The sequence below is a fragment of the Suncus etruscus genome, chromosome X (assembly GCF_024139225.1).
Source record: "Suncus etruscus isolate mSunEtr1 chromosome X, mSunEtr1.pri.cur, whole genome shotgun sequence".
NCBI lineage: Eukaryota > Metazoa > Chordata > Mammalia > Eulipotyphla > Soricidae > Suncus > Suncus etruscus.
The window spans coordinates 48,928,888-49,217,245 of record NC_064868.1 but is presented as its reverse complement, the minus strand read 5'-3'; the positions used below and the strand labels follow the sequence as shown (position 1 = coordinate 49,217,245).

Below are 288,358 nucleotides of genomic sequence, written 5' to 3'. Positions count from 1 at the left end.
GTTTTAAATCTTGGCTATTGTGCTGACTGCAGCTATAAATAGTGTAGTGCATACATACTTTGGGATGAATATTCTTCAAATTTGGGGATAGGTACCCACGAGTGCGATTGCTGGGTCATATGGCAGCTAAATTCTGAGTTTACTAAGCACCCTCCATAATGTTTTCTATAGGGGTTGGACCAGGCAGCATTACCACTAGCAGTGGATGAGAGTTCCTTTCTTACCACATCCCCACCAACAAAGATTGGACCCATTATTTTTGATGTGTGCCATCCTCACTGGTATAAGGTGGTACCTCATTGTTTTCTTGATTTGGATTTCCCTAATGATGAGTGATGGTGAACGTGTTTTTATGTGCCTCTTGGACATCTGTCGGCATTCCTTGAAAAAGTGTCTATTAATTTATTCTCCCTATTTTTCTATGGCTTTATTAATTTTAGTGGAGCTCATCTTTCTGAGTGCTTTGTATATGCTATATAGCAACCCTTTATCTGATGTGTTGAGTGTAAAATTTTTTCCCATTCTTTAAGCTGTCTTCTAGTTTTAGCCAGTGTTTCCTTTGCCCTGCAGAAATTTTTAGTTTGATGTAGTCCCATTTATTTAGGTTTGATGCTATTACTCTTGCTATTGGCAATCCATCATCAAAGACTCTTTTTTTTTGGTTTTTGGGTCACACCCATCAGCGCTCAGGGTTCTATGGTCAGAAATGGCCCCTGGCAGGCACAGGGGACCATATGGGATGCCAGGATTCAAACCACCATCCTTCCGCACGAAAGGCAAACGCCTTACTTACCTCCATGCTATCTCTCCGGTCCTTATCAAAGACTTTTTTGAAGTGCAAGACTTAAAGTGTTCTTCCTATTTTTTTGTTCTTTAAAAGATTGGATTTTATTTGATTGGGCACAACAGGAACTAAATTATGAATAAAATAAAAGCTTGTTTATTATTGACGGTCTGCTGTGAATTTGTACAAAAGAGTTTCCATGTCTCTGCGCTCGAATGGGACTGCTGGTGAAGGGGCTCAGGGTGGAGGTCAGATGTGGGTTCTGGGGAAGGTCCTCAAGAACAGTCCTCTTCCCTGTGCTGCTGGAAGGGCCCAGGCTGCAAAGACTCGAGAGCATGAGGTGCCTGGACGGTTCCTATCACACAATTTCCTACACAACCACATGCGGTGCTTTACAGACAGAGGTACAATTTGGAAGGTAAAGTTCTGTCTTTGTCTCCATGAGGCAGCCTCCTCCCCCTGCAGCTCCTGCCTGCCACAGCATTTCCTTCCAGGCCTGTGCCATGGGCTGTCCACAGAGCCAGTATCTTGGTCTCAAGCTCTCGGGGTTGGTGCTTGTTATTTACTCATCTTCATCGTTGTCATCTTCCTCTCCAACTGACAGTGAGGTGCAAGGCCAGATCTGGCAGTAGCGATCAAGCCATTTCTCCACCATCTGAGTGACCAAGGGGTGGTTGTAGCAGCGTGAGCTCTTCTGCATGGCCACAAGCACACCACCCTCTGTCACGCAGCAATCCAGCCACTCCCACGGTAGCTTTTCCTGCTGTTCTTCATTGCCCAAGTCCTGGGCTGACAGGAAGTGCGCCGGGCAGTAGTTTCTTCACTGTCCACCAGAGGCAGGAAGGTGATGGTGATGTCTTCATCAATGTTGAGATTTGCGCTGCACCCCGAGTCCCATAACAGTCGTTTTCCATGGCCACCAAGGCTGAGAAGTGCCCCTTGTATAGCCCAGAGCAATAGGACTTTTCCAGCAAAAACTCTGCCCCCACAACAAAGGCAGATACACACCTTGAAACCACGTATATCCTAAAGTTTCTCCCTGAAAACTCATAATATTTTACTCCATAAACTATAATTGGTCGTCTAAGAATATGTGCAAGTACAAATATGTGTGTCTGTTCCAAACTTGCTCCAGGCTGGCTGGCGAGAGACAGGATGAAGGTCCAGTCTTCCTGCCACTGCTCCTCAGGCAAGGAAAAATGTAAACTGAAGCTCTGAGAATACCACAATTCCCAATTTTTCCATCGTGTGTAAAACTAGTGCGAGCATCATATAGGCTGTCGTGAAGGGCCTTGCGGAGCACTGAGTCTTTGTCATAGAGGCCCCAGGTGGCCTGCAGCACCCGAGTCAAGTCGGCAGTCACCCGTTATGCGGTTCCACAGGGCATAGAGGCAGCTGTCCAGACGGGTGGCCAGCTCCAAAGACCAGTTTATTATGGGGGATTCTTCTTCTAGCTCTTTCTGAACATCTCTATCAAGCACCTCATCAAATAATTTTTATTGGGCTGTTGGAGGTAAATCTTCAATATCTGCTGTCAGCGTGAATGTTACCAGATCCATCAGGAAGTAGCAGGCAAAGTCACCCTTTCTCTGGTGCAAAGAAGCGGCAAACTCACACCGAATCTGCTCCGTGAGTTCAAGACAAACCATTGCCGGGATACACTTGGCTGCTTGCTGAGAGACCTCTATGGCGAGCATGTCCTGCCTCTGAAAGTGGATGGCCAGATGCACCAGCGTGAAGCCCACGTTGAAAGCTGAAGGCCAGCTCAGCAGGCGCACTTCGTCTGCAGTGAGCTGGCAGGCGATGTCCCCACCTGAGGATTTGTATGGTTCAATAGCAGCCACGTCACCTTCGACAACCCCCCCACATGCATTGAAGAAGAGCCAGTCAGTCTTTTTCATCCTGTTTTTGATTTGCTTTAGCTTTATGAAATCCACTTCCAGCTCCTTCTTGCTGTCCACTGCCCCAGCCAGCTCGATCTTTTGGAAGTCCGTGTTTATTTCTGAGACCCGTCTAGTGGTGGGCGTGGACTATCTCTGGCTAATCCCACTACTGCAGTTTCCCATCCAGCGTGCAAGGTCCTGGTCATTGATGATGGAGGACGCCTCTTCCGTCAGGCCAGTTCTATTGTTTCAAGATTATTCGGTATGGGATGATCACACACATTTCTTTGCCTTGGCCAAGTTTTCGTAAGTGCAAATAGAACAAGTCCAGGGCTGGGTCCTTGTGTTGAGTTTATTTCTGTCATTGTATTGCTCACAAGGATCAACAGAAAAAGCAACTGGTCTTGAGCCAGATTCTGAGGACTACAGGGACTCAGTAGGGCTCCGGGTTCTGCGCTGAAATAAACACTGGGTACATGGAATAGCTCTCGGCCAGTTCAAGTACGTACACATATAGCATGACCATTTGTTTACATTTCCCATGCTGTATGTAAACTTCACCCTCGGTCTTGCACTAGAGTCTGGGCAGATCAATGGGCTGCTCGAAGGGTCCCAGTCTCGACCAACATCACTTGAGCTGCTCTTAAAGGGATCTTCTGTGATAATTGTCCCACTTGTTCTCTGGGCACGACACATGGTACACTTGATCGCAGACGGCCAGTTTTCATACGTACAATATTCACAGACCCACTTGATTCCACGTTCTGACATTGTGTACTTCTTGAAGTGAGTTATATCAGGCAGGAAAGGCTTTAGTCTCCAGGCTATAACCTCCAACCTTGCACATAGTTAGCAAATCACGCTTTAAATCAGGCCAGAGACAAGGTACAGGCTTCATGCTGGCTGAGTCTGACTTCCTCAGGAGAGATGCAAAACGTGCCAAGTCCTTCTGTCTGTCAGTAGCTAGGCCTGGCCCCTCTGCGCCTCGCTGCACGCTGCCTCCGCCGTTGGCCTCGTCAGGACATGGTCTCCAGGTAGGCCGCAGCTGCAGGAGGCGGGCAGGGGTGGCCGGGGGCTTGCGGGCTCTGAATGGCGGCAGCCGGGGTCCCCGGAGCCGAGTTCAGCGGCACAACGTCAAGGCCAACCGTTCTTCCTATTTTGTCCTCAATGAGCTTTATAGATTCGGGTCTGGTTTCAAGGTCTTTGATTAATTTTGATTTGATATTTGTGTAGGGTGTGTGGTATGGATCAATCTTTAGTTTTTTACAGGTGGTTATCCACCTCATCTGTTAATTCTCTGGCAGCTTATATTCTCTTTTGTACTTCAAAGAGACCTGCAGCAACGAACAACACAGCTACTTAAATTAAAGTAGGTATTAGCTAGCTGCCCTTTGTAGATGACTCCTGTAATGTTGCTGAATGTGTTTAGAAGCCATGGACTCTCTCTACAGTGCCCACTGTAAGAATGTTTTAATGTCTTAATTTTAATACTAATATGTTTATAATAACTTTTTAATGTTTTTATTCACAGTGGTCCTTGGAGATATAGGGTAGATGCCCTAGTTTCACACTACAATGTTCTATTAAGTATACTCCTAATACAGTGCTGATTATAATAATGCCTTTTCAATTATTCTAAATTATTCATTTTCTTTTTATTTATTTATTTGGTCACACCCAGTATTACTCAAGGGTTACTCCTGGCTCTGTGCTCAGAAATCGCTCCTAACAGTCTCAGGAGAACATATGGGATGGCGGGTTTGAACCACCATTTGTTCTGAATCAACTGTTTGCAAGACAAACACCTTACCACTGTGCTATCTCTCTTGCCCCTCTAAATTATTCATTTTCTATTTGATCATACTTGCTAATAAGAACTAATGTTTCTGTTCACAGTTATCTTTGAAAAAGGCAACTTCATGACATAGACTCTTACTACAGTGCTCATTCATTATGTTTTTGCAACTTATTTTTAATTAAGCTAGTTTACTATATCATAATGCATTTGCTCTCAGTTTGCATTCAGAAAGGAACTTGGATACTCAAGACTCATAATACAATACTCTATGGTGTAGACTCCTTTTACAGTGTTCATTATCACATTATTTAGTATTCTAGACTTAAAAATATAATTGTCCTTGGCTACAGAAACCTGATACCAACAACAGTGACTGTGTGAAAAATAAAAGTGTATTGGCACTACAAACAATGACTTGGGTTGGACAATCTAATATGCCTGAAGCCTAGAGTTGGTCTTGTGCCAGAAAACTTTAGGGGTAAGGTCTTCTTGTATTTAGGCCAAGGCTTTTTCTTTCCATGTTCCCTATATTTTGCTGGGCCTACTAAAAAGAAAGAAAAAGGCATGAGAACTGTTTTCTGGTTACCCGAGAATCATCTGAAATGAGAGTGATCTGGAAATGAGTTCTGGCCCATAAGATCACTCATTAAGTGATTGTGACAAGTCTTCAACCTCTCTTGACCTCAGAGTGATGTCTTTATTTAGGAAATTAATTTTATGGCTCTAAGCATTTGGTTTGGCAAGGATTAAAAATGTAGCTATGATTTGTAAATAAAAAGACCTATGTGGGGTCAGTACTGGGATCAACTCTGGGAACATTGGTAGAGGAAGATTGACACAGGTAGTGGGTTTGAGGCTGAAAATTGTATGTCAAAAATTCAACTATGAATAACTTTGTAAATAAAAATGACTTAAATAAAAATATTGTAAAAAATGTAATTGTTTTGAGAATGTTCTATGAACAGTCTACCTATAAAGCTTTTTCAGCAATGTTTACCCTCCCCAATTGTAAATTTTCTAGGAAATACAAAACTTTTCCATTTGACATACAAGCTTTATAATTTTGAAGCGCTTTTACCCTTTCCACCTTGGTCAGTTTGACAACTGCAACCTAATGATTGATTTTCTTATTTTAATTTTGACCAAAGTATATTACAAATTATTCACAGTAAAATTTTAGGTATATAGTGACATTGAATCAAAAGCATTTCCACCACCAGTGTTGTCCTCCCTCTCCCCCCATTCCCAGCATGCATTCTATATCCTCCTCCTTTGCTCCCCAGGCTGCTAGTATAAGTGGTCCCCTCTGTGTCTACCTTGTTGTAGATTGGTTATCGATCCTGTTGTCATTGGCTTTGGATTTGGTACCTAAGACTGATCTTTTTTTTTTCTTGGTTTTTGGGCCACACCCGGCGGTGCTCAGGGGTTACTCCTGGCTGTCTGCTCAGAAATAGCTCCTGGCAGGCACGGGGGACCATATGGGACACCGGGATTCAAACCAACCACCTTTGGTCCTGGATCAGCTGCTTGCAAGGCAAACGCCGCTGTGCTATCTCTCCGGGCCCAGACTGATCATTTTTTAATTTCCACTCAATATTCATATGGCTGTTTGGTCTTGGTAAACTCAGTTTGTAAGGCAGAGCAAGATGGTTCAAGCTATGTGGTTCTGTTTGAAGGAAAGAAGAAAAAAACGGGGGGATCTCACACAAGCAAAAAACAGGAGGAGTCCTTCTTTTTTAATTTTTTATTTTTAATTATGAGAACAAGGATGCAAAGAAAGAAGACAAGGTAAAGTTACAGTGGAAGGACAATCACCCATAACATAATTCTCAGAAGTCCCCTTGCTGATATCTTAACTTTGAAATTTTAGCCAAAGAACATTAAGATAAATAAGACAGAATCCATGTACAATTACTTGGTCCCTCAAGTCCCCAGATTGTAACACATTATAATATTTCTTAACAGCACACAAGGCAATCTAAAGCCATAAAACTTACGTAAGTCCTTAAACATTACAGGCATAGTATTTTTTTACATTTCCATATACATGCATATTAGCTTAAGTTAACCTCAAATTTAAGTAGGTTCTTTTTAAGGATTAGAGTCAAAGGAGCACAGTAAAAATGGTGTTAGAGTGGAAATTGTTGTTTGCATAGGCCCACCAAAATATGAGGGACATGGAAAGAAATAACCTTGGCCTAAATACAAAGAGATCCGACCCTGAAGTTTCCTGGCACAAGACCAACTCTAGACTCCAGGCAAGCTAGATCGTCCAATCCAAGACATTGTAGTGCCAACACACTTTTATTTTTCACACAGTCTCTGTTGTTGGTATCATGTTTCTGTATTAAAGATCCTGGAATCTGCATATCCTACATTGAAGTCAGGATGTGTAGCGTCCTCTCCTTTCACCTCACAATCAAAGGGCAATGCAGGGAGCCCTGTCCTGTAAGCAGGTCGTTGTTGTTGTTAAGTCTTCTCAGTGTTAAGGGAAGTCTCTTGAGCAGGTCAATGTCTGAGCAGTGTAGGTCTTCCGTGGTAGAGGATTGCTTCCAGGTGATGTTATAGACGAGCCTGGATGTTTTGTGGATGGCTTCCCTGGTTCAGGGGTGAATGGAAAATGCCCTTTCTTCTGAGGTCTGTGCCAGGTCGTTATGTCAATGTTCAGGGTGTAAGGTCCCTTTGCACTACAAGATTTGTGTGTTCCAATCTCTATTAGATAGGATCTTATTTGTATGTATAGTATTTTCCCATTTTAATGTGCCTATGCAAAAAAGAGCAATGCCACGTGGTGTTACTGGCGCATATGGGGGCCATAAAAACAATTCCAATGATTCCCATGATATGGTTCAATCATAAGCATTAAACTGGGGAATTCTTTCACCAAAATTCCTTGTTAAACAGCTCAAAAAGGGAAGATAAAAAGTGGTTAGAATCATCACTGTATAAGACAACATTTAGTAAGAATTATAACAGTCAGAAAAAACACAAAATATTCTAAAGAAATCCGTGTCCATTTTATGTATCTTGAAACAGTTTGGGGTTGTTACACACAATGCACGGCTTTGGTCTGTGATTAGGATTGTACACTACTGAAGTTAAAAAGAGTAATATAGGTTAGTGACGTTTGGGGGTTTAGAGAGTTAAGGAGTAAAAAAGAGCTTTGTAGGGGTCTGGGAAAGGGCAGAATACAAAATGAACATTCTGGATACGCAAAACATAACATAACAATAAAGAATACTCTTAATACATGAAGTACACGCCTGGTGTGGGGGGGATCTTGGTCCCCTGGACTAAGTGGTCAGCCCAGGGGGCCTATGGCTAGCTGTCCTGCCCAGAGCCCCCAACATACCAGTCAAACACACCCAGAAATCCTGGCATGCGGAGTGTTCTGAGCCCAGCCGTGCCTCTGTAGTTTTTGGATGCATAGGGAGGAATTTCTCACCCCCTCCCCCCAGGGCCTGATTAACCAGGCGTGGCCCTGAAGACCCGCCTGGTGTGGGGGGATCTTGGTCCCCTGGACTAAGTGGTCAGCCCAGGGGGCCTATGGCTAGCTGTCCTGCCCAGAGCCCCCAACATACCAGTCAAACCCACCCAGAAATCCTGGCATGCGGAGTGTTCTGAGCCCAGCCATGCCTCTGTAGTTTTTGGATGCATAGGGAGGTATTTCTCACCCCCTCCCCCCAGGGCCCGATTAACCAGGCGTGGCCCTGAAGACCCACCTTGTGTGTGGGGGATCTTGCTCCCCTGGACTAAGTGGTCAGCCCAGGGGGCCTATAGCTATCTATCCTGCCCAGAGTCCCCAAATATACAAGTCAAAGATGCCCAGAAATCCTGGCATGTGGAGTGTTCTGAGCCCAGCCGTGCCTCTGTAGTTTGTGAATGCATAGGGAGGAATTTCTCCCCCCCCCAGGGCCTGATTAACCAGGGGTGGCCCTGAAGACCCGCCTGGTGTGGGAGGGATCTTGCTCCCCTGGACTGGGTGGTCAGCCCAGGGGTCCTATGGCTAGCTGTCCTGTCCAGAGTCCCCAAACATACCAGTCAAACCCACCCAGAAATCCTGGTATGTGGAGTGTTCTGAGCCCAGCCGTGCCTCTGTAGTTTTTGGATGCATAGGGAGGAATTTCTCACCCCCTCCCCCCAGGGTCCGATTAACCAGGCGTGGTGACCCGCCTGGTGTGTGGGGGGGATCTTGCTCCCCTGGACTAAGTGGTCAGCCCAGGGGTCTATGGCTAGCTGTCCTGCCCAGAGCCCCCAACATACCAGTCAAACACACCCAGACATCCTGGCATGCGGAGTGTTCTGAGCCCAGCCGTGCCTCTGAAGTTTTTGGATGCATAGGGAGGAATTTCTCACCCCCTCTCCCCAGGGCCCGATTAACCAGGCCAGGCCCTGAAGACCCGCCTGGTGTGGGGGGATCTTGGTACCCTGGACTAAGTGGTCAGCCCAGGGGGCCTATGGCTAGCTGTCCTGCCCAGAGCCCCCAACATACCAGTCAAGCACACCCAGACATCCTGGCATGCGGAGTGTTCTGAGCCCAGCCATGCCTCTGTAGTTTTTAGATGCATAGGGAGGAATTTCTCACCCCTTCCCCCAGGGCCCAATTAACCAGGCGTGGCCCTGAAGACCCGCCTGGTGTGCGGGGTATCTTGGTCCCCTGGACTAAGTGGTCAGCCCAGGGGGCCTATGGCTAGCTGTCCTGCCAGAGCCCCCAACATTCCAGTCAAAGTAGTCCTTCTTGACGCTATAAATATTTGTTTAAGAGAAGAAAGGGAAAAAGGAAGAAAAACATAGCAACAATACTAAAAAATCAAACTAAATCCCTGAAAAGCACCAGAGCAATAAATACAACAACCAAACAATAATCCTGGTTCTGAAATAAAAACAAAGCAGAGCTCAAAAAACCTAAATCAAAACAAAGCAAAACAAAAACAAAAACAAAACAAAAAACAAAAATAACAATAATAATAATAAAAATTAATTTGTGCTTATTTTGCATAGGCACAGTAAAAATTGGGGAGATTAGAAAGAAAATTTCCTTGGCCTAAGAGATACAGGGTTTCTCTGCCCTTAAAGTATACTGTCATGTGCATAACTCCAGGTTCCGTACCTGTTCATTTACTCTCCCCTGGTCCTTTTGTGGTGTCTGGAAACTATCTGCTCAGTCATGGATGATGAGATCATGCCTCTGTAACTAAAGGTACTGGTATTCATACATGTCAAAGGATGAAGTCTTTCCTTACAGTTCCAGAAGTTCTGTCCCGTCACTGTTATTTTAATCAATCTTCTGTGGTCTTGGTTTTTGCACAGATTCTAGGTTGAAGCCTAGGATGTAGCATTTCATTATTTTTCCAGAAGTTCCGCTCAATTGTAGTTGTTACAGTCAGACCTCTGGAATTAGAGATCTTGGTTTTTGTACAGATCATAGGCCAAAGCCTTGACTAGGGACTTTTTTAGTGGTCACAGAATAAGTTCTGCCCAGTCATGTTTGTCACAGTCAGTCTTCTGTAGTTAGTGATCTTGGCTTTTCACAGATCAAAGGATGACATGTCTTCTGATTTTATCTTATGTTGGTGAGGTAAGACAATCTTTTCTTAGATCAAGTTGTTGCCATTTCCTCATTGTCAGGATGTCATATCAAATCTGGTGTCAGAGCAGTATTAAGAATTTCCCAGAGGGAGTTTGGTTCTTGGAGCTGTTGTGGAGAACTATGTTGGTTCTATGCCTGAGATCTAGGGTTCAGGGTTGAATGGTGGCTGTCTAATCACGTGAAGTTTAAGTTGGGACCATATCTCATATGTTCAAGGTGTAATGATTGATTTTCTATGTCTTTATATGTGTGTGTATTTTCCACCTATATGTCATTTTAATATCTGTCTGCATTTTACATAATGTCTGTCTATGTTGTATATAGTCCTTCCCTTTACAAAACTCACTGTACATAACTCTTCCTCTCCCCCTCCACTTACCACTTTACAAATCCTTTTCTATTGTTTCCTTTCATTTTATCACCCCTGATTTATTATTACTTTCTATTTAACCCCCTTTTCCCTTAATTCTTCATTCCTTAGGAACTGCAATATTCTCCACACCCCCATACCTTCCATTTCCCTTTTCTATGGACTGCTGCTTATGACTAGATTCAGCTTATGAGAGAGCCTTGGCTCTAGGACTTGTTCTGATCTGCATCTTCTGTGAACAGTTTTTCAGACTGCCACAAGATCACTTTTTTGGCTGAAGCTGTGCACTGAATTTTATCCATTTAGTGTATTTAAAAAGACTTAAAGGGAATGTTTATATATCCTTTGAATATTTAGGTCTATTCCCTTAATAAGTCTAATTCTTTATTGTGTATTTCTTTATGTAGATGTAGACGCCCTTTTATCTTTATTTAAACACCTTGATTACAGACATGATTGTAGTTGGGTTTCAGTCATATAAAAAACACCCACCTTGGGGCCGGAGAGATAGCATGGAGGTAAGGCGTTTGCCTTTCATGCAGAAGGTCATCAGTTTGAATCTGGCTTCCCATATGGTCCCCCGTGCTTGCCAGGAGCAATTTCTGAGCATGTAGCCAGGAATTTCCCCTGAGCACTGCCGGGTGTGACCCAAAAATCACCAAAAAAAAAAAAAAGCAAAACAAAAACACCCGCCTTTACCAGTGCAACATTCCCATTCCCAGTGCCCCCTTTCTCCCTCTTCCTGACCTGTATTCATATCAGGTATTCTACTTCTCTCACTCATTTAACATTGTTGTGGTAGTTCTTAGTGTAGAATTTCTCCAACTGCATTCACGACTCTTTGTGGTGAGCTTTGTATCATGAGCTGGTCCTTCTGGCCCTCATCTCTATTGTCTCTGAGCATTATTATAATAATGTCTTTTTCTTTTCTTATTTTCCCCCCATTTCTTCCAGGATCTCGTGTTTCATGGAATAGGGTTTCTCAAAATAGTCTCTAATTACCCTTTGGATCTCTGTATTATTTGTAATGATCTCCCCTATATCATTTCTAATCCAGTTTATTAAGTTTCTCTCTGTCCCTTTCTTTTTGAGTTTTTCTAGTGGTTTATAAATCTTGTTTATTTTTTCAAAGAACCAACTTTTCCTGTTGTTGATCTCTCTGATTGTTTTTTTTTTGAGGGGGGGTTTCCATTTTATTGTTTTCTGCTCTAAGCTTTGCTATTTTCTTCTGCTTACTTATTTTGGGTTCATTTTGTTGATCATTTTCTAATTTTATAAGCTGTGTCATTAAGCTATTTGTGTAGGCTCCTTCTTCCTTACTGATGTGTGCTTGCAACTTTGGTTTTGAGTCTGCGTTTTTTCTGACTATTTAGATGTGTTTCTTGTAGGCAATAGAATGTTGTATTCAGCTCTATGATCCATTTGCCACTCTGTCTCTTAACTGGTGCATTTGGCCCATTTGTCATTGAGAGAGATAATTGTCATGGGATTTAAAGCCATCTTTGTGTAGAAGTTTGGTATGTGTTTAGGCCTGTCTTGTCTTAAAGTGGACTTTTCAGTTTATCTTTTTAAGTTTGGTATTGAATCTGTAAAGTTTCTGAGCTGTGTTTATCTGTGAAGTTATATATACTTCCTTCAAAACTAAAAGTGAGTATGGCTGCGTGCAGTATTCTAGGCGAAGCATTCATTTCATGGAGTTTTATCACTATCTTCCACCACTGCCTTCTTACCTTGAGGGTTTCTTGTGACAGGCCTTCTGTAAATCTTAAGGATGCTCTTTTGAATGTAATTTTCCTTTTTAATCTTGCTGCTTTTAGTAGTCTATCCCTATCTTTGGAATTCCTCATTATGTCTAGTTTATATCTTGGGGTGCTTTTTTTGGGTCTCTTTTAGCTGATAATACTCAAGTATGCAGATTTATTGCATGCAGTCTTTATCTCTGGGAGTTTCTCTGTAATGATGTCCTTGACTGTTGATTTTTCTGGGGATTTTCTTCTGGGTCTCTGAGACTCCAATGAATCTTAAGTTGTTTCTGTTGAGTTTATCAAAGACTTCTATTTTCATTTGGTCACATACTTTGAGGATTTATTCCACTGTCTGATCATTTTCTTTAAGGTTCTTTTCCAGTCTCTTCTGCTGTATAAAATTTTTCTGAACCTCATCTTCTATCACATTGATTCTCTCTTCAGCTGCTCCCATTCTGTTGGAGAGGTTTTCCATTGAGGCCTTTACCTCATCTACCAAGTTTTTAGTCCTGTTACTTTAGCTTGGAGTTTTCTGATTTCCATCTTTGTGATCTGTTCAGCTCAATCTATGCTTTCTTTGAGTTCTCTGAACATCCTCCATATTTCTACTCTAAACTCCCTATCTGAGGGGCTAACCAGGTGGTTGATACTTTTTGGGTCATCAAAACTGCCATATTCTTTCTCTCTATATAGTGTTGTCCTGCGTTGTTTACCCATTACCATGCTGGTAGTGTGGTTTTTACTATGTGTTGTGGTGAGATTCATGTGCTAGAAGATGTGCACAGCCAAAGAGCAATGCAGAGCTCATGTTTCTATGGCTCTTTCCTTATTGGGTAGAGATAGCTTAATCTGTGCTGGACCCTGAAGATATTATGTTCACTGCTGTCTTCTTGGCTGCCTCACGCAGGAAAACAGAAAATTAGGCAGGGAATGAGGCAGCAACCATTTATAATGGCTCTCTTGTGCCCAAACACATGGCAGGAATCAACCTCCACTCTTATTGGGTGGGGACAGCTTACCCTGTGCTGGACCTTGAAGTGATTATGTTTGCTGTCGTCTTCTTGGCTGCCTCCTGCAGGAAAGCAGAAAAACCCGATTATAAGATACTATTTAAAATTTTTATGGCAGGGAACTATAAAACAAAGCATAATATGTCAAATATGTCCCTTTCCCTTTAGCCATAAACTTTGTTTCTCAGTAGCCTGGACTAGTATGAACCAATTCTTGACTGCTGTAATTAATTATAGTTATTTTGAGCTGGGAGTCAATGGAACCACTTCATTTTTTCAGCTGGTACTTTTGAGATTCAGCAGTTGTGCCAAACTGAGTTTTCAAAACCACTGACATCCTCTCCCCTCCCCCCTTTTGGATTTGCTTAGTAGAAAATTATGGTATATGTGTATCTATTGTTTCTGTTTTATGCTAGAACCAGGTTATAGGAATTATTTAGCTTGCTAATATTACCCTTATATGCACCAATAGTATACTGTGGAATTGTTTCTTTTTGCATAGGTACAATAAAATGGGGGAAATCTTAGGTACAGAAAAAAGTTCCTGTTTAATAGGGATAGCAACTCCAAAATTTTTATGTTGCTGGGGGTCTTCCACCCTGGATATTTGTCGTAGTGACTTGGCTTAGGCTTTAGTTGCTCAGACATTGGCCATTCACCCCAAAACTTGGGTCCCATCTTGGGAACTCATACACTTTCTATACCATCACCTGGAAGAGACCTTTTACTGGGGCAGGCCCTACAACTGCTTTGGCACTAACTTGCTGCAGGGTGATCTCCTACGCCACCTTGATGATGATTTGTAAGTCAGCAACTACTTGTCTTCAGGGTGGGTTTTCTTGCCACACCACCTAACAGTAAGCTGAAACCAGCAGATTTTGTAATGCTCTGACTTTTGACATAGTATTAGTGCAAAATCAATACCTTTAATTATTGAAACCTGATTGTGATAACTGTAATTGAGAACTTTTTTGGAGACCATGAAAAGATTGGGGTTACACAAGTTGGTATACCTGGAGCCTATAGTTGGTCTTATGACAGGTTGCTTCATGCATAAGGATATCCATTTTTAAGTCAAAGGTTATTTCTTCTATTTCTCCAACTTTTGTGCACATATGCAAAAAAACTGCCTTTTTATTTTTCATATAGGGGCTCCTGCTTTTTGCTTAAAATCTTGAGACATGGATTACTGTTTTACTCTCTATTTCTGCATTTTCTATAAAATTAAGTATGGGGAGTTGTTGGATAATCAGTTTTTACTCTATTCAGGATGCTTCTTCTTTGCTTGTGCTTGTGACTCATGAATTGGAAGTACCTCGGGATTGATTCACTATCCCTATCTGTTCTCCACCCTTGGGAGTAGTCTTTTTCTTCCTAATAAAGACCCTGAGTCACTGGGAAAAGCTGATTGTAGTTTTGGTTCCACAGCTGGCCTGGCCTATTTTTCTGCTGGTATCTTTTGCCAGCTGACAAAAAGCTTGTGGTGGAAGTTTCCTTCACCTGTTTTTGTTTTGTTTTGTTTTTTCACTCTTGTGTGGATTAATTGCTGTCTCACCATTGCTTCCAGACCCATGTTCTGCAATTCCTCAGGATTGGTGCATGAGGCTTCTGCTTCACTCACTACCTCAGTGAGGAGCACCTTCCCTAGTTCTGGCCAGAATCCTTCAAAGTATGCCTTAATCCTGTCTGCAAAAAGCAACCATTCACCATAATAGTATAGTCACAATTATCTCAGAAATTGAATCAAGGCATGAAGATTTTACAGGAAAAAACTTTTCTCCTATTAAAACATTTACAGCTGTGACAAAAATAATATATTGGGTAATTATTTTCTACTGACAGTGCTGTGTAACAAGCAATCCCAAAGTTCAGTGTTTTAAACAATAGTTAATTATTTTGGGGGGATTGGTTTTAAGGCCACACTCAGTGACACTCAGGGGTTACTCCTGGCTATTCACTAAGGAATTGCTCCTAGCTCGGAGGACCATATGGCATGCCAGGGATTAAACCCAGGTCTGCCTTGGGTCAGCTACATAAAAGGCAAATGCCCTACCATAGTGCTATCCCACCAACCCCAACAATATTTAATTCTAACAGTTGGTTTGAACTTTCTGTATACTCCGAAGGTCAAATTCAATTCTTCTCTTTAATTCTGATAACAGAAACTATGAAGGTTATTTTCATACTAATAATGGAGTCACAAAAAATTAAGCTAATCCAAGCAAACATGCTATGTGTACTTTTTTATTTGTTTTTAGGTCACACCTGGTGCTCCTGGCTCTGAGCTCAGAAATCACTCCTGGCAGGCTCGTGGAACAATATGGGATGCTGGGAATCAAACCTGGGTCCATTCTGTGTTGACTAAGTGCAAGGAAAACACCTTACCACTGTGCTATCTCTCTGGCCCCAAACCTTTTTGTTTTGTCTTTGTTTTGGTGTCAATCTGGTGGTAATAAGGGGTTACTCCTGGCTCTGACCTCAGAAATCATTTCTGGCAGACTCGGCAAACCATATGGGATGCTGGGAATCAAACCTGGGGTCCGTCTGTGTTGACCACGTGCAAGGCAAATGCCTTACTGCTGTGCTATCTCTATGGCCTAAAACCTTTTTTGTTTGTTTTGGGGTCACACCTGGTGGTGCTCAACTTCTTGGCTCTGTTGTTCTCCCAGCAAGTGTGATGACAACTTAGACAACAAGTCTAGGTTCGGTTTTCTTGCTGGAGGTTTTGGTGGCTTACAAGAGGCATCAGAGAGAAGCTGAGGAGCTTGAGGGGCCCACTGTCCTGTCACTCATTCAGGATCGGGAGCAAGCTAGGGGTTAGGAGATTAGCTGGTAAGAACACGCATTCACGCAGCTGAGGATAATGCTGTCGGAAAAGCAAAGTCCATTTAATGAAGGTTTTACATGACCATTTATAGAGTTCCAGGGAGAGGCAGTATGCAATGTCATTTCTCTGAACACCAGATGTTTACATTAGATATTGATGTGCTCGTTCCACTTGCATATGTGTCAAAGACATGGAAGAGGAGATTAAACTAAAAGCAGGTAGGCAGTCCCATGCTGACTGCCTCAGATCATGGTGGCAAGTGATAACAGGGAGAAGGGTGGGGTGAGCTACATGAGGCCCATCTTTGGAAATGTCAGGCTGTTGTTAGAGCAAGAAATATGGCTTTTAGCCATAAAGGTTGCCACACACAAAGTTATTCATGATTAAATTTCAAGTGTACAATGCTTCAATACCAACCCATTTATCAGAGTCCATTATCCTCTACTGATGTATCCACTTTTTCTCTTGCCAACAAACCTATATTAATAACCTTTATTAATTTATAATAACAAATAATTGGCACAAATTTTTTCCTCCCTCTCAGGCACAGTGGTTTACATTACTATTACTAATAGGGTATTATGTATGCCACTTTATCTCCTTTTAGCACATAGTCCTGGTTTGGAGTCACCACTTCCCTCTTTGTAGTGTCATAATTGTGATCCATTCCCTGACCTAGCCCACTTTTCTGACTCCCTAGCCACAATCCTGTCAAGAACCAGTTCTCCTGCTCTTCACTTCAGTTGCATTCTGGTGTTAATTACTTTCCTGCATGTTTTCTTTATATACCACAAAAGAGTGAGATTATTGAGTGTCTGTCCCTTTTCCTCATATTCATTTCACTGAGCATATATTCCATATTCATCTACGTATTAGCAAATTGCATATCCATTTTTCTTGCAGCCAAGTAGCATTCCACTGCGTATATGTACCATAACTTCTTTATACAGTCATTTGTTCCTATCACCAATGTTTTGTTTCATTCTATTTTTGTTTTGGGGGGGTCACACTTCCATGATAAGAGGTTATTCGGATCAGGATCAGGGATCATATGGGATGCTGGATATTGAAACAAAGTCAGCCACGTGAAAGGCAAATGCCTTACTTGCTGTGCTATCACTCTGGCTCTCATGTCCGCACTGTTTTTTTTTGTCTTGTCTGGCTTTCTTTTTTAATTTATTTTTATTTTTTTATTTTATTTAAACACCTTGATTACATACATGATTGTGTTTGGGTTTCAGTCATGTAAAGAACACCACCCATCACCAGTGCAACATTCCCATCACCAATGTCCCAAATATCCCTCCTCCCCACCCGACCCACACCTGTACTCTAAACAGGCTCTCCATTTCCCTCATACATTCTCATTATTAGGACAGTTCAAAATGTAGTTATTTCTTTAACTAAACTCATCACTCTTTGTGGTGAGCTTCCTGAGGTGAGCTGGAACTTCCAGCTCTTTTCTCTTTTGTGTCTGAAAATTATTATTGCAAGAATGTCTTTCATTTTTCTTAAAACCCATAGATGACTGAGACCATTCTGCATTTTTCTCTCTTTTTCTGACTTATTTCACTCAGCATAATAGATTCCGTGTACATCCATGTATAGGAAAATTTCATGACTTCATCTCTCCTGACAGCTGCATAATATTCCATTGTGTATATGTACCACAGTTTCTTTAGCCATTCATCTGTTGAAGGGCATTTTGGTTGTTTCCAGAGTCTTGCTATGGTAAATAGTGCTGCAATGAATATAGGTGTGAGGAAGGGGTTTTTGTATTGTATTTTTGTGTTCCTAGGGTATATTCTTAGGTGTGGTATAGCTGGATCATATGGGAGCTCAATTTCCAGTTTTTGGAGGAATCTCCATATTGCTTTCCATAAAGGTTGAACTAGACGGCATTCCCACCAGCAGTGGATAAGAGTTCCTTTCTCTCCACATCCCTGCCAACACTGTTTATTCTCATTCGTTGTGATGTGTGCCATTCTCTGTGGTGTGAGGTGGTATCTCATCGTTGTTTTGATTTGCATCTCCCTGATAATTAGTGATGTGGTGCACTTTTTCATGTGTCTTTTGGCCATTTGTATTTCTTCTTTGTCAAAGTGTCTGTTCATTTCTTCTCCCCATTTTTTGTTGGGATTAGATGTTTTTTTTTCTTGTAAAGTTCTGTCAGTGCCTTGTATATTTTGGAGATTAACACCTTATCTAATGGATATTGGGTGAATAGTTTCTCCCACTCAGTGGGTGGCGCTTGTATCCTGGGCACTATTTCCTTTGAGGTGCAGAAGCTTCTCAGCTTAATATATTCCCATCTGTTAATCTCTGCTTTCACATGCTTGGAGAGTGCAGTTTTCTCCTTGAAGATGCCTGTAGTCTCAATGTCCTGGAGTGTTTTGCCTATGTGTTGTTCTATATATCTTATGGTTTTGGGTCTGATATCGATGTCTTTAATCCGTTTGGGTTTTACCTTTGTACATGATGTTAGCTGGGGGTCTAAGTTCAATTTTTTGCAAGTGGCTATCCAGTTGTGCCAACACCACTTATTGAAGAGGCTTTCCCTGCTCCATTTAGGATTTCCTGCTCCTTTAACAAAAATTAGGTGATTGTAAAACTGGGGAACATTTTTGAGTATTCAAGCCTATTCCACTGATCTGAGGGCCTGTCCTTATTCCAATACCATTCTGTTTTGATAAACATTACTTTGTAGTAAAGTTTAAAGTTGGGGAAAGTAATTCCTCCCATATTCTTTTTCCCAATGATTGCTTTAGCTATTCTAGGGTGTTTATTGTTCCAAACAAATTTCAAAAGTGCCTGATCCACTTCTTTGAAGAATGTCATGGGTATTTTTAGAGGGATAGCATTAAATATGTATAATGCCTTGGGGAGTAATGCCATTTCGATGATGTTAATCCTGCCAACTCATGAGCAGGGTATGCATTTCCATTTCTGCATGTCCTCTCTTATTTCTTGGAGCAGAGTTTTATAGTTTTCTTTGTATAGGTTCACATTTTTAGTCAAGTTGATTCCAAGATATTTGAGTTTGTGTGGCAATATTGTGAATGGGGTTGTTTTCTTAATGTCCATTTTTTCCTTATTACTATTGGTGTATAGAAAGGCCATTGATTTTTGTGTGTTAATTTTGTAGACTGCCACCTTGCTATTTGAGTATATTCTTTCTAGAAGCTTTTTGGTAGAGTCTTTAGGGTTTTCTAAGTAGAGTATCATGTCATCTGCAAACAGTGAGAGCTTGACTTCTTCCTTTCCTATCTGGATTCCCTTGATATCTTTTTCTTGCCTAATCGCTATAGCAAGTACTTCCAGTGCTATGTTGAATAGAAGTGGTGAGAGAGGACAGCCTTGTCTTGTGCCAGAATTTAGAGGGAAGGCTTTTAGTTTTTCTCCATTGAGGATAATATTTGCCACTGGCTTGTGGTAGATGGCCTTAACTATATTGAAAAAGGTTCCTTCCATTCCCATCTTGCTGAGAGTTTTGATCAAGAATGGGTGTTGGACCTTATCAAATGCTTTCTCTGCATCTATTGATATGATCATGTGATTTTTATTTTTCTTGTTGTTGATGTTGTGTATTATGTTGATAGATTTACGGATGTTAAACTATCCTTGCATTCTTGGGATGAAACCTACTTGTTCATAGTGGATGATCTTCTTAATGAGGCATTGAATCCTATTTGCCAGGATTTTGTTGAGGATCTTTGCATCTGCATTCATCAGCGACATTGGTCTGTAATTTTCTTGTTTTGTTGCATCTCTGTCTGGTTTAGGTATCAAGGTGATGTTGGCTTCATAAAAGCTATTTGGAAGTGTTTCCGTTTGTTCAATTTCATGAAAGAGTCTTGCCAGGATTGGTAGTAGTTCCTCTTGGAATGTTTGAAAGAATTCATTAGTGAATCCATCTGGGCCTGGGTTTTTGTTTTTGGGCAGACATTTGATTATCGTTTTAATTTCATCAATGGTGATGTGGGTGTTTAGATATGCTACATCCTCTTCCTTAAACCGTGGAAGATTATAAGAGTCCAAGAATTTATCCATTTCATCCAGGTTCTCATTTTTAGTGGCGTAGAATTTCTCAAAATAGTTTCTGATTACCCTTTGAATCTCTGTCATATCAGTAGTGATCTCTCCTTTTTCATTCCTAATACGAGTTATCAAGTCTCTCTCTCTCTCTCTCTCTCTCTCTCTCTCTTTGTTAGGATTGTCAGTGGTCTATCAATCTTATTTATTTTTTCAAGGAACCAACTTCTGCTTTCGTTGATCTTTTGGATTGTTTTTTGGGTTTCCACTTCATTGATTTCTGCTCTCAACTTTGTTATTTCCTTCTGTCTTTCTATTTTTGGGTCCTTTTGTTGAGCACTTTCTAGTTCTATTAGCTGTGTCATTAAGATACTCATGTAAGCTCCTTCTTCCTTCCTGATGTGTGCTTGCAAAGCTATAAATTTTCCTCTCAGTACTGCTTTTGCTGTGTCCCATAAGTTCTGATAGTTTGTGTCTTTATTGTCATTTGTTTCCAGGAACCTTTTGATTTCCTCCTTGATTTCATTCCGGACCAACTAGTTATTGAGGATGAGGCTGTTTAACTTCCAGGTGTTAAAGTTTTACTTCTGAGTCCCTTTGGAATTCACAAATAATTTCAGAGCCTTGTGGTCAGCGAAGGTAGTCTGCAAAATTTCTATTCTCTTGATCTTATGGAGGTATGTTTTATGTGCCAGCATGTAGTCTATCCTGGAGAATGTCCCATGTACATTGGAGAAGAATGTGTATCCATGTTTCTGGGGATGGGGTGTCCTATATATATCCACTAGGCCTCTTTCTTCCATTTCTCTTCTCAGGTTTAGTATATTCTTGTTGGGTTTCAGTCTGGTTGACCTATCCAGTGTTGACAAAGCCGTGTTGAGGTCCCCCACAATTATTGTGTTGTTATTGATATTATTTTTCAGATTTGTCAACAGTTGTATGAAATATTTTGCTGGCCCCTCATTCGATGCATATATGTTTAGGAGAGTTATTTCTTCCTGCTCTACATACCCCTTGATTAATATAAAATGTCCATCCTTGTCCCTTACAACCTTCCTGAGTATAAAGTTTGCATTATCTGATATTAGTATGGCCACTCCAGCTTTTTTATGCATGTTGTTTGCTTGGATAATTTTTCTCCAGCATTTTATTTTGAGTCTATGGTGCATTTTTTGTAGGCAGCAGAAGGTTGGATTGAGTTTTTTGATCCATTTAGCCACTCTGTGTCTCTTGACTGGTGCATTTAGTCCATTTACGTTGAGAGAAAGAATTGTCCTGGGATTTAACGCCATCTTTATATTGAAATTTGGTGTGTCTTTTGGTTAGTCTTGTCCTAAATTAGGTCATTCAGTTTTTCTCTTAAGACTTGTTTTGAGTCTGTAAAGTTTCTGAGCTGTTTTTTGTCTGTGAAACCATGTATTCTTCCGTCAAACCGGAAAGTGAGTTTTGCTGGGTATAGTATTCTGGGTGAAGCATTCATTTCATTCAGTCTTGTCACAATATCCCACCACTGCTTTCTGGCCTTGAGTGTTTCTGGTGACAGGTCTGCTGTAAATCTCAAGGATGCTTGCTTGAACGTAATTTCCCCTTTTGATCTTGCTGTTTTCAGAATTCTGTCTCTATCTGTGGGATTCGTCATTGTGACTAGGATGTGTCTTGGGGTGGTTTTTCTGGGGTCTCTTTTGGTTGGTACTCTTCAAGCATGCAGGGTTTGATGACATATATTCTTTAGCTCTGGAGGTTTCTCTTTAATGATGTTATTGACAATTGATTCTTCCTGGAAATTTTCTTCCTGGGTTCCTGGGACTCCAATGATTCCTAAGTTGTTTTTGTTGATCTTATCATAGACTTCTATTTTTATCTGTTCCCATTCTTTGACTAATTTTTCCATTGTCTGTTCATTTGCTTTAAGTTTTTTTCCAATTGCTCCTGTTGTATGGAATTGTTATGTATCTCATCTTCCACAGCACCAAGTCTATTCTCAGCTTTTGATACTCTGTCCCAGAGCTTATCCATTTTACTTCATTTACTGACTTTTTCAGGCCTGTTAGTTGACATGTTATTTCAGTTTGGAGTTTTGTCATTTCCGTCTTCATGTTTTCTTGGTTCTTATTAGTGTTCTGTTCAACTCGATCCATGGTTTCTTTGAGTTCATTGAGGATCTTCCATATTGCTAGTCTAAAGTCCTTATCTGAGAGGTTGATTAGTTGGTTGGTCATTATCTGGTTATCAGAATTGTCATCTTCATTCTCTATGTCTGATGCTGGCCTGCGTTGTTTCCTTATTTTCTCACTTGTATTGTGGGTTTTTCTACGTGTTGTGGTGGTATTCATTGGCTATATGATGCAGGCAGCACACTACTCTGGCTCCGCCCTTTCTGGATGCCTCTAAGGGAGGGGAGTCTTCCGTGGATGAAGCCTCACACAGGATCAAATCTTAGGCCCGAGCTCGCAGCAGAGTAGCCAGTCCAGGGAGTAATGCTTGCTTCTGTGATCCAGCACAGTTCTTAGTGTGATTTTTTCTTCTTGTTGCAATGGTGTTCTTTTCTTAGAAAAAGTGCATGGCTGCGTAGTGAAGTGGATCCAAAGTGCTCTGCTGGAGCCTCTTTTCGACCCACTTCCAAGAGGTTCATGCAACAGGATCGTAGACAGACAAACACAGACAGCACTCACATTGTTTCACAGTCATGTCCCCACTGTTTTATATTGAAAAATTCAAGCAGAAAGTTTTGGAAGAATTTTTCATTGCATTCACATGCTCTTTACTCATGTAATTGATATATACTATACTTTCCTTTGTACACTAGCCATATCTTTATCCAGTTATCATTTATTTGTGATGCATTACAATATAACTTTAATACTTCAATATTTTTCACAAATGCTCAGAGCTCAATGTTACTTTGGTGCTAGAATTAAATCCAGCAGTGCTCAGGGCTTGCTCCTGGCTCTACCTCTATGCTCAAGGATCACTCTTGGTGGGGAATGGAGGTCAGGATTTCTGGGTTTGAACCTACATTGGCAAAGTTATCAAAGAAAGATCTACACTCTATAAAATGTCCCAATGTGAAGTAGAGATAATAGGAATGGACACTAACATGATGCTGAGAAAGGAGATGATTCAGTACTTCTTCTGTTTGGAAGAAGAAAAGGGAAAGAAAAAAGTAACAAAACAACAAAAAATAGACAAGACAAAAACAAAACAAAACACTGATAAGGGTGTAGCAAAAAAGTTTGAAAAGTATTAAGAAAAAAGAGTAAACCAAAAACTAAAACCATCAGCTACAAAGAAACAAACTAAAAAAAGAAAAAGAAAGAAAGAACGAAAGAAATAAAGAAAGAAAGAAAGAAAAGAGAAAGATAAAAAATAAAACAGACCAGCAACTTCTTAAAAAAAGGGTTGTGTTTCTTTTTATTGCATAGGCACAGTAAACATTGGGGAAATTAGAATGGGAATTCCCTTGACCTAAGAGATACATGGTCTCTCTGCCCTTGTAGCATACTGCCATGGGAACATTTACAGGCTCTATACTCACTCTTTTACACACGCCACAGTCTTTTTATGGTGCCAGAAGACTTTCCGCTCAGATGTAAGTAATGACTTCCACCTCTGTAGCTGAATATCTTGCTTTTAGTGTAGGTCATAGGACAAAAGCAAGGAGAGTTTTCGTTTTTTTTTTTTTTTATGGTTCTAGAAATTCTGTTCCATCACTGTTGTTGTAATCAGTCTTCTGTGTTTAGTGGACTTGGTTTTTACTCAGATCCTAGTTCAGAGCCCAACAACTTTTTGTTTGTTTGTCTTTGGACCACACCTTGTGATGCTCAGCGATTACTCCTGACTATGTGCTCAGAAATTGCTCCAGCCTATTTGTGTGTGTGTGAAGAACTTCTGATTGGAATCTGAGGTGGCATTTTTCTGATATGGCTATGAAAATAGAAAAGTGCAGTTGAATTCTGGGTATTATACAGTTATGTGAGCTTGTATGCCTGGGTTATTCTCTGCCTGCCACAATTGTGTTAATGAGAGAATAATTGATTTATTTTTATGGTAGTAAACACATCCAACAAGATTCCCCAAGGTTTGTTTGACCTTGTCTATCATCAGCTCATGGAGTGGTAACTGCAGTGTGAGCCCTGACTGGAAGCCCAAATCTGGAGTTTATTAAAAGAAATTTTTAAAAAATTCAATATCTACATTTTGCTTAATGTAACAAGATAGGAATAAGCAGACAGAAGGAGCAAAACTGGACTGTTAATAAAAGCCATAGGGAATGTCTTGAATTCAGAATAGGTTTTTTTAACATAATTTTTATTTTGATCATAGTGGCTTACATATTGTTGACAATAATATTTTAGGTACTTATTTACATAAAATCAGGGGGGATTCCCATCACTGGTTTGTCTTCCCTACTCCTCCGTTTTTGTCCTACCTCCCATATCCTCTTCCCTCACCCCCAGGGCTGCTAGAATATGTGGTCTCCTCTGTACCTATCCTATTACTTCGTAGTCTTACACCTGTTTGGTCCTGATGCCTCCTTTATTTCCTCCTCTAATTGGGGGGCAGGACTAGCTAGTTCAAGTTATGTGGTTTTGTTTGAAGAGGAGAAAAATAATAAACTGGGGTAAAAGTCTAATACGCCAGAAATAAGCAGAGTTCCTCTAGAGGCTCTCGTCATCGGTTTGAGAGACGAAGGAGAAAAAGAAGGTGAAACACTCCACCCCTACGAAATGAAGTGTCAAATATCTATTAAGAGTTCCAACAATAACGCTAAGCACCATGAAAACAGAACAAAACAAACAAACAAACAAACAACCAAAAAAAAAAGAAAAACAAAAACAAAAAAAAAACGCCGTGGTCTTGAGGTAGGCACCATGGCAGAGCCCATGAAGAGGGAAAAGAAGGGGCCAGAGAGATTACATGGAGGCAAGGCGTCTGCCTTTCATGCAGGAGGTCATCAGCTCGAATCTCGGCGCCCCACATGGTTCCTCGTGCCCGCCAGGAGCAATATCTGAGCCTGGAGCCAGGCATAATCCCTGAGCACTGCTGGGTGCCACCCAGAAATCTGAAAAGAAAAAAAGAAAAAAAAAGAGGAGAAAAAAGATAACTTCAATAACCACATTAAAACAAAGAAATCGACCAAAAATAGATAGGTAAATAAAAATAATAATAGTAGTACATGAAAATAAAAAGTAATATATGAAAAATAATCAATGTTTTTTTCCCTCCTGCCCAGGTACAGTAAATATTGGGGTCATTCGAAAAGGGATTCACATGGCCTAAGAGATATGGGGTTTCTCCGCCCTTGGAGTATGTTGTCATGGGATCAACTATAGACTCTGTTCATGATCCTTTATTCTCCCGGTGGTGCATTTGTGGTGTTGGGGAGGCTTCTGCTCCGTCCTGGGTGATATAGTGAGACCTCTGTATCTAGAGATCTCAGTATCTGCACAGTTACAGGGGTGGGACATATGATGAAGTCAGTCTTTGTGGTTGTAGAAGTTCTGTTCCCTCAGTGTCACTCCAGTCCATCTTCTGTGGTTGGTGATCTTGGTCTTGGCACTAACCCTGGGATGGCACCTAGAAAAACGCCTTTCCTTGCGTTTCCAGAAGCCCCATTCCATTACAGTTGTCTCTGCCAGACCTTTAAAACTGGGGATCATGGTTGTTGTGCAGGTCGTAGCTCAAACCCTATGCTAGGGCTTTTTTATTGGTCCCAAGATATATACAGTCTAGTCATGGTTCTAGCATCCAGTCCTCTGTAAATCGCGTTCTTGTCTTCTGGACCTACCAGCAGGTGACAAGTCTTCTGATTTTGTCTTATCGGTGGCTGGTAGGGCAGGATAACCTGTTCTTATATCAAGTTGTTCCCCTTTTCCTCGGTGTCAGGATATCATATTAGAACTGGCACTCGTTGGTGTTCCAGCAGTAATAAGGTTGTTCCAGATGGGGTTTGTTACCTGCAGCTGTTGTGAAGGACTGTGCCATTTCTGTGACTGGATCCAGGGTTCAAGGTTGGATGGATGGTATCTAATCTCCTGAGGTCTAATTTGATTCCACATGACGTATTTTCAAGGTAGGAGTTATCCCTGTATTGTAAACAACTATGAGTTTCTATCTCTAGTAGATAAAAGCTCTTTTTTATGTGAAAGCTTTCCCCTTTTTTTAGTGTGCCTTTGCAGAGAGAAATGGTGCTGCGTTATATTTTTGGTGCATTTGGGGGTGGACAGAGAGGAAAACAAAAACAGGTCACATACCCAAAAAAGATAAAAAAAAATAGGATTAAAAATGTATGTGCTCACATATGTATATGTGGACCAGAAAATTAAAAAATGAATTAACGGAGTATTTAAAAGACAAAAGAGGTGCAAAAGACTACCTTACATTTGGGGAAAGGCAGGTAAAGAGGAGGTGTAATACAGGTCTTATGTTTATGTTGGGAGTATAGGTTTTCCCATTGTCTTTTGGGTTTTTCTTGTAGTGTGTGGGTTCCCAGGCACGTTTCCATCACACCCCCTGACCTTCTTCAGATTGGTGAAATATTTGCGGCAGGGAGGTCTTGGGAAGAGTTCTTGTATTGGGGCTACTTTTGGAACTAAGTCCGGTTTCAAGTAACAGTCCTCCTTAGGGGGATATTGTAGGGAGGGCCGCGCAGCATGGGTCCGCAGGGGAGTTAGTTGCCTTTTCTTGCAGGAGACGAAGTGTGGGTTTGACTGGGTGTCTCTTCGTTTGGGTACTGGTACTGGTTCATTGGGGTAGGAGGTCAATCTTGATGCCTAATAGATTAAGGACTGAGGGTGAAGAGTGTTAATACAGTGGGAAGTATGGATGGGAATGAGGGATGAGGGGGTAGTTGGATTTCCATAGGGGGGCAAGGAGAAGGTATATGGTAGGGGTAGGAAGGGAGAAAAGAGAAGATACATTAGAAAGGAAGGGAAAAGAGGAAAGAAAAAAAGTAGAGAGAAGAGTAGAGAAGAAATGATAAAAAAAGAAAGTAGTGAGAAGAGAGGAGAGAATAGCAAGGGAATGTTAGTTTGCTTGAGTGTGTTCGATGAGTATAGTTTGTAGTTTAAGTCTGTATGTCACGGGTACTGCTTCGGTGGTCTGACTGGCCATGTGCTTCGATTCCTAAAAGAAGGTATAACCTTGAAATAAAGTGTATGTTAAAGAGTTTTCTCGGGACCATCTCGTAGTGCCAGCTAGGTATGGTATCTCGTGTGGTATCCCGAGCTGCCATCTTGGTTTGTCCTCCCTTTGTATCCAAGGATGCCTGTGGACAGAAAAGCTGAGAGGTTATTTTAAATATAGTAAGATAAGGCATTAAAACATGATATTATGGGATGATTCCATTGGAGTCAGTGATTTCCAGTGGTATTCTTTACCTGTGATCCTGATTACAATCTCCAAGGGATTATTGTGGGCCTTTGTCCTAGAAGGCTGATTACATACCTGTTCGCCCTATGCTGTTGTTTCTGGTGTTGCTGTTTTCTTTGTGGTATAATGCGGTCAAGAGTTTGCGTTGTTCCTTTTTTCATGTATTTTGGGCGCTGCACTCGAGTATATGTTGGCTATTACTGTGTTTAGAGTTTCTACCCTGTTAAACCCTATTATTTGATTGTTGAGTGTTAGTTGTGTATAAGATGTATGATCTAGGTGCTTCAGAATAGTGCTATCATTCTGTGCTTATCTTTGGTCTTCTGACTTACTTCGTTTAACATAACATGTTCTAGATCCATCCATGTTGCTGCAAAGTCTGTGATTGTATCATTTCTGACTGCCATGTAATATTCCATTGTGTATAGATACCACATCTTAATGATCCATTCATCTGTTGTTGGACATCAAGGTTGGTTCCAAGACTTGGCTATTATACTGAGTGCTGCTATAAATAGTAGGTTGCACACGTATTTTGGAGTGAATGTCCTTCCAAGTTGGGGGTATATACCTAGGAGAGCAATTGCTGGGTCAAATGGCAACTCAATTCTGAGTTCTTTGAGCACTCTCCAGACTGTTCTCCATAGGTGTTGGACTAGGGGGTATTCCCACCAGCAGTGGATGAGAGTTCCTTTCATACCGCATCCCCGCCAACAGAGATTGTCCCCATTATTTTTGATGTGAGCCATCCTTACTGGTGTTAGGTGGTATCTCATTGTTGTCTTGATTTGGATCTCTCTGATGATGAGTGAAGGTGAGCATGTTTTCATGTGTTTGTTGGCCATCCTTCTGTCTTCCTCAGAGAAGTATCTATTCATTTCCTCTCCCCATTTTTTATGGCTTTATTTGGTTTTGGGGGGCTCAGCTTTCTGAGTGCTTTGTATGTTCTAGATATCAGCCCTTTATCTGATATGTCGAGTGAAAAATTTTTTTCCCATTCTGTTAACTGTCTTCTTGCATTAAGTAAGGTTTCTTTCGCTATGCAGAAGCTTTTTAGTTTGATGTAGTCCCATTTGTTTATGTTTGATGCTAAAGTTCTTGCCACTGGTGCTCCATTCTCGAAGACCTTTTTGATATATAGGTCTTCGAGTGTTCTACCTATGTTGTTCTTGATAAACTTTATAGATTCGGGTCTGATTTCCAGGTCTTTGATCCATTTTGAGTTGACTTTTGTATAAGGAGTGAGGTATGGGTCAATTTTAACTTTCGTACATGTGGTTTTCCAGTTGTACCAACACCATTTGTTGAAGAGGCTTTCTTTGTTCCATTTCAAGTTCCTGCTTCTTTTATCAAATATTAGTTAGCTGTATATCTGGGGGTTTATGTCTGGGAATTCTGTCCTGACCCATTGGTCTGAGGTCCTGTCTCTGTTACAGTACCATGCTGTTTTGATTACGATGGCTTTATAGTATAGTTTCAAGTTAGGTAAGGAGATGCCACCCAGCTTCTTGTTTTTCAGTATTTGATTGGCTATCCTGGGTCTTTTGTGGTTCCAAATGAATTTTGTGATTGATTTTACTATTTCTTTAAAGAATGGTGATTGAATTTGGATAGGGATTGCATTAAATCTATATAGTAGTTTGGGTAGGATAGTCATTTTGACTATGTTAATTCTACCTATCCATGAGCATGGGATATTCTTCCATTTCTTTAGATCCTCTTCAATTTCTTTCTGAAGTGTTTTGAAGTTTCCCTGGTATATGTCTTTCACTTCCCTTGTGAGGTTGATTCCTAGGTATCTGATATTTTTTGATACTATTTTAAATGGAATTGTATTTATAATCTCTCTCTCCTCGGCTTCGTTGTTTGTATATAGAAACGCTACTGTCTTTTGTGTATTGACTTTGTATCCAGCCACTTTTCTGTATTGGTTGATTATTTCTAGGAGTTTTATTGTGGACTCTTTAGGGTTTTCGATGTATATCATCGTATCATCTGCAAATAGAGATAGTTTGTGTTCCTCTTTCCCAATTTGGATTCCTTTGATTCCCTTCTCTTGTCGGATTGCTATTGCTAGGACTTCTAAGGTTATATTGAATAAGAGCGGAGAGAGTGGACAGCCTTGCCTGGTTCCGATCTTAGTGGGAATGCTTCTAGTTTCTCGCCATTAAGAATAATGTTGGCTGTCTGTTTTTCATAGATAGCTGTAACTATCTTGAGGAAGCATCCTTCTAACCCTATTTTGCTGAGTGTCTTTAACATGAAAGGGTGTTGGATTTTGTCAAACGCCTTCTCTGCATCGATTGATATGATCATTTGGTTTTTGTCTTTCTTGTTGTTGATGTGATGTATAATGTTGATTGATTTGCGTATGTTGAACCAACCTTGCATTCCTGGTATAAATCCCACTTGGTCATGATGTATGATCTTTTTGATGAAGTGCTGGATTCGGTTTGCTAAGATTTTGTTGAGTATCTTTGCATCTATGTTCATTAGTGAGATTGGTCTGTAGTTTTCTTTTTTGGTGGTGTCTTTGCCATCTTTGGGAATGAGTGTGATATTGGCCTCATAAAAGGAATTGGGGAGGATTCCAGTTTTCTCTATGGTTTGGAAGAGCCTATGGAAAAGTGGTAGTAGGTCTTCTCGAAATGTTTGGTAGAATTCACCTCTAAATCCATCTGGGCCTGGGCTTTTGTTCTTAGGGAGTTTCTTAATTACATCTTCAATTTCCTCTGAGGTGATTGGTCTATTTAGGCTTTCTATTTCTTCCTTATCCAGTCTTGGAAGATGGTATTTTTCTAGGAATCCGTCAATTTCTGTTGGGTTCTCTAGCCTAGTTAAGTATAGTTGTTCATAGTATGATCTCATGATATATTGTATTTCTTGGGGTTCTGTTGTAATCTCTCCCCTTTCATTTATGATCCTACTGATTTGGGTGTTTTCCCTCTTTTTTTGGTGAGTTTTGCCAGTGGTTTGTCTATCTTGTTTATTTTTTCGAAAAACCAACTCCTGGTCTCATTGATTTTTTGTATTGTTTTCTTAGTTTCTATGTTGTTTATTTCTGCTCTGGTTTTTATTATTTCTTACCTTCTGATCGTGTTTGGGTTTCTCTGCGGCTGCTGTTCCAATTCCTTGAGTGATCGTTTAAACTGTTGATTTTATTGTTTTCCTGTTTCTTGATATAGGCCTGTATTGCTATGAGTTTTCCCCTAATTACTGCTTTTTCTGTGTCCCACAAATTTTGAGAAGTTGTCTCCTCATTATCATTTGTCTCAAGGAATCTTTTTATTTCTTCCTTGAGTTGTTCTTTGATCCAGCTGTTGTTGAGCAGCATGTTGTTTAATCTCCAGGTATTAGTTTTTCTCCATTGTTTCTTCTTGACATCAATTTTGACCTCTGTTGCATAGTGATATGAAAGGGTACTTCTAATGATCCTTACCTTTGTGGTCTTATATAGGTTGGCTTTGTATCCTAAGACATGGTCTATGCTGGAGAAGGTTCCATGTGGGTTTGAGAAGAATGTGTATTCTGCTTTCTGGGGAAAAGTGCTCTATATAAGTCTATTAGCCCTAAATCTTCTAATTTTTCATTTAGAGCTCTTATTTCTTTGCTATTTTTCTGTTTGGTGGATCTGTCCAGTGGTGATAGTGGAGTATTGAGGTCCCCTACTATTATCACATTTCCCTTCATGTGTTTCTCCAGGTTTGCCAGTAGTTGCCTCACATATTTTGCTGGTTCTATATTAGGTGCATAGATATTGACCAGGGTTAGTACTTCTTGATCTGACCCTCTTTGTCTTTGATTACTTTCTTGAGATTGAATGCAATTTGGTCTGATACAAGAATGGCTGTTCCTGCTCTTTTTTGTTTTCCATTGGCCTGTATAATTACTTTCCATCCCTTTATTCTAAGCCGGTGCTTATCCTGTAGTTTTAGGTGTGTTTCTTGGAGACAGCAGAAGTCTGGTTTATTTTTCCTAACCCAGTTCTCTACTATGTGTCTTTTAATTGGAGAGTTTAGTCCGTTAACATTTAGGGAAATTATTGAGAGAGAGGACTGTTGTGCAGTTGTATTGTGTGGAGTGGTTGCTGTTAGAATCTGGTGTTTGGATTGTGTAATTCATCTCTGAGGAGGTCGTTTAAGATCGGCTTAGTTTGCACAAATAGTTCACGTTCGTTCATGTTTGAGAATGTTTTTAGTCTATCCTCCCAAATGAATGATAGTTTTGCTGGGTATTGGACCCTGGGTTGGAAATTTCTTTCATTCAGTCATTTAAATATGTCATTCCGCTGTCTTCTTGCTTGAATTATTTCAAATGGGAGATCTGGTTTGAATCTTATGTCCTTTCCTTTGTACTTTAGGGTTTTTTCTTTCTTATTGCTTTAAGGAGTTCCTCTTTCGCTTTGTTTTTCTGCCATTTGGATTATTATATGTCTTGGTTTATTTGGATCTATTTTATTAGGGATTCTCTTGGCTTCCTGGATTTGCCCTGAATTTTCTTTCCAGAGGGTGGGGAAGTTCTCTGTTATTATCTCCCTGACTACCTGTTCTTCCCCTTTTCCTATTTTCTCCCCTTCTGGTATACCCACAATTCTTAGATTGTTTCTTTTGTCCTTATGCATTAGATATTGGATTTTTCCTTCCAGGGCTTTGCCTTTTATTTCTTTGTTTGTTTCTTGATCATTTTTTGTTTGCAGTTTTTCTTCGAGTTCTTCAATGTGCTTCTCCAACTCTGTGTTTCTGCTCATAAGGCTTGTTACTTTGTCTTTTAATTCCTTCATTTCTTTTTGTATGGACTTTCTCATGTTCTTTGACATTTCTTCTTTAATTTGGCTGATTCATTCATGCATGGATTTCTTATATTTGTTCGCTAGGGTTTCTTTGATTTTTTTTTTATTAATTCTTGCATTTCCTTCATCATGGCCGCTTTTAGGTCATCTTCCCATGGATCTGTGCATTTTGGAGGACTTGGAAACTTGCTAGGGTTTGTCATGGTGTCTCCAGATATTAGGGATCTTTTTGATTTACGCATATTTCTTTGTATTTAATGGTGTGCTTTGGAGTGCTGTGGCTTCTAATTTCGGCCTACTTTGGTCCCCTGTGGCATGAAGATGGGTCACTTTCCTGAGGGTGGTTCTAGAGGGAGCTGTTGGTTGATCTTGTTGGACCTAGCTCTTTCTTCTCCCCTTTGCTACTTAGAGGTCAGCCTTGTCTGACCTTTAGCAGTCCTTTCTGCTCCTTATTTCAGCCAGTGGTGCAGTTCTGCTCCTGGCCACAATGGTTGCTGGCACGGTTGAGCCTCATTCTCTGTCCTCCCTCCTCTCTCTGGGAGTTTATGGAGCTCTACCCCTCCAAGCTTCAGCTAAAAGAAATGTCCTCACCAACCCCCGCAGGCTCTGCCCTCAGCCTTGGGGAGTCCCAGGTCTGTTCCAGGGCTCAGTGGGGGGTGGACTGCTCTAGGTCACCCAAGGGTCCAGGTGGCCGACCCAATCTCACTCGGTCTATTGGTGCTAGCCTGTCCCAGTGTCGCAGGTGAAGGGTTCTCCTTCCTCCTCCTGCCTTCCACTCCGGCTTGGGGTCCCTGGGGCAGCTTGCTTGGATTGCCATGCTGCTGCAGGGCTGGTCGTCCACGTGGGTGGGAGAAACTTACCCAGTCGGCTCTCCACTCCGGCTTGGGGTCCCTGTCTCTGGGACGGACGGCCGCGTGGGAGCCAGACACTCACCCGGCCTTCCTCCGCTGGGTTTGGGGTCCCTGTCTCTGGGACGGATGGCCGCGTGGAGCAAGACACTCACCAGGCCTTCCTCCGCTGGGTTTGGGGTCCCTGTCTCTGGGACAGACGGCCGCATGGGAGCGAGACACTCACCCGGCCTTTCTCCGCTGGGTTTGGGGTCCCTGTCTCTGGGACAGACGGCTGCGTGGGAGCGAGACACTCACCCGGCCTTTCTCCGCTGGGTTTGGGGTCCCTGTCTCTGGGCCAGAATAGGCTTTTTTAATTAAAAAAATCTTGCTATTAAGAACATTTTCTCCAGAATTTGCTTAAATATTGTCTTATTACTTTAAGATAATTAAAAAAGAACATGGAGGTTTCCCAAGGCTTTGCTTAAGTGACACAGACTTAGAGGTATCTCAGTATGTATACAGAAGGACATAAAAATATTAGTGCCTAGAAATGACTTTGCTTTTGTTCTAGAGAATCTGAACTGAGAATATATTTTGAAATAAAACTGGGAGGGATTTTTGACTTCGGAAAACAAAATAAAGAGTAAAGTGATCATATTTGGTGATAATAAAGAGTTGAGCCCCCTACTCAAACCCTTTATTTTATATTAAAAATTACCATTCATTTTATTTGGAGCATATTACATCATTAAATATCGTAAATATATTGGTATAGTAAAATATTTAAATCATTTTATTTCCTCAATACTTTCCTAAATTTTAACTATACACATTTTTGGTGGCTTTTGGGTCACACCCAGCAGTGCTCAGGGTGTGGCTTCATGCTCAGAAATTGCTCCTGGCAGGCATGGGGGACTATATGGGATGTCAGGATTCGAACTGATGACCTTCTGCATGAAAGGCAAATGCCTTACCTCCATGCTATCTCTCTGGCCCCTAACTATACACATTTCTAACACACTTCAAGCAAGTGGATCTTGACATTGATATTCCATTGATACACAACAACAAAAGTAAGAAGGGTCATAAAAATACATTAAGCTGGGGCTGAGAAGGTGGCTCTAGAGGTAAGGTGTCTGCCTTGCAAGCGCTAGCATAGGATGGATAGTAGTTTGATCCCCCGGCATCCCATATGGTCCCCCAAGCCGGGGGCGATTTCTGAGCGCATAGCCAGGAGTAACCCCTGGGCGTCAAACGTGTGTGGCCCAAAAACCAATGTTAACTAAGAATTCATCCAAATAAAATAGCAAGATCTAACTAAAGATGAATTCATATAATGCATCATGTAAAATATATTATCACAAAATAACTTTGACTATATTCTATACAAACATTTTCAAAATACTTTTCTTTATTTATATATGTTTAACAATTAAATGATTTTTAAACATAACTGTGTACAAAGCACAAGGCTAAATAGCTTGTTTAGCTAGAACAAACAAAGAACTAAAAGGAACAAAAAAAAACTCAGCCTTTACTCCCCCAAAAGCTTAAAGTGGGGATAGAGAAGAATAAACAGAACATGCTGTAGAAGGTGGAAAGAATCATATTATAAGTAAATACAGGGTATTGAAGAGATATATACCAAAATAAAGGAGGTTTCTTGAAGTAGGCAGAATCTCAAGTGGGTCTTTAATACCCAGCAGCCAGATGCAAACTCAAAATGTTTGGTAAAGGAACAAGAGCATTATATGCAACCAGCAAAAGTGAAGCTTTTTATTTTTCTTTTTAATAATTTTAAACAAAATTTTATTGTAAATTAAGAACTACCAAGTTTTAACCTAGAAATTGAAAAGTTCACTACTGAACAAACAGTGGGTCAGAGATGAAATTAAAGAGAAAAAAAAAGATTCGTGGAAACAAATGAAAACGAAGACACAAATTATCAAAATTTGTGGAACATGGCAAAAGCTGTACTAAGGAAATTGTATATATTCATAAGCACACACCAGGAAGGAAGAAGGTGCCTACATAAATTTAATGACCCAACTTATAAAAGGAAGAAATGATCAACAAAATGAACCAAAAATAGGTAGACAGAAGAAAATAACAAAGATTAGAGCAGAAATTAATGAAGTGGAAGTCCAAAGAACAATTCAAAAAACTCAGTGAAAGCAAAAGTTGGTTCTTTGAAAATATCAATAAGATTGATCAACTACTAGCAAAACTCATAAAGAAATGGAGAAAGAAACTTAATAAGCTAAATTAAAAATGAAAAGGGGGAGATCACTACAGATAATACAGAGATTCAAAGGCTAATCATAGACTACTTTGAGAAAATCTATGCCACAAAGCAAGAGAACCTAGAAGAAAGGGATAAATTCTTGGACTCTTATAATCTTACATGGTTGAACAAAGATGATTTAGCATATCTAAACAGGCCCATAACTATAGAAGAAGTTAAAATGGTAACCAAAATTTTCCCCAAAACAAAAGCCTAGTCCCAAACTGATTCACTGACAAATTCTTTCAAACCTTTCAAGAGGATCTACTACCAATACTCTTCAGGCTCTTCCAGGAAATTAAAGATATTGAAACACTACCAAATAGTTTTTATGAAGGTATCACCCTTATACCAAAAGAGGATGCTGAAGAAAATGAAACTACAGACCAATATCCCTGATGAACACAGATGTAAAGATCCTCAACAAAGTCCTAGCAAATAGGATCCAATGAATCATCTATGCTCCACTTCACAGATCATCAGTGAGATGCAAATCAAAATAACAATGAGGTACCCTCTCATACCACAGAGACTGACATACATCACACACACATACACACACACACACACGAACAATCAGTGCTGATGGGGATTTGGGGAGAGAGAAATTCTCATTCACTACTGGTATAAATGCCGTCTAGTCTAGTCTTTATGGAAAACAATATGGAGATTCCTCAAAAAAACTGGAAATTAAGCTCCCATATTACCCACATATACCATTCTTAAGGATATACCCTAGGAACACAAAAATACAATGCAAAACTGCCTTCTGCACGCCTATTCATTGCAGTACTATTTACAATAGTCATAATATGGAAAAAAACCAAATACCTGACAACATATAAGTGATTAATGAAAGTGTGATACATATATACAATGGAATACTATGCAGCCATTAGGAAAAATGAAACCATAAAATTTTCCTATACATGGATGGGCATGGAAACTATTATGCTGAGTGAAATAAGTCAGAGAGAGATTGACAGACACAAAATGGTCTCATTTGTGGTATTTAAGAAAAATAAAAGACAGTATTGTTATAATACCCAGAGACAATAGAGATGAGGGCTGGAAGGTCTGGCCCATGATATGAAGCTTACCACAAAGAGTGGTGAGTCCAGTTAGAGAAATAACTACACAATCAACTATAATGACAATGGTAGTGAGTGAGAGAAATATAATGCCTGTCTCAAATACAGGCAGGGGAATGAGGGAAGAGGGAGGTGGGGGGCATTGGTAGTGGGAAGGTTACACTGGTGAAGGGGGGGTGTTCTTTTTTTTTATAACTGAAACCCAATTACAAAAATGTTTGTAATCATGGTGCTTAAATAAAGATATTATAAAAAGCTATTCATAATACAGTTCTTTCAGGTATTAAATGTTCCTGCACCAACACCTCCAACAGTTTGACCATCAATCAATGTCATCTTTTTAAAAAATTTTTATTGTGGTAAAAGTGAATTACTAATCTTTCACAGTAATACTTAAGGCATATAGTGACAATGAATGAGGGGCATTCCCATGACCAGTGTTGTCCTCCCTCCATCCTTGTTCCCAGCCTCCATAGCACATCTCCCTCCTTTACACCCCTGTAATGCTAGTGGAACTGTTCCCCAGTACTACAACTTGTTGTAGACTGGGTATAGATTCTGTTGTCATTGACTTTGGATTTGGTATTTAAGTCTGATCATTTTTTATTTCCACCAAATGAACATATGACTGTCTGGTTTTGGTACCATGGGGGACAGGAGGCAAACAAAAAAGAGAAAAACTAGAAGGAGTATGTCTAGGTGTTATAAATATCCATTTAGAATAAAGAAGGGAATAAAGAAGAAAAAGGTGACAAAACAAAACCAAAAAACAATAAAGGAATAACAACAAAAGTATAAAAAAATGAAAAAAAAAAATAAACCAAAAACCAAAGCCATCAGCTACAGGGAAAAAAACAGATCAGCAACTTCTTAAAAAAAGAGTTGTGTTTTTTCTTTTTTGCAGACACAGTAAACATTGGAGAAATTAGAACGGTAATTCCCTTGGCCTAAGAGATACAGGGTTCTCTGTCCTTGAGGCATACTGCACTGGGAACAACTACAGGCTCCATACTCACTCATTTACACACCCCAAGGTCTTTTTATCATGCTTGGAAACTTTTCACTCAGATTGGGTGATGACATCCTGCCTCTGTTGCTGGAGCTCTTGTTATTTGCGTAGGTCATAAGGTGAAGGCTAGGAGAGAGTTTTTCTTTATGGTTCTAGGAGTTCTGTTCCATTACTGTTGTTGTAATCAGTATTCTGTAATTAGTGGTCTTGGTTTTTGTTCAGATCCTAGGACAGAGGCTAGGGAATAGTCTTTCAGCGTGGTTCCAGAATTCCTGCTCAGTTGCAGTTGTCAAAGTCAGACCTCTGGAATTAGAAGTCTTGGTTTTTGTAGAAATTCTAGACCAATGCCTAGGCTAGGAACTTCCTCATTGGTCCCTTGATAGATTCTGTTCAGACCATGTTTGTCAAAGTCAGTCTTCTGTAGATAGAAACTTTGGTTTCTACTTATGGCAAAGGATGGATGTCATCTGTTTTCTATACACCAAACCAGCCTTCCCTCTTGCCAGAACAAACAAATTTACTCCATATTGTTTGTTACAACACAAAGGTAAATGGAATTATCAAAACTTAGCTAGAGTCAATATGAGTCTATTTGTAATAATTGTTATATCTTAAAATGGGTGTTAATAAACTCATTGTCTAATTATTCGCTGGGCTGTGGTTGGTGGTAGTTGGGCCTTCTATATTATTGTTTAGGCTTATTGATCTAGGTGGTCCTCTATACATCTTTCCATCAATTTTTCTTTGGTCCTATTGAGCTAACAGTATTATAAAATTTGGAGGGTGTCATAACTCTGTATGTGGCCTCATAATCTATGAGCTGGAACAATTTGGTGGCTTGGCAGTTTTATAAGATTCAGCTGTGGACCTGAAAAATTTTTATATTAGAGGATGTCTAGAGTGGTGGGGGTGCTGTGCCTTCAGGCTGAAAGATCAATTTGCCTTCCCATATTCTGAGAAGGCATCAGAGTTGTTAGCCTGAACCAGTCTATTGGGAATATTTCTTAAGGCTTTTGGGAAAGAGACAGATGCTGTGGCTAGAGATGAACCCAGCGAAACTGGCAGGGGGCATCCTTAAACTACAAATAAATCTGTCTGTATGGGCTAGGTTTTACTTTGTCAACAACATCAAAAAGCAAAATTACTCAGGACTAAATGTCATATGCATACAGTATTTTTACTGCCTTAGGATGCTTTTATTCGTAGTCTGAAGATTCAGGATTCACTACTCAGGGCAGAAGAGAAAAATGAATAACACATCTATTCTTAAATACTTGCCTAGAGGGGAAAACTCACAACAATGTTCTCGTTTCAGTGGACAAAGTGAGTTATTTAGCTATAGAAAACTTCAGGGAGAACCAGACAGTACAGGGGGATGGGAGTTAAGGTGCTTGCCCTAAATCCTGAGTAACCTAACTAAAATCCTCAGACTAAATATAAGGTCTTGAGCACCACCAGGATTTGCTCCTGAGTACCATCAGGATTTGTTCCTGAGCACAGAACCAGTAAATAATTCAGAACACTGCTACTTATGGTCCAAAACCAACCCCCACCATCACCAAATAATTAAAATAAAGCAAAAGCAAAAACAATCTAAGCAACCTACTTCAGGAAGGTGAAAACTGTGACTCTCCTTGTGTTCAGAAGGAATCAGACATATTGGTCCCACATAGCATGCTTCAGAATTTTTATTTTATATTTAAATGTATTCACAACTTTATTTATTTTTATTTTTAATATCTTTATTTAAACACCTTGATTATAAATATTATTGTAATTGGGCTTCAGTCCTATAAAGAATACACACCTTCACCAGTGCAACATTTCCATCACCAATGTCCCAAATCTTTCTCCTCCCCATCCCTCACGACCTGTATTTGAGAATATGAGACAGGCTTTCTACTTCCCTCATTCATTCACATTGTTATGACAGTTGTCAGTGTAGTTATTTCTGTAGTGAGCTTCATATCATGAGTTGTACCTTCCAGCCCTAATCTTTTTTTAAAATAATTTTTACTTTTACCACAGTGGATTACAAATCTTTCATAGTAATATTTTAGGTACATAGTGACATTGAATCAGGGGCATTCCCACCACCAATGTTGTCCTCCCTCGACCCCTCTTCTCAGCATGCATCCCATCTACTCCTCTTTTGCTCTCAGGGCTGCTAGACCAAGTGATCCCCTCTGTGTCTAGCTTGTTGTAGATTGGGTATCGATTCTTGTAGGGTGCCTTTAAGAACAGGCAGAAAATGCAGGGCTGAAATGCAGGGCCTTGTGAGAGGCACAGAACTTTGCTAAAAGCAAGCAGACTTGAGAATTGAATTTTAACCATTTAAGATTTAAGGGCATCAAACACAGAACTATAAAAGCAGGCAGCCTTGAGAATTAAAAGAAAACATTTAAGATTCAAGGCTTGAGGGGCACCAAACAGAGAACCATGATCAAAGCAGGTAGACTTGAGAATTAAATGTAAACATTTAGAAACAAAGAAGGCACAGGACTTTGGTCCTGGAAAACTAAGTCTATTCCATAAGGTCCCTGTATATCCTACCTGCCGGAAATAGGTTCCATTATCAGTACATCCCCGACCTGATGGAGACAGATCTCATTATCTGCATATTCCATCTCACCTGCCAATGGGTCCTGTCATTTGTCCTGTTCAATATATTTACCTCTTATTGACATATTTACGAGTGAAACTGTGCCCACGAAAAAGTATTTAAGCCAGGCTTTGAGTTTCAATAAACGGAATTGGATTTGGATTTGGCTGGAATCCTTTTCCTGCTTTTGTCTGTCTCTGTTTTTGTGTCTCTGTTTTGCGCAATCTCCCTCCAAGAAAGAATAACCACATCTTAGTTGGTGTCCCTGCAGGCAGGGGCATCTACAGATTCTGCTGTCGTTGGCTTTGGATTTGGTGTTTAAGTCTGCTCATTTTTGATTTCTACTCAATATTCATACGAATATTTGATCTTGGTACCCTCCATTATTTCTCCTCCAATTTGTGACGTACAACAAGATGGTTCAAGTTAGAAGGAAAGGTAAAAAGGTAAAAAGTTAAACAAGCAAAAAATGGGAGGAGTCCTTCTAGAGGATATAAATATCAATTTAAGAGAAGAAAGGGGAAAAGGAAGAAAAACATAACAAGAATAAAAAATATCAAACAAAAAAACCCAAAAAGCACCACAACAATAAAGACAACAACCAAGCAATAACCATAGTCCCAAAATAAAAACAAAACAAATCACAAACAAAAAACAAAACAAACAACAACAACAAATTAATATGTGCCCTTTTTTGCATAGGCACAGTAAATATTGGGGGGATTAGAAAGCGAGTTTCCTTGGCCTAAGAGATACAGGGTTTCTCCGCCCTTGAAGTATACTGTCATGGGAATAACTACAGGCTCCGTACATCTTCTTATTCTCTCCCCTATGTCCTTTTGTGATGTTTGAAAACTTTCCTCTCAGTCGTGGATGATAAAATCAGGACTCTGTAACTAGAGCTCTTGGTATTTGCACAGGTCATAGGATGGAGACTAGAGTGAAGTCTTTATGGTTCTAGAAGTTGTTTTATCACTGTTGTTTTAATCAGTCTTCTGTAGCTGGGGGTCTTGGTTTTTGCTCCAATCCTATGGCAAAGCCTAGGGTAGTTTTTCATTATGTTTCCAGAAGTTTTGCTAAGTTGCAGTTGTTTCAGTCAGGCCTCTGGAATTAAAAATCATGGTAGCTCTACAGATCGTAGGCGAAAGCCTAGACTAGGGTCTTTTTTTTTAATTGATCCCAGGATAGGTTTTGCCCAGTCATTGTTGTCACAGTCAGTCTTCTGTAGTTAGCGAATTTGGCTTTTGCACATTTCAAAGGATGACATGTCTTCTGATTTCATCTTATCGTTAGGTGGTGTGGTAGGACACTTTGCTCTTAGACCAAGTTGTTGCCATTTCCTCACTGTCAGGATGTCATATCAAAACTGGCGTTTGTTAGTGTCAGAGCAGTACTAAAAATGTCCCAAGAATAGAGGTAGATCGTTTGCCTTGCATGCAGAAGGATGGTGGTTCAAATCCCGGCATTCCATGTGGTCCCCTGAGCTTTCCAGGAGCTATTTCTGAGCAGAGAGCCAGGAGTGACTCCTGAGTGCTGCCAGGTGTGACCCAAAAAACAAGCAAACAAAAAAAATAAATGCTTTAAAGAATGTTCCAGAGGGAGTTTGGTTCCTGGAGCTGTTGCGGAAAACTGTGTTGGTTCTGAAATCTAGGATTCAGGGTTGGACAGTTGCTGTCTAATCACATGGAGTCTAAGTTGGGACCACATGACATATATTCAAGGTGGGAGGTAGCTCTGAGTTGTAAAATGTATGAGATCTTATCCCTAGTAGATAAGAGCTTGTGCCTGTGTGAAAAGAAATGGTGTTATATTATATTGCTGGTGGATTTGGGGGTGAGAGTGTCAGGCTCCATCATCTCTGTGCCCTGGTTTTGACTTGAGCTTTAATCTAGGGCAAGACTTTTTCTTGTAGTCTTTTGTACCAAGTAGAATAAAAACAGATGAAGTTAAGGAGCAGGAGAAAGCACAAAAACAAGTCAGTATATATTGTATATATATAAAGGAAAAAATAAAAATGAGTATAAAAAGTAATTAAGGGAACAAAGTGGTGCAGGAGACCACATTTGGGGATAAACAGGTAAATAGGTAATGTTATAGAGGTCTTAAACATAAAGGAAATATAGGCTTCCACATTGTCTTCTGAGACACTCCTGTTGGGAATGGAATCCATAGCACATTTTCATCACAAACCTTGGTCTTGTTGTGTTACAAAAATGATTTGCAGCAGAAAGGGCTCAGGTAGAGTTCTTGCACTGGGTATCCTTCTGGAGCTGAATCTGGTATCAAGCAACAATCCACATTGAAGGGGGGTGAGAAAGAGGGCCACAGATTATGAGTCAGCAGGAGTTTGGTTTTAGTTTCTTGCTGGGGGATGAGATGTGGGGCTGAGTGGGTGTCCCTTCGATTGGGAGCTGGGTGATGGCTTATTGGGGCAGAAGGTCGGTTTTGATACCTAATGGGTTAAGAACTGAGGGTAAAGATTGTTAATAAGGTGAGATAGCAGATTGGGATTGGAGGTGAAGGGATAGTAGGATTTCTGAAGAAGGGGATGAGGGATAGTATATAGGAGGGGCTATATACACTACAGGCATGGATTGTTTACAATTCAGGTTTGGCTCTCATAGAGGAATCCTCTCTCTATGTACTCATTCCCACATAAAGACACACATTAGTGATCTATTCGTAAAGTGTTGTTAGAGGTCTGACCCTAATAGGATTGGTCTGAGCTCTTAAGGACTGGTTGAATTAAGATAAATAATTCTTAGGTATATCTTACAAAAGAGAGTAAGAGAGAGCAGAGGATGAGAGAGGAGAACAGAAAAGTATGTAAATAAAGAAAAAATAAATAAAAAACTGAATAAATCAAATAAAAGAGGTTGGGTCAGTGCGTTGGAGTTGGGAGGTTTCCCCAGATTCTAGGCATTTCATCAGTGATGGGGTTGAGCCTTGCTAAATGAAGATTTTTAGGGTTAGATAAGGGTAGGAGCAGTTTTGGATATACATAGGTTTTGCGTCTTGAGTACTAAACAATGCGTTAATGAGGCCACCTCTGTGGGAGGCTACCCTATGTAGTATTGTCCCTTGCATCTTATGTATCAAAGTATTTTTCCTAAAGAGAAAGTATCAGTGTGGATTTTATTTGACATAGATTGAATTGATGAGAAGGAGGAGGAAAAAGAGGAAGAAGAAAGGGGAGAAGGAAAGAAGTAGGGAGAAGAGAGAAAGAAAAAAGGATATGTTAATTTGACCAAACGTGTTTGATGAGTAGGTCCTGTAATATAAGACTGTAGTTCGCAGTTGACTTTTCAGTGGTCTAAATGGTCATATGCTTCAGGTCCTAATAGAGTACATAAACCAGAGAAAAAGTGTATATTGGGGTGTTTTATCAAGACATCTTTATATTGCAAGTTGAATATGGTATCTAGTATAATTGAGCACTGAGGTGTCAATTTAGGGTGTCCACCCTTTGTATCTAAGAATTCCTGTGGACAGAGAAGTTAAGAGGTTAATTTATACCTAGTAAGATTAAGGCATTAAAACATATTGTTAAGAAATGCTGCCACTGGAGTCTGGCTTCCAATCATAATCTTCACCAGTATCTGCATGTGAGCTCCCTAAGACATTATTATAGGCTTTTGTAGTAAAAGGCTGATTAAATACTTGTTCACTAAACCATTATTTCCATTGTTGCTGGTTTCTTTATGGTATAAATAGATAGTCGAAGCTTTGTGTTATTCCTCTTCCATTTGTTTTTGAACACTTCTCAATAGTAAATGCTGATAGCTACAGTGCTTGGAGTTTCTACTCTATTAGACCATTGTATTTTTCCTTGTTTTATTATATTTATATATAAGGTATATTCTAAGTACCTCAGGAAATTGCTATCGTTCTGTATTTATCCTTTATCTTCTGGCCTACTTCATTTAACATAATATTTTCTATACATCCATGTTGCTGCAAAATTCATGATTGTATCATTTCTAGCTACTATGTAATATTCCATTTTGTATAAATAACACATCATCATGATCTACTAATCTGTTGTTGGGCATCGAGGTTGGTTCTAAATCTTAGCTATTGTACTGAGTGCTGCAATAAATAGTGGAATGCACACATACTTTGGGATGAATGTCCTTCCCACTTGGGGATAGATACCCAGGAGGGCAATTGCTGGATCATATGGCAGCTAAATTCTGAGTTTACTGAGCATTCACCACACTGTTTTCCATAGGATAGGACCAGGCAACATTCCCACTAGCAGTGGATGAGAGTTCTTTTCTTACCACATTCCCGCCAACAGAGATTGGTCCCGTTATTTTTGATGCGAGCCATTCTCACTGGTGTAAGGTGGTATCTCATTGTTGTCTTGATTTGGGTTTCTTTAATGATGAGTGAAGGTGAGCATGTTTCCATGTATCTGTTGGCCATCTTTTGGTCTTCCTCACAGGAGTGGCTCTTCATTTCTTCTCTCCATTTTTTATGGCTTTATTAGATTTTTTTTTGGAGCGCAGCTTTTTGAGTGCTTTGTATATCCTAGATATCAGCACTTTATCTGATGTGGTGAGTGCAAATTTTTTTTCCATTTCGTTAAATCTCTTGTAGTATTAAGTAGGGTTGCTTTCACCATGCAGAAACCTTTTAGTTTGACGTAGTCTCATTTATTTTTGTTGCTAATGATCTTGCAATTGGCTTTCTATCCTCAAAGCATTTTTATATATAGGTCTTGGAGTATTCTACCTATTTTTTCCTCAATAAACTTTATAGATTCGGGTTTGATTTCAAGGACTTTAATCCATTTTGAGTTGACTTGTGTAAGGTGCGATGTATGGATCACTCTTTAATTTCTTACAGGTTGTTATTCAGTTGTTCCAACATCATTTGTTGAAGGGATTGTCTTTGTTCCATTTAAAGTTCTTCGATCCTTTGTCAAATATTAGTTGACTGTATATTTGGGCATTTAGCTCTGGATATTCTGTTTTAATCCACTGATCTGAGACTCTGTCTTTGTTCCAGTACCATGCTGTTTTGATCACTATGGCTTTATAGTAAAGCTTCAGAATAAGCAAAGAGATGCCACCAGCTTCTTGTTTTTCATTATGCATTTGGCTAACTTGGGTCTTTTGTGGTTTTAGGTGAATTTTATAATTGACTGTCCTAAATCCTTAAATATGATGTCTGAATTTGGATAGTGATTGAATTGAATCTCTATAGAAGTTTAGGTAAGATTGTCATTTTGATGATGTTGATTCTACCTACCTATGAGCATGGGATGTTCTTCCATTTCCCTAGGTCCTCTTCAATTTCTTTCTGAAGTGTTTTTGAAGTTTTCATGGTATAGGTCCTTCACTTCTCTTGTTAGGTTGATTCCTAGATACTTGCTATGTTTGGAAACTATTTTATTTATTTATTTTTTAATTTCTAATCTAGTGATTAAATAAAGATTTTATTTAAAAGAATATAAATGAAGCCTTTAGGTAGGTCTTTTCTACATGCATATTATTCTTTATTAAAAGAAAAAATATGTAAAAAGGCCACTGATAATTGCTTTGTTAACATTTGTAAAAATGCCAATTCTCTGGTCACAAACTTCACTAAGTTTAGCACTTAAGGTCCCCGCAGTGTTATAAATGTAATTTAAGATACTGTTAATTCTATAATTCCATTGGTAAAATAATATGACTTGGAATATGGCAGTCTTCATGTTGAGGGGCAATGATCCACAGTTCATTTTAATTTCTCTGGTGTGAACTGTTATACAGAAGAGCAGCACCCTCCGCCAGCACTCTGGGCTTGTGGCTCATCATCGATGATCTGCACCCCTCGTCTTGCAGCTCCTGGGAGACTAGAACCATTGCCTTTTGCTCTCTCATCCACTTGTGCTGTTTCTATCATCCTTTTACAAAGATCAAGAAAGAGTTCCTCAATTCCTTTGTTCTGTTTAGCTCAAGTATGATGTTTTGCTCCCACAGATTCTGCATACGATTCTGCTTTTTGAGTGGAAACATGTCTCTTCTTTTCCAAATCTATTTTATTACCAACTATACATAAACAGATTTCATTTCCCAACATTTTCTGTAATTCTTTCACCCAGTTTTTAACCTTCTGAAAGGAGTCTTCATCTGTTATATCATAAACTAAAACAGCTCCATTTGAGTCTCTGTAGTATATTGGACCCAATGTGGAAACTATTTTAAATGGGATTGTTTCCTTATTCTCTTTCTCCTCTACTTCATTGTGTTTTGTGTATTTTTTAATAATTATTTTTATTTTGACCAAAGTGGATTACATATCTTTCACAGTAATATTTTAGGGACATATTAACATTGAATCAGGGGAATTCTTACCACCAAAGTTGTCCTCCCTCCATCCTCATTCCCAGCATGCATCCCATATTCCCCTCCCTTACCCCCAGGCTGCTAGTATAAGTAGTTCTCTCTGTGTCTAGCTTGTTGTAGTTTGGGTATCAATTCTGTTGTCATTAAATTGGGTTTGGTATTTAAGTCCGATCATTTTTATTACTACTTAGTGATCATATAACTGTTTGTTCTTGGTGCCCTCCATTGTTTCCTCCTCAATTTGAGAGGTGGAGCAAGATGGTTCAAGTTATGTGGTTCTGTTTGAGGAAAAGAAAAAAATAAACTGGGAGTAAAAATCAAACAAGCAAAAAATGGGTGGAGTCCTTCTAGAGACTATAAATATTAATTTGAGAGAAGAAAGGTATAATTCTTTTGTGTATTGACTTTGTAGCTGGCCACTTTGCTGTATTGGTTAATTGTTTCTAGGATTTCTACTGTGGACACTTTAGGATTTTTGATGTATATCATCATATTATCTGCAAAAAGAGAATTTTATTTCCTCTTTCCCTATTTGCATTCCTTATATTCCCTTCTCTTGTCTGATTGCTAGGACTTCTAAAACTATATTGAATAAGAGTGGAGAGAGTGAACAGCTTTGCCTAGTTCCTATTTCCTTCGTGGAAATACTTTCAGTTTTTCACCATTAAGGTTAATGTTATTTGTGGGATTTTCATAGATAGATGTAATTATCTTGAGGAAGGTTCCTTCCAGTCCGATTTTACTGAGTATTTTCACCATGAATGTGATTTTGTTAAATGCCTTCTCTGCATTGATTGATATACTCATGTGATTTCTGTCTTTTTTGTTGTTGATGTGGTCTATGATTTTGATTGATTTGCATATATTGAACTATCCTTGCATCCCTGGGATGAAACCCATTTGGTGTAGTGCTAGATTCTGTTTGCTAAGATTTTTTAAATTTACTTAAAGAAAATATATCACATAGTTGACATAATTGATCATAATACATTTTTTTCAGGAAGAACAAAGGCAAAGTTATTTAAAAAAATTTAAAACTAACGAGATGGAAGAGAAAGAAAAAGTTCAGTAGCAAGTATATTTTTGAAAATTATTGATGCACCAATTACTCTTTAAAGGCCTGGCAGAAGGTTTAATAAGCTTTTTTTAAGGATAAGAGTTAAAGAAGTACAGCAAAAACAGTGTTATAGTGGCAATTGTTTGCATTGGCACAGAAAGTATGGGGGGCATGGAAAGGAAAAGCCTTGACCTAAATACAAGGCGACCTTAGCCCTGAAATTTTCTGGCATAAGACCATTCTAGGCTCAAGGGATACTAGGTTGTACAACCCAAGTCATTGTCTGTAGTGCCAATAAACCTTCCCTCCCCCCCCCCAGTTGCTGTTGTTGGGGTCAGGATTCTGTAGTTAAAGATCCTGGAATCTGTGCATATTCTACATCAAAGTCAGGATGATATGGAGTGTCCTCTAGTTTCACCTCACAATTAGAGGGCAATGTGAATAGCCCTGCCCTGAAAGCAGGTTGTTGTTGTTATGCCTTCTTGGTGTTAAGAAGCCTGTCTTTGGAGAAGGTCGATGCTGGGGCAGTGGTAGGGTCTTTCCTGGTAGAGGATTGCTCCCAGGTGATGTTATAGACAACCATGGTTGTTTCATAGATGCATCCTGGTTCAGGGATGAATGGACAATGCCCGTTCTTCTGAGGCCTGAGCCAGGTCATTATGACAATGTTCAGGATGTAAGGTCCCACTGCATTACAAGATGTGTGTGTTCCTATCTCTATTAGATAAGAACTCGCCTGTATATATAGTATTTTCCCATTTTAATGTGCCTATGCAAAAGCGGAACAATGCCTCATGGCGTTATTAGAGCATATGGGGACCGCTGTAACAAGTCCAAGAATCCTCGTAACTTGGTTCTAACATAAGCTCTAAATCTAGGGACTCATCTACCAGAATTCCTTATTAAAGAGATCACAAAGAGAAGAACAGATGAAACAGTGGAGGAAAATCGTCACTGTATAAGAGAATATTTAGTAAGGATTATAGCTGTTAAAGGAATACATACAAGCTATTCAAAAGATATGTGTGTGTCCCTTTTATGTCTCTGAAATAGTTGGAGGTATGTTAAATCCAGCACATCACTTTGGTCTTTAATTTGGCTTGTGCATTCTGATAACCGGCTGGCGATGGACCCATATCATGAAAAATCCTTGAGCCGTGACTTCTCAGAAACCGAGCTGTTTGCAAGATTTTGTTGAGGATATTTGATTCTATGTTCATTAGTGAAATTGGTCTGTAGTTTTGTTTCATGGCAGTGTCTTTGTGATCTTTGAGAATGAGTGTGATATTACTCTCATAAAATAAATTAGGAAGGGTTCCTGTCTTTTGAATTTTTAGAAGAGCCTGTGAATCAGTAGTAGTGATTTTTCTTAAAATGTTTGATAGAATTCGCCTGTAAAACATCTGGATCTGGATTTTTGTTCTTGGGGAGTTTCTTTTTTATTTATTTATCAAAAATTTTTTTATTTTATTTAAACACCTTGATTACATACATGATTGTGTTTGGGTTTCAGTCATGTAAAGAACACCACCCATCACCAGTGCAACATTCCCATCACCAATGTCCCAAATATCCCTCCTCCCCACCCGACCCACACCTGTACTCTAAACAGGCTCTCCATTTCCCTCATACATTCTCATTATTAGGACAGTTCAAAATGTAGTTATTTCTCTAACTAAACTCATCACTCTTTGTGGTGAGCTTCCTGAGGTGAGCTGGAACTTCCAGCTCTTTTCTCTTTTGTGTCTGAAAATTATTATTGCAAGAATGTCTTTCATTTTTCTTAAAACCCATAGATGACTGAGACCATTCTGCATTTTTCTCTCTTTTTCTGACTTATTTCACTCAGCATAATAGATTCCGTGTACATCCATGTATAGGAAAATTTCATGACTTCATCTCTCCTGACAACTGCATAATATTCCATTGTGTATATGTACCACAGTTTCTTTAGCCATTCGTCTGTTGAAGGGCATCTTGGTTGTTTCCAGTGTCTTGCTATGGTAAATAGTGCTGCAATGAATATAGGTGTAAGGAAGGGATTTTTGTATTGTATTTTTGTGTTCCTAGGGTATATTCCTAGGAGTGGTATAGCTGGATCGTATGGGAGCTCGATTTCCAGTTTTTGGAGGAATCTTCATATCGCTTTCCATAAAGGTTGAACTTGATGGCATTCCCACCAGCAGTGGATAAGAGTTCCTTTCTCTCCACATCTCCACCAACACTGTTTATTCTCATTCTTTGTGATGTGTGCCATTATCTGTGGTGTGAGGTGGTATCTCATCATTGTTTTGATTTGCATCTCCCTGATGATTAGTGATGTGGAGCATTTTTTCATGTGTCTTTTGGGCATTTGTATTTCTTCTTGGTCAAAGTGTCTGTTCATTTCTTCTACTTGGGGAGTTTTTTAATTACTGATTAAATTTCCTCAAATGTGATTGTCCTGTTTAGACTTTCTACATCCTCCTTATCCAGTTTTGGAAGATATTTTTCCAAATATCAGTTGGTTTCTTCTGGGTTATCTAACCTGACTGATTATCGTTTTTCACAATAAATTCTCATGATGTGTTGGGTTTCTTGGGGTTCTGTTGTAATCTCTCCTCTTTCATATGTGATCCTATATACTTGCGTGTTTCCCCTCTTTTTTTTTTTTGGTTAGTCTTGCCAGTGGTTTGTCTATCTTGTTTATTCTTTCGAAAAACCAACTCTTGGTCTCATTGATTTTTTGTATTTTTTTTTAGTTTCTATGTTGTTTATTTCTGCTCTGATTTTTATTATTTCTTGTGTTCTGGTTGTGTTTGGGTTTCTTTGCTGCTGTTATTCCAGCTCCTTAAGGTGTCCCTTTAAACTGCTGATTTTCTCATTTTCCTCTTTCCTGACATAGGCCTGTATTGCTATGAGTTTCCCCCTAATTACTGTTTTTTTGTGTCCCACAGATTTTGACAATTTGTCTCTTCATTATCATTTGTCTCATGCAGTCTTTTTATTTCTTACTTTTGTTCCTCTTTGATCCAGCTATTGTTGAGCAGTATGCTGTTTAACTTCTAGGTGTTGGATTTTCTACAAAGATTCTTTTAGTCAATCTTAATCTCTGTCGCATAGTGATCTGATAGGGCGCTTCTAATAATTCTTATATTTGTGACTTTATGCAACTTAGATTTATATCCTAAGGCATGTCCTTTTCTGGAGAAGAATCCATGTGCACTTGAGAATAATGTTTTTTTCTGTTTTCTGGGGAAGGAGGGCCCTATATATGTCCATTAGCCCTAGTTCTTCTAATTTCTCATTTAGGGCTCTTATTTCTTTGCTAGTTTTCTGTCTGATGGATCTGTCCAGTGGTGATAGTGGAGTAATGAGATCTCCTACTACTATCACATTTCCTTCCATATGTTTCTCTGGGTTTGCGAGCAAATGCTTACATATTTTGCTGGCTCTGTATTTGGTGCATACATATTGACCAAAGTTAGTACTTCTTGGTCTAGTGTTCCCCTGATCACTAACTAGTGACCCTCTTTTTCTCTGATCACTTTCTTGAGGTTGAATGCAATTAATTCTGATATAAGAATGGCGGTCCCACCTTTTCTTAGTTTTTCATTGGCTTGAATAATTGATTTCTATCCTTTTATTATAAGCATGTGTCTATCCTGTAGGTGTGTTTTTTGCAAGCAGCAGAAATCTGTTTCTGTTGTTGCTGTTTTGGGTCAAACCCAGCAGGACTCAGGGGTTACTTCTGACTCTATGTCAGAAATCACTCTCTGTCTGCATGCAAGGCAAATGCCCTACCTCCATGCTATCTCTCTGGCCCCTGGTTTCTGCTTTTTAACCCAACTCTCTAATATGTGTTTTTTAATGGGAGAGTTTAGTCCATTGACATGTAGGGAAATTCTTGACAGAGAGGGCTATTGTGTAGTTGTATTGTGTAGGCTGGTTTTTGTTACAATCGGGGGGTTGTATTGTTTAATTCATCTCTGAATAGATCATTTAGAATCTATTTTGTTTGTGCAAATAATGCAAGTTATTTATTGTCACATAATGTTTTTAGTCCTCCCTCCCATATAAATGAGAGTTTTGCCAGGTAATGGACTCTAGGTTGGAAGTTTCTTTTATTCAGTCATTTAAATATGACATTCCACTGTCCTCCTGCTTGAATTGTTTCAAGTGGGAGATCTGATGTGATTCTTCCTTTGTACTTGAGGGTTTTTTTCTCCTGTATTGCTTTGAGTTCATCTTTCTCTTTGTTTTATTGCTATTTGGATTACTATATGCCTTGGTGTTGGTTTAATGGGGTCTATTTTTATTAGAGACTCTTTTCACCTCCTGGATTTGTACGAGAGTCTCTTTCCAGAGGGTGAAAATTTTTCTGCTATTATTTCCCTGACCACTTGTTCTTCCCATTTCCTATTTCCTCCCCTTCTGGTATTCCTATAATCTGTAGATTATTTCTTTTGTCTTTATTCATTAAATACCAAACGTTTTCTAATGCTTTACCTTTTATTTCCTTATTGGCATCTTTGTCATTTTTGGTTTGTAGTTTTTCTTCAAATTCTTCTATGTGATTCTCTAACTGTGTAATTCTGCTACTCTTACTTGTTAAGATGTTTTTTTATTTCCTTTAATTCCATGTGTAAGGATTCTTGAATCTTTTCTAATAGTTCTTTGAGTTGGTTGATTTGTTCATCTATGGATTTCTTCAACTTGCTGGCTAGTGATTCCTTGATTATTTTGCAATGGCTTTCATTGCTGCTGTTAGGTTCTCGTCTATTGGGCCCATGTGTTTTGGTGGACTTAGAAACTTGCTAGGATTTCTCTCCATATCCCCAGTTGTTAGTATCTTCCTTAGTTTACCCATATTTCTTTGCATTTAGTGGTTTGGTTTGGAGTGTACTGCCTTCAGATTTTAGCCCTCCTTTGACACCTATGGCGTGGGGCTAGGTCCCTTCTCCAGGGTGCAACTCTAGGTGGGTATGGTGGCTGCTGTTGCTGAGATTTAGCCCTGCCCTAAAGACTCTTCCCTCACTTTACCTGCTTGAAGGCTTAGGTCCCTCCCCCTTGACCAACTACAGCAAGGTTTCCCCTCTCCCTTCTCCTGTCAGAACATGTGGCGGAGGTCTGGCCTGTGCCAATTTCCCCCTCTCTCTCTACCTGTCAAACCGCATGGTTCCTGGCCAATCTCTCCTGTCCCTGACCTGTAATGGCAGAGCAGCTGCCTGAGCGTTGCCATTTGGGCCTGGTCAATTTCTCCCTCCCTGGTCAATTTCACCCTCCCACTCTACCTGACAGAAGTCATGGTTCCTGGCGGATCACTCCTGTCCACGCCCAGTAATGTCCCAGCCCTCATCTCTTTTGTCTCTGAGAATTATTGCAAAAATGTCATTTATTTTTCTTTCTTTCTTTCTTTCTTTCTTTCTTTCTTTCTTTCTTTCTTTCTTTCTTTCTTTCTTTCTTTCTTTCTTTCTTTCTTTCTTTCTTTCTTTCTTTCTTTCTTTCTTTCTTTCTTTCTTTCTTTCTTTCTTTCTCTCCCTCCCTCCCTCCCTCTCTCCCTCTCTTTCTTTCTTTCTTTCTTTCTTTCTTTCTTTCTTTCTTTCTTTCTTTCTTTCTTTCTTTCTTTCTTTCTTTCTTTCTTTCTTTCTTTCTTTCTTTCTTTCTTTCTTTCTTTCTTTCTTTCTTTCTTTCTTTCTTTCTCTCCCTCCCTCCCTCCCTCTCTCCCTCTCTCTCTTTCTTTCTTTCTTTCTTTCTTTCTTTCTTTCTTTCTTTCTTTCTTTCTTTCTTTCTTTCTTTCTTTCTTTCTTTCTTTCTTTCTTTCTTTCTCTCTCTCTCTCCTCTCTTTCTTCTCTCTCTCTTTCTTCTCTTTCTTTCTTTCTTTCTTTCTTTCTTTCTTTCTTTCTTTCTTTCTTTCTTTCTTTCTTTCTTTCTTTCTTTCTTTCTTTCTTTCTTTCTTTCTTTCTTTCTTTCTTTCTTTCTTTCTTTCTTTCTTTCTTTCTTTCTTTCGTTTTTGAATCACATCCGGCATCACTCAGGTGTTACTCCTAGCTCTATGCTCAGAAAGCATTCCTGGCATGCTCGTGGGACCATATGGGATGCCAGGATTCGAACCACTGACCTTCTGCATGAAAGGCAGATGCCTTATTTGATTTTTCTTAAAACCCATAGATGAATGAGAATATTCTTTGTCTATCTCTCTCACTTATTTCCACTCAGCATAATAGATTCCATGTTCATTCATCTTTGCTTTCCTTGGATAAGATCTACTTGGTCATGGTGGATGACCTTCTTGATGATGCATTGAATTATATTTGCTAGAATTTTATTGAGGCTCTTTGCATCTGTGTTCATCATAATATTGGTCTGTAATTTTCTTTTTTGGCAGCATCTCTGTCTGGTTTTGTTATCAATGTGATGTTGGCTTCATAAAAACTATTTGGAAGTGTTCCCATTTTTTCAATTTCATGAAAGATCCTGGCTAGGATTGGTAGTATTTCCTCTTGAAAGGTTTGAAAAAATTTATTAATAAATCCTTACAGCCTGGACTTTTGTTTCGGGGCAGACATTTGATTACCATTTTAATTTCCTTATTTATTATGGGGGGTGTTTAGATATGTTACATCCTACTTATTCAACTGAGGAAGATTATAAGAGTTCAAGAATTTATCCACTTTTTCCTGGTTCTCATGTTTTGTGCATAGAGTTTCTCAAAGTAGTCTCTGATTACCCTTTGAATTTCTGCAATATCTGTAGTGATGTCCTCTTTTTCATTTCTAATGTGACTTTCAAGTTTCTCTCTCTTTGTGAATTTTGCCAATGTTCTATCGTTCTTGTATATTTTTCCAAAGAACCAATTTCTGATTTCTTGATATTTCAGATTGTTTTGGGTTTCCATTTCATTGATTTCTGCTATAAGCTTTGTTATTTATTTCTGTCTACCTATTTTTGTTTCATTTTCTTGATCATTTTCTAATTTTATAAGCTGCATCATTAAGCTATTCAGGTTACCCCCTCTTCCTTCTTGATGTGTGCTTGCAAAGCTATAAATTTTCCTCTCGGTACTGCTTTTGCTGTGTCCCATAGGTTCTGATAGTTTGTGTCTTCATTGTCATTTGTTTCCAGGAAAGTTTTGATTTCCTCTTTGATTTCATCTTGGACCCACTGGTTGTTCAGCAGTAGGCTGTTTATTTTTCCCCCACCCTCCCAGTAGTAGGCTGTTTAATTTTCAGCTGTTAAAGTTTTCTTGTGTGTCCCTTTGCAGTTCACATCTAAATTCAGAGCCTTGTGGTCAGCAAAGATAGCCTTCAGAGATTTTATCCTCTTGATTTTATGGAGGTATGTTTTATGTGCTAGCATGTGGTCTATCCTGGAGAATGACCCCTGTACATTGGAGAAGAATGTGGATATAGGTTTCTAAGAATGGAATGTCCTATATATATCTACTAGGCCTCTTTCTTCCATTTATCTTTTCAGGGCTAGTATATTTTTGTTGAGTTTCAGTCTGGTTGACCTATGAAATATTGACAGAGCCGTGTTGAGGTCTCCCACAATTATTGTGCTATTATTGATATCCTCTTTCAAATTTGTCAATAATTGTATTAGATATTTTGCTGGTCTCACTGGGTGCATATGTTTAGTAGTGCGATTTCTTCCTGTTGCACATATCCTTTGATTAGTATGAAGTGCCCATTTTAGTCCCTTACCACTTTTCTGAGTATAATATTTGTGTTGTCTGATATTACTATGGCCACTCCAGCTTTTTAAGGGTGTTGGTTGCTTGGATTATTTTCCTCCAACCTTTGACTTTGAGACTATGTTTGTTCTGATTATTCAGTTATGTTTCTTGTAGCAGCAGAAGGCTGAATTTATCTTTTTGATCCATTTTGCCACTCTGTGTCTCTTAACTGTACATTTAGTCAATTGACATTGAGGGAAATGTTTGTCATGAGATTTAATGTCATCTTTGTGTAGAAGTTTGGTGTGTCTGTTTGTCTGTCTTGTCTTAAATTATACTTTTCAGGATTTCTTTTAAGGCTTGTTTTGCATCTCTAAAGTTTCTGAGCTATTGCTTATCCATGAAGCTATGTATCTTTTTTCGGGCTGGGTGCAGTATTCTAGGTGTCTTCTGGCCTTGAGGGTTTCTTGTGACCTGTCTGCTGTAAATCGTAAGGATGCTCCTTTGAATGTAGTTTCCTTTTTTTATCTTGCTGCTTTCACTATTCTATCTCTATCTGTGGGATTTGTCATTGTGACTAGGATGTGTCTTGGGGTGCTTTTCTTTGGGTCTCATTTAGCTGGTATTTTTTTGGATCTGAAGGATTTGGTTGCATGCAGTCTTTAGCTCTGAGAGTTTCTCTGTGATGATATCTTTGACTGTTGATTCTTCTTGGGGATCTCCTTCTTGGACCTTTGGGATTCCAATAATTCTTAAGTTTTTTTCTCTTGAGTTTATCAAAGACTTTTATTTTCATCTGTTCACACTCTTTGCATACTTTTTCCATTGTCTGATTATTTGATTTAAGGTTCTTTTCCAATCTCTTCTGCTGTATGGACTTTTTCTGCATTTCATCTCCAGTTCACTGATTGTGTCCTCGGCTGCTTTTACTCTGTTGGAGCGGCTTTCCATTGAGGTTTTCAGTTCAGCTACCATGTTTTTCAGACCTGTTATTTCAGTTTGGAATTTTCTGATTTCTATCTTTGTGTTCTGTCCACCTTAATCTATGCTTTCTTCGATTTCTATGAGGCTACTCCATTTTTCTACTCTAAACTTCTTATTTGAGAGATCAATGAGATGGCTGGTATTTTTTGGGTCATCAGAGCTATCATCTTTATTCTCTGTTCATGGTGTTTGCCTACAAGTTACCCCATTGTCACACTTGTAGTGTGATTTTTTTCTCCGTGTAATAGTGGGGTTCATTAGTTAGAAAGAGCATGCGGCCACAAAGCAAAGCAGAACCTCTAGGAGACAGTTTTCATTGCATTTTTCTTGGCCTTCTTAGGAAAGTTTCAGGAGACAGAAGAAAAGAGGGATACGGGAAGATGACAGGTCCTTACAGTCTCTCTCCCTGTTGCTTGCATACAGCAGGGGCCAGACACCTTCCCCACCTTTACAGACAGAGAAGGGTACCTTTCTGCTGGAGTGCCTCTGGGAGAAAATTTTCGCTGTTTTTTTTTCTTGGCCTTCTTAGGAGTGTTTTCATATTCACATCTTTAAACAGAAATAAAATAAGCATAAGGTATTAAGAGTCAGTCTTCTTACCGATTTTTCCTCCAAATTGATACTGTGCTTTTCCAGACATTGGAGCCAGGAAATCAGAAGCAATAGCAATTTCAACAGAGGAGGTGTAATATAGGGAACTAGCTACATAGAAGTTTGAACAAGGAGTCAAGAAGCAACTATAGCCACCAGCAGTACCAGTGATTATCCTGAAGGTTGAGAGCACCAGAGAATAGAGTCCTATATGGAAAAGACCTCACCCAGTTTGGAATAACTCCCTGGCCAAAACAATTTCTGTCTTTTTATAATATAAATGTGCAGTAATTATGCACTTAGAAAGGACAAAATAAAACAGTTTAGGGTCGTTTTAGATAAATAAGACAAGATAGAAAAGAAACTGTTTTATTGTTAAAAATGATCTAAAACTGACCTTAGACTCTTGTATTTCCAATTCTAGAAAAATAAACCCTTAATCATAAATGCCAATATTTATGTATATAGACTTCATAGAACCTTATGAATGTACCTGTGTGAAAATGTTTATGATTTCCTTTTCTACCATACTCTGCAACACTTAAGAGTACCAAACTCAGGATAAATTTTTAGGAACTTCATGAAGTCTTAATCACTTTCTTAAACTAATATGAAATAGAGAATGTTCAATGGTAACTAAGAGTTTGTTAATACATAACAAGGAAGAATTATTTAGCTGTTTCAAAGTGGTGCATGATATATTCAGTTATTATTATTTTAATATTTACTTATAGTATAGGTCATACGTTTATGTTAACATTTGTGGTTAGTTGTACATTACTTCTCACCTTACCACCACTAAAATTCCAAAGACCCTATACCAATGTCTGTATGTTATATTCAGTCCACCTTAATTATCCCATACACTTCCCTGATACTTAATAATTTCGGGGCTTAAGGTTTGTAATTATTTGATATTATGCATTCTCTTGTTTTGTTTTTATCTCTGTATACTACAGAACACAGGGCAAAATCAGCTGGAATTTGTCCTTCTTGACTTATTTCACATAACATGATGACATCCAGTTCTATTAATATTGCAGAAAACTGTATGATTTCTTTTTTCTTATAACTATATATTATTTATTCTGTTGTTCATATATACTATAACTTTATCAATTCTTGTGACCTTTGGGTGGTTTGGGGGTGGGTTCCATGTTCTGTGTATTGTACTTAGGACTTCAATATACAAGTTTTGCATATTTTGGAGAAATCCGTAGTTATTTGAATTATTATTACCCTAAAAAGTAAGGTGTTACTTTATTCTAAATATATTTTTGTCTCTAATAGCTTGAATATAATATATATATATATGGGCATTGATTCTTTAGAGTTTATGCTGTTTAAGTTTTCTAAAGTTATTGAATCTGACGGTTTATATTATTTACCAAATTTGGATGTTTTCAATTATTATATTTTTACATTATTTTACTCTGTATCTCACTTTATCCTGTCCTGGAGCTACAAAAGATGTGAACATTAAATATTTTGTTATTATAGACCCTCATAGCTTTGTAAATAATTGATTAGTTTTTTTCTTCCTATTGTACAGATTGGACATTTTCTATTTATAGAGCTTGAAATTTACTGACTTCACTTTTATTACGCTATCATCTAGTCACTTTTAATACCACAGTTATATTTTTAATTTACAAAATTGAAACTTGTTTCTTTTGTATTTCACAACTTTGCTGAGATAATCCACCTTAACTATATACCAAGATTGTTTGCTCCTATTTGCTATAATAAAGTTATAACGTTCCTTGTTAATAATAGCTACTCTAAAATATTTTAAAGTTAATTCCAATTCTATGTCATGAATGCACCCAGTATTACAACTATTGATTGCTTCTTCTCACTTGAATTAAGATTTTTATAATTTTTATGGCTAAAAATTTTGGTGTTTGTACCTGGACATTTTAAAATTATATTATGGATCTTATATCTTGTTTCAGACCTTTGAAAGAATATTAAAATTTTTGTTATAATTTAAAGTCAGATATGTTGGCTTCAGATCATAAATTATGATCTTCCTTTTCTTTCTTTCTTTCTTTCTTTCTTTCTTTCTTTCTTTCTTTCTTTCTTTCTTTCTTTCTTTCTTTCTTTCTTTCTTTCTTTCTTTCTTTCTTTCTTTCTTTCTTTCTTTCTTTCTTTCTTTCTTTCTTTCTTTCTTTCTTTCTTTCTTTCTTTCTTTCTTTCTTTCTTTCTTTCTTTCTGGTTTTTGGGCCACAACTAGCAGTGCTCAGGGGTTACTTTTTGCTCTACACTCCGAAATTACTCCTGGTAGGCTTAGGAGACCATATGGATGCCAACTGGGTCAGATACATGTAAGGCAAATGCCCAACCCACTTGCTATTACTCCAACCCCAAATTTTTATTGAATTATCATGAGATAAAGAATTAAAAGTTTTGTAATAATTGATACAGTGCTCCCTTCACCAGTGTTCATTTTCTGCCACCAATGTCCCTAATTTCCCTCTTGTCCTCCCCATCCAGCCTGCCTTTATGGCAAACACTTTTCTTTTCTTTCTTTCTTTCCTTCTTTCTTTCTTTCTTTCTTTCTTTCTTTCTTTCTTTCTTTCTTTCTTTCTTTCTTTCTTTCTTTCTTTCTTTCTTTCTTTCTTTCTTTCTTTCTTTCTTTCTTTCTTTCTTTCTTTCTTTCTTTCTTTCTTTCTTTCTTTCTTTCTTTCTTTCTTTCTTTCTTTCTTTCTTTCCTTACATTTTTCATTTCAGGCAGTTTGGTTTGCAATATAGTTACTGAGATAAACAAAATACAAAATCCATAATATAATTTTTAAAGTGTCCAGGTGATAAAATTCCAAAAATTTCAGCCATGAAAATTATGAAAATCTCAACTCAAGTGGGAAAAAGCAATCAATAGTTGCAATGCTGAGTATATGCATGACACAGTATCATGCATATCATTTTACTTCCTTTCAGTACCCACTTTTTATTCAACATGATAATTTCCAACTGTGTTTGTCACAGTGGTCCTTTTTATATATATAAAAATGTGGTATATATTTACCACTATGACAATCACAGTTGGAAATGTCATGCTGAACAAGAACTGGGTACTGAAAGGAAGTAAAATTATATATACATATATATGTATGTGTACATATATATGGGATGTTGGCCCCACTGTCTTTGGACTACAGCTACTCCACACAGAGAAGGCTCTCTTTTTGCTTAGTTTTTAAGACTTTTCAGCACTGTCCACCCATTGTCACTATTGCTTTAGTTTTTTCATATGGAGATTGCCATATGGGGAAGGGAACAATGCCATGTTTCTACTATTTTCTCTGAACATGAGGAGAAAACATTCCTGCATTTTTTGATACTCATTCTGTTCATTTGGTTTATCCATTTGATTTTTGTTTGCCTTGGTTTTACTACCAATGAGTACTGGAGAAGAAATGGTAAAATTCATGGTCAGTTTAGGTTTTACTTAAAATTTTGATGTTTTCCCTCAATTTACCTGACACAATGTTTTTAGTCATTGAATAGATACTTATGCATTCTCTTCATGCCTTTTAGTTGCATTCAGTGTTAAGTGTGATTATTCTAGCATTAGTACCCCAGTGATATATAGGTTAATTTTCATATATTAATATTAATATGCACTGATACTACAAATGGAACATTTTCTTTGGTGTAAACTTATGCATAGTCTTTGAAGAAGAAAATAGACCTCTATTACCCCTAATGATGATGGAAATATGCCCTGTTTCCTCTTCCCCCATCACAAACAATCAAGCAGTTAAGAAAATAAGAGATGAGTCTAGCAGGAGGGGGTTTGGCAGGCCACTGCCATGCCGGAGGCCTTCTTAACCAGGTCTAGTCGGGGTGCGGGACTTGGGTAACCCCAGCACCCCTCTACCACCTTGCTCCAGATCTCCAGGGCTTCCCCGGGCCACATGCCTGGGCAAGCCGGTGAGTTGGGCCCCTTGGTGGAGCTTGAAGGTACCCTAGGCTTTCTCCCATTATCTATTCAGCTCCTTAGGGAGGGTCTGGGTGAGGCCCTGAACTTCTGGCCTCCCAGCTTCTTGAACTATCTCTCCTTCCTGGGCGCCGGGAGTCTAGCAGGAGGGGGATTGGCAGGCCACCGCCATGCTGGAGGCCTTCTTAACCAGGCCTAGTGGGGGTGCGGGACTTGGGTAACCCCAGTACCCCTCTACCGCCTTGCTCCAGATCTCCAGGGCTTCCCCAGATCTCCAGGGCTTCCCCGGGCCACATGCCTGGGCAAGCCGGTGAGTTGGGCCCCTTGGTGGAGCTTGAAGGTACCCTAGGCTTTCCCTCATTATCTATTCAGCTCCTTAGGGAGGGTCTGGGTGGGGCCCTGAACTTCTGGCCTACCAGCTTCTTGAAGTCACTGGTAATCTCTGTCCAGTCTAATAGTACTCACTATCATTGAATTATGTTTTTATGTATGCAGAATGTCCATTTTGTACTCTGCCCTTTTGCATACCCCTTCATAAGTTCATATTTCTCTTTAACTTCTTTAATTCCTATCATCATTACTCCTCATTTACCCTTTCTAACTTAAGTACTGTAGAGTCCTAAGTCACAGATCAAAGTGGTGCCCGGGAGTTAACACCAACCCAACTATTTTAAAAGGCATAAAAAGGACACTTATGTCTCTTCAACATTTTATGGGTGTTTTCTTTGATGGCTATAACTTTTGCTGAATATCTTCTTATACAGTCACGATCCCCCCCCCATGTTTTTTATCTTCTCTTTGTGAACTGCTCAATATGAAATTTGGTGTGAAAGAATCCCTCAGTTTAATGCTTATGTTTGAACCAAGTCATGGGTATTGTTGGAAATGTTCTTACGCCCCCATATATCTGATAGCACCACGTGGCTTTATTTCTTGTTTGCTTAGGCACACTAAAATGGGAAAATACTATACATACCAATAAGTTCTTATTTAATAGAGATGGGAACACACAAATCTTGTAGTGCAATGAGACCTTACACCCTGAACATTGACATAAAGACCTGGTACAGGCCTCAGAAGAATGGGCATTCTCCATTCACCCCTGATCTAGAGAAGACATCTAGAAAACATCTAAGGTTGTATATAACATCACCTGGAGGCATTCCTCTACCAGGGAAGACCCTACAGCTGCTCTGACATCGATCTACTCAAAAAAGACTTCCCTTAACACTAAGAAGACTTAACAAAAACAATGACCTGCTTACTGGACAGGGCTTGCTGTATTGCCCCTTAATTGTGAGGTTTGTCTATAACATCACCTGGAAGCAATCCTCTACCACGGAAGACCCTACCACTGCTCAGACATCGTCCTGCTGAAAAGAAACTTCCCTTAACAATGAGAAGACTTAACAACAACAACCTGCTTACAGGACAGGGCTTCCTGCATTGCCCTTTCACGGTGAGGTGAAACGAGAAGACACTCCACATCATGACTTCAATTTAGGATATGCAGATTCCAGAATCTTTAATAAAGAAACATGATACCAACAACAGAGACTGTGTGAAAAGTGTGTTGGCACTACGGACAATGTCTTGGATCGGACGATAATTTGCCTGAAGCCTAGAGTTGGTCGTATGCCAGGAAACTTCAGGGGTAGGATCTCTTTGTATTTAGGCCATATTTAGGCCTCTCATATTTTGGTGGGCCTATGCAAACAACAATTGCCACTCTAACACCATTTTTACTGTGCTCCTTTGACTCTAATCCTTAAAATACACCCACTTAGAATTTGAGGTTAAATGCACCCACTTAAAATTTGAGGTTAACTTAAGCTAATATGCATGTACATGGAAATGTAAAAAATACTATGCCTCTAATGTTTAAGGAGTTACGTAATTTTTATGGCTTTAGATTGCCTTGTGTGCTGTTAAGAAATATTATAATGTGCTACAATCTGGGGACTTGAGGACAAAGTAATTGTACATGGATTCTGTTTTATTTATCTTAACGTTCTTTGGCTGAAAGTTCAAAGTTAAGATATCAGCAAGGGGACTTCTTCTGACAATTATGTTACGGCTGATTGTCCTTCCACTGTAACTTTACCTTGTCCTCTTTCTTTCAATCTTTTGTTCTCATAATTCAAAATAAAAATTTATAAAAAAAGAATATAAGTTGTAGAATTTAAGACTATCTGGCTTTGGGAATGTTGATACTTTGGTATTAAAACTCTACCTCATAACATATCAGCCTGTACTCTTAGTTACTCAATGGAAGAAGATGTGCTTGTTAATAGAAACTAAAGATTTCACTTAAGGACGTGTATTCTAGCCTTAAATCTAAATCACGTTGCATTTTTCTTAAGAATTGTTGAGATTGTTGACATTGAAAGAAAAACATCATTTAAAAATGAACATGTGTCCGAAAATGTAGAACTTGTCTAGTATTTAGTACAATAATATTATGCGGATGATCTTGTGGGGGAAACATGGCAGACAGAAACAAATAAAACACCAAAAAGAAAAAAAAAAGAAAATAAGAGATGCTAAATATTGACTATTATACCTGGACCATAAGGTATACTTGGAACATCATTAAAATAATTCTACTTGCTCGGTGTCCACAGAATATCCTCAGAATATACTACTTGGGGTTATCCAGACTTTGCTTTGCAAAATAACATGCTTAGAAAGTTTTGATTTTGTATTCTCCGACCAGCTGCCTGTAAATGTCCATCCTCTATCAGCTATTGTATAAAATGGAAGCCTGGCCTTTATTTGGGGACAAATCTTTCAAGCAGATTTGTTTCCAGTGAAAATAAATATGAGTTCACCCACTTCTCAGAGTGTGATTCTTGTTTTTTTCACAGGCTCTTGGTGAGAATCTCCCATAACCTTTAGAATCAGTCTTTCCCTGCTGTACTAAAGGAAATGACTTTATACTAAAGACTATTTTTCTGGTTTTGTATTGGTGTGGAAGAATTAGCTTCAGGAGGCAGAGAGAGTACAGCAGGTAGGGTGCCTGCTTTGCACACAAATGAGCCAAGTTCCATCCCTGGAACACCATAAAGTCCCCTGGAACACCATAAACCATCTTGCCAGGAGTGATCTCTGAGTACAGATACAGGAATAAGCCCTGAGCACTGCTGGGTATGGCCTCCAAAATCATCCTCAAATTTAGTAGCTTCAAAATAACACCCATTAGATTATAAAAATGTCTTAAACTGCTAAAGCACATGCTTTGCATGTAGGAGGCACAGTTCAATTTCAAGTACCACATAGATCCCTAAGCACTGTTCAGTAAGACCACAAAAACCCAAGTTAGTAGCTTGGCTAACATATGCAAGAACTGGTGAGTTCTCTTATATGTGATAGTAATATACTGTTCAGAATGTGTCAATCTTATTCATACCTGTGACATTTGGGGTTGTAATACTAAAAGTACTAGAACTAGGGGCTGGAGAGATAGCATGGAGGTAGCATATTTGCCTTTCATGCAGAAGGACGGTGTTTCGAATCCCAGAATCCCACATGGTCCCCTGAGCCTGCCAGGAGTGATTTCTGAGCACAAAGCCAGGAGTAACCCCTGAGCGCTGCTGGGTGTGACCCCCCTCAAAAAAAAAAAACCCAAAATAGTACTAGAACTGCGGTGGTGCCTTTCTCTATTGCTATGAGGTCTATATGTCTTTTCTTAAGCACAGCAACTTTCAGGAAACTATATTCTTTTTTTTTTCTTTTAGAGATTTCAATGTTTACCCTAATTTTATTTAAATACTATGGTTTAGAAAAGTATGCCTGGAACCCAGAGTCTGTCTTATGCCAATAAACTTCTGGGGTGAGGCCTTTTTGTAATCAGGTCAAGGATTTTTTTCCCTTTTCCCCATTTTTCTGGATCTATGCAAACAATGGCGATTGCTACTATCACACCTTTACTATATTTTTTTTACTCTTATCCTTTAAGGAAAAAAAATACAGCTTACTGAAGTTAAAAACAAATTACTGTAGTAGAATGCCTGTCTCGAATACAGGCAGGGGATGAGAAGGGGGAGGGGAAATGTTGCACTGGTGAAGGGGGGTGTTCTGGTTATGACTGTAACCCAAATATGATCATGTTACTTAAATAAAAAATATATTAAAAAAAGAAAGTTGTTTATGATACAGTTTTTTTGGCATTCAATATTCCCAAATGAGTCTCACCACCAGTTGTAGGATTCCTTTCATCATTATCCCTAGTTTCTTACTTACGTCCCAAGCCTGCCCCCTTAGCATGGAAAAATAATTTAATGTATATTTTTTTGCTATGACAAAAGCACAAATGGAATTATCAAAAATAGTTTAGTAAAAAAAATTTGTAAAATTTTTATATCTCACAATAGGGTTATTATAGTCATTGAGAATTTACTGAGCTAGTTGAATAATTTATTGAGATATTATTGGCATGTGTTGTTATATAAATTTAATAATTATGTTTAATATTATTAAATTTAATAATAATACTTTAGTTTTAGCTGAAAGCTTCATTACGTAATATAACTACCATTTCTTTTTTGTGTGGTGAAAAATTGAAGCTCTCCTCTTAGCAACTTTCAAGTATATAGTATATATAAGCACAGTACTAAGCATTATATCTCCAGACCCTATTCATCTGATAATTGGAAGTTTGTATTCTTTGACCAGAATCTCCTTATTTCTTCTAGCCCTAATACCTAGGAAGGACCAATTAATCTGTTTCTGTGAGTTTGACTTTTTTTAGGATCCCAAATATAAGGGAATATGTCTTTCTCTGTCTGACTTATTTTTATTAACATAAAAGCCTCATGAACCATTATAGTATTGTGAAATTACCTTCTTTCTCATGATGAACTAATATTCTCTATGCATGTGAATATACATATCACATCTTTTTTTTTGGTTTGTAGTCATAGCTGGCAGTGTTCAGGGGGTACACCTGATGTTTGTATTTGGGCTGTTTCTCCTGCCAAGGGATTATGTAATGCTGGGGATCAACCTTGGTTTTTCTGTAGGTCAAATATGAGCTCAGCCTCTTGAGATATCTCTAAATTCCAGTGTCACCTTATGTGCCATGTGTGGCAAGTATGTTTCTGAAAGCATGGCTATCTCTGGTCCCCATAATGGCAATTTACAGTGGCTATACAACCAGACTTGTGTAAGCACCACAAATAAAGAGTAAGATGCCCCTATGAGTACCATAAATAAAATGATGTGTGAACACTGTGACCAGATTTACCTTTAGCAATGATAATATGAGCAGTCACAGTGACTGCCCATGAGTTCCACAAACAGAATATGTTTAAGCAGTTGAACTATTCATGCTTTTAACTCTCTAACCTTCTAATAGCAATATTAGGGGTGGGGGTTTTAAAAATTAATATAAAATGAGTGATAATGAATTAAGGAGGAACTAGGACCTTTTATGATCTGTTATAAGTCATGTGATGGCTTTATTATATCCTACTTTTTAAGTAGTCTCAAGTGTTCACTGAAATTGAAATGGGAGGGAACAGACATGTCACCTTAAGAGCATTTCTACATTGCAAAGAGCATGTAGAATTGAAAACATGATCACCATCATTTTTGCAAAAATTGATCTACCACAATACTTTTTCTTTTAAGGTAGCTTCTGAGTCATTCTTTGTGCCAACTGTAGTTTTTGTCCTTGTAATTTGGGGACTTAAGATTGTATAATATGAAATAAGATAATCAATATGGTCAGATTTTTAACACAAGAATGGATTTTAATGTATCCAGAAATAAGATCAAGTTTTCCATTGTGGTATATCTTCCTTTGTGGTCATCCCAGTTTTTAATGTTTTCAGATTTAATAGAATTGTGTAGAACTTCAAGATATATGGTTTTTAAGAGTTAGGTGATAGTCTAGAGAAATAGGAAAATAAACTAGTTAAAATCTACATGAAAAAATTCCTTGCTGTAAGATAAGTTATTGATCAGCTTGATAGAATGTTCATTTAGAGGAATGGTAGGCAGATTTCTATGCTCAAACCATCTTTCTTCCTAAATGACCTCTCTACTGTACTTTAGTTTTGGTTTTGGAGCCACACTGGGCTGTGCTCAGGCCTTACTCCTCACTCTGTGCTCAGGAATTACACATGATAGACTCTTGAGACCATGGGGTACGGGGATCAAACGTGGGTCAGATTTGGGCAGAGCAAATGCCTTACCCCCTCTATTATTGCTCTGGACCTCTGATCTATTTAATTTTATTCTTCTATTTTATTTAAAAGTGCCCCTCCCAACTAATCCTTCTAAAAGTATAAATACTTATGGGAGAAAAAAACAGACAGTATAGTTTTTTTTTTTTTTTTTTTGGTTTTTGGGCCACACCCGTTTGACGCTCAGGGGTTACTCCTGGCTATGTGCTCAGAAATTGCTCCTGGCTTGGGGGGACCATATGGGATGCCGGGGGATCGAACCGCGGTCCTTCCTTGGCTAGCGCTTGCAAGGCAGACACCTTACCTCCAGCGCCACCTACCCGGCCCCTACAGTATAGTTTTTAGGATGGCTTAAGAATAATACATTTCTGAGCACAGTTCTAGGCACTGGGAATTAAGTGATTAATAACTTGATCTTGTTTTATACTTTCTTGAACAACACAGAACATTCTAATTCCTGAGGCTTTGTTCCAAAAGGTTTTACCCTGAAGCCCACTTAATAGTTTATTTTTTAGAGATAAGTTTGGTCCTATGAATCAAACAAAGAGCCCAGCTCTTTGAACGCAAGAATAGGGTTACCAGACTCCCCAACCCCACTTCCTTGACCTGAAAAGCCAAGTGCTTCCTGATTCAACTCTTTCCTAAGTGGATTAGCCACACAGTCAAGAATTAAAAAGTCCCTCTAGCCTCAAGTGATGATGGAGATACTTTAGCTCATTCCCTCTTTCTATGCCCTTATCAGTTTAAAGCCTGGTCAATTCTGGGATGTCCTGCAAGGCGGCAGGCACTCCGAGATATGGACAGAGAGATGTAAGGAGCATGGCTTTGGAGCTCCTCATTTCTCCTATAGCCTCTTCTTTCCTGAGATTGTACTTTTGTCTGTGATCAAATACTTCGCGATGACCTCCAAGCTAAAACTAATTGCCCGGCTTCGGGGGAGGTGGGGGGGGGGGCGAGGTGCATCCAGACGGCTACTACCAGACATGGCGCCCTCTGGTGTTATCTCGGAAGTGCAGCGGTGAATGTCTAGAAACAGGCTCTGAACACCCCGAACTGCCAGGTATGCCAGAAACAGTGGAGCCATCCAGAGACACTAGGGACCTGCGGTTGTGCAGGCCGCACGGATTGCACAGGCCGCACCACAGGGAGTCCCAAGGGGTGCAAAGGGCTGCGCGACTTGGGGGCAGAACAGGTGCGCGGGGGGGGGGGAGGGAGGACGACAGTGCTTGGGGATCCTGCGCACTGTGCGCGCCCCACCCCCACGTGCGGCTCTAGGACGCGAGCAGAAGGAGGAGGAGCTGGGGCGATCGCGGCCACTCTGGCAGGTCCACGGCGCGAGCTGAGGTTCCGTACGCCCGAGGTGCGGGCCGCCGGGGGTCCATGGAGCAGGGCGACGCGGCGCGCCCCGGCATGGGTCTGGCGGCTCGGGTACTGCCCCCGCGTTTAGTGCTGCCTCTGCGTTTGGTTTTGCTGCCGCTGCTCCTGAGTCGGGGGCTCCGTGCCGTGGCTTGGGCCTCCTCCTCTGGGGCGGCGGCCGAGGACAGTAGCGCCATGGAGGAGCTGGCCACGGAGAAGGAGGCTGAGGAGAGCCACCGGCAAGACAGCGTGAGCCTGCTTACCTTCATCCTGCTGCTCACTCTTACCATCCTCACCATCTGGCTCTTCAAGCACCGCCGAGTGCGCTTCCTGCACGAGACTGGGCTGGCTATGATCTATGGTGAGCACCCCCAATCCGCGCCCACCACTCCAACACCCTTATCCCAGACCCACCGCTCTGCTCTGTGCTCCCCCTTGACTTGCCAGCGTGTTTCGTTTCTTTTCCATTTCCCCGCGGCGCCGGGATTGGTTCCCAAGGTCAACTGTCTGCATTTGCGGTCTTGCTTTGACAGATGAAAACAATTCCACCGGTTTCGACGTTTCTTCATCTGTAAAGCAGGAAAATAAAAGGCATAGAGGTGCAGAGTTCTGGCCACCCGGTCTGGCTCAGTTTCGGTTACAACAGTGCACCCCCTCACTCCGCATTGCGCCCCTATTTCCCTGGTTCAGTTGTTGAACGGTGTGTGTGTGTGTGTGTGTGTGTGTGTGTGTGTGTGTGTGTGTGTGTGTGTGTGTGGTGAGCGACTTTCCAGGGGGTCACGTCATGTCAGCAAGCACACCACTATGCCTGTGAAGGTTGAGGGTTTCTAGAATTGAATATTGACTGGCAGAGCCTGGTGAATGCCAGAGGTATCGATGATCAGCCAGGTGTACGCCCACTTTGGAGATGGGTCTCTTGTTAATAAAGTCATGACGCACGCTATGTGAAAGGTGAACTGGGCTCAGGACCCTAAACGGGGCCACAACAGATCTGACCTTGTGGCACAGAGAAGCAAGCTTCCAGCCCCTCTCTGGGATGTTTTACTCTGCGTTCTTTTTTCAAGGAAAGGGGAGCTTTTGTTTTCCTAGCATTGAAACCTCTATGAGACTTTGAAGCTACGTTTGCAAGTGAATAACGAGGAAAAGTAGTGGTTTTAATTCTGGAGCCTGCTTTTTGTTATGGAGGTGAACTGATGCCTTCCTTTAGCTTCTTGGATTTAATGGCATCCATTCTGTTAGTGCACTGAGTTCCCCACAAATATTTGCTTGCTTGTCAGCCAGAAGGAATCTTTTCTCTTCCTTTCCCTATGTTTCATCGTCTTTTCCCTGCCTTGACACCCAACCGAAACCAAGCATTCCCTTTGGGTTTAACTCAGTTGAGTTCAAGGTTCAGGTGGGCATCCTATATGAAATGGATGAGTCCACTTTACGGTTTTCTCCAGTTACAAATATATTAATCACTTTATTGGAGGAGATCTCCACTTCACTTCCATTTAGGATTCCCTGATAGAGACTGGAAAGCACTCACCTTAATCTTTAATGTGAAAATTACACTTGGCCCTGGGCCTTGCTTTTCTTGGTCCTTTACAGAACAGGCTCATGGTCACCAAGGTTATATATACAGTGTAGTCAGACAGCCTCCAGATTTGTTTGTTTGTTTTCTGGGGGTGGGGCACACCAGGAGTCCTCAGGAGTTACACCTAGCTCTGTACTCTGGAATCACTCCTGGGGAGCTCGGGGAACAATATGAAATTCTGGGGAAAGAACCCTTGTCAGCCACTTGCAGGGCAAGCACCCTACCCTCTATGCTATCTGTCTGCCCCCTCAGCCATGTAGTTTAAAAGAGGTAACAAATTAAGCAGATATTTTCCCCCAATTAATTACTTTATTTAAGCATCGTGGATACAAAGTCATTCTCATAGTTTTGTTTTTTTCATAAAGTTATTTGTGATTGAGTTTCAGTCATACAATGTACAATGCCCTTCATTAAGCAGATCTTTAATTGAAAGTGTCAGGTCTAAAACTGAGTTTAATTATTGCATTTTATAGGTATGGATTTTGACTTCTAATCCTGCCCCGTCTTGATTTCTTTGGTTGATGACAGTAGGTGACAAATGACAGGTACCAGGGCTGCAGGTCAGCTAGCAAGCTTCCTGAGCTGAGAGTGGGAGTTTAAGTCCTTTGTCATTCCAGGACATTGATTGACAAGTCAGATGAAGCTGGTCTTTATAGTATATAGATAGCTATTAACATTTTTTGAATTTTATAGATTCTGAATTTAATTCAATAATAAAGTACATTGTGACTTCTCATAGAATGTCTACTTGATGGGATAATGCTTAAGTATATTTTTTCTGAGGAGTAATCTATGTTCTTAGGAACTCACTTTTATCTCTAAGGCTCAAAGACAACAGTGGAATTTTTCGTTGCTGCTTATATTTTTTAAACACACCTTAGTATTTAAACCAGTGGAGCTTGTTGTATTTTGTGTTAATGAAATGTATTTTAACTCATGATTTATTAAGAAAAGGAAACATCATCTTTTGTAATTTTGTTTTTTATCTTGCTTTCACTGTTATTTTGAAATGTTTTAATAATTTTGTCAATATGACAAACCAAGTTATGTCAAATCTCTCTTTGGCATATAGTCTTTTGTTTCAAGCCTTCTAATTTAAATTTTAATGCCATTTGGTTATCTAGTTATTTATTTTAATACTGAAAACTAGTAACATTGAGATTCTGATTTAAAATGTCATTATGAAAACAGAAGTGAATGAAGTACAGATTTTATAACTTCTCTTTTTTATAATGGTAAGACATCAGATTTCATTTCTTGAGCAATAGAGGGAGTGAATAATTGTCCCGTTGCCTCTGAGTTACAAAGGATAAAAAACACTAAGAAGCACTTGATAAAGGTGTTGGGTATCCAACTAAAATCTGGAGGTAAGCAATTATACTTCGAAATGTTGGGACTTAATTTTTCTTTTGCAAAGATCAAAGATTACTGATGCCTGTGTTCAAGGAAGACCATGCATTGTTGGGACAAAAACGTAGGGCCTCACACAAGCAAGGCAACTGCTTTTCCACTTCCTTCACATCCTCTATCTAAAGGGTATAATGCATGACGAAAATGATGAATGGAAGGTTTAACCTGTGATTTTTTTAAAATTTATTTACTATGAAAACATTTCAAATGTCAAATTTTTACAATTTTATTTACTTATTTTTGGTTTGGGGCGACCCTTGGCAATGCTCAGAGTTTACTCCCGACTCTGCATTCAGGAATTACCTCTGGAAGTGCTTGTGTACCATGTAGGATGCTGGGGACTGAACTTAGTCTGGCTGTATGCAAGTCTAGTGTCCTACTTTCTGTACTAAGCCCAGAGTTTTATCATTTTAAAAATATCAAAATGATTCTTTACATAATAAATTACAAAAGTAAAGATACATAAAATTAAAATTGTGACTCTTTAATTTGAGAAGAAAGCTTTACTACTTAAAAGAAATAATTAAATGTGGGGTAATAGTCTTGTTAAAACAAGTTGTATATGCATTTTATGGTATACTAATCAAATATCTATGGACAACCATGCCACACCATTGGGTAGTCTGTACGAGTGATTTCTCTGTAGGGGAGGAACTCTGTGGCTATGACTGTGAGGTGGGATAGAGACACTGTATATACCCTTTTGCGCTTTTTCAATTTTTGAACTATAGATGGAGTCATCCAAAAGAATGTTCATGCATCTGTATTTGATCCCATTTTCATGTGCTCTTATAACCAATCATTATTTGCCTACTTGACCCTATCCTAGTTAAATTATGCTATGTTGCCAGTTTTCTGTGAACAATATTGCTAGTGAGCAAATATTTCACAGTATTTCACAGAAATTTGATACAGTTGTCAGCTCTATCTATGGTACTCAAGGACCTGTCCTGAAAAGAACACAAAATTGGGAAAGGAGCAGAGATTTTTCTTTCTCTCCCTTAAACCTTTATTTAATCTCAGAGCTCCTTTAAAATTAGTTGCATCAGGATTAGGGTAGACAAATGAATTGTATCTCATAAGTTCAAAGGATGGTGAGAGACATACTAAGTGCTTAACATTAAGATTGAGAGAAATTCACCCACCAACCCAGCAACGGTTGCAAGCTGTCATGAAAACAGGCCATAGGGAAGTGAGGACTACTTTCTCTAAAGAAATTGAAAACATGTGGATGGGAAATACATGGCACCTGTGGCAAGGTGCTTTTCTAATACCAGTCTAACTTGTTTTGTCAGGTCAGGGAGTTCCCAGCTGTCTAACTCTATACATGTTAAATGCCATCCTAAAGCTATTGGGTCCAGCATGTTTATGCAGCAAAATAGCAAAAGAAGCAGAGAACAGTGGTCTAAACAGACTGTCAGTTAATTGTGATTGTCTCTGCCATGTTTCATTTCCCCAAAAATGTTTTGTGACAACTAATATGGTTCCAAAATAACTTAACTTTGCATATTAGCCCAGCCTTTGCCACTACTTCTCCCTGGCTATAAATTTTCCAAGTACATTTTGGTCAGATGTCCAGCTTCTGTGAATAATGGACTCCTTTTTACTTTGTTGGAGTGGGTTTGCTAAGCACCACTAGACAGTGGATTCATAGGAAGAGTCTGCAAGAAGAAAATGTGACTCTTGGCAGTAGCACGAACTTATAATTTGTGCTAGTGAGCAAATATTTCAGAACCATTCTGCCTGGTAAATTGAGAGCCCTCCCTTTTTGGTAAAAAAAACTATCTCTAGATATTATTTTCTTGTTTTCTCTCTATCTCTGTCATTTTGATATTGAATTGGACCAGGTTCATTTGGTCTTATTTTGACACCAGAAGCCCTAGGTTCAAATGTTGGCTTTGTTCTAAAGCTGTAGTAACATTCTGTGATCTCTCTAAGTCTGAATTTACTAAAAATAAGAGACAGTGACTCTCATGCCACAAGATTATTGTATTATTGAGATAATGAAAAGTTCAAGTGCAGTATCTGGCGTTTAAACACTTGGTAAATAGTAGTTCTCATTATCCGTTTAGTTTTGTAAGCTTCGCTAATTGAAGTCCAGAGAAGGCCTGCTGTCATTTAAAAATGCATTAGGGTACAATAGTATGGGTAAGAAACAGTTGCCTTTTTTTGAAGACTATTTGCTAATAAACAGAAAAAATGGATGGCAAGCTTATCTATTTTTAATCCAGGGGTCTTATGTCTTAGAATTTATCCTTTAGAAATACTTGTGTAAGCATGTTTCATTATGAAGACAAATAGTTGTTGAGGAAACAAGTTGCAATGCTAATTTAGCTGAGGCTGATTAAATTGTAGCATATTCCTTTTAAGAAATACTGTACAGAGGCCAGGAAGGTGGCATTAGAGGTAAGGTGTCTGCCTTGCAAGCGTAGGGAAAATAATAGGAAAACTAGGAATACAATATTTCATTTAGTCTTTAAAATTATATAATGTATGTACATAAATATGGCATATATACATTTATATGTTAAGTGTGTTTTTCTAAAAGGATTCAAAACTTTGGGGGAGAATGATACCAGTTGTTGCAGAGGGGGAGAGTTTTTCTTTTATTCATTTCTGAATTGTCTGAATTTCTATAATATTCAAACATTACTTTCTCTTTTTAAAATAATTAATTACTAATTTAAACATCATTTTCTTGGCTGTTTATAATAGTTGGTTTTGTTTTACACAAATACAAATTTATTCATGATTGAGATTCAGTCATGCAATGTACAACACCCTTTACAGTTACACATTTCCCACATTTCCCAATGTTCTGAGTTTCCCTCCTGCCCTGCCCCCTGCCTGCCTATGGAGCAGATATTTTCTCTTTCTCTCTGTCTCTCATTCTCTCTCACTTTCTCCCCCCCACTTTTAGAAACTGTGGTTTGCAATATTGTTATTGAAGGTATCATGTCTATCACTTTGCTTCTTTTCAGAACCCAGTTTTGTCCAGACTGATCATTTCCAACTATCATTGTAATAAAGGTCCCTTTTCTGCCTAACTGCTCTCTCTCACTGTTTGTGACAAGCTTACTACCATGTACTGGTACTACTTCATATTTATTGTCTCTGTATACTATCTCTTTATATCACAAAGTGAGATCATTCTGTGTCTATCCCTTTCCCTCTGACTCATTTCACTCAACATAGTACTCTGCATATATATATACATGTATAAGCAAATTTCATGATTTCATTTTTCCTATATGCTGTATTTTATTCCATTTATAGATGTACCACAGTTTCTTTATCCACTCATCTGTTCTCAGGTACTTGAGTTGTTTCTAGGTTCTGACTAGATCGTAGGGATGTTGAGGGCTTTTTCATATTGTGTTTTGGGATAAGAGGGTATATTCCTAGGAGTGGTATTTCTGGGTCATATGGAAGCACAGTTTCTATTTTTTTGAGGAATATTTATATTGTTAATCAAAAAGGTGGACACTCACTGAATGAGAGTCCCTTTCTTCCCACATCCACGACAGGACTGTTTGTTTTTGTTCTTTGTGATGAGTGCCAGTCTCTGTAGTGTGAGATGGCACCTCATTGTTATATTGATTTGCATCTCCCTGATGGTCAGTAATCTGAGACATTTTTTCATATGCCTTTGGTCATCTATATTTCTTCTTTGAGAAAATATTTATTCATCTCTTCTCCCCATTTTTGCATGGGTGTATAAATGTCTATTTTCTTCTTGCTAAGTTCTATCAATGCCTTGATCATTATTATCTTAGATAATAAACTCCTATCTGGTGGGTATTAGGTGAATAGTTTGCCCCATATCTGTGGGTAGTCTTTGTATCCTAGTCACTGTTTCCTTTAAAATGTAGTGACTGAAGAATTAAACTGAAGTACTTCAGTTTAATATATTCCCATTTATTTATCTTTGCTTCCACTTGCTTGGGCAGTGGTGTTTCATCTTTGAAGATGCCTTTAGTTTCAATATCATAGTGTTCTGCCTATTTTTTTCTCTCCATACTTTATGGTTTCATATCTGATATCAAGAGCTTTAATCCATTTTGATTTGACCTTTATGTTTAGTGTTAAAAAGAGGTCTGAGTTCACTGTTTTGAATCTAGTTGACCAGTTTTTCCACACTACTTTTAAAGACACTTTCCTTTCTCCATTTTTGTATTTCTTGCCCCTTTATCCAAGATTAATTGATCAGATACCCAGGGCTCAGTATCAGAACATCCTAGTTTATACCATTAATATGAGGATCTGTCTTTACTCCAATACTGTGCTGTTTTAATGAGTACCACAATAGTGCAATTTAAGCTATTTGTGGATGTTTATTGTTCCAAATGAATTTCAAGAGTATTTGATCAACTTCTTTGAAACAAATCCCTCCTTAGAGGGATTGCATTAAATATGTACAATGCTTTGGGAAGTATTGCCAATTAATGGTGTTAATCCTACCAATCCAAGAGTAGGGTAATGATACCATTTTCTTGTGTATTCTTTTATTTCTTGAAGCAGTATTTGTAGTTTTCTTTGAATAGGCCTTTCACCTCTTTAGTTAAGTTGACTCTAAATTACTGATTTTCTGAGGCACAATTGTGAATGGGATTGCTTTCATCAATGTCTCATTCTTTTTAAAATACATATTTTTATTTAACAACCATGATTACAAACATGTTTGTAACTGGGTTTCAATTATATATATATATATATAAAAGGAACCCCCCTCACAAGTGCAAAATTCCCACCACCAATGCCCTCCATCTCCCTTCTCCCCAACCTCTTGCCTGCGTTCAAGAAGGCATTCTATTTATCTCACTCACTACCATTTACATGGTAGTTTTCAGTGCAGTCATTTCTCCAACTGAACTCATCATGTTTGGTGGTATGCTTCATATTACGGACCAGATCTTCCAGCCCTCATCTCCATAATCTCTGGGTATTACAATAATGTGTTTTACTTTTCATAAAACCCAAAGATGAGAGACACTATTCTATGTCTATCTCTCTCTTTCTGACTTATTTCACTCAGCATAATAGATTCCAAGTCCATCCATGTATAGGAAAATTTCATGACCTCATCTCTTCTGATCGCTGCATAGTATTCCATTGTGCATATGAACCACAGTTTCTTTAGCCATTCATCTGTTGTTGGGCATCTGTTTTTCCCCCAGATTCTGGCTATTGTAAATAGCACTGCAATAAATATAGGTGTGAATGAAATTTCCTTTCTCCCCACATCCCTGTCAGCATTGTTCTTATTCTTTGTGATGTGTGCCAGTCTCTGTAGCATGAGATGGTACCACATTGTTGTTTTAATTTGCATATCCCTGATAATTAATGATGTGGAACATTTTTTCATGTGTCATTTGGCTTTTGTATTTCTTCTTTGAAGAATTGTTCATTTCTTCTTCCCATTTTTATGGGGTTAGACTTTTTTGTCATGTTCTGTTAGTAACTTGTATATATTAGATATTAGCCCCTTATCTGATGGTTATTGGATGAGTTTTTCCTATTCTGTGAGTGGCCTTTGTATCATCATCATTATTTCCTTTGAGGTGCAGAAGCTTCTCAGCTTAATATAGTCCCACTTGTTTGTCTCCACTTCCACTTGTTTGGATAGTGTTGTTTCCTCCTTGAAGATGCCTTTAGTCTCAATGTCATGGAGTGTTTTACTTATGTGTTCTTCTATATACCTTATGGTTCTGGGTCTGATATCAAGGCCTATAATCCATTTGAATTTGACCTTTGTAGATGGTGTTATATGGAGACTGAGTTTGCGTTTTTACATGTGGCTGACCAGTTATCTCAGTACCACTTGTTGAAGAGGCTTTACTTGCTCCATTTGCCTTTCTTGCCTTTTTATCAAAGATTAATTGGTTTGGGGCCAGAGTGGTGGCACAAGCAGTAGGGCATCTGCCTTACCTGTGCTAGCCTAGGACGGACCACAGTCCGATATAGTCCCCAAGCCAGGAGCGATTTCTGAGTGCATAGCCAGGAGTAATCCCTGAGCATCACTGGGTGTGGCCCAAAAACCAAAAAAAAAAAAGATTAATTAGTTTATGTCTGGGGATCATTCTCTGAATAGTTTTTAAATGGGGTTGGACCAGGCAGCATTCTCACCAGCAGTAGATAAGAGTTACTTTTTTGCGACATCCCTGCCAACAGAAATTCATTCCATTATTTCTGATGTGTGCCGTCCTCACTGGTTTAAGGTGGTACCTCATTGTCTTGATTTGGATTTCCCTAATGATGAGTGATGGTGAATATATTTTCAAGTGTCTATTGATCATCTGTTGGTCTTCCTCAGAGAATTGTCTATTTATTTCTTCTCTCCATTTTTCTATGGCTTTATTTGGTTTTGTGGAGATAACCTTTCTGAGTGCTTTGAATATCCTAGACATCAGCCCTTTATCTGATGTGTTGAGTGCAAAATTTTTCCCATTCCATTAGCTGTCTTATAGTTTTAACCAGAGTCCCTTTAATCATGCAGGAACTTTTTAGTTTGATGTAGTCCCATTTATTTAGATTTGATGCTATCGCTCTTGCCATTGGCATTCCATTGATCTGAGGGTATGTTTTAATTCCAATACTATGCTATTTTATTGACTATTGCTTTGTAGTACAGTTTAAAGTTGGGGAAGGTGATGCCTTCCATCGTCTTTTCTCTAAGGGTTGTTTTAGCTATTTGTGGGTGTTTGTTGTTCAAAATGAATTTCAGGAGTGTTTGATACACTTCTTTGAAGAATGTCATGGATATTCTTAGAGGAATTACATTAAATCTGTACAAAGCTTTGATGAATATTGACATTTTAATGATGTTAATCCTCCCTATCCATGAATAGGGTATGTGTCTCCATTTCCTTGTGCCCTCTTTTATTTCCTAAAGTAGTGTTTTGTAATTATATTTGTATAGGTCTTTCACCTCCTTGGTTAAGTTGACTCCAAGGTATTTGAATTTATGTGGCACTATTGTGAATGGGATTTTTATAATGTCCATTTCTCATCTATTATTATTTGTGTGTAAGAATTCCATTGATTGTTGCATGTTAATTTTGTAGCCTGCTACTTTGCTATATGAATCTATTTTTTCTAGAAGTATTTTTAGCAGAGTCATTAGGGTTTTCTATATATGATATGTCATCTGCAAACAATGAGAACTTGACTTCTTCCTTTCTTATCTGGATGCCCTTGAAATATTTTTATTTTTTCTTTTATTTTTTAATCATTTTTTTCTTTATTTAAACACCATGATTACATACATGATTGTAGTTGGATTTCAGTCATAAAAAATACCCCCATTTGCCAGTGCAACCTTCCCACCACCAAAGCCCCCCATCCCAGCCTGTATTCAAGACAGGCATTCTACTTCTATCACTCATTAGCATTGTCATGACAGTTAGTGTAGTCACCTCTCTAACTAAACTCACCACTCTATGTGGTGAGCCTCACATCAAGAGCCAGTCCTTCTTGCCCTCATTTCTGTTGTCTCTGGGCATTCTATCAGCAAAGACTTTTTGAGTTGATCCCCAGTGACAATCAACGAACACAGCAAAACCACCTCTCCAGCGCCTAACCTCAGGTAGGAGTACCTCTGCCCACAATGATGGGAGCTAATTCCTGCCTGGCTTTGGGCTACAGTGGATTCTTTTAAAAGTGACATCTGGGGCTACTTCCTGATCCCGGTGACAATCAAAGAAGAGCACAGCAATGTCAGCTCTCCAGCGCCTAACCTCAGGTACGAGTGCCTCTGTCCACAATGACGTGGGCTAATTCCTGCCTGGCTTTGGGCTACAGTGGACTCTTTTAAAGCAACCATGGAGCTACTTCCTGATCTCCAGTGACAATAAAGAAGAACACAGTGCACTTCTTATAGACCAGGAACTCCATCGCAACATGGAGTAAGAATCACACTTCAATGTGGCAATGGGGAAACAATGCAGGACAACAGAATGCATAGAGAATGAAGATGACAGCTCTTATGACCCCCCAAATGCCAACCACCTAATTAACCTCTCAGATAAGGAGTTTGGAATAGAAATATGGAGGATGTTCATAGAACTCAAAGAAAGCATAGATCGATCTGAACAGACCACAGATATAGAAATCAGAAATTCCAAACTGAAATAACTTGACTAAAAAATGCAGTAAAGGAAATGACAAATTCTATGAAAGCCTCTCCAATAGAGTAACAGCAGCTGAAGATAGAATTAGTGAGGTGGAAGATGAGACGCATAATAATTCCAAACAGCAGAAGAGATTGGTAAAGAACCTCAAAGCAAACGTTCAGATAATGGAAAAACATACTCAAAAATTTTAAACAGATGAAAATAGAAATGTTTGATAAATTCAACAGAAGCAACATAAGAATCATTGGAGTCCCAGAAACTCAGGAAGAAAATCACCAGAAAGAATCAGTAATCAAGAATATCATTACAGAGACACTCCCAGAGATAAAGACTGCATGCAATCAAATCCTGCATGCCAGAAGAGTACCAGCTAAAAGGGACCCAAAGAAAAACACCCAAGACATCCTAGTCACAATGATGAATCCCACAGATAGGGATAGAATACTGAAAGCAGCAAGATCAAAAAGGAAAATTATATTCAAAGGAACCCCTTAAGATTTACAGCAGACATGTCACAAGGATATGTCCCTCAAGGACAGAAGGCAGTGGTGGGATATAGTGACAAAACTCAATGAAATGAATGAAATGAAATTAATAGAATACTATACCCAGCCAGACTCACTTTCAGGTTTGAAGGAAGTATACATGGCTTCACAGATAAACAACAGCTCAGAATCTTTACAGACTCAAAACCAGCCCTAAAAGAAAAGCTGAAAGGTCTACTTTAAGGACAGAAAGACCAATAGATACAGCAAACTTCTTTTTTTTTTTTTTTTAGAGATTATTTTAGTGGGTTTTATTTTTATTTTTTTTTGCATATTTTTTTTATTTAAACACCTTGATTACATACATGATTGTGTTTGGGTTTCAGTCATAAAAGGAACACCACCCATCACCAGTGCAACATTCCCATCACCCAAGTCCCAAATCTCCCTCCTCCCCACCCAACCCCTGCCTGTACCCTAAACAGGCTCTACATTTCCCTCGTACATTCTCAATATTAGGACAGTTCAAAATGTAGTTATTTCTCTAACTAAACTCATCACTCTTTGTGGAGAGCTTCCTGAGGTGAGCTGGAACTTCCAACTCTTTTCTCTTTTGTGTCTGAAAATTATTATTACAAGGGTGTCTTTCATTTTTCTTAAAACCCATAGATGAGTGAGACCATTTTGCGTTTTTCTCTCTCTCTGACTTATTTCACTCAGCATAATAGATTCCATGTACATCCATGTATAGGAAAATTTCATGACTTCATCTCTCCTGACAGCTGCATAATATTCCATTGTGTATATGTACCACAGTTTCTTTAGCCATTCGTCTGTTGAAGGGCATCTTGGTTGTTTCCAGAGTCTTGCTATGGTAAATAGAGCTGCAATGAATATAGGTGTAAGGAAGGGGTTTTTGTATTGTATTTTTGTGTTCCTAGGGTATATTCCTAGGAGTGGTATAGCTGGATCGTATGGGAGCTCGATTTCCAGTTTTTGGAGGAATCTCCATATCGCTTTCCATAAAGGTTGAACTAGACAGCATTCCCACCAGCAGTGGATAAGAGTTCCTTTCTCTCCACATCCCCGCCAACACTGTTTATTCTCATTCTTTGTGATGTGTGCCATTCTCTGGGGTGTGAGGTGGTATCTCATCGTTGTTTTGATTTGCATCTCCCTGATGATTAGTGATGTGGAACATTTTTTCATGTGTCTTTTGGCCATGTGTATTTCTTCTTTGTCAAAGTGTCTGTTCATTTCTTCTCCCCATTTTTTGATGGGGTTAGATGTTTTTTTCTTGTAGAGTTCTGTCAGTGCCTTGTATATTTTGGAGATTAGCCCCTTATCTGATGGGTATTGGGTGAATAGTTTCTCCCATTCAGTGGGTGGCTCTTGTATCCTGGGCACTATTTCCTTTGAGGTGCAGAAGCTTCTCAGCTTAATATATTCCCATCTGTTAATCTCTGCTTTCACTTGCTTGGAGAGTGCAGTTTCCTCCTTGAAGATGCCTGTAATGTCCTGGAGTGTTTTGCCTATGTGCTGTTCTATATATCTTATGGTTTTGGGGCTGATATCGAGGTCTTTAATCCATTTGGATTTTACCTTTGTACATGATGTTAGCTGGGGGTCTAAGTTTAATTTTTTGCAAGTGGCTATCCAATTGTGCCAACACCACTTGTTGAAGAGGCTTTCCCTGCTCCATTTAGGATTTCCTGCTCCTTTATCAAAAATTAGATGGTTGTATCTCTGGGGAACATTTTCTGAGTATTCAAGCCTATTCCACTGATCTGAGGACCTATCCTTATTCCAATACCATGCTGTTTTGATAACTGTTGCTTTGTAGTACAGTTTAAAGTTGGGAAAAGTAATTCCTCCCATATTCTTTTTCCCAATGATTGCTTTAGCTATTCGAGGGTGTTTATTGTTCCAAATGAATTTCAAAAGTGTCTGATCCACTTCTTTGAAGAATGTCATGGGTATCTTTAGAGGGATGGCATTAAATCTGTATAATGCCTTGGGGAGTATTGACATTTTGATGATGTTAATCCTGCCAATCCATGAGCAGGGTATGCGTTTCCATTTCCGTGTGTCCTCTCTTATTTCTTGGAGCAGAGTTTTATAGTTTTCATTGTATAGGTCCTTCACATATTTAGTCAAGTTGATTCCAAGATATTTGAGTTTGTGTGGCACTATTGTGAATGGGGTTGTTTTCTTAATGTCCATTTCATCCTTATTACTATTGTTGTAGAGAAAGGCCATTGATTTTTGTGTGTTAATTTTGTAGCCTGCCACCTTGCTATATGAGTCTATTGTTTCTAGAAGCTTTTTGATAGAGTCTTTAGGGTTTTCTAAGTAGAGTATCATGTCATCTGCAAACAGTGAGAGCTTGACTTCTTCCTTTCCTATCTGGATTCCCTTGATATCCTTTTCTTGCCTAATCGCTATAGCAAGTACTTCCAGTCCTATGTTGAATAGGAGTGGTGAGAGAGGACAGCCTTGTCTTGTGCCAGAATTTAGAGGGAAGGCTTTCAGTTTTTCTCCATTGAGGATAATATTTGCCACTGGCTTGTGGTAGATGGCCTTCACTATATTGAGAAAGGTTCCCTCCATTCCCATCTTGCTGAGAGTTTTGATCAAGAATGGGTGTTGGACCTTATCAAATGCTTTCTCTGCATCTATTGATATGATCATGTGGTTTTTATTTTTCTTGTTATTGATGTTGTGTATTATGTTGATAGATTTACGGATGTTAAACCAGCCTTGCATTCCTGGGATGAAACCTACTTGATCGTAGTGGATGATCTTCTTAACGAGGCATTGAATCCTATTTGCCAGGATTTTGTTGAGGATCTTTGCATCTGCATTCATCAGTGATATTGGTCTGTAATTTTCTTTTTTGGTAGCGTCTCTGTCTGGTTTAGGTATCAAGGTGATGTTGGCTTCATAAAAGCTATTTGGGAGTGTTTCTGTTTGTTCAATTTCATGAAAGAGTCTTGCCAAGATTGGCAGTAGTTCCTCTTGGAAAGTTTGATAGAATTCATTAGTGAATCCATCTGGACCTGGGCTTTTGTTTTTCGGCAGACATTTGATTACTGTTTTAATTTCATCAATGGTGATGGGGGTGTTTAGATATGCTACATCCTCTTCCTTCAACCGTGGAAGATTATAAGAGTCCAAGAATTTATCCATTTCTTCCAGGTTCTCATTTTTAGTGGCGTAGAGTTTTTCAAAGTAGTTTCTGATTACCCTTTGAATCTCTGTCATATCAGTAGTGATCTCTCCTTTTTCATTCCTGATACGAGTTATCAAGTTTCTCTCTCTCTCTTTCTTTGTTAGGTTTGCCAGTGGTCTATCAATCTTGTTTATTTTTTCAAAGAACCAACTTTTGCTTTCGTTGATCTTTCGGATTGTTTTTTGAGTTTCCACTTCGTTGATTTCTGCTCTCAGCTTTGTTATTTCCTTCTGTCTTCCTATTCTTGGGTCCTTTTGTTGAGCATTTTCTAGTTCTATTAGCTGTGTCATTAAGCTACTCAGGTAAGCTCCTTCTTCCTTCCTGATGTGTGCTTGCAAAGCTATAAATTTTCCTCTCAGTACTGCTTTTGCTGTGTCCCATAAGTTCTGAGAGTTTGTGTCTTTATTGTCATTTGTTTCCAGGAACCTTTTGATTTCCTCCTTGATTTCATCTCGGACCCACAGGTTATTGAGCATGAGGCTGTTTAACTTCCAGGTGTTAAAGTGTTTCTTCTGAGTCCCTTTGGAATTCACAAATAATTTCAGAGCCTTGTGGTCAGCGAAGGTAGTCTGCAAAATTTCTATCCTCTTGATCTTATGGAGGTATGTTTTATGTGCCAGCATGTAGTCTATCCTGGAGAATGTCCCATGTACATTGGAGAAGAATGTGTATCCAGGTTTCTGGGGATGGAGTGTCCTATATATATCCACTAGGCCTCTTTCTTCCATTTCTCTCCTCAGGTCTAGTATATTCTTGTTGGGTTTCAGTCTGGTTGACCTGTCCAGTGTTGACAAAGCCGTGTTAAGGTCCCCCACAATTATTGTGTTGTTGTTGATATTATTTTTCAGATTTGTCAACAGTTGTATTAAATATTTTGCTGGCCCCTCATTCGGTGCATATATGTTTAGGAGAGTGAATTCTTCCTGCTCTACGTACCCCTTGATTAATATAAAATGTCCATCTTTGTCCCTTACAACCTTCCTGAGTATAAAGTTTGCATTATCTGATATTAGTATGGCCACTCCAGCTTTTTTATGGGTGTTGTTTGCTTGGATAATTTTTCTCCAGCCTTTTATTTTGAGTCTATGTTTGTTCTGACTATTCAGGTGCGTTTCTTGTAGGCAGCAGAAGGTTGGATTGAGTTTTTTGATCCATTTAGCCACTCTGTGTCTCTTAACTGGTGCATTTAGTCCATTGACGTTGAGAGAAAGAATTGTCCTGGGATTTAACGCCATCTTTATTTCAAAATTTGGTGTGTCTTTTGGGTAGTCTTGTCTTAGATTAGGTCTTTCAGTTTTTCTCTTAAGACTGGTTTTGTGTCTGTGAAGTTTCTGAGCTGTTTTTTGTCTGTGAAACCATGTATTCTTCCATCAAACCGGAAAGTGAATTTTGCTGGGTATAGTATTCTGGGTGAAGCATTCATTTCATTCAGTCTTGTCACAATATCCCACCACTGCTTTCTGGCATTGAGTGTTTCTGGTGACAGGTCTGCTGTAAATCTCAGGGAAGCTTGCTTGAACATGATTTCCCCTTTTGATCTTGCTGTTTTCAGAATTCTGTCTCTATCTGTGGGATTTGTCATTGTGACTAGGATGTGTCTTGGGGTGGTTTTTCTGGGGTCTCTTTTGGTTGGTACTCTTCGGGCATGCAGGATTTGATCACATATATTCTTTAGCTCTGGAAGTTTCTCTTTAATGATGTTCTTGACCATTGATTCTTCCTGGAAATTTTCTTCCTGGGTCTCTGGGACTCCAATGATTCTTAAGTTGTTTCTGTTGATCTTATCATAGACTTCTATTTTCGTCTGTTCCCATTCTTTGACTAATTTTTCCATTGTCTGCTCATTTGCTTTAAGTTTTTTGTCCAATCTCTCCTGCTGTATGGAATTGTTATGTATCTCATCTTCCACAGCACCAAGTCTATTCTCAGCTTCTGATACCCTGTCCCAGAGCTTATCCATTTTGTCATTCACTTCGTTTACTGACTTTTTCAGTCCTGTTAGTTGACATGTTATTTCAGTTTGGAGTTTTGTCATTTCTGCCTTCATATTTTCTTGGTTCTTATTAGTGTTCTGTTCAACTCGATCCATGGTTTCTTGGAGTCTGTTGAGCACCTTCCATATTGCTATTCTAAAGTCTTTATCTGAGAGGTTGATTAGTTGTTCAGTCATTATCTGGTCCTCAGAATTGTCATCTTCATTCTCTATGTCTGATGCTGGCCTGCGTTGTTTCCCCATTGTCACACTTGTATTGTGGGTTTTTCTACGTGTTGTGGTGGTATTCATTGTCTATATGATGTAGGCAGCACACTCCTCTGGCTCCTCCCTTTCTGGATGGGCTGACTTGCCTCTAAGGGAGGGGAGTCCTCCGTGGATGAAGCCTCACACTGGGTCAAATCTTAGGCCCGAGCATGCAACAGAGAAGACAGTCCAGAGAGAAATGTTTGCTTCTGTGATATAGTGCCGTTCTTAGTGTGATTTTTCCTTCTTGTTGCAATGGAGTTCTTTCCTTAGAAAGAGTGCACGGCCGCGTAGCGAAGCGGAGCGGCCGTGCTCCTCTGAGCCTCTTTTTGCCCCACTCGCAAGAGTTTCACGCAAGAGGACAGTAGACAGACATAGACAGGTCACACTCACAGTCTTTCACAGTTGAGCCCCACTGGGCCGGTGTACTTTCGCGGATTTTCCCCGCCTGGTGTCACACACAGGGAGCCGGCTTTTGCCCAGATAGCATTGTTATCTCTTCCCAAATGTAGTTTCTTTGGAGTTAGCTTCCCAGGGCTCTGAGGAGAGCTTCCAGAGTTCAGGAAAGACAGAGAAGGGTAGGACAGGGCTCCCCTCCGGTGCTCAGTTCCTCAGAAGAAGCACAGCCCGGTGGAGATTCTGCAGGTAGAGCAGTCAGCACTCTGCCTGGAAACTCCCACCTGCAGCCATTTCTCACTCACTCACTGGCTCGCTGGGTAGCTTCTGAATGTAGTTTCTTTGGGGTTCGCTTCCCAGGGCTCTGAGGAGAGCTTCCAGAGTTCAGGAAAGACAGAGAAGGGTAGGACAGGGCTCCCTTCAGGTGCTCAGTTCCTCAGAAGAAGCACAGCCCAGTGGAGATTCTGCAGGTAGAGCAGTCAGCACTCTGCCTGGAAACCCCCACCTGCAGCCATTTCTCACTCACTCACTGGCTCGCTGGGTAGCTTCCGAATGTAGTTTCTTTGGGGTTCGCTTCCCAGGGCTCTGAGGAGAGCTTCCAGAGTTCAGGAAAGACAGAGAAGGGTAGGACAGGGCTCCCTTCAGGTGCTCAGTTCCTCAGAAGAAGCACAGCCCGGTGGAGATTCTGCAGGTAGAGCAGTCAGCACTCTGCCTGGAAACCCCCACCTGCAGCCATTTCTCACTCACTCACTGGCTCGCTGGGTAGCTTCTGAATGTAGTTTCTTTGGGGTTCGCTTCCCAGGGCTCTGAGGAGAGCTTCCAGAGTTCAGGAAAGACAGAGAAGGGTAGGACAGGGCTCCCTTCCGGTGCTCAGTTCCTCAGAAGAAGCACAGCCCGGTGGAGATTCTGCAGGTAGAGCAGTCAGCACTCTGCCTGGAAACCCCCACCTGCAGCCATTTCTCACTCACTCCGATACAGCAAACTTCTACACACAAATGACACTACGGGCCAGAGAGATAACATGGAGGTAAAGCATTTGCCTTTATGCAGAAGGACGGTGGTTCGAATCCCGGCATCCTATATTGTCCCCAAGCCTGTCAGGAGCGATTTCTGAGCATAGAGCCAGAAGTAACCCCTGAACGCTGCCAGGTGTGACCCAAAAACAAAAATGAAATAACACTAAATCTTATGACAATTATCTCTCTCAATGTCAATGAACTAAATGCACCTGTTAAGAGATTCAGAGTGGCAAAATGAATTAGAAAGCTGAATCCAACATTTTGCTGCCTACAAGAACACATCTGAATAATCAAAACAAGCATAGACTCAAAATGAAAAGCTGGAGGAAAATCATTCAAGCAAACAACACCCTTAAAAAAGCCAGAGTGGTCATATTCGTATTAGATAAACAAACTTTAGACAAACAAAATTATAAGGGACAAAGATGATCACTTTTTACTAATCAAAGGATATATACAACAAGAAGAAATCAAACTCCTAACATATGCACCCAATGATGGACTTGCAAAATATTTAATAAAACTTTGACAAAACTGAAAAAAGATATCAATACCAGCACAATAATAGTGGGAGATCTCAAAAATGCTCTGACACCCCTTGATAGGTCAACAAGGTTGAGACACAACAAGATTATATTAGTTCTGAAAAGAGATGTGGAAGAAAGTGGACTTGTGTGTGTGTGTGTGTGTGTGTTCACTCCACCCCCAGAAACCTGGATACATATTCTTCTTCTCCAATGCACATGGGTCATTCTCCAGGATAGAATACCTGATGGCCAATAAAACATATCTCCATAAAGTCAAGAGGATAGATATTGTACAAACTACCTTCACTGACCACAAAACACTGAAATTAGATGTGAACTACAAAGAAACACAGAAGAAAAACTTTAACACCTGGAAACTAAACAGTTCACTACTGAACAACCAGTGAGTCAGAGATGAAATCAAAAAAGAAATCAAAACACTCCTGGAAACAAATGACAATAAAGATACAAATTGTCAGAATTTTTTGGACACAACAAAAGCAGTACCAAGAGGAAAATTTATAGCCTCGCGAGCACACATCTAAAAGAAAGAAGAGGCCTATATAAAAAGCTTAATGACACAGCTTTTATAACTAGAAAATATCCAATAAAAGAAACAAAAAATAGATAGGCGAAGGAAATAACAAAGCTTAAAGCAGAAATCAAAGACATGGAAATCCAAAAAAAATTTGAAAGTTCTTTGAAAGCAAATGTTTATTCTTTGAAAAAAATAAACAAGATAGATAAAGCACAAACTCACAAAGAAACACACACACAGAGAGAAATCTAATAACTGGATTAGAAATGAAAAGGGAGAGATCGCAACAGATAATGCAGAGATTCAAAAGGTAATCAGAGTGTACTTTGAGAAACTATATGCCACAAAACATGAGAACCTGGAGGAAATGGATAAATTCTCATACTATTATAACCTTCCACAGTTAAACAAGGATGACTGTGCATATCTAAACAGACACATCACTATTGAGGAAATTAAAGTGGTCATCAAGAATCTTCCTCCCCAAAAAATCCCAGGCACAGATGGATTTACTAATGAATTCTTTCAAGTCTTTCAAAAGAAATTTAAACCAATCCTCTTTAGGCTCTTTCATGAAATTGAAGAACTAGGAATACTCCCAAATAGTTTTTTTGAAGCTAACATCACCTTGATTCCAAAACCAGACAAAGATGCTGCAAAAAAGAAAAGTATAGACCAATATAACTGATGAACGCAGATGCAAAGATCCTCAACAAAATTCTGGCAAACAGGATCCAATGCCTCATCAAGGTCATTCACCATGACCAAGTAGGTTTCATTACAGAAATTCAAGGTGGTTTAACATCCATACGCCAATCAACATAATACACCATATCAACAAAAAGAAAAATAAAAACCATATGATTATATCAATAGATGCAGAGAAAGCATTTGAAAAGGTCCAACACCCATTCTTGATAAAAACTCTCATCAAGATGGGAATAGAAGGAACTTTTCTCAATATAGTAGAGGAAATCTACCAAAAGCCAATGGCAGATTTTATTATCAATGGAGATAAACTAAAGGATGCCCTCTCTCACCACTCCTATACAACATAGTGCTGGAAGTTCTTGCCATAGCAATTAGGCAAGAAAAGTATATCAAGGGCATCCAGATAGGAAAGGAAGAAGTCAAGCTCTTACTGTTTGCAAATTACATGATTCTATATTTAGAAAACCCTAAAGATTCTACCACAAAACTTCTAGAAACAACAGACTTATATAGCAAAGTGGCAGGCTACAAAATTAACATGCAAAAATCAATTGCCTACTTATACACCAATAATGGTAGAAAAGAAAGGGATATAAAAAAAACCCTCAAATTTCTTGGAGTCAACTTAACTAAAGATGTGAAGGACTTATACAAAGAAAATTACAAAGCCCTGCTTCAAGAAATAAAAGAGGATACACAGAAAAGGAGGCATATACACTGCTCATGGATTGGGAGGATTAATATCATTAAAATGGCAGTGCTTGGACCGGAGAGATAGCATGGAGGTAAAGCATTTGTCTTGCATGCAGTAGGTCAGTGGTTTGAATCCTGCCATCCCATATGGTTCTCCAAGCCCGCCAGGAGCAACTTCTGAGCATAGAGCCAGGAGTAACCCATGAGCGCTGCAGGGCGTGATCCAAAAACAAAAAACAAACAAAACAAAACAAAAAATGGCAGTGCTCCCCAAGGAATTGTATAGATTTAATGAAATCTCTCTAAGGATACCAATGACATTCCTGAAATTTATCTGGAACAATAAACCCCCAAGAATAGCTAGAGCAACCCTTGGGAAAAGGAATATGGGAAGCATCAGTTTTCCCAACTTTAAATTGTATTACAAAGCAATAGTCATTATAACAGCTTGGTATTGTAATAAAGACAGACCTTCAGATCAGTGGAATAGACTGGAGTATTCAGAGAATGTCCCCATATATACAATCAATCAATCTCTGATAAAGGGGCAAGAAATGTAAAATGGATTCTCTTCAACAAATGGTGTTGGCACAATTGGTCAGCCACTTGCAAAAAACTGAATTTAGACCTCCAGCTAACACTATGCACCAAGGTCAAATGCAAATGGATTAAAGACCTTGATATAAGACCTGAAAACATAAGGTATATAGATCAACACATAAGTAAAACACACCAAGACATTGAAACTAAAGGCATCTTCAAGGAAGAAACAGCACTCTCCAAACAAGTCGAAGCACAGATACACCTCAAGGAAATAATGCCTCAAAGGAAATAATACCTCGGACAAAAGCCACCTACAGAATGGGAGAAGCTATTCAACCAATAGCCATCAGAAAAGGGGCTAATATCTATGATATGAAAAGTACTGATAGAACTTAACAAGAAAAATCATATAACCCCATCATAATAAAAATTTATGAGCATTATGATATCTTGTTAAAGTACATACAATTTTAGCGTGGACGCAGGAGAATAAAGACTGATTTGAAGGAAGGAAGGCTGTTGGGGAATTCCCAAAGACAGCTCTGCTTGTGTTGGATGGGAGGGGTTAAGGACTGAGTTCCCCTTTAAAGTCCGTCCCCAGTACCAACCTCATTGGCCCCGAAGGATAGATGCCCAGTGGTGGCCCTGGAACAAAGGAGGAAAAAGAGTGAAGGCTGTAGAGGAGCTGTAGCCCCGTTCAAACTTGGTAGAAGCTATTATGACTGAGGACTCCCTAATATATGTGTGCATGTACCTTTTCAAGTTAATGTTTTTGTGGTCTGAGAGTTGATCTCAAGGAGTGGAATAGCTGGGTCATGTGTGGTTCTATTTTAACGTTTTCTGAGAAATCTTCATGTTGTTTTTTATATTGACTGAACACATAACAGTCTGTACCAACAATAAGTAAGGGTCTCATTCTTACCATATACCTGCCAATACTTGCTGGTTCCAGTTTATTTATATTTATATGAATTTATATATAATTATATAAATATATATATTAGTTGATATATATTTATATATAGTAATATATGAATTCATATATATGAGATATATATCTCATGTGTGAGGTGATACCTCATTGTCATTTTGATTTACATGTTCCTAATAAGTTATGATAAAAAGAAAAATTTTTTTGTATTTGGGCCACACCTGGTGATGCTCAGGGGTTACTCCTGTCTGTGCTCTCAGAAATTGCTCCTTGCTTGGGGGGGCATATTGAATGTCACAAATTGAACTGAAGTCAGTCCTGGATCAGCTCTGTGCAAGGCAAATGCCCTTCTGCTGGGCCAATAAAAATAATTTTAAAGGAACTTTTATCCACTGCTAGTGGGAATGCTGTCTGGTTCAGCCCCAGTGAAAAACAGTATGGAGATTCTCAGTAAACTCATAATCAAACTTTCATATCAAACAGAATCACTAGCTTTGTGTTTCTCTTCCCAGGACAGAAAAATATTAACCCAAAAAGACATATGCACACCACTATTCATTACAACACTTAGTACAATAGCTAAGAGTTGGAATCAACCTAGATGTCCAACAATGGACTAGTATGGAACATGAAGATGCGGTATACAATAGAATACTACATAGATGTAAGGAATGATTTAATAATGCAATTTGCTGCATCATGAATGGAAGTGGACAATATGTTAGTGTGATAAGCCAGAAGAAGGATAAATACAGGATATCACTTATATGTGGTATTTAGAAGAAATACATAAATAAATGCAATGATTTAAATAGACTGGGTTTTTGAGAACACTCTAGGTTCCACAGTATAGTGAGGAGAAGGAAAAAATAGAATGGAGAAGAAAAGACAGATATGCAGAAAGGGACAACAGGGGGCAATGGATCTCTGGTGTATTGGTGGTGTTAAGAAAGGAAAGATCTGGAACTGGAGAAATGGCATGGAGCTAAGGTGTTTGTCTTTCATGCAGAAGGACAGTGGTTCGAATCCCGGCATCCCATATGGTCCCCTGTGCCTGCCAGGGGCGATTTCTGATCATAGAGCCAGGAGTAACCCCTGAGCACTGCCGGATGTGACCCAAAAACCAAAAAGAAATAAAGAAAGAAAGGAAGGAAGGAAGGAAGGAAGGAAGGAAGGAAGGAAGGAAGGAAGGAAGGAAGGAAGGAAGGAAATATCCAAGCCAAGGAGTCAACAACAATGAAATAATGATTTCCAAACTTTAACAACCAGAATTAAAAATCAGGCCTGTATGGTGGCAGACTGGGGTGGGTGGTGGTAGTATGGGATGAAATTGGGATCTGCTGGTAAAGGGAGGTTTACATTGGTGGTGGAATTGGTGCTGAAACATTGTATGTCTAAAACCCAGCTATGAATACTGATTATGTTACAATGGTTTGAACAAAAAGTTAAGAAAAATAGAAAGAACTTTTCATATGTTTATTATCCTCACCTAGTACTTCTGTGGAAGCACCCAAATGTTCAACAACATATAAGTGGATAAAATAGTTGTTTTATATATATATATATATGTATATATGTATATATGTGTGTATATATGTATACATATACAATGAATGGATCAAGTAGTGAGATAATGAATCAAGTATTGAGATAATAAATCAATTACAAACCCTGGGCACTAGATTACAGAATCTAAAATACCATGTTAATATGTAGTGTGCAGGGGAATGATGAAGTGGACTGGAAGTAATTACAAAGGCACTGGTGAAAGGTCTTGGGTACTTTGCGAGTGGTAAGGTGAGGTAACTGTGTATATAAAATAAAAATTGCCAATACTAATGTAGATACATAACCTACACTATAATAAAGTTTAAGAAAAGAGTTGTTGAAGAGTTAGATCACTTTGGTGGTGATGCAGTAACTATATATGTGAGAGCCAAAAACATGAATATTATTGTAGCCATCACTAAAACATAGTAGTAGTAGTAGTAGTAGTAATAGTAGTAGCAGCAGCAGCAGCAGCAGCAGTAGTAGTAGTAGTAGTAGTAGTAATAGTAGTAGTAGTAATGCAACAGAAATAAAAAAGCAGATGGAAATCCAACTTAAAGCATTAAAGTCATAATTATGGGGCCAAACAAATAATGCAGTGGATAGAGCACTTGCATACAGCAAGTTTGATGGGACCTCCCAGCATCCCATAGAGTTTCCCCAGCCTTCCAGAAGTAACCTTTAGCACAGAACAAAGAGCAAGTCCTGAGTTCTGCTGTGTGTGGCCCAACACATAAAAGTCATTTATAGGCCACTTATGTATGTAACACTTTTCACTTTAAGACAAATGGTTGTCCTTTTTTGGGGCCTTATCTAGTGGTATTCAGCTTTTTTCTGACTCTGCACTGAGGGATCTGTACTTGTAGAATACTCTGGAGATTATATGGGGACCAAACCTGGGCTGGCTATGTGTAAGGCAAACATCTACTGTAGTACTATCACTCCAGACCCAAGATAAAGAGCTCTTAAGGCTTTAGATACCTTAAGGCTTAATATATCTCTTTCTCTGATATCTGGTACACACCCTTCTGCCTGCTCCTGCAAACAGGCAAATATTTCTGAAACCCCAGGATCACAGTAATAGATCTTGAATTTATCAACCCTTAGCCTAGAATTTGAAGCCCATGTTTGCATGTTTATGGTAATGTTTGTGCAGTTAATAGTTCAAAACAATGAATCTGTTAATTCACAGTGTATAAAGGAAATGGAAAAAACATGCCTAATTGCCTTCAATTCATTGTACTCTACAATGCATCTCTTTGTTTATTCATTTACTGCTCCCCCCTTAGCTTAATGGCATTAGACCATTAGTCCAAAAAAAAGGCGAGGTACTTGATCATCTTATTTGTAACTTCAATATTGTTTGCATAGGTCTTTGTAGTCTGGTGGGTTGTTGGTGATACTTAAACACTTTTTATCAATTGGACTTTTACTGTGGAAATTACATTCTATTTTGAAAGGAAAAAATAAGACTTTTTGGATATGAACATTACTTTTTGGGAAATTGATTTTTGAAGCAAACTGTTTTCCTTTTTTGGAACTGAATGGGTGAAATTTATAATTCTTACAATTTGCTTCCAAATTTGCAATTAGAAAACCAGATGCTGAATGGTGTACCCCATTCCCTTAGTCTCTGATTTCATTTAAGGTAGCATGACTGGGGAACTATGTGCATCTTTGAAATTGCTACTCTTTTATATTTCCACTGACTGATTAGAATAGTATAGTGGAAACACATTCTGTGTGTTCTTTACCATTTTGGAGGATTTTAGATGATTTCCTTGTCTCATTAATTAATTTATTAAATAGTTTATTTATTGTGTGAGAGCTACACTCAGGAGTGCTCAGGGGCTACTCCTGGCTCAGTGTTTTGAGGTCTCTCCTGGATGTTCTCAATGTACTCAAGGTACTAGGTAGCAGGCCTTCTGCATGCAAAACATGCACTCTAACTTGTTGAGCCATGTCTCCAGCCTAAATCATTTAAGAAAGAACCTTATATTTTTGGAGCATTTGACTCTAACCAGACTATTAAACTCTACTGAGAATAAATTATTTTCTGGAATTTGTATGATTAACTCAGAAGTTAAAATGTTTCTACAAATAGGGCCCGGAGAGATAGCACAGCGGTGTTTGCCTTGCAAGCAGCCGATCCAGGACCAAAGGTGGTTGGTTCGAATCCCGGTGTCCCATATGCCCCCCCCCCCGTGCCTGCCAGGAGCTATTTCTGAGCAGACAGCCAGGAGTAACCCCTGAGCATGGCCAGGTGTGGCCCAGAAAAACAAAAAAAATATGTTTCTTCAAATAGGATCACAAAGGTAATTAGTGGTAAATTATTTTGCGATCATTATATATTCATATGTATTTGGAAAAAAGGTGATAATTTTGGGGCCACACCTGGTGACATTCAGGGGTTACCCCTGGCTACATGCTCAGAAATCACTCCTGGCTTGGGGGACGATATAGGACATTGGGATCAAACCCAGGTCCATCCTGGGTCACCTGCATGCAAGGCAAACACCCTACTGCTGCGCTATCGTTCCGGCCCACTACAATTTTTAAATTTATTTAAATATTATTTGATTTTGGAAAGGTCTTTCCACTATACCTGGTGGTGCACTGGGGCTATTTCTAGCTCTGTACTCAGAAGTGATCCTTAGTCAGTCTAATCCACATAACTGAATTTAGGAGAGGATGCAGAAAGGAAGGGGCATTAATGTTTTGGGGCAAGGGAAGTACGTATACTGGTAATGGATGCGTCATTGGAATTATGTACATGGGAAACCTTCATTAATTGTATTGTATATCACAGAACTTAAATAAAAAAATGAACTGATCATCGGCAATTTTCAGGAGATGTGGTGCTGGGAATTGGAACCAGAGTTTCAGCTGTTATAGCTGCATGCAAACAAGTGCCTTGTACTCTTTCCTCCACAGTGTCACAAAAGCCCCTCTCATTCGCTACTGCTACATAAGCTCAATTTTGTAAATCAACTCTCCAGTTCTGTTGCTTTTGCCCTTATTCCCTTCCTCTGTACCTTTAAATTCTTCCTGAGATATCATTCTGTCCTTTCCTTCTGATTCCCTCCACTCATCATGATACCCTCTGGTTGTATTCATGTAGTGTCAAATTGCATATATATATATATACCACAATTCCTTGATCCATAGTTGGGAAATTGGGTTATTTCCTTACCTTGACTATTGTAATAATGAAATTTTTTTAAGGAAAAGCTGGTTTGTGATTTTTTAAATTTTTCTTTAGCAAAGGGTTCTTTGGCTCTCACAGTGCTTAATTGCATTTCTGAGTTGAAATAGGCTCTGAGTTTGATCTCTGGTACCTCCAAACTCCATTGGGTATGGCCCTTGTAGCCCCAGTGAGCATCAAATTAGGCCTGAGAACTAATGTGGTTTGCTGAAGATTGTGAAGTGTCTCTACCACTGCTTGGGAGTTTTCAGCACCCAAAACATAATACTCAATATTTTTAAAATAACAACTATTCTATAACTAACACACACAGGAACTGTGTGTCAATAATTGTAGTATATTGAGCTACATAGAACTTTTAGAATTTATAAAGGTTTAAAATGACCAGCTATGAGGGCAGAAGATATTGCAGGAATATTCTTGCTTTGTACTCAGCTGACTGGGGTTCAATCCCTGGCACTCCATTTGGTCCCTTGAGCCCTGCCAAAAGTTATCCCTGAGCACAGAGCTAGGAATAAGCTTGTGTACTGCTTGAGGTATCTCCCAAAACATAAAAACAAAAAAGCCTTAGTCTAGGCTTTGGCTTATGATCTGTACAACATCAAAGATCTCTAATTCCAGACGTCTGGCTGAGACATCTGCATCTGAACAGGTCTTCTGGAAACATAATGTAAGACTCACTCCTAGGCTCCATCCTAGGATCAGTCTAAAAATCAAGACCACCAACTACAGAAGACTGATTAAAACAACAGTGATGGAACAGAACTTCTAGAACCATAAAGAAAGACTTCATCATAGGCTCCATTCTTTGACCTGTGCAGAGACCAAGATCTTTAGATACAGAGGTCTGATTTTACCATCCATGATGAAGCAGAAGTTTTCCATACACCACAAAAGAACCTAGGGGAGAGTAAATGAACATGTATGGAGTCAGTAGTTATTTCCACGACAGTATACTTCAAGGGCAGAGAAACACTGTATCTCTTAGACCAAGGGAATTCACTTTATAATTTCCCCAATATTTAATATCCTATGCAGAAATAAAAAGAAGCAGCACAAAATAATATTTTGTTGGTTTTGTTATTGTTGTTTTCACTTTTTTGTGCGTTGTTTTGTTTTTATTTCAGGACCATGGTTATTGTGTGGTGGCTGTCTTTATTGCTGTGGTGCTTTTTGGATTTTTGTTCAATTTTTCTTTTTGCATTGTTGTTGTGCTTCTTTTCCTTTTTCCCTTTCTTCTCTCAAATTGATATTTATATTATATATAATATCTCAAATTGATATTTATAGCCTCTAGAAGGACTCCACACATTTTTTTTGCTTATTTGAGTTTTACCCCATTTTATTTTATTTTTCTTCAAACAGAGTCACACAACTTGAACCATCTAGTTCCGCCTCTCAAATTGAGGGTTCCAAGACCAAACAGTTGTATGATCACTAAGTAGTAATAAAAATAATCGGACTTAAACAATAAATCCAAAGCCAATGACAACAGAATCAATACCCATTCTACAACAAGCTAGACACAGAGGGGACCACTTATACTAGCAGCCCGGTGGGTAAGGAAGGGGGATATGGGATGCATGCTGGAACAGGGTGGAGGGAGGACAACTTTAATGGTGGGAATTCCCCTGATTCAATGTCAATATGCACCTAAAATATTACTGTGAAAGATTTGTAATCCACTTTGGTCAAAACAAAAATTATTATTATTATAATAAAAGAAAAAAGAAATAAGATAAAATGACCAGTAGTAAGTTTCTCCAACTTCAGTTGTGTTATAATTTATAATACATATGTCAAAAGCCTGGATGAACATTTTGTATTTTAAAAAATTAATAAAATTTTTATTGAATCACCATGAGATACATAGTTACAAAGTTGTTCATGATTGAGTTGCAGTCATACAATGTTCCAATGCCCTTTACTAATTCACTTTTCTACACAATGGTATACTACTATAGGAATAATACAGCTATTAGGAAGAAATTTTAGAATTTGAAATATCCTCATTTCCTTTTTTAAGTTTTGTCTTATTAAATTTTAAAATTATATTTTAGATAACATGGTTATAATAGTATTAATATTTATGATGTTACACATTATAAATTATAACATTTATGTACACACTGTTTCTTCCCCACCATCAAATTGCCCATGACACTCTACCACTGTCTCAGTGTCACCTCTGACACTTTATTCCCTTCACTCATCCTTTCTGCTTCTTGATAATATGAAATGTCTTTTAATCTAAGCCAAGAGTTTCCCATTGTTTTGTTGTTGTTTATTTGTTTTGATTATGGGCAACACTGGGCCAAACTCAGGGCTTATTTTTGGTTCTGTGCTCAGGGATTAATCCTCATGAGTCCATATGGGATGCTGGGGATAGAACCCAGGTTGGCCACATGGAAGGCAATAATCCCTGGCATTGTTTGATACTATTATTATTATTATCTATTTCTTTGTTTTAATTTTCTCTATGCCACAGATGAGTGAGAACATTGGGTATTTGTTTTTCCTTCCTTTGACTCATTTGGCTAATGTAATTCCTTATTAATTATTAAAATTATTTAATTTTAATTAATGTAAAATAGCATTTAATTTTTATTCTATTTTGATATTTTATTTTGTACTCCAATAGTCTATTTTTATAATTATACTGATGCATTTAGTTTTCACTGATGGCTACTTATGTGTATTTAGTTTGCCTTTTGAGTAAAAATGTTGTCATGGGTATATAGTAAGAACTTACTGGCCCTTCAACCCCTAATTTCCATAAAAACCCCAAGGCAGATTCATCTTAGGCCAACAAATGATTCTTTTACTTGATGAAACCTTAAGTGAGAACAGGGAAATTATGCTTGATTTTGTGTTCTACATTTTGCTCTTGTCAGGTAAAAGCACTGTCTTTGCTGCTTTTAGTCAGGTAACTATTTTTAAATTATGACCTTTCTTCTTTATTTTTGTTTTTGGGCCACACTCAGCGATGCTCAGGGTTTTCGCCTAGTTCTGTACTCAGGGATCTCTCACGTCAGTGCTTGAGGCCCATGTGTGATGCTGGGTCAGCTTTGAGCAAGGCAAGCTTTCTACTCACTATTCCAGCACTATACAGCTTTTCTTTTTATTTGTATATTTATTCAATTAGGGCTAATTGGCTCAGGGTCTCATTCATGTCAAGGATATTCTCAACAATGATGCTATCTCCCTAGTCCTGGCTTTAGGTTTTGGCTTTAACTCTTTTAAGTCAGTTGAGTCATATCTTAAATATTGTATCTATGGGGAATGAAATTTTCACTGGCTCCAAATTTGTATCTCTCAGGATGATCTGGGAAAGAACTGCTTAGACTTCCTTAAATATTTTTTTCTTACTGAGTTTAAAGCACTTTATTTCTGAAACATAATATATTTAGATAAATATTTGGTGATTTATGGTACTATGTGGGATTTCTAGTCACCTACCACTTGACAATTCATGTCTGTAATATGTTTATCCATTTTAGAGGAAGTGGAGCACAATGGGTATGTTTTCAAAGGATATAGTCTTCTGTTACTGTTAGGTCTGGATCAGTGAAAAGGTTCAGAAAAGGCAGCAGGTCTTTTGTTTCTCCAGCAATTTAGCAGTGACCACCCAGCAGGAGCAATCAGGCAGGGATGGCAGCAGCAGAGTCTCCTAGTCTCCCATCTAGCACTTCAGTCCAGGGCTTTATAATTGCAATCCTGCAGCAGTTACAAGATGCAGGCTCTGGTAACTGACATCCTAACCCTTAAAGGGACTGTGCTCACTTATGGCTGTCCCGGGGCATAAGAGTCTTAGTTTCCTTATAGTCTTCAACTAAAAATTTACCTTTTATTGCATAGCTTCTTATGCAATACTCAGGAATGTAATATACTTTTCAAATAATTTCATTCTTTTCTTTAGGAAACACAAGTTATTCTAGGGAATACATTTTGGCTTAACTCATAGCATTGAATATTGAGGATGCACTCTATTTTTTTGTGTTACAGTTCTGGGTAACCCTTATCTTTTAGTCTGACTTCTGATTTTATCTGGAAAGCCATATTCTGGCCATATTTCTCTTTCCACAAACAGTAAGGAACTGCAATCAGAAACAGAAAGAATGAAGAACTAAATTCTAATCAGAATAACCTTAAGTAGGATTTTAAAGAATTTGGACTTTTATTTGCCAATTGATGTGAAACTCATCCCTTTCTTTTTAGGTACAAATCAAATTAGACCTCCAGTTTACTGCTTTTCATATTTTGAACCATAAGAGTCAGAGTCCTTGTGTTGGATTTCTATTTTCCTATACTGCAGGTGTTTTATTGTGTATAAATAATTAGTGGGAAGTTTGAGAGCAGAGTTGGGTAAAGAAATTGCTTCTTTTCTGTTGTGATTCTGTGGCCTCTTAGACCAGGCGTCTATGCTAGGTTTCTTGTTGTATGCTAGAGTTTCTTGTCCCATTGAGTAGAATCTTGACTTAGTCATTTCATGAAGCTCAGCATTGAGTGGCTGAGTAATGATCAGGGAGCCAGTTCTTGCATTAGCCAGATATTCTAAAACTAAGACATATACTTACCAGATGTTCCCATAAGCTGAGCCCTCTAAGGTCCTGGAAATACTAACTTTACTAGGTAGCTGCTTTGCTGGTGTATTGCACATTGAGTTTTCTCCCCTTGAGCACTGGCATAGGAATCAGATATTTACAATCTGGATCATGCTCCACTCTTTAAGCATCCCCTGTATTTGAGCAGACTACTAAAACAAGATTTCAACGCCTTGATTCATAAAATAAGACCAAAATGTTCATGACCTATTTTAGAGGAGTAAAACTCAATGTGTTTTAAAGATTTCTTAAGACTGAAATATACTGTGTGACAGTTAATTTTCAATCTTACAATGTACACTACTCTTCACCCATGAACATTTCCCACCACCAATGTCCTTAGTTTCCCTCCCTCTCCCTCCCGTTTGCCTCTGGGACAGGCATTTTATTCCTTTGTCTCTTTTTTTTCTCTCTCCATTTTCCCCTTTAGACACAGTGTTTTGCATTATTGTTAATGAAGTGGTATCATGCTTATCACCATATCTCTGTTCAACAACCAGTTCTTGTCCTCCTGATCATTCCCATTATGATTGTATTTTTTTTTACAGTTCTGGTGGCTGGAAGTCTGAAATCAGGGTGCTAACATGGCTGTGTGATAGGGGAGTCTTTCCTGGGTTTCAGACTTGTTGAATCTTTACATGACAGAAGGGATCATGAGACTCTTTGGAACTTATTTTTATAGAATGCTAATTCAATTAATCATGATACCCTACACTTAAGACGTAAGCACCTTCCTAAAACACCTATTTTGTAACATCCTTTTTGGAGGTTAAACTATCAATAAATGAATTGGGGCTACACATACAATCATAGTGTAAAATCAATATTTTAAACAACTGCAACTGAATAGAACTTTTCCTAGGACCATAAAGAAAGACCTTGGGGTTGGACAATTAGTGTGCTGAGAGTTTATAGTTGGTCTTATGACTGTATGCTTCGTGGCTAGAGCCACCTATCTTTCTTTAGGCGAAGGGTATTTCCTTTCTAATTTCCCCCAATATTTACTGTACCTATGCAGAAAAACTGCCACATCTGCCCTTCCTTTTTAAAATTTTTTATTTATATTTTCTAGATATGGACTCTTACCTTTTTCATAGAATCTTGGAACATTCTGTTTTACTTCATATTTCTACATCTTTTTGCAAATTGAATAAAGAAAAGAAAAAAAGTTGATGGGGCCCAGGAGCCAATGGTCTCAGGTGCACTGGGTGGAAATAAATGTTCAGAACTAAATATCCAAGCCAAAGTTAATGGCAATAGAATTGAGAGACCCAAACTATAATAAGTTAAACACAGAATGGACCTGTTATACTGGTAGAATAGGGGACTAAGAGTGGAAGTATAGGATGCATACTGGGAACTCTAGCAGAGGGAATTCAACACTGGTGGTGAGAATGGCTCTAATTCGCTGTCATTACATGCCCGAATAAAACTCTGAAAGACTTGTAATTCACAATCATATCAATAAAAATTAAAAATACTCATTTATTCTAATCCCATCAAAAATGGAGAACAAGCAGTGCTGACGGTGATGTGGAGAGAAAGGAACTCTTATTCACTGCTGGTGGAAATGCCAGCTAGTCCAACCTTTATGGAAAACTATATGGAGATTGCACCAAAAACTGGAAATTGAGCTCCAATACGATCAGCTATATCACTCTAGGGATATACCCTAGGAACACAAAAATAAAATACAAAAATCCCTTCCTCACACCTATATTTATTGCCGCACTATTTACAATAGCCAGACTCTGAAAACAACCAAGATGCCCTTCAACAGATGAATGGCTAAAGAAACTGGGTACATATACACAATGGAATATTATGCAGCCATCAGGAGAGATGAAGTCATGAAATTTTCCTATACATGGATGTACATGGAATCTATTATGCTGAGTGAAATAAGTTAGAGGGAGAGAGATAGATGCAGAATAGTCTCACTTATCTATGGGTTTTAAGAAAAATAAAAGATATTTTTTGCAATAATTCTCAGAGACAAAGAGGAGGGCTGGAAGGTCCAGCTTACAACATGAAGCTCACCACAAAGAGTGATGAGTGCAGTTAGAGAAATAACTACACTGAGAACTATCATAACAATGTGAATGAATGGGGGAGGTGGAAAGCCTATCTAGAGTATAGGTGGGGGTGGGGTGGGATGGAGGGAGACTTGGGACATTGGTGTTGGAATGTTGCACCGGTGAAGGGGGGTGTTCTTTACATGACTGAAACCCAACTGCAATCATATTTGTAATCAAGGTGTTTAAATAAAATATTAATATAATAATAAAAACGAAGCCCAAAATACTCATTTATTTACCTTTTTAAAGCACTCTTCCAGTGACTCTATATATTATTGTCTCTTCTATCTTTCTTGGAATTAGTTTTATCCTTTTGTTTGTTCCCTTATTCAGTGCAGTATCATTCACATTTACTCACTCTATATTATAGTTGGCTTTTTTGCTTTCTGGTATTTGTATGTTGACAAAAATTTAAAATCTGGAAATAACGTATTCCATAGTTCAACACTAGACATCCCCCAGATATATTTATGCCATGATATATACCTGATATATAATTAAATCTGAGTTTAGGTGGTTATAAATAAAGTGATTTAAAAACATGCTAAGGGATTTTATCTTAAGTGACTTTAATGACAGATTGATTTGATTGAAGATTAGAAGAAAGTTCATAGTGGGAGGCATTTATAATGATATGTCTGACTGGAAGTTTAACATGCACAATACTTTTAGACATGTTATTTTAGACTGGTTATTATCCTCACATATATCAAAGTATATGGTCTATGCTTTCTTTTTTTGTTTGTTTTGGTCACACTCGGCAGTGCTCAGGGGTTACTCCTGGCTCTGCCCTCAGAAATTGCTCCTGACAGGCACAGGTGACCATATGGAATGATGGAATTCGAATCACCTGTCCATCCTGGATTGACTGTTTGCAAGGCAAATGCCCTACCGCTGTGCTATTTCTCTAGCCCAATGCTTTCTTTATGTGAGTACATTTCAAGCACTGTTCTTACATTCTTAGGTCATAAGTCATGACCTTGGCTACAGATTTTAACTCAATATTAAGAAGTATTTGCTCTTATCAACACACCTGCTTTCCAAATTAGGAAACGGAGTCATCCTGAGTTTGGTAATCACTCACAGTCATTAAATTAGCAATTAGAAGCAAATATTTGAATCTAGTCATGCTGAGGTCAGAATTCACCTTCTTAACCTCACTCAAGGCGATCTGATGATTAATTCTGACTTTTCAAATAGATCTCAATTAATTTTGGCTGTCAGGAGGGAAAGTTGAAGTCCAGAGGGGATGAAATAGAATAATATGACCGAATTAGTGAGTTAATTAGTATTGATTAGACAGCTAAGTGTGTGTTGATGTATGTTTGGTACTGTGTTGCTCCACATGAAGAATATGGAAGAAATCTTACCCTTTGACATACGTATCATTCATTTGCTAATTAAGAATATGGAACCATTTAAAATTGGGATAATTTGAGATACAAATGCTTCCTGGTTTAAAATTATATGTAGAGCAGTCAATTAGAAAAATTAGGTACTAACATGAACTGGGAGCTTGTCTAGGTTTTGTAGAGTTGAGACAAAGCCCCAGGGAAATAAATTAAGTGAAAAGAAATCTTGTGAAGGTACAAAGATGGAATATATGTGTCTGACAGTGTTTGATAAACAGTGGATGATCAGTAAGTACAAATTCTCTTGATGAATGAATCTATTTAATATTTATCTTCCAGTGTGCCATCATTTCTTCTATTCTGCCTAGTCTGCTGTTAAGCCTGAACATGATATATAATTTACAGGTTGTGTTTTTATAATCTAAATTTTAACTCAATTTCCATATTTAAAATTAATATATTTATTTAAACACCATGAATACAAACATGACTGTAGTTGGTTTTCAGTCATAAAAAGAATACCCTCCCTTCACCAGTGCAACATTCCCATCACCAATGTCCCCATCTCCTTCCTCCCCTCACCTATATGCGAGTCAGGCTTTCTACTTCCCTCACTCATTGACATTGTTATGATAGTTCCCTGTGTAGTTATTTCTTTAATTGCACTCACCAGTCTTTGTGGTGAGCTTCATATCATGAACTGGTCCTTCCGGCCCTCATCTCTGGAAATTATTTTAATAATGTCTTTTATTTTTATTAAAACTCATAAATGAGTGAGATTCTTCTGTGTCTATCTCTCTATCTGACTTATGCCATTCAGCATGTTAGATTCTATGTACATCCATGTATAGGCAAATTTCATGACTTTGTCTCACCTGACGACTGCATAGCATTCCATTGTCTATATGTACCACAGTTTCTTTAGCCATTCATTATTGAAGGGCATCTTGGTTGTTTCCAGTCTGGCTACTGTAAATAATGCTGCAATGAATATAGGTGTGAGGACGAGATTTTTGTATTGTGTTTTTGTGTTTCTAGGGTATTGTGTTTCATAGGTTGGAGCCTAGGATGGAGTTTTATGGTTCTAGAAGTTCTGTTTCATCACTGTTGTTTTAATCATTTTTCTATTGTGTTCTTGTGTTCCTAAGGTATATCCCTAAAGTGATATAGCTGGATCACATGGAAGTTCAATTTCCAGTTTTTTTAGGAATCTCTATATTGTTTACCATAAGGGCTGGACTATACAGCATTCCCACCAGCAGTGAAGGAGAGTTTCTTTCTCCTTACATATAATCTAAATTTTTATTAGTTCTTTCTTAAATGGCAAACTTCTTCCTAATGCTAATCTCCTTAAATCCTTTCTCTAATTAATAAATAAATTCTATCATATCATTTAATTTTAATTTATTTTTGTACCTTTAAAGAATGTAAAGAGGTTCTGTGAAAACAGGGGTTTATTTGGTTGTATATATTATATATAATGTATATTACATGTAATGTGTATCTATGAATATTTACACATAAAGACTGGCGTAGTGCCTGACATAAGAGTTCTAAAAATATTTTATAATTGTGTGTGCCAGGGGCAGGAGTGATAGCATGGCCCTGATTCACCTTATATCTGAAATTCAGCTGTGAAGGATTTTGTAGATCGCAATAGTTTCAATAAAATAAAATACAATTTCTTTACCTGCTAAAGTTATGAGAATTACTAAATGATGTCAATAAAAATTTTAGTACAGAGAGGTAGTCAATATGTTTCTTATCCTGAACTGATTAATTTAAACTATCATATCTTAACATATTAAAATGTCCTTTTTCTATTCTAAATGTGGATTAGAAAAATATCATATTTTAACTCTGAATTACTACAAATATAACTACTGAAATATGAGCGAAAAAAGGAAGATACTGTACTTTGTGTGTTTCATGGTCTTGAAGAAAAAGTCAACAGAAGTAACTGATGTTTTTTCACTTCTCCAAAATTGTTTGAAACGTTGAGTTAATTATAGCCTGGAGGAAAATCCCCTAATATCACCAGCATTATTAATATCACAGTCTCCAAAAGTACTGAACCATAGGAGTGTACAAAGCACAGGAGAAAATGGGCCTTTCCTAGACCAGCACCTTACTCACCTTATTCACTCAAGTCCAAGAGAATTGATCTTTCCACAGATAGTTAATGTTGAATCTTTGCAAATAATGTTTTGCAGTTAATGTGGAGCATACATAAGATGAATTATGTGGGCTATGGTACCTGGAGCCTTCCAAGGTATTTTAATACTGGCCAAAAAGGGCCCACAAGGTCACATTCAAACTGCAAATGCTGGGTAGGCAGAGGACTCAACCATAAGGGCATATTTTAAGTATATGGAGGCTTTCATAATATTTCTTTCAATATTGTTTCCCTGCCTAGTTTCCCACCTATGACCTCCCAGGTGAAGGCGTTGTTCATATCCGAATAAATAGATAAAGAGCTGGGAAGTTAGAGTCCTTTTCGGCAGTTGGCAGGTAGGCTCTTGATTTGTGGAGCTGCTAGCAGCCTGACAAAGGATTCCTCATCCGACCCTGCCCTTTTACCTTCTTGTCTGTGGATTATTTGCTGTGGATAGATATTATCAGGATTGCTTCCCCTCTCTGAGGGGGAGGATAATGGGAATCACTTTCCCATTCTGGGAACTCTTAGGGGATCAAGCCTCAACCAATCTAGGAGAAAACTGGTGCCCAGACAAGCTGCACCCCAGCCCTCAATAACTATAAGTGAAATGCTTTCTTGAAAATCTCCCTTGGCAATCTTCAGATGGCTTATGTGGTTAGTCACATGGATAATACCGCCATGTAACAGACAGAATGGTTCAGCATTGTGGAAAGTTTTTACTGTAGATTGGTTGTGGTCTGCATTGCAAACAAAAGTACATAATTACATAGCTGACTCTTCTATCCTACATAAATATGTGTATCTATCTATCTATCTATCTATCTATTTATCATCTATCTATCTATCTATCTATCTATCTATATCTACCTATCTATCTCCTTAATTGTCTTTGGAATTTCAATCTTGGCTAATATTGTTCTGGCGAGCTTATTGATTGATTGGTGTTTAAGAGATAGAAATATTAGGAATCTACTACCACTACAGAAAATAAGGGTATTTACACGATGAAGACGTGGGCCCCAGTGCAGTTTGGTAAATAAACCCCACTACAAAAAATAAAGTCCTTTACCCTGATAACACTAAGGCTCAAGACAAAAATTTAGAAACACACAGCCCTACTCCTACACTGACCATGAGTGAACAACCACCACTACTAAGTACAGAGGTGAATACTGATTCTATTGATATAATTAAAACACATACCGGTGCTGAATCAGAGGCTGAATCACCAAACCCACGCTTTCATGTGCCTAACCCACAATCCATGTCTCAGAGCCCTATTAAGAGTAATTTTGTTAACCTGGCTCAGCCCCTTTACCTGGAGTAAATGTTTCATTCTAAGAACCCCTTGAGATGCAAGACATAAATCTTTTTAAAAAGTCATGTGCAGACTGTGGCCCAACATCACCATACTGTGTGGAGTTACTAAAATTTTGGTGTGAAAAATCAGTTTGGATTCTGCATGATTTAAAAAAATAGCAAACATGTGCTTAACTTCACCTCAGTGGGTTCAATGGGAGATGTTTTATGTAGAAGGAGTAAAGGCCAAGTTTTATAGCCCAAATGGAACTAAAAATGAGTGCCAGGGGTGACGCTCTCATACAAACTATTGATGGCAGAAAATCAAGATTCAAATGTTCAAGTACAAGCTGCTTTACCAAGGGAAATTTCAAACATAATTAAGCAAATTGCATTGTCCTCATGGGGAAAATAATTCTATGGGAATATATTCAGGGAATTTTCTTAAAATTACCCAGGGCATTCTTGAACCATATGTAGAGTTCCTGGGAGGGCTCCAGGATGCATTTAAATTACAAGTGAAAGACAAGGATATGAGAAAATTTCTAGGATTTTTACTATGGACTCTTTAGATTTTTCGGTGTATATCATCATATCATCTGCAAAAAGAGATAGTTTTAGTTCCTCTTTACCTATCTGGATTCCTTTGATTCCCTTCTCTTGTCTGATTGCTATTGATAGGATTTCTAAGCTTATATTTAATAAGAGTGGAGAGAGTGGACAACCGTGCCTAGTTCCTGACCTTAGTGGAAATGCTTTCAGTTTTTCACCATTAAGGATAATGTTGTCTGTGGGCTTTTCAAAGTTAGCTGTAACTATCTTGAGGATAGTCCTATTGTGCTGAGTGTTTTCAACAGAATGGATCTTGTAATTTGTCAAACGCCTTCTCTGTGTCAATTGATATAATCATGTGGTATATGCCTTTTTATGTTGATGTGGGATATGATGTAGATTAATTTGTGTATGTTGAACCATCCTTGCATCCCTGGTATGAAACCCACTTGGCCATGGTGTATAATCTTTTTGATGTAGTGCTGTATTTGGTTTGCTAAGATTTTGTTGAGTATTTTTGCATCTATGTTCATTAGTGAGATTGGTCTGTAGTTTTCTTTCTTGGTGGAGTCTTTGCCATCTTTGGGAATGAGTGTGATATTAGCCTCATAAAAGGTATGGGGAAGGATTCCTGCCTTTTCTATGGTTTGGAAGAGCCTGTGGATCAGTGTTAGTAATTGTTCTCGGAATGTTTGATAGAATTCACCTGTAAAACCATCTGGACCTGAACTTTTGTTTTTGGGAGTTTCTTAATTACTGCTTCAATTTCCTCCAAGGTGATTGGCCTGCTTAGTCTTCCTAAATTCTCCTTTTACCAATCTTGGAAGATTTATTTTTCCAAGAATCTGTTGATTTCTTCTGGATTCTCTAGCCCAGTGGTAGGCAAGCCAACAGCCGCATGTGGCTCTTTACACTTTTTATGCCCTCTTTTGTGTGCTGGGCAGCTGCTCCAGAGACTCCAGGACTCTGCTCCTAGCCTCTGTTAGTGCTAAGAAGCAGAGACCTGACTCCTAGAGCACACAGAAGAGCCACATTAAAAAGTGTAAAGAGCCACATTCGGCTCACGAGCCGTGGATTGCTGACCACTGCTTTAGCCTAACTGAGTATAGGTGCTCATAATAAGTCCTCATGATGTGTTGGATTTCTTTAGGTTCTTTTGTAATCTCACCCATTTCATTTGTGATCCTACTTATTTGGGTGTTTTCCCTCTTTTCTTTTTTGGTGAGTCTTGCCAGTGTTTTGTCTATCTTGTTTATTCTTTTGAAAAACCAACTCATGGGCCTGGAGAGATAGCACAGCGGCGTTTGCCTTGCAAGCAGCCAATCCAGGACCAAAGATGGTTCGTTCGAATCTCAGTGTTTTCCAGGAGCTATTTCTGAGCAGACAGCCAGGAGTAACCCCTGAGCATCACCGGGTGTGGCCCAAAAACCAAAAAAAAAAAAAAATAAATAAAAAAAAGAAAAAAAAAGAAAAAAAAAGAAAAACCAACTCATGTTTTTATTGATTTTCCTATTGTTTTCTTAGTTTCTATGTTGTTTATTTGTGCTCGGTGTTTATTATTTCTTGTCTTCTGCTTGTGTTTGGGTTTCTTTGCTGCTGTTGTTCTAGCTCATTAAGGTGTGCCTTTAAACTACTGATTTTGGTATTTTCCTCTTTCTTGACATAGGTCTGTATTGCTATGCGTTTCCCCTAAGTACTGCTTTTGCTGTGTCCCACAGATTTGACAAGTTGTTTCTTCATCATTGTCTCAAGGAATCTTTTTATCTTTTCTTTGAGTTCCACTTTGGTTCAGCGGCTGTTGAGTAGGATGATGTTTAATCTCCGGGTGTTGAATTTTCTCCTTTGTTTCTTTTTATAGTCAATTTTGACCTCTGTTTCATAGTGATTTGATAGGTTGCTTCTAATAATTTGATTCTAATATTTGAGATTTTATATAAGTTAGGTTTATATACTAAGGCATGATATATTCTGGAGAAGGTTCCATGTGGACTTGAGAAGAATGTGTCAGGGGCCGGCGAGGTGGTGTTAGAGGCAAGGTGTCTGCCTTGTAAGTGCTAGCCAAGGAAAGGACCACGGTTCGATCCCCCAGCGTCCCATATGGTCCCCCCAAGCCAGGGGCAATTTCTGAGTGCATAGCCAGGAATAACCCCTGAGCATCAAATGGGTGTGGCCCAAAAAACCAAAAAAAAAAAAAAGAGAGAAGAATGTGTCATCTGCTTTTTTGGGGGTAGAGGGCCCTATATAAGTCTACTAGCCCTAGTTATTCTAATTTTTCATTTAGGACTTTTATTTCTTTGCTAGTTCTATGCCCAGTGCAGTGGTCAGCTACCGTTTTTTTCAACTGAGCCAAATCTCGCCAAAACCATGGTTGAAATTTATTTTGAGAGCCACATTTTTTTGGTTTTGGGGTGTGGTTTTTCTTTCTTTCTTTTTTTTTTTTTTTTTTGGCAGCGCTCAGGGGTTACTCCTGGCTTTATGCTCAGAAATTTCTCCTGGTAGGCTTAGAGGACCATATGGGATGCCAGGATTCGAACCACCGACCTTCTTCATGAGAAGCAAACGCCTTACCTCCATGCTATCTCTCTGGCCCCTAGAGACACATTTTTAAAACCGAAAATACATAGGATGGTACACTGTTTTTAGTTTCAATAAGTTTTTATTGAGAATATTCTGCATGCAAGTATCCACAGTGGTCGGGAGGATACAAATAACACAACTAATAAAACAAAAACTTTAGAACAGGGGTCTCAGACACGTGGCCCGCGGGCCATTTGTGGCTCTCCATATAACATTTTGTGGCCCATGACTGGTCTTCAAATTCGCATGACTTCATCAAAGCCTGCAGTGAAGAGAGATTGATGACGAGCACAGACAATTTCAGGAAAAGTGGGAGATGCAGTATTTCTTTGCTGAGCACAGGGGCATCCCCACATGTCTTATTTGCTCAGAGAAAGTTGCACTGCACAAGGAATACAACTTGAAATGCCATATTCAACTAAACATGCTGAGGAATGTGCAAAATATCAAGGAAATGAGAGAGCCAAGCGGGTTGCCAGTCTTAAAGCATGTCTTGTTGCATGAGGCAACAAGATTTCTTCAAGAAAGCAACCAAAGAGAATGTTGCATCAGCCAAAGCTAGTTACATGGTTAGTGAGATGATTGCTAAGGCAGAGAAACCATTCACAGAAGGAGAGTTTGCTAAAAATGCATGTTACAGGCTGCAAGTATTATCTGTCCAGAAAAGAAAGGTCAGTTTAGCAAAATCAGCCTTTCTGCCAACACTGTGGCAGAGTGCATTTCTGACATGTCAAGTGACATTTATCATCAACTGTGTGAGAAAGCCAAATGTTTTGATGCATACCAGTTTTTCTTGATGAGAGCACAGATATAACAGACACTGCACAATGCACAATTTATGTCCATGGTGTTCATTGCAATTTTGAATTGACAGAGGAGCTGCTCACAATAATTCCAATGCATGTCCAGACCACTGCTAATGAGATATTTGGGCATCTGTGTTATACCATTGAGAATGCAGTTTTGCCATGGAAGAGGTTTGCTGGAATAATAACCAATGGAGTGCCATCGATGACAGGGAGAAAAATAGACTGGTGGCACTTGTTCAAAAAAACTTGAAGAGGAGGGTGTAGAAAAGGCCATTGCTCTTCACTGCATTATCCATCAGCAGGCCCTTTGCAGTAAATGCCTGCCGTGTGACAATGTGATGTCTGTTGTTGTGAAATGCATCAACCAAATCAGATCCAGGGGCTTAAAGCACAGGCGGTTCTGTGCTTTTTTAGAGGAATATGGAGATGTACTCTATTTCACCGAGGTACATTGGCTCAGCAGGGGAAATGTCCTGAAAAGATTTTTTTGAGTTGAGAGAAGAAGTGAAAGCCTTCATGGAGAAGGATGGGAATGCTATTTCTGAGTTGAGTGATTACAAATGGCTCATGGACTTAGCTTTTCTTGTTGACATCACACATAAGCTGAATGTACTAAACAAGATGTTACAAGGCCCGGGGCAGCTTATCAGTGCTGCCTATGACAACATGAGTGCATTCTCCACAAAACTTGTGTTATGGAAATCCCAGCTCTCTCAGACAAACCTTTGCCATTTCCCAGCATGCAAGGAACTTGTGGACGCAGGCATACCATTCAGTGGTGAGAAATATGTTGATGCTATTTTTAAGCTACAGAAGGAATTTGATCACAGATTTGCAGACTTCAAAAAGCACAGAGCCACTTTCCAATTTTTTTTTTTTTTTTTTTTGGTTTTTGGGCCACACCCGTTTGACGCTCAGGGGTTACTCCTGGCTATGTGCTCAGAAATCGCCCCTGGCTTGGGGGGACCATATGGGACGCCGGGGGATCGAACCGCGGTCCGTTCCTTGGCTAGCGCTTGTAAGGCAGACACCTTACCTCTAGCGCCACCTTCCCAGCCCCCACTTTCCAAATTTTTGTAGACCCCTTTTCCTTTGATTGCAAGAATCCCCTCCTGTGATTCAAATGGAGTTCATTGACCTGCAATGCAACTCTGATCTCAAAGCCAAGTTCAGGGAGATTAGTGGAAAAGCAGACATGCATGGGCAATTTTTGAGAGAATCGCTCCCCAGCTTCCCTGAGTTTTCCCAAATGTTCAAGTGCACCATATGCCTTTTTGGGAGCACATATTTGTGTGAAAGGTTATTCTCCACATTGAACTTCAATAAGTCAAAGTACAGGTCTAGACTTGATGATCATCTTCAAGCCATAGTGAGGGTCTCAACTGCTTCCTCTCTAAAGCTAACTCTGGTTCAGATTTGTGAGAAGAAGCGCTGTCAAGTCTCTGGCAGCAAGGAATAGGCAAAAGATACCATGTTGAGAACTGTTCATGATCTTCACTCAATGTTCTATTCATGTTCAGAAGAAATAATTAAAACTGTTAATGATGCTTGAGGACATTTTTTGTTAAATCCCTTATGTGACCCTGCCTCACCCCAACTTTATCTCCTTCGGCCCCAGGTAAATTGAGTTTGAGACCCCTGCTTTAGAATGATATTATTTATCGATAGCATTAAATTCCATAAAATTTGCCTTACAATGTATAGAAAATTACATCCTGATAATAACTAACAAAGTCACAAACACTATTGTGAATATTGGCCTTGCATTTCCTTGGATAGTTTGAGTAAGTCAGTTTGGATGTTGTTTTTAATTTTAGGCATGATTCCAGGTTCTCATCGATGGGACGTTTTCTCAATTTACTCTTGATAAGATTCATGCTTAAACATGATTGTTCACATAAATATGTAGACCCAAACAACGAAAGAACAGCAAACTCTAGCTTTTTTAGTTCATTATCTGAGTCAGGAATACTATTCCAGGTGTTAAAAATCAAGATATTTTCCTTCTCCAGGTCTTTCGAATCAGACCACTTGTGCTGATGATGTTCAAATTTCGAGCTCCACAATTCTTAGTTTTTTTAAATGCAGAAATTGCACTTCAAAGTTGCCAATGTCGATATTAAAGGGAGAAAATTTTAATTCCGTTATAGTGGCATCCAGAGGTTTTTTAACAAAGGCCAATGTCACTTTGCTGTTTCTGAAATCCTGAAACCTCTTGAGAAAAGCTTCCCTCATATTTAAAAGTGCTGTTTTAAAATAGGTAATATCAATATCAGAATTATTTTCTTGGCGATGTTTCAACAGGCGTGGAAGGTGAATCAAAGATTCTCTGTCAAAATCTTGAGCAAAAACAGATAATTTGTTTTCAAACAAAATAACTTCTTCTAACATCAAAAAAATTGTTTCCTTTCCCCTATAGTTTATGATTAAGCTGATTTAGATGTGAAGTAACATCCACCATGAAATACAGTTTTTGAATCCACTGATCATTTGTTAATTCTGGATAGTGAACACCCTTCTCGAGGAAAAATGCTTTGATTTCTGATAATAAGGAAACAAAACGTTTCAAAACGTTTACCTTTATATCCAAAATGTGCTGAAAATTTGAAACCCTACAATATGGAGATGAAACAAGTAAAAGAGAAAAACCTTTTAACAATCTTTAAAACAAGGACAGTGTTCCAGAGAAAAGTAGTGATTTCACTGAAAGGAAAAAATCTATTGACACTTTAGTGTGTGCTGCAAGAAATCAAATTAAAATACACACAAAAACAAAAACAGCACTTTGTTAAAGGCATATATATATATATATGATAGAGTGCCTGAAACATTTTTAAAATAATTTTTTATTTAAGCATATTTGTTACGAAATTATTCATATTTGAGTTTCAATCATAGAATGTACACTACCCTTCACCAGTGTACTTTCCCCATAACCAATGTCCCTTGTTTCCTTCCCCTTCACCCTTCTCTGCCTATGTCAGGGGCAGGCATTTTGCTCTTTTTTCTCTATCTCTATTTTCCTTTATGACACTGAGGGTTGCAAAATTTTGTTTATGACACTATGGTTTGCAATATTGTTAACTAAAGGGTACCATGCATGTCACTTATCCATTTTCAGCATCCAGTTCTTGTCCAGAATGATATGTTTCAACTATCAATGTCATAATGTACCTTTCTCTATTCTAACTGAATTCACCACTTTTTATGGCAAGGTTCCTATCACGGACTAGTCCTCCTGTCCCTCATCCCTATTTTCTCTAGACATTATTACCATATTGCCATTTATTATTCTTATATGTCACAAATGATTATTCTGTGTCTACACCTCTCCTTCTGACTCATTTCACTCATAATAATAATCTGATGTGTTGATGTATGTACAGATGATGAACTGTGCATGGCTCAGTGGTTTTGTGTAGTCAGAAGAAACAGAAGTTGCATACCCGTACATTGCATTCACTCATTGTATGATAGACTGGATTCAAAAAAACTCCCTGCTTAACTAAACTCTGTGACAGATGACACAGTAAAGATAATTTGTGAAATTCGCAGTTGTGAATAAATCCAGGCTATTCACCACCCTGGGTAAGATTATGGATGCCCACTACTAGCATCTTCTCCATGAAGAAGTGAAGTGGCTGTTCAGGGGAAGGGTGCTCTTTCGCCTTGTTGGCAAGAGGGAAGAAGTAGTGCAGTTCCTGTGAGAGCAGAATTCTGACTTTGTACAGCCCCAGTTGGACAAGGAGTGGGTAGCTAAGCTTGTGTTTTTGGCAGACATTGTTCATTTTCTCTATGAATTTAATATTTCTCTGCAGGGGAGTTTCACAAGTAGTTTTTACAGTGAGACATAAGATGGACGTGTTCAAAAAAGAATCTGATTCTGGAATAGTTGTGTCTGAGAAGGAGATATTGAAATGTTTCCACTCTTGCAAAAATTTTTTGATTAACACTTATATTATGCAGAATATCATAATCAATATGAAAAATAGCATTTAAGGGCATTTGCTCACAACTTTAATCATGAGTACTCTGAACATGAGAATCTACCGAAAAGAAAACTCTGGTTTGAGAATCCCTTCATGGAAGATGCCCACCCACTCTTTTGCAAAATAAAATATGTGTTTTAAGATCACTCCAGGCACTGTATTTCTAAACCCCACCCAACCTGGTCTGAAGAAGCAGGGTAGCAGGAATGAAATAATAAACCAAGCTAGCCAGGAAAGGATGATCATGGAGTCCATGGCCTTTTACCTTGTACTCTCTGCCTCGAGCCCAAAAAGCTAGAACACCTTTCTTTATTAAAACCAATTCCCAATATCAGGAGGCTTCAGGTCGAGAGAGAGAGAGAGAGAGAGAGAGAGAGAGAGAGAGAGAGAGAGAGAGAAAGTACATGTAATTCAGTGGGCTTTTACATATCAAATGAAGAGGTTTAAGAAAGGATGACGTTGGGGGCACACCTTTGTTTAGGATTGATACTGGGTATCATCTTACACTCTTGGAGCCAGCTGCAGGGGCTGCACACAGGGCGCGCACTGACATAGGCTAGGAGCAGAGTCTTGACTCTTGGAGCAGCCGCCCAGACACAGAAGAGCCAAACTAAAAGTGTAAAGAGCCACATGTGGTCTAGTGGATTTGTCCAGTGGTGATAGTGGTTTATTGAGATCTCTTACTACTATCACATTTCCCTTTATGTGTTTCTCCAGGTTTTTTAGCAATTTTCTTGCATATTTTGCTGGCTATGCATTTGGTGCATAAATATTACCAGGGTTAATACTTCTTGATCTAGTGTTCCCCTGATCAGTAAGTAGTGACCCCCTTAGTCTCTGATCACTTTCTTGAGGTTGAATGCAATTTGTTCTGATATAAGAATGGCTGTCCCAGTTTTTTTTTAGTTTCCATTGGCTTGAATAATTGATTTCCATCCTTTTATTCTAAGCCTGTGTCTAACCTGCACTTGTAGGTGAGTTTCTTGCAGGCAGCAGAAATACGGTTTATGTTTTCTAATATAGCTCTCTATTATGTGTCTTTTAATGTGAGAGTTTTGTGCATTGACATTTAAGGAGATTATTGACCGAGGGCTGTTGTGCAGTTTTATTGTGTATGGATGTTGTTGTTACAACTGGGGGTTTGGATTGTGTAATATGTCTCTGAGTAGGTTATGTCATTCCACTGTCTTCTTGCTTGAATTGTTTCAAATGAGAGATCTGGTTTGATTCTTATGTTCCTTCCATTAAATTTGAGGGTTTTTTCTCCCTTATTGCTTTAAGGAGTTCATCTTTCTCTTTACTTTTTGCCATTTGGATTACAATATGTCTTGGTGTAAGGGTCTATTAGGGTATATTTTATTAGGGTCTCTTTTCACCTTCTGAATTTGCAGCAAAGCCTCTTTCCAGAGGGAGGGAAAGTTTTCTGCTATTATTTCCCTGACTTCTTGTTCTTCCCCTTTTTCTATTTCCTCCCATTCTGATATACCTACGATTCTTTGATTATTTCTTTATACTTTGTTCATTTGTTCATTTTCTTCTTTCTTTATTTTCTTGTTGGCTTCTTTGTCATTTTTGTTTGCAGTTTTTCTTTGAGTTCTTTGTGATTCTCCAACTGTGTTATTCTGATATAATGGCTTTCAATAACGTTTTTATTTCCTTTATTTCCATTTGTATGGAAACTCATGTTTTGTAACAGTTCTACTTTAAGTTGGTTGATTTGTTCACCTATGGATTTCGTGTACTCGCTGCTAGTGATTCTTTCATTTCCTTTACCATGGCTTGCATTTCTTTTGTCATGGCTGCTTTTAGGTCTTCATCTATTAGGTCTGTGCGTTTTGGTGGATTTGGAAACTTGTTAGCATTTCTCTCCATATCCCTAGTTGTTAGTGTCTTCCTTAGTTTACCCATATTTCTTTGCATTTAATGGTTTGGCTTGGAGTGCAGTTCCTTCAGATTTCAGCCCTCTTGCCACCTGTGGTGTGGGGCTAAGTCCCTTCTCTGGACTGGGGCTCTAGGTTGGTATGTTGTCTGAGGTCCCTGAGTTTTGGTCCCTCCCATGTCCTCCAGTTGAGCCTTTGTTAATCGCCCCACCCCTCTTTCTGCCATTCAGTGCAGTTCCACTACTAGCCACAATGGTGAAGGGCCCAGTTGTGCCTAGATCACTCACCCTCCTCCCCCACCTGGGAGCCAGCCTGTGCTTCCTTCTTGTCCCTCTAGTAACTGGTCCCCCTGACTCTCAGTCTCCCTGGGCTGCTTAGGTTATGGCAGCGAGCTGGTGACCCCACGCACTCCCTCTGGCTTTGCTCCCCAGACTCCCTGTCTCCCCGGGCTGTCTAGATTGTGTTGGCGAGTTGGCGGCCCCCATGCACTCCCTTGGCCTGGATCCCTGGACCGCGATTGTTTTTTTTTTTTAAAGAAAACCCTGTTTGTTATTTCTTCAGTTGTTCCATCCTCTCCTATACCTAATACCCAGGTTTTTTTTTATATCAATGGATCTCAAAATGGGACCGGTGGGATTACTATAAAAATTAATATCATTGTAAAAAAATACAAATTGCCATTACAAGTTGCATTAGCAACCTTAATTTATTTGCTATTTCACATAACATGACCATGTAACAGTGTTTGTGACTCTGCTTACGTGGTAGGTTTGTGCCCTGCCATAATCACCACCTTCCTCAATACCAATGATCTGATAATACAGAATTAACTTAACCAATTACAATAGACTCTCCATAAATGGATGAGCCCATCTTCATCACTCATATTATAGCTCATTCAGGCTTACTAAGACAAGTGTCTCAAGGGAAAAAACTGCTGATCTATTAGCAATGACTATTTTTAAAACTCCCTTGGAAGAACATTCAGTTCTTTATAAAAATGCATGACATCTACATGTGAATTATCAAATTCTATGGAGGCAGATTAGAAAAATTATAGAATCCTGCAACATTTGTGCACCATTAACAAAGAAAACTCATATTGCAGGAGCAAGAACAAGAGCTTTACTAACAAACTTTGGCAAATGGATATTACTTATACACACTTCCCCCCCAAAAAACCTTATTTTTCTGTTGTGGTGGACACATTCTCAGTTTGTATGGGCAATATCAATGTCATCTCAAAGGACTAAAGCTGTTTGTATTTTCTTTTTGTAGTGTTTATCTGTGATGGGAATTCCATTTTCTATAAAAACTGATAATGGGCCTGCCTACATTAGCAAAAACTTGTAAATTCTTTTGTAAGGACTGGCAGATAAAACAAACAAAGGGAATGCCTCATAATTGTAGTGGACAAGCCAATGTGAAAAGGACTTACAAAACCTTAAAAATAAATTAATAAAAAAAAAAACAGAAAATGGTTTGCCACCAACAGACCTGTTATCATCATTGACTTTAATTACTTTAAACTACGTAAGTTTATCCCAAGGGGAAATTTACACTGCAGCTGAAAGACATTTTAAAGAAGACATTAAGAAACAGGAAACAATCAATATTCCTGTTTGGATTAAGGATGATGATAAATGGATAGCTGGATATCTCTACCTAAGAGGGAGAGGATATTCTTTATGCTTATATTTCTACAGATGACCACCCTCCCAAGACATTCTGGGTCTCATTATATCTCATCAGAAATTGGGCAAGCACAAATGATCAGGTTCAGATTGCTTTGGCTATAAACTCTCCTTCAGATCAAATAAAAAATAATGGAGAGACTGACAACAGTAACATTGCTGAAACCTCTGCAACAGGTAACAAAGATTTAACACTCATTCCCCACAACTTGAGTGAGAATTATAATGGTGATAAGCCTCTACACCCCAGGATACAACAGGAGAGACACAAACCTGCCCTAACTGGGCTCAAAATATAGGAAACTCTTCTTACATGAACTCAATATTACAATGCTAGTATAATATTTTAGAGTTGACAGTATTTTTTATCAAGATTATTATAAAATAATGTTAACAGAAAAAATCCTCTGTGACATGAAGGCAAATTAGCAGAAGAATTTTGCTAGATCATCAAAACCATGGGGAATGATATTATAGATATATTAACCCCGAAAGTTTCAAAATAACAATTGGCCTACTTAATGGCCAGTTTGTTTGATGACAAGAAAATCAAAAAAGTCTCTAACATGTTGCATACATTCTTCTTTACACTTCTCAGAGATCTACAATGAATGATGTTGTTTTTTCCAGCTGATCATTTCCTTTTCTTTTCAGTCTATTAAAGCTCTATGGTTCTCTCCACAGTATGATTGCTGAAAGGGTTTGAATACACTGTATACCCGCTTTTGCTGTGCTTATAATGAATCTATGTCTTGCTTTTATTATTTCTCGTTTAGTTACTTATGAAAATTATATAGTCTTATTCTTTTACGCAAGGATTTTCTGAAAAAAGACTCATTCTATTAATGTTCCCCCATATCATTTTAATAAGGTATATTTATCTAACGAGTTTTATTTTTATATTCCAATATTACTGCTTCATTTTCCTTTGTTTAGTTCTCAGGTAAATGCATAATTTAGGCAAGACTATACTTTTTATGTGGACTCCCTTTTCAGTGCTACTCAGCTATGCCTGATTATTATAGATTTTCTGTTCAGTACTTGTGATAGGATTCTCCATGTTTGTATTGTACATGGCATTCTCTTTCAGACCTGCTGTACTCTACATTTGAAATTTTTTTGTGTGTGTTTGAAATCATTCTTCTACCCAGGCTGCTGGCTATTATGTTTTGAAGTACTTTTTTTTTACTGATTCAGTTGATTTTTCTTTTTTCTTTTCTTTTGCTTCATTTTGGATCCATTCCATCGGAATTTTGGTTAACCTGTTGTGTGAGTGTGAGTGAGTGTGGCCACCATTAAGTTAATTCTGTGTTTGTCTGTTTTGTTACATATTTGTCCATTTAGTATATTTTGTATATAGTTCCTTTTTCTTAACTTTTGCTTCCTTGATTTTTTCTTCCTACCAGATCCATTCCTCGTTCTCCCTAGTCTTTAATCTTTCTTTTTCAGAAATTCTTTTCTCTCTTCTTTTTTTCATTTCTTTTTAGGGTGGGAGGAGTAGAAGGAGGAGAGGAGGAGGAGTAAATAAGGAGGAGGAGGAGGAAAGAAAAAGGAGGAGGAGGAAGAAAGGAGGAGAAAGAGAGGATAAGGAAGAGAGGAGGAATAAAGGAGGAAGAGGAGAGAAGGAGGAGGAAAGAAGGAGGAGAAGGAAAGGAGGAAGAAAGGAGGAGGAAGAGAGGAGGATGAGGAAAGAAGGAGGAGGAGGAAGAGAGGAGGATGAGGAAAGAAGGAGAAGGAGAAAGAGAGGAGGAAGAGAAGGAAGAAAGAAAGAAAGAAAGAAAGAAAGAGGAGGAAAGAAGAAGGAGGAAGAGGAAGAAAGGAGGAGGAGGAAATAAGCAGGAGGAAGAGGAAGAAAGGAGGAGGAGGAAAGGAGGAGGAAGAAGAAAGGAGGAGAGGAGGAAGAGGAGGAGGAAATAAGCATGAGGAAGAGGAAGAAAGGAGGAGGAGGAAAGAAGGAGGAGGAGGAAGAAAAGAGGAAGAGAGGAAGAGGAGGAGGAAAGAAGTAGCTCTTTTCTGTCTTCTAATCATCTCCATGCTCATCTACAAGCTTCCTGATTTTGGTCTTCAGAAGATATCCATGGCTTTTGGAGTTTCGCATCCTGTGACAAGTTGTGACCCGCTTTTCCAGACTCCGCAAGTTTCCTCAAGATTTCTCTGAGTTCCAGATTTGCATTGGACTCTGAAGGATAGTTACCTTTTGTATTTTTCTTCAGAGTGTAATCTTTGGATTTATATTTAATACTAGTCTTTTTTGTCTATTGTAATTATAGTTTTCTTCCATTTTAGTTGTAAAAAATTTTCTTTATGTTACATTATGGTTTTTGCTTATAACAACTTTAGGTTAGTGGTTTTGTTGTACTGTTGTTTTTATCCCAAATGATGTTGCTTTCTGGTGGGGTTTTTGCTTGGCTGCATCATAAGTAAAAAATTGTAGGCTCAAAAGGAATATTTAATCCAATTTGGATGGAACCTCCAGTTATTTATTTACAGGGAGAGTTTTTCAGCCTGAACCATTTTGTTTTGTTTTGTTCTGTTTTGTTTTTATTTAAGCTCCTATCACTAAGTAATCAGCCATACTCTTCTGTACTTTCTGCATCACTTTTGGATCTTTCATGGACTTTTGCATGGACTCTACATTTGAAAGAAGGACTGGATTAAGATCAGACAATTACTGGTCTTACATTACAGTTGTCTCCCTAGTGATCTTGGGGGTGTGCCTACCATCTCCCAGGTAGGTACTCAAATATGTACCCCCCCAAAATTGGTTTCCTTGCCATACTGGACATTAATGTAAAATAAACCTTATTTCATCTGCTGGACAGCTTTTCTCGTACCTCAATGGAGGGTCTCTGTCTTCGGATTACAGTTGGACTTTTCGATGACTCCATGAGATCTCTACAACTTACTAGATATTTTTTTTACTTTCTTTTTATTTATTTATTTATTTATTTATTTATTTATTTATTTATTTAAACACCTTGATTACATACATGATTGTGTTTGGATTTCAGTCATGTAAAGAACACCACCCATCACCAGTGCAACATTCCCATCACAAATGTCCCAAGTCTCCCTCCTCCCCACCCGACCCCCGCCTGCACTCTAAATAGGCTCTCAATTTCTCTCATACATTCTCATTATTAGGACAGTTCAAAATGTAGTTATTTCTCTAACTAAACTCATCACTCTTTGTGGTGAGCTTCCTGAGGTGAGCTGGAACTTCCAGCTCTTTTCTCTTTTGTGTCTGAAAATTGTTATTGCAAGAATGTCTTTCATTTTTCTTAAAACCCATAGATGAGTGAGACCATTCTGCGTTTCTCTCTCTCTCTCTCTCTCTCTCTCTCTCTCTGACTTATTTCACTCAGCATAATAGATTCCGTGTATATCCATGTATAGGAAAATTTCATGACTTCATCTCTCCTGACAGCTGCATAATATTCCATTGTGTATATGTACCACAGTTTTTTAGCCATTCATCTGTTGAATGGCATCTTGGTTGTTTCCAGAGTCTTGCTATGGTAAATAGTGCTGCAATGAATATAGGTGTAAGGAAGGGGTTTTTGTATTGTATTTTTGTGTTGCTAGGGTATATTCCTAGGAGTGGTATAGCTGGATCGTATGGAAGCTCAGGTACTTTTGAAATTTATTTGGAACAATAAACACCCTCGAATAGCTAAAGCAATCATTGGGAAAAAGAATATGGGAGGAATTACTTTCCCCAACTTTAAACTTTACTACAAAGCAATAGTTATCAAAACAGCATGGTATTGGAATAAGGACAGGCCCTCAGATCAGTGGAATAAGCTTGAATACTCAGAGAATGTTCCCCAGACATACAATCACCTAATTTTTGATAAAGGAGCAAAAGATCCTAAATGGAACAAAGAAAGCCTCTTCAACAAGTGGTGTTGGCACAACTGGGTAGCCACTTGCAAAAAATTGAACTTAGACCCCCAGCTAACATCATGTACGAAGGTAAAATCCAAATGGATTAAAGACCTCGATATCAGACCCAAAACCATAAGATATATAGAACAACACGTAGGTAAAACACTCCAGGACATTGAGACTAAAGGCATCTTCAAGGAAGAAACTGCACTCTCCAAGCAAGTGAAAGCAGAGATTAACAGATGGGAATATATTAAGCTGAGAAGCTTCTGCACCTCAAAGGAAATAGTGCCCAAGATACAAGAGCCACCCTCTGAGTGGGAGAAATTATTCACCCAATACCCATCAGATAAGGGGCTAATCTCCAAAATATACAAAGCACTGACAGAACTCTACAAGAAAAAAACATCTAATCCCATCAAAAAATGGGGAGAAGAAATGAACAGACACTTTGACAAAGAAGAAATACAAATGGCTAAAAGACACATGAAAAAATGCTCCACATCACTAATCATCAGGGAGATGCAAATCAAAATAACGATGAGATACCACCTCACACCACAGAGAATGGCACACATCACAAAGAATGAGAATAAACAGTGTTGGCGGGGATGTGGAGAGAAAGGAACTCTTATCCACTGCTGGTGGGAATGCCGTCTAGTTCAACCTTTATGGAAAGCGATATGGAGATTCCTCCAAAAACTGGAAATCGAGCTCCCATAAGATCTTTGATCATTGAATTGTGGCTACATCTCTCGATCTTCTAAGGAAGAACCCATTTTGCATTCTTTAGCTTGTATGTTGTGGATCATAGATCTATCTTTTCTGAAACTTATAGCTGACTCCTTGACTCATGTTTCTGGTTATGGACACCCTGTGTTTAGGCTTAGACGTTTTTCTTTACTGCTCCCTTGTGATGCACTTATGCAAACATCCGCCCACCCCCCATTTTTTTTTTTGGTTTTTGGAACACACCCGGCAGCACTCAGGGGTTACTCCTGGATCTTCGTTCAGAAATCGCTCCTGGCAGGCTCGGGAACCATATGGGATGCCGGGATTCGAACCACCATCCTTCTGCATGAAAGGCAAATGCCTTACCTCCATGCTATCTTTCCAGCCCCAAATGAAAACTTAGCTTTGTTAGTCTTTTTTGTGTTGTTGTTTCTGGGTCACACCCAACAGCGCTCAGTGGTTACTCCTGGTTCCATGTTCAGAAATTGCTCCCGACAGGCTGGTCGTGCTATATGGGATGCCGGGATTCGAACCATTGACCTTCTGCATGAAAGGCAAATGCTTTACCTCCATGCTATCTCTCTGGCCCCTCACCCCCCATTTTTTTGCTTAGTTTTTTCTCTTTAGATTTATAGGGCCTATTTCTTATTTTTATTATATTACTGATACCAAATAAGGGGGAATTGTTAAGTATATGGAGGCTTTCATAATATTTCTCTTCAATATTTTTTTCCTGCCTGCTTTCCCATCTACGACTTCCCAGGTGGGGGGTGCTGTTCAGATCTGAATAAATAGTTGATGAGCTGGGAAGTCAGGGTCCTTTTCAGCAGTCGGCTGGCGGGCTCTTGGTGTGTGGAGCTGCTGGCAGGCTGACAAAGGATTCTGCATCCGACACTGCCCTTTTACCGTCTTGTCTGTGGATTATTTGCTGTGGATAGAAATTACCAGGATCGCTTTCCCACCCTGAGAGACAGGGGAATGGGAATCACTTTCCTGTTCTGGGAGCTCTTTGGGGGATCAAACCTCAACCAATCTCGGAGAAAACGCAACACATCAGACATCAACACTGGCTGCAGCTCGAATAACTTGCCATTGCTGCTTAACTGGTCCGTGCAGTGTGGGGGGTGATGCCAGGTGGCAGCTGGGTAAAAAGTAATCCGGCAAATATTCATCCTGCAAAACAAAAGAAAAACTAACCTCAGGTTGGATCAGCTTGTAGCAAGTTATCATTATCAGTATTTTTACTAGGTACATATTTAATATATCTGGCTGGGACCCAAATCAGTTTAGGTTCTTTGTGTGGGAAGGAACATACAACCAAAGCTTTGGCTTGATGACAACAGAGGATCTGGACCCTTCCATTCCCTGAGTTTTGATCCTTCCAATGGAACATCATTTGGTACTTCGCTGATTCGTTTTACCGGTGTCGGGCAAAGGCCGACAGCCCATTTTCCTTAGATATGTTGAGACTATTGAGTGTGAGGAGGGACCGATTTAGATGTAACAATGTTGTCAAGCCTTCCTCCTTGAGTTTTTCCAATTGTTGTTTAAATGTTTGATTATAACTCTCTATAATGGCTTGGCTTTGGGGGGGGTATATACTATGTCCGTGAAGTGGACGGTGCTCTATTTTATAAACAAATTCCTCAAGGGCTTTGCTCACAATATAGGGCCTATTTTTTGTTTTAACCTCATGGGGGAGCCCAAGCACAGGAAACACTGCAAAAAATGACAGTGCATGCTTGTCCCTCTCCCTGGTGTGTGTTGTAGTTCATGCCGCTGTGGAAAAAGTATCCACAGTGACAAAGATATAATTAAACCTGCCAAAAGGAGCATAATGTGTCACATCAGTCTGCCACACAACTAGAGCCTTAGGACTTCTAAGCTTAACCCCTGGAATTTGCAGAGATGGAGTCTGCAAAAATGACATACAAGAATTACAGTTTCAAACAATGTTTTTTAATTCTTTGGTTGGAACATTAGGAAAACGTGCCTGTAATCCTTTCCAATTGCTGTGAGTGAGGTGATGGAGTATGAGTCGCTAGAGCATGATGCTCTTAATCTAAGGGTTGTGGGTTCAGGCCCCATGTTGGTTGTCTGATGTTGGGCTCTGGATGGGAACCCCCGATGAGGTCCATGCAAGGGTGTGGGAAGGGTCTCTTCCAGCTTGTAGCCTGTGAGACCAGACTCAGGAAGAGGAGGGAAGACTGCAAGCCACAGACCACTCACAGGGAAGAATTGTCTGGCAGTAATTTTCATTTATTGAAGGTAGGGATGGGGATTTTAAAGGAAATCTTTAGGCAGAAAACAAAATGTGGGTAATACAGCTTTACATTGCTTAGGCATTACAGCAACTAGAGAGTATGTGAAGACAGTGGTCACCTGTACATGGCACTATTAATTGAGATGGTATGTAAGGATTATGGTTACAGTGCTCATGGCATCATTAAATTAGATAGTATGTGAAGATTGCAGTTGCAATGCTTATGGCACTATTAACCTAGATAGTTTGTAAGGACAGGTTGTTTTGACCTGGATGACTTTCTCCTCAGCTCATCTAATACCCATAACAGCAGGGGACACAAGTCTCTTAACAGAGACATTCTTTTATATTCAAGGCCAGATTATAGAAATCCCCTTATTTCTCAGCTTCTCTCTACTACATTCAGCTCCACACATGAGAATGTACAGTATCTGGGTTGGAGAATAGGTGGAGACACTGGTAGCATACTGCTTAGAAGAGCCATGAACCCCACTCTCAGAGCACAGCTCTTAGGTGGACCATGGACCCCACACCCTGCCTTAAGTATCTATGCTGTCTTTTTAAGTCATATTCTAGCAATTTAATTTCTTACTAAGGTATTTCTGAGATCTATGAGTTACTATAGCAGCATAGTTGAACTGAGGGAAAGTATGCCCACATATCTCACTTAGAAGCACTTGTGTTTTAGATTGGTGTCTGCCTGATAACTATCACTTGAACAAAAGAAAGAGGCAGAGGAGTAAAGGACTGATTCTTTGATTTTTTTATTATGGAAATTTTGAAGCTCATAAAAGTTGAAAAAAATCTTTTCAGAAATTTTTTATTTATAATAAGAAATATATTATTTCCCCTCATAAGCATTTTTTAGGAAATATTTGTAAAATCATTAAACTTGCAAATGAATTGCACTGTTGTTAAGTCACTGTATTACAGATATAAAATATTGTAAAAGTCAGGCCTCATTATGCTTTTTGTTACCCCATAAGTATCTGTGACCTATGTAAGCTTGCCTTCAAAATATATATTTTTGGGACCAGAGAAAAAGTGCAATTCATAAGGTTCTTGCTCTGCACCTAGTTGACATATATTTGATCTTGGTATAGTCTTCCAAGCCTGCCAGGAGTGATCCATAAGTACAGTGAAGAGTAAGTTCTGAGCACAGCTGAGAGTGGTTGCAAGATCAAATCAAAAAAGTGTCAGATCTTCAGTTTTCTTGTGCCATCTTCACGTTTTGATTATTGAACTCTGTCCTTCCTCTTTCTCCCAGCACTGGGGATGCCCCAGCCGTACTGCTTCTCTCTCATGTTCATTTTCCACTTCATGCTCTGGGGCCTTTCTCAGAAATTGATCTCCAACCCCCTTTTAAAAATTGTTTTAAATTTTTATTGTGAACAAAGTGAATTACGAATATTTCACAATAATATTTCAAGTACATAGTGACAATGAATCATGGGCATTCTCACCACCAGTGTTGTCCTCCCTACACTCCTGTTCCCAGAATGCATCATGTATCTCCCCTTTGCCCCTGGAATGCTAGTGTAGCTGGATTCCTCTGTGTATAGCTTGCTGTAGATTGGGTATTGATTCTGTTGTCAGTGACTTTGAGTTTGGTGTTTAAATCTGCTCATTTTTTTATTTCTACTCAATGATCATATGATTGTTTGGACCTGGTACAATCCATTTATTTCAATCTCAATTTATGAGACAGAACAAGATGATTCAAGTTATGAGGTTGTTTGAAAAAAAAGAAAAGAAAAGGGGAAAATACTGGGAGGAGTTTGTATAGAGGTTATGAATACCAATTCAAAGAAGAAAGGGAAAAAAGAAAAGCAACAACAACAGAAAAACAAACAAAACAAAAAACAAACCAAAAGTCAAAACCAGTAACTACAAAAAAGACCAACAGCATCAACAAAAAAGAAGAAGGAGGGCTGGTGTTACAAGGTTTTGTGCTTTTTCCCCCTTCCTTCCTTCTTTTTTTTTTTTGTATGGGTACAGTAAGTATTGGGGAAATTAGAAAGGGAATTCCCTGGGCCTAAGAGATACAGGGTTTTTCCACCCTTGATGTATACTATTATTGGAACAACTACAGGCTCTGTACAAGCTCATTTTCATAACCCAAGGTCTTTTTATGGTGCTAGGAAATTTTCCGCTCAGTTGGATCAGTGGATGATAAAATCAGGCCTCTATAACTAGAGATCTTGGAATTTGCACAGATTATAGGATGAAACCTAGGATATAATCTTTCTTTATGGTTCTAGAAGTTCAGTTCCATCACTGTTATTGTAATCAGTCTTCTGTAATTAGTGGTCTAGGTTTTTGCACAGATCCTAGGAGGAAGCCTAGGATAGAGCCTTTATTATGGTTCCAAAAGTTCTGCTCAGTCACAGTTGTCAAAGTCAAAACTCTGGAATTAGTGATCTTGGTTAATGTACAAATCCTAGGCCAAACCCTAGGGTAGGGTCTTTCTTATTGTTTCATGATAAGTTCTGCCCAGTCAGGTTGTCAAAGTCAGTCATCTGTAGTTAGTGATCTTGTTTTTTGCATAGATCAAATGGTATGTCTTCTGGTTTTTCTTACCATTAGGTTATGAGATAAAACAACCTACTTTTAGATCAAGTTGTTGCCATTTCCTGGTTGTCAGGATGTCATATCAAAATTGGCGCATGTTAGTGTCAGAGCAGTAATAGGAATTTCACAAGAGAAGTTTGTTGGTTCCTGGTACTGTTTTTTTTTTGTTGTTGTTGTTGTTTTTGGATCACACTCAGCAGTGCACAGGAGTCAATCCTGGCTCCACGCTCAGAATTCGCTCCTGGCAGGCACGAGGGACCATATGGGATGCCGGGATTCAAACCACTGTCCTTCTGCATGAAAGGCAAATGCCTTACCTTCATGCTATCTCTCTGGCCCCAGGTTCCTGGTACTGTTGCAGAAAACTGTGTCAGTTCTATGTCTGGGATCTAGGTTTTGGGATTGGATGGTTGCTTTCTGATCACCTGGAATTTAAGTTGGATCCACATGACATATGTTCAGGGTGGGAGGTGCCCCTGTATTATAAAATGTATGAGTTCTTATCGTTAGTAGGTAAGATCTTGTTTCTATATATAAAACTTACTCTTTTTAGTATGACTTTGCAAAAAGGAAAGGTTCCATATTATATTGCTGGTGCATTTGGGGGTAAGAATGACAGGCTACACAATCTCTGTGCCCTGATTTTGATCTGAGCTTTTATCCCAGGCAAGACTTTTTCTTGTAGGTTTTTGTACCAAGCAGAACCAAAACAGGTGAATTTAAGGGGAAAAATATAGAAGTAGATGAAATAAATTTAAAAAATGTAATTAAAGAAATAAAAACGATGTAAGAGGCTACCTTATATTTGGGAATAAACAGACTAAGAAATTTTTTTGGTTTTTGGGTCACACCCGATTACACTGAGGGGTTACTCCTGGCTCTGCACTCAAAAATAGCTCCTGCAGGCTGGGGAGACAATATGGGATGCCGAGATTTGAAGTACCAATCTGCTGCATGCAAGGCAAACACCCTATCACTGTGCTATTTCTCTAGTCCCTAAGGAATATTATTATAGAGATATTAAACATATAAAGGAAATATAGGGGCCTGGAGAGATAGCACAGCGGCGTTTGCCTTGCAAGCAGCCGATCCAGGACCAAAGGTGGTTGGTTCGAATCCCGGTGTCCCATATGGTCCCCCATGCCTGCCAGGAGCTATTTCTGAGCAGACAGCCAGAAGTAACCCCTGAGCACTGCTGGGTGTGGCCCAAAAACAAAAAAAAATATATAGGCTTTGCCATTAAGTCTTTTGAGATATTCTTGTGGGGGGTGAAATCCAGAGCAAAGTTTCATCACACTCCGTGGTCTTGTTGAGTTTGGGAAATGATTTGCAGCAGTAAGGGATCAGGTAGTGTCCTTGAGCTGGGGGTCCTTATGGAGCTGAATCAGGTAGAATGCAACAGTTTACATTTTGGGGGTGTGCGAGAAGCATGGGTCAGCAGGAGTGTTGGTTGTAGTTCCTTGCTGGGGCATGAGATACAGGGCTGAGAGGGTGTCCTTTTGCTTTAGATGGTGGCTTATTGGAGCAGAAGGTCGGTCTCCATATCTAATGATATGGAAGGTAAAGAAGGTTTACTTTACTGAGGGTAAAGAAGGTTAAATAAAGATGGATATTAGATCAGGATTGGAGATGAAAGTATAGAAGGATTTCTGAATTAAGGGAGGAGGGCTAACATCATCCACAAATGAACAGAAAATATTCCTGACACCATAAAAAAAAGTGAGGTGTGAAAATGAGCTTGTATGGAGTCTGTAGTTGTTCCCATGAAAGTATGCTTCAAGGGCGGAGAAACCCTATATCTCTTAGGCCAAAAGAATTACATTTCTAATTTCCCCAATACTTACTGTGCCTATGCAACAAAAGGGGGGAATAAAAATCACAAAACCTTGCACAGCAGTCCTCTTCCTTTTTTTTGTTCTTGTGGTTATTATTTGGTTATTATTTATTTGTTGCTGGTGTGCTTTTTTATTGTAGTTGCTGGTTTTGGTTCTTTTGTTTACTTTATGGTTTGGGGGTTTTGTTTGTTTTTTGTTTTTGTTTTCATTTTCTTTTGTTTTGTTTTTGTTATGTTTCTCTTTTTTCCCCTTTCTTCTTTTGAATTGATATAACCTCTAGAAGGACTCCTCCCAGTTTTTTCTCTTTCTTCTTTTCTTTTTAAACAGAATCATATAACTTGAATGACCTTTTTCTGCCTCATATATTGAGGGGGGAAATGAATGGTACCACGAGCAAATAGACATATGATCATTGAGTAGAAATAACCAATAAAAATGAGCAGACTTAAACACAAACCCAAAGTCAATAACAACAGAATCAATTCCCAGTCTACAACAAACTATACACAGAGAGGACCAGTTACACTCAGTCTGTGGGGTAAAGGAAGTAGATTTAGGATGCATGCTGAGAACAGGTTTGGTAGGAGGACAACACTGGTGGTGAGAATGCCCCTGAAAACTCAATCAAATAATAAAATGAGATCTCAGAGAAACCCTACTTATTCAAGACCCTATAGTAAACAACCCCTCAGTGGTATATATAAGGGAGGTGAAATCTCATTAGAAAACAGTATGTTTATGCATTTATTCTCCAACTCCTTACAGAGGATTATTAATAGAGATAACTATTGTAGCAGATGTGTGACTGCCTAGAATCACTTATTCAACTTTCTTCCCAACAATCTGAGTCACATAAGCAGAGAAGATGGTACCAGATCTGTGGGGATTTACTGCATTTTTGACTTCCTGATAATTTGGAATAAAATTTTGTCCATAAATAAATTACTTCTTTATACCACCAACTTTTGAGTAGGCATGTGAATAAATTGTCTATGGGATATTTTGTCTTCCTTCTAAATATAAGAAATAGTTGACAGTTGTATATTATCACACAATATGCTAATAAAGTTATCAAGTGAGCATTTTTCATGTCATCAATTGAAAGTTTTGAATTTTTTAAATTCAAATTTATACTGCTTGAGTTCATCATGTAATTTGAAGCAACACAAAATATTAAGGGAATTTCATCCATATTTTATCTCTGTAAAAGTTCAAAGTAACGTTGTTCATGTTATTAGTCATTTATGTGAAGTCAATGTTTCTTTGTCAGCCAGCATTTTATGAACTGCTTTCTATCCGATATCCATAGGAAGTTATTTTTTTATTTTTAAAAAATAGTTGAGTAGTTGAGTTTTAGACATATAATATTTGTTTTTTATTAATATCTTTATTTAAACACCTTGATTACAAATATGATTGTAGTTGGGTTTCAGTCATGTAAAGAACACCCCCCCTTTCACTGGTACAGCATTCCTCAAATCAACCTCCTCCCCACCCCACCCCCACCTGTACTCTAGTGAGGCTTTCCACTTCCCTCTTTCATTCACATTGTTATGATAATTCTCAGTGTAGCAATTTCTCTAACTACACTCATGACTCTTTGTGGTGAGCTTCCTGTCGTGAGCTGGACCTTCCAGCCCTCCTCTCTTCGTCTCTGAGAATTATTGCAAAAATGTCTTATTTTTCTTAAAACCCATAGATGAGGGAGACTATTTTGCATCTATCTCTCTCCCTCTGACTTATTTCACTCAGCATAATAGATTCCATGTACATTAATGTATAGGAAAATTTCATGACTTCATCTCCTGATGGCTGCATAATATTCCATTGTGTATATATGTGCCACAGTTTCTTTAGCCATTCATCTGTTGAAGGGCATCTAGGTTGTTTCCAGAGTCTGGCTATTGTATTTAGTGCAGCAATGAATGTAGGTGTGAGGAAGGGATTTTTGTATTGTATTTTTGTGTTCCTAGGGTATATTGCTAGGAGTGGTATAGCTGGATCGTATGGAGGGATCTCCATATTGCTTTCCATAAAGGTTGGACTAGACGGCATTCCCACCAGAAGTGAATAAGAGTTCCTTTCTCTCCACATCCCTCCCAACACTGCTTGTTCTCATTCTTTGTGATGTGCACCAATCTCTGTGGCGTGAGATGGTATCTCATAATTGTTTTGATTTGCATCTCCCTGATGATTAGTGATGTAGAGGATTTTTTCATGTGCCTTTTGGCCCTTTGTCTTTTTTCTTTATCAAAATGTCTGTTCTTTTCTTCTTCCCATTTTTTGATGGGATTAGATGTTTTTTCTTGTAAAGTTCTGTCAGTGCCTTGTATATTTTGGATATTAGCCCTTATCTAATGGGTATTGGGTGAATAGTTTCTCCCACTCAGTGAGTGGCTCTTGTGTCCTGGGCACTGTTTCCTTTGAGGTACAGAAACTTCTCAGCTTAATATATTCTCATCTATTTATCTGTGCTTCCACTTGTTTGGAGAGTGCTGTTTCCTCCTTGAAGATGCCTTTAGTCTCAATTCATGGAGTGTTTTACCTACATGTTGTTCTATATACCTTATGGTTTCAGGTCTGATATCAAGGTCTTTAATTCATATGGATTTTACCTTTATACATGGTGTTAGCTGGTGGTCTCAGTTCGCATTTTTGCAAGTGGCAAACTAGTTGTGCTAACACCACTTGTTGAAGAGGCTTTCCTTGCTCCATTTAGGATTTCTTGCTCCTTTATCCAAAATTAGGTGATTGTATGTCTGGGGAACATTCTCTGAGTACTCAAGCCTATACCACTGATTTGAGGGTCTGCTTTATTCCAATACCATGCTATTTTGGTAACTATTGCTTTGTAATAAAGTTTAAAGTTGGGGAAAGTAATGCCTCCCATATTCCTTTTCCCAAGGATTACTTTAGCTATTGGAGGGTGTTATTATTCGTAAAAATTTCAGAAGTGTTTGATCCCCTTCTTTGAAGAATGTCATGGGTATCTTTAGAGGGACCACATTAAATCTGTATAATGCTTTGGGGAGTATTGCCATTTTAGTGGTGTTAATCCTGCCAATCTATGAACAGGGTATGTGTTTCCATTTTCTAGTGTCTTCTTTTATTTCTTGAAACAATGTTTTATAGTTTCTTTGCGTAGGACCTTCATCTCTTTAGTCAAGTTGACTTCAAGATATTTGAGTTTGTGTGGCACTAATGTGAATGGGTTTTTTTCAATGTCCATTTCTTCCCTATTATTATTGGTGTATAAAAATGCCATTGATTTTTGTGTGTTAATTTTGTAGCCTGCCACCTTGCTATATGAATCTATTGTTTCTAGAAGCTTTTGAGTAGAGTCTTTAGGGTTTTCTAAGTAGAGTATCATGTCATCTGTAAACAGTGAGAGTTTGAATTCTTTCTTTCTTATCTGGATTCCCTTGATATCTTTTTCTTGGCTAATCGCTATAACAAGTACTTACAGTACTATGTTGAATAGCAGTGGTGAGAGAGGACAGCCTTGTCTTGTACCAGAATTTAGAGAAAAGGCTTTTAGTTTTTCTCCATTGAGGATGATATTTGCCATTGGCTTGTGATAGCTGGCCTAAACTATATTGAGAAAAGTTCCTTTCATTCCCATCTTGCTGAGAATTTTTTATCAAGAATAGGTGTTGAATCTTATCAAATGCTCTCAGCGTCTATTGATATGATCATGTGATTTTTATTTTTCTTGTTGTTCATGTGTTATGTTGATAGATTTATGGATTTTAAACCATCCATACATTCCTAAGATAAAATATACTTTATCGTAGTGAATTATCTTCTTGATGATGCATTGGATCCTATTTGCCAGGATTTCGTTGAGGATCTTTGCATCTGTGTTCATCAGGGATATTGGTCTGTAATTTTCTGTCAGCACTGATTGTTCTTGTTCTTTGTGATTTGTGCCAGTCTCTGTGGTATGACATAGTACCTCATCGTTGTTTTGATTTGCATCTCACTGATGATTAATGCTGTGGAGCACTTTTCATGTGCCTTTTGGCCATTTGTATTTCTTCTTTGAGAAATTGTCTGTTCATTTCTTCTCCCCATTTTAATGGGGTTAGATGTTTTATTCTTGTTAAGTTCTGTCAGTACCTTCTATATCTTATATATTAGTCACTTTATTTGATGGATATTGGGTGAATAGTTTCTCCCATTTGTGGGTGGACTTTGTAAACTTATTACTATTTATTTTGAGGTGCAGAGACTTCTCAGATTAATATAGTCCCATCTGTTTAAATTCACTTCCTCTTGCTTGGAGAGTGCTGTTTTCTCCTTGAAGATGCCTTTAGTCTAAATGTCATGGAGTACTTTTTCATGGAGTGTTTTAACTTACGTGTTGTTCTATATACCTTCTGGTTTGGGGTCTAATACAAGGTCTTTAATCCATTTGGATTTGACCTTTGTGACGGTGTTAGATGGAGTCTGCATTTGGTTTTTTGCAGATGGCTGACCAGTTGCCCCAACACCACATGTTGATGAGGCTTTCCTTGCTCCACTTTACATTTCTTGCACATTTTCAAAGGTTATTGGGTTATATGTCTAGGGCACATTCTCAAAATGCTCAAGTCTATTCCACTGATCTGAGGGTCTGTCTCTATTACTATTACTACTATGACTATAGCTTTGTGATACAATTTAAAGTTGGGGAAAGTGATGTCTCTCATATTTCTTTCTCCTAAGGGTTGCTGTAGCTGTTTGTGGGTGTTTATCTTTCCAAATAAATTTCAGAAATGTTTGATCCCCATCTTTGAAGAATGTCATTGGTATCCTTAGAGGGATTGCATTAAATCTTTAAATGCTTTGGGGGAGTATTGCCATTTTAATGATGTTAATCCTCCTCACCCATGAGCAGGGTATGTGTCTCCATTTCCTTGTATCATCTTTATTTCTTGAAGCATGGTTTTGTAGTTTTTTTTGTATAAGTCCTTAATCTCCTTAGTTAAGTTGACTCTAAGATATTTGAGTTTGTGTGACACTAATGTGAATGCAATTGTTTTCTGAATTTCCATTTCTTCTCTATAGTTATTGCTCTATCAGAAGGCCATTAATTTTTGCATGTTAATTTTGCAGCTTGACACTTCGGTATATGAAACTATTGTTTCTAGAAGCTTTTTTGATAGTCTTTAGGATTTTTATATATAGTATCTTGTCATTTGCAATTAGTGAGAGCTTGATTTCTTCCTTATGTATCTGGATTTCCTTGATATTTTTTTTCTTGCCTAATGCTATGGCAATAATAACTTTCAGCACTATGCTGAATAGGTGTGCCGAGAGTTCAGCCTTGTCTTGTACCAGATTTTAGGCTTTTACTTATTTTACACTGAGAATAATGTTTTCCATTGGCTTGTGGTAGATGGCCTTGACTATATTGAGAAAAGTTACTTCCATTCCCATCTTGATGAAAGTTTTGATCAAGAATGGGTGTTGGACCTTATTGAATTCTATTTCTACATCTATTAATATGATCATATGGTTTTATTTTTGTTGATATGGTGTATTATATTGATTGATTTACATATATTAAACCATCCTTGCATTCCTGAAATGAAATCTAATTGGTCATGGTGTATGATCTTTTTGATGAGGTGTTGGATCCTATATGTCAGTATTTTGTTGAGGATCTTTGCATCTGTGTTCATCAGGAATATTGCTCTGTAGTTTTCTCTTCATTGAGCATCTTTTGCTTTTGTATCAGGGTGATGCTAGCTTCATAAAAACTCTTGGGAGTGTTTAGAGCCTGAAAAGGATTGGTATTAGTTCCTCTAAAAAGGTTTGAAAGAATTCATTAGTGAATCCATCTGAGCCTTGGCTTTTGTTTTTTGGAAGACTTTTGATTAGCATTTTAATTTCCTCAATAGTAATGGGGCTGTTTAGATATGCTAGATCATTATAAGAGTCCAAGTATTTATCCATTTCTTCGAGGTACTCATGTTTTGTTGGTATAGAGTTTCTCAAAGTAGTATCTGTTTACCTTTTGAATCTCTGCAGTATCTGTAGTGACCTTCACTTTTCATTTCTAATCTGGCTTATTAAGTTTTTCTTCTTTTCTCTGTGAGTTTTGCCAGTGGTTTATCAATCCTGTTTATTTTTTCAAAGAACCAATTTTTGCTTTCATTGATGTTTCAGATTGTTTTTTGGATTTCCACTTCATTGATTTCTCTGTAAGCTTTGTTATTTCTTCCTGCCTAACTATTTTGGTTCCATTTGTTGATCATTTTCTAATTTTATAAGCTATGTTATTAAGCTTTTTGTGTCGGCCTTTTCTTCCTTTATGATGTGTGCTTGCAAAGCTATAAATTTTCCTCTTAGTACCACTTTTGCTATGTCCATAAATTCTGATAATTTGTGTCTTTATTGGCATTTGTTCCCAAGAATGTTTTGATTTCCTCTTTGATTTTATCTCTGACCCACTGGTCAGTAGTGAGCTCTTTAATTTACAGGTTTTAATGTTTTTCTTCCGTGTCCCTTTGAAGTTCACTTCTAATTTCAGCACACTGCGATCTGAGAAGGTAGTCTGTATAATTTCTATCCTCTTGACTTTATGGAGATATGTTTTATGGGCAAGCATTTGTTCTATCCTGGAGAATGACACATGTGCATTGGAGAAATATCTGTATCCAGTTTTCTAGGGATGGAGTGGCATATATATATATACTATTCCACTTTCTTCCATTTCTCTTTTCAGAGCTAGTATATTCTTGTTTGTTTTCAGCCTGGTTGATCTATTAAGGAGTGACAGGGCAGTGTTGAAGTCTCCAACTATTATTGTGTTGCTATTGATATATTCTTTTATATTTGTCATTAATTGTATTAAATATTTTGCTGGTCCCTCATTGAGGTGTAGAAGCATTGAATGTAACTGAGCCAGGGGGAATACCAGTGCAAAGCAGCTGCAATACTCGCATAAATTCCAATTTAACTTTTGACCTTGTCCAGCTGAGGCCTCCTCAGACAGAACAGAAACAGACTGTGAAGGAGAGTAAGTTGCAGACTCAAAACAGTGTCCCAGATGCTGATGCCCACCACCTTTCTGCAGAATGTGCTTTATGAAAGGCCTGGAGGCCCTCAACTTAATTAATTAAGGAAACTGAACAACTGTGTGAATGTATAGATTGTGTGTATTTCTGTCTGTGTTGTAAGAAAACCCCTTTCTTGGATGTACATGCTCAGTGAAATAAGTCAGAAGGAGAGAGAGATGCAGAATAGTCTCACTCATTTATGGGTTTTAAGAAAAATAAAAGTCATTTTTGTAACAATCCTCAGAGACAATGAGAGGAAGGCTGGAACACCAGCTCATTCCATAAAGCTCACCACAAAGAGTGGTGAGTACAGCTATAGAAATAACTACACAGAGAACTATAATAATCAAGTGAATGAATGAGGGAACTGGAAAGCCTGTCTGGAGTACAGGTGGGGGTGGGGTACGATGGAGGGAGATTTGGGACATTGGTGGCGGGAATGTTGCACTGGTGAAGGGGGTGTTCTTTACATGACTGAAACCTAATCACAATCATTTATGTAATCAAGATATTCAAATAAAGAGAAAAAAAGAAAAAAAGAAAACCCCTTTCTCTATCTCTCAACACCTTCACCTTTGGCCTTGGAGCATTCTCCTCCTGTACCTTTTGATATTGGTTTTATGAAAAAATAAAATATCTTGCTGTTGCAATCAAAATTACCAAATGAAGCAGTTTCTTCAAGTGGATTTTTGACTGTTGATTTTGATCAACAGTTGTAGAAGATCACCATCACACCTTAGGATGAATTACTTCATTAACTAAACACTATCCAATATTTACCCCATCCGAGGGTCTTTTTTAACAAATATAAGAGGGGAATTTTTTTATCATATACATGTAAAATCACTTTACTTTTTCCTTTCACCTATTTTGAGATACTTAGCCCAAGTACCCTTAATTATGTCAACGTTGAACATAAGGTAATTTATGTTAAACCCTGGCTAATAAAAGTGGCCGGGAAAGCAGCAGAGGGAAGAAGCTTGGCTGTCTCAGTAAGATACAAGAAACTGCTCAACAACCCCTGGCTAAAAATATACTTTTACTGTGATTCTGATTTCTTGTGAAAAACTGCAAGTCGAGACCTCACATACCCACTTCATGGATTGAGAGGAGTAGCATCATTAAAATGACAATACTTCCCAAAGCACTGTACAAATTTACTGAAAATATCTTATCAGGCCAAGTTGAGATTATTGTGAATCCCAATTTTAATTTGTAAATTTTGCAATTCTTTTTATATTTTTTGATTTTTGGGTTACACCCGGTTGTGCTTAAAGGTTACTCCTGGCTTTGTGCTCATAAATTCCTCTTGGCAGGCACAGGAGACCATATGGGACACGGTGTTTCAAATCGCCACCCATCCTGGCTTGGCTGCGCGCAAGGCAAGTGCCCTACTGCTGTGCTATCTCTCCAGCCCTTGCAATTCTTCTTCTTCTTCTTCTTCTTCTTCTTCTTCTTCTTCTTCTTCTTCTTCTTCTTCTTCTTCTTCTTCTTCTTCTTCTTCTTCTTCTTCTTTTTGCGGGCATCATTTGGACTTTACTCAGCAATGTTCTGAGTCTACTATTGGTTCTGCACTCAGGAATCACTTTTTATGGTGCTTGGGGACCATATGGGATACCAGGAATTAAATCCAGACAGCTGTGTACAAGGAAAGCACCCTATCTGCTGTGCTATCACTTTGGTCCCTGGTTGTAATATATTTATATTACGTATTTATATATGTATATATACATATATTTATATTCAGTTTTGAAGGTATACCCAGCAGTACTTAGCAATTTCTCCTAGATCTATGGTCGGGGACTACTGAAAGTGATAGGAGGACCATGTGAGGTACCAAGAATCAAACTGTGTCTGATGTGTGGATATCAATAACTTTACTGCTTGTACTTATATTGACATTGTCACATAATTTTTAACTTGATTTCCCCCACAAAAGTCAGAAAATTCAAATATGTATTATTTTGGGGACCAGAAAAATAAATTGAAACATTCAAAATTATTTTCAGGGATGGAGAAATAGTATGTAGGTAGAGAACTTGCCTTGCACACAAACAATTTAGGTTCAATCCCAAACACCCAGTCCCCCAAACCCAACCTGGAGTAGTCCTTGATAACAGCCAGTAGTACATTCTGAACATCACTGGATAGAGCCCAACTACACCCAAAGACAAATATCTATTATTATAATAATCAACAATAATAAAGCATGTGAATGAGTTAAAGTTAACTCCTTAAGGAGTTAACACTTTTAGCTTTTAGATATTATCATTATTCAGCAGTATCTTTCTTATGAATTCTCTTGTATATCTTGGTAATAAGAGACATGGGTGGAATTTTATGTATAAATATAATAAACATTATTGTTTTTTCTCATATAAAACAAAACAGTGCATTTTCCTAATTTCTGTTATTTTTTTTTTACCATTACCTTCCCTTTGTTATCCTAATTGTTGCAATGTCCCAGGGTTCATATACTTAATTGTGATGCTCACTTACTTTTGGCTGCATTACACATTACAACATCCACAGTGTTCTTTGGACAGTTCGGAGCCATGTGGTATGGTACTGGGGATCTCATGCATAGGTGCTCTACCACCAAACCATACTGTCAGGCTCACCATCTTATCTTGAAATATTTTTTAACAAAATGATGAATTGAGAAAGAAGTCTGCAGTTGTTATCCTCCTAAGTGAATATAAGCATCTAGTGTTTCCTTATTTTTATATTATATTTCAATAATTTTACTTGGGCATATATCTCTTTGACCACACAATTAAAGATGCCTACAAATAAGTTAGCTGTTTTTTTCTTAATGAGAGATGATAATTAAAAACTTGTACCTAATTATTTTAACTGTATCAGCATAATTACATAAAGAAGCCAGTACTACAGTCTCTGAATCATGATTAAAAAATTTGCAGTGTGATATTTCATTTCCTATGGAATAGACTTTCTTTTTTTCTGGTCAAACAGATGATTTTATTTTATTTTTTTTAATTTTTGTTTTGAACAAAGTGGATTACAAATCTTTCATAGTAAATTTTTTAGGTACATAGTGATATTGAATCAGGGCCACTCCTACCACCAATGTTGTCCTCTCTCAACCCCTGTTCCCAGCATGCATCCCACACACCCCTCCTTTACCACCCAGGTTGCTAGTATAAGTGGTCCCCTCAGTGTCTAGTATGTCTGATCATTTTTTAATTTCTACTTAATGTTCATACAACTGTCTGGTCTTGGTACCCTCCATTATTTCTTACTCAATTTGTGAGGTGAAATAAGATGGTTCAAATTATGTGGTTCTGCTTGAAGAAAAAAATAAAATATAATGGGACAAAAATCAAACAAGCTAAAAATGGGAAGAGTCCTTCTAGAGGCTATAAATATCAGTTTAAGCGGAGAAGGGGAAAAAGGGAGAAACCTAACAACAATACTAAAATCTTTTTTTTAAAAAGTGCCAGGGATAATCTGGGTCAGAATAGCAGTAATGGGAGTCTCCAGGGTGACCTTGTGGTGCTTCAGTAGAGCTGTCTGGGAATCACATAGAAGACATGTACTTTAAATACTGTATTATATCTTAATCCACAAATTTATCCTTACTTTTAAAATATTATGTAACATCTATTATTTTAAAATTGGGGATAAAGATTATTGTTAAAAATATGTAAGACTTTCTCATGCTTTATGGCAACTATTTTTTAAGTCTTGTGGTCAATTCTTCCCAATAGAGTAATTTTAAAGGTGGGTCATTTTGATAATAAACAACGTTTTGGTTTACTTGTATAAGTTAGAAGCTACTCAGGTTTAAGAAAGAGTTGAAAAAATGATTGATCATTAAGAGAGATATGATACATATTAAAGAACAAATTTTTTGTGTATAAAAAAATCAAACAAAATACTAGAAAAGCACCATAGCAATAAAGATACCAACTGCACAATAACCACAGTCCTGAAATAAAAAAAAAAAAAACAAAGCACACACACAAAAAAGAAAATCCATGGAAAAAAACAAGAATAAAGAACAATAGCAAAACCAAAAAAAAAGTTAATTTGTGTTTCTCTCTCTCTCTCTTTTTTTTCTTGCATAGGCACAGTAAATATTGGTGAAATTAGAAAGGAAATTCCCTAGGCCTAAGATATACAGGATTTCTCCGCCCTTGAAGTACACTGTCATGGGAATAACCAGAGGCTCCATACATGTTGTTTTACTCTCCCCCTTGGTCCTTTGGTGGTATCTGGAAACTTTCTGCTCCATCGTCGATGATAAAATCCTGCTTTCTATCAGAGGTTGCAATGAACTAGTAAAAAGTTTGCGGTTCCCCAGTCCCCCTTCCTCTAGTGTATAGCAACTGGAAATTGCCACAGTCTGGACTTTGTTGTCAGATGACAGCACTGAAGAGATGCTTGAGGGCTGAACTTGATGTAGAAGTAAAAAGAACTCAGTGGTTTCCTTGGTACTGCTTTTGACAGAAAGTCTTTTTTTAAAAAGCCATCTTATGCCAGAAAATATATGAGGAATGTAGTATAACTGGTTGTTAAAATACTCATAGAGCCATAATAACCACCATAAGTACTAATCTACTCTGCTTTCTTATGACTGAAGAAGTTAAACCATAATAATTATTTGCTTATCTCTTTGTGAGATTTTTTTTTTAAAAATTAGACCCATATCAGGTGTGCTCAGAGATTACTCCTGGCTCTACACTCAGGAAACACATCTGGCAGTGCTTAGGATATGCCAGAATTGAACTTTCATCAGCTGCTACTAGGTGTACTATCTGTCTTGCCCCCAGTTGTAGGGGGTCTTATTGGGGGGCTCATATCCGTTGGTTATCAGGACTTACTCCTAACTTTACACTGAATGATCACTTAGGGGGGGCATCTGGGAAATGAACCCAGATTGGCTATGTGCAAGACGCACTGTACCATTTCTCCAGTCCTATGCTTAACCCGTTGGAAGGACTATGTAGTTGCTCTTATTGTCCATGGCCTATTCCCATTACTGGTTAATTTTAAAGTAGTTGCAAATCAACTATACGATCATTTTCATTTTTCTCTGCTTTTTCACTGGCCTGGTGTTTGTTTTCTCTCTTCTAGGACTCATTGTTGGGGTGATCCTAAGGTATGGAACCCCTGCCACCAGTGGCCATGACAAGTCACTCAGCTGCACTCAGGAAGACAGGGCATTCAGCACCTTGTTAGTGAATGTCAGTGGGAAATTCTTTGAGTATACCTTGAAAGGAGAAATCAGCCCTGGCAAGATCAACAATGTAGAGAAAAATGACATGCTGAGGAAGGTGAGCTGGGCTTAATTGTCATATTGACATTGTTGGTGATTTTCTGATTCTATCTTGATCCTGTGTAGGGAAATAGTTTCAAATTCCTATAACATCAAAAGCTTGCCAAAAGCTTCCAAAAGAAGAATTCAGTTTTGAAATTGAGCCTTTCAACATTATTTGTATCTGTTATTGATATGGTTACCAGTTACACAGTGAGTTTATACATTCCTACTCTGCTCATCTCTCTTTCCAACCCTTATAGATAGCTTCCCTACTATGACTCTGGTTATGGCTTAGAAATAGTTATTCTTTTCTTCCCCCCTATTCTTTTCTTAAAATAATTCAAATTTTCATTTTAAGATAATTTATTCAGTGTTTAAACATATAATACTCAATTCTGCTATGATCAATAAATATTGAGTTGAGATCCCGATTTCATTATTTATGGCCAAAGACTTAGTGAATCTTTGAAGAGAGAATTTCCTGCTAACTTAGAACTTAAGTCCAAATACTTTCTAATTTGTTATAGCAGGTTGATTTTCCATCTCCTTCTAAGGTGATTATGCAATAGATCTGCATTTGTTCACCTATAATCTTTATAGAGCCAGGTTTATTGACAAGTTTTGGAGATTCTATTTTAGCATACTGCAAGCCTTTCACTCAAGCCCAGTGTAGATGGTGCTCCAAAATTTAAATGGTCATTGTTCTGTGACTCTTCCCTAGTTCTTAAAAATTGTCAGCCAGCATTAAAATGACCACCTATTTTGACCCTAATGGTAAACCTAGTGAACTCTTTACTCTCCTTTCTTCATAAGAATGCATGGGACTTTCATAAATATTTATGAAATTAGATGCAACTGAGAAGTGCAGATGCCTTTTCTACATTGCTGCAGCACTATTCACAATAGCCAGGATATGGAAATACCCAAGTGTCTGAGAACAGATGAGTGTATAAAGAAACTGATACATCCACATAATGCAGTGCTGTGCAGCTGTTAGTAAAAATGAAAATATGAAATTTGCTTATACTGAGCAAAATGAGTGAGAGGGTTAGTGATAGACACAAAATAATCGCAGTCATTGGTGGGTATAAAATATAATATGGTAATAGCATCCAAAGACAATATGATGAGGGCCAGGAAGACTAGTCCATGATAAGAAATTTGGCACAAATAATTGGGTAGTGCAGTTAGGACAGAGAAGATACCAATATGAAAATGAGAGTTGGTGTGCTTGCTTTGGCAGCACATATACTAAAATTGGAACAATACAGAGAAGATTAGCATGGGCCCTGCACAAGGATGACACACAAATTCATGAAGCATTCCATAAAAAAATGAAAAAGAAAATGAGAGTTGGAAATGATCACTTTGGACAAGAACTAGGTGCTGAAAGGAGATACCCCTTCAATAACAATATTGCAAAGCACAGTGTCTTATAGAGAAGAAAAATGTCAGCCATAGAGGCAGATGGGGGAGGTCAAGGAAGTGGGAGGGAAATGGTGACAATGTGGCAGCAAATGTGCATTGGTAAAAGGTATTGTACATTATATGACTAAAATTCAATCATGAACAACTTTATAACTATGTATTTGATTTATTTCAATTAAAGAATTTCTTTATGAAAAATGAAGCTGAGGAATGTATCCAATGTAAATACCTTGCTAAGGCTCTATTAATGGCTGCTTTTGCCCTTCATACTCAAGAAGATAGGAGTAAAAAGGGTATGAGATCTTAGCTCATATCCATCCTGTAGATAGAAGATGAAGCTGACTTTTTCTTCTGTTTAGAAAACCATTTATTCAAATCCCTTCTATTTAAAACTGGACCACATAAAGCAAAGGCAGAAGAACAAAAAAGACTGAGATCATTGTTGTTTATTTAGAGGAAAATTAAGTGTTGAGGCAATATGGTTGAGTATTGGTGTGGGGATTAGGAAATTCTTGTGCTACATTTCATTTACTCCTAGTGTCCTCATACTAGACAGATACTGTTCAATGCCCTTTCTTATTCTGATATTTTCTGTTTTGTAGAATACTCACATTCTACATAATAAATAATATAAGAATGAAACATAACATGAGAGAAGCACTATACTTTTAAGTAGGATGATTGAACTTTCCTGTTTTGAAAGGGAAGCACTAACTTTTAATAATTAAAACAAATATTTATAAATAATTAACAAAAACCAATTAATACCACATATTTTAATATGATTTGAGGGTTCATAAATTAGGTTGCTTATGGTTATAAGGCTTATAGCTTAGTTCTTTTCTTGATTTAATAAATCTTACTCTGATACTGTCTAATAATGATTAATAGTTTCACAGTAATTTTTCTGTATAAAATCTGCAGGTAATTTCAGTTTACTTACAGCTGATGAAATTAGGTTGATGTTCAGGTAGTCCTTAGCATTATTTGTAGGTTCTGGGTCTAGGTCGCATCATGTATGAATAAAGAGATTTAAATTCAAAAATAAGTTTATATGGATTCTGTGACATGATCCAGGAAATCATTAATCATGATTACATTTTTAAATAGAACTTGAGTCTTAAGTTTGAGTAAAACCAAGATGCATTCATTTCTTATTTAAAAAAGATTTCACCATGTTCTCAAAATTGATCTGAAAGATTGTATCTCAATATGTATTAAACAATACACTAAGAATAGTAGTTGAAGTGCTGTGAGTGGAAAACACAAGTTCACGGAAGAACTGTGCCTCTTCTCCTGGAATGAATCTGTGATTTTTCACATTTTTCTGACATTTGCTTTAAATATTCAAACTTTAGTTAGTGGCTGAAATATTAAGCAAATACTATAGCATCAATTGTTGTTGCACTAAGACTTGTTTTTCCCCCTTTGGGAACTTTCAGGTAACATTTGATCCAGAAGTATTTTTCAACATTCTATTGCCTCCAATTATTTTCCATGCTGGATACAGTTTAAAGAAGGTAAGATATTTTTGCAAATATTTATTTTTAAATTTTAGCTTAGATAATGTGGTTTGCCATATTGTTAATGATATGTTTCTTGCATATATTTCTTGTACTTTCAGCACTACACCCTCCACTATAATATCTTGCTTCCCTCTACTATCATTCCAGTGTCATTTCTCACCCCCATAGCCCACTATGGCCAGCTTCCTATTAAAAACCAATTCTCAGTTTCTGTTGCATTTGAATATTTGTTATTTGCTTAATGTGATTTGCCTAATATCCTAGATATGGCATATGAGAGAGATCATTTTGTGTTTGTCCCTCTCCTTCTGACTAATACCACTCAGTATCATACTCTCCAGATCCATCTATGTGGCAGCAAATTGCATAACTTTATATTTTCTTTTAGCTGAGTAGTAGTCCATATTTTGACCACTATGGGTATTAATGACAATAGATATGCAAATGCATTTTTAAATATAGTTTTTTTGTGCCCTTGTGATACATGTCAGAAATAAAGGTTGTTGGGTCATATAGAAACTCAATTACTGGGGCCGGCGAGGTGGCGCTAGTGGTAAGGTGTCTGCCTTGCAAGCGCTAGCCAAGGAAAGATCGCGACCGCGGTTCGATCCCCCAGCGTCCCATATGGTCCCCACAAGCCAGGGGCAATTTCTTAGCACTTAGCCAGGAGTAACCCTTGAGTATCAAACGGGTGTGGCCTGAAAAAACAAAAAAAAAAAAAAAAGAAACTCAATTACTTTTTTTTTTTGAGAAGTGTCCATATTGTTTTTCTAAAAGACCATATGGAACAATTGACATTTCAATCAGCAGTGAATGAGTATCCCTTTTTTCTACATCCCTGTCAACACTTGTTGTTTTTGTTCTTAGTGATAAATGCCAGTTTCACTAGTGAGAGATACTATATCATTGCTGTTTTGATTTGCATTTCCCTAATGATAAGAGTTATAGAATATCTTTTGGCCATCTGTATGTCTTTAAAAATGTTTCTGTTTATACCCTCATTTTTGATGGGGTTGACTTTTTATTCCTTGTAAAGTTCTCCTAGCTTGTGGAGAGTCTTTTTATTCTGGTCATTTCTATTGTGGTGCAGAGCTTCTTAGTTTGATGTATTTCAATTTATTTATTTATACTTATTCTTGCTTGACAAAGGGTATCGAATCATTAAAGATACCTCTAGATTCAGTGTTCTGAAATGTTCTATCTACCCATGTTTTCCCTCAATATAATTTGTGGATGCAGGTTTAAGGTTAAGATACTTAATCCATTTTGATTTGGGGCGACACCAGGTAGTGTTCAATGGTTATTCTCAGATATACATTCAAGAATTACTTCTAGTGGTTCTTAGGTGACCATATAGGGTGCTGGGGATTGAACCTCATTTGGTTTCATGGAAGACAAGAGATCTATATGCTGTACCATCTCTCCTACCCTATTTGATTTGACTTTTGTTCATGTGTAAGAGAGGGAGCTAATTTCATTTATTTTTGCATGGACAGGTTAGATTCCATTTGTTGAACAGGCTTTTCTTATGGAACATCTTACCCATTTATCATTTTTGTCCTTTTATCATATATATAAAAATATAAAATATTATTTTTATATTTTTTCTTTTTTCACATATTTTATATTTATTTAAGCACCATGATTACAAGCATGATTGTAGTTGGGTTCAGTCATAAACAGAACATCCCCTTCACCAGTGCAACATTCACACCACCAATGCCTCCCCTCCTTCAGCAACCCCTCACCGTATTTGAGACAGGCATGCTACTTCTCTCTCTCTCTCATTAAGATTGTTATAATAGTTGATAGTGTAGTTATTTCACTAACTGCACTCACCATTCTTTTTGGTGAGCTTCATGTTGTGAGACAGTCCTTCCAACCCTCATCTCTATTGTCTCTGGGCATTATTAAAATAATGTCCTTTAATTTTTTTAAAACCCATAGATGAGTGAAAATATTCTGTGCTATCTCTCTCCATCTGACTTATTTACCTCAGCTTAATAGATTCCATATAAATCCACGTATAGAAAAATTTCATGACTTCATCTCTCCTGATAGCTGCATAACACTCCATTGTGTATATATACCACCGTTTCCTTAGCCATTCATCTGTTGAAGGAAATCTTGGTTGTTTCCAGAGTCTGGTTATTGTAAAAAGCACTGCAATAAATATAGGTGTGAGGATGGCATTATTGTTTTGCATTTTTGTGTTCCTAGGATATATACCTAGGAGTGGCATAACTGGATCATATGGGAGGTCAACTTCCCAGCTTTTTGATGAATCTACATATTTTTTTTCATAAAGGCTAGACTAGACAGCATTCCCACCAGCAGCGAATGAGAGTTCCTTTCTCTCTACATCCCCACCAGCACTGATTGTTCTTATTCGTTGTGATGTGTGCCAGTCTCTGTGGTGTGAGATGGAACTTCATCATTGTTTTGATTTGTATCTCCCTGATTGTTAGTGATGTGGAGCATTTTTATGAGCCTTTTGGCCATTTGTAATTCTTCTTTGAGGAAGTGTCTGTTCATTTCTTCTCCCCATTTTTTATGGGGTTAGATTTTCTTTTCTTCTTAGGTTCTATCAGTACCTTGTATATTTTTTATATTAGCCCCGTATCTGATGGATATTGGGTGAATAGTTTCTTCCTAGAAAGAAAAGTGGGTGGCTTTTGTATCCTAGGAACTATTTTCTTTGAGGTGCAGAACCTTCTCAGCTTAATATAGTTCAATCGGTTTATCTCTGCTTCCATTTGTTTGGAGAGTGCTGTTTCCTCCTCGAAGAGGCCTTTAGTCTCAATATCATGGAGTGTTTTACCTATGTGTTTTTTGGGGGATCACACCTGGCAGTGCTCAGGGGTTAATCCTGGCTTTATGCTCAGTAATCATTCCTGGCAGGCTCAGGGGACCATATGGGATGCCAGAATTTGAATCACCGACCTTCTGCTTACAAGGCAAATGCCTTACTTCCATGCTATCTCTCCGGCCCCTTCCTATGTGTTTTTCTATGTACATTATGGTTTTGAGTCTGATATCAAGGCCTTTAATTAATTTGGATTTGACCTTTGTTCCTGATGTTAGATGGGGGTCTGAGTTTGCTTTTTTGCAAGTGAATAACCAGTTGTGCCAATACCACTTGTTGAAAAAGTTTTCCTGCTACATTTTGGATTTCTTGACCTTTTACCAAAGAATAGTTGATTGTATGCCTGGGGAAGATTCTCTGAATACTCAAGGCTATTTCCTGATCTGAGGATCTGTTGTTATTCCAATACCATGCTATTTTAATAATTACTGTTTTGTAATACAATTTAAAATTGGGGAAAGTAATGCCTCCCTCATTCCTTTTCTCAAGGACTGCTTTAGCTATTCTTGGATGTTTATTGTTCCAAATAAATTTCAGGAGTGTTTGATCCACTTCTTTGAAGAACGTCATGGATAACTTTAGAGGGATTGCAATAAATATTTACAATGCTTTGGAGAGTGTTGCCATTTTAATTATACTAATCCTGTCAATCCATGAGCAGTATGTGTATCTCCATTTACTTGTGTCCTCTCTTTTTTCTTAAAGCAGGCTTTCGTAGTTTTCCTTGTATAGGTCCTTCACCTCTTTAGTTAAGTTGACTCCAAGATATTTGAGTTTGTGTGGCACTAAAGTAAAGGGGATTACTTTTTAATGTCCGTTTCTTCTCTATCATTATTGGTGTATAAGAAGGTCATTGATTTTTGCGTGTTAATTTTGTAGCATGCCACTTTGCTATATGAATATCTTGTTTCTAGAAAATTTTTGGCAGTCTTTAGGGTTTTCTTTTTTAAATAATTTTTATTGTGACCAAGGTGAATTATGAATCTTTCACAGTAATATATAAGGTACATAGTGATAATGAATTAGGGCCATTACCACCACCATTATTGTCCTCACTCCACCCCTGTTCCCAGCATGCATCCTATATTTCCCTCAATTGTCCCTGGGACTGCTAGTGTAACTATTGCCCTCTGTGTATAGCTTGTTGTAGATTGAGTTTCAATTCTGTTGTTGTTTACTTTGGGTTTGTATTTTAAGTCTGATCATCTTTTATTTACACTCAATGTTCATATGACTGTTTGGTCCTGGTACAATCCATTTTCCCCCCTAAATTCATGAGGCAGAACAAGATGATTCAAGTTTTGTGGTTCTATTTGAAAAATAAAACTGGGAGTATTCTGTCTATTGGTTATAAATATCAATTTAAAATAGAAAAGGGAAAAAAGAAGAAAAAGGTAACAAAAAAACCCAGTAACTACAAAAAACCACTCTGCAACAAAAACAACCACCAAATAATAATGACAAGAATGAAAAGAAGGGGCCGGGTGGTGGCACTAGAGGTAAGGTGCCTGCGCTAGCCTTGGATGGACCGCGGTTCGATCCCCCAGTGTCCCACATTGTCCCCCAAGCCAGCAGCGACTTCTGAGCACATAGCCACGAGTAACCCCTGAGCGTCACGGGTGTGGCCCAACCCCCCCCCAAAAAAAAGAATGAAAAGAAAAAAAGAAAAGGAAAAAATAGAAAAGAGAAGAAAAATAAACAAAAGAAAAAAGACACAGGAACAAGGGCTGGTGTGGCAAGGTTTTATGCTTCCTTTTTTTTTTTTTGCTAGGCAAAGCAAGTATTGGGGGAAATTAGAAAGGGACTTCCCTGTGCCAAAGATATACAGGTTTTCTAGGCCTTTGAAGCATACTGCCATGGGAACAACTACAGACTACATAAACGCTCTTTAAGGTTTTCTAAATATAGTATCATGTCATCGGCAATCAGCAAGAGCTTGACTTCTTCATTTTCTATCTAGATGACCTTGATATATTTTTCTTGCCTAATCACTAGGGCAAGTAATTTTAGTACTATTTTGAATAGGAGTGGTGAGAGAGGGCAGTCTTGTTTTGTACCATATTTTAGAGGAAAGGCTTTTAGTTTATCTCCATTGAGAATAATATTTGTCATTGGCTTCTTGTAGATGGCCTTGACTATATTGAGATATGTTCCTTTCATTCCCATCCAGATGAGTGTATTTTTTTAAATCAAGAATGGGTGTTGGTTGGGGCAGGAACAGTGGCACAGGCTGTAAGGCATCTGCCTTGCACGTGCTAGGCTAGGATGGACCGTGGTCCGATCCCCTGGCATCCCATATGGTCCCCCAAGCCAAGAGCTATTTCTGAGTGCATATCTAGGTGTAACCTCTGAGTGTCCCCGGGTGTGGCTGAAAAAAAAAACAAAAACAAAAACAAATGGGTATTGGACCTTACTGAATATTCTGCATCTATTGAAATGATTATACGAGCCACTCAGCCTAAAGTCCAAGAAAGATGGAGTGAGTAAAAACCAGCTATCATGGATGCCAGACAGAGAAGTGACACCTTTGTCTGTGAAAAAGTTGGCTTTACTGTGAAGTTGGCAACTGGGAGAAGCTGAGGGGACCTGTGTGTTTCTCTTCTCTGGTCTCCTGAAGATCTTCTGAGAGGGCCAGGAAGGGCCCCCAAAACTGTCTCCTAGAGGCCCCTGAAGAGCACAGCTGCTCTGCTTCACTTTGTGAAGCAAAGCACTTGTATTTATTTTTTTATTTTTATTTTTTACAGCATTATTTATGGTACATAGTGGCAACGAATAAGGGGCACTCCCACCCCAGTGCTGTCCTCCCTCCACCCCCGTTTCCAGCATGCATCTCATATTTCCCTCCTTCCCCCCCCCAGAATACTAGTGCATCTGGTCTCCACTTTATAGCTTGTTGTAGATTGTATATTCTGTTGTCGTTTGCGATAAAAAGGATAAGAAGAAAAAAGAAAAAAGAGAAAAAAGGAAGAGAGAAAAATTGGCCGCAACTACCAAAAAAAAAGAGAAAAAGAAAAAATGCACCTGCTAATGAGAAAAGAAAAAAAATTACCAAATAATAATCACAGGAGTGAAAAGAGAAGAGAAAAGTGGAGGAAAGAAGGAAAATAAAGTAAAAAACTAACAAGTCAAAACAAAACAAGAAAAAGAAGGGATGCTGCAGTGGTAGGATTTGGCGTTCCCTCCACTTTTTTTTTGTATAGGCACAGTAAGCATTGGGGGAGATTGGGAATTCCCGTGGCCTAGGAGATTCAGGGCTTCTCCATCCTTGAAGCATACCATCATGGGATCAACCCCTGGCTCCATAGGTGTTCATTAGCTCATCCCAAGGGCTTTGTATGTGGTGACAGGAAACTTTCCTCTCAGTGTGGGTGAGACAATGAGGCCACTGTATCCAGTGTTCTTGGCATTTGTACAGGTCCTAAGACAGGGTCTAGGTTAGAGTCTTTACGATTCTAAAGGTTCTGTTCCACCATTGTTGTGTACAGTCTTATGTATCAGATGCTCCTTGTTTTCATTCAGTCCCCAAGCCGAAGTATGGGATATTATGTATCTAAGGGTTCTGCTCAGCCTCTGTTGTCCAAGTTGGGCCTCTGCAATAAGAAATCCTTTTTTTAAAAATAAGAGTTCTGGTCCACAGTCTAGGGCACGGTTTTCCTTATCAGTCCCCAGGATAGTGCTGCCCAGTCATATCTGTCAAAGTCAATTTTCTGTACATGGTGCTCTTATTTTTGCTGTACATCTTCTGGTTTCCATCCAGTGTTAGGTGAGGTGATAAGACAACTTGATCTTGGGTCAAGTTGTCATTTCCTCATTGTCATATCAAAATGGTACAAGTTAGTGCCAGAGCTGTGCTATAATTCTCCCAATGGAGTTGGTTCCTGGAGTTGTTGCCCAGAGCTGTATCAGTTCTACTTCTGGGATCTGGGGTTTGGAGTTGAACTGCCACTGTCCAATCCCCTGGAGACTGGGTTGTATCCACATGACACATGTCCAGGATGAGAGGCACCCTAGTGTTATAAAAAGTGTAAGGTCTTATCCCTAGAAGATAAGATCTTATTTCTGTGTCTATGGTTTCCCCTTGTTTACTGTGCCCATACAAAAACGTATGGTTTCATGTTGGATTGCTGGTGCTATTCTGGGTAAGGATGCTGGTTTTACTCACACTTTCTGTGGTCTGTTTTTGATCTGCCATTTTATCCCAGGTAAGGCTTTAGTCCAAGCAGCACCAAAAATGATAATGATAGCAAGAATATGAATACATTAAAATAGAACAGATAAATAAACCTGTGTTTAAAAAGAAAAAAAGAAAAAAGAAAGAAAGAAACAAAGGTATTTGAAGACAACAGGTGATAGTTGAGTTTGAGACATGTTTTGTGGCATTACGGAACCCTATATTGTCCTTGAACTAGGAGTTTTGCTGAAGCTGATTCTGGTATCATGCAACAGTTCATAGTTTGATGGGGGTGAGAGGGGCCACCAAGCATGGGTCAGCGGGCGTGTTGGTTGTAGTTCTTTGTTGAGGCATGAGATGGGGACCTAGAGGGTGTCTTTCAATGAGGAGCTGGGTGGTGGTCTGTTGGGGCAGAAGGTCAGTCTTGGTGTCTATCCAGTTAGGAACAGAAAAATGAGGGACGGCTTTCCTGACATGTGTGCTCTGCTGGGTCCAACTGCAGGCTCCCTCTCCAGTTTGAAAATAGAAAGAGGAGGGCTTTCCCTCCTCTGCCTGCCCCCCAGGGCCTGAGTTGCCAGGGCCGGCCATGAAGACCCACCTGGTGTGGGGGGCTCTCAGTCTCCTGTTCCAAGTGTTCAGTCCAGGAGGTCTGTGGCCCACTGTCTGCCCAGAGACCTTGACATACCAGAAAAACGAGGGACGGCTTTCCTGGCATGTGCGCTCTGCTGGGTCCAACTGCAGGCTTCCTCTCCAGTTTGAAAATTGAAAGAAGAGGGGTTTCCCTCCTCCGTCCGCCCCCCAGGGCCCAAGTTGCCAGGGCCGGCCATGAAGACCCGCCTGGTGGGTGGGGTCTCAGTCTCCTGGACTAAGTGTTCAGTCCAGGAGGCCTGTGGCCTGCTGTCTGCCCAGAGACCCTGACATACCAGAAAAAAGAGGGATGGCTTTCCTGGCATGTGCGCTCTGCTGGATCCAACTCCTCTTTCTAACTAATAAACCCCACAACAAGATGCAAAAAAAAATCACACTACAAGTGTGACAATGGGGAAACATCGCAGGCAAACACCATGCATAGAAAATGAAGATGATAGCTCTGATGACCCAAAAAACACAAACCATCTGATTAACCTCTCAGATAACACTCTGAAATTAGATGTGAACTACAAAGAGACACAGAAGGAAAACTTTAACACATGGAAATTAAGCAGCATACTATTGGACAACCAGTGAGTCCGAGATGAAATCAAAGAGGAAATCAGAACTTTCCTGGAAACAAATGCAATGAAAATAAAAACTATCAGAATCTATGGGACACAGCAAAGGAGGCACTGAGAGTAAAATTTATAGCTTTGCAACACACATCAGGAAGGAAAAGGGGCATACCTGAACAGCTTAATGATGCTGCTTATAAAATTAGAGAATGGTCAACAAAGGAACCAAACAGAGGGAGACAGAGGGAAATAACAAAGCTTAGAGCAGAAATCAATGAAGTGGAAACCAAAAAACAATACAATAGATAAACGAAAGTAGAAGTTGATTTTTTAGAAAAATCAACTAGCTTGATAGACTATTAGCAAACTCACAAAGAAATGGAAAGAGAAACTTGATAACCCGTATTAGAAATGAAAAAGGGGAGATCACAACAGACATTGCAGAGATTCAAAGGGTAATCATACACTACTTTGAGAAACTCTGTGCGACTAAATATGAGAACCTGGAAGAAATGGATAAATTCATGGACTCATTACCTTCCATGGTTGGATAAGGATGATGTAGCATATTTGAACATCCCCATCACTTTTGAGGAAATTAAAATGGTATTCAAATGTTTGCCCAAAAACAAAAGCCCAGGTCCAAATCGATTTACTAATGAATTCTTTCAAACCTTTTAAGAGGAACTATTACCAATGCTAGCCAGACTCTTTCATGAAATAAATAAACCGGGAACACTTCCAAACAGCTTTTATGAAGCCAACATGTTGATACCAAAACCAGACAGAGATGCTGCCAAAAAAGAAAATTACATACCAATAACCCTGATGAACACAGATGCAAGGATCCTCAACAAAATCCTGGAAAATAGAATTCAATGCCTCATTAAGAAGATCATCCACTACTATTAGTAAGTTTCATTCCAGGAATGCTATGGTTTAACACCTGTAAATCTATCAACATACTATACAACATCAACAACAAGAAATAAAAATCACATTATCATATCAATAGACTCAAAGAAAGCAATTGATAAGTTCCAACAGCTATTCTTGATAAAAAAAAACTCTCAGCAAGATGGGAATGAAAGAAACCTTTCTCAATATAGTTAAGGACATCTACCACAAGCCAATGGAAAATATCTTCCTCAGTGGAGAAAAACTAAAAGCCTTTCCTCTAAATTCTGGTACAAGACAGGGTTGTCCTTTCTCATCACTGCTTTTCAACATAGTACTGAAAGTACTTGCTATAGCAATTAGGCAAGAAAAAAATATCAAGGGAATCCAGAAAAAAAAGGAAGAAGTCAAACTTTCACTGTTTGCAGTTGACATGATACTCTACTTAGAAAATCCTAAAGACTCTACCAAAAAGCTTCTAGAAACAATAGATTTATATAGCAAGGTGGCAGGCTACATAATTAACACACAAAAATTAATGGCCTTTTATAAACTAGTACTGATAGGGAAGAAATGGACATTAAGAAAACAACCCCATTTAGATTAGTGTCACACAGACTCAAATATCTTGGAGTCAACATGACCAAAGATGTGAAGTACCTATACAAAGAAAACTATAAAACCCTGCTCCAGGGCAGAGAAGCAGTGACGGTGATACTTGCATCTCGGTCCCCTGGCACTGCGCTTGCTGGCTGGCCTTTCCTGCTGCTCAGTAGATTCCTGTGTCGAGCCCCAGATCAGCCCTTAGTAGTACACCATATCAGATGCTGTCATCTCCACCAAGACTCTGTTAATCGTGGAGCTCTCACTGACCTGCTACACTGATGTCAGCGGGAAGAAGTTCCTCATTACACATGGCCAGGATGTGGGGTGGTACCAGGTGTCCTGGAGTTCGGAGCACAAGACCATGCATGCAGGGACTTATCAAGTCCGTTCTTTTGATGAGGTGTCCTACAGACTGCTGAGAAAGGCCCAAAGAAATAACAAGTATGTTTCCTACATTCCCTTCTTTTCTCAGTGAACATTGACCATCGGGTTACCTGGAAAGGGCCCTGGGTGTCCACAGAGGTTCTGGCCCTAGTCATCCGCATGGTCATATACTACTTGACCTTCAGTGCCAAGAGCTACATCCAGGTCTGAGAGATGGCCTACCTCGTGCTTTCAATAAACATCTACTGGTTGAAAACAACCTGCTCCGAGAAACAAGAGAGGACACATGGAAATAGAAACAAATACCCTGCTCATGGATTGGCAGGATTAAAATCATTAAAATGAAAATACTCCCCAAAGCATTATATAGATTTAATGTGGTCCCTCTAAAGATACCCACAACATTCTTCAAAGAAAGGTATCAAACACTTCTGAAATTCATTTGGAATTATAAACACCCTTGAATAGCTAAAGCAATCCTTTGGAAAAGGAATATGGGAGGCATTACTTTCCCCAACTTTAAACTTTATTACAAAGCAATAGTTACCAAAACAGCATGATATTGGAATAAAGCAAACACTCAGATCAGTGGAATAGGCTTGAGTACTCTGGGAACGTTCCCCAGACATCTAATTTTTGATAAAGGAGCAAGAAATCCTAAATGGAACAAGGAAAGCCTCTTCAACAAGTGGTGTTGGCACAACTGGTTAGCCACTTGCAAAAATGCAGAATTAGATCCTTAGCTAACACCAGGTATGAAAGTAAAATCCATATGGATTAAAGACCTTGATATCAGACCTAAAACCATAAGGTATATAGAACAACATGTAGGTAAAACACTCCATGACATTGAGACTAAAGGCATCTTTAAGGAGGAAACAGCACTCTCCAAACAAGTAGAAGCAGAGATAAACGGATGAGAATATATTAAGCTGAGAATCTTTTGCACCTCAAAGGAAACAGTGCCCAGGATACAAGAGCCACCACTGTGTGGAAGAAACTATTCACCAATACCCATCAGATAAGGGGCTAATCTCCAAAATATACAAGGTACTGACAGAACTTTACAAGATAAAAAAAACATCTAATCCCATCAAAAAATATGGAGAAGAAATGGAAAACACTTTGACAAAAAAGAAATACAAATGGCCAAAAGGCACATGAAAAAATGCTCCACATCACTAATCATCAGGGAAATGCAAATCAAAACAAATATGAGGTACCATCTCACACCACAGACATTGGTGCACATCACAAAAATGAGAACAAGCAGTGCTGGCGGGGATGTTGAGAGAAAGAAACTCTTATCCACTGCTGGTGGGAATGCCATCTAGTCCAACCTTTATGGAAAGTGATATGGAGATTCCTCTAAAAACTGGAAATTGGGCTCCCATTCTATCCAGCTATACCACTCCTAGGGATATACCCTAGGAACACAAAAATACAATGCAAAAATCCCTTCCTCACTGCAGCACTATTTTCAATAGTCAGACTCTGGAAACAACCAAGATGTCCTTCAACAGATGAAGAGAGAAAGGCTGGAAGTTCCAGCTCACTACATGAAGCTCACCACAAAGAGTGGTGTAGTTAGAGAAATAACTACATTGAGAACTATCAGAACAATGTGAATGAATGATGGAAGTAGAAAGCCTGTCTAGAGTACAGGCGGGGGTGAAGTGGGGAGGAGGAGATTTGGGACATTGGTGATGTGAATATTGCACTGGTGACGGGGGGTGTTCTTTACGTGACTTAAACCCAACCTTAATCATATTTGTAATCAAGGTGTTTAAATAAAGATATTAATTAAAAAGAAATGATTATATGATTTTTGTTTTTATTTTGTTGATATATGTATTATGTGATTGATTTATGGATGTTAAACCATTCTTGCATTCCTGGGATGAAACCTAGTTGGTCGTGGTATATGACCTTCTTGATGAGACTTTGGATCCTATTTGCTCGAATTTTGTTGATGGTTTTTGCATCTGTGTTTATCAAGGATATTCGTCTGTAGTTTTCTTTTTTGGCAGCATCTGTCTGGTTTTGGTATCAAGGTGATGTTAGCTTCATTAAAATCTATTTGGACGTGTTCTGGTCTCCAATTTTATGAAAGAGTCTGAAAATGATTGATATTTCCTCTTGAAAAGTTTGAAAGAATTTATTATTGAACCCACCTGGGCCTGGGCTTTTGTTTTTTAGAAGGCTTTTGATTACCATTTTAATTTCCTCAATATTAATGGGGTTGTTTAGATATGCTATAACCGTGGAAGTTTTATAAGAGTCTAAGAATTTATCCATTTTTTCCAGGTTCTCATCTTTTGTGGCATAAATTTTCTCAAAGTAGTCTCTGATTTCCCTTTGAATCTCTGCAATATCTGTAGTGATCTCCCCTTTTCATTTCTGATCTGATTTATTTAGTTTCTTTCTTTCTTTGTGAGTTTTGCCAGTGGTTTATCAATCTTGTTTAATTTTTTTTCAAAATACTAACTTTTGCTTTTGTTGATCTTTTGGATTATTTTCTGGATTTCTACTTAATTTATTTTTGTTCTAAGCTTTGTTATTTCCTTCTGCCTACCTATTTTTGATTTCTTTTGTTGATCAATTTCTAATTTTATAAACTGTGTCATTAGGCCATTCATGTAGGCAGTTTTTTATTTTTGAATGTGTCTTGGAGTCTCAATTCTATTACATTGGTCTGGAATTTGTTTTTATTCTAGTACCATACTGTTTTGATTACTCAAAGTTTAGAGTATAATTTGGAGTAGCGAATGTCCAGTCTTTTTTGTAGGATGCATTTGTTATTTAGGGGTATTAATTGCTTCCTAAATTACTTCATAAATTTCAACAATGTTTATATATTTAAAGAATTTCATGGCATTTTATCTTAAATTTGAGAATATGTATGTTAATTTATCTACATAATTTAAATTTTGTCCTTTTCTAAGATTGCTTATGTCCTTTTCTAAGATTGCCATGCACATTCTCATTGGCTCAATATTAGTGATTCAGTGCTGTTAAAATGTCTAGGATGCTGACTATTGTAGTAAGGAGTGCTGCAATAAGCATAGAATTGCAGAGAGCATTTTTATATTGTGTTTTTGTGTTCCTGGGCTATATCTCTAGGAATGGTATTGCTGGATGATATGCAACCCAATTTTTAGCTTTATTAGCAAATGTCTTTATTGTTTTCCAAAAAGGCCAGACTAGTCTGCATTCCCACTATCAGTGAATCAGAGTACCTTTCTCCAAAATCCATTCCAGTACTATTATTTCTTTTTTTGTGATATATGGTAGTTTCTGTGTTATGTGATAGTATCTCATTATTGTTTTGACTTGAATATTAATGATGTGGAACATTTTTATTTGCCATTTGGCCAACTGTATTTCTTCTTGAGGAACAACCTTTTCATTTATTCTCCCCATTTTGATGGGGTTAGATGTTTATTTTGTTGAATTTTATAAGTATTTTGTTTATATTAGATATTTACCTTTTATCTGATGGGTACTGGGTGTATAGTTTCTTACATTTCATAGGTAGTCTATATATTTTAGTCACTGTTTCCTTTGAAGTACAGAAGTTTCTGAGTTTAATGTAGTCCCATTTGTTTATCTTTGCTTCACTTGCTTTCCCAGTGGTGTTTACTCCTTGATGATGTCTCTAACTTTAATGTCATAGAGCTTTCTTCCTATGTTTCCCTCTATGTACCTATAGTTTTAGGTCTTATATCTGCTTTTTAACCAGGTCTGATTTCAAGGTCTTTAATTTGATCTTTGTGCATGGTATTAAGAAGAGGTATGAGTTTATTTTTACATGTAATTTACCAGTTTCCCAGAACCACTTGTTAAAGAGGCTTTCATTGCTACACTTTGTATTTGTTGAACCATTATCAAATTTAATTGTTTGTAAACCTGTGAATATCTATTTCTGGATATTTTGGTCAATTCCACTGATCTAAAGGTCTGTATTTATTCCAGTGTCATGCTGTTTAAATGATGACTGCTTTATAGTACAGTTTAAAGTTAAAGAAACTTAGATGCCCCAAAACAGATGAGTGGTTAAAGAAACGGGTATATTTACACAATGGAATGCCATGCAGCCATTAGGAAAAATGAAGTCATGGAATTTGTTTATACATGGATAGATATGGAAACTATTATGCAGAGTAAAATGAGCCAGAGGGAAATGGATATACATTTATTAAAACAAGAGATAGGACGGTAGTAATACTCAGAGACTATACAGAAAAAGCTTAGAAAGTTCAGCCCAGTTTAGAAAGCTTGTTATATCGAGTGGTGAGTGTAGCTAGAGTAGAGAAGGTTCTACTCATTAAATGATAATTGGAACTGATTGCTCTGGAAAGAATTTGGCACTAAAAGTGGGGAAAATAACAGGCAAAACACTCCATCCATTAACAATAGTACAAACCATAGTGTCAAAAAGGAAAAATATAGAGAAGCAGTTTCAAACCATAGTGTCAAAAAGGAAAGATATAGAGAAGCAGTTTGTATGCTCTAGATCGAGGCAGGGGGCAACAGGTGGAGGTGAGAGGGAAACAGGAGATATAGGTGACGGTAAAGGTGCACTGGTGAAGTGTAGTGTACATTGTATGACTGAAACCCAACAATGAACAATTTCATAACCATGGTGTTTAAATTAAGAAATTTAAAATATTCAGGACTTGGGGCCAGCGAGGTGGTACTAGAGGTAAGGTGTCTTTCTTGCAAGTGCTAACCAAGGAAGGACTGCGGTTCGATCCCCCCGGTGTCCCATATGGTTCCCCTAGGCCAGGGGCAATTTCTGAGCGCTTAGCCAGGAGTAACCCCTGAGCATCAAACAGTGTAGCCCGAAAAACCAAAAAAAATATTCAGGACTCACATATGTTGCTGATGAAACTATAAAATGATATAACCACTTTGAAAAATAAACAATTTTGCAGTTACTTATAAAACTAAAGTTGAGAACTAGAGGAAAATTCATCTGTCATCCCCTAAATTTGATTCATGGTAGAACATATTTTTTCTGGATGTGACCTTTGTGCCCCCCACAACACAATGGATTGATTATTGAACCATCAGGCTCATTACACTGGACTTAATATTATTGGAAATGATCCCCAAGTACCACTGGTATGACCATAATTAAGAAAAACTGAAGTTGAAATAGCTATAATCCAGCAATATTATTTTGGGTTATGTGTGAGATAGATAAATAGAGACATACAGAGACAGAAAGAGGCATTGTAATGATTAGGAATTACTCCTGATTCTGCACTCAGTAATTACTATTGGCTGAGTGTGAAAGATTCTAGAGGAAGCCAGGGATCAAATCTGTTTTGGCCACATACAAGACAAATGCTTTATTGAGATCCAGAAAGGTGCTTTGGCACAGGAGGCATTTTGAAAGGTCTCTGCTCTGCTGCATTCTGGGCTGGGAAAAACCATGCTTGAAAAATTCCGAAGGGCACAACAACAGAGGTGATCTGTTGCTGCCCACAAAAGGTGGAGCCTGATTCCTACCATTTACTTTGGCAAACAGGAGACATTTTGAACAGCCTCTGCTCTGCCGTGTGGTGGGCCATGAACCACCCTGCCCAGAACAGTTCTTGAGGGCATGACAAAAGAGGTGTGTTGTGCCTACCCATGAAGGGTGGAGCTTGATTCCTGATGTGTGCTTTGGCACATGGGAAACATTTTGAATGGTCTCTGCTCTGCTGTTTGCTAGGCCATAAACCACCCTACTCAAAACAGTTTCTGAGGGCACAACAGCAGAAGTGAACTGCCTTCACCCATAAAGGGTGGCGCCAGAAGAGCACAGCCACTGTGCTTCACTTTGTGGTCAAGCACTTCTCCTAGCCAATGAATCCCTGCACAACACGTATAAAACACCACACTACAAGTGTGACGATAGGGAAACAATGTAGGCCATATGTAGAAAATGAAGATGGCACCTCTGATGAACCAAAAGTGCCAAACACTTATATAGCCTCTCAGATAGGAGTTTAGAGAAGAAATATGGGGGAAGTTTACAGAACTCAAAGGAAGCACGGATCGGGCTGAACGAACCACAAATAAAAATCAAGAGGATATTAAAATAGAAATGAGAAAACCCCAAACTGAAATAACAGGACTGAAAATTTAGAAGGCAAAATGAGAAGCCTCTCCAACAAAGTAACAGCAGCTGAGGACAGAGTCAGTGAGCTGGAAGATGAAGTGCATGACAACTTTATATAACAGAAAAGATTGAAAAAGAGCCTGAAAGCAAACATTTTAGACAATAAAAAAATCCTCAGGCCCAGGGAGATAGCACAGCGGTGTTTGCCTTGCAAGCAGCCGATCCAGGACCAAAGGTGGTTGGTTCGAATCCCGGTGTCCCATATGGCCCTCCGTGCCTGCCAGGAGCTATTTCTGAGCAGACAGCCAGGAGTAACCCCTGAGCATTGCCGGGTGTGGCCCAAAAACCAAACAAACAAACAAACAAAAATCCTCAAAGAATATTAACAAAAAAATAGAAGTCTTTGATAAACTCAACAGAAACAACGTAAGAATCATTGGAGTCCCAGAGACACAGGAAGAAAATCTCCAGGAAGAATCAACAGTCAAAGATATTTCAGAGAAACCCCCAGAGCTAAAGGCTGCATGCAACCAAATCCTGCATGTCCTAAGAGTACCAGCTAAAAGAGATCTGAAGAAAAGCATGTCAAGATACATCCTTGTCACAATGACAAGTTCTATAGATAGGGACAGAATACCGAATGCAGCAAGATAAAAAGGGAACTTATATTCAAAGGAGCATCCTAAGGTTTACAGCAGACCAATCACAAGAAACCCTCAAGGCCAGTGGTGGCATATAGGACAAAACTGAATGAAATGAATGTTTTGACTAGAATACTGCACCCAGCCAGGCTCACTTTCAGTTTGAAGGAAGTGTACATAGCTTCAGAGATAAACAAGAGCTCAGAAACTTTAGAGACTCAAAACCAGCTTTAAAAGAAAAACTGAAAGCTCAAGACAGACCAAGACACACACCAAAATCCTACATAAATATGACACTAAATCCCATGCCAATTATATCTCTCAGCATCAATAGGTTAAATGTGCCAGTTAAGAAACACAGTGGCAAAATGGATCAAAAAGCTGAATTCAACGTTATGATGTGTACAAGAAACACATCTGAATAGTCAGAACAAACATGACTCAAAATCAAATGTTGTAAAACAATCATTCTAGCAAAAAACTCATTTAGAAAGCTGGAGTGGCCATATTAATAGATGACAAAATCTTTAGCCATAGAAAATTTATAAGGGACAAAGATAGACATTTTGTTATAATCAAGGGATATGTACAACAGGGAGAAATCACATGTCTAAACATATACGGACCCAATGAGCTACTGCAGAATATTTAATACAATTGTTGACAAATCTGAAAGAAGACATTAATAGCAACACAATAATAGTGGGAAACCTTAACACCCCTTGCTAGGTCACCCTTTGCTAGGTCACCCAGGATGAACACCAATCAGAAATTCTAGCTCTGAAAGGAGAAATGGAAGAAAGCATCCTATTTTGTGTATGTATGTATATATATGTAAATATATGCATATATATGTTTACACTAGGGCACTCCACCCCCAAAACTGGATACACATTCTTCCTCAATGCACGTACGTCATTCTCCAGGATAGATCACATGCTGGCCCATAAACATACCTCCATAAAATCAAGAGGATAAAAATTGTATGGCTACCTTCTCAAATCATAATGCACTAAAATTAGAAGTGAATTAAAAAGGGCCACAGAAGAAAAACTTTAACACCAGAAAATTCAATAGCTCTGAACAACTACTGAACAACAATGGGTCAGAGATGAAATCATATGATTCCTTGAAACAAATGAGAATAAGATCCAAATTATCAGAATTTGTGGGACATGACAAAAGCTATACTAAGAGAAAAATTTATACCTTTATAAGTACACATCAGGAAGGAACAAAAAGCCTACATAATAACTTAATGACACAGCTTATAAAATTAGAAAATGATCAACTAAAGGAACCAAAAATAGGTAGGCAGAAGGGAATAGCAAAACAGAACAGGAATCAATGAAGTGGAAATTAAAAAAACAATCCTAAAAATCAACAAAAGCAAATGTTGGCTTTTTGAAAAAAATCAACAAGATTGAAAAACCACTAGCAAAACTCACAAAGAAAGGTAGAGAGAGAAACTTAATAAACTGGATTAGAAATTAAAAGGAGGCAATCACTACATATAGTATAGAGATTCAAAGAGAGTACAGAGACTGATTTGAGAAACTCTGTGCCTCAAAACTTGAGAACCTGGAAGAAATGGGAAATTCTTGAACTCTTATAATCTTTCATGATTAAACCAGGATGGTCTAGCATATCTAAACAGACCCATTACTATTGAAAATATTAATATGGTAATCAAAAATCTTTCCCCAAACAAAAGCCCAGGTCCAGGTGGATTCACTAATGAATTCTTTCAAATCTTTTAAGAGGAACTACTACCAATTCTTTTCAGGCACTTTCAGGAAAGTGAAGTAACAGACACACTACCAAAAAGATTTTCTGAAGCTAATATCACCCTGCTAGTAAAAGCAGATAGATGCTGCAAAAAAATAAAATAAACGTATAAACCAATATCTCTGATGAACACAGATACAAAGATCCTCAACAAAATCCTGGCAAATAAGATTCAATGCCACATCAAGAAGGTCATATACCATGATTAAATGGGTTTTATTCCAGGTATGCAAGGATGGTTAAACATCCTCAAATCAATAAACATAATACACCATAACAAAAAAGAAAACATAAAAACTTATGATCATATCAATAGATTCAGAGATAACATTTGATAAGGTCCAACACTCATTTATGATAAAAACTCTCAACAAGATGGGAATGAAGGAAATTTTTCTAAATCCAATGGCAAATATTCTTTTTCTTTTTTGATTTTTGGGTCACACCCAGCAGCGCTCAGGGGTTACTTCTGGCTCCATGTTCAGAAATCGCCTCCTGCAGGCACAGGGGACCATATGGGATGCCAGGATTCAAACACCATCCTTCTGCGTGAAAGGCAAACGCCTTACCTCCATGCTATCTCTCCAGCCCCGGCAAATATTCTCAATGGAGATAAATTAAAAGCCTTTCCTCTAAAATCTGGTAGAAGAAAAGGCTGCCCTCTTCCACCACTCCTATTTACCATAGTTATGGAAGTCATTGCCATAGCAATTAGGTAAGAAAAAGATATTAAGGGCAACCAGAAATGAAAAAAAGAAGTCAAGCTGTCATTTTTTTGCAGACAATATACTACTATATTTAAAAAACTTTAAAGGCTATACCAAGAAGCTTTTAGAAACAATAGATAAATATAGCAAAGTAGCAGGCTACAAAATTGACACACAAAAATCAATGGTGTTCTTATACACAAATAATGATTCAGAAGAAATGGACAGTTAAAAAACAATCCCATTCACATTAGTGCCACAGAAACCCAGATACCTTGGTGTCAACTTTACTAAAGTGGTAACAGACATATACCAAAAAAAACCCTACAAAACACCGTTTCAAGAAATAAAAGAGGATAGAAGGCCATGGTGACACATACCCTGTTGATTTGGCAGGATTAACATAATTAAAATTGCAGTTTTTCCCCAAAGCATTGTACAGATTTAATGAAATTCTCTAAGGGTACCCTTAACATTTTTCAAAGAAGTGGATCAAACACACGTGAAATTCATTTGGAACAATAAAACACTCACAAATAGCTAAAACAATCCTTAAGGAAAAGTAGATGGGAGACATCACTTTCCTTAACTTTAAATTGTTTTACAAAGCTATAGTCATTAATACAGCATAGTATCACAATAAAGAGTGAACCTCAGATCAATGGAATAGACTTGAGCATTCAGAGAATGTTCTCTAGACATACAATCAATTAACCTTTGATAAAGAGGCAAGGAACACAAAATGGAGCAAGGGTCCATGGACCTGCTTAACATTTTCTAGGAATTTCCTTGCCCTGAAAAAAAGAACTGTCAGCATGACAAGCCCTTGACAGATCCTTGAAGAATTTCTTTAGAGTAAGATGCTTAGTGAGGGCAGTAAGATTTCCTGGCCTCATGCTTGCCAGACAAGTACTTTGAGCCACTAATTTATCATTGCTGGATGATGTTTCTGTTTTTATTCAACAGTTAAATTATTAAGTGACAATTTTTGCCTTGAAGACTCAGGATCCCAAGAACAGATTTTTGGTTTTTTGTTGGTTTGTTTGTTTCTTTTTACAGTGTCAGTAATCAAACCTAAATTACAACTTCATTCGTTTAAGGTAAGCATTTTGCCCCTAATCTACAGCCTCAACAAGAACAAAGCTTTTTCCCATTGACTTAAAGAATTTAGAGAAGTATGTGTGCATATGTATATTTTAAGTAAATCACTGACTATAGAAGAAACATTAAAAGGGTTTCAGAGAATGGATGTATAATACAAAGGATTGGTACTTGCCTTGCACATGGCTGGCATAGTTTTGAACTCCAGCATCCCATATTGTTTTTATTTCCCATCATCCAAGATTAGCCCATATGAATGTCAGGAGATCCCTCAGAACATAGTGATATACATAGGAGCCCGTTTTCTTAAAATGAATTAAGCAGAAAGATCTTTTGGTAGTACTTTCACACCATATTAGTTTTGAAGTTGTGCCTGAATCATCTTCCAAGTAACTGGAAAATGTGTAACTGAATTATAAAAGTAAAATGGTTGGGCTAAATATGAAAATAATTGTCCAATGTGAGTATCAATGTTGTCTCCCTCTTTGTCTCTTTCTTCCTCCTTATTCTTTATCTCCTTCAGTTTATTATAGTCTTCTGGTTATTTCAGCTTATTATAGTCAGAGTACATCCTTCTGAAATTTGCTTTTGTTTGCTTAGGAATTGACAGGACAAATGGTATTTTAGAACAATAAAACCTAATGTTGAACGTTATTTAATCAGAACATTTCTTGCTCTAGGAGCAGTAAATAATTGTTTCAGAATTTAAAGATATTAATTATGTCATAGGTTCTCTGTCAAAAATCTCAGTGTAATTTGTGCTTTTTGCTCTTTTCAGAGACACTTTTTCAGAAATCTTGGATCAATTCTGGCCTATGCCTTCTTGGGGACTGCTGTTTCCTGCTTTATTATTGGGTAAGTATTGATCAAAAACTACATTAATGCATTTCTTGATTATGTTTTGTTTTTGGCTACATTTGGTTGTGCTCAGGGCTTACTCTGGCTCTGCATTTAGGGACCACTCCTAGGGCCCCATATGGGAGACCACAGTTCAGCCACATAAAAGGCAAGTGCTCTACCTACTGTAATATTTCTCTGAAACTATATCTCAACACTTTTTCCAAAGAAATGAGATCCACACGAACCAAGTCTAGTTATTTTATAGACTTTAGTTTTTGTTTTCAAGATCTACTGAAGCATAAATGGCTATATCACACAACTCGCATTGTAAATTCAAGGTGTACATATCTATTGATGAATTTATGAACTATAAAATTACTACATAGATTTAGCCATTACTTCTATTCCTTAAAAGTTAACATTTTTTGTTTTTAGAATATTTGAGATCTACTCACCATGATGTACATTAAATCCCTAAGCTTGTTTTTTTAAATAACTTTATCTACAATATTTTTTCTCTTTACTTTTTAAGGTATTTTTATTTATACCATTGTGATTTTAAAAGTTATATATGAGTTTTAAAAATACAGGAACAATTTCACTACCAATGTCAACCTCCCTCTATCAACATTCTTAGAGTTTATCCCATGCCACCACTCCCAGCCTGCCTGCCATTATAACAGGCACATTTTTAAGTTTGTTAAATATGGGTTTCCGGGGCCGGAGAGATAGCATGGAGGTAAGGCGTTTGCCTTTCATGCAGGAGGTCATCGGTTCGAATCCCGGCGTCCCATATGGTCCCCCGTGCCTGCCAGGAGCAATTTCTGAGCCTGGAGCCAGGAATAACCCCTGAGCACTGCCGGGTGTGACCCAAAAACCACAAAAAAAAAATATGGGTTTCCTGATTTATTTTTGTTGATTAAATATAATTTTGTCTTTAATGCCACTAATGCACCTGTTACCCCTTAGCATGCATCTCCCATCATTTTATTTGTGTCTTTCTCCTCCTCCAGTCAATTTCTTTCCTGAGAAAATCCCAGAGTTTACAACTTTAGGGTCCTATTTTATCTAAGAGGTTTAACTGATCATGGAACTGACCCATTTCTGTAGTAGGGCTTACAGTTTGGCTTTGGGCTGCAGAAGGGGAAATCTGGCCCTCCTTTTCTAAAAATGTCTCAGAGGTATCAGCCTGGACCAGGTTACTTGGGAATAATCAGTGTCTATTATTTTCTTTTTGAGTTTAGTGGCAGGAGCAGGCTGATTTTATGCTGGGAAGATGGTTGAAGATATAGCTATTATGGTTATTTTTATTTAGCTCCCTGCTCTTGTTTCTCTCTCTCTCCCTCTCTCTCTCTCTCTCTCTCTCTCTCTCTCTCTCTCTCTCTCACACACACACACACACACACACACACACACACACACACACACAAAGTCTTTTACCATTTACCATTTCTGGGAAATGTACTTGAACCAAGATGAAATATTTAACTTGGTGGTCCATCTGGGTTTACATACATTTTGTATAACAATTAGGAAAAATAAGTACTGCTACTGGCCTGCCTATGCAAGGCCTATGCAAAAAGTGAATGACTCACTTTGATGATAAGCACATGGAGGATTTAACACGATGTTTAGAATAGAAGTTTTCACTCTCCAATTTTTGTCCCTATGCAGGTCCTCAATGGTTAAAATAAAGGTTGAGAATTGCTGCTTGAGGATTTTATATCTCTCCTCTCCTTTAAAATAATTTTGATAGAAATTTGATAACTTGGATCTTTATGACCAATCTATTTTTAAAAAATCATTTAATTTTATTCTGTACAGCATTTTTATGTAAAGTGCAATGTGTAGGCATAGTGCAGTGTGTTGGGTTTTGTTGTTTGTAGCTACTTCATTCTTCCCTTCCCTGGCCTTCCCTGTGGTAGTGGAGGTTATGGTAAATGGGAGTCACAAACATTTGGTGCTAGGGTTCACAAATGGCACTGCCCCCAGGATGGCACTCAGTATATGGGGTAGGAACCAAGCCTGTATTTGAGTTCTCCATCTCACATCCGTAAGAAGTCTGTGCCTATGCCCCAATTAATCCATTTTTTCCTATCCAACTTTATATAGTCTATTAATTTCCATTTATTTAATTATTCAGTATCTAAATATTTAAATTATTTAGTTTTGGGGCGTGTTTGAGCCCCATACAGTAGTCATTAGGGATTACTGTTGGCTCAAGTACTTAGAGACAATTCCTGGCAGTGCGCTAGAAGTTTTTTCAGAGTCCAGGATCAGCCTGGGATTAACATCATGCAAATCAAACACTTTACCTCCTATATTCTCTCTCCAGTCCTATCATTTTCATGACTTTAAATGTACTTTCATAAGCTCCTATGATATTTGTACCAATTTATTACACATTATTCAGTAATCTTTATATTTCCTTCTCTAATGCCATCTGCTTAAGATGCTTCACCTTTGTTGCTAATTGAGGTCATACCTGATTATATTGTAAGTAAGGATACTTTTAAAATATATGTCCTGGGGCCAGAGCAATATAGTACAGCACATAGGGTCTTGCATACAGCCAACCTGGGTTCAGTCCCTGGCATCCCATATTGTCTCTTGAGCCCTCCAGGTGTGATTTCTAAGTGTATAATCATAGTAAGCACTGATCACCACTGGGTGTGGCTCAAATCCAAAAAAAGTCCGGAGCACATGGATGTGGTTCAGTTACAAAGTACCTACAGGTGTGAGGTTATAATATTAATATTCACCAATGCCTCTTATGCTTACTGTAGTCACAGTAAAGTTCATGACCTATAGAGCACCAAAACCAAGAATGTATGTGACTTCTGGTAATTTCAAGAACAATCATAAATTAGAAGGGAAGGCAGGTGAATGAAATGTTCAGGTATTTTAGCAAAATGACATTAACTGTGAAACAGTCCACAGTGCCAGAGGCCTAATTACATATATTCCTTGTACATATCCAACCATAGCAGCTGCTTGATGTTTTTGCTAACCGCCTTTAAGCTACAATATTCTAATAACTTGCTTGCTTACTCGATCATTAAATTAGGAGGGTTTTAATATTTTTTCTTACTTCTGACATAGTCTACCTAACCTTCTTTTAGAAATCTCATGTATGGTGTAGTAAAGCTTATGAAGATTGTGGGACAGCTTTCAGATAAATTTTACTACACAGATTGCCTCTTTTTTGGTGCAATTATCTCTGCAACTGATCCAGGTATGTATATTTTGTATTATGTTATTTAAATATTCAAGAGTTTATGATACTCAGTGATTACATTTTGCTGCAGTAGAGAAACTATATTTTTAACATGAAATGATGGGGAAAGAGACCAATGAGTGGTCTCACAGACTTAGATGGCTTTGCTAATACATGCATGAATTCTCCTTTATTATTATTACTATTGATGCTATTATTATTGTTGGCATACATTATAATCAAAACACATAATAAAATTTACATTTATAACCCTTCTTAAATGAACAGTTCAGTAATGTTAAATATTTTGCACTGTGCAACCTGTCTCCTAAACATTTTCACACTTCAGAACTGAAATCATTAAAAGCAAAAACTCCCCAGGCACTTCTCTTCCTTAGAAGCCAATGTTTTATTTTCTATTTACATAAGCTTGCTGCTGAAGATACATCAGCTAAGTAGAGCCACATGGCATTTTCCCTTTTGTATCTTGCTTAACCCATTCAGTAGAATGTCGTCAAGGCTGTTTTGTAGTCTGTATCAGATTTCCTTTATTTTGGTTTTGGGGCCACACCTAACAGTGCTCAAGAATTAAACCTGGCTGTGTTAAATGCAAAAACCAATCCTGGTGGCACTAGGGGGACCATGTGGTATGCTTGTTTGTGTGCAATGCAAGTGCCCTATCCACTGTACTCTTTCTTCAGTCCATCATTCTATGCTTGAATAATATTCCATTATATGTAGATATTATTTTGTTTATTTTTATGTCCACCAGTAGGCACTTGGATTTCATTTTTCTGGATGCCCCTCTTTCTTTTACTTAAAAACATTAGTTCAATCATTATATTTGGATTTAGACTGTAGTCTTTCTCATCTGCTTTTATGGAAGCATTGATCATGAATAATTATGTTTTTTAAGTGTAAATGTGTTTTGGTTCCTGTAGTCAATATAATATAACTCGTAAACCAGTTTGGTGCAATATTTCTGCATGACTGTACATCACTGTGGTATGATTTTTTATTCATAATTATATTACCTTGTATTTTCCCCAAGTGTTAGTTGAGCAAGTTCTTAAAGTAGAGTTACTATATCCCTCCTTCTTTGCAGCTTAAAAGTAAATGGGTTCTTTTCTCTAAAAGAGAACCCATAATTAAATCTGTTCAGATGAATAAGTTACAGCTATTCCTTTCATTAAGTCAACTATTAAGAGTACATACTAGGTGGGGCTGAAGCCATAGTACAGTGCATATGGCAATTGCCTTGCATATAGTCAATTTGTTTTGCTCCCTGGTGGTCCCATATGGTCCCCCTGTATACCACCAGTAGCAATTCCTGAGTGCAGATAGGAGTAAGCCTGAGAACTGCCAGGTGTGAATAAAAAAGAAGAGTATATACTAGGGAAATAATTTATGGAGAAAGAACAAGTCCTATTATACAAGTAAAGATAAAAGGTCTTCTCAATGTCTATGATACCCCCATTTCTTCTGCTTTTCTTGGGAAGCATACCCAGCTACACTCAGGAGTGACTCCTGGCTCTGTGCAAATCAGTCTCCTGCCTGGTTATTCGCCTCCTATACCATTTACATTTCTTTTTTAACCTTTTTATATCTTTATTTAAACACCTTGATTACAAATATGATTATAGTTGGGTTTCAGTCATGTAAAGAACACCCCCCTTCACCAGTGCAACAATCCCATCACCAATGTCCTAAATCTCCCTCCTTCCCACACCCACTCCCTGCCTGCACTTGAGATAGGCTTTCTACTTCCCTTATTCATTCACATTGTTATGATAGTTCTCAATGTAATTATTTTTCTAACTGCACTCATCACTCTTTGTGGTGAGCTTCATGTTGTGAGCTGGACCTTCCAAACTTCCTCTCTTTTGTCTCCGAGAATTATTGTAAAAATGTCTTTTATTTTTCTTAAAACCCATAGCTGAGTGAGACTATTCTGTGTCTATCTGTCTCCCTCTGACTTATTTCACTCAGCATAATAGAATCCATGTATAGGAAAATTTCATGACTTCATCTCACTTGATGGCTGCATAATATTCCATTGTGTATATGTACCACAGTTTCTTTAGCTATTCATCTGTTGAAGGGCATCTTGGTTGTTTCCAGAGTCTGGGTATTGTAAATAGTACTGCAATAAATATAGGTGTGAGGAAGGGAATTTTGTATTGTATTTTTGTGTTCCTAGGGTATATCGCTAGGAGTGGTATAGCTGGTTCATATTGGAGCTCAATTTCCAGTTTTTGGAGGAATCTCCATATCACTTTCCATAAAGGTTGGACTAGACGGCATTCCCATCAACAGTGAATAAGAGTTCCTTTCTCTACACATCCTTGACCGCACTGCTTGTTCTGACTTTTTGTGTATGCCAATCTCTGTGGTGTGAGATGGTACCTAATAGTTGTTTTGATTTGCATCTCCCTCTTGAGTCAAATCAATTTTGTTTACAACAATACTTGCTGCTTTGTACTGAATATTTTCAAGATGCCCAGTACTCTTTAGTACAGATCCACCTATGGGATATTTTGGGTTTGATTCCAAAACCACAACAATAAGGGAACATTAAAAGGCACATGAGGTTTTTTTTTTAATATTTTATGAGTTTTTTGAGGTTTCTTTTTTGAGTTTTCACTGTATATAAAAGTGATTTCCTTGGGGGCCAGAGCAATAGCTCAGTGGTAGGGCATTTGCCTTGCATGCTGTTGACCGGGATGGAACCGGGTTCTATTTCAGGCATCCCATATGGTCCCTCAATCCTGCCAGGTGCGACTTCTGAGCACAGAGCCAGGAGTGCTGTTGGGTTTGGCCCAAAAACAACAACATCAACAGATTTTTTCCATATACTGTGAACTATTAAGTATATGTCAGCATTGTTTAAAAAATAATGTATTGACATAAATTTAAAATATTTTATTGTTGGATGCAGAGTGAATAGAGAGTGCATTTGCTTTACACACAATTTAATCTGGTTCAATTCCTAGTATTCCATATAAGCCTCTGAGCTTACCAGTAGTCCTATACATAGATCCAGTAGGAGTAAGCCCTGAACACCACTGCATGACACTAAAACCAAAGTAGATAATAAAATAAAATAATTCAAAAAATGCATCATCTTAGCTTTCTGTGAGACATAATATTTTTGTTTGTTTTTCCTAAGAAATTTTCCTTGCTCTGTGACCAAGTGCCTCCTGGTGCATTATGGGACTATACTGCTTTTTACATATGTGGATCAGTTCTATTTGGCCAGTTAATTGTCACATAGCAGTTTCTGTTCAACTGGGAGTAGCAGTTGTGACTTTGCCTCTGATTTCTGGAGCAACCTGATAGCTGATTTCCACTCCCCACTCACACAGTCTTTCATCACCATCCATCACAGTCATATTCCTCATCTTGCTTGGGCATAGGCTTACTTTTAAATATCGTGGAAAAGTTTGTATCTCTTTTATAATGTAACGGGCAGGGAGAATGGGAAGTTAAAATTCAGGCCATTCAAATGAGACCAGTGCTTTATTGTTGTTAATAGGAGCAAACTAGCTTTTGGTCACAGATAAATGAGTGAATTGGATTTGCTGTAATATTTTAACTGTTGTTTTTGGAAAAGTGTTTAAAATTGAGAAGGACTTTAGGAAATCAGGAAGTCCAATGCCTCACTTTGCTAAATCTTTTGGACTAAGTTGAACTGTACTGAATTCTATGTGTGTGTGTGCCACGAACACGCATACACATACATAGTGCTCTAAATTATTATATCAGTAAGTGGTTATGTTAAATGACTTCAGATTACCTCACTAGATTTGTTCACTGCTTTTCTTCATCCTCTTCTCAGCACCAGAAAAGTGCCAATGACATAAATGATTTGGAAATATTAGAGGTTCCTTTGCGTGTTTAGTCTCATGGAAGAGTTTTCCTCAACATCCATTATGGTCACTCTAAGCCCCATCATGAGTGATTCCTTATTGCAGAGCCAGGAGTAAGTCCTGAGTACCACTTAGTGTGACCCATAAACAAACAAACAAATGAATAGAAGTTGTGTAGTTAAAGCAGATGAGGGAAAAGGGAGCTTATTACTGTTTATTTTGATTATCAGGGAATTCAAAAATTCCCACAAACATTCACATTTAAATTGAAGGGCCCATACTAGGAGTAAAAATCTTTGTGTGGGGTGGGTAGAGAGATATCTCAGTGGGCTGAGCACATGCTTTTCATTCAGGAGTTCTAGGTTCTATCCCCATCATTGCATGGTACACAGAGCTCTTACAGGAGCAACAACTGAATACTAAACAGAGAATAGTTTCAAAGTGCCACTGTTGTGTCCCAAAAGCAAAAACTCAAATAGAATAAGAACTTTTTGCGCAATATGTTAACAGTTAAAACTAGGAAGAGGTTTTATATAATGCAATTTATGGGTAAGTACAAGGCTGGTAGAGGAGGTTCTAGGCTAGAATGACCGAAAACTTTAAGAATAGACAAGATCCCAGACGTAGAACTGAAACAAGCCCCTGCAACAACACCAGGAACTAAGCTCCATTGGTAGATATACTTGTGCCAGTGTTAATATGACAACGAGGTCAGCGAGGAAATGACAACTTGACCTAAGACCAGGAGGTCCTATCACATCACCTAACACTAAGTGGAAACCAGAAGATGTATTGTCCTTTGAACTATGAAAACTAAGAGTGCTAACTACAGAAAACTGACTTTGACAATGGTGACTGGGCAGAACGTATCTTGTGACCATTAAGGAAAACCCTACCCTAGGGTATAGCCCAGGTCTCTTGCAAAAATCAAGATTTCTTAGTACAGAGGTCCAATTCTGACAACAGAGACTGAGCAGAACCTTTGGAACTATAATTTCCTAGACTTTGGCTTAGGGAATGAGCAAAAACATGGAACATAATGATACAGAAAACTGAACACACCAACAATGTTGGAACAGAACCTCTAGAACCTTAAAGACTCTATCCTAGGCCTTGTCCTAGGACCTGCGCAAATACCAAGATTGCTTGCTACAGTGGCCTTATTTTCTCAATCACAACCGAGAAGAAAGGTTCCTGACACCAAACACACACATACACACACACACACACACACACACACACACACACACACAAAGAAAAGAAAAGAAAAGAAAAGAAAAGAAAGGAAAGGAAAAGAAAAGAAAAGAAAAGAAAAGAAAAGAAAAGAAAAGAAAAGAAAAAAACCTGGAATATGGCAATGAAAAGGTATGGAGCCACTGGTTGTTCCCATGACAATATGCTTCAAGAGTGGAGAAACCCTGAATCTCTTAGGCCACGGGAATTTCCTTCCTTCGCCAATACTTACTGTGCCTATACAAAAAAAAAAAAAAAAAAGAGGTGGGGTAACACCAAGCCCTGCCACTGCACCACTTTTTCTGGTTTTGTTTTGTTTTATTTTTTTTTAATTTTTTCTCTTTATTTGAATATCTTGATTACATAAATGATTGTGATTAGGTTTCAGTCATGTAAAGAACACCCCCCTTCACCAGTGCAACATTCCCACCAAAAATGTCCCAAATCACCCTCCATCCCACCCCACCCCACCTGTACTCCAGACAGGCTTTCCAGTTCCCTCATTCCTTCACTTGATTATGGTAATCCCCTGTGTAGTTATTTCTATAGCTGTACTCACCACTCTTTGTGGTGAGCTTCATGGAGTGAGCTGGTGTTCCAGCCCTCCTCTCATTGTCTCTGAGAATTGTTACAAAAATGACTTTTATTTTTTGTAAAACCCATAGATGAGTGAGACTATTCTGCGTCTCTCTCTCTCCCCCCTTCTGACTTATTTCACTCAGCATGATAGATTCCATGTACATCCATGTATAGGAAAATTTCATGACTTCATCTCTCCTGACGGCTGCATAATATTCCATTGTGTATATGTACCACAGATTCTTTAGCCATTCGTCTGTTGAAAGGCATCTTGGTTGTTTCCAGAGCCTGGCTATTGTGAATAGTGTTGCAATAAATATAGGTGTGAGGAAGGGGTTTTTGTATTGTATTCTTGTGTTCCTAGGGTATATCCCTAGGAGTGGAATAGCTGGGTCGAATGGGAGCTCAATTTCCAGATTTTGAAGGAACCTCCATATCGCTTTCCATAGAGGCTGTAATAGACGGCATTCCCACCAGCAGTGGATAAGAGTTCCTTTCTCTCCACATCCCCGCCAGCAGTGATTGTTCTCATTCTTTGTGATGTGCGCCAATCTCTGTGGTGTGAGGTGGCATCTCATTGTTGTTTTGATTTGCATCTCCCTGATGATTAGTGACGAGGAGCATTTTTTCATGTGTCCTTTGGCCATTTGTATTTCTTTTTTATCAAAGTGTCTGTTCATTTCTTCTCCCCATTTTTTGATGGGATTAGATGGTTTTTTCTTGTAAAGTTCTGTCAGTGCCCTGTATATTTTGGATATTAGCCCCTTATCTGAAGGATGTTGGGTGAATAGTTTCTCCCACTCAGTGGGTGACTGTTGTATCCTGGGCACTATTTCTTTTGCGGTGCAGAAGCTTCTCAGTTTAATGTATTCCCATCTGTTAATCTCTGCTTCTACTTGTTTGGAAAGTGCAGTTTCCTCCTTGAAGATACCTTTAGTCTCAATGTCATGGAGTGTTTTACTGATGTGTTGTTCTATATACCTTATGGTATCCGGTCTGATATCAAGGTCTTTAATTCATTTGGATTTTACCTTCATACATGATGTTAACTGGGGGGGTCTATGTTTGCTTTTTTGCAAGTGGCTAACCAATTCTGCCAACACCACTTAAGATTTCTTGCTCCTTTGTCAAAAATTAGGTAATTGTATGCCTGGGGAATGTTCTCTGAGAACTCAAGCCTATTCCACTGATCTGAGGGTCTGTCCTTATTCCAATACTATGCTGTTTTGATAACTATTGCTTTGTAGTACAGTTTAAAGTTGGGGAAAGTAATTCCTCCCATATTCTTTTTCCCAATGATTGCTTTAGCTATTCGAGGGTGTTTATTGTTCCAGATGAATTTCGAAAGTGCCTGATCCACTTCTTTGAAGAATGTCATGGGTATTTTTAAGGGGATCGCATTAAATCTGTATAATGCTTTGGGGAGTATTGCCATTTTAATGATGTTAATCCTGCCTAACCATGAGCAGGGTAAATGTTTCCATTTCCTTGTGTCCTCTCTTATTTCTTGGAGCAGGGCTTTATAGTTTTCTTTGTATAGGTCCTTCACGTCTTTGGTCAAGTTGACTCCAAGATATTTGAGTTTGTTTGGCACTATTGTGGATGAGATTGCCTTCCTGACTTCCATCTCTTCCATATTATTATTGGTGTATAAAAAGGACATTGATTTCTGTAGGTTGATTTTGTAGCCTGCCACCTTGCTATATGAATCTATTGTTTCTAGAAGCTTTTTAGTAGAGTCTTTAGGATTTTCTGAGTATCATGTAATCTGCAAACAATGAGAGCTTGACTTCTTCCTTTCCTATCTGGATTCCCTTGATATCTTTTTCTTGCCTGGTCGCTATAGCAAGAACTTCCAGTACTATGTTAAAGAGGAGTGGTGAGAGCGGACAGCCTTGTCTTGTACCACAATTTAGAAGAAAGGCTTTTAGTTTTTCTTCATTGAGGATAATATTTGCCATTGGCTTGTAGTAGATGGCTTCAACTAGATTGAGAAAGGTTCCTTCCATTCCCATCTTGCTGAGAGTTTTGATCAAGAATGGGTGTTGGACTTTATCAAATGCTTTCTCTGCATCTATTGATATGATCATGTGATTTTTATTTTTCTTGTTATTGATGTTGTGTATGATGTTAATAGATTTACGGATGTTAAACCATCCTTGCATTCCTGGGATGAAACCTACTTGGTCGTAGTGTATGATCTTCTTGATGATGCATTGGATCCTATTTGCCAGGATTTTGTTGAAGATCTTTGCATCAGCATTCATCAGGGATATTGGTCTGTAATTTTCTTTTTTGGCAGCATCTCTGTATGGTTTTGGTATCAAGGTGATGTTGGCTTCATAAAAGCTGTTTGTGAGTGTTCCCGTTTTTTCGATTTCATGGAAGAGCTTGGCTAGGATTGGTAGTAGCTCCTCTTGAAAGATTTGAAAAAATTCATTAGGAAAACCATCTGGGCCTGGGCTTTTCTTTTTGGGCAGATGTTTGATTACAGTTTCAATTTTCTCAGTAGTGATGAGGGTGTTTAGATATGCTACATCCTCCTTACTTAAATGTGGAAGGTTATAAGTGTCCAAGAATTTTTCCATTTCTTCTAGGTTTGTGATTTGTAGCATAAAGTTTCTCAAAGTAGTCTCTGATTATCCTTTGGATCTCTGCAATTTCTATCGTGATCTCCCCCTTTTCATTTCTAATATGGGTTATCAGATTTCTCTCTCTCTCTCTCTCCTTCTTTGTGAGTTTTGCCAATGGTCTATCAATCTTGTTTATTTTTTTCAAAAAACCAGCTTCTGCTTTCGTTGATCTTTCAGATTGCTTTTTGGTTTTCCACTTCATTGAGTTCTGCTTTCAGCTTTGTTATTTCCTTCTGTCTCCATATTTTTGGTTCCTTTTGTTGGTAATTTTCTAATTTTTTAAGCTGCGCCATTAAGTTATTCAGGTATGCTCCTTCTTCCTTCCTGATGTGTGCTTGTAGAGCTATAAATTTTCCTCTCAGGACTGCTTTTGCTGTGCCCCATAGATTCTGGCAGTTTGTGTCTTCATTATCATTTGTTTCCAGGAAAGTTTTGATTTCATCTTGGACCCACTGGTTATTCAGTAGCAGGGTGTTTAATTTCCAAATGTTAAAGGTTTTCTTCTGTGTGGCTTTGTAGTTCACATCTAATTTCAGAGCCTTGTGGTCAGCAAAGGTAGCCTGCAAGATTTCTATCCTCTTGATTTTATGGAGGTATGTTTTATGTGTCAGCATGTAGTCTATGCTGGAGAATGACCCATGTACATTGGAAAATAATGTGTATCCAGGTTTTTTGGAATGGAGTGTCCTGTATATATCTACTAGTCCTCTTTCTTCCATAACTCTTTTCAGGGCTAGTATGTTTTTTTTGGGTTTCATTCTGGTTCACCTATCAAGTGTTGATAGGGCTGTGTTGAAGTCTCCCACAATGATGAATGTCTAAAGAAGAAAATGATTTCTTTTTTCAGATTTGTCAGTAATTGTATTAGATAATTTGCTGTTCTCTCATTGGGTGCATATATGTGTAGTAGTCTTAATTCTTCCTGTTGCACATATCTCTTGATTAGGAGATAGTGTCCATCTTTGTCCCTTACCACTTTTCTGAGTATAAAGTTGGTGTCATCAGATATTAATATGGCCACCCCAGCTTTTTTGAGGGTGTTGTTTGCTTGGATAATTTTCTTCCAACCTTTGATTTTGAGTCTATGTTTGTTCTGACTATTCAGATGTGTTTCTTGTAGGCAGCAGAAGGTTGGATTCATCTTTTTGACCCATTTTGCCACTCTGTGTCTTTTAATTGGTGAATTTAGTCCATTGCCATTGAGGGAGATGATTGTTATAGGATTTAATGTCATCTTTGTAGATAAGTTCGCTGTGTTTGTTGGTCTCTCTTGTCTTAGAGTAGACCTGTCAGTTTTTCCTTTAATGCTGGTTTATCATCTGTGAAGTTTCTGAGCTGTTGTTTATCCATGAAGCTGTGTATTCTTTCTCCAAACCTGAACGTGAGTTGGGCTGGGTGCGGTATTCTTGGTGAGGCATTCATTTCATTCAGTCTTGTCACAATATCCCACCACTGTCTTCTGGCCTTGAGAGTTTCTTGTGACATGTCTGCTGTAAGTCTTAGGGATGCTCCTTTGAATGTAATTTCCCTTTTTGATCTTGCTGCTTTCAGTATTCTATCCCTATCTATGGGATTTGTCATTGTAACGAGGATATGTCTTGGGGTGTTTTTCTTTGGGTCTCTTTTAGCTGGTATTCTTCGGGCATGCAGGATTTGATTGCATGTAGTCTTTAACTCTGGGAGTGTCTTTTTGATGATGTCTTTGACAGTTGATTCTTCTTGGAGATCTCCTTCCTGGGTTTCTGGGACCCCAATGATTCTTATGTTGTTTCTGTTGAGTTTATCAAAGACTTCTATTTTCATCTGTTCGCATGCCTTGAGTACTTTTTCCATTGCCTGTTCGTTTGTCTTAAGGTTCTTTTCCAATTTCTTCTGTTGTGTTGGGCTTTTCTGCATCTCATCTTCCAGTACTCTGATTCTCTCCTCAGCTGCTGATATTCTGTTGGCGAGGCCATCCATTGTGGTTTTCAGTTGAGCAACCATATTTTTTCAGATCTGTTATTTCAGTTTGGAGTTTTCTGATTTCTGTCTTTGTGTTTTCAGATCGATCTATGCTCTTTTTGAGTTCTACGAACATATTCCATATTTCTATTCTAAACTCCTTATCTGAAAGGTTCATCAGGTGGTTGGAATTTATTAGGTCAACCGAGCTTTCGTCTTCATTTTCTATGGATGGTGTGTGCCTGTGAGGTTTCCCCATTGTCATGCTTGTAGTGTGGTTTTTCCTGCGTGTTGTGGTGGGGTTCATTGATTAGAAAGAGTGCCCGGCTGCGAAGCGAAGGGAAGTGGCTGAGGTCTTCTGCTGCCTCTAGGTGATAGTCCTCAGAGTGAACAAAGGCACAGCAGGGCAGAGCGAACCCGCAGCCCCAGAATGTAGGCACTCACCAGCTTCAAAATGCAGGTTTTTGAGGGTGCGCTCCTTAGGCCTCTGAGGAAACCTTTGGGGATTCAGAAGCACAGTTTCAGGCAGACAGAGATAGGAGTTTCTCCTGAAGTCCTCAGTGTGAACAAAGGCACAGCAGGGCAGAGCGATCCCGCAGCCCCAGAATGTAGGCACTCACCAGCTTCAAAATGCAGTTTTTTTGGGGGTGCGCTCCCTAGGCCCCTGAGGAAACCTTCGAGGATTCAGAAGCACAGGTTCAGGCTGACAGAGATAGGAGTTTCCTGAAGTCCTCAGAGTCGTTTTATTTTTTTTAATATTATTTCCCTTCTCTGTTTTCTTCCACTGTTTTCTTTCTTTTTCACTTTTTTGGATATTATTCAGTGATTTTTAAAATCTTTTTTAGTAGTTGATACCAAATTATTTCTTCTCTTTTCCTTAACCTTTTTATCTCCAACAGAATAGCATAACTTGAATCATTCAGCTTCATAAATTGAGGGCGAAAAGAATGGTACCAGGACCAGTCATATGAACATGTAGTGTAAATAAAAAATGACAAGACTGGAACACCAAACAGAATAGATACCCAACCTATAACAAGCTGTAAGGTGGAGACCAGTTGCACTAGGATTCTGGGGGGGGGGGGTAAAGGAGGGATATGTGGGAGACATGCTGGGAACAGGACTGGAGGGAGGACAGCATTGGTGGTGGGAAAGCCCTTCACTCATTGTCACTGTGTACTGTAAATAATTCTGTGTAATGAACTTCAGTCACAATAAAAAAAAAAGAATAGATTAGTGAAGGTCCACCTGGAAGGCTAGAGGTGCTCTCTAAAATGAACTGGTAGGGACAAGGACTTTGTTGTCAGGGAATTAAAGGAGAAAGAAAGCTGATACTAATGGAGAATGAAACCAAAGGATGTGAATCTTCTAAAATATTGGAAAGGTGGCAACTCCTAGTAGCCATAGTTTTAGTACTTTAATATAAAACCAGAAGGGGGAGTCCTAGAGTCATGAAAAAAGAAAGGTAATTTGGACCTTCTACCTAACTCTGCATCTCATTTAACTGGGACTTTTGTGGCAGGAAATGTGCACTGATGAAGGGTGTTGTACATTGTATGACTGAAATTAAAACATGAACAATTTTGTAATTGTGGGGAAAAGTGAGATCATACACACAAATAAACTGAGAAGCCAGAGAGATAGTACAGCATGTAATGTACTTGCATTGAACACAGCAAACCTAGGTTCATTCCCTGGCATGAATGAGTATCACCAGGAGTAATCCCCGGGTTCAGAGTCAGGACACCACCAGGTATGGCCCCAATACCAAAATAACCCTCCAAATATGGTGATAGAACTTCACACAAACCTATTGTAAGAAAAGTTGAGTATAACTGCTGAAAAATAAAGTTAAGATAAAAAAAAGTGAAAAAATAGATCCTAAAGCAGATAAAAGTTTATTAATATTGGGCCTGGAGAGATAGCACAGCGGCGTTTGCCTTGCAAGCAGCCGATCCAGGACCAAAGGTGGTTGGTTCGAATCCCGGTGTCCCATATGGTCCCCCGTGCCTGCCAGGAGCTATTTCTGAGCAGACAGCCAGGAGTAACCCCTGAGCACTGCTGGGTGTGGCCCAGAAACCAAAAAAAAAGTTTATTAATATTATAGAAGTGAAAGCAAATTAGGAAAATGATAGGTATTATAAAAGATTGTCCCCTATTTAGATTGAAAAAAAATTAAGAAATGAAAGAACCAAATAATAGAATAAAAGAAAATGTAGGAAGAGAAGGTGACATAGGTAGAGCCAAAGATCTGAAAAATTTAAATGTATAAACTTAAAATGGATAAAACCATAGAAAGTGTCAGGGACAAAATACTTTCGGCGGGTTAATTATGGGGTGGGCTGAAGAAATAGTAGAGTGGATAAAGTACATACTTTGCATGTGGCTGAACCTAGTTTGATCCTAACCATGCTCTGAGAACCATTAAGAATGATTCCTTGTGCACAGAACCAGGAGTAAATCCTGAGAACTGCTCGGTATGACCCCCAAACTGAAAGAAATAAAAATTAAATGATGAGGAAATGCTAAGAAATATTTCCAAAAGTAACTCTAAGCTAAGTGTTTTGGATAGTGTTCTCATTTTGTCAGTAATGCTTCAGGCTGCAAATAACAGAGAAGGTTGGCTAGTAAATGTTTAAACAGGAAGCTGTGTATCTTTATTGATGGTCCTGTTTTGGTATCATATCTGCCACTCTAATATGGCTTCTGGGTGCACAGGTACACAGGTTTTTTCCCCTGCAATACCTTTCATTTCAGCCAGACATTAGTTTTCCTTGGAGGGGCAAGATGATTATGCTTTGTCTAGTCTCTCTATTCTCTTACAGGCAGGAAGAGATTGCACTCATTATTAGGAAGGCTAGGAAAAAGAGGTTTAAATTTGTAAAAATCTGTTGATAGAAAGTAAATAAAATAGAATATAGTTGGTTATGGGTGCTGAGAGAGAGTCCTGGTGCATGCATGTATATTTCTAACAGTCTGGTTATTAACTGGGAGATTTCTTGTACCCCCAAGGAGATATTTGAAGAGAAATATATGGCACTACTAGCTTCTGATGTAGAAGTTAGAACTGTTGGCAGTGATTCTCCAATATGGTTCAGCAGCCCACAGCAATTACCTGGCTTCAAATGCTAATAGATTCCCAAATGAGAAAGTCATTAACCCTTTAAGGGGTCTGTGTTGTCAAAGTTGATTTAATACTAGAAGTAATTCAGGATCTATCTTTTTCATTTTTGTTTTCTTACAAGGATATGGTGAGTAGAGTTGTTTAGAAGCTCTTTAACTTAGTGATGACTACTAATCAGATATGGAAATGTATGAGAACCTGTCATTAATCTTACATTAGTCATAATTTAATTCCAAGATTTAAGAGATCTGAACTTATCATTGAATACTTCTCACTAAAAATTATTGTTTCTGAAAAATATTATATTTTTCACTAGAATATGTTTATTTATTGGGTTTATTATTTATTTTAATTGACTATTTAAGCTTTTCCTACATAGTACAATACAGTAAATATTGATAGCTGTAAATCACAAGACTGAGGCTCTTTGGAGACTTCAGTCATTTTTTACTGTAAAGGGGTACTGAAACTAAAAAAGTAAGAACTGGTGTAAAAAGCCTAAGTAATAAAAAGACTATGAAAATCTAGTTATGTGTAGGCTCCCTAAGTAAAGACACTTAATAATTTCACAAGTGTTCCTTCTGTTTTCTTTTGTTTTTGGTTTGAAAATCACACCTAGGGCCTCACCAATGCAAGGCATGTACTTTGCCATTGAGTCATATCCACACCCTGTCCCCAATCCTTTTTAAAATTGTATTAAGCACGATGATTTACAAAGATGGATTTTAGGGGCCGGCGAGGTGGCGCTAGAGGTAAGGTGTCTGCCTTGCAAGCGCTAGCCAAGGAAAGGACCATGGTTCGATACCCAGGCGTCCCATATGGTCTCCCCAAGCCAGGGGCAATTTCTGAGCGGGTAGCCAGGAGTAACCCCTGAGCATCTAACGGGTGTGGCCCGAAAAACCAAAAAAAAAAAAAAAAAAACAAAGATGGATTTTATATCTACTATATTCTAGCATCAGTATCATCACGAGTGTCTTCTACCCTTCTCCAGGGTTCCCAGGTTCTCTCTTACCTCACTCCCTCATTCCCAGCCTGGCACTTTGACAGGCACATTTTTTTAATATGTACTGTGCCCCTTTTACTGCTGTTCTTTTTTTTTAGCATTATTATTATTATTATTATTATTATTATTATTATTTAAACACCTTGATTACATACATGATTGTGTTTGGGTTTCAGTCATATAAAGAACACCACCCATCACCAGTGCAACATTCCCATCACCAATGTCCCAAGTCTCCCTCCTCCCCACCCGACCCCCGCCTGACAGGCACATTTTGTATTGCATTGTTTTCTTTTGTTTTAATCACTCCCAGTGGCATTCAGAGCTTACTCCTGGCTCTGAGGCCAGGAATCATTTTTAGCAGGGGCTCCAAAGACCATATGAGGTGCTTTAGAACTCTTGTTGGCTGATATTGCTTTAACCCCTGACAGGCACAATTTTACATTTGATTGCTGAAGTTTGGATCTCTTGTTTTCAGTATTGATGACTGTATGGTTTAGATATTTAGCTAAACTTCTTATACACTATTGATGATCTTGGATTTCCTTAACTCCTGCTCTCTGTTGCCTCCCATATTTTTCATCTCTTGATATTTTTTGCCTGTTTTACTTCTCCCTAATACTTTGAAGCCAACAGTGATCTAGGCATGCCCCCTTCTAACATTTCATTCCCATGTTCCAATATTTTATATACCACATAGAAAATTATCATTTACTTATTTTTCTTCTGGCTCATTAAAAATCAAGGTTATATAAATGTTCATAGTTAGATTTCGATCATAGAATGCATATCACAACTTGGCTTCCTGATCTCCTGCTTGAGGCTGCTGCAGAGGAAGACCCCAGCGAACTTAATCCAATCAAGGTAGCTGTACCCATCCACAAAGGGTGGTGCCAGAGGAGTGCAGCTAACTGCTCAGTGTCATGGCCACACTCATCTTCTAGCCAATGAACTCCATTATGCATAGAGAGAACCACATCACAAACAAGATAATAGTGAAACAAAGCAGGCCAACTCCATACATAAAGAATGAAGATGGAATCTCTAATGACCTGAGAAGAGCCAATCACCTAATTACCCTGTAGGATTAGGAGTTTAGAGAAGAAATATAAAGGATGTTTCTAGAACTTAAAGAAAGCATAGAGATGTACAGAACACAAATAAGGGTCAAGAGGATATAAAGATAAAAATCAGAAAACTCAAAGCTGAAAGAACAGGTCTGAAAACCTCAGAGACTGAAACTGCAATGAAAAGCCTCTCCAAGCAGAGTAACAACAGCTGAGGGCAGAAAAGGGAGCTGAAAGATGAGATGTATAACAACTCCACACAACAGAAGAGATTGGAAAAAGTCTTAAAGCAAATGATAAGACAGTGGAAAAATACTCAAAGAATGTGAACAAATGAAAATAAAAGTTTTTGATAAACTCAACAGAAGCAACATAAGAATCATTGGGGTCCCAGAGACACAGGAAGAAAATCCTTAGGAAGAATCAATAGTAAAGAGCATCAATGCAGAGAAATTCCCAGAGCTAAATACTGCATGCAACCAAATGCTGCATGCCCAAAGAGTACCAGCTAAAAGAGACCCAAAGTAAAATAACCCAAAACACATCCTAGTCACAATGATGAATCCAACAGTTATGGATAGAATACTGAAAGAAGCAAGATCAAAAAGGGAAATTACATTCAAAGGCGCATCCTTGAGATTTAAAGTAGACCTGTCACAAGAAACCCTCAAAACTAGAAGGCAGTGGTGGGACATAGTGAAAAAAAAAAACTCAATGAAATGAATGCTTCACTTCTGGCATCTAGCCAGACTCACTTTTAGATCTAAAGGAAGTATATATAGCTTCACAGATAAACAACAACTCAGAACGCAAATAAACAAAACTCAGAAACTTTACAGATTCAAACCAGCTTAAAAGAAAATCTGAAATGTCTACTTTAAGACAGGAAACACCAACAGACACACAAAACTTATACACAAAGATGACACTAAACCCCATTACAGTTCTCTCTCAATGTCAATGGACTAAATGCTCCAGTTAAGAGACACAGAGTGGCAAAGTGGATCAAAAACTGAATCCAACATTCTGCTGCCTACAAGAAACACGTCTGAATAGTCAGAACAAAGATAGACTCAAAATCAAAGGTTGGAGGAAAATCATCCAAGCAAACAACTCCCTTAAAAAGGCTGGAGTGTTGGACCCTAGTGATAGTGCAGGAGTAGGGCATTTGCCTTGCATGTGGCCGATCCAGTATGGACCTCGGTTCAATCCCCGGTGTCCTATATGGTCCCCCAAACCAGGAGAGATTTTTGAGCACATAGACAGGAGTAACCCCTGAGCATCACTGGGTGTGGTTCAAAAACCAAAAAAAGAAAAAAGTCTGTAGTGGTGGCTATGTTAGTATGTGATGACATAAACTTTAGACTCAGAAAAGCTATAAGGGACAAAGATGGACATTTTGTACTAATCAAGAGATATGTACAACAGGAAGAAATTACACTCCTAAACATATACACACCCAATGTGGGACTAGCAAAATATTTAATACAATTGTTAAAAATCTGAAAGAAGACATCAATGGCAATACAATCCTAGTAGGAAATCTCAACACTGCCCTGCCACCCCTTGATAGGTCAATTAGTTTGAAACCCAACAAGAATATACTAGATCTGAAAAGATAAATTGAAGAAAGTGGACTAGTATATATATTGGACTAGCTGGCACTCCTTCCCCAGAAAACAGGATACACATTCTTTTCCAATACACATAGGTCATGCTCTAAGAGAGACCACATGCTGGCCCATAAAAATATCTCCATAAAATCAAGATGATAGAAATTTTAAAGACAACCTTCTCAGATCACAGTGCATTGAAATTAGAAGTGAACTACAAAGGGACACAAAAGAAAAACTTCAACACCTGAAAATTAAACAACTCACCACTGAACAACCAGTGGATGAGGGATGAAATCAAAGAGAAAATCAAAACATTCCTGTAAATAAATGCCAATGAAGACACAAATTACCAGAATTTATGGGACACAGCAAAAGCAGTACTAAGAGGAAATGTTACTGCTTTGCAAGCACACATCAGAAAGTAATAAAAGGCCTACAATATAAAAAGCTTAATGACACAGCTTATAAAATTAGAAAATGATCAACAAAAAGGAATCAAAAATTGGTAGACAGATGGAAATAACAAAGCTTACAGCAGAAATCAATGAAATGGAAATCAATAAAACAATCCAAAAGATCAATGAAATCAAAAGTTGGTTTTTTGAAAAAATAAATAAGGTTGATAAACCACTAGCAAGACTCACAAAGAAACAGAGAGAGAGAAACTTAATAAACCAGATGATAAATGAAAAGGGGGAAATCACTGCAGATACTGCAGAGATTCAAAGGGTAATCAGAGACTACTTTGAGAAACTCCATGCCACAAAACATGAGCATATGGAAGAAATGGATACATTCTTGGACTCATAATATTCCACAGTTAAACCAGGATGATTTACCATATCTAAAAAGACCCATCACTATGAGGAAATTAAAATGGTAATCAAAAGTCTTCCCAAAAATAAAAGCCCAGGCCTTGATGGATTCCATAATGAATTCTTTCAAACATTTCAAGAGGAACTATTACCAAACCTTTTCAGGCTCCTTCTTTAAACTGAAAAATCAGAAGTACTCCCAAATAGTTTTTATGAAGCTAACATTACCTTGATATCAAAACCAGATAGATGCTGCAAAAAAGGAAAACTACAGACTAATATCTCTAATAAACACAGATGCAACGATCCTCAACAAAATTCTCACAAATAGGATCCAATGCCTCATCAAGAATGACATACACCATGTCCAAGTATGTTTCATTCTAAGAATGCAAGGATAGTTTAACATATGTAAATAATCAGCATAATACACAATATTAACTAAAAGAAAAATAAAAACCATATGTTCATATCAATAGATGCAGTGAAGCATTTGATAAAGTTCAACACCCATATTTGATAAAAACTCTCATCAAGATAGGACTGGAAGGAACTTTTCTCAATATAGTCAAGGCCACTACTACAAGCCAATGACAAATATATTCTCAATGGAGATAAACTAAAAGCCTTTCCTATAAAATCTGGTACAAGGTAAGGCTCCCTCTTTCACCACTCCTATTCAACATAGTGCTGGAATTTCTTGCTATAGCGATTAGGCAAGAAAAAAATATCAAGGGCATCCAGTTAAAAAAGGAAGAAATCAAGCCCTCACTGCAGATGACATGATACTATATATAGAAAACCCTAAACACTACCTAAAAACTTATAGAAACAATAGAGTCATATAGCAAAGCTGCAAACTACAAAATTAACACGCAAAAATCAATAGCCTGCTTGTACATCAATAATGATAGAGAAGAAATGGACATTAAAAACTAATCCTATTCACATTAGTGTCTCACAAACTCAAATATCTTGGAATCAACTTGTGCAAAGAAGTGAAGGACCTATACAAAGAAATGTACAAGACCTCCAACTAACACCATGCACAAAGGTCAAATCCAATTGGACTAAAGACCTTGGTACTAGGCCTGAAACCGGAAGGTATATATAATACCATGTAAGTAAAATACTCCAGGATATTGAGACTAAAGGCATCTTTAAGGAGGAAACAGCATTCTCCAAACAAGTGGAAGCAGAGATAAAACAGATGGTACTATATTAAGCTGAAGCTCTGCACCTCAAAGAAAATAATTCCTAGGAATCAAAAGCCACCCACAGAATGGGTGAAACTATTCACCCAGTACCTATCAGATAAATCAGATAAGGGGCTAATATTGAAGATATACAAGATACTGACAAAAACCTAACAAGAAAAACGCATCTAACCCCATCAAAAATGGGAAGAAGTGAACAGACAATTCTTCAAAGAAAAAGTATAAATGGCCAAAAGGCATGTGAAGAAATGGTTCACATCACTAATCATCAGGGAGATGCAAATTAAAACTGCAATGAGGTACCATCTCACACCACAGGGACAGGCACACATCACAAAGAACAAGAACAATCAGTGCTGGTGGGATGTGGGAAAAAGGAACTCTCATTCACTGCTGATGGGAATGCCATCTAGTCCACCCTTTATTTAAAACAATATGGAGATTCCTCAAAAAACTGGAAATTGATCTCCCATATGATCCAGGTATACTACCCCTAGAGATATACCCTAGAAACAACAACAACAACAAACCTACAATACAGAAATGCCTTCCTCATACCTATATTTATTGCAGTGCTATTTGAAATAGCCAGAATCTGGAAACAACCAAGATGCACTTCAACAGATAAATGGCTTAAAGAAACAGTGATACATCTACATGATGGAATACTATGCAGCCGTCAGGAGATGAAGTCATGAAATTTTCGTATACGTGGTTGGATATGAAAACTATTATACTCAGTGAAATAAGTCAGAGGGAGAGAAATAGACACAGAATAGACTCACTCATATATGGGTTTTAAGAAAAATAAAGTACATTATTGTAATAATGCCCAGAGACAATAGAGATGAGTGCTGGAAGGACTGGATCAAGATATGAAGCTCACCACAGAGAGTGGTGAGCGCAGTTAGAGTAATAACTACACTAACAATTATCATGACAAATGAGTGAGAGAAGTAGAATGCATGTCTCTAATATAGGCCAAGGGTGAGGGTGGAGGGAGATGGAGGCATTGGTTGTGGGAATATAGAACTCATGAAGGGGGTGTTCTTTTTATGCCCGAAAAACCAACTACAATCATGCTTGAAATCATGGTGCTTAAATAAAGTTATTATTAAAAATAGAATGTTTATCTTCACTATTGAAAAATTTCCATGACCAATGTCGTATTGTTTCCCATAGGAATTAAATCAGACAAGATTCTCACTAGCAGTGAAATGATAGTTCCTTCTTCAGCACACCCCCCATAAGCACAGATGTTCCCAGTATCTTTATATGTACCATTCTCACTCTTATGGGAATATATCTCATTGTAGTTTTGATTTAGATTTACCCAATAGCAAGTGATGATAAGCCTTTTTTCTTGTGCCTGTTAGCTATCTATCTGTTGGTCTTTCACACAGAGAAGTCACTATTCATTTCTACTCTCCATTTTTGATGGTATTTTTGGACTTTTTGTTGATAGTTGTGAGTACTTTGTGTATCTTGAATATCAGTTCTTTATCTGATGTGTTAAATGGAAATATGTTCACATTCTTAGTTAATTGACTTTTAATTTTATCTTGTATTCCTTTTGCTATGCAGAAACTCTTTAATTTGATGTAGTCCCATTTGTTTTTTATTCTGCTATCTTTGCCAGTGGCATTTTATCATTGAAAACATCTTTGAGTTCATGTTTATGGAGCAGTTTGCCCAAGTTTTCCACAGTATACTTTCTATATTCTGGTCTGATCTCAAGGTCTTTGATCCACTTTGAATTGACTTTTGAGTGATGTATGAGATATGGATCCAGCTTTAGTTTTTACATGTTTTCCCAGCACCATTTTTAAAAAGGCTCTCTACTCCATTTCATACTCTCAGCTCCCTTGCCAAAATGTGGGGATTTGTCCTGAATATTCTATTCTGACCTATTAATTAGAGAGTCTATCCTTATTCTAGTAACACAGTCTTTTACTTTTTGTTTTTTGGGCCATACCCACTCGTGCTCAGAAATTACTCCTGGGGGGACTATATGAGGTGGATTGAACTTTGGTCAGCCATATACAAGTGAGCACCCTACCTGCTGTGCTATCACTCCTGCCCCAGCCACAATCTCTTTTATAATAATTACTTTATTTAAGTACCATGGCTACAAAATTGTTCATGATTGAGTTTCAGTCATAGAATGCACACCACCCTTCACTAGTGCACATTTCCTGCAACCAGTGTCCCCAGTTTCCCTCTAAACCCCACCTACCTGCCACATTTTACTTCCCCCTCTGTGTTTCTTGCAGAGAGTTTGATGGCCACACTATTAGATATAGCTTCATGTTGTTTGCCATTGGGATTCAGAAGAATGTATGTTTTATTTTGGCCACATGCAATCCTTGTCTCCTTTTCTATTTCTCAAAATTATTGGGTCCCACCAATATAGCATATGCCACCAATGACTTAAGATCAGAAACTTAAATGACTTTCTGTGCTTTTGATCCATTTTGCAGTCACTGTACTGGCGATATTTAATGAATTGCATGCAGACGTGGATCTATATGCCCTTTTGTTTGGAGAAAGTGTCCTCAATGATGCAGTTGCCATTGTACTATCCTCGTAAGTACTCACATGTCTGCTCCAATAGCAGCCTGTAAAGTGTTGAATATTAAATTTGGTGTTTTGCAAAATGAGTTTCTTCAATTTGATAGAAAATGTTTGTTTTGTCTGGTGAGCAGTGATCTTCATGTATGGTTACTGCAGTTTTTTGATTAAAGGAGGCATGGGAAGGCTCAGTAAGTGTAGACAGATGTGTGGATCAGTATTTTCAATGCCATGGTAGAAAACCAATGCAATCTTTTGAAACCCTTCTTCTTTTTCAATTCTAGATCTATTGTTGCCTACCAGCCAGCGGGACTAAATACACACACCTTTGATGCTGCTGCCTTTTTTAAGTCAGTTGGCATCTTTATAGGCATATTTAGTGGTTCTTTTACCATGGGAGCTGTGACTGGTGTCGTGACTGCTCTAATATCCTTTTACTAGTTTCAACACATGCCTGGATATAATTGGGTGTTTTTCCACTTGCACAAAAGGAAGTTTTCAGTTCTTTCTTTTAGATAAGCATCTTTAAATATAATTCAACTTTTCTTTAATATTTGAAGAAGTAACGCATACAAGTAGTTTTTTTTTACAAAAATCTAGAAAATATATATCAGATTATTTTCCAATCTAATCTTTCTTATTTTTTAATTTCTTTCTTTTTTATCATTCCTTTTCTTTTCTTTATTTCTTTTATTTGTGCCAATCCCAGAAACGCTTAGGAATTGTTCCTGCTTCTGCACTCAGGAATCACTCCTGACTGTGCTCCAGAAATCATGTGTGATGTCAGGGATCAACCCATGTTGGCCATGGAAACACTGGTCACAAAATTTAATGTTGGTCCCTTGTAGCTTCCCCTGATTTTGTGTATCTGTTCTCACATATTCATTAGGTATCAGTTCAGTTTTCATAACAGTATGGTCCACAGAGGTTAGGGCCTTTTACTCTTTCCCCTGACCAGCCTGAGTCACCCCAAGTACTGCCAAAATTAACTGACCTTTCACATCTTATACCAATAGTGTGCTTTCAGACCCATAAATATTAAAAAGAGCACTAAAAATTAGCTTCCAATTTTGTAAGAAAACTTACTCTTTTTGTTTCCTCGTGGTACCAGGTTTCAAATCCAGGTTTCATACATACAAGGTTTGAAGTTTACTGTTGAACTATATACATAGCCCATAAAACTTCCTTTTCAAACACAATATTATTTAGAGGCTGAATGGGTGATTACCCTTCATGTGATCAGCCTGTGTTTGATGTATTGATTTCCCATATGGCACCCACATGGTCCCTTAATCCCCATCAGGGGTGATCTCTGAATGCAGAGCCAGAAGTAAGCCTGAATACCATCAGGTATGCCTTCCCACACACAAAGAAGGCAACTTTTCTAAATAGAACTGACATACCATGAAAATCACCAATTAAATATTTATAATATACTGGTTGTTAGTATCAAATTACAGTATTTTAATTGTAATACATATATTTGTAATGCCAAATTTGCCAGTTTTGCCATATGTACATATATAATTTAGTGGCATTAAGCACATGCATAATGCTGTATGGCCATCCTCATGATCTGTTTCCAGAATTTACTCATCATCCCAGTGACAGTGTACCAATTAAGCAATGTCCATTAGCCCTTGGTACTTCCAGTCTACTGTACATTTTTATTATTTAAAAAAACAAAGAACCATGGAGATAGTACAGTAGGTAAGGTGCTTTCCTTGCATGTGTCCAACCCAAGTTTGATCACTGATATCCCATATGCTCCCTTCGAGCATTGTCAATAGTGATATATGAGGGCAGAGTCAAGAGTAAACCCAGAGCATGAACAACAAACAAACAAAATCAATGAAGAAACTACTTTGGGATACCAAAGTAAAAGTAGAAGAGAAAGAATTGCCCTTGGAGTAGAGTCTGGTTATTTGGCACCGATATTTGGTAGAGACAGTTCCTTGATACAGTCGGACGTGACTAAGTTCACCAAGCTTCACTGCTTCCCTTTGCTGGAGACTGCACTCTTCTTCCTGATGTCCTGGAGCACATTCCTCCTGGCAGAAGCCTGTGGCTTTACAGGTGGGTTTTTGCTTCAATTGGGCCATCCTTACCATCGGTGTGGCAGGAGATATGGGAGCTTGAGGGGACAGAAGAAGTCTTAAAAGCTGCTTCATGGAGTTGATGAAATCCTCACAGCAGGATTTTATGGAAGACTACTAAGCTAGGGTCATGTTTTACCATCAGAATAATTGAGCTTCCCAAATTGAATTTTTGTCTTGGGGGGCTTCTCAAACAGTGGTCAGGGGACCCAAAGGAATCTCCCAAGGATATTCAGCTCAGATATGCAGACTGATGCTTCAGTTCTTGGATTCAGTGTGGCTAGGGGGACCCTAGTGCTCTACCCAGAAATCTATGAGGTGCTAGTGGTTGAAGTAGTGTGGTATGTGTCAGGTAGGCCCTTTGGACTCTCCCTCTGACTTCTAAAGCGGAATATTTTAACATTTTATTGTTATTGAATCATCATGAATTACAGTTACAATGTTATTCATGGTTGAGTTTCAGGTAGTCAATGTTCCAACACCAATTCCTTTACTAGTATCTATTTCCCTTCACTAATGTTCCCAGTTTTCCTCCTGTACCTCAACCAGCCTCTATAGCGGGCAATTTTAAATGTCCTTTCAGCAGCCTGTTTTTCAGAAAGGCCTCTGACCTCCACCATCAATTAAGTGGTCTCTTCCCTGCCATGTCCCCTTACTGCAGTGGCAATATTTGGAAGACCAGTTTCCATGGCAAAGATGAACATTTTTAAGGCTTGTTTAGTTTCAGACTCAGTTATGTCTTTGAATACTTCTTCTCAGTCCTAAATGGGTATTTAACTTCAAAGACTACATAATACATTAGTTTCTTATGTATTTTTCTCATAGATTGCTATCTTATTTTTTAATAATAGCAGCAATAACAAGCAACGCCTTTCCATTTAAAGGTAATTTTGCACCTACTGAGATGAGTGTGAACATTTTTCCTTAATTTTTCTCACCTATATGATAAATTTTTTTCAGCATCAGGTTTTTATTAATCTAGTCATAAATAGTGGTGGAGTGCTTGCCTTGAATATGTGAAGTCCTGGGTTTGATCCCTAGCACTGAAAAGCAAACATACAAAAACAAGAATCATTAGAGCAAGCAGTAATATGATTTTAATTCTTTATATTTTTTGATTAAAGACAATAACTCCCTAAATTTTTAAGTATTTTTATACATAATATAGGTAGTTCAGGAGTCCTTTGTACTAAAGTGCTGTGACATATTATAAAATTTTTCATTTAATTGCAACTTGACAGTTATCTGTAAATGTTCAGGTAATATACCAAGTGGGTCAGTTGTCTTACTCAAAAAATGGTTACCATTAAACTGCATTGTATACCAGAAGAGTTTAGATAAATTGAATTGTACTGTGGATCCAATTTATCTGAAGCTCTGGACCATTTAAAAATTAAAAGACATTGGCTTGAAATGAAATACACTCAAAGTACAGAAAAAATGACAGAATTGGGGCCAGAGTGGTGGTGCAAGTGGTAGGGCATCTGCCTTGCACACGCTAACCTATGATGGACTGCAATTCCATCCCCCAGTGTCCCATATGGTCCTCCAAGCCAGGAGCAATTTCTGAGCACATAGCCAGGAGTAACCCCTGAGCGTCACCGGGTGTGGCCCAAAAACCAAAAAAAAAAAAAAAAAAAAGACAGATTTATATTATGGGACCTTGCAAATTCTGAGAAAATACATGGTGAATGCCAAATTGCCATGTACAAAAGGTAAATTTAGTTAGACATCAGAAGAGAAAAGAGAACTCCTTAAAAACTAGAGCTTGCTGATGATGACAGAGGATCACTGGGGCCTTGACTTTGAAGAAAGGTGAGGTTGGGCAAAGGAACCATTTATACAGATGGCAGCGTTAGGGGGAGCTTTAACTAATAACAAACTTCTAAAAAACACTAGGAAATTGAACATGCTGAACTTGCTTGCCCACCAGCTTCTTTTTTGATTGGGGTTTTTTAAAAAACTGCTTTGCTTTTTCATTAATTTTGGAAAAAAATGCATTTCCAGGCGTTGTAGCTGTCCTTTTCTGTGGAATCACACAAGCTCATTACACCTTCAACAATCTGTCTGTGGAATCAAGAAGTCGAACCAAGCAGGTAAGAAGGAACCCAGATTCCTGCCAATACCAGGGAGAGACCTGCAAGCTTCACAGCTTCCTTCCCCTTTCCACACAGCTCTTTGAGGTGTTACACTTTCTGGCTGAAAACTTCATCTTCTCCTACATGGGTTTGGCACTGTTTACATTCCAGAAGCACGTCTTCAGCCCAGTTTTCATCATTGGAGCTTTCGTATCCTTTTTTTGTTTCCATAATTCTCTATATGAGATGTGACTACTTCTGAAAATATGAGAATATTACTATTACTAATATTTCTTTTTTGGATGGGGACCATTAAGTACTAGCTCTTAGAGTTCTTATAGTAAGCAAAAGAAGGTACATACATATAGTTCATAAAGGTAACCTGTAACATGTCTCTGATGTAAAGAATCGCTATTCTAAGGTGGTCATTTTCTTGTCAGCTGATGTTTCTGTTACACTGATGCCTGGTAAGTTTATTTTCTAAAGCACCCTTCTTAGCAGTTCTAAAGACGCAGCCATATAAGTCTCCAGATATTTTTCTTGTGATTTTCCTTCCCCTAGAGCCCAGCTACTATCTGCTTCTCTCAACTCAGAATTATTTTATGAATTCCAATCTAGAAAGTTCACCATTTTGAAGACTGTTGCTCTTTCTCACGTTGTTTAGAGAAGTGAGTAGTGAAGAGAATAATCCATAGTTATATCACTCAACCAATATAGATCCCAGTGGAAATACTGTCTCTCTCCCTCTCACAAGGAATGGAGGACAAAAGGAAAAACTAATTCAGTTTACTAATACCATAGTTTCTTTATTTGTAAACACATATTTTAGAAGAGAAACACTAATTAGGTGAGTTTTCTTTTATCAAAAGAGAAAGATTTCAAATGACTACTGGTCTGGCAGCTGAAGGTTTTGATTATTTGGCCTAGTCTTCTTATTATATTTTGTTCTGGTTTTGGGGTCATAGCTGATGATGCTCAGGGATGACTCCTGGCTCTGCATTTAAGAATTACTCTTGATGGTGTTGGAAGAAAATAAATGATGCTGGGGATTGAAACTGAATTGAACCCAGGTCAGCCACATGCAAGGCAAGCTCCCTACCCACTATATTATTACTCCAGCCCCTTTGACCTACTCATTTAATTAAGGTGAATTTTTGTGGGTCTGGGAACTATTGCAGTACCACTACACTGAACCTGGATTTCAAAATTCTGAGTAGAAGTCCCCTGGTTGATTGGGCATTAACACTGGGGGTGGGTGATTAAGTGCCACACTGATGGTGCTCAGGACTTACTCTTAACTCTGTACTGAAGGATAATTCCTAGCGCAAATCAGGAAACCATGTAGTAATGTGGATCAAGTCCAGATTGGCTTGTGTAAGCAGCTGCCCTACCTGCTGTGCAATATCTCTAGTCCCTGGGCATTCACTCATGCCTTTTCTATTGCCACTTAAGTATTATTGGGTGTTTGGCTGCAGACAAAATGGACTCCTCTTTTGGTCTTTTTCTTTATTGTGCAGGAATAACCATTATTCACCAGGCCACTAGATGATGAAGGCTACATGCCATGTCAGAACCTTTCCAGTTAGAGTAGATTTTAGCTTCATCAAGGTTCATTTCTTGACTTTACACAATACAGAATACCAGTGAGAAGACTATGAGTTCAGTGTTTTTATTCTTGTTGTTTGTTTTGGGTCACAACCGGTCACACTCAGGGGTTACTCCTGGCTCTGCACTCAGAAATCGCTCCTGGCAAGCTCGGGTGACCCTATGGGATGCCATAATTCGAACCACCATCTGTCCTGGATAGGCTGCATGCAAGGCAAATGCCCTACCGCTGTGCTATCTCTCCTGCCCTTTATTCTTGATCAAGAATGCATGTCATTTTTGTGGGGGAGGCACACCCGGTGAAGCTCAGGGGTTACTCCTGGCTATGCACTCAGAAATCGCTCCTGGCTCGGGGGACCATATGGGACGCCGGGGATCGAACCCAGGTCCACCCTAGATCAGCTGCAAACGCCCTAGATCAGCTGCAAACGCCCTACAGCTGTGCTATCTCTCCTGCCCAAGAACGCATGTCATTTTGATTTGCATTCCTAGCACAACATCCTGTGGAGATAGTGGGAGCACAGCTTTTGATTATAGATGAGGACCCTGGTCCTGGCAGACAGATGAAGGGCCCATCCTCTGGGAATCTTAAGGACATCTGCATAACCTCTTGTATAGGAGTTATTTTAAAAGCACTACCTGTTACCTCCTGTTCAAAACAAAACTCCCAAAGGGAAGAAACATAGTCGGTTCTTAGCTACAGCTGTGGCAGCTGATTATTGGCTAAAACGGAAGCACCCTGTTCCTCTGCCTCCCACATGGTTTCTTCCTGTGAACAGCTCAGGGTGCATCTCTGTTGGGCTTTGTTCTAAAATTAGCAAGTGAGAGGTGACTGGTTTCCTTGAATTCTTTGATTTTTACAGTGGAGTTCCTCTTCCACGCCCCTTTTCCATTTCTTTGTATATCTCCTAAACATATCTTAAATCACTTAAGTTGAAAAAGATCTCCCCAGGTTTATTCTTGAAAGAAATATGAGGGTGGCTCAGATTTCTGTTCCCCTCCCACTTAAGTTCAGAGTCTTCCTGGTCATTCATGCTCCTGATTCTTACTTTCAACTAACACCTACACATTTAGTTCAGTTCACTAATGCCTTAGTCAAATTCTCTAGGTAGTTTTAATCAGAGGTTAGTGACTATTTTTTTACCTTGACAATTTTTTAATTTTTATTTTGATCATAGTGGCTTACTTATCTGTCACATTAGTATTTTAGGTAGATATTAACATTGAATCAGGGGAATACCCACCACCAAATTTGTCCTTCCCCCCTTCCCCGTTCCCTTTCTGCAACCCATATCCCCCACCATCACTGGCCAGGCTGCTAGAGTAGGTGGTCCCCTCTTTGTCTAGCTTATTATCAGTGATCATACATCTGTTTGGTACTGGTGCCCTCCTGGTGACTATTTTTTTATGTAATTTTTCTTACCCTAGAGCTCAGCCACTGCTCCTTTCAACACAGACTTCCTGTATGGGTACTATAGAATATTCCTCACAGTATTTTAAGATATATTAGAGATATGATGAAACCCAGTTAATGAAATAAAGATATTCAAACAATATATTTAACAGACCAGAAAATATTTCAAGGATCCGATAGGTAGGGATGTGGTCTAATTGAATTCCACTTATTATTGAGATTTGTTTGGAGGGAAACTCTATAGCTTGGATGTTCTTGTACAGCTTTATGGTTCATAATGAGGCATCACATCATTTCTAAAAGCCTATGCTCATCTAGAGAGCTTGCCATTCTAGAAAACTTGTTATGCCCTTAACCTCCATTTGATGGTCAGGTTGCCATCTTCCTGGGCAGAGCTGCGCATATCTACCCACTCTCCTTCTTCCTCAACTTGGGCAGAAGGCATAAGATTGGCTGGAATTTTCAACACATGATGATGTTTTCAGGTAAAGAAGAATAAATATAAAGAAATTAGATTTATTCAACAGGCTATGTTAGTATGATTAAGATATAATTAATAAATCTCATAAAAAGTTAGAAAATCAGTGTTTAGGTTTCTCTTTTGTATTTTCTGGTGTACTTAGTAGACAGATGCATGATACTATTAAAGTAATGTATATTTTTCAAGCCAACAATCAAACATGAACATTATCCTCTAAAGTCTTTTTATTTTTTAATTCTGTCACCCAGAGACCTGGTGTGATATATTTGATTCTTTGTTTTGTTTTGTTTTTGGTAAATGTTCACAGCCTTTAATTTCCCAGACCTAAAATTAGAAGGAAAAATAGGTTTTTGCTAAAGAATATACACCAAGTCATTCAAACCCTGAGCTGTGGTAAGTTTTTCCTAAAATAATGACATTGAACAAATTAGTCACGGCCTCTCCCAACAAGAACTCATAGCAAAAGAAAAAAAGTTACATATATGGTAGGAAGAAGAACCCAGGCTGAGAGATCATAGTTATGCCAAACTGGAAGATGATTGCTGTGATAGTTCTGCTTAATTTATACTGTGTCCCAGAGAGAGGAAGACAAAAAGAAACAAAGAACAGGATAGAAACATGTGGAGATAAAAAGGAGACAGCAATTGACCTTAGTAGCACTGTACTGAAGATATGCAGTGAAGGTGTCAAACTATGTAGGTGAGACAACACTGCAGTGCAGAGGGAGGAGATTGTGGGACAAAAGGCCAAGGAGACCCTTAAAAGTACCTCTATTGTATGAATGAAAGATTTGGCAAGTCTGTGCAAGAAGCATAGTCACTGCTATGCCTTGATTCTTGGGGACCCCAGAAGAACATACTGAAATCTTATCAACAAACACAGCTTGGTCTGGTACTCACTTGCACCTGAATTTAAATATATAGTCTACTAGGATGGTCTTATTTCATAATGACAAATATATGTTTTGCATCCTATTTTTATAAAGCCATAAATTTAGTTCTAGGATGTGGAATAGACATAGACCAGTCCTGTGAAGGATCTCATAGTCCACTAGGTAGAAGTAGGTGTGCAGAAATCAAACTTTCTCTGAAGAGAGGGTGGCCAATTGCAACAAAGAAATGTGGAATAAATATGGACAGAAAACCCAGTGCTATCTTCAGAAAAGGGGAGAGAAATAGAATGTTATGAGGTGGCAGGTTTAAAATACAAGAAAGCATGAACATGCATGGCTTTTTCAGGAAAGGAAAGCAGTCTCATGTTTAAATATGAAGCATGTCATAATGCAAAAAAATGCAGTAAAGTTGGAACATTTATGTTGTTTAAATTAACCTGTTTGGCTGGCTGTAGCCAATTTCTAGACCCCTTTGCTAGAGTATGTTTCTGAGGGTCTGAGGTGGGCTTTGAGAATTTGTATTTTTAGAGAGTTAACAGCTTCTATTGCTGCTCTACTCCCCTTGTTAGGAACTACTGCTGTTTTATTTAGAACAGTGGTTCCCAAAATGGAATGTACTGTCCTCTTTAGGTAACCACATGGATGATGTGGGCAGGGTTAATACTACCACTACGAGTGGTAGTAATTTTGTTGTTCATTCAGTTAAAGAATTAGATTTGGGGGGCAGGGGAGGGGCATAGTTATTTTTTTTTCTGAATGGGGGCTTTAGACTAAATTTGGAAACATCTACTCTAGCCCAGCATTTCTCAACTAGAGGCATTTATAAATCCTGTGGACCCCAGGATTTTTCATTAGGCCATAGTTGAAAATGTGGGGGCATAGGAAGAAAATAAAGTTAGGAGCCCAACATTGGAACAATGATTGAGAAACAAAAGTCTAAACCATGGAGACCTTCCAGTTCTGTACAAGTGTTTGGGCTTTCCCAAGAACATATGGGAAACATTAGAAGTTTTCAAGAAGGTCATTAATAAGATCCTCCTTATATATTAGGAATATGCTTCAGAAAAGAGAAAGATTAATGAGGAGACTTCTGTCATAGAGCCAGAATATGGAGTGAATAAAGACATGAATAGAGTGAATACATGGGCCAGAGTGGTGGCGCTAGAGGTAAGGCTTATGCCTTGCAGCAGTAGCCTAGGATGGACTACAGTTCAATCCCCTGGCATCCCATATGGTCTCCTCAAGCCAGGAGTGATTTCTGAGCGCATAGCCAGGAGTAACCCCTGAGTGTCAACGGTTGTGCCACCCACCCCCCAAAAAGAGTGAATTTAGACATGGAATACACAATGGAAATGCTGCAGCTATAAAAAAGATGAAAGATTGCAATTTGCTGTAATATGGATGGAACTGGATGGTATCATGTTACGGGAAATAGTCAGAGATAATACTAGATTATCTTACTCTTCTGTAGTATATAGAGGAACAAAACGGAATAGATGACATTGAATGATAAAACGCTTGGCCTTGTATTACAAAGCTAAGATTACCAAGCAGTGAAACCAGTTACTGGAGTGGAGATAGAGACAGGCTATCAGGGAAGTTTCTTGGGTATGTTAATGGTCCTGAAAATGCAGTAACTATGTACATCAGAGTCAAAAAAGGAACACTATTGTTACTGTTACCTAAACTAAACAACAAAACCAAACTACTTGGACATGTTCAATATCTTCTGTACTCAGAGACTAAGAGTACTGATGCTCTTCAGAGATACCAAAAATGGTTTTTGGAGCTGGAAAGGAAGTACAGTAGGTAAGGTAATTGCCTTGCCCACGGCTAATCTGGGATCAGTCTCCATCTGACACCACAGTGGTTCCCTCAAATCCTGCCAGGACTGACCGTTGAACACAGAGCTAGGAGTAAGCCCTGACCATCGCCTGGTGTGGTGCACCCCCCAAAAATTTTCTGCATGAGAACCATTGAGTGTTGAAATTAATTCTTTGATGCTACAAAATATCTGAGCATTCACTATCATATTGTTCAAAATATTCACCAAATAAAGTAAATTAAAACATAATAAAATAAAGATATGTGTAGTCCACATTGTCTTTTTCTGTTCCCAAGCTTTCTTCATTGAGATAATATACATTTTTAGAGGTTTAAATAGTAATCAGTGGAAGGCCAACCATAGGGTGAGCTAATTGTGTATAAATATTATTTTCCAAGGATAGATTAATAAAGTCACTTTTGGTCTGTGTGTGTGTGTCTGTGTGTGTGTGTGACTTGGGTTACTTCTCTAGAGAAATGTAACAAAGCTCTCAGATAAAAGGAATTGCAAAAGTCATGGAAAAGATGGGAAAACATACAAACAGTTGCAATAGATAGTAACTATTCAGTCTCTCTTTATTTTTGTGGCTTTGCATCACACCCAGCAGCGCTCAGAGGTTACTCCTGGCTTTACATTCAGAAATCGCTCCTGGCAGGCTCGGGGGACCATAAGGGATGCCGGGATTCGAACCACCGTCCTTCTGCATGCAAGGCAAATGCCTTACCTCCATGCTATCTTTCTGGCCTCTCAGTCTCTCTTATAACACCCACAATGATACTCTGGGTTTATACTTTATAGAGAATACTTTATAAAGGATTTTATACTTTAATGAGTTAAGGAACATAGTTTTAGTATTTAATGTAGGACCATCTATGAGCATGGTCTGGGGGAGAAACAAAAGAGGTGAGAGAGAAACTTTACAATATTAAAACCTGGGTAATTAGTCATAACATCCATGAATGGCTCCACAAACTATAGCCCTTGCATCAAATTGTGTCTATGGCCTGTTTTCTAATACTCTTGAATGCAAGAATTATGTACCGATGAGTATTTCCAAACTGTGTGATGGTCAATAACACTAACTTTGAAGTCCAATTAATCAAATTAATAGTAGACTTATATCCTGAGAGAGTATACTATTTTAGTATTCTTATATTTGATCAATAGAATTTTATGGGAATTTGTTTTCTCTCTTTAAAATTCTCATTTCTTTATGTTGTTTTTCCTCTCTTCTCTAAGTATCTGTATAAGTAGCCTTGATTTTGCCTCAAAGTCTAAAATATTTAATAGTTAATCTTCTGAAAGATGTTGCTAACCTCTCTGTATGCTATGTTATATTGTATTATTCTCATTGTAGCTTCCCCTTTTGCTAAGGAAATGCTAAGCAGTTTTGTGGTTCCTGCTATACAAACCACAAATATGTGTTTGATGTTCTTAATTGGAATGTTTAAATCGATTATGAAAGTGTAGTCTTTGGATCATATGGATAAATATCTTATGGCTTTATTAATTATTTTTTACCATATGTCACGACAAAAATTTATTTTAGTAAGAAAAGAGTGTTCTTGTTCTCAAATATATTAGGTAGTACAGTGGTTTATCTCGTTGCATTTGGGCATTTTGCAGTAGCAGGCTTCAAGGAAAAGCAAATTATATTCTTTCAAGTTCTTTCTGAGAAAAGCCACTTGATTGCTGAATGCTAAGTGGGTTCACTGCTAATAGCCCCAAGGGGAACTAAGGAATAAAATGACACAATGTTCTTTTAACTGAGAGATCTTCTTTTTGGTCACTGTAGGCCTCAGGGGAGCGATGGCATTTGCACTGGCCATCCGGGACACAGAATCCTACGCTCGACAGATGATGTTCACAACAACCCTCCTCATTGTCTTCTTCACTGTCTGGGTCATTGGTGGAGGTACAACACCCATGTTGTCATGGCTGAATATCAGGTCAGTTTGAAACCAGGATTACTTTTGTGTCTGACTGGATCACATGCTCATGCAGGGTATGTTATAACATTGTGTATAGAGTATCTTTACAGTTTTGTTTTGTAATGGGGAAGGTTTTGGAATAAAAATGAAAAATTGACATTTTAGATTTTCCAGGAGGAAAAATGATGTTATTAACATGTTTTGGTATAAAACAGGAATTCAGAACACCTGGACCTTTCGAATTCAAAATGTCCTAAAGCTTAAGAAGACAGAGGTTATGACAGTGTGTGGGATTTTATGTTCCTTTGCAATCATACTAAAGGCCTTAAAATAAATTAACCAACTAAGAAAGTAAAAAGAGCCATTCAAGTTTCTGGGTTGCATAAAAGAGGTGATATTTCCTGTGTAATCCTCATTTGTTGCAGCCTCATGGAAACCCCTGTGCTTGTGGTTTTATAGCTGTGTCTGTCAGGCTGGAGAGATACAGGCCTAAGTGCTTTAAAAGAGAATTTGAATTCCAAAATGTGCTTGGAATATCAGCATCTCACAGTAAAAGAAATTGTCAAGAGACCAGGTACCTAATTCTGCTGTCAGTTCAAATAAATTCATTGGGGCTTGGGGAGTGGGGTTTTGCTCAGTGAGTAGGCTCTGGTGGATTTCTCTAGCTCATCAGAGGCGCTTTTGCCCAGCCTCTGTTTCAGCTAAACAGGAGGTGAAAGTGTTTGGAGAGTCTTGGGCTGTGTGTGTGTGTGTGTGTGTGTGTGTGTGTGTGTGTGTGTGTGTGTGTGTGTGTGTGTGTGTCTACAGGAGATTTCTCCAACAAGCAACAAGGTGGAGAGAGGCTTGGGCAGTGTGTGTTTGTGTGTGTGTATGTGTGTGTGTGTGTGTGTGTGCGTGCGTGCGTGCGCGCGTGCGTGTGTGCGTGTGTGCGTGTGTGCGTGTGTCCAGAGGAGATTTCTCCAACAAGCCACAAAGTGGCGATGGTTTTTCTGTTTCTCTGCTGGCTTTCAATTTGTGTTCTCTTAGAGGGGGTAAAGTCAGTCTTGGATTCAGAAATAATATGGGTATTTGTGAAAATAGTCTCCTCCAGGCAGTACTTTTGTATTAATGGTAGACAGGTATTCCAGGTCTTGGACCTTGCCAAATCTAGATGAGTCAGTTTATAGAGGTTTCCCAGTAAAAAAAACCTGTTGTAGTTTGCACTTGAGCTAGATAGTCCAGATGCCCTGTATATTTAAAACAATCCTAATAGTATTCCTATAAGAGGACTACTGCTATTATCTTCACTTTAGAGTTTAGTAAATTGAAGTCCTGAGAAATAACTTGTGTAAAGGAATCAAGTTTCAAGTGGACAAACTAAGACATGAGCTTCGATGGTTTACTATAGATTTCACATTATCAAATACTATGCTATACTATGTTATGGCATTTGTATGTCAGACAGTTGTTTTATGATGTCAAGTTTGGATGGCTAGAATGTCATCTGGTATGAATCTGAGGAGTGCGGTTAAGGAAAATAATTTATCCATGGAAAAATACCTTAAAAAGTAAGTTTATAGGTTTATCCATTATCATTATTATTACTATTATTTACTTATTTACTGTGGTTTTTCAATTTTATACATAAAATGGTACAGTTTTTCTTCGATGTGGCAGAAACAGAGAAAGAAAGGGAGTTTTTCCTGAATTGCTTTCAGTGACCTCTGAGATTACATTCTGTTCTTATTTTATTCCCTTTTTAAAACCTTTTTAATTTAGTCATCATGAAATTACAAAGTTATTGATAACCAGTCTATTTCCCTCCACCAATACCTCCTACTTCCCCATTTGCCTCCCACCTGACAGTCTGTTTGTATAAGAGTTGTTTTTTAAATCTGTATTTATTTTTTTATTTTCTGGTTTTTGAGTCACATGTGACAATGCTCCTGACTACACTCTTTTTGCCTCTTGAATTTGTAGAGATCCCAAGGGTGGGGGAAGTTCTCTGTTATTACCTCCCTCACTACTTGTTCTCCCCCCACCCTTTTTTGGTTTTCTTCCCCTTCTGGAATTCCTGTAATTCAGAGATTATTTCTCTTGTCTTTGTTCATTAAGTACCTTACATTTTCTTCCAGGGTTTTTTTCTCTCCTTTTTTTTTTCACTCCTGTCACACCCCACTCAGAAGAGGCACACACCACAAGGTAGAGTGCCCTCCTGAGAAAGAAATTATATGCCAAAAAGGCCCGCAAAAAGCAGTCAAAATCACTTGACCCTTTGCGTGGATTGTTTGGACATTAATTTCATAAGTGGCTGTAACTATTTCTCTCTTTATTTTTAACCTATATTAGAAATCAGGCCTTAGTAAATTCTTTCTAACTAGAACAGCAATCAATCCAGCCAAAAGTCTCCCATTTAATAGCTCCCTGTAAGTTTTGCTACCTTGGCGCCTAAATTCAGGCCTTTCCATAAACTTAGCTCATAATAAAGTAATTTTCATTTTTTCCCCAAAACTCTGAAACATTCCTCACATTCCAACTCCCCTGTAATTACGTTTTTCTTCTGTTTTACCCAAAGCAAAGGGAACCCAAAACTAGCTGCTTTTTTCACCTTCAGTTTCAACTCTTTTACATGCTAATTTAAGCCAGGGTCTTTCCTTTCTTTCCCAGCCTCTTTGATGTTTAGAATTTGCATCTGCCTTCCAAGTCTCTAACCTTTAAAAACAGCTAGCTCAAAAAATAAATTTGTCTTTCGTTTCTGCTAACGAAAGTCCCCATGCAATCTGCGTGGTTTCATTCATTTCTACAACATATTTTCCGTCGTTCGCCGTCTGTGTACCCACTTTCTCCCCGTGGGATTTTTCCCGAAACTCCACGAAGGATCTGTTTGCAGGCGCTGGCGTCTTGCGAACAGGTTTGGCCCGCAACAACTCCTTTATCAGAGCTGGCTTGTAATTTATCTTCAAGTTTGTCTATTCGATTCTCTACCTGTGTAATTCTACTATATGGCTTGCTAACATGCTTTTTAGTTCCTTCAGTTCCTTTTGTATGGATTCTCTCACCTAATAGAGTTCTTCTTTGAGTTGGTTGAAGCGTTCATCTATAGGTTTCTTAATTTCGCAGGCTAGTGACTCCTTGATGTCCATTGCTAATGATAAGTATTGATTTTAGGTACTCATCTATAAGGTTCAGGCATTTGAGTGAACTTGGAGATTTGCCAGAATTTCTCTCCATATCCCTTACAGTAGATGTCTTCTTTAGCTTCCCCATTGAACTTTGCTTTTAGTGGTTTGGGGTGCTTTTAGTAGTTTGGTTCTACGGCTGTTGAATAAGTGCTCAATCCAATCTGGCTGGCCCCAAAGGGCAGGTGAACAGTGAAGGCACTCGCATAAGGCATTTTGTCAATTTTCTAATTGGAATTTTAAGTGATTTTTTGCTGTTATTTTTATTAGTATTGTCAGAAATATAGTTTATAAAACTTCATCATCTGTATGTAGCTTGTCTTTTATCCTTTGGTACAGTGTGTCACAGAACAGAAGTTTTATTTTGATGGCATGCAATTTATTTTATTTTTCTTTTAAAGATCAAGCTTTTTAGTATGTGCCCAAGGACACATAATCTAAAAGTTTTTGTCTGAAATACTTTTTGAGTTAATGTTTTCATAAGATAGCCATCAGGTTATACTGGAGGTTGGATTTTATTATTTTATTTGCCTCTGGCCTTCTAGTTCCAACACAGTTTGTTTAAAGTTTACTTTAAGTTCTCCGTTATCCCAGCAGAGCTATATGGTTCTTTTTGAAGCTGACTGTAGATAAATGAGACCCTTTCTATTATGCTCCATTGATTCATGACCCTTCTAAAGTACTATAGTATCCTTATAGTGCTACAAAAAGCCTCTGTGACAAAGAGAGCAAGACCTTCCATTTTATTTTTCTTTATGGAAAAAATGTCATAACTTTTCTAGTCCCTTTTCAAGTATAGTTTATGTACTTTATCTCTGTATAAAATCAATCTTACTTGGTTTGTAAGACTAAAAATCTTGAAACAGTAGTCTGCCAGTCCATGAACATACCACATTTCTCCATTTATTTATATCTTTAATTTCTTTCATCAGTATTTTATGGGTTTCTGTATAAAATATTAAATGCAATTTATAGACCTGTATATTATTATTTATTTTCTTTTTAAAACAGTTATAAATGTTACTTAAATTTTTATTTATTTTGGGTGGGGGGCACCCAGTGAGGCTCAGGGGTTACTCCTGGCTATGCACTCAGAAATCGTTGCTGACTTGGAGGACCATATGGGATGCTGGAGTATCGAACCTTGATCAGTCTTAGTCTAGCACTGGCAAGATAGACGCCTTATTGCTCCATGCCACTGCTCCAGCCCTTATCTTAAATTTTGGATTCCATCTATTCTTTCCCAGGATATAGAAATGCAGTTGAGTTTATATTTTAACTTGGAATCCTGTAACTTTACTGCAGTTTGTGTCACTTATTTATTCTAAGGGGATTTTTTTGGCTTATGGATTTCGGGGGATTTTTTTGGTTTGTTTATGGGTCATAACCAGCAGAACTCAAGGGTTATTTCTGGCTCTATGCTCAGAAATTATTTCTAGCAGGCTCAAGGACTATATGGGATGCCCTATCTGTTGTGCAGTCACCAAGGCCCCAGTTTTATTGGATTTGGGGGGAGGGTTTGGGCCACACCCAGTGATGCTCAGGGGTTACTCCTGGCTATGTTCTCAGAAATTTCTCCTGGCTTGAAGGACCATATGAGATGCTGGAAGATTGAACAGTGGTCCGTCCTAGGTCAGCTGTGTGTAAGGCAAACACACTACCACTGTGCCACCGCTCCAGCCCCCTTTATTGGATTTTTTTATTTTCTTTTCCCTTTTTGTTGTTGTTTTTGTTATTTTGGGGGGTATACCCCACAGAACTCAAAGATTACTCCTGGCTCTGTGCTCAGAAATCTCTCCTGGCAGGCTCGGGGGACCATATGGGATGCTAGAGATTGAATGCAGGTCCGTCCTGGGTCGGCTGCATGCAAGGTAAACACACTACTGCTGTGCTACCTCTCCACCCCCTATTTTTCTTTTCTTACTCTTGTTTGTTGGGCCACAACAAGCAGTGTTCATGGCTTACTCTTTTTATCTGCACACAGGGATCGCTTGTAGTGGTCTCAATGGACTACACAGGAAACTGGGGATTGAACCTAGGTTGTGAAATACACTATCTACTATACTGTTGTACCATATTTGGGATTTTCTATTTAGACCATTATATTATTTAAAATAAAGATAATTTTATTTCTTCATTTCCAACCACTATACCTGTTTCTCCCTTTCTTGACTTATTTTGTTTCAAATGGGCATCCTTTTCTTGTTTCCCTTTGTAAGAAGAAAACATTGCATTTTTAATCAATAATTACTAATGTTAGTCATAGAATTTTTGTAGAAGTTCAATAAATTGAAGGACTTTCCATCTATTACTAGTGTTTTGAGTGATTTTATTTTGTTTTTATTTTGTTTGTTTGTTTTTGGGCCACACCTGATGGTATACAGGGCTCTACACTCAGAGATCAATCCTGGTAGGTTCAGGAGGGCATACAAACTGCTGGGATAGAACTTATATTGATCATGTGAAGGCAAACAGCCTTCTCTCTACTACTGCTCTGGCACCAAAGTTTTCTGCGAGTTTTTATCATGAATAGATGGTAAATTTTATCAGATGCCATTTCTGGATCTACTAATATCATCAAAAGAGTGATTGTCCCTGATTTATTCCTGGTGTTAGTAAATAATTGGTAAATTATTTCACTCCTGCTAGAGGTTTATCCATTTTATAGGTTTTTTAAAAAGATATAATTTTTTATTTTGTTGATTTTCTGTATTTGTCACTTTTATTTTACCACACCTGGTGGTGCTCAGGGGTTACTCCTAGCAGTGCTCAAGGTATCAAACCTGGGTTGGCCATATGCAAGACAAATGCCCTACCTGTTGTACTATTACTTTGACCCTTGTATTTTTCGCTTCTATCTTTACTTCTTTTTTATGTCGATCTCTCTCTGGACAGTATACCATATTTTTTTGTATCGTAAGTTGTAACACCACCACCACCCCCTGACCCAGAGATGGGGGAACATGTCTGTGTGTCTTATGGAGTGAATGGCACCTGGAGCTGAGGTTTGAGTGCAGGAGAGGGGAGCATATAATAGTCTCTTGACATCTGCAATGTTACATCCCCTTTTTTATGCAGGCATCCCATATAGTACGAGCAATCAGGTTAATGCACTTTCACTGTCACACATAAAGCTTTCATTTATTTGATAAGTGCTGCGACTTTTTATATTAACAAAAATAGTATTCAAAATGTTCTTTTTTAAATTTTTTGGGCCATACCCATTGCTGCTCAGGGGTTACTCCTGGCTACGTGCTCAGAAATCACTCCTGGCTCAGGGGACCATATGGGATACCGGGAATTGAACCCAGGTTCATCCCGGGCCAACCTCGTGCAAGGCAAATGCTCTACCGCTGTGCTATCACTCTGGCCCCTGGTTGGTTTCTTTGTTTTTTTTTTTTGTTTCTTTGTTTTTATGTAAAAAAGTTAGGTAAATGTATTGAATCAGCTGTTGACTGGCATATTGTAAAATATACTTCAGCCTTGCAGGCTGGTTGTTCCCAGCCACCATTTCCTGATGGTGTCTTGAGTTGCACCATTTGCAAGTCTTCTGGTCAGGTGTGTCTTATGTGAAAAATATGGTATATAGCAAAACGTGCTATTGTTGAAAAATACATATGGTATCAGCCTATCGCATCTTCCAAATGTGTATAAATAATAATTAAGTAAAAGTAGAAACTGACATTTACAGAGATTATTACATCAAAAGAAATTTCCTCTGAAATTAGGTAGTGAGACAAAATTGGTCTTTCTGACTTGTGGCTTTTGTTTTTAGTTGTCATTAGTCATTTCTTTAAACCAGATTCTGATTCTAAATTGATTTAGAATCCTCCCAGAGCTCAGTATAGTTTTGTGTGTTTTTGTTACTACCTTTGTGAACTCTTAAGACAAACACCTATTTGCTCTTTACCTCTCTAGCTGCTGCCAGGATTTGATGAGCTTGCTTTGATGAGGTGGCTGTTCAGAAGGGAAGCACAGTCTAGAATTCAGTTCCATAATAAATGACTATGAGTTAGCCATCATTTTTCAATGGCTAAATTCAAGTGTGTTTATGAAATAAAAGAGAATATGACCACAAATCCAAAGCTAGTCACTTTCTTTTATAGATATCCAACTTAGCTTTATTAATTGGTATTTTGTAATTGATATATTTTTTTTTTTTGGTTTTTGGGCCACACCCGTTTGACGCTCAGGGGTTACTCCTGGCTATGCGCTCAGAAATCGCCCCTGACTTGGGGGGACCATATGGGACACCGGAGGATCGAACCGCGGTCCTTCCTTGGCTAGCGCTTGCAAGGCAGACACCTTACCTCTAGCGCCACCTTCCCGGCCCGATATTTTAAGACATAATGGCGGGGCCAGTGGGGTGGCACTAGAGGTAAGGTGTCTGCCTTGCAAGCGTTAGCCAAGGAAGGACCGCAATTTGATCCCCCGGCTTCCCATATGGTCCCCCAAGCCAGGAGCGACTTCTGAGCGCTTAGCCAGGAGTAACCCCTGAGCATCAAATGGGTGTGACCTGAAAAACCAAAAAAAGATATAATGGCAAAATGTTCAACTTGTTTTCTCTTAATGTACTAATGATATCATATTATCCGTAGTTCTTCTGATGATTGTTATTCACAAAGGCTATAATATTTCAGCTTAAAAATAAAGAACCAAATAGTTATTTCACCAGATGAGTTTCATACATCCTGAGCTCATTTTGGCAACATTTAGTCTTCTTAGAGATGCCAGCTTCAAGTGACTCATGCATGAAATACACACATAGGAAATGAAGATGATGATATTAAGTAGAAAGTTCTATACCACATTTATCCTCATGCCTCAGAATGAAGTAATACAATTAACCAAGGACAAATAAGTACACTAATAAGTATAATTCTATTAGACAAAATTTGTGAATAAGCTCCTTGAAAGCAGGTTAAGTAGTAAAAACTGGGAGAAACTTTGAGCTCTTTATGTTACTTCAATTGTAAATAGATCTTTTGAAAGAACTTAAGGATCAAATTTTAGGCTGAAACAGTAAAATGGTAGGTAGGGCGTTTGCCTTGCACTCAGCTGACTAGGTTCCAGGTTTGATCCCCAGCATCCCATATGGTTTCCCTGAGCACACCAGGAGTTATTCCTGAGTTAAGAGCAAGAAATCCCCTGAGCAGTGCTGGGTATGCCCCACCTCCACAAAAAATAGACTGTCTTGTGAAGAGAAGTCTCTGAAGTCTAAGAAACAGGACTGCCATCTTGTTCTAACATTGCCTTCTTTCGTGGCCTCAGACAACTTATATAACCCTTTGAATCAATTTCTCACAAATTAAATGGGTGATGATACTAATGTGAGGGGGAAATGTAGTAACAAGTAAGTATGGTAAAGATTTCTTTCATCAGATGAGCCATTTGTCACATGGTGTGCATTCAGTATATTTTGGGTTGCTTCAAGTGGGTAAAGGGGAGTTAACTTGTATGTTATAGAGGCCAAGGCGTCCAAAAATGTAGTGCTATGGTTGTGAAACAGTTCTCTTAATATGGTGGTGATGCTGAAATATTCTATGAACACTATTGTAAGTATTAAGGAAGGTAAAAATGAACCTCCATCAACCCCAAGGCTACAAGATAAAGATATTAGCAGAAATTGGATTCATGACCTTTCGATTGAACCTATGTATAGTGTGGTTAATTTGCCAAAGAAGGGAAAGGCCAGCTTTTTCTTCTTAAATCCAGTTGTTTTCAGTAAATATGGTATCTTTTGCTTTTTCAGTTAAATATGCGTAAAATGTTTATGAATAATCCCAATATCATTTAATGACTATATATATTCTAGTGTTATAGGAATTTTGGTATTGACTTTTATATTTTGCTTTAGCCTGAAACAGATGAATTCCTGAAAATTGGTATAAATTCATTTTTCATCAAGTTGCATGTATTCCTTGGATTTCATTATGGTATAGTTTGAGATTATTTTTATTCCTAATTCATCTTCATTTGACCTAGGATCCTAATAGTGGTTGCTTTAAATTTATATATAGCAGCCCATCTGCCTGTCTGAGTTTTAGGTAAAGGCAACAGTTTTGGACAAGGTATTGATTAATGTTTAAAATAGAACAGCCTATTCTCTGATGGCCTTAGACCAGCTTGTGTGCCCAGAATGCCTGGAACTCCTGTAGTCCCTGTCACATTTACATTCCCTTCTTCTGCTGCTCAGAGTTGGCATCGAGGAACCCTCCGAAGAGGACCAGAATGGACAGCGCTGGCAGTACTTCAGGTGACAGAAGGACATCCTAGATATAAATTAACCAGGCCTGGCTTTTTCCTTCCTAACCTGAACTGTTTCTCTTTATGCTGTTTGGTTTTTTATTTTTCTCTCTGTGTGAATCAACCTTCTGCCACTTTTAGCGGAACAGCAGGAGGTTAGGTCTAGTCTAATTATTATTTCTCGCCTTTCTCTGAGTTCATTATTGTGTCAATGTTCCTAAGGTTGTCTTCTTTCCTCAAATTTTGTGAAATATATTTTCCTCACAGAGTCAGCTGGCAAAAACCTCTTCCTTGTACAATGGGGCCCCTTTTCTGAGCACTAATACTTTGTCCATAAAATCCAGATTGCAATTTAGAAAAGGAAACTTTAGCTCATACAGGGAACTAGAATTTTATATTTTAGCCATGATTTGGGTATTGTTGCATCTTCATTAGTCACTGTTACAATTTTTTAGGTATTTAATATAGACATAATAGGTATAGAGTACAGTGTGTGTAGTATGTTTATAAGTATGTACTAGTACCTTATTAAGGTGAATCAGAAAATATAAAACACAAGATAATTTTAATCTAAGTATTTCTAATGGCTCCTAATAAATTTTGTTTCTTGGTGCTAATCCAAGTTTGTGATTTGGTTATGCTTAACTGGGCAATCAAAGTAAATATCTTCTTCTTATCTTTATCTTTATTTAACAAGCATTTGTCCTGCTCTGATTCTGGGTGCTGTTAGAAAAATCAAGTGTAAATTGGGCTTGAATATTGTTCTTGTCATTTTGAAAGTTATTTTACTATGAAGTCAATGGTGACAGCAGTGATACCTTTCATGGGACATATATTTTGTGGCTGTCCTCAGGTTATGAATTGATACTAACATAATGCATAAAAGTGTATATCAATTTAATGCATAAACTTAATTAAAATTTTCAGCTTACAATTGTTTTCTATTTAAAGTACACAGGCTAAAATTATAGTATTGTATGTAGGGCTCTTGCCTTGCACACTGCCAACCCAGGGTTCGATCCCTGGCATCTCATATGATGCCGAGTCCACCAGGAATAATTCCTGAGCATAGATCCAGGAGTAACCCCTAAGACTGAGCATTGCTGAGTGTATCCCAAAAACTAAAAACTAAAATAAATAAAGTACATACCCACATATGTTCATTTTAAGAGACCTAATTTTACAGGTCAGACAACTTGTAAAAGAAATCCTTTCCTTTGAAATATCCTTTCAGAGAAAGGCCCTTTAGACAACTAAAAATTATTAGACTTTGGGCACATGAAAGACTTCAGATTATGATTTGGTGGTCCAGGTTTATTACTCAGGGTCATTATTTTGATTTTGGGCCACACCCAGCAGTGCTCAGGGGTTTCTTCTGGATCTGTGCTCAGAAATTGCTCCTGGCAGGCTTGAGGAGCCATATGGGATGCAAGGGATTGAACCTGGGTTGGCTGTGTGCAAAGCAAACACGCTACCCCTGTACTCAGACCCTGGCTGTTCATATTTTTTGAAAACTTAGCATCAAGCTGAATTTCTAAAATTTATGAGATTCCCTAGTATTATATATGGTAGTTCATCAGAGTGTTTGTGAATGATTCATTACCTAAAGAGAAATGATTCATTTTTTATTTTTCCAGTCCAATATAAGCACATCTGTTTGATTGCTTATATTATATTTGTTTTGAGAAGATTCTCCCTACTACCACCCTTGTTTTGGTTTCTTAATACATTGAGATTTGGGCTTTCTTGTTGTTTGTTTGTTTTTTGTTATCTAGGGAGTTGAGTATAGTATAGCAGGTAGGGCAGTTGCTTTTCACAAAGCTGACCTGGGTTCAATTCCTGGCATCCCTTATGCTCTCCAAACACCCCAGGAATGCATCCTGGGTCACAGCCAGGATTATCCCCTGAGCACCACCAGGGTGTCCCCCCAAAAAATAACAAATGAAATAAAAGTATTTCAGAAAATGATTTCACAGAATATCCCATATTATATTTTTAAATCTATTTTCATCATAACTAGCTAACTAGAAATACATCATAATTTTTGCCCAGAATGTTTTCAAAGTGATTTTTCACATTTCTTTTTTTGCATCATCTAAAGTGGCATATTGTCAGATTATACTTTATTAGTGATGTCAGAATCAATTACTTTAGACTCAAGGTCTCTTCTGCTGTAAAGATATAGGTTTTTCCTTCCCAGGTGTTTCCTAATTCATTTGTCCTACCCCCACCTCAATAAAACATCACACTGAGCCCCCTGAAAAATATATCTTCAAAATGCCCCTAATTGCACTACTCCTTAAGACTTCTGTGGACCTTTCAGGAATGCCTTAGGGAGCTGCCCCTCTGCCCCCTGCTGTGGTAAATGCTGCTGCAGAGAGACCTGGTCACATCATGAGTATCCTGATTACCAGCACCTTATCACTTGCCAGTAAAAGCATGCATTGATGAATTTCTTGAAACAATTATTATGCTAGAAGTGGGAAATGGTTTTCTACTTCTATCATTCTTCTTGTGTCTGAAAGATGTTATTTATTTGTAACCAAAAGCTTTCTGGTGGTTTCAGAACTTCATTTATATATGAACTCTCTACTATGTAACTAACCAGTTTAAGAAAAATTGTACTTAGTATTATGGGGCTTGGAGTTGTATCTCTACTAGATTTCAGTGGAAAATGTCACTGAAAAAAAGCCAAAATTTGTAACATTGTCCCTTTTGTGGTCTAGAAAAATAGTTGTGCTTAGAGCGATCTATGTGTGGCTAGAATTAATATGATAAAGCATCTTCACTGTTCAATTGGGTAGCCTCAGCCAAATGTAGTTATTGGATTTAATTGAAAGAAAATAAAATGTAAACTCCAACTTCTGAATTGTATTGCCATATAGTGCTCAATGGTCACACTAACTGATAGTTACCGCATATGTGAGCACAGATCCAGAATACTGCCATCAGTACAGAAAGTTCATTTGGCAGTGTAGTTTGCTCTTATAATATGCCAAACAATATATTGGGTATCAAAAATTTGGGATGATATTAGGATGGCCCTAATTTTGTGAATATGTCAAGTTATTCCAGTCTTTTGTACTTCTGTGTTTGCGATTCTGGTCTTTTCCTGACACAGGGTCAGGAATAAGCCCTGAAAACATTTGTGTATGTCCCTCCAACAAAATATAGAAAAATGATAATCTAGGATCCTACTTTTGGGTGCAGAGGATTTCACTGTAAGACTATAACTTCAACATTTACTTGTGCACATGAAAAAATTAAAATAGGAGCTGGAGAGATAGATTGTACAGTTGTCAGGGCATTTGCCTTGTACATGACTCCCTAAATTTTCATCCAAGCCCACCATGAATGATCCCTGAGCACAGACAGAGCCAAGTATATACCATAAGCACTGCCAGGTATGGCCAAACACTCTCGCCTGTGTTTTTAAGACAAAAGTTTAGGAAAGTAAAATCAGGTTAGGGGAAAATGAAGAAGCAGAAGAGAGGGAACATGGTACAGGAAGGCAGATGACAATTGCCAGCTTATGTGATCTTCAGAGGCTTTGTTTAGGGTATAAGCATACAGGATTTATTGCATCTCCTACCTCTGGCATCAGAATTGGAATATAATCTCTTTCTCCCAACTTTAGCATGACAGCTTTCCTCTTCTTTTAGCTAATCACTTCTTCTGCTTTGGGAAGATGGTCTTTGACTACTTTAAATGGCATGACTGCCATAGTCTAATTGCTTTCATATTTTTCCTTGTCTTTCCCTTTGGTGACTTACAGAGTTGGTGTTGACCCAGATCAAGACCCACCACCTAACAATGACAGCTTTCAAGTCTTACAAGGGGTAAGTCATAAAAGATGCTTGTTCCCTGGAAAGTAACTGAAATGTATAGAGTAGTTACTGTGCACACAGGCAGTTTACAGATTCTTTTATTGTGATTTTGACAGTCTTGTGTGGTAGGAACTAGAATTCCTATTTTACAGATTAGAAGCTGAAGTTTAAAAGTTGAACCACCCAGGGGCCAGAGAGATAGCACATCAGTAGGGCATTTGCCTTGCACACAGTAGATTCAGGATGGACAGTGGTTTGAATCCCAGCTTCCCATATGGTCCCCCGTGCCTGCCAGGAGCGATTTCTGAGTGCAGAGCCAGGTGGAACCCCTGATTGCCACCAGGTGTGACCCATAAACCAAAAAACGTTTGAACCACCCAATATTTTGAATCATCAAAGAATCAGAGTGATATAATACAAGTAATAGGTAGAATTAAATCCCAGAGACTATATTCTTAAGCAGCATATTATGAGGGTGAATTATCTAGAAAGAGTATTAAGTCCCTGGCTAACCTTTAAAGAATAGGTATTAGAATAAAGAATGTATCAGATACATTGGTGATTGCATTGCCATATTTCTTTCTGAGTCCTTACCTGAATATGACCCATCGATTCAGTTTGGGGATTCTGAGGATAAGAGGCAAGAACATTAGGTGACTACATAGTCTCCTGTTCCTTCAGAGCCTGGAGTCCTCTATACCTCTTGAGCCTTATACCACCATCCCCCATCTACTAACCAGAATAGGAATACTCTCACTTAGGTACTACATGTCAGAACAAGGATAGCCACTTAAGGTTTGGGAAGTTTGGTGACAGCAGTGACATACTTGGGACAGTATACTAGGGAGGGAAGCTAGAGAGTCAGTGAAGTGAAGAACACTAAGGTCACCTATGGGACCTATGGGAGGAAGTGCTCCTATTGCAGAGAATCCTGGTAGACATTAAGCAGTTACTTAGAGGTTATCACTGCATATCAAGCTGACCCAAGCATAGGGAAGAAAACAGAAATTATATTTTTTGTAACTGTATTTTAGTTGAGATAACAGTAGTTTACAGGAGTGTGAACATTTTTATGTTACAAGGTACCACACAGTGATTTCAATCAGACTGGGGGCTGAATTATACCAAGTAGTATTGGCATACAGGCCTAGCACCTGTGCAGTAAGGACATAAGGATAAATCAGGCTGGGGGTTATGTTATTCTTTTAAAGTCTTATTGGCATTGTGGGTCTGACACCTGAGCTGGAAGGATGCAAATATAGGACTGCTAACTAGAAGGCCTATGCATGGCTGGTCATTATTGTACTTCATACATGAGATTTTAGGCCAGTATCCCAGCAAGTTGTGTGGAAGCTTCATTGCCTTTTTAGATGTAGCCTTGTAAATTTCCCAACATCTCTTATTACTTAGGATGGGGTGTCAGAGCCATGTCATATTCAGTAAGTAGGAATCTCATAATTGTTGGGCAGAAGTAGTGACAACAAACAGATTATAGGTATTTTAGCTGTTATATTATTTTTGTTGAATAGCCAGTGGAATGAAGTTGTCTTCAATTTTTGCTCACTTTCCAGGCTAGATATAGGGGAAAAGAAGAGTTATGGTATGAGCCAATATTTTGGGTTTTGGCCAAAATGTTATTTGGCCCTGGGAATCAGAAACTATTCTATTAATCATTTAGCATTCAGTGCTGAAATGTGTGGGGAGCTCTATGGAGAGCTAACAAGAATAGCAACAGAAGCAAGAGTATGGACAGAAGCATTGCATATGTTCTCCCTGAAATCATGTCATATATATCTTTTTTCTTTAAGTCAGGGTTGAATTGTTCTCATTACAGATACTCCTCGCTTAACGACCAAGTTTCATTTCAATCACTTGATTGTTAAGCGAATTGGTCATTAAGTGAGGAACTGCATGTACTGTATACAGTAGTACAGTATATGCATAGTACTTGACAATACAGTATTCTGAATAGGTAAAATTTTGAGAAAGATCAAACTGAAAACTTCTACTTGTTCTAATTTGCATAGGTTGTATAATTTACACACAGTACTGCAATGTATTACAAAACATAAAGTTAGTAAAGTAGGTACATTAAAGCACCAAAAACCACAGTACTGTACTGTAGAGTACAGATGGAAAAAGGATATTTAAAATAAAATAAGATAATTGTGAAGAGATGGTCATAAGTGCGAGCGGTCGCTAAACAGGTAGGTCGTTAAGCAAGGAGTATCTGTATTGCACCTTGTTCTATATCTAGTGTACATAGGTCAGATTCCATAAAATCCCAATGACTGTTTCCATCTGACAGATCATATTTAACAAGTATTATATAAGATGGTAATATGAAGGGCTTGGGTTGTGTTACAATAGCCTTTACCGATTTCTTTCTCTTTGAGGGAGGTAGTTGATATATGATATAAAATGAAATATATCTTTGGAATAGTTGATATCAAGAATGCCTGATAAAGAATCCTTGGTGTTGAGGAAATGCAGAGATGTGATCTCTAAAAGTTCTGGACATTTATGTGGGCTTCATGGAAAATTTGGTACTTTAATGGTGCTCCAGATTATCTTTGAAGTCAGATAGAATTGGCCATTGAAGCAGCTGAAAATGGGTGACTTCACTGAGATGTTCTTTGTGTAAGTCTCCATTTTTATTATTTTTGATCAAGAGATTCAAACAATAGGAGTTATGGAACTCTGTACCCAGAGTATTAGTTTAAACTAATAGCTGGGGAGATCTTGAAACTCACCCTAAGACAATGTGGGCACAAAGCAGGATAGATGCTTTTTATTTCACTGACATGAAAATAAAGGTTCCAGTAGAGTGTAACTATCCTACTCCAGAACATCTTTTATAATACTGTAATCAGTCAAGATGAACTTTGTAAGGAAAAAATAGGCAATTCCAAAAAATACGTTCAAAGTTTTGAGAGATGTTATCCTGTTTCAGACCAGTTGTCCAAGGCCTTGTGTTGGTTGCCACTGCTTCTGCCCCTGTCAAAGGAAATGTCGGGCATTTATCAAAGGAGAGTGGGAAATGGTGTGGTGGGTTCTGTGAAGCTGTGCTAGCTGCACATCTGTAAGATCCACACATGGAGACACTGGGTGTTTTAATAGTGTTAGTAGCAAACTTTATATCACTTTTCTCTGGAAATGTGTAAAAAAACAATGGGTTCAATGTACTACAGATTCTAAGAATTCATTTTGTCCTGAAGTGACAGCTAAGTGACTATACTCTGCCCCATATGTGATGAGTCAGTATTGCTGATACTTCCTCACTTACTTCTTTCTGTATTATGGCCTCTCATAGTCAGCCCAATCTGGGAACTGTACCACCAACTTCCTCTTGACCTTCCAGGCCTCACACAGTCATGCAGGGAGACCTCAATATTATTTTCCTGAGCATTTGGAGGCCTTTCAAGATTTCTGTTATATTGGGGCAATAAAAAGGTCACCTAAATTTTGGTTCCCCTGGAAAATTTCTTTAACAATGACTTGGGAAGAATGGGCCTTGTTTCTTTAAATTGTTGATCTGATTTTCCAGCCCAGGGAGCCACCCACAGCAGGACTTGGAGTAGCACTCTATTGTTATGAGAAACAGGAGAACAGAAATAAGTGGATCTTTTCATTTTCGGGTAAAACTCTTGAGTTCTTGCAGTTTCCCCTGAAATGGATCCAGGTCACACACTCATTGTTGTCATGCAACTGAAATCAGAAGTTGGGAAAGTCCAGATGTTTATTCCTCAGTAGGAATAAGAAGGCAGTTCTCTTTACCTCTATTTTTCCAATTCTAAGGGAACTTGTCAAAACAAAACAAAAATCCCATCATGGTTAAAGTGAAAAAACATCAACAAATGTGATGTTATAGATGTGCAGCTAGCACAGCTTCACAGAACCCACCACACCATTTCCCACTCTCCTTTGATAAATGCCCGACATTTCCTTTGACAGGGGCAGAAGCAGTGGCAACCAACACAAAGCCCACTGTTTTTTAAAGCATAGCTACAAAGCTTCAGAATTCAGCTCATAGGAGCCAATAAAGTTGTTGACTAGAACTTTTGCCTTAATGTTAGGGAAGCAATACTGTGCACAGACTTCAGCTTCATGCGCCTGGCAAACTTCACTCATTCAAACAAAACAAAACAAAAAATCTGGGTTTCTTTGTTTCTTTGGTGATCTTGGTGACTTTGCAACCAAAATAAAAACAACTCCAGCTGGAAGCAAGCTGCTCTGGCTTTGGGGGTGGCTTCACATCCCATTCAAGGGGGGACCTTTTATGCGGGACATGCAGGAACCTCATTCACTTCCTTCTCCAAGTTCATAGCCATGTACTCAGGGATTTCATGGATGAGGCTGCTTTGGAGCAGTTAGAAGCTAGACTCTGAATTTATTTAGGGCCTATTGAGAGAAGGTCATGGGAAGGATATTAGTGAGATGTGGAAGAAGGGAAACCACTGTGTATGCTCTGTGAGTGCATGCACACATGCTTGCATGCAAATGTTTATTAAATGGGAGAAAATTTGTTCTTTATGCTTGCAGTGGCATGCAGCTTTCTGGGGAAGTCCGGTTTGTTTGTGTCTGACTCATCAGTCTGAAATCTGATCCCCAGTCAGATTTCACTTTGCCCAGTTGATAAAACAATATTTTTTCCTCAGATGATCATTCTTGCTCCTCCCCTTTCCCTCTGCAGATTCTTTTTTTTCTGATTTCCCCCTTGGCTTCTGATTTCCTTTTCTGTTAATCTCTTTTCTTCTTTTAGATGTGCTTTGCTGTACTCCTTCCTGTGACAAATATTTATTGAGCACCTGGAACTTTTCAGCCATTCTTTCAGGCTCCTAGAATCCTGTAAACAAGACATGAATTTCCTCCTTAAGGGCTTGGTGACTAAGTGCTGAAGGCCAAGGGTGAATGGAGGAGGTTAGAGATGATATAGTAGTAGACCTTGGCTCCTTTTGTTCAGGGATCCTTTATCTCTCCTTGACACTGTCAGTGTCCACTGTAAAAAATCATGAATTTAGCAGCTTAAAACATGACAGTCTTACAATTCTTTAGTTGATGAGCATAGCAAGTTTCTCTGGTTCAAATTCTTAAAATTGACATACAGTGGCCACATTAGATTTTTAGGGTGAAATCACTTCTAGGCTCTTTCAGATAGTCAGTAGAGTTCAGTTCATTTTGACTATAGGACTGACCCATTTCCTTGCTAGACTATTGGCTCTGTGTCAGCCTCAGCCCTTAGAAGCCATTTATATTTTTGGCTCTTAGTTCCCTCTTTAAAGCTGGTAAGAACTGGCTGGGTTCTTATCATATTTCAAATAATTTCTTCCTCTTCCCACTCTGACTTTTTGTTCTCTTCATCCTCTTTTAAGAGACCAGGTCATCTTATCAGGCCAATCTGGAAAACTTTGTCTTATATATAAAGTCCTTTTTGCCACATAGTGTGACATACTCACAGACACCAGAGATTGGTATATAGAAATATTTTGAGTGTGGCAAAGTATTTTGTCTATGATATTTTCTGTCTCTGAAATAAAAACCTAGAAGTTATTATCACTATTGTAATGGCTTAAAATTAACTTAATGGCTTAAAAATAAACTTAAAATATGTATGTATATATTTACAATAGGAATGCAATGAAATAGAACTCTACCAGAAATCAATATTCATTAGTTGTAGAAAAAGTGTTAAAAGCAGTGTAGCTAATCACCTTAAACACATACCCTGTTTTAACACCCAGAGCATACACCCTGCTTTCCCTAATCTCATTAACAACTGGCACTTGATTGGTGACCCAAGGACCTGAGAAGACCCCAACGCTGATGAGTGGTTTGGCCTTCTGGTGGATAATCACCATGATGACCCCCTTGAGCTGGACTGAGTGTACAGTGCCCTTCACCAGAACATCGGTGCACATGGCACCCCTTTTTCATGGCTTCATGTTGCTACCTATATTTCTCATTCTGGATTGTATGTGCCAAGCTCCCAGAGATTCTCCCTCAGAGGTGGAGTGCTTTCCCAGTGGTGACAAGTTCTTGATCTAAAGGCCTTTCCAGGGCTGATAATTTATCATTCACTACTGGCACTAAACCAGAGAGACACCCATCTCTGAAGGATAATGAACCAACTACTGTCTCTGCAGACTCAGAGTCTGAAAATAGCTCAACCAGAGATATCCTTGAGCCCCAAGCCCTGAGTCAGGTGAGCAAATGAGTTCTGGCACTCTTAATTCCTGGGCACTGTCAAGTGGTTAAATATCTGGAATGGTTATAGAATCATTAACAGAAATGACACCAAAGAAGATGCTTTGTTCACTGGACAGCTACTAAGAGAAAAAATTTCAGAAGTTTCTGTATAGCATTGGAGATGGGGAGACTATGGAGTTTGATGTAGTGAAAGGAGAGGGTGGTCCAAAAACTACTATTATATTCAGACCTGGTGGAGTGCCCGTGAAAGGTAGCTGAAATGCCCTAAATCAACATAGGTTCATCACTAAGCTGCCCTACCACCTGTGGTGGCAGAGGCTCTGTCAGACTGGACAGAAGCAAGCAGTGAAAGGGAGAGATCTGAAGAGTCTGGGCAGCATCCCAGCCACCAACACCCACCACCTTTCTTCTACCAGAGGTGATGTTTGCAAGGGTCTTGTCCCCCCAATTTGCAGCAGCTTGTTGAGGCCACTGATGGGGTTCAGGCCAAAGATATGACCATTGGAGGTGGACCAACAGCAGGGAGATCAGTGAATTCCCCCACCCAGATTCTGGCCCAGGTACCAAAGGCCTTTCTGTCTCGGGCAATCTCAGAAGCCTACCACAGAGGGTAAAGATGGAGAATACAAGCCCAGCCGAAGCCCAACTGAGAAGAAACTGCTTTCAGAACCTCTTGCACCTCCAAAAAATTAACTTCAAGTTTAATCTCTTAACCTTATTTGCATTAGTCACTATCTTCCTGGTTAAATTGCATGTTCTACCTGTTACCTTAATAACTACTCTTCTATTCCCCACTGCAAACAGATAATTATGTATTCAACTCTAGTGGAATAATATTAGTTTGCACAGTTCCAGGGAAATGCATAATGTTAGAGTTTTTATTTTTATTATTATAATAATAATTTTTGTTTTGACCAAAGTAATTACAAATCTTTCACAGTAATATTTTAGGTACATATTGACATTGAATCAGGGGAATTCCCACCATCAAAGCTTTCCTCCCTCCACCCTGTTCCCAGCATGCATCCCATATCCCCCTCCCTTACCCCCCGGGCTGCTAGTATAAGTGGTCCCCGCTGTGTCTAGCTTGTTGTAGATTGGGTATTGATTCTGTTGTTGTTGGTTTTGGATTTGGTGTTTAAGTCTGGTCATTTTTATTACTACTTAGTGATCACACAACTGTTTGGTCTTGGAACCCTCCATTATTTCCTCCTCAATTTGAGAGGCAGAACAAGATGGTTCAAGTTGTGTGGTTCTGTTTGAAGAAAAGAAAAATATAAAATGGGGTAAAAATCAAACAAGCAAAAAAAGTGGGCGGAATCCTTCTAGAGGCTATATAAATATCAATTTGAGAGAAGAAAGGGAAAAGGGAAGAGAAACACAACAACAATACAAAAAGAAAAATCAAAAAGAAAATCCAAAAAGCACCACAGCAATAAAGACAGCCACCACACAATAACCATGGTCCTGAAATAAAAACAAAACAAAGCACCAAAAAATGAAAACAACAACAAAACAAAACCAATAAAAATTATTTTGTGTTGCTTTATTTTTTTCTGCATATGCACATTAAATATTGGGAAATTAGAAAAGGAATTCCCTTGGCCTAAGAGTACAGGGTTTCTCTGCCCTTGAAGTTTACTGTCATGGGAATAACTACCACCTCCACACATGTTCACTTACTCTCCCCTAGGTCCTTTTGTAGTGTATGGAAAACTTCTGCTCTGTCGTGGATGATAAAACCAGACATCTATCTCTAGAGATCTTGATCTATGCACAGATCAAAGAATAGAGCCTATGATGAAGTCTTTCCTTACGGTTCTAGAAGTTCTGTTCCATCACTGCTGTTTTAACTAGTCTTCTGTAGTTGGTGGTCTTGGTTTTTGGACTGATCCTAGGATGGAGCCTAGGATAAAGTCTTTCATTATGTTTCCAGAAGACCTGTTCAGTTGCAGTTGTCTCAGCCAGACCTCTGGAATTAGAGATCTTGATTGTTGTACAGATCTTAGGCCAAAGCCTAGACTAAGGCTTTTTTATTGGTCCCAGGATAAGTTCTGCTCCATCATGGTTGTCACAGTCAGTCTTCTGTATATAGCGATCTTGGCTTTTGCACAGATCAAAGAATGACATGTCTTCTGATTTCATCTTATTGTTGGGTGGTGAAGTAAGAAAACCTACTCTTGGATCAAGTTGTTGCCATTTCCTCATTGTCAGGATATCATCTCAAAGCTGGTGCATGTTGGTGTCAGAGCAGTATTAAGAATATTCCCAAGGGATTTTGGTTCCTTGAGCTGTTACAGAGAGCTGTGTCAGTTCTATGTCTGAGATCTAAGGTTTGGAATTGGAACACATTATTTAGTACTTGAGATACGAAACCTATGTGTAACCTAAATTGCTCCATTCATCACCTAATCCTGAAATCATAATTCAGGAAGGCCCAACCCCATCACTAACAAAATCCCTAGAAATTTAGAAAACCTCCCAACTTTGACACACCCGCCCAATCTCTCTTAGTTGATTTATTACTTTCTTTACCTTACTTTTACTATATTTACCTATTTTTCTGTTATCCTCTTAGTTCTTGCTCTTTCCTTCTCATTTTCTTAAGCTATACCTAAGCTAACTATTGAATGTTGTTAGATTTTTTCTCAGATATCCTAGTGAATGTTTCCCAAATATTGTGATGCTTGACTGTGTACATTATTTAGCAACTTATTCTCATATTATGTCTGCAAAATGTTCTAATGATTTTTTGTTGTTGTTTTCTTTTTTATTTTTGCTTTTGGGCCACAGCCAGTGACACTCAGGAGTTACTCCTGGTTATGCACTCAGAAATAGCTCCTGGCTTGGGGGACCATATGGGATGCCGGGGGATCAAACCACAGTAGTCCTAGGCTAGCACAGGCAAGACTAGCCTTACCTTTTGTGTCACCACTCTGGCCCTGTAATGTTCTAATGTTTTTGTCCACAGAAGCCTATGAAAAAGGAACTTGGATATGATAGACTCTTATTACTGTGCTCATTAAAATATTTTAGCAAATTTATTTTCAAATTATGTATTTCTGCAGAAATGTTCTAATGATTTTGCTTAGAGAATTCTATGGAAAAGGAACTTACATGCTCTAGACTAAAATTACCATACTTGGCATAAAGAATGTTTAGGTAATTGTTTTTAAATTAAGTATATCTGCAGAAAGGTTCTAATCTTTATGTTCAGAGAAATCTATGAAAAAACTTGTGCTATGTATAAGCCAAGGATATGAAAAAGTTGATTGTTATGAGAATGATATATATGTCAAGTCTACCCTCACTAGCAGTGATTCCTAGAAAATAGCTGCAACAGTAAGTGGCTTAAAATTTCCTCACCCCCTAATTTGCACCTAAAAGTTATTTATTTTTCCTTTTATTATCTCAGCTTTTACTGTGCTATGCAAAATAACAGGCACTTTTTAAAATATATTTTTATTTAAACACCTTGATTACATACATGATTATGTTGTTTGGGTTTCAGTCATGTAAAGAACACCACCGATTACCAGTGCAACATTCCCATCACCAATGTCTCAAATCTCCCTCCTCCCCACCCAACCCCCACCTGTACTCTAGACAGGCTTTCTATTTCCTTCATACATTCTCATTATTAGGATAGTTCAAAATGTAGTTATTTCTCTAAAACCATCCCTGTTTGTGGTGAGCTTCATGAGGTGAGCTGTAACTTCCAGCCCTTCTCTCTTTTGTGTCTGAAAATTGTTATTGCAAGAATGTCTTTCATGTTTCCTGGAACCCATAGATGAGTGAGACCATTCTGCATTTTTCTCTCTCTCTCTGACTTATTTCACTCAGCATAATAGATTCCATGTACATCCACGTATAGGAAAATTTCATGACTTCATCTCTCCTGACAGCTGCATAATATTCCATTGTGTATATGTACCACAGTTTCTTTAATCATTCGTCTGTTGAAGGGTATCTTGGTTGTTTCCAGAGTCTTGCTATGGTAAATAGTGCTGCAATGAATATAGGTGTAAGGAAGGGATTTTTGTATTGTATTTTTGTGTTCCTAGGGTATATTCCTAGGAGTGGTATAGCTGGATTGTATGAGAGCTTGATTTCCAGTTTTTGGAGGAATTTCCATATCGCTTTCCATAAAGGTTGAACTAGACAACATTCCCACCAGCAGTGGATGATTTCCTTTCTCTCCACATCCCCGCCAACACTGCTTGTTCTCATTCTTTGTGATGTGTGCCAATCTCTGTGGTGTGAGGTGGTATCTCATAGTTGTTTTGATTCGCATCTCCCTGATGATTAGTTTGCTGTAAGCTCTGATCTGGGGTTCCTCCTGCCAATAGCAGAAGGCAATTTAGCAGGACTTATCTAGGCTTTCTCTATTTTTGTGGTTAACAAACCATCTCAATTCTTGTTTAACGAACAGTAAAGAGGGAGATGTAGCTAATCACCTTAAGCACACACCCTATTTTAATCCCATCTAACTCCTACCTGACTGGCTGACACAGAGTCCACACCCTACTTCTCCCTAGTATAAATATAGATTTCCCACCTACAATAAATGGAATTACTTTCCCAAAAAGTGGATGCTTCTTTGTGAATCCTCTATTCACTTGATATCTGACCTAACCAATGACTTCTATATCCAGCAACTCTGACCTCACCAGTAACTTCTATATCTTGTGACCTGACATTACAACTTCATTTATAAAATAGAATCTTTTTTACTTCTCAGTTCTTTGTCTGCATCCCTTTTCTCCATTTCACTTTTGTGACTTACATCTGTATGCCTTCCTCTCTAGAAAAGTGCTCCTCATGGGTCAGGGATAGGATCTTGTTCTGCTGTCTGTTGCAGTGTGGTGCCTATCACACAGTTGGTACTTAATAAATGGAGATAGACTCTTGTTATCTGTCCAAAAATAGTAAGAAGCAGAGTTGCTTTTTTAAAAAAAATCAGTAAAACAGTTAAAAATCTGTGGTGTAGTCCAGAAAAACATGGTAGAATGGTAGCAATGTGGGAATATTGTGTTCAAAGGTACAAATTTGTAACTCACTGACAAGTTTTGGAGATCAAAAGCACTACATAGTGATTAATTATAGATAACAGTATTATATTATAAACTACAAAGTTGGTAAAAGACTAGATCTGAGTTATTTTTATATTTTTATATGCACACATATAAAGATATGCAGCATTGTGGTAATATTTTTATACAGAAAGGTTTCATACCAACATCTTTTATACATTTTATGTAAATTATAATATAATTATATATAGTTATATGTTATACTCAGGACTTTCTCCTGACTCTATGCTCAGAGGTCACTGCTGTTTGGGGACTATATGGGATGCTGGGTGGTCAAACCTGGGCTAGCTGCATGCATCATTGTACTATTGTTCTGAACAACTGATCAAATTAAAAAAAATTAATTGAATCCCTGTGAGATACCAAATTACAAAACTTTTCATGATTGAGTTTCAGTTGGAGTTAGAATGTTTGAGCATTCATCACTTCACCAGTATCTACTTCCCTCAACCTATGTCCTCAGTTTCCTTCCTGTCCTCCAGTCTACCTCTGTGACACGCACTTTTCTTTCTTTCACTTTAGGCACTGTGGTTTGCAGTACTATTACTGAAAGGGTATTTTGCATATCACTCTGCCTTTTTTCAAGTACTCAGTTCTTGTACAGTGATCACTTTCTGCTATTCTTTTTATAGTGGTCTATTCTCAAATTAAAAAAAATTTAAGAAAGTATTTTGTGTAAAATATCACAGAATATAGCAAAAATACACGAATAAACAAATTTTCACATGGAGTGTATTTTGGAAATGATATATTAGTTTTTAAAAATGAATTTAATGTGGGCTTTTACTATGTATCAGACTCTTCTAAATATTTTTAAAACATTTAATCATCAAAAGAGGAGGAAATAAGGGAGGCACCAGGACCAAACAGGTGCAAGACTACTAAGTATTAGGCTAGATACAGAGGGAACAACATATTCTGGCAGCCCTAGGGGTGAGGGAAGAGCATATGGGAGGTAGGACAAAAACGGAGGTGTAGGGAGGACAAATTGGTGATGGAAATCCCCCCTGATTTTATGTAAATATGTACCTAAAATATTATTGTCAACAATATGTAAGCCACTATGATCAAAATAAAAATTAAATTAAAAAAAAGATCACATGGCTAATAATGAATCAATATTTTTGGGGTGCTTTCTCTATATAGATATTGTCCTAAGTGCTTTAAGTAGAAAAATTGTTTATATTTTTTAATGCTTTCAGAGAGGTAACTATTAATAGTTCTGTTTTATAGATGAGGACACTGAAGCACAGAAAGCTTAAGGACCTTACCTAAAGTCACACAGTAAGGCAGTAGCAGTCAAAGACATAGGAGTAGGACTTGGACCCAGGTGGTTTGTTAAGAAAATCTTTGGTGGTCACATCTATACCTCTTGGAGGACTCTGATGGCTTTGAAACAATTCCTAGAAAAATTGCCCTTCTGCTAAGCCTTGAAATATGAGTATAGGTATTGGCAAAGTAGACATACATGAAAAAGAGGAGCAAAAGAAAGGGTGATCTGCTCTTAGAAGCAACCCAAACTAAGGATATGGAGGTGCAAAACTTTCCAGTGGAAAGACAAACTTGGAGGAGGAGCTGTTGAGATTGCAAGTCCCGAGTTTTTCTGTGGGCAACACTCAAATGAGTTTATTTACCTACAATTAGAACCAAGGTCGACTCATTTCCCTTTGGGAATTATTCATTTTTCCAAAATGTGACTTCTGATATACCACCAAAACTGATAAGAGTTGTGATTTATAAAGAATCTACTGCCCTGTTCTTTCATACTCCTTTTCTGCATCTACTGAGCATTTTTGTTTGCTTCTAGGATGTTCCTGATTTTGCCAGAGGTAACCGGACAAAACAGGAGAGTGCTTGGCTATTCAGATTGTGGTACAGCTTTGACCACAAGTATCCTTTTAAGTTGCAATTGTGAAGCATTGATGACGAATTCATCTGCTGAATTATCAGTGAATGGGTTCTGGTGAGTAAGAAAGAAGTTTTTGTGTACAAATATACTCAGTCTCTCTTGGGACTCATACAGTGACCATTTAGCCATAGAATGTCCTGGTGAGAATCTTTCTGACTGGGAGGAATGTTTGTATATCATTAAAGGTACCCATTACACCACAACTTGCTAGACTCATGGGAGCTCTTTGGAGCTTTGTCCAGATGATATATTTACTGGGGCAGCACATTCATTTAAAGTATACAGTAAGCTATGATATGACGTATCAAAAAAGTGGGAGGATATTTGTGAGATCCTCCTTTAAGGGAGGAGATTTCTCACTGACTATAATTAGGACTCCTGGGAACTTATCCTGGTGCAACTTGGACACATTCCGGGAAGATTTTCTTCTTGGTAGATTTATTTAGGTGAACTATTCAAACTCCCCCCAAAAGAATTTCATTGTTTCTTAAATCTATGAAATGAGTAAAAATGCATGGTTAGGTTATAGATATTCTTTGAGGTTGACTTTTAAAAATTGAAGTATGAAGTAAATATTTAAAAGTACAAAAATAGGGACTGAACTGGTAGTACAGCAGGTATGCTGCTTGCTTTATAAGCAGCTGACCCAGGTTTGATCACCAACATCCCATAGGTACCTGAGGCTCTCCAGGGTAGATCCTTGAGTGCAGAGCCAGAAGTAAATTCTGAGTAACAACAGGCGTGGGCCAATCAAAGGAAAAAGTACAAAAATATGGGTCAGAAAGATAGTACAGAACTGGAGTGTATAGTACAGAGGTTAAGGCACTTATCTTATATACAACCTATCTTGGTTCAGTCTCTGACATTGTACTTGCCTCCCAAGCACCAATGGCACAGAGTTGGCCACTGAGAACCACTGATTGTTGCCCCAATACTCACAAATTTTATAAAAATGTAAGTGTCTGTGGTACCAAAACAAAGAAAAGTATGTAGGGCACTTGCCATGCAAACAGTTGACCTGAGTTTAATTTCCAACACCACATATGATCACACTAGCCTAACAGTATTGATCCCTGATTACAATTCCAGGAGTAAACCCTGATTATCACCTGGTGTGTTAAAAAATAACCAAAAAATTTATATGCATCAATAAGTGACCAAATGAATTTTTACAAAATAAAGGCATTCATTTAACACCAAATGTGCCAAGGAAGACATTATCAGTGCCCCTCATGTCTTCATTTGAAATATAAATTATCTCCTGGCTTCTAGAAACACTTTATAGTTTACATTTTCCTAAAATTTATAAAAATTAACTCTAGTTCATCTATGCTCGTTGTAAATAGTATTATTTGGAGACTATCCTACAATTTACATACTGTTGTTGATGAACATGTGATTGTCACTAATGTAAAACTACTGTGAAAAATATTGCAGAAATATTTCTTCTATTGAGCTTTGAGGATTTGTGTACATACATATTTGTTGGGAATATACTTAGAAGTAAATTTGCTGAGTTATTGTGTATTTACACAGCAGTAGAGGATAGTATCAAAGGGTTTTAAATAGTCGTGCAGACCTCTAGTGTTTGTGAATTCTAGTTTTTCTAAATACCTACCAAAAGTTGTTTTTCCATTTCTATCATGACTTTGATTTTCATTTTAATGACTAAAAATATTGAGCAATTTTTATTATATTATGGCTCTTCTTTGTAATGTGGTGCCAGGGATAGACTCTGAGTAAGCTGATGTAAGGCCTGTGCCATAACTCCTGTGTTACCCTATTCAGCCAAAGAGCTAATTTAGCTTTAAATAATTGAAATGATGTAATTAAAAATTAATCTGCTCTTTAAATAACTAAAAAGTCTAACAAAATAGACTTTAACTCTTATTAAAGGAAAATAGTAAAATCTGATCATTCAACAATGTGACATTGGTAATGTCAGGGATCACTCAATCTATGAAATGTCTAGGATTTTATTCAATATGTGTTGAAACTTATTTATATTACAGCTATTTCTTTTATGTCTTTTAAACTCCAAATTTATTGACATTATGCTGAAAGTTTGAACTTTATCAAAAGTATAAATATTTATAGAAACTGGCAAATAGCACAAATTGTTGACTGTCCCCTCCACAACTGCACACTTCTGCATAATTTTGAGAAAATATAGGGGGCCGGAGAGATAGCATGGAGGTAAACTATTTGCCTTTCATGCAGAAGGACGGTGGTTCGAATTCTGGCATCCTATATGGTCCCCTATGCCTGCCAGGGGCTATTTCTGAGCATAGAGCCAGGAGTAACCCCTGAGCACTGCCGGGTGTGACCCAAAACCAAAACAAAACAAAAAGAAAGTATAGGCTGATCTCTCAAACAAATTTTTTATATAATTGCTTTATTTAAGCACTCTGATTATAGAAATGCTCATAGTCGCATTTCGATCATAGAATGTATATTATCAGCAACTTTTCCACCAGCGTTTCCATCCCAACCCCCACACTTACTATATCTACACAGACTCCCCTAGAATAATTTCTACAGTCTCAGCTGACTGCAGATTTTAGTGACTTTGGGATTTCTACTGTTCGACCTAGAGAGAATGAAGAAGAATGTAAGATGGCACAAAGTGTTTGAATAATTATATCAGGAAGGTACCCATCATTTTTTCTGTAACTTGATAGACAAACAAGAAAATGATGATTTTTATTCCTTCAGAGGAGAGTTCACCTAGACAAGGCCAAATGAAGAAAGTGTGGTATCTTGTCCTATAACCAAGCCTAGAACAATGGAATAGATGGGCTTCTGGTTACAAGTGAATGCCCCAGTGCACATATACCTACCTTCTCTGTCCAGTGTTAATTAAAATCACAGTAGAGCATTTTAATGCCTTAGAAGGCCACAAAGAGAAAGAAATATAGCAGAGGTAATCATAACCCAAGAACAGTGTTCTTTGAGTCACTTTTTAAAGGTGATTGAATAAATAATGCTCTTAGAAACAGCAACAACAGGTACTTTTTGTATCTACAAATAAACTGATAGCTGTTGACTTCCTCTTTATGTCATGTATCTCTACAGTGAGTAGAGACAGTTTCTGCAGAAGGCTTAGTGGAGAAACACATCTTGAGATCACCAAAGAATTTTATCTCCACAGTAAACCCTATTATGGTAATGGTAGTAGCTACCACTCTTAGCTGCAGAAATTGAGAGAAGATCCTTGAGGGTGTTGGGTGAAGTAATTAAATAATTTAAAACATTTTAAATTACTAACATTCTTACTATTAAGAAATAAAGATGTTGGTCATAGGGTACAACTTTTCATTACAAGGTAGATACATTCTGGAGAACTGAATAACGCGAAAATAAGGCAAATGAAAATGTACTCCATACTGGAAATTTGCTTAGAGTTTTCAAGTATTTTCAGCATACACGCAAGAAAAGGTGAATATGTGAGATGTATATGTTAATTAGTTTAATTGGGAAAATTGTTTAATAATATTTGAATAATCTATTCTCTAGTTATAACAATGGGTTATTACAAAAAAGTAAATGAGAAGAAGCTATTAAAATTTAAGTTTCTGGGGGCCGGCGAGGTGGCGCTGGAGGTAAGGTGTCTGCCTTGCAAGCGCTAGACAAGGAAAGATCGCGACCGCGGTTCGATCCCCCGGCATCGCATATGGTCCCCCCAAGCCAGGGGCAATTTCTGAGCGCTTAGCCAGGAGTAACCCCTGAGCATCAAGCGGGTGTGGCCCGAAAAACAAAAAAAAATTTAGTTTCTGAAATTTATAGTTTAATTACATAGTAAAGGTCAAATTGTTGATGTAACACATGAGTTTTCAATGAGAAAATCAAATAATTAGAGCAAATTATCAGAGTTGTGCAAGAAAAGAGTTTGAAAATGTAGAATTCAGATGATTCACAGTTACTTTAACAGAATTAGAGGTAAGAAAGACTGTGGAAGAAATGAAATACCAAAGAAGTAGTGGGAGGAAAACCATCCCTCAGTTAAAGGAAGGCACACCTGTGTCCAGAGTATGTTGTCTTCCTCTTAGTGACAAAGATGAATGGACACGCTCAAGTGTTCCATAACTATAGGATCAAAAGCAGGACTTAGAGAAGAAAGCAGACATCCTCCAAAAGGCAATAATCAGGCTTGGTGTCAGGATATAGTCAGGCAATATAAGAATTCTGGTATAACAAGGAAAAACCTAAATCTAGGATTCTAGAACTGATTAATAGTTCATTTAAAAGGAGAGAAAAATAGAATGACTTTAGATACACAATTATTCAGAAAATTTAGCACCAATCCAACTCCATCAGAAGGGAGAAAAATTGACAACATAAATAGCAAACCAAATAAAATCTGCCAAAAGGGAGAGATTTGAAGCATTATTATAACACTGAAGGAATGAATAAATTCAAAAAGAACTTAAAGGATTGCTTATATGTGATTTTTCTCTTTGGACTGACTATTTTTACTTGTGTGGGACTCATTCCTGCCAGTCCAGGGATCAAACCCAGGACTTTGTGCATTTCATGTGATGGTCTTGCACATGCCATGTGTTCCTGTGCATGTTTACAGTGCCTTTTTTATTCATATTGCCTTGTGAATGCATGTATGGCATAGATCAGACCCAGGGCATGTATGGCATAGATCAAACCGAGGGCCTATATAAGACAATTGCTTGGTTATTGAATAAAGTGCTCAGGTTCAAGCACCAGAACACTGGAGAGATGCGGGTCTGTAATTGGATGGTGGTCTGGAAAATAATTCACACACACACACACACATACACACACACGCATGAAGAAAACAAAATATTTTCAGGAGTTCCCTATGTTTGTGCTTAGCTTCTAGAAAGTGAAAGCTCCAAGGAGGCCCGGAAATGCAAGAGGGTGACTTCCTCTCCATCCAAGTATTTTATCTGAGGGAAAATGACCACACCTGGAGGGTGGGACCAGATTATCGCAACACCAGTCCAAGGTGCTACATTCAAAGGGTTTAAACCAATGAGTTACAAGGCGTATACTGAATGAGGTGTTAGCACAACTGGTTAGCCTCTTGCAAAAATGCGAACTCAGATCCCCAGCTAACACCATGTACAAAGGTAAAATCCAAATGGATTAAAGACCTTGATATCAGACCTGAAACCATAAGTTATATAGAACAACATGTAGGTAAAACACTCCATGACATTGAGACTAAAGGCATCTTCAAGGAGTAAACTGCACTTTCCAAACAAGTGGAAGAGAGAAACAGATGGGAATACATTAAGCTGAGAAGCTTCTGCACTTCAAAGGAAATAGTGCCCAGGATACAAGAGCTACCCACACAGTGGGAGAAACTATTCACTCAATACCCATCAGATAAGGGCTAAAATTCAAAATATACAGGCATTAACAGAACTTTACAAGAAAAAAAATCTAATCCCATCAAAATATGGGGAGAAGAAATGAACAGAGAATTTGTGAAAGAAGAAATACAAATGGCCAAAAGGCACATGAAGAAATGCTCCACATCAATAGTCATCAGGGAGATGCATATCAAAACAACTATGAGGTACCATCTCACACCATTAAGATTGGTGCACATCACAAAGAATGAGTTCAAGCAGTGCTGGCAGGGATGTGGAGAAAAAGGACTCTTATTCACTGTTGGTGGGAATGCTGTCTAGTCTAACCTTATGGAAATCCATATGGAGATTCCTCCAAAAACTGGAAATTGAGCTCCCATACGATCCAGCTATACCTCTCCTAGGGATATACCCTAGGAACACAAAAATACAATACAAAAATCCCTTCCTCACACTTATATTCATTGCTCTGCTATATACAACAGCCAGACTCTGGAAACAACCAAGATGCCCTTCAACAGATGAATGGCTAAAGAAACTGTGGTACATACACACAATGGAATATTATGCAGTTGTCAGGAGAGATGAAGTCATGAAATTTTCCAATACATGGATGTACATGGAATCTATTATGCTGAGTGAAATAAGTCAGAGGGAGAGAGAAAGATGCAGAATAGTCTCACTCATCTATGGATTTTAAGTAAAGTAAAACACATTTTTGCAATAATCCTCAGAGACAAAGAGAGGATGGCTGGAAGGTCCAGCTCACAACATGAAGCTCAGCACAAGAAGTGGTGAGTGCAGTTAGAGAAATAACTACACTGAGAACTATCATAACCATGTGAATGAATGAGGGAAGAAGAAAGCCTGTCTAGAGTACATGCGGGGTTTGTGTGGGGAGGAGGGAGATCCGGGACATTGGTGGTAGGAATGTTGCACTGGTGAAGGGGGGTGTTCTTTACATGACTGAAACCCAAGTACAATCATATTTGTAATCAAGGTACTTAAATAAAGATATCAATAAAAAAGATCAATCCTAGTAATCCCACTCTTGGTCACTTGATCCATATCCAGCTCTTAACTAACATTTAATTATATTATATTATATACATTTCCTTTAATAGTATTCCAGCTACTGAGCTTGACTAGAGTGAATAATATTATGTGTTATTATAACTGCTAGTTAGTTTTTAGCACAGATACAATCTGTAGACAACAAATAGAAGGTTTACTTACTAGTTATAAGATGTTACATTATCTATAGTATATGTAAAATATACTTGAAATGGAAAAAATTTGGGAAACAGAAAATGGGGAGTAAAATTAAATTTAGTGTCCTTTATAGAAGGGGACTAAAAGCCTCTGACTAAAGTTTATAAACTGGTACATAAAAATGATGTCTATAAACTGAGTGGAAGAGAAAATGAGGTTTCATTGCTTCCCTTCCAGCAATTTGTATATTCATAATTTTGTATATTTTCTCTTAAAGTACTGTAGAGTTCCTTCTGAATTTGAGGAATAAGAACCTTTTTTAATGGTGATACAAGGAAAGGGAAGGTCAACTCTGGGTTTCCCCTGCAATTCTTAGAGTAATCATTATTTATAGCAAATGCTATTAGCTTCTGAATTGAAGATACAGGAGAACTGTGAGGCTTATGAGGACTGTTTCCAGAAATGTGATTAGGGGACAGTGATCACAAAATGCTGGTTCTGTTTGTACAAAGCTCCAGCAGACACTGTATAAACTTTTCTGAGTTGGGAAGGAATTTGGGAACATTGGTGGAGGGAAGGTTACACTGGTGGTAGGATTGTTGTTGGAACAGCATATGCCTGAAATTCTTTTATCAACAACATTGTAAGTAATGGTGCTTTTGTTAAAATAAAGTCATTTTCTCATTCCTGCATTTGAGGTGGCCTTGTGAGTCTCCACCTTTTACCAAATTGATTAGGCTATGGCAGGGGTCTGCAACTTTAAGACATAAAAAGCCACTTAGCGGGGTGGGGGGAAGCCATTTGGACTCCTTTCCAAATGGGAAAAAAACCTGGGAGCCATAAAATCATTGTGACATTTAAAACAAATATAACACTGCATACATTGTTTCTTATCTTAATGTTATATACAGGATTATGGAGCTTGCTGTCGATCTGAAGAAAAAAAGAATTTCACTTAACAATGTAAAATATATTTGTGAAAATTAATAGCCAATTAAAATATTTAATTTACGTATTTAATGAGATTTTTGCCACAGATCGTCGGGGAGGCAGCGGAGGTAAGTGATACTGCTTCCCACTCCCCTGCTATGGGCCCTGCTGTTCGAGCCACAGCAAGGCTTCAAAAGAGCCACATGCTGCTCTGGAGCCGCAGTTTGCCAACTCCTGGGCTATGGGTATCAAATCTGGTCTTCGTCCTTTGATAATGTTGCCCATGCTTCATGATACTTCCACCATGGTGCTGTTTATTTGGCAGCAATGGAAAAAAGTGCAAGGGATATGAAATGACTGTAGATGAGAATAGTTTAGCCCCCCTCCAGAAACACAGATATGTCATTTCTCCACCACACAAACCCCATGTGGTTCTCTTTGACCTTATTTGGCAGCACAGATGCTCACAGGCTGCAAACCCTTGTCATTCCACCTAGTAATGAGCCTTTAGAGAACTCTCTCAGCTGAAGATGAATTTACAGCTTGAGGGCCATATGACAATGTGTAGACCTTTAGGTTGTCACATCTGAGGGAGGTGTTAAGGATGCAACTACTGGCATCCAGTGGGACAAGACCAGAGACACTGTTAGGTATACAATATACGCAACACTCCTTACTACCTCCCCATTTGCACCATGAAGATATATTGAACCTTGGTTGACAGTGGTGCTGAGGTTTAGGAATTGTGTTGGAGAGTCTGTGAGAGGAGCGTCAAGAGTGAATTACCTCAAGACACCTCTTAGTCTCCTTTGCAATATTTGTAAGTTAGTTATGTTTCTGTGATTTCATGACATTTCCTAGATGCAGTGTCCCAACTCCAAGTGAACTTGCTTTTGTTTTCAAGATATGAGTTAGTGGTGTTTCAAAACCTGCATTGCTGAGCAACACCAAAATACTTAAAACAGCAAAGAAAGGAGAATGTTGTACTAATCAAAACTTATTTTTAAGCAAATTGGGGGTCTCCAACATGACAGTTAATGCTTAACATTTATGAGTCCTGGGGCATAGTTTAGTCTGTCATTCAGATTATTTGCAAACTACAAATATTTCCTGTATATGAGAGAAGAGGCTCTTTGTTACTGCCTAGAATGTTGGGTGACTGGCTCCTAAAGATTTTAAAAAACACCTTATTTGGTATGTGATATCTTTGCAAGCATTATTCCTTGATTCTCACTCTAAAGCTATTTGAAGCCCATCCTTACACACAGTGGCCCACCATTAACCACCACTCTTCCAGCCTGGTGTGGATTGCTGGCTCAATGTCTGACGAGTCCCCAGGTATATGATGTAAGTATGGAACATTAGGTTTGCATTTTTGCTCACCATACCAGGGGTAGTAGTATCTTTCCAAGAAAGAGGAAGCATTTTGCTCTGATCTCCAAATTTACAGATTCACCACTCTAAGGTTATAAATGGCCACTTATATATGTTTTATATATTTGTACAACAGCAGGGAGACTTTTGACCAAGGTAACAACAGCAGCTCTGGAATAGTAGGAAGAACTCTGGATCTGGAAGGAGAACAGCTTGATTCAAACCCAAACCCTGAAAGACTGTGTACATACTCTGTGCTTTCACTTTCCAATCTCCAAAATAAGTATAATATCACCAGTTCTCTATGATAATTAAATACTATGGTACAAAAGTGTATGCTATGAGCTACAAGGAGTTTTATCTACATAAGAATTATTTGCATGAGTAGTTTGTGAGGAGGTCATTGCTTACCGTTTTCCAATTCTAGCATGGATTGAGAAATGTGCACATACTCTTGGGTATCTTACATGTAGGGCTGTGAATTCAAGCTTATTGTGATCCAGGCATCACAATAAAACAGCCACCTATGTGGAAAGAATAGATAAGGAGAAAAGGCCTTCTTTCTTCCCCATGTCTCCTCCACCATCCTAGCTATGTTCTCCACACATTACAATCCCAGAAAAAGAACGCTTTCAATTTGTGTCAAGTGTTACAATACACAAAGGTCAAGTTTATACTGTTGGCCACATTATACTATGAATAAGAAAATCATTCAATATTTTAGATGAGAAAATCTCATGATTTTGTAATTGACAGAACTGAGGTCCTAATTCAGTTTTTCAATAATTTTCACAAAAATTGTGTTCATTTAATGCATGTTAACCAACTGAACCCAAAGCCCAGAGCTTATAGATAAGCCCCCTAACCAGTTATAGTCAAATTGGCTTGGGAGAGGTGTTGGGCATCTGGGTGATGTAGGGAGTAAACAAGTGTGTATATTATTGCTAGCCTGGAGTGCCAGAATGAAGTGGAATAAGCCTCCTGGTGCGCTAAGTGGGAAGCCACATCAGGCCTCCCACAGACTGAGGATATATTTTTTCCACAGATGATAGAACTTTCCTCTGAAAATGTATGTTTAGCCACCATGTGGCCTTCACCTATCACTGCTCTCCAAAAAGCAGACCCTGTGAAGTAATGCCAGGTCCACTCTTTGGCTCTTACAGGAGGAAGGCAACAGTTGAAATGTTCTGGTGATCAGACATAGAAATTGATACTTGAACAACCAGTTGAGTTCAGGGCTTACCTCCCCAGAAAAGCTGCATGTGCTCAGTAAAAACTACTGTTCTGTTGTTGCATTTTGTTTGATTTTTTCCACCAAATATGAGAGTGGAGCATCGGTGAAATATTTGCAAACTTCAAGAACTTAAATGAACCCATGGAGGGTTTCTCTTGGACGGTTAGGTGCTCATGAGGATCTCTGCTCTTAGGACTGATACTCACTGCATGACTCTCACCCATGTATCATTTTATACTCCAATATGTTTCTATGGAAGAGAATCAGAAATGGTCATGATTCATTATTTTCACTGACTCTAAAACCACTTGTTTGACATCCACCTAGAAAACGGTGTTCTTTCACTCAATGAAAATGATACATGCATGACCCCACTGCACACTTAAACACATGACACATTTACATATGAGTTTTCACAGCCATCTCACTGTACAGCTATTCACTCAGCTAAACAGAATTTTTTGATGCCGTCATTTTCAATTGCATAGTGGGGTGTACTTTTATCATCAACCTATTACTATCATTAAGCCTTGACTGAAAGTTTTACCATCTTAATTCTGAATGACCTCCCTTTGGGTGCTCTTGGTTTAAACCTGTGACTTTTGTAATAGAAAGGGTCGATATCTAGTCTCCTTTCACACTGTAAAGGATCAGTGTGAGCCACATTGGATATCAGGTTGTAAGGGGTGTAACTTCTGCTGTGTTATAGCAGGGATGCTGTACAGGAGGGATGCTTGGCTCTATTTTTTCCAATTATCCTCAGCTATAATCATTTCCTATCATTTCACTTTTTTCATGGCTACAAATCTTGAAACAGTAGACTGCCTGTTTGTAAATTTTGCTCTGAAAATTGGGAGCTCAGAGCGCTGTCAAAGTTATTTTGAGAAAAGAACAAAACCTTACTGCTTAGCACATATTTGAATTAGAGAAATGAAGCATACTAAAATAAGGAAAATCATGTCATTAGTTGGTAAGAAAACAGAGAAGAGATTGAGGCCATGGACTTTCTAGAACACTTAACAGAAAGGAGGAAATTTGGTAGTGCAGAGCAAGTTTGAGAATGACAATAAGCTGAGTAAAGGATTTTGCTTTCATTATATCTTTATAGCCTTCCCATTCCAGTCAGGGCTTGAGGCAGCAAACAAGAGGATCTTGTGTATTGTCGTGTTTTAAAAAGTGGGATAATGAGTTACGTAGTCACATTATAGCCTGTGGAAAAGTTGACATCATTAAGAAACCACAGAGAAAACAAGTAGAAGCTTGCCACCGGTGAATGAAGAGGGATGAGCTGGAGCTGGAGAGGCTTTTAAGTGAAAACCAGGAGTCCACCCTTCAATTGGTGCACTTAACAGGCTTTCAGGGACACGAAGTTCTTAAGGGAGAGTGCTACCAAGAGGAGGTCACTGGCTAGGGATAATATCTAGTTGAAGAGTCTGGGCACAGATGGAAAATCTGTCCATGGCATTGGGCACTGTGGCTGAGCCAGTACTGAGATATCATAGGCAAGTTCTGTGTCCTGGGCATAGGAGATAGAGTCATGGTGAGGAAACAGTGCTACTGATGAGCTTGGGAAGTTACCCATTTACCCAGAGCATTTTGAAACTATGCATTTTTCATTGAGATCAGAAGTTCCTCACATTTGATGCTGACAACAGGTGATGGGGTGGGGGAGCAAGAAAACACAGCCCTTTGCGTATCAAACTCTGTGGAAGGTAAACAGTTATGTTTATGACTAATTTTGCTTCCTTATCCTCTCCTAGTCCTTTTGGCTAACGAATGCCCTGCTCCCCCAATCTTATCTGATTAAATTTGTTTAAGATGTCATGCCAGTTCCTAGTAATTTTTCATATCATGTCTGTGAGCAAAACCAGTTTGGACACAGCATACAGCCAAATTCAGCTTCTTCCTAGATATGCTACTAGCCTCCTACATTATCCATAGGTTCTTTTCTCACAGGTTTTCTTCTCTGTGACTTGAGTTTTAGTTCCACTTCACAAGGTGGAATAAGGATCAAAAAAAATCTCAGGTGACCTTCCTAGGTGCTTAATAAAATGTACCTTCCCTCTCATTGGCTGTATCTTTCTCAGTATTGCCCATTAGAGTTTCCCTGTGTTAGCAGGAAGGAAGTCCTAATTATGGTTTGTTCCCATACCTCAATGGCTGGCTAAGAGTAATTCACCTGCAAGCCAGGTAGGTTTAGGATGGTTTTTGTGGGACAGTGGGTACATCCAGAATACCTAATTGGGGAGGAGAGCCCATGAAACTTATTTGCAGGCATGCCCACTGTCCCTACTGCTGGTGATCTGGGAACTGAGAAAAATGAAATTTCCTCCCATTTTTCTTTCTGTTAAATAGTCAGGCTTTTAAAGTCTAATATATTGGGGCCAAAGTGATAGTACTATGGCTAGGTTGCTTGCCTTGCCTGCAAATGACCCTGGATCGATCCCTAGCACCCTAAATGGTCCCCGAGCTCACTAGGAATGATCCCTGAGCAGAGTCATGAGTATTAACAAAGCATTAACAATAACAACAAAAAATAAGATCTACTATCTGCCATCTTAGATCTGGTGAGAACGCCTTCCCTTGTATACAAGATATAGTGTCCAACCAATTTTCCGGAGAGAGGCATAAGGTGGGTAATTTCCTAATCTCCACTTCACAGATGAGGTGAATTTGGGTAAAATAATCATTTGCTCCAATCCCCCCCTCCCCATCAAAGGTGCAGTTTCACATTTTTTTTTGTTGGTGGTGTTGCACTTTTCAGAACCAAGAGCCACTGAGGGAGGAAGACTCCGATTTCATCCTGACTGAGGGCGATCTCACCTTGACCTATGGCGGCGACAGCACAGTGACTGCAAATGGCTCCTCAGGCTCTCACTCAGCCTCCATGAATCTCGAAAACAATCAAAGAACCAAAAGTGGCTCCAAAGAGGTGCTGGAACAAGGCCTGGGAATGGCAGACCAGAAGATTTCGAGCCGGGGCACCCGCCTAGTGTTTCCCCTGGATGATAATGCATGACTTTCCCCATCAAGCCTTGAAGCAGTAGGGAGTAGATCCACCAGTGGGGTGGAGTTGGCTACAAGCTCAGTGCTATTTGAGGTGGGGCATTGATTGAATGGAACTAATAATTCTTTTTTATTGGGACCTGAAAATATCTTTTCCAATTTAAACTGCAACCCAAGCTGCGGGTGGTAGGGCTGAATTGTTGCTGAAGCAAGACAAGAGCAGACTCATTCCCACTTTCCACATAGTATGCTGCTCAGAGTTAAAGCCAAGCAAAAATAGCATGCTTTTCTGGTCTCTTAATTCAGTCATTTGCTGTAACTAACCCAAGTATGACAGGTGTGAGGCTTTTCTCAAAGGAGAGGCTTCCTAAACTCATGCAGCTGTGAAAGGCTAGTTGCTTGTTAAAATTGAAGATAGAGGACGGAACAGACCATGAAGGCAGGCAATTGTGATTGGACCCCAAATGGGACACGTGTGAATTGAGTGGAGGCTCCTCCAGCAATGAGAAACCTCACAGCTGTAACCTCGGGTCAGAATTACTGACGTTTTTTTTGCTACCTATGTTTTTTCTAGACAGTTATACAATAGATGCATGAATGTTTCACCATAGAGGAAAACTGATAAATTCTTTCTCTGGAAAGATGCATAAAGAAGTTACTGAAATGTTTACAACCAAAGGCAAAATACTTTTGTGCTGTTGTTTTAGAATTAACATGAGAATAAGAGAAATGCTTTTCGAAATTGATCAGGCTGGCATGGAAAAAATCGGTTAACTCTTGAGGTCTGCCCTATGAGATAATTGCCTGAGAAATGATTCCTTGGACTGAGATAACTACTATGGGTTTAGAAATAACAGCTACCTTTGTGCTACTCTTTCAATTGGAAAAGGAGGCAACAAGAAGCCTAGGTGGACAATATGCTAGTATTCAGAGGGAAGACTCTTGCTTTGAAAAAATTTACTGCAAAGAAAAAGTATGTAATAAAGTGTCCCAATAATACATGAGATGTCAGTGCTACCTGAGGAATCAGAGGCAAGTCAATGAAAAATGAATCTTGACTCAACCCTGTGAGAGTTATCTACAATAATATAAAAAATTCAGCTATCTTGACACTTAAGTACCTTATTAAAAAGGGTCACTTTCTTGGTTTATAGCAAGGCTTGCAGCAGCTTTATGCATGAGTGCAGTTCAAAATTTAGGGTTGCATTTTGATTCTTTGTCACTGAGCTATCCTACCTGTTCATACTGTTAGAATACTTAGTGAACTCTTGAAGTCTTCACATGTTTCTCCACTTCTGTGTTAGGATATTTGAAAACTCACTTTCTGAAAATTACTTTCATGAAATGTGGGCATTTTTTCATATTGTAACAGAATAAAGGGACATTTAAGTCTACTCTGCTCATAATGAAATTAGCCATTTAATCTTATCAGATCATGTTTTTTCAGGACTTATTTTTAAAAATGGCAGTGCTTCACACCATTCGTTTTTAAATAGAAAATTTGAGTAAGTCAAAAAAAAGTCATTCTTGTATTGAGCCATGTGAAATTGCTATTATTCAGCCATTAAAATAGATAAATGGGAATTACATGTGATTCAATGCAATATAAAGAATGATTTTGATTTATCTCTTTATCAATACAAAAGTCTACTTTTTCTGGTCACCCATGAAATTTGCAAGTTTAAAAAATGTTAAACAACATCTTTAGGTCATAAGAATTTAGGGCCATGAAAAACTAAATAAAAGTTATGTTTCACTTCTGAAGAAACAGATTTCTAAGACAATCCCTGAATGGGAACTCATATGTCATGAGCTTAAGAGAGTAGCAACCAAGTTTGGCAGAAGACCTGAAATATATTTATGTGATGGTGCATGGAACCATCACCAGAGGGTTTTATTCAATAGTGTATCTCAGTAATAGTCAGTAATGCCATATTAACTTAGAAGTGGGGGAGATTTTTAAGTGTGCTTCCTTTTAGCAGAGAGAAGAAAGCACACTTCAAAATCTCCCCCACTGGTTAGTTCATTAGTTAGGTCTTGAAAAAGACTTGCTTGTCTTAATAAGGTTCTGAAGCTATCAGAATTCTGATGTTAGTTGTTGAAAGAAGCCAGCAAAGTATCACAGTATCTCTTCAATAACCTCTTGGTTTATTGTTTGGTTGGCTTTTTAGAAAGTTCTTAGAACCTAATAAGAAATTGTTCTCATAGGGACATAAAAGCAAGAATGAAGCTTCTCATTCTAGACAAAGATCCATCTGAAATTATTGTTTTCCCCACTCTCATCCAAGAAGGCCTTGTAGTTTGCACTACAGACATTTTTATTATGACCTTCCTAAACAGAGGGCCATAGACATTTACCAAAAACAGAATTTAGCTATGACCATTGTTATTTGGTTGGGTCTTTTACTTAGAGTCATTCACTGATATGCATCCTAATTTTTTTGCAAAATAAAAAGCATGATCTTAACCTTACCAAGTCTCTCAGCAAATAAATTTGTTTGTGGAAATTGTTATACCACTAGAATCATTGTGCCTATGCTGAGGGAGAAAAGTGGAATTAAAAACCAACTAACAGAAGACTATCTGCTGTCAGTTTAACATAATCAGATTGAAACTGCTGAGTACAGCCAAAATTCCTCTGAAAGGGTAACCTAAATTCATCTTCTAACCCTCTTTATTTAAGGCTGGAGGATGACTATTTGGTAGGGTTAAAGCAGAGGTTACTAGTTCTGGCTGCACATTAGGATTACCTAGTCAGCTTTTTAAATACATGACCCAACTATGAGTTCCCTTCTCTCAGAAATTTTTATTTTCTAGTCTTTTCTAGTGGGGTCTGGCTTCCATGCTTTGTTTTGAACCCTTAGGAATTCTAATATGTAGTGAGGGTTAAGCCTTACTCCTGGAAAGTGCAGTGACCCTTGTATGGAACTTTCTTTAGTACAATGGTTTAGCAAATGATTATTTTAACAAATCATTAGTCATGTGAAACAAATGGAGTGTTAATGAATAATACATACTAGGCAGCTGTGAAAGTATTTCTTGGTAATAATATTTGCAGAACTCAGACACCTAATTCAAGAACAGTTGCAGGTCACCCTTGACAACCTTAGAGCAGGAAATGCAAATGAATGTGACTTGAATCTATATATGAGGAGAATTTTAGACATGTCATCTTTACCTTGGACTCTGCAAAATAAGGGTGGAAGTGTTTACTGCCAGAGATGATACTCTGAGTAGAAGGTTATAACTTTACTGTCATTCAGTGGTGTTGGTTGTCTGTAATAAAGATGAAAATTTTTTGTATAAAGGGAAGCTAAAATAAACCAGCGTTCCTTCTTTTAATCATCTTGTTGAAGATTCCAAGGACCTGAATTTTCTGCCCAGAGAAAGAAATTTGGAGTTAAGTAAGGATGCATCTCTTTTTGGGATACACGTATAAGAAATGCATAGGTGACTATATGGATTAGCAACTTTCTGAGATGACCAAATGTGCATTGATAGTTTGAAGCCATCAATAGCAAATGTCAAACTTTAATATTAAATGTTTAATTGGGCATACAGCAAGAAACTCTCAATAACCAATGTTCTCTAGAACTGAAATGCCATTTTGTATTTGATTAACTTATGGAAGTCTCTTTAGAAAACTTCATAGAAGATTATGTCAGCATTCCATGAGTATTTCTTTCTAAGGCAGCAAAGAATGATCATTTCCTGTCTAAATATTGATTTGTTTTATGTCTTTTCCAGTTTTCCGATCATATTATATTTTTTCCTTTGCCCACAATAGGATTCAATACAATTGTCTTATATATTTTTGTGAAAGACATGATTTCTAAATGCAGAAACCTGATTGATTCACTTAAGGGAGGCTGATAATAGACTAATCAAGTCATTAGAGAATAAAATCATCCAGCTGTAAACCTACTTTTTATGAGTTCTAAGAGATATGGTGGGGAACTGATTTTACCATCTGTTGTAAAATACAATTTAGAATGAATGTTATAGAAGAGTCAACTGATTCAATATGAGCCTAAATATATTTTGAAAATGAGGATATTTAACAAGCCATAGGAATTAATCTGTCAAATGCATCAATCTGGCATCATTGAATTCTGATCTGTTTTTGTGAGTCTATCTGTAAATGTTAGTTGCTTCACTTTGATACTGTAAATTGAACAAATCTAGTGGCCAAGAATTTGAGTTTAGAAATAATCTATCTGAATGCTTTCACCACTATGATACTTAAAAATACCTTCCTCTGTCCTAAAACCTAGTAAGAATAACAAAGAAATACATTGATTCCAATGCTAGTGTCATCTACAAAGAAGCAAGTAGGCTTTTTGACAGTATTTTCAAAAAAGATCTAAAATAAAACATTTTTCATAATTAGAATGTCTTAAAATTCACAAATATGTCATCCAGTGCTATATAAAAAGGAAAACCAAAGTTTTTAATGTTAGTTTTATTTTTATAAGCAGGATTTATAATACAACCATGGCCCACATAGTAGGCACCCATTTTTCTGCTACATGGGCCTTGATAAAGAAACAGTTTTGCCTTTTAAAAGAGTTGAAAATAGATAGGATAGCACTTGGGAGAGGTAACTTTCCTATGAATACAGCCCCCCCCCCCACCTATCTTTTAAAAATGCTCACCAGAATTACCATATGTCATGGTTAGCTAATCATGGCCTGTGGAAAATTTTCTGGATCTGTTTGTTAGAAGAACTCAGAAGCACATTTACTAGCATGAAGATCCCTACATTTGACATATAAAACCTTTGTAATGGTTGAGAACCAGTGTCCCTGGGTGAATAAATGCGTGGATAATTATTTTGGGAACTGACTTTTGCTGTGATCATTTTGGTTAAGGGCTTTGCAGAAGCTAAGCCATGATTTTCACTTATGTATTAAAACAGTGGATTTAGAATTTATCACTGAAATCACTATTTTACATGTGACATCATAGTATGGTTCAACTCCTAGGTTTTTGTTTTAATTTTGTACAAAAATATACTTGATACTTCTTACTTAGGAAGTTTTGTTGTGCCTAATAAATTGAATGATTAAATGGGAGGCCACCAAGACTCATCTAATTGTTAAAAAAAAGATGTTTTTTTTTGGTCTTTGGGCCATACCCAGTGACACTCATGGGTTACTCCTGGCTATGTGCTCAGAAATCGCTCCTGGCTTGGAGGACCATGTGGGATGCCAAGGGATCGAACTGTGGCCCGTCCCAGGCCAGAGTGTGCAAGGCAAATGCCCTACCCCTTGCACCACCGTTATGGCCCCTAAAAAGACCATTTTAAAAGTAGGATAGGAAAAAAGTAGGATAGGATGAATTTAACATGGAATGATATGACCTTGTAAATTTTTATAGAGAGGTTACATATGTATTTGGGGAGAATATTGTCTTCTACATCCATTAAATAGTAGTAAACTGGTGGTTTTTATAAAAATAAACCTATGTTGTATAAATATGTTCTGTAAAATAATAATGTATGTTTAACTGTGAAAATGTAAAAACTGGAGTATCAGCAACTTTTATGTGCAATAAGAACATTGTTAGACCCCCTAATTGCTATATTTCCCTTAGCATTTTATTTAATGTCTGCCTTTGTGTGTATATTTAGTTTATACTGTAAAGCTATTTACATGTTTTCCTGCCTTTTACTGACATTTATTATATTTTTCTCAAAGCTTTCTTTTTTTTTTTTACAAAATTCAAAATTAAAAAGTTAAGTGGCTGTGCTAATCTTGTTTTGACTTTTAAAGTATCATGTGTGGAGTGAGGAGATCACTTAGGGGTTAGGGACACATGTCTTGCATGTGTCAATGTTTGGAACTGCATGCCACCATGGTTATCACTAGGTGTAATCTTGAAGACTCCTAAGCAATATATTGTGTCTGCAGAAGCCCATAGTACTACTGGCTTCTAGTATAAAATGGCAGGTCCTGTTGGCTGAGTATCACTGAAAGTGTCTCACATTCCCTTGAGCATTGCTTGGGAAACAAGCAAAATAAGCAAATAAATAAATAAATACAACAGCAATATTCATGTAATATGAACAGAATGCATTTTGTTTCCATTCTTAAAGTTATTTTTAGCTTGAGTAGTTATTTTCTACAAGTTATTCTTTTCTAACTTTATTTCATTTGGTTCATTTGAACCAAGAGATGATAAATTTGGCTCCTCACCAATTATGTCATCCCACCACCATTTCATAAATAAAGTTTTATTTAGCATATGCTTAGCTCCTACATTTACATATTGTCTCGGACTGCTTTCATGCTTATCTGAAGAGTCCTTGTTACTGAAGTGAGCAGCTACTTGCTTGTAAAGCCTGAAGTATTAACTACTTGGTGCTTTATAGAAAAGGTTATTGCTGACCTCTGGTTTAGATAATGGAAAATATTTAATTTTCAAATAGGATACACTGGGGTTGAAGATAGCACACTAAGTATGGAATTTGCCTTGCACATAGATGCCCAGGTTTTATTCCCAGCATCCTATTTAGAATCCAGAGCCCTTCAAGAGTGACCTCTTACCCCATTATTTTATTTACTTTTTAGTAACAGTTTAAAAATGTGCAGACTTTTACATTAAAATGTCTCGGCTATAGAATCTTATATGCCAAGATTAAATAAAGAAAATAAAGACTTATTAATGTGCAATATAAAAAATGTCCCCTGAGCACATAGCCAGGGGGAAGCTCTGAGTACCACCAGGTGAGGTCCAAATAGGGTACAGAAAGCATGATATTTTCTAAATATGCTTGGGTAAAAACGAAACAATTTAAGGCTTCCTGATTTCCTACATGAGGCTGCTAGGAAGACTCCAGTGAACTTAATTCCATCAAGGCTCACCAGCAAGGTAGACTGTTCCCACCCACAATGGTGTGCCAGACTCCTACCAGGGTTACAAAGGGCCTCTCCATTCCTCCATACTTGGCTTCCTGATTTCCTGCATGAGGCTGTTGAGGAAGGCCCCAGCAAACTTAATCCCATCAAGGCTCACAAGCAAGGTAGGATGTGTCTGCCAAAAAGGGTGGTGCCAGACTCCTGCCAGGGACTTATAAAGGGCCTCTGTAATCTTCCATATTTGGCTTCCTGATTTCCTGCATGAGATTGCTAGGAATACCCCAGCAAACTTAATCTCATAAAGGCTTACCAGCAAGGTAGGTTGTGCTCACCCACAAGGGTACTGACAACTCCTGCTGAGGGCTTATAAAGGCCTCTGCATTCCTCTATACTTGCATTATTGATTTCTTTCATGATAATGCTGAGGAAAACCCCAGAAAATGTAATCCCATCAAGGCTCACCAGCAAGGCAGACTGTGCACACCCATAAGCCTGCCAGGGGCTTATAAAAGGCCTCTGCATTCCTCCATACTTGACTTCCTTATTTCCTGCACGAGGCTGCTGAGGAACACCCCAGCAATCTTAATCCTATCAAAGCTCACCAGCAAGATAGGCTTTATTTGCCCACAAGGGTGGTGACAGATTCTTGCTGGGGGCCTCTGCATATAAAAGGCCTCTGCATTCCTCCATACTTGGCTTCCTGATTTCCTGCATGAGGCTGCTGAGGAAGATCCCAGTTAACTTAATCTCATCAAGGCTTACCAGCAAGGTAGGCTTTCTTCGACCACAAGGGTGATGCCAGAGGCTGCAAAAATTTACTTCGAGGCCACTCTCATCTTCTAGCCAAAGAACCCCGCCATTACATGAAGAAAAACCACACTACAAGTGGGACAATGGGAAAAAACACAGGCCAATTCCATGCATAGAGAATGAAGATGAAAGCTCTGATGACCCGAGAAGAGGCAACTACCTAGTTAATTTCTCACATAAGGAGCTTAGAGAACAAATATGGAAGATGCTCATAGAACTCAAAGAAAGCATAGATTGAGATGAACAGACCACAACAGATAGAAATCAGAAAATTCCAGACTGAAATACTGTTAAAATACTGTTAAAAGTACTGAAAACTCAATAGATAAAATGAAAACATCAATGGAAAGCCTCTCCAGCAAAGTAACAGCAGCTGAGGACAGATTCAGTGAGCTGGAAGATGAGATGCATAACAGCTCTATACAACAGAAGAGATTGGAAAATAGCCCTAAAGCATATGATCACAAAGATGACACTAAATCCCATGACAATTATCTCTCTTAATGTCTAAATGCATCTGTTAAAAGACATAGAGTGGAAAAATGGATCAAACAGTTAAGTCCAAAATTTTGCTGCCTATAAGAAACATTTAATTAGTCAGAACAAATAGACTCAAAATTAAAGGCTGGAGGAAAAACATCCAAGAAAACAATTCCCTTAAAAAAGCTAAAGTGGGGCTAGAGCAGTTCTACAGCGGTAGGGTCTTTGCCTTGCATGCAGCTGACCCAGGAAGGACCTCTGTTTGATTCCTGGTGTCCCATATGGTTCCCCAAACCGAGAGAGATTTCTGAGGCATAGCCAGGAGCAACCCCTGAGCTTCACTGGGTGTGGCCCCCCAAAACATTAAAAAGCAACAAAAATACCCCTCAAAAACAAAAAAGCTGGAGCAGCTACATTAATATAAGATAACAAATTTTAGACTCCAAAAAGTTATAAGGGACAAAGATGGACATTTCCTAACAAATAAGGGTTATGTACAACAGGAAGAAATCACACTCATAAACATGTATGTACCTAAAGAGGTACCAGCAAAATATTTAATACAATTGTTGACTAATCTGAAAGAATATATCAATAAATATCAACACAATAATAGTGGGAGACCTCAACTCTTCTCTGTAACCCCTTGGTAGGTCAAACAGGGTTTGACCAACAAGAAATACTAGCTCTAAAAAAAGAAATGGAAGAAAGTGGATTAGTAGAAATACATAGGGCACTCCATCCCCAGAAAACTGGATATGCATTCTTCTCCAATGCACATGGATAATTCTCCAGAAGAGACCACATACTGATCCATAAAACATATATCCATAAATTCAAGAGGATAGAAATTGTACAGACTACCTTCTCATATCACAAGGCACTAAAATTAGAAGTGAACTAAAAAGGGACACAGATGAAAAACATTAAGACCTAGAAATTAAAAATCACACTACTTAAAAAGAGTGGGTCATAGATTAAATCAAAGTTGAAATCAAAACATTCCTGGCAACAAATGAAAATGAAGACACAAATTACAGAATTTTTGGGATACTGCAAAAGCAATATTAAGAGGAAAAATTTATTGCTTTGCAAGCATACAGCAGAAAAGAAGGGGCCTATGTAAAGAGCTCAATGACACATCTTATAAAATTAGAAAATGATCAACAAAAGAAACAAAAATATGTATACAGAAGGGAATAACAAAGCTTAGAGCAGAAATCAATGAAGTGGAAATAAAAAAAATCTGAAAGATCAATGAAACCAAAAGTTGATTCATTGAAAAAATGAACAAGATTGATAAACAACTAGCAAAATGTTCAAAGAAAAGAATAGAGAAATTTAATAAACCGGATTATAAATGAAAAGGGGATCACTATAGATACTGCAGAGATTCAAAGGGTAAACAGAGACTGCTTTGAGGAACCTTATGCCATGAAACATGAGAACCTGGAAGAAATGGGTAAATTGGTGGACTCATAATCTTCCACAGTTAAACCAGGATGATCTAGCATATCTAAACAGTCCCATCACTACTGATGAAATAAAAATGGTAATCAAATGTCTTCCCCAAAACTACAGCCCAGGCCCAGTTTCACTAAACAATTCTTTCAAACATTTCTAGAGGAAATACTATCAATCTTTTTTAGGCTCTTTCATGAAACTGAAGAATCAGGAACACTCCCAAAGAGCTTTTATGAAGCTTACATTACTGTGATATCACAACCAGACAGAGATGCTGCTAAAATAGAAAACTACAGACCAATATTCCTGATGAACACAGATGCAAAGATCCTCAACAATATCTTGGCAAATAGGAACCAATGCCTCATCAAGAAGGTCATACACTATGACTAAGTAGGTTTTACTCCAGGAGTGCAAAGATGGATTAACATAAATCTATCAACATAATACATCATATCAATAAAATAAAAATACGACCATATAATTATCCAGAGATGCAAAGAAATCATTCAATTAGGTCAAAAACCCATTTTTTTTATAAAAACTCATCAAGATGGGAATAGAAGGAACTTTTCTCAATATAGTCAAGACCATCTACCACAAGCCAATGGGAAATATTATTCTCAATGGAGAACAACTAAAAGCCTTTCCTCTAAAATCTGATAGAAGATAAGGCTGCCCTATCTCACCACTCCTAATCAACATAGTGCTGGACATTCTTGCCATAAAGGTTAGGCAATATAAAGATATGAAGGGCATCCAGATAGGAAAGGAAGACATCAAGCTCTCACTGTTTGCATATGATATGATACTATATTTAGAAAATCCTAAAGACTCTACCAAAAAACTTCTAGAAACAATAGATTCATATAGCAAAGTGGCAGGCTACAAAATTAACACACAAAAATCAATGGCCTTTTTATACACGTTATTAACTCAAATATCTTGGAGTCAACGAATAAAGAGGCGAAGGACCTATAGAAAGAAAACTACAAGACCTTGTTTAAAACATAAAAGAGGGGACACAAAGATGGAGAGATACACTGCTCATGGATTGGTGGGATTAACATAATTAAAATGGCAATACTCTCCAAAACATACAGATTTAATGCAATACTTCCAGAGATACCCAAGATATTCTTTAAAGAAGTAGATCAAACATTTCTGGAATTCACTTGGAATAAACATCTGTGAATATATATATATTCACAGGTGTTTATATATATATATATATATATATATATATATATATATATATATATATATATATATGATCTCTCTATACCATTCCCTGGGATATATAGTATAAAACAAAAATGCAATTCAAAAATGCCTTCCTCACATCTATATTCATTGCGTCACTATTTACAATTGCCTACTCTGGAAACAATCAAGATGCCTTCAAAAGATGAAGGCTAAAGAAACTGTGGCACATATACGTTGTATATGAAAATATTTCCATAAGATTACTCTTTGCCTGTTGTCCCACCTTAACTTTCCAGGTGGGGACGCTGTTGAGAGCCGAATAAATAGTTTGGGAGCGTGGTGTTCAGGGCCTTTTGCCAGAGTTGGCTGGCTGGCTCTAGGTGTGTTTTGGATGGTCCTGGGTGGGAGTGATATGGCAGATGTGACTCAAAGCTCTTCTTAGTTGAGGACTCTCAGATGGAGCAGATCTCGGATCATCCAAGAATGCTCCATTACTCTTATAGCAACAACAGTCAGGGAAGCACCAGGGCCATACATAAGGACTGATTCCTAGTTTCCTCTAGGTTCTAGAAAGGGCTGTGTCCATGAAGAGATTACAAGATGAGTAGGCTACAGTGGAGTTAATTACATAGGGAGTGGAGAGCATAGGTCAGACCTGAGACCCTTTCTCCCTAGGGATAGAAGGTGACAAGCCAAGAGTTGAGGGCAGCCATCTTCCCCCCACTTCTCAGAGCTACATTTGGGAGATAGAAACACAGGGGCTTTCTATCTCTGGCTCAAAGATGCCAGCTGCCCAAAGCACTAGCAATGGACTCACCTGAAAAAATCTAGCCAGAGGACAATAAGGAAAATGGCATTGATGCCCAGATCCTGGGGACCATGTTTCAGAAGCCCAAGTGATAGCTAAGAAAGATGTAGCATAGGGACAGTTAGGCATAGGGTCTCTGTCTCAGTGACACTGGCCATTGGTGTCCCCTCCTGCAACTGAGGACTGCTAAGTCTCAGACTGCTGAGTCACAGCTTGTATTGCTAAATCACAGCTCAGATTACTGAGTTGAAAAGGAAGCCTCAGGCTCCAAAACCGGGACCTGGAGAGATGCTGTTCTGGAAGTAAACGCCAGCACAGGAAATAATCCACACAGTGAGAGGGGGTAAAAACGGATTCAGGAATTCCAACACAGCAGGCTGAAAAAGGACTCTCTTCGCCCAACCTTTTACCACTTAACCCTTCTGTCTGTGTGGATTATTTGCTGCGGATAAATATTACCAAGATCTCCCCCCAATAGGGGACAAGAGTATGAAAATCAATTTCTCATTTTGGGAGCTCTTTGTGGATACACAAACAACCAACAAAGGAGTAAACGGGACCCAACAAATGGGGCAACACATATATACAATGTAATATTATGCAGCCGTCAGGAGAGATGAAGTCATGAAATTTTTCTATATAAGGAATCTATTATGCTGCATGAAATAAGTCAGAGGGAGAAAGTACAGAATACTCTCACTATTCTATGGATTTTAAGAAAAATAAGAGACATTATTGTAATAATGTTCAAAGACAAAAGAGATGAGGTTTGGAAGGACTGGCTCAAGATATCAAGCTCACTATAATGACTAGTGAGTGCAATTAGAGAAATAACTACACTGATAACGATGATAACTATTGATAACACTCAATAAGTGAGAGAAGTAGAATGTTGGTTTCTTATTTAGGTTGGGCGGGAGGAGTGAGAGTGGGGACATTGGTGATGGGAATGTTGCAGTGGTGAAGGGGGGTGTTCTTTTTATGATTGAAACCAAACTACAATCGTGTTTGTATTCAGGTGCTTGAATAAAAACATATATATCTTTTACATATATAATGTATATATAAATATATCTATCTAATTATAGATAAATAGATATATATCTTTTATATATGTATAAAAGAAACACTTTAAACGTGGACTATAGTTGTGAATTCTGTGCAACAATTTTGAAAAGACTGTGTATTAGTGCTTGCTATATCCTTTGAGAAAAACTGCTAGATCCAATCTGCCAGGAAGTATGATATACATCGAAATGACTTTGCACAGAAGCACTAGCTTCCATGAATTTTAGGAAAAAGAGGGCTCATGGGAAGGAGGGGCGTTTAGTAATGGCACTGAAACCCAGATGGAGCCTGAGGAAAGTCTGGATAAAAGACCCCGTTCGAACTCGGTGCCAGGACAGGAGTTTTCCCCTTCCAGCCCAGACACAGACCTGACTGTCCCCAGGAGACAAAGGATCAGCAATGGCGCTAGGTCCCAGAAGGAGACTGAGAAAAGACCCACAAATAAATCCCTGTTTGTGTTTCATGGAAGGGATTAAGACATGTGGTTCCCTATGCCCTCCCAGACACAAATTGGCCTGGCCTCAAAGGGCAGTTAATCAGTGATGGCACTGGAACCCAGAAGGAGGCTGAGGGAAGGTTGGAAAGAAAATCCCCTACAAATATCCCTGAACTGAACATAGAGTTACTTTCATACTCTTTGTATACCCTTTTTATATAGACAACGATTATTTTAGTTTTCTTTTTATAGTTTTTGGGCCACAGCCAGCAGTGCTCAGGGGTTATCCTAGCTCTGTGCCAAGAGAATCACTCCTGGATTTCTTGGGGGATCATATGTGGTACTGGGGATCAAACCCAAGTTTTCCATATGCAAGACTAATGCCCTACACACTATATTATCACTCAGCTCCATAGGCTAGATTTACTTTAAACCATGAAATTGAACTATACTATAAAAACTTCTTAGCAAAACAAAATATTTTAACTAAGGTAACCTCATGGTCACTTAAAAGCATGATTACAAAAACATCATGAAGAACAAATTAGAAGCAAATAACCCCCTGAATTATTTGTAATCTTATATCCCAGAAAGTTAATTTTTAAAAATCAACACAGGGATGTAGGCGGTGTGTGTGTGTGGGGGGCGTTATTTGAGTAGTTGAATGAGTTGGCTTCAATCAATACCACTTACACACTTTTTTAAATATTTAATTTAATTGAGGTACAAATAACTGCAGTTTTTCCTTTTCACACTGTTTTTGGGGATTTTGGGGGGCCACACCCGGTGATGCTCAGGGGCTACTCCCAGATATGCGTTCAGAAATCGCTCCTGGCTTTGGGGATCATATGGGATGCCAGGGGATCTAACCACAGTCCGTCCTAGGCTTGCACAGGCAAGGCAGATGTTTTACCCCTTGTGTTACCGCCCTGGCCCAACACACTGATGTTTTATTCAGAGACCAGTTGATAGGAATTGGTACCAAATCGCATGTCTTCTTTTTTCAGAGGATGTCTTAATGAAATGACTACAGCAGAGGCAGATCCAGGCTGGTAACTATTTTATGGGCTTAATTATTCATAATTGCACTTTCTTACAGGACACTTGGTTTCAACCAATGTGTGAGTCATTATTTAACCACTCATGATATTCATGCTCTACAGAAATACTCCATAGTTGGTACAAAGTTGAGTCCCAGTCTCTTATAGTGTGACAAATTGTTTCCACTGTTGAACTCCAAAAGTGCTGGGGTTACATGTTGAGTGTCTTCTTCATGATACTGACCTAGAAGAGACAAAGAATAGTTAAACTACAGAGCACAGAAATCTACACGCAGAAAGCTCCACCTCAAAATATAAGATCTCTTAAGTGCAACACTTATAGTCTTGTATGGCAAAGCTACTTTATTCAATGCTTGAGATTGACATCAAATAAGTGTTTATCATTTCTACTTTATAAAGACAGGCCAGGAGACTATGTGATCCATTAAATGTCCGGTGAAGATAAAAATAGAAAAAGATGAGACTGCCTTGTCAGTATGACTGTTTCCTGTAGCTGCTGCAGAATCGAAAGTTTTTAGGGGGTAGAAGACACATTCGACAACATTCAGGGCTTACACTAGGCTCTAAACTCAGGAATTACTCCTAGCAGGCTCAGGCTCCCATACAGAATGCCATGGTTTGAACCTAGGTTGACTGTGTGCAAGGCAAATACTCTACATGCTGTAGTTTCACTTTGGCCCCAGAATTTTTGAAGTTTTGAAAGTTCTGAAGTTTTGAAACCTGCTAGGTAGTCAGGAAAATAGAGTGAATTGAAGTTCTACCTTTAGGTAGTAACCAGGTAAACATACATTCATTGCATATGTACTGTCCATGTGTGCAAAATCAATCACACTACCAGCAAATGGCTGTTTAAAGGAGCCTGTGAATAAGCAATGAATCTCATTTGCTACCTTTATAGCATCTGACCTTTTTTCTTTTGCTTTGCATCTGAACTTTTCAATTCTGCCTTAAAACATTGCTTGTGAGTCACAGAGTGGGCTGACTCTGGATAAGTTTATATTAGTTCTGTCACCAATTTCTTGCTTTTTTATGATTCTTTCACTGTGGACATGTACCAAGTATGACTATTTTTTGTTTGGTTTTTGGGCCACACCCGGTGACACTCAGGGGTTACTCCTGACTATGAGCTCAGAAATTGCTCCTGTCTTGGGGGACCATATGGGATGCCCAGGGATCGAACTGCAGTTCGTCCTAGGCTGGCAGACACCTTACAGCTTGCAGCACCGCTCCAACCCCTGACTATATTTTAAATTATTTATTTAAAGAAAATGTATCACATTGTTGACATAACTGATCATAGTACATTTGTTTCAGGGTAACAGAAAGCAAAGTTATTAAAAAATAGAAAGGAAACAGAATTAAAAAAACTGGAAGAAGTTCATTAGCAGTTATATTTGTGAAACTTATTGAATCAAAGTCAAAGGGTTAGTAAGCTCCCATGTTTTTCACCAGAGATGGAAAATAAATTAAAAGAATTGTGTGTGGCAATTGTCATTTGCATAGGCACAGGATAATATGGAAGAAATTGGAAATAAACACCTGTGGCCTAAAAACAGTGAGATCTTACCCCCAAAGGAATTTGGCATAAGACCAACTCAAGGCTCCAGGCAATCAGTTGTCCAACACCCTAGTCATTCTAGGTCAGCCTTTCAGTCTTATAGTAGTTGTTGTAAGGCAGAGGTCTCAAACTCAATTTACCTGGGGGCCTCAAGAGGCAAAGATGGGGTGAGGTAGGGCCAGATAAAGGATTTCACCAAAATATCCTCAAATGTCATTATTAACAGTTTTAACTATTTCTTCTGAACATGAATAAAACATTAAGTGAAGATCATTAATAGTTCTTCTGGACATGTCATCTTTTGCCTATTTCTTGCTGCCAGAGACTTGACAATGCTTCTTCTAAACAAATCTGAACCACATTTGGCTTTAGAGAGGAAGCAGTTGAGACCCTCAGTATGGCTTGAAGATGATCATCATTAAGTCTAGACCTGTACTTTGACTTATTGAAGTTAAATGTGGAGAATAACTTTTCACACAAATATGTGCTCCCAAAAAGGCACATGGTGCACTTGAACATTCGGGAAAGCTCAGGGAAGTTGGGGGGGGGCAATTCTCACAAAAATTTCCCATGCATGTCTGCTTTTATACTAATATCCCTGAACTTGGCTTTGAGATCAGAGTTTCATTGCAGGTCAATGAGCTCCATTTGAAGCACAGGAGGGGCATCTTTCACATCAAAGGAAAAGGGGTCCACGAAAATTTGGAAAGTGGCTCTGTGCTTTTTGAAGTCTGCAAATCTGTGATCAAATTCCTTCTCTAGCTTAAAAATAGCATCAACATATTTCTCACCACTGAATGGTATGCCTGCATCCACAAGTTCCTTGCATGCTGGGAAATGGCAAAGGTTTGTCTGAGAGAGCTGGGATTTCCATAACACAAGTTTTGTGGAGAATGCTCTCACGTTGTCATAGGTAGCACTGATAAGATTCCCTGGGCCTTGTAACATCTTGTTTAGCACAATCAGCGTATGTGTGATGTGAACAAGAAAAGCTAAGTTCATGAGCCATTTGTGATCACTCAACTCAGAAACAGCATTCCCATACTTCTCCATGAAGGTTTTAACTTCTCTCAACTCAAAAAATATTTTCAGGAGTCTAGCAGGAGGAGGTTTGACAGGCCCCCGCCATGCCAGAGGCCTTCTTAACCAGGCCTAGTGGGGGAGCGGGACTTGGGTAACCCCAGCACCCCTCTACCGCCTTGCTCCAGATCTCCAGGGCTTCCCCGGGCCACGTGCCTGGCAAGCCGGTGAGTTGAACCCCTTGGTGGAGCTTGAAGGTACCCTAGGCTTTCCCCCATTATCCATTCAGCTCCTTAGGGAGGGTCTGGGTGGGGCTCTGAACTTCTGGCCTCCCAGTTTCTTGAAGTCACTGGTAATCTCCGTCCAGTCTATATTTTCAAAATCATGTTTCAAAAGAAACATTAATAATACTCACTATCATTGAATTATGTTTTTATGTATGCAGAATGTCCATTTTGTACTCTGCCCTTTTGCATACCCCTTCATAAGATTATATTTCTCTTTAATTTCCTTAACTCCTATCATCATTACTCCTCATTTACCCTTTCTAACTTAAGTGCTGTAGAGTCCTAAGTCACAAACCAAAGTGGTGCCCTGGAGTTAACACCCACCCAAATATTTTAAAAGGCATATAAAGGACACATATCTTTTCAGCATTTTATGGGTGTTTTCTTTGACGGCTATAAACTTTTGCTGAATATTTTCTTATATAGTGATGATCGCCCCCATGGTTTTTATCTTCTCTTTGTGAACTGCTCAATATGGAATTTGGTGAGAAAGAATCCCTCAGTTTAATGCTTATGTTTGAACCAAGTCATGGGTATTGTTGGAAATGTTCTTACGCCCCCATATATCTGATAGCACCACGTGGCTTTATTTCTTGTTTGCTTAGGCACACTAAAATGGGAAAATACTATACATACCAATAAGTTCTTATCTAATAGAGATGGGAACACACAAATCTTGTAGTGCAATGAGACCTTACACCCTGAACATTGACATAAAGACCTGGCACAGGCCTCGGAAGAATGGGCATTCTCCATTCACCCCTGATCTAACAGAAGACATTTACAAAACATCCAAGGTTGTATATAACATCACCTGGAGGCATTCCTCTACCAAGGAAGACCCTACAGCTGCTCTGACATCGATCTACTCAAAAGAGACTTCCCTTAACACTGAGAAGACTTAACAAGAACAATGACCTGCTTACTGGACAGGGCTTGCTGTATTGCCCCTTAATTGTGAGGTTTGCCTATAACATCACCTGGACGCAATCCTCTACCACGGAAGACCTGACCACTGCTCAGACATCATCCTGCTCAAAAGAGACTTCCCTTAACACTGAGAAGACTTAACAACAACAACCTGCTTACAGGACAGGGCTTCCTGCATTGCCCTTTCATGGTGAGGTGAAACGAGAAGACACTCCACATCATGACTTCAATGTAGGATATGCAGATTCCAGAATCTTTAATACAGAAACATGATACCAACAACAGAGACTGTGTGAAAAGGGTGTTGGCACTATGGACAATGTCTTGGATCAGACGATAACTTGCCTAAAGCCTAGAGCTGATCTTATGCCAGGAAACTTCAGGGGTAGGATCTCTTTGTATTTAGGCCAAGGTTATTCCTTTCCATGCCTCTCATATTTTGGTGGGCCAATGCAAACAACAATTGCCACTCTAACACCATTTTTACTGTGCTCCTTTGTCTCTAATCCTTAAAACGCACCCACTTAAAATTTGAGGTTAACTTAAGCTAATATGCATGTATATGGAAATGTAAAAAATACTATGCCTCTAATGTTTACGGAGTTACGTAAGTTTTATGGCTTTAGATTGCCTTGTGTGCTGTTAAGAAATATTATAATGTGCTACAATCTGGGGACTTGAGGGACAACGTAATTGCACATGGATTCTGTTTTATTTATCTTAACTTTCTTTGGCTGAAAGTTCAAAGTTAAGATATCAGCAAGGGGACTTCTGAGAATTACATTATGGATGATTGTCCTTGCACTGTAACTTTACCTTGTCCTTTTTCTTTGCATCTTTTGTTCTCATAATTCAAAATAAAAAAATTAAAAAAATATTTTCAGGACATTTCCCCTGCTGAGCCAATGTACCTTGGTGAAATAGAGCACATCTCCGTATTCTGACTCCATTTCCTCTAAAAATGCATGAAACCTCCTGTGCTTTAAGCCCCTGGATCTGATTTGGTTGATGCATTTCACAGCAACAGACATCACATTGTCACATGGCAGGCATTTACTGCAAAGGGCCTGCTGATGGATAATGCAGTGGAGAGCAATGGCCCTCTCTACACCCTCCTCTTCAAGTTTTTTTGAACAAGTGCCACCAGTCCATTTTTCCTTCCTGTCATCGAAGGCACTCCATCAGTTATTATTCCAATAATACTCTTCCATGGCAAACCTGCATTCTCATTGGCATCACATATATGCCAAAATATCTTATTAGCAGTGGTCTGGCCAGGCATTGGAATTACTGTGAGCAGCTCCTCTGTCAATTCAAAGTTGCAATCAACACCATGGACATATATTGTGAGCTGCGCAGTGCTGTTATATCTGTGCCCTCATCAGGAGCAACTGAGTATGCATCAAAACATTTGGCTTTCTCACACAGTTGATGATAAATGTCACTTGACATGTCATAAATGCGCTCTGCCACAGTGTTGACAGAAAGGCTGATTTTGCTAACCTGACCTTTCTTTTCCTGACAGATAATACTTGCAGCCTGTAACATGCATTTTTTTAACAAACTCTCCTTCTGTGAATGGTTTCCCTGCCTTATCAATCATCTCACTAACCATGTAACTAGCTTCGACTGATGCAACATTCTCTTTGGTTGCTTTCTTGAAGAAATCTTGTTGCCTCATTAGACATGGTTTAAGACTGGCAACCCGCTTGGCTCCCTCATTTCCTTGATATTTTGCACATTTCTCAACATGTTTAGTTGAATAATGGTGTGTCAAATTGTATTCCTTGTGCACTACAACTTTTTCTGAGGAAATAAGACATGTGGGGATGCCCCTGTGCTCAACAAGGAAATACTGCGTCTCCCACTTTTACTGAAATTGTCTGTGCTCGTCATCAATCTTTCTCTTCACTGCAGGCTTTGATGAAGTCATGATGAAGGGATGAAAAAATCTAATTCTGTAATAAACTTCTCTCCCTTCTCTCCCTTAGTCCTCTGATAATGCAAGGGACAGCAGCAGGAGCAGCGGAAATGAGTCTCCACTAGGCGCAAATTATTTGCGATTATTCACTTACCAAATATTCGCAATAAAAAAATTACATTAGTAAGAAGAAAATCGCAAAAAATCGCATTAAACATTTGTATACCCCAAATGGAACTGCTCGGGGTATGCATATGTTTAATGTGATTTTTTTCTTACTAATGCAATTTTATTGCAATTATTTGGTAAGCGAATAATTGCAAATACTGCAATATTTGAAGGCTGGCCGTGGGCCACAAAATGTTGTATGGAGGGCCACACATGGCCCGCGGGCTGCGAGTTTGAGACCCCTGCTGTAAGGTTTCTGTAGTTATAGATCCTGTTTTCTGTACAGGTCCTGTGTTGAAGACTGGGTGGTGTGTTGTGTTTTCTGGTCCAGTCTCTCCATCAGTTAACATTGCAGAGAATTCTGCCTTAAAAGCAGATTACTGCTGTTGCCTGGTTATCAGGGTGATATAAGAACTGTTTTTGTCAGTACCATTGTAGCAGTAGGGTCTTCCTTCGTAGAATTTATGTTCCTGGTGCTGATGTGGAAAAACTTGTTTGTTTCCTCTGTTCAGGGAGTGAATAGTCAGTGTAATGCTGTGTAATGCACTTCAGTCACAATAAAAATTTAAACTGGAGTCTAAGCGAATAATTATGCCAAGTGTCTAGGACGTAAGCTCCCACTGTAGTATAAATAATTGGTATTCCCATCTCTATTATTTAAGAACTTGTTTGCGACTGTTAACTTTTCCCATTTTGATGTGCCTATGCAAAAAGGGAGCATCATACTAGTGAGTATGGGGGCCGATGTGTCAAGACTGACAGATCCCAGAGCATTTTATTTACATTAACTCTGAACAGAGATTTGTCTACTAGTATATTAGAGTATACTAGTATATATAGTACAGTAGTATATATAGTATATACAGTATAGTATATAGTATACTATTATACTACTAGTATATTGAATGGAACACGAGGACAGGGTAAATTGCTACTATATGAGATGTTCAATAATGGTTATGCCTATTAAAGGGGTGTATCTCAAAGAAATATTCAAAGTAAATTTATGTATCCTCTTTAACTCTTTTGAAATAGACAAGGCTACAGTTAAAAAGTAGGCCCAGAAGACATACTGGGAACAGGATTGGAGGGATGACAACATTGGTAGTGGGAATGCCCTTCATTGATTGTCACCATGTACCATAAATAATTCTGTGTAATGCACTTTAGTCACAATAAAAATTAAAAAAATTAAAAATGTAGGCCCAGATAAGATGGGACATAATATAAAAGGAAGAAACAAAGAAAAATGGTTAAAGCTAGAAAAGGTTTTTCATTTTCTGATCTAATCTGGTTTGGTGAGGTAGTTTTACTTTACTGCGGAAAGGCTACCTGGAATAGATGGTCTATAGAGAATTCTAGAAAATATGTGGTATGGTAATTAGCACTATTAGGTAGTGTATACCATGTATTATTATCCGGTAGGTCATACAGATCACGATTTCTTTCATGTAGGCACATATATGAGCATTATGGTATCATGGTCAACTAATAAGGGTTGCACCCATGTAGTTTGGGATAAAAGGGCTGATGAGGATGGAGAAAATATCTTTTTTAAGGCCTGTGAAGGCCCCAGGGATGGGGTCTTGGCAGCAGAGCTCCCAGCCCTGCCAAAGCACATGGCTCCCAGATGGCAATGGATTCAAATATTAGTGACACTGGGAGCTGGGGCCTAGGCTGGGCTTAGACTAACTTACCTGAGTGCTCGAACCCGCCTGGGGAGCAGGGTTGCTGAACAGAGTTCCCTTTCCCAAACCCCATTTTGGACCCACCTTCCTGCTTCTGAGCTGGAATGGTTTGAGTTTCCCATCAGCCAGTAAAGTCTCTGGGGATGGGGTCCTGGAGGCAGCGCTCCCAGCCCAGCAGAGTCACACAGCTCCCAGATGGCAATGGATTCAAAGAATAGTGACATTGGGACCTGGCTTAGACTAGTCCAGGCTTAGACTACCTGAGCTGCCAGAGCACACCCGGTGGCCTGAATATTTTTAAGTAGCAAACTGTCAATAGAACTACTGATCCAGAGTTTTGGATAACGAAGTTTCAGATAGACATCTACACCAAGAAAAATACCCCACTGTGAAGAACAAGCTACAATGAAAAGAGATTTTTGTAGTATAGAACTTGACCCTCAGAAGCAGAAAGCAGAGTGGTATTTACTGTATTTAACAATCCAGTTATATAATCTCAAATTTACAGTACTGGAGTGGAGGACAAGGAACTTGCATATAATCAGTGAGAACTACTGGTTAGTGATGTCTTGGTGATGAACTCTACCAATATTTTGCAAAGCAGGATGGTGAATTTGCTTTTATACTAACAAACCCTGAAGGTAAATGCCTAAGGAGAGCATCATCCCCTTAATTAGAGGTTGAGAGACAATTATCGAAGTGCATTCTTCAGAAAAAAACTGACTTAGACATTTTCATACACATTTGACTCCTAGAAAGAAAGCCACACCCCACAGTCAAGAACTCCTGGTCCAAAAAAATAATTTAGCCAGTCTTTCATAACACATAATTCTACAACCGAGACAGGAGTGACCTTTGAACACCAAAAATTTGGATAAAAGTTTTTTTTTAATAAAGGCTGTATGGACAGGAGAAATAGTAGTCAGTAGGATGATTGTCTTGCACATGACTGACCTTGTTTTGATTCCCAGCATTCTGTATAGTCCTCAGTGCACTGCCAGGAGTAATTCCTGAGTGTAGAACCAGGAATAAGTCCCAAAATTAAAATAAAATGACAAGAAAAATAAAAATGTAAAAATAAAAAACAAAAAGAAAAGGAAAGAAGAAACTTTATTTTTAGTCAAAGGAAAGGAAAAGGGCATTTCTAGAAAGACAAAAGCCAGACACCACAGAAAACTATCTATCTTCTGTCAGCAATGGCCTATTAGGGAGCTTAGACTTCTCTAGTACCACTTCCCACAATAGCAAATGATATGTATCTTCATTCACTAGCACATTAATTACATGTAAGTATGTGGATACCTACTAAAATCAAAGTTTAGAGATGCATAAAAGAATATCACAAATTCCTAGGATATAACAAAAAGTATTTGTCAGAGCAAAGACTAGGAAAATATGAAATTATAAGGAAAGATAAATGACAAATGGCAACTCTAAAACAACACAGCTACGAAAATTATCCAAAAAGAACTTTATTATGCTGTCATAAAAATGCTGCAATTAGTAAACAGGTTTGAAACAAAAATTATTAAATCTGGAGTCTCAGAGGTATTACAGCAGGTAGGTCAGTGCAGCTCTGCATGCATCCAACCTGTGTTGGATTACACCATAAGGTCACCTGAGCATTTCCAGTAGTAATTCCAATGGTATAGCCAGGAGTAACCACTAAGCAGCATTAGGTTGGCCCAAAAGAAGAAAAAAAAACTAATAAAAACAAATTAATAAATATTGGTATATAAGTGTAACTAAAAATGAACTCTTTTTCCAATTCCTTTTTTAGACTGTCTAATTTCTTTCTATTTTTAATAACTTCGCTTTCTTTCACTCTAAAATAAATATATTATGATCAGTTATGTCAACTATGTGATACATTTTCTTTAAATAAATAAATATATTAAAATAAAAATAAATGAACTACTCAAAGATAATTTACACAATCCAAATAGCCAATTTTAACGACAAACACTCTAAACAATACAATAATACAACAACACTCTCTGTCAATAATCTCCTTGAAAGTCAACAAACTAAATTCCCCCATTAAAAGACACAGTAGAGGGTTGGATCAGAAAACCAAAACCAGATATCTTAAAGAAACACATCTAAAAGAACAGGATAGACACAGGTTTAGAAAAAACAATATAGAGTTGAACTATTCGAGCCAATGAAAAACAGAAAATCTGGGACAGCATTATTTTATCAGACCAAATTGCATTCAACCTCAAGAAAGTGCCCAGAGACAAAGGAAGTCACGACTTACTGATCATGGGAACATTAGACCAAGAAGTACTAACTCTGATCAACATTTATGCACGAATGTAGAGCCAGCAAAATATGTAAGGCATGTGCTTGAAAACATAGAGAAACATATGGAAGGAAATGTAATAGTAGTAAGAGATTTCAATACTCCATTATCGCCACTAGACAGATCCACCAGACAGAAAACTAGCAAAGAAATAAAAGCCCTAAATGAGAAACTAGAAGAACTAGGACTAATGATCTTACATAGGGCCTTCCACACACAGAAAGCAGAATACAAATTCTTTTCAAGTGCTAATGGAACCTTCTCTAGCATAGATCATGTCTTAGGATATAAATCTAACTTGCACAAAGCCACAAATATAGGGATTATAAGAAGCACCCTTTCAGATCACTATGCAACAGAGATCAAGATTAATTGTAAAAAGAAAGTCTGAAGAAAATTTGACACCTGGAGACTAAACAATATGCTGCTCAACAACAGCTGGATCAAAGAGGAACTCAAGTAAGAAATAATAAGATTCCTTGAAATGAATGATAATAAAGACACTAATTGTAAAAATCTGTGGGGCACAGCAAAAGCAGTAATTAGGGGGAAACTTATAGCAATATAGGCCAATGTTAGGAAAGAAGAAAACAAGAAAATTAACAGCTTAAACAGACACTTTAAGGATCTAGAAAAGCAGCAGTAGAGAAATCCAAACACAGGCAGAAGACATAAAATAATAAAAATCAGAGCAGAAATAAACATAGAAACAAAGAAAACAATACAAATAATCAATGAGACCAGGAGCTGGTTTTTCGAAAAAATAAACAAGATAGACAACCCGCTAGCAAGACTCACTAAAAAAAGAGGGGGGGGAACACCCAAATAAATTGGATCACAAATGAAGGGAGATAGATTACAAAAGAACCTCAAGAAATCCAAGACATCTTGAGGGCTTATTATGAATAACTGTACTCAGTTAAGTTAGAAAACCCAGAAATAATCGACAAGTTTCTAGAAAAATATCAGCTTCCAAAACTTAAAAAGGAGAATGTAGAGTGCTTAGAGGCCAATCGCATCCAAGGAAATTGAAACAGTAATCAAGAAACTCCCAAGAACAAAAGACAAGGATCAGTTGGTTTTACAGGTGAAATCTACCAAACATTCAGAGAAGAATTACTACCATTAATCCTTAGGATCTTCCAAAATATCAAAAGTACAGGAATCCTTTCTAACTCCTTTTATGAGGCTAAAGTTGGCAAAGACACCACCAAGAAAAAAAACTACAGACCAATCATACTAATAAACATAGATGCAAAAATCCTCAAAAAATTCTTAGCAAAGCGAATCCAACAATACATCAAAAAGTTTATACACCATGACCAAGTGAGTTTCATCCCAGGGATGCAAGTATGTTTCAACATACAAAAATCAATCAGCATCATACACCATATCAACAACAGGAAATACAAAAATCACATGATCATATCAATTGATACAGAGAAGTTATTCAACAAAATACAACACTGATTCATGATTAAAAACACTCAGCAAAATAGGGTTAGAAGGAACCTTCCTCAAGATAGTTATACCTACCTATAAAAAGCCCACAGACAGCGTTATCCTTAATGGTGAAAAATTGAAAGCAGGGGCTGGTGAGGTGGTGCTAGAGGTAAGGTGCCTGCCTTGCAAGCGCTAGCCAAGGAAAGGGCCACGGTTCAATCCCCCGGCGTCCCATATGGTCCCCCAAAGCCAGGGGCAATTTCTGAGTACATAGCCAGGAGTAACCCCTCAGCATCAAAAGGGTGTGGCCCGAGGAAAAAAAAAAGAAAAATTGAAAGCATTCCCACTAATGTCAGAAACTAGACAAGGCTGTCCACTCTCTTCAATCTTATTCAACATAGTTTTACAAGTTCTAGCAAATGAAATCAGAAAATAGAAGGGAATCAAAGCAATCAAAATAGGGAAAGAGGAAGTCAAACTATCTGTTTTTACATATGATATACATAAAAAACTGAAAGACTCTATAGTTAAATTCCTAGAAACAATAAACCAATATAGCAGAGTGCCAGCTACAAAGTCAATACACAAAAGACAGTAGCATTCCTCTATATAAATAATAAAGCAGAGAAGAAAGACATTAAGGAGCCAATTCCATTGAAAATAGTATCTAAAATATCAAGTACCTAAGAATCAACCTGAAAGGAGAAGTGAAAGACCTATACCATGAAAACTTCAAAATACTTCAGAAAGAAATTGAAGAGGACCTAAGGAAATGGAAGAACATCTCCTGCTCATGGGTATGGAGAATCAACATAATCAAAATTACTATCTTACCTAAATTACTGTATAGATTAAATGCAATCCCTATCAAATTCAGACATCATTTTTAAGGACTTGAAACATTCAATTATAATTTTAGTATGGAACCACAAAACACCTAGGTTAGCCAAATCCATACTGAAAAACAAAATATTGGGTGGCATTTCTTTACCTAACCTGAAGATTTACTATTAAGCCAGAGTGATCAACTGGAACAAATATAGAGTCTCAGACCAATGGTTCAGAATAGAATATCCGGTGACATACCCCAAATATATGATCAACTAATATTTGACAATGGAGCCAAGTATTTGAAGGGGAATAAAGACAGTCTCTTCAACAAACGGTTTTGAAACAACTGGATAACCACCTGTAAGAAATTAAAGATTGATCCATACCTCACACCTTATACAAAAGACAACTCAAAACTGATTAAAGACCTTTAAAGATCAGATACAAATCTATAAAGTTCATTGGTAAAAAAAAATAGGCAGAACACTTGAAGACTTATATATCAAAAAGTCTTTGATGATAGAATGCCAATGGCAAAATCTTTAGCATCAAACCTACATAAATGGGACTACATCAAACAAAAAAGTTTCTCTAAGGTGAAAGAAACACAGGTTAAACCTAGAAGACAGCTAACGGATTGGGAACAATTTTTTGCACTCAACACTTCAGATAATGAGTTGATATCTAGACTATATAAAGCACTCAGAAAGTTTAGGTGCCCAAAAACTAATAAAGTCATAGAAAAATGAGAAGAAATGAATAGATACTTCTCTGAGGAAGATCAACAAATAGCCAGTAGACACATGAAAATATTCTCACCATCAATCACTCATCATTAGGGAAACCCAAATCAAGACAACAATGAGGTATCACCTTACACTAGTGAGGATGGCACACATCAAAAATAATGGGACCAATCACTGTTGGTGGGGATGTGGTAAGAAAGAAACCTTCATCCACTGTTGGTGGGAATGCTGCCTGGTACAAACCCTATGAAAAACAGTATGGAGGGTTCTCAACAAACTCAGAATTGAGCTGCCATAAGACCCAGCAATTGCACTCCTGGGTATCTATCCCTAAGACAGTAGGACATTCATCCCAAAGTATGTATGCAGTCCACTATTTATCCAGCACTCAGCACAATAGCCAAAATTTTTAAACAACCTCGCTGCCCAACAATAGATGAGTAGATCATAAAGCTGTGGTACTTATACACAATGGAATACTACATAGCAGTTAGAAAAGATACAATCATGGATTTTGCAGCAACATGGATGGAACTAAAAAACATTATTCTAAATGAAGTAAGCCATAAGAAGGATAAATACAGAATGATAGCTCTTTTTTTTGGGGGGGTCACACCCAGCGGTGCTCAGGGATTACTCCTGGCTGTCTGCTCAGAAATAGCTCCTGGCAGGCACGGGGAACCATATGGGACACCGGAATTCGAACCAACCACCTTTGGTCCTGGATCGGCTGATTGCAAGGCAAACGCTGCTGTGCTATCTCTCTGGGCCCAGAATGATAGCTCTTATCTGAGGTATTTAGAATATATACCATATACACTTATAATACTCCATGAAGAAATACAACGGTTTAATGGGCAGAAACTCCGCACACCATAGGTACCAGGATACAACAAGGAGAAGTGTTCACATCTAGTGAAAAGGGGGAAACATAAAGCCTTGAATATCTTTAATATCATGAAGTAAATAGAAACAATGGACACCGCCATTATAGCGAACAGGTCCTCATTCAACTTCTTACTACAAAGATCTATAATAAGGACCTAGATACAGAATATGATTGGTTGTCAGAAACTCCAGATGCAATGCTTACCAACAATATGTTGTGATGCCTTAATTTTATTTGCTACAAAATAACTCTTTAACTTATTTGTTCACAGTGATACTTGGGGATGTAGGGTAAACACCCTAATTTAGCAATTCGGCACTTAACCGTATCCATTTCCTTTAAAGTACGTCTTCTATTAGGACCTAAAGCATATGACCACCGAGACCACTGAAACAGACGATGGTGCACCAGACTTATATTATAGGTCCTACTCATCAAGTATGTTATTGCAAAATATAATTATCCCCTTTTCCTTTTTATTTTCCCCCTTTTATTTTTCTTTCTCTCTTTTTCCTTTATTTTTCTTTTTTCTTCCTTTTTCTTCTTTCCTTTTTATTTTTCATTCTTTTCTTTTTTTCTTCTTCAAATCAACCTATGTCACTACTATATCATAAAACCTATGCTGTCAGTTTCTTTTAGGAAAGGAATCTCCATGCACAAGACACGGAGGATGATACTGCATAGGGTGAACACCTCTTATAGTGCTCACTACCATAGTGCTTAGTAGTCTTGATGTGAAAACTATGCTTATCCTAAAATGCCCCAGCCACAAGCTAACCCTCGCCAGTGATGAAGTGCCCAAGCAACTAGAAATTGCAAAGCTCTCCCACCCAGAGGCTTCATCCCAATTTATTTTTAACTTCTTTTAATTTTTTATTTATTTGTCTATTTTACCTCTCCTTTTTTCTCCTTTTATTTCTTATTTTTTCATTTTCATCTTTCTCTCCTAATCTGTATTTTAGATAGTTACTTATTGTTTTTTAGTTCAATTATTTCTTAGGCACTCAGATCCATCCTATGATGGTCAGTCCTACAACAAAAACTTACGAATAGATCTCTAATGTTTGTCTATAAGGGGCATGAGTTTGTATACAGTGGACCCCTTATATCTAGCCAATCTATATTGCAAACAATCTGTGCCTACATTGTATATAGCCTCTCTTATATATTATCCCTCTCCACCCTCCAGTCCTCCTTCTATTCTCTTATTCTCCCAATCCTGATCCATTTTCTTTCCCTACTTAACCCTCTTAACCATCAGTTCCTAATATATTAGGTAATAAGAGCAACCTCCTGCCCCAATAAGCCACCACCCAGCTCCCAGAGTAAAATGACACCCTCTCAGTCCCACATCTCACAACCTGGCAAGAAGCTGCAACCACCCCTCGTACTTAGTCATTCTATATGGCCTTTCTTCTCTTACACATCCCAGTGTGGAATGTTGCGTGTTACCAGATTCAGCTCCAGAATGACCCTCAGCTCAAGGACAATACCTTATCTGTTAACTGCTGCAAGCCATCACTCAAACCCAGTAGGACCATAGTGTGGGATGAAAATGTGCCCTGGGTCTCACCCTCCTCCCAAAAATATCTCAAAAGACTTACTGGGAATATCTATACTTTTCTGGTATGTTTAATACATTAATAGTTATACCTTAGTGTGTTTATTACCAAAGGTAAAGGTAACCACCTCTATCCTTTTTATATACTATTATTTTTATTTATTTTTATATTTTTGTATTATATTATTTATTTTATGTTTTATATTTTTGTATTATATTATTTTATTTATTTTATTTTTATCTATTTGTATATATTTCATTTTGATTTTGCTTGTTTTGGTACTTCTTGGTATGAAAATCTAAAAGAAAAAGTCTTGCTTGAGATAAAAGCTCAGGTCAAAACCAGGGCAAAGAGATAAAATAGCCTGTCATTCTTACCCTCAAATGAACTGGCAATATAATATAACAACGTTCTTTTTTGCATAGGTAAAATTAGAAAAGGGGGAGAAATCTTAAGTATAGAAACAAGCTCGTATCTACTAGGGTTTAAAAACCCATAAATTTTACAATATGGGTGTACCTCCCACCATGAACATTTGTCATGGAGACTCAACTTAGACTCCATGTAATCATCCAACCCTGAACCCCAGATCCTAACTGGAAAACCAACACAGTTCTCTGCAACAGCACCAGGATTCAAACTTCCTCTGGGGAGTCCCTAATAACAATATGGCACCAGCCTGCACCAGGTTGATATGACATCCTGACGACGAGGAAAGAGCAGCAACTTGATCTAAGAGCAGACTGCCCTACCTCATCACCTAATGGTAAGATGAAATCAGAAGACACTCCATCCTTGATATGCACAAAACCAAGATCACTTATTACAGAAGACTAACTTTGACAACCTTGACTGAGCAGAACTTTTCCTGGGACCAATAAAAAAGACCCTAGCCTAGGCTTAGGTCTAGGATTTATACAAAAATCAAGATCTCTAATTTCGGAGGTCTGACTTTGACAACCATGACTGAATATAACTTCTGGAACCACAAGGAAAGACAATACCCTAGGCTTTGTCTTAGTATGTGTGCAAAAAGCAAGATCACTAATTACAAAAGACTGAGTACAACAACTGTGATAGATCAAAACTCCTACAACCATAAAGAAAGACTTGATCCTAGACTTCATCCTATAAGCTGTGCAAATACCAATATCTCCAATTACAGAGGACTGATTTTTTTGTCAGCCACAACTGAAGAGAACGTTTCCTGGCATCAGAATAGGACCTTAGAATTTGTCAATGAATTCTGTCTGGAGCCTGTAGTCATTCCCATAACAATAAACTTAAAGAGCTGAGAAACTGCGTATCTCTTAGGCCAAGAGAATTCCCTTTCTAATTTTCCCAATACTTACTGTGCTTATGCAAAAGAGAGAGAGAAACAAAACCTTACCACACCCTCCTTCATCCCCCCTCTCTTTGTTCCTTTCTCACATTGTACCCATTTTAGCTGGTGTTTATTTTTGCTGTCATGTTTCTTGTCAGTGCCTGGTTGTTTTCTTCTTTTTATTATTTTTTTCCTTTCCCTCTCTTTTATTTTTATTTTTCTCTTTCTTTTCCCCTTTCTCCTTTTAAATAGATACAGATAGCTCCTAGACAGACTGCTCCCAACATCTTTTTATTCTTTTTTCCCCTTTTTCTTTTTTTCCCCAACAGAATCACAGGGCTTGTTTTGCCTCATAAATGGTGGGGTGCCTCATAAATGGATAGTACCAGAGAAAACCCAAAGTCATCAATAACAGAACCAAGATATTCAAAAGGGATTGGCTACACTATCAGTCTAGGGACAAAAGGAAGAGTTATGGGATGCATGCTGCGAACAGGGATGGAGGGAAGATAACACTGATGGTGGTAATGGCCCTAATTCATTGTCACTTTGTACCCTAAACATAACTGTGAAAGGCTTGTAATTCACATTGGTCACAAAAAGCTTGAATACTTGAATCTAGACTTAATAATCACATTGGATATACTTGCTCGAAATGTACAAATAGATTAAAAGAATGGATTTAAAGCATGATGTGATAATATACTGTTAGAAACATTTACATTATGATCACATAGATTGGTTCAAAGTAAAAGCATGAAAAATATACCACACAGGGTCCAGAATACAGTAGGTATGGTGCCAACCTGAGTTCAATCCCTGGCACTGTATATGGTCTCCTTGGCCTGCCAAGAGTGAACACAGAGCCAAAAATAATCCCTAAGTACAATAGGTGTAGCTCCTCAAAACCCCTTAAAGTATATATATACCACACGATCAAAAGAATGGAAGTGAGGTTATTAATATCAGATAAAGCAGACTTTATATAATAGAAAATGATCATTAGAAAACCAACAATAAGGGCCTGGAGAATAGCACAGAAGGTAGGATGTTTGCCTTGCACTGTCTGACCTGAGTTTGATTCTTAGCATCCCATGTGATTTCCTGAGACTGCCAGGAGTAATTTCTAAGTGCAGAGCCAGGAGTAACCCCTGAGTGCTGCTGGGTGTGGTCCACCCCCCAAAAATAAAAAAGAGAAAAACCAACAATAATATAAAAAATGAAAACTCCACCAGCCAAATTCTTTCTTTACATATAAAATATTCTATTTAGTAATGAACACCCTCTTTTTTACTGTAGAAAGAACAATGGCAATATAGACCATTTTCTAGTTCATAAAATAAGACTAAACAAAGAAACAGCATTTGAATAATAAGAAATAATGCATTCTCTAATCATGGTGAACTTAAACTAGAAACCAATAATAGAAAGGCTAAAGGTCACACTTCTAAAATCATTAGAAGTCAAAAATGTAATAATTTTTGAATAACAATTAAAATATTACATCAAAAAAATGAGGCAATTAGATAAGTAACCAAAGGAAATTTTTTAAAAATTTATCTAAAGAAAATATACTGCATAGTTGACACAATTGATCATAATACATTTATCTCAGGAAGAACAAATGCAAAGTTATTAAAAAATAGAAAAACTAACAAGACAGAACAGAAAGAAAAGGTTGATGAGCAAGTATATTTTTGACAATCATTGAATCACCAATTAATTCATTAAAGGCCTAGCAGAAAGCTTAATAAGCTTTTCTTCTTCTCTCTATTTTAATGATAAGAGTTAAAGAAATACAGTAAAAACGGTGTTAGAGTGGCAATTGTTATTTACATAGGCCCAGCAAAATATGGGGGGCATGGAAAGGAAAAGCCTTGGCCTAAATACAAGGAGACATTATCCCTGAAGTTTTCTGGCAGAAGACCAACTCTAGGTTCCAGGAATACTAGGTTGTCCAACCCAAGTCATTGTCTGTAGTGCCAATAAACTTTCTTTGCACAGTCGCTATTGTTGGTGTCAGGTTTCTATAGTTAAAGATCCTGAAATCTGTGCATATCCTACATAGAAGTCAGGATGATATGGAGCGTCCTCTAGTTTCACCTCACAAGTAGAGGGCAATTTACAGAGCCCTGCCCTGAAAGCAAGTTGTTGTTGTTGTTGTTGTTGTTAAGTCTTCTGGGTGTTAAGGGAACTCTCTTTGGAGTAGGTCAATGCCAGGGCAGTGGTAGGGTCTTCCCTGGTAGAGGATTGCTTCCAGGTGATGTTATGGACAACCATGATTGTTTTGTAGATGTCATCCCTGGTTCAGGGGTGAAAGGACAATGCCCATTCTTCTGAGGTCTGAGCCAGGTCATTATGACATTGTTCAGGGTGTAAATCCCACTGCATTACAAGATGTGGGTATTTATATCTCTATTAGATTAGAAATTGTTTGTATGTATAGTATTTTCCCATTTTAATGTACCTATGCAAAAGAGGAACAATGCCACATGGCATTATTGGTGCATATGGGGACCGCTGGGACAAGTCCGACAATCCCCATAACTTGGCTCTAACATAAGCTCTAACCCGAGGGACTCTTCTACCACAATTTCTTATTGAAAAGATCACAAAAAGAACAGAAAAAAACAGTGAGGAAATTTGTCTTTGTATAAGAGAATATTCAGTAAGGGTTATAGCTGTTAAGGGGAATACATATGAGATATTCAAAAGATATATCCATGTCCCTTTTATGTCTTTGAAATAGTTGGTGGTGTGTTAAATCCAGTGCACTACTTTGGTCTGTGACTTAACCTGTGCAGTCTGATAATGGGCTGATGATAGTCCCATATCAGGTAAAGTTCTTTTTTTTTTTTTTTTTTGGTTTTTGGGCCACACCCGGTGACGCTCAGGGGTTACTCCTGGCTATGTGCTCAGAAGTCGCTCCTGGCTTGGGGGACCATATGGGACGCCGGGGGATCGAACCGCGGTTCGTCCGAGGCTAGCGCAGTCAAGGCAGGCACCTTACCTTTAGCGCCACCGCCCGGCCCCAGTATTTTTTTTTTTTTTTTTGGTTTTTGGGTCATACCCAGTGACGCTCAGGGGTTACTCCTGGCTATGCGCTCAGAAATTGGTCCTGGCAGGCACAGGGGACCATATAGGACGCCAGGGGGATTGAACCGCGGTCCTATGCTAGCGCTTGCAAGGCAGACACCTTACCTCTAGCGCCACCTTCCCGGCCCTCAGGTAAAGTTCTTGAGCTGTGACTTCTCAGAAACCGAGTCTCTTAGCAAGCAAATGTCCACAATGAAGGAAGGAGGAAGAAAGGAGGCCTCTGAGAGGAGATCAATAGCAAAAGTTTATTGGGGTCTTTGCAGGCTGAGAGTCTATCTTATCACTTAGGGTGCGGTTTGGCAGCTGGCTTTGTGTGGGGACCAAAAGGAAGTTTATAGGGCCAGAGAAATAGCTCAAAGTGCATATGCATATGCACAAAGCTAGCCTAAATCACCAGGTTAAATATAGTACATGTATGTTTAAACATCAAATTTCAAGAAAACAGGACCCAGAAACAGGCTAAGAGTTCTTATACATTTCATTAAATTCCAAAGTATTCCAAGGAGAAAAAATTTGATAAACTGACTTCAACACAACAGTAAAAATATATTTTAAGGAAAGATATTGCAAAATAAGTACAGCACACAAGTATAGTAACTAAGGTTGTGAGTCCAAACAAAAACGTGTTCCAAACAAAAAGCAGAGAAGCACAAACATACATTGCAACTCAAATGGCAAGAATCAGGACATTTTGAAATGAACTGATATAAGTAAGTCCAGGCAAGAGCATGGCCAGAAGAAGAAAAAACACGTATTCTTGACCATCAGCAGAGAGGGTAGCTTTGAGCTATAGGAGAAGTTTGGACCAAAAAAGTGCCATTTTGAACTGAACTAGGGTGATTCTAGGTAAGAGCATGCCAGGAGAATACAAGCATTGTTGACCAGCAGTGGAGGAAACAGTTGTGTGCTATGAGTGGACTTTAAATAAAAAGCACTATTTTGAACTTAATTAAGCTGAGTAAGCTCAGGCAAGAGTGCAGCCAAGAAAAAAAAATTTGACCAGCAGCAGTGGGAGCAGCCATGATCTGTGGTTGATGCTTAGACCAAAAACACTGTTGAGAATTGAACTGAGGTGAATAAGCCCAGGCAAATGTGTGGCCAGGAGAAAAACGATTGTTAATCAGCATTGATGGAGGCAACTGTGGGATGAGGACAGAGCTTGGACTAAATAAAGCACCATTTGAACATAAAAAAGTGAATGAACATAGGTAAGATCATGGCCACTCCAAATTACTCTGTGCTGTACATTTCTTCTACTCAAGAAGCCCCACCATAATACATAAAAAATAAAACTACTATAAATGTGACAATGAAAAAACAACAGAGAACTCCACCACACATTGTATTTGGAGATGATAATTCTGAAGACTCAAGCAACATCTGCCACCTACATTATCTCTCTGATCGGGACTTCAGAGAGGAAATTTAAAGCTGTAAAACAAGTCATGTAGCTGTAGAATGGGCATCGCTTAAGACTAAAGAGGATATGAAAGAAAAAATGAGAAAACTTGAAACAGAAATATCAGGACTGAAAACCATATCAGGTGAAATGAAAACCTCACTTGAAAGCCCCAGTAGTAGAATAACAGCTGCTGAGGACAGGACCATTGAGCTGGAATGCAAGCTGCATAACATTTCATTCAGGAGAAGAAATTGGAAAATATTCTTAAAATAATCTAATAGAAGAAGGAATCAAAATTATATTCAAGTACACAGAAAACAATTGACCTTCAGTATAAATTTAATAGGAACAAGCTAAGACTCATTGGGGTACCAAAGGGCCAGAACGTAAATCCCTATGAAGAAGCAATGACAACATCACTGAGAAATTTTCAGAGCTGTAGCATACTTACACCCATATCTTGGATGTTTGAAAAGTAGCAGTTAGGGGTCCCCTGTTTGGGACATCAGGCTGGGAAAATCCATGAAACTACGCCTGCCCAGTGGGGCCCAACTGTGAAAAACTGTGAGTGCTACCTGTGTATGTCTGTCTACTGTCCTCTTGCATAAAACTCTTGAGAGTGGGGAGAAAAAAGGCTCCAGCAGAGCACGGCCGCTTCGCTTTACTACGCGGCCGTGCGCTCTTTCTAAGAAAAGAACACCATCACAACAAGAAGAAAAAATCACACTAAGAACTGTGCTATATCACAGAAGCAAGCATTTCTCTCTGGACTGTCTTCTCTGTTGCATGCTCGGGCCTAAGATTTGATCCAGTGTGAGGCTTCATCCACGAAGGACTCCCCACCCTTAGAGGCAAGTCAGCCCATCCAGAAAGGGCGGAGCCAGAGGAGTGTGCTGCCTGTATCATACAGCCAATGAATATCACCACAACACGTAGAAAAACCCACAATACAAGTGTGACAATGGGGAAACAACAGAGGCCAGCATCAGACATAGAGAATGAAGATGACAATTCTGATGACCAGATAATGACCAACCAACTAATCAACCTCTCAGATACGGACTTTAGACTAGCAATATGAAAGATGCTCAAAGAACTCAAAGAAACCATGGATTGAGTTGAACAGAACACTAATAAGAACCAAGAAAATATGAAGACAGAAATCACAAAACTCCAAACTGAAATAACATGTCAACTAACAGGCCTGAAAAAGTCAGTAAACGAAGTGAATGACAAAATGGATAAGCTCTGGGACAGGGTATCAGAAGCTGAGAATAGACTTGGTGCTGTGGAAGATGAGATACATAACAATTCCATACAGCAGAAGAGATTGGAAAAAAAACTTAAAGCAAATGAGCAGACAATGGAAAAATTAGTCAAAGAATGGGAACAGATGAAAATAGAAGTCTATGATAAGATCAACAAAAACAACTTAAGAATCATTGGAGTCCCAGAGAACCAGGAAGAAAATTTCCAGGAAGAATCAACGGTCAAGAACACCATTAAAGAGAAACTTTCAGAGCTAAAGAATATATGTGATCAAATCCTGCATGCCCGAAGAGTACCAACCAAAAGAGACCCCAGAAAAACCACCCCAAGACACATCCTAGTCAAAATGATAAATCCCACAGATAGAAACAGAATTCTGAAAACAGCAAGATCAAAAGGGGAAATTACATTCAAGCAAGCATTCTTGAGATTTACAGCAGACCTGTCACCAGAAACACTCAATGCCAGAAAGCAGTGGTGGGATATTGTGACAAGACTGAATGAAATGAATGCTTCACCCAGAATACTATACCCAGAAAAACTCACTTTCCGGTTTGACGGAAGAATACATGGTTTCACAGACAAAAAAGTGCTCAGAAACTTTACAGACACAAAACCAGTCTTAAGAGAAAAACTGAAAGACCTAATTTAAGACAAGACTAACCAAAATACACACCAAATTTTCATATAAAGATGGCATTAAATCCCAGGACAATTCTTTCTCTCAACGTCAATGGACTAAATGCACCAGTCAAGAGACAAAGAGTGGCTAAATGGATAAAATACTCAATCCAACCTTCTGCTGCCTACAAGAAATGCACCTGAATAGTCAGAACAAACAAAGACTCAAAATAAAAGGCTGGAGAAAAATTATCCAAGCAAACAACACCCATAAAAAAGCTGGATGGCCATACTAATATCAGATACTGCAAAATTTATACTCAGGAAGTTTGTAAGGGACAAAGATGGACATTTTATATTAATCAAAGGGTATGTAGAGCAGGAAGAAATAACTCTCCTAAACATATATGCACCGAATGAGGGGCCAGCAAAATATTTACTACAATTGTTGACAAATCTGAAAAACAATATCAATAACACAATAACTGTGGGGGACCTTAACACGGCTTTGTCAACACTGGATAGGTCAACCAGAGTGAAACCCAAAATGAATATATTAGACCTGAGGAGAGAAATGGAAGAAAGAGGCCTAGTGGATATATATAGGACACTCCATCCCCAGAAACCTGGATACACATTCTTCTCCAATGTTCATGGGACATTCTCCAGGATAGACTACATGCTGGCACATAAAACATACCTCCATAAGATCAAGAGAATAGAAATTTTGCAGACTACCTTCGCTGAGCAAAAGGCTCTGAAATTATTTGTGAATTCCAAAGGGACTCAGAAGAAAAATTTTAAAACCTGGAAGATAAATAGCCTCATACTCAATAACCAGTGTGTCCGAGATGAAATCAAGGAGGAAATCAAAAGGTTCCTGGAAACAAATGACAATAAAGACACAAACTCTCAGAACTTATGGGACACAGCAATAGCAGTACTGAGATGAAAATTTATAGCTTTGCAAGCACACATCAGGAAGGAAGAAGGAGCTTACCTGAGTAGCTTAATGACACAGCTAATAGAACTAGAAAGTGCTCAAAAAAGGACCCAAAAATAGGGAGACAGAAGGAAATAACAAAGCTGAGAGCAGAAATCAATGAAGTGGAAACCCAAAAAGCAATCCGAAAGATCAACGAAAGCAGAAGTTGGTTCTTTGAAAAAATTAACAAGATTGATAGACCACTGGGAAACCTAACAAAGAAAGAGAGAAACTTGATAACTCGTATTAGGAATAAAAAAAGGAGAGATCACTACTGATATGACAGAGATTCAAAGGGTAATCAGAAACTACTTTGAGAAACTCTACGCCACTAAAAATGAGAACCTGGAAGAAATGGATAAATTCTTGGACTCTTATAATCTTCCACGGTTGAAGGAAGAGGATGTAGCATATCTAAACACCCCCATCACCATTGATTAAATTAAAACGGTAATCAAATGTCTGCCCAAAAACAAAAGCCCAGGCTCAGATGGATTCACTAATGAATTCTTTCAAACATTCCAAGAGGAACTACTACCAATCCTGGCAAGACTCTTTCATGAAATTGAACAAACGGAAACACTTCCAAATAGCTTTTATGAAGCCAACATCACCTTGATACCTAAACCAGACAGAGATGCTACAAAACAAGAAAATTACAGACCAATATCGCTGATGAATGCAGATGCAAAGATCCTCAACAAAATCCTGGCAAATAGGATTCAATGCCTCATTAAGAAGATCATCCACTACGATCAAGTAGGTTTCTTCCCAGGAATGCAAGGATGGTTTAACATCCGTAAATCTATATGCATAATACACAACATCAATAACAAGAAAAATAAAAACCACATGATCATATCAATAGATGCAGAGAAAGTACTTGATAAGGTCCAACACCCATTCTTGATCAAAACTCTCAGCAAGATGGGAATGGAAGGAACCTTTCTCAATATAGTTAAGGCCATCTACCACAAGCCAGTGGCAAATATTATCCTCAATGGAGAAAAACTAAAAGCCTTCCCTCTAAATTCTTGCACAAGACAAGGCTGTCCTCTCTCACCACTCCTATTCAACATAGCACTGGAAGTACTTGCTATAGAGATTAGGCAAGAAAAAGATATCAAGTGAATCCAGATAGGAAAGGAAGAATTCAAGCTCTCACTGTTTGCAGATGACATGATACTCTACTTAGGAAACCCTAAAGACTTTACCAAAAAGCTTCTAGCAACAATAGACTCATAGAGCAATGTGGCAGGCTATAAAATTAACACACAAAAATCCATGGCCTTTCTATACACCAATATTATTAAGGATGAAATGGACATTAAGAAAACAACCCCATTCACAATAGTGCCACACAAACTCAAATATCTTGGAATCAACTTGACTAAAATGTGAAGGACCTATACAAAGAAAACTATAAAACTCTGCTCCAAGAAATAAGAGAGGACACACGAAAATGGAAACACATACCCTGCTCATGGATTGGCAGGAGTAACATAATCAAAATGGCAATACTCCCCAATGCATTATACAGATTTAATGTGATTCCTCTAAAGATACCCATGACATTCTTCAAAGAAGTGGATCAGACACTTTTGAAATTCATTTGGAACAATAAACACCCTCGAATAGCTAAAGCAATCATTGGAAAAAAGAATATGGGAGGAATTACTTTCCCCTACTTTAAACTGTACTACAAAGCAATAGTTATCAAAACAGCATAGTATTGGAATAAGGACAGGCCCTCAGATCAGTGGAATAGGCTTGAATACTCAGAAAATATTCCCCAGACATACAATCATCTAATTTTTGATAAAGGAGCAGGAAATCCCAAATGGAGCAAAGAAAGCCTCTTCAACAAGTGGTTTTGGCAGAACTGGGTAGCCACTTGCAAAAAATTGAACTTAGACCCCCAGCTAACATCATGTACGAAGGTAAAATCCAAATGAATTAAAGACCTCGATATCAGCCCCAAAACCATAAGATATATAGAACAGCACATAGGCAAAACACTCCAGGATATTACAGGCATCTTCAAGGATGAAACTGCACTCTCCAAGCAAGTAAAAGCAGAGATTAACAGATGGGAATATATTAAGCTGAGAAGCATCTGCACCTCAAAGGAAATAGTGCCCAGGATACAAGAGCCACCCACTGAGTGGGAGAAACTATTCACCCAATACCCATCAGATAAGGGGCTAATCTCCAAAATATACAAGGCACTGACAGAACTTTACAAGAAAAAAACATCTAATCCCATCAAAATATGGGGAGAAGAAATGAACAGACACTTTGACAAAGAAGAAATACAAATGGCCAAAAGACACATGAAAAAGTGCTCCACATCACTAATCATCAGGGAGATGCAAATCAAAACAACGATAAGATACCACCTCACACCACAGAGAATGGCACACATCACAAAGAATGAGAATAAACAATGTTGGCGGGGATGTGGAGAGAAAGGGAACTCTTATCCACTGCTGGTGGGAATGCCTTCTAGTTAATCTTTATGGAATGCGATATAGAGATTCGTCCAAAAACTGGAAATCAAGCTCCCATACGATCCAGCTATACCACTCCTAGGAATAAACCCTAGGAACACAAAAATACAATACAAAAACCCCTTCCTTACACCTATATTCATTGCAGCACTATTTACCATAGCAAGACTCTGGGAACAATCAAGATGCCCTTCAACAAACGAGTGGCTAAAGAAACTGTGGTACATATACACAATGGAATATTCTGCAGTTGTCAGGAGAGATGAAGTCATGAAATTTTCCTATACATGGATGTACACGAAATCTATTAGCTGAGTGAAATAAGTCAGAGAGAGGGAGAAAAACGCCGAACGGTCTCACTCATCTATGGGTTTTAAGAAAAATGAAAGACATTCTTGCAATAATAATTTTCAGACACAAAAGAGAAAAGAGCTGGATGTTACAGCTTACCTCAGGAAGCTCACCACAAAAAGTGATGAGTTTATTTAGAGAAATAACTACATTTTGAACTGTCCTAATAATGAGAATGTATGAGGGAAATGGAGAGCCTGTTTAGAGTATAGGCGGGGGTCGTGTTGGGAGGAGAGAGACTTGGGACATTGGTGATGGGAATGTTGCACTGGTGATGGGTGGTGTTCTTTACATGACTGAAACCCAAACACAATCATGTATGTAATCAAGGTGTTTAAATAAATAAATAAATAAAATTTATTTGTGGAAAAAAAACGGAGCAGTTAAAAGAGATCCAAATAAAAGCATCCCAAGGAAAATACTTGTCACAATGATGAAAAGCACAGAGATAGAATACTGAATGCAGCAAGTTCAAAAAAGGAAAATACATGAAAAAAATCAAACTTAAGAGTTCTAGCAGATTTATCATATGCAAATCTCCAGGCCCAAAAGGTTGTCAGACAGTGTAAAAATATAATGAAATAAATGATTCAACAAGAATAATTCCATCAGCCAAATGTTTATTCAGATTTGAAGGAAGGATATATAGCTTTATATATAAAAATCCTCCCAAAATATACATATTAAAAATTATCCTGAAGAGAAGAACTGAGCTGAATTGCATAAGTGACATGACAAGGCCAAGGGAGGTAGAACCAGAGGCTTTAGGACCCAGAAGTCAGGTCAAGAGCACCCAGGTGGGAAAGAGAATCAAAGTCGAAGACAAAGAGCCTTCTAGTCAAGGAACTGCTGCATGGGACATAGAAAACATCACAATACAACCACGACTATGGGGAAACAATGCAGGACCCAGAATGCTTAGAGAACAAAGAGTGTAACTCCAATTACACCAAAAGTACCAACCACCTATTTACTATCTTAGTAAAGAACTTTAGAGAAGATATATTAGATGTCCAGAGAATTCAAAGAAAGCAAGAAACGAACTGAATATGCCACAAATAAGAATCAAGATGACCTGAGAATAGAAGTAAGAAAACTTAAAACTAAAATAACAAGGTTTAAAAAACTTGGTAGGCACAATAAAACCCCTACTAAAAAGCCTCTTCAACAGTAGTGGAAGACAGAATCAGTGAGCTGGAAGTTGAGATGCATAGAAAATCCATACCACAGAAGAGTCTGGGAAAGAGCCTCAAAACAATCGATTAGGCAATGGGAAAAGTTTTCAAAGACTATGAACAGAAAAAATAGAAGTATTTGATGAACTCAATGGAAACAACTTAAGAACAATTGGAGTACCAGAGACACAGGAAGAAACTCCACCCCCATGAAGTATCAACAATGAAGGACATCATTGCAGAGAAATTCCCAGAGCTAGAGTGCATGTAACCAAATCCTATATGACTGAAAAGTACCATCCAAAGGAGATCCAAATAAAAACACACCAAGACACGTCCTCATTTTTAACACATCCTAATGACAAACCCCATAGATAGGGATGGAATACTGAAAGCAGCAAGATCAAAAAAATTAATTACATTCAAAGTAGCATCCCTAAGACTTACTGCAGACTTGTCACAAGAAACCCTCAATGCCCTAAGCAGTGGTGGGATATAGTGACAATACTCAAATAAATTAATGCATCACCAAGAGAATTTCAACAAGCCAGGCTTGCATTCAGGTTTGAAGGAAGTATGCAAAGTTTCATGGATATACAACAGCTTTACAGAGTCAAAAAAGGATGAACTGAAAGATACACTTAAATATATGACCATAAGGTACACCAAACTCCTACTAAAAGATAACACTAAATCCCATGACTATCACATTTCTCAATGCCAATGGACTAAATGCACCTGTTAAGAGGCACAGAGTGAAAAAATTCATCAAAAAGCTAAATCCTACATTTTCCTGTCTACATGAAACATATCTTGATAGCTAGAATAAACAGAGACTCAAACTCAAAGGTTGGAGGACAATCATTCAAGCAAAAATCCATTAAAAAGGCTGGTGTGGCCATACAAATTTTCGGTGACACAAATTTTAGACTTAAAAAATTTATGAGACAATCGTGGGCATTTCCTAATAATTAAGGGATATATACAACAGGAATAATAACACTCTTAAACATATATGCACCCAATGAGGGACCAGAAAAGTATTTTAAAAGACTACTGAAATACTTAAAGGAAGGTATCAATAACAGCACAATAATAGTAGGAATATTCAACACTACCTTGTTTCCACTTGATAGGTCAACCAGGTTGAAACCTAACAAGAATATCCTAACACTGAAAGGAGAAATGAAATAAATTGGCCTAGTAAATAGCTACAGGGCTCTCAGCCCCAGAAAACTGGATACACATTCTTTTCCAATGTGCATGGTTCATTCTCCAAAATAGACCACAGGTTATCCCATAAAAGATGCCTATTTGAAATAAAGAAATTGTACAAACTATATTTTCAGATCATGATGCACTGAAATTAGAAGTGAATAACAAGCAGACACAGAGGAAAAATTTTAACACCTGAACATTGAATAGCTAACTACTGAACAACCAGTGGGTTAGAGATGAAATCAAAGAGGAAATCAAAATATTCCTGTAAACAAATGAGAATGAAGACCCATACTACCAGAATTTGTGGGATACAGCAAAAGCTGTAGTAGAGAAAAATTTATAGATTTGGAAGCATCCATCAGGAAGGAAGAAGAGGACTACATAAATAACTTAATATCACAGCTTACAAAACTGGAAATTGTTCAACAAAATAAAAAATAGGAATATGGAAGCAAATAATAAAGCTTTGAGTAGAAATCAATGAATGGGAAATACAAAAAATATCTGAATGATAAATGAAAGCAAGAGTTGGTTCTTTGAAAAAATAAACAAGGTCGATAAACCACTAGCAAAACTGATAAAGAAAATAGGAGAGAGACTTATTAAACTTACTCTGAATTGAAAACAGGCAGATTATTACAAATATTACATAAATTCAAAGGGTAATCAGAGACAACTTGAGAAACTCTATGCCAGAAAACGTGATATTCTGGAAGAAATGGATAGAATCTTGGACTCTTATAACCTCCCAAGGATGAACCATAATGATCTAACATTTATTAACAAACTCATAACCATTGAGGAAAATAAAATTGTAATCAAAAGTCTTCCCAAAAATGAAAGCCCAGGCCAGATGGACTCACTAATGAATTCTTTCAAACAGCCCAAGAGGATCGACTGCCTATACTTTCCACGCTTTTCCTGTGCCCCTCTTTCAATATCTGGGTATGTTGGAGCATACCTCAATACACCCTACTAAAGGTTTCTAATTAACATAAAAACTAAGTACTCTAAATTATTTTCAAAAACTTTTAGGTGATATGAATTGGATTTTTCCCTCTCTAGGTATTTCAAAATCTGAACATAGCAACTTATTTAGCACCATGAAAGGAAATCCAGATTTAAATAGCCCCACATATTTAACTCAAAAAGCCCAAAAGGAATTGAATTTCTTTATGGACCAGCTCCAATACTCCTATCTTTTCAGGTTCAAGCCTGAAGATAAACTGTGACTATTAATTTTTGTGACTAATTTATCACCAACAGGAGCTATTGTTCAGATTTCCAGGCCATTAAAATGGGTTTATTAACACAACAAACAACCGCACAGTTGAGTCCTATTTAGAGTTGATTGCTGCTCTTATAAACAAAGCAAGGTTCAATCATTACTTTATTAGGTTTTGATCCTGAAATTATAGTTCTGCCAATTCCAGAAAAGGAAGTAGAATGCATATTACCTTCCATGAGCCCCTTCAAAGAGTTTGATAAAACTCCTTAGGTGATATATCCTCCCATTATCCCACTGGAAAAGCCTGAGATTTTTTTCAGAAGGACGCATATTGTAAACTCTAATCTATTACTCCCCATATCTGATGCACCCGTGTTTTACATTGATGGATCATCATCAGGAAAAGGCAGTATTACTGGTCTCTCACTACCACAATAGTGTCTACAAATGAAAAGTCTGCTCAACAAGTGGGACTTACTATTTTTATTCACCTACTTTTCTATGTTTCAAACCATGTGTGACTCAAAATGCATGGTAAGCATTTTTCCTTGTATTGTAACTGCCTATTTAAATGCTCATAACCAGGTTGTTCATATTTGATTCAGCAATTACAAACCCTTTTACAAAAGCATTCTGAGCCAATTGTCATCACTCACATAATAGCTCATATGGCCTCTCAGGGCC

The 288,358-nt window shown here is 38.3% G+C and overlaps 1 protein-coding gene, 1 non-coding gene and 2 pseudogenes across 3 annotated transcripts; 3 read left to right on the top strand and 1 right to left on the bottom strand.

Moving 5' to 3' along the window:
• Positions 1 to 1,252: 1,252 nt before the first annotated feature.
• Positions 1,253 to 3,468, bottom strand: LOC125999207 (ubiquitin thioesterase ZRANB1-like; annotated as a pseudogene).
• A 64,639-nt stretch (positions 3,469 to 68,107) lies between these two features.
• Positions 68,108 to 243,672, top strand: SLC9A7 (solute carrier family 9 member A7). Of its 2 annotated transcripts, XM_049767225.1 has the most exons (17): positions 68,108 to 68,487; positions 141,739 to 141,938; positions 144,793 to 144,870; positions 166,136 to 166,212; positions 169,320 to 169,432; positions 190,992 to 191,097; positions 191,367 to 191,513; positions 193,058 to 193,158; positions 195,186 to 195,274; positions 195,353 to 195,466; positions 198,649 to 198,760; positions 203,269 to 203,422; positions 212,759 to 212,818; positions 216,584 to 216,647; positions 229,743 to 229,825; positions 238,579 to 238,684; positions 242,710 to 243,672. In XM_049767225.1, exons 1-17 carry the CDS (start codon positions 68,151 to 68,153, stop codon positions 242,962 to 242,964), a joined length of 2,196 nt encoding a protein of 731 aa, XP_049623182.1. In that variant the 5' UTR covers positions 68,108 to 68,150; the 3' UTR covers positions 242,965 to 243,672. The 2 variants fall into 2 exon arrangements, with proteins under 2 accessions (XP_049623182.1, XP_049623181.1); XM_049767224.1 differs by lacking the exon at positions 212,759 to 212,818.
• LOC126000256 (U6 spliceosomal RNA) lies at positions 143,150 to 143,256 on the top strand. The gene has a single exon (XR_007492611.1). It is a non-coding gene; the product is annotated as a U6 spliceosomal RNA (small nuclear RNA).
• On the top strand, positions 154,749 to 155,218 carry LOC125999365 (translocon-associated protein subunit delta-like; annotated as a pseudogene).
• Positions 243,673 to 288,358: the final 44,686 nt, after the last annotated feature.

Coding starts and splice junctions, on each gene's coding strand:
- SLC9A7 (XM_049767225.1), top strand. CDS start 68,151: ATGGAGCAGGGCGACGCGGCGCGCCCCGGCATGGGTCTGGCGGCTCGG. Junction 193,159..195,185: donor AGAAGCCTGTGGCTTTACAG/GTGGGTTTTTGC, acceptor ATGCATTTCCAG/GCGTTGTAGCTGTCCTTTTC. Junction 212,819..216,583: donor CAGCGCTGGCAGTACTTCAG/GTGACAGAAGGA, acceptor GGTGACTTACAG/AGTTGGTGTTGACCCAGATC.